The 288,358-nt window shown below is 40.1% G+C and overlaps 9 protein-coding genes and 1 long non-coding RNA gene across 13 annotated transcripts; 5 read left to right on the top strand and 5 right to left on the bottom strand.

The window, feature by feature from the left end:
• The first annotated feature begins 416 nt into the window (after positions 1-416).
• On the top strand, positions 417-17,427 carry LOC109419595 (fatty acid synthase). Its single transcript, XM_062850802.1, has 9 exons — positions 417-990; positions 8,739-10,405; positions 10,465-10,919; positions 10,984-11,129; positions 12,030-13,960; positions 14,024-14,739; positions 14,809-16,540; positions 16,611-16,754; positions 16,872-17,427. The coding sequence occupies exons 1-9, from the start codon at positions 618-620 to the stop codon at positions 16,977-16,979; spliced, it is 7,272 nt and encodes a 2,423-aa protein (XP_062706786.1). The 5' UTR covers positions 417-617; the 3' UTR covers positions 16,980-17,427.
• A 12,106-nt stretch (positions 17,428-29,533) lies between these two features.
• On the bottom strand, positions 29,534-42,612 carry LOC109409251 (reticulon-4-interacting protein 1 homolog, mitochondrial). The gene is made up of 4 exons (XM_029858975.2): positions 42,202-42,612; positions 30,738-30,949; positions 30,287-30,621; positions 29,534-29,954 (listed from the first exon to the last, which is right to left on the bottom strand). The coding sequence occupies exons 1-4, from the start codon at positions 42,467-42,469 to the stop codon at positions 29,576-29,578; spliced, it is 1,194 nt and encodes a 397-aa protein (XP_029714835.2). The 5' UTR covers positions 42,470-42,612; the 3' UTR covers positions 29,534-29,575.
• A 1,102-nt stretch (positions 42,613-43,714) lies between these two features.
• Positions 43,715-83,551, top strand: LOC109409249 (protein son of sevenless). Of its 3 annotated transcripts, none has more exons than XM_062850801.1 (21): positions 43,715-44,171; positions 50,373-50,650; positions 61,971-62,090; positions 62,155-62,295; positions 62,368-62,532; positions 66,687-66,887; positions 66,953-67,082; positions 67,166-67,269; positions 67,346-67,572; positions 69,600-70,476; positions 70,609-70,623; positions 70,685-70,858; positions 71,555-71,650; positions 71,717-72,184; positions 72,257-72,373; positions 72,633-73,927; positions 74,101-74,512; positions 75,237-75,383; positions 75,718-76,103; positions 79,156-79,244; positions 79,337-83,551. In XM_062850801.1, the coding sequence occupies exons 2-21, from the start codon at positions 50,540-50,542 to the stop codon at positions 79,369-79,371; spliced, it is 5,310 nt and encodes a 1,769-aa protein (XP_062706785.1). In that variant the 5' UTR covers positions 43,715-44,171; positions 50,373-50,539; the 3' UTR covers positions 79,372-83,551. The 3 variants fall into 3 exon arrangements, with proteins under 3 accessions (XP_062706785.1, XP_029714949.2, XP_029714950.2); XM_029859090.2 differs by having other exon boundaries at positions 43,716-44,171; positions 69,600-70,623; positions 72,633-73,368; positions 73,486-73,927; XM_029859089.2 differs by having other exon boundaries at positions 69,600-70,623.
• A 5,373-nt stretch (positions 83,552-88,924) lies between these two features.
• On the bottom strand, positions 88,925-91,124 carry LOC109419599 (mRNA-decapping enzyme 1A). The gene is made up of 2 exons (XM_019693830.3): positions 90,387-91,124; positions 88,925-90,281 (listed from the first exon to the last, which is right to left on the bottom strand). Exons 1-2 carry the CDS (start codon positions 90,838-90,840, stop codon positions 89,290-89,292), a joined length of 1,446 nt encoding a protein of 481 aa, XP_019549375.3. The 5' UTR covers positions 90,841-91,124; the 3' UTR covers positions 88,925-89,289.
• A 13,578-nt stretch (positions 91,125-104,702) lies between these two features.
• Positions 104,703-120,949, top strand: LOC109409247 (fatty-acid amide hydrolase 2). The gene is made up of 5 exons (XM_019682662.3): positions 104,703-105,109; positions 105,323-105,888; positions 106,594-106,718; positions 119,760-119,941; positions 120,005-120,949. Exons 1-5 carry the CDS (start codon positions 105,074-105,076, stop codon positions 120,722-120,724), a joined length of 1,629 nt encoding a protein of 542 aa, XP_019538207.2. The 5' UTR covers positions 104,703-105,073; the 3' UTR covers positions 120,725-120,949.
• A 313-nt stretch (positions 120,950-121,262) lies between these two features.
• On the bottom strand, positions 121,263-122,702 carry LOC109409246 (BLOC-1-related complex subunit 6). Its single transcript, XM_019682661.3, has 3 exons — positions 122,153-122,702; positions 121,582-122,092; positions 121,263-121,518 (listed from the first exon to the last, which is right to left on the bottom strand). Exons 1-3 carry the CDS (start codon positions 122,466-122,468, stop codon positions 121,473-121,475), a joined length of 873 nt encoding a protein of 290 aa, XP_019538206.3. The 5' UTR covers positions 122,469-122,702; the 3' UTR covers positions 121,263-121,472.
• Positions 122,703-124,181: 1,479 nt separating this feature from the next.
• LOC109419602 (S-adenosylmethionine decarboxylase proenzyme) lies at positions 124,182-168,805 on the top strand. Of its 2 annotated transcripts, XM_019693833.3 has the most exons (7): positions 124,182-124,870; positions 139,209-139,295; positions 162,319-162,889; positions 162,967-163,059; positions 164,353-164,373; positions 165,529-165,684; positions 166,284-168,805. In XM_019693833.3, the coding sequence occupies exons 1-7, from the start codon at positions 124,722-124,724 to the stop codon at positions 166,419-166,421; spliced, it is 1,215 nt and encodes a 404-aa protein (XP_019549378.2). In that variant the 5' UTR covers positions 124,182-124,721; the 3' UTR covers positions 166,422-168,805. The 2 variants fall into 2 exon arrangements, with proteins under 2 accessions (XP_019549378.2, XP_019549379.2); XM_019693834.3 differs by lacking the exon at positions 164,353-164,373.
• A 14,370-nt stretch (positions 168,806-183,175) lies between these two features.
• Positions 183,176-200,713, bottom strand: LOC109419603 (transmembrane protein 62). Its single transcript, XM_019693835.3, is given in 5 exon segments — positions 183,176-184,025; positions 184,084-184,387; positions 185,930-186,912; positions 186,914-187,128; positions 200,037-200,713. Coding segments are annotated over 5 exon segments (2,004 nt in total). The 5' UTR covers positions 200,247-200,713; the 3' UTR covers positions 183,176-183,733.
• A 2,228-nt stretch (positions 200,714-202,941) lies between these two features.
• On the top strand, positions 202,942-203,877 carry LOC109409242 (protein PPP1R35 homolog). The gene is made up of 2 exons (XM_019682657.3): positions 202,942-203,360; positions 203,426-203,877. Exons 1-2 carry the CDS (start codon positions 203,028-203,030, stop codon positions 203,717-203,719), a joined length of 627 nt encoding a protein of 208 aa, XP_019538202.3. The 5' UTR covers positions 202,942-203,027; the 3' UTR covers positions 203,720-203,877.
• A 77,839-nt stretch (positions 203,878-281,716) lies between these two features.
• On the bottom strand, positions 281,717-283,700 carry LOC134286156 (uncharacterized). The gene is made up of 2 exons (XR_009996854.1): positions 283,326-283,700; positions 281,717-282,815 (listed from the first exon to the last, which is right to left on the bottom strand). It is a non-coding gene; the product is annotated as an uncharacterized LOC134286156 (long non-coding RNA).
• Positions 283,701-288,358: the final 4,658 nt, after the last annotated feature.

The following is a 288,358-nucleotide window of genomic DNA, read 5'->3' as shown; positions in this document are numbered from 1 at the left end:
TGATGCTCATGATCTCCTGAGAAAAAAAATGCTCAGGATGTTATCTCTGTATATCATTGGGATTTCAATATATTGTAAGTGATTCTAACCTTTCAAAGTAATTAATTTTCTGCAATTTTTTTGTTGTAAGTCCATATTTATGTGGAATAATTTACATTTTCCAGCTCCAGTTATTAATTGAACAGTTTTTATTGTTCTGTGCTTCCTCCACTGTACGGGATTTTTTCTTTCTATATATTTTATTTCTTGTTATATGTTGCTTGTTTTTATAGTTCTTTCTCATTGTCTTTACTTCATGGAATCTTACTTCAATTGTCATTTATTGGTCGAATTGCACTTGAAGTGTCCCATTTCTTAAATGCTCATCAAATATGCTATATCACACCACACACGTACTTATGAGGTTTCCCCAGCTAATTGATGTTGTTTTGTTGCTTCCCTTTCTCCCTAGATAGACTAGACGTCGTCCACTGGCCACACTTCGCACAGCAGCAGGCCAAGACAGAAGGACACAAGCCCCCCCTAGCCGACCGGTCAGTGCAGCGGACTAGGCCGCCATTCCTTCCCGCGGAAAACGTTCCAAACAGAAGAAAACACGACGCAACAAAAGCGCAACGATGCCAGCCCGCTTCGACGACGTCACTACTGATACCCGCCGCGGTGTCCCCAGGGACCTGGGGGGACACTACGATGGCTGTCAGATTCAGGATGACATCTGCATCACAGGCTTCTCCGGCCGCCTGCCGGAGAGCTCCAGCATCGAAGAGTTCAAGCGCAACCTGATGGAGGGCGTGGACATGGTGAACGACGATGACCGCCGGTGGCCCAAGGGGCTGTACGACCTCCCCACCAGGATCGGCAAAATCAAGGACGAAGATCTGCAGAACTTGGACGCAGAGTTCTTCAAAATTCACCAGAAGCAGGCGGAGTGTATGGATCCGCAGATGAGGATGCTACTCGAGTGTACCTACGAGGCTATTATTGATGCGGGTGAGTTGTTTTACTGTACTGAATTTATATCTAACAATCGATCAGGAATCCGTATCTCGTCCGGTGAAGGTGTTGAATTGGGTGCAATTAGGGTCGATGAAGCATGAATGCATCCAGATTCCAAACCCTGTACCAGTGGTCGTCAATCTGTCGGCTCACAAACTAGCAATGGAGAACGTGGTTAGCTCCAAGTTAATTCAAAATATCTAATTTTCTCATTTATGACATAATTTTGGAACATTAGATCACTTTTTTATATTTATTGAAAAGTGGCACGAATGCACTCCGATGTAAAGAAAATATTGAAATCGTAACGCTGAGTTAATTCCTAAACCATACGGTGTACCTCGATTTAGAGGACAAACTGAAAAGTATTTGAAATGTCTATAAAATCGAACTTTATATAAAATTGAAGCATTTTTTTATTTTATTTTTATTTATATTTTACACCAAAATGTAGCAAAACATATAAAACCTGCATGAAAATTAAGTTTTCGATAAAAGGCTCGGAGTCTTTGGCATATTTTAGTAGTTCTCGCTAAATAACGAATAAATCGGTATCTCGCTATTTTGTTACGATCGAAATCTTTTGTCTTCAAAACTATGTGTGGATGATTGAAAAGCCAATATTTTGAGCAATGAACATACATAATAACGCTAATTGCATAAATGTCCCAAAAAATTAAAAAATCAGAAATTCATTCAGGGATTCCTTCAAAAATGTCTCTGAAGATTTATTTACCCTGGAATTTCTTTACGGATTGCTTCATAAATTCCTCCAGATCCCATCTCCAGAAGAGTCACAAAAAAAATTAACGAAATTTGACTGGAATCGCTTCGCCAATTCCTACATGATTTTTCACAAATCACAATTCACAAATGTTTCAGAAATTCGCCCAGGGATTACTCAGATATTCCTCTAGTTATTTATTCATTAATTTCTCTATGCATTCGTTCGGAGAATCTTTTGGAGATGTCTTTAGAAAAACTACCAAAAATTTCTTCAGTATTTTTTGTAAAACATCTTTCTATTTTTGTTTGCGAAAACTTGTCAGAGTATTCGTCCAAAAAATCCTTCACTGATTCTTTCAAAAAATCTTCCATTGATTGATTTATTTGGGAAATTTTTTCAGAGATTTGTTTTGAAATTCCTTCTATTCTTTAAATGTCACAAAGATTTCTTTCAAAGCATCTTTCATGATTTACTTCTGAAATTCCTCCTTTTTTTCTTCACAAAAATATTCATGAATTTGAGTAGAAGTTCCTCTAGGGATACTTACAAAAAAGCTTTCAGAGATTCCTTCAGAAATATCTTTAAACATTTGCTCAGACATTTCTCCAGAGATTCCTTAAATGGTACTTTTAGCGATGCCTTCAGAAACTTTTTTTTAGAAAATGTTTCAAAAGTTCAAAGTTCAAAATTTAAACTGGGGTTACTTTGGAAATTCTACTAAGGATTTCACCAAAAAAATCCCACAGCAACTTTCAATTTCTACAGAAATTCCACTGACTAGTGGTTTCTCCAGAACTGAGTTGTGTATGTTTTTTTAGGAATTCCTCCAGGAATTTCTTCAGAAAATCTTTCAGAGATTTACCTTTTTTTTTTGAGACTTTTTTCCGAAAAATCCTTCGGAAATTCCTTTATTTTATTTTAAAACATTCTCCGGGGTTTGCTTTAGAAATTTCTCCAGGGATTTTTCAATCTGAATTTCTGTAAGAAAAACTTTCTGGAATTTCTCTAGGAATTCCTCCAGGCACTCTTTAAAAAATGTGAGATCCATTCGGATTTTTTTTGCAAGGATTCCTGTAGAAACTATTCAACTACCCTGGGAGTTCCTTCAGAAAATCTCACATGGCTTTTGTTATAAATTCGACTAATAATTTCTTCAAAAATATCTCCAGATTTTCCTCCAGAGATATCTCTACAAATTTCTCCATTACTTTGAAAAAAAAACTTCCACAGATTTTTTGATTATTCTTTCATGGACTCTTGCTCGAATTCATCCTAGGATTCGTTTAAAAAATCTTTCACGGGTTCCTGAAAAAAATCTTTGGAAACTGCTAAAAGATTTACTTTAAAAATTCATCCAGGAAATCCGAAAGAAATACAGTCAGTTTTTTTTTTTACAAAATCTTCTAGGGACTCTAGACTTTCGAATGTCATTTAGAAACTTCTCCAAGAACTCCTTAAGAAAGTCTCGCACGGATAGCTTCCAAAAATGTTGCACGAGTTCAAAAAATCTTATATAGATTGTTCCAGAAATTCATCTACGATTTTTTTTCATACAGATTTCTTCAGAATTTTTTCAAAGCATTCATCTAGAAAACCTTCCTTGAAGTTTTTCAAAAAATTTTTATGAACTTTTTTTTAGAATATGATTCACAGGTACATTGAGAATCAGAAACTTCTCAGAAATTTTTCTCAGAAGCCTTCGAAAGAACTGTCTCCAAGAATTGCTTTAGAAATTCTACAAGAGATTATTATTTTTAAGGATTCCCAAATTTATTCACCAGGAGTTTCCAGGTATTCCTTCCGGAACTTCTTCAGAAAATCCATGTATGAATTCTAAAAATATTCCTTTTTTCAGACATTCTTTTAGGAATTTATTTATAACTAGCCTTCTGCCTGCCTACTATAGTTCTGGAAGAAAATGGCCCAGTGGAATTTCAAATTTTCTCGGTTCCGTTGCATTTCCGGTTGATTTATGCAATTACTTTTCCGTACGAACACGTCGGGGCATTGCACGAATATAACAATGAAAGAATTATGTCGATCTGTACCTGAGCCTATTCGTGACATATAAACACAATTCCAATTTTGTTTATATAGATATTCTTCAGATTTTTTAAAATTTCTTTTGAAATTTCGGATTTTCGGAAATATTGATAGAGACTTCGGGGAACCTAGACTAACTAGCTCTAATTCTACCATGATAAATATCGTACACCAAGAGTTTAGAGATTTTTCAGCCTTGCATTGCGATTTTCGAACGGTAACTTCAAGTAGGTAAACACTGCAATTGTGCTGAAGATCTATCATCAAACAGTTTCGACTTTGGGTTTGTAATAATTGATTATTCACGAGTTGAAAAGTACGCAACAAATTCAGCTTCCGTTTTGACTGCAACAAAAATTTTCGAGATCATGTCATTATCTGTTACCAGCAGGGATAAAGAGTAATCGTCGCGCCTTTTTGTTGCTTGTTTTGTGCTTCTTTTGTCTGACAATGGGGCACGTTCGGTGTAGTACTAGATTTGTAGTAATGAGCTGAATTTTTGTATGATGAGAAGGTCAATTCACCGTTTCTGCAATGAAATGGTGCAAAAAGCATGGGTATTATGATTCCTTGCCTAAAATGATGCTGTTTGAGCAAAACTTTGGATAACTATGTTGTTTATGTTGCAAGAAATGGAGAAAACAACGACACTGTTGCCCAAAGTTTTGCTCAAACAGCATAAAATTAGGCAAGGAATCATAATACCCACGCTTTTTGCACCTTTTCCCTGCAGAAACGGAGAATTGACCTTCTCACCATACAAAAATTCAGCTCATTACTACAAATTTAGTACTTCACCGATCTGTCCTATTCTCTTCACTGCTAGAAATAATTTATCACACATCTTGTCAGTAATCAGGACTTTTTATAAAATTTGCTAAAAATTTTGAAATTCAATCAGCAGGCATCTACCAAAATCAGAAATATAATATAATTCTCGGTGAGGAAATCATAAGAAATGTTGAAAAAGTTTGTTAGAAAACTTTGAGGGAAAATCTGGCGAAAGAGCAGTTTGCATGCATCTGCCAAAAATGTTGTCATTGCTAAGAGATCTGTAAAAAAATATTGCCAGCAAATCATCGTAATAATCGACAAAGCCGGGGAATTGCGGGGATATTCATAAAAATAAATGAAGTCAGAAAGGAAAGTATGAATATGCATTGGCGCTAATATGGGTGCTCCACAAAACAATTTATTGATATGAAGTAATTGGGTATGAGTGTCCTAGTGTCCATAAGTAATATCACACTCTCTTATTCATCCTATTCGAAAACAAGTGATTACGGCACCGCATAATTCCGTTCTTTTTGTTTTATTCGTGCTCACTTCTAAAAAATAATACAAAAATAAGAAACAAAACCAACCTTCGTTTTGCTTAGGATTAAAATGGACAAAAAAACACATGCTTAATAAGGGAACCAGTACCCTACGTGGTTTAAATAGGTACACCAAGGTAAACCAGACTCCAAGGTATTTCGAGGATAAAATCTGGTTGATTTCTATGGAGAGAAATTCTTGATCAAAAACGAACTAGATCGCAACGAGATAGGGAGATATCGAGATAATGAGATATCAACTATAGAGAGGCCATCGAGATAGGGATAGAAATCGAGATGCAGAACATCGACATGGAGAGTCGACTGTATACCATAAATTATTTAAAACTTATGGAAATCCACTAATGTGCATTTTTTCTGACAATATGTTTATGGAAACCATACCAAAAGTGTTGCCTTTTTTTCTATCGATTTCATTAAACATGATATCATAGCTAGGGGAGAAGAGTCATGCTCAGACGCTGATGTACCAGGAATAGCTATTTCTGTGACATGTCTTTATCCTAGTTTAGCTATGTTGTACTCTATAAATGGGTTGAATAGGTATAATAATCGTCTTTTTGCTATATCTGAGAGGTTCTTAAGATCATATCGCGTATCGGAGCGCAATTGCTTGATGAAAGAAGAGCTATTTATAAAAAACAGTGAAGGGTTTGATCATCAAAACTGATTTGACACTTCTAGTACCAGCACGTATGAGAAAAACTAAATGTTGGTCTGACGAACACTTGTGACATTGACATTCTGTGGCTAGTTATTCTAGTGGTCTGTCTAGAGAACCACCTCTTGAGGATGTTCCCAAAGACGGCGATTTAGCTGGAACTGCGTCTGGTAGACCTTTTTTTGCGAAGTAGAATATCCAACGATTGGAGTATGCGTCGCTCTAATTATAAGATAGGTGGTTTCGCATGTTGCGACCACTCTCCAAAGCGTTGTCTTTGAATTATTTTTTTATCATTATTTTATTATAGAGATTTTCAGCCCTTGGCTGGTTCATCTCTTTGTCTTTGAAGTTTCTCTTGAGGGACCCTTAAAAAACTGTCGTCAAAAAATACGCTTTTTATTTCACTTTTAGCAGCTTATCCAGCTTTTTCTTGAGTTTCATGTATGCATTTTTGATAAAGCTCTGAGGTACCTTGCCCACAAAAAGCTTTAAATTTAAAAGCATCTGATTTTTTTTTATTCCAATCGTCATTCTGACCAAGTGGGGTAACTGGTCTTCTTTTGGAAGTCGCACTTGAACATGTGTTTATGGTTCTAACACACTTTTGTGAATACGTTCAGATTTGAATCGATACTCATCCAATGCAATGGTCGGAGAGGGTTGAATACTTCGATACCAAAATATACCACTGCAACATATTTTTGCCAATCGATATTTCTGTTGAGATGAAATGGAATCTCAATTTGATATCTTAAAGCAACGATTAACGGTGTTCAAATCTGCTGTTCCGTTCATTTGATATCACTGGGTACTGCAACTGATATTGTCTGCTGATAATGTTGTCCTAGAAGTTGTAATTCGACAAGCCGAGATCAGCTGAAGTACGAATTTCATGAAATCCGGTCAATTTGTCTGCTTTGCGAATGACATGGACATAAGCATGGAACACGCTTGTATGAAAAAAAAAATCGCTCCTGTCATTTGTTGTATTTCATTTAGGTCCCATATGTACTGTGCCAAATTTCAGCGCAATCGGTGGAACTATAATTTAGCGGCAGCGGTTCAAAATTTGCGTAGGATTTTCTATGGGAAATGTTACACCATGGTAGGGCTTATTTTGCAAAACCTCTCCGGGATATGCCAAGTGGAAAATGATCTACTGGTCGAAATAAATGAGCTGTGCAAAAATGAGCGATTTCGATATTTGGGGTGGCGCAAAAAATCGACTGGAGCGACGATTTGATTTTGGTCCCATGTCTTCTCCAGAATATTTGAAACATTTGCTAGAGCTGTACCTGAAACACGAAGCAGCGCAATGTGAATGCGACTATCCGTCATCCACGACAGTCAAAGTGTCCCGCACCGTCAATCAGGGTGAGAACCCCTATCCCATATACACGGAACCAACAACGTAAGCGTGCGCCTTTGATAGTGGTCAATCGAATTACAATCCGAATTTACAACCTGCGATAGTTCATCCTCATGCGTCTGTTGGTCACCTTGCTGGCGATTGGCCGCACTTGCTGCAATTAGCCCGATATCTATCGTCTACAAAAAAGTCCACAAATTAAATTATACAGAAACCCGTTTGCAGCGCTTCCCGCGTGCGCGCGCGATCTGTCCGCTGCCTGGTGCCCTCTCCTGAGGCAGCAGTGGATATCCCAACAGCTTTGCGTAGCAAACCCGCAGGTACGCAGACGGAAATCTCATCCCTCAATGACGCACATGCGGGGAGCAGCGCTTCGATTGATTATATTTGCTTTCGATCCATGCGCGATGTACACACGTAAATACTTCTTAATCCCCCTCGTATGTACGGGGCGTTTTTGTTCTGCCGCCAGTTACAGTCCACTCATCTTCGTCATCTTGTTTGAAAACTCGCCTCGGTGGAGCAAGAAGGTACTGGATAGGACAATATGTACCAGCAGCCCAGCATGTACTGTATAGGTTGCGAATTGCGCGCCACAATCGCTCTTGCGTATCGGGTTGTTGCGTTTTTTTTTAGCACCAGGAAATTAAATGGGTTGTGGGTCACCAAATCTTAAGGACTTTACAAGTACATACGAATAATGAGAGTTATAAATCATGAGGTGAAGGGTAGGTAGGTAGATAGGTTTTGTTGAGATATTTTCGATCGATCGAAAGTTGAATTTCTGTTTGTTTACGGCTGTGCATCATTTGAGGACAATTTAATACTACTTGAAAAAGTTTCTATCGAATTTCCTGGTGTGGTGAATCACGAAAAACATACCAAGGAATTTCAGATAACATCTCTTTAACTCTGGTTAATTTTCTGATAGCACCAAAGGCCAAATTACTGGATGAATTCCTAAGCAGATAAATGTATGAAAATCTCACATTTCTTCCATCTGGAGGAGGAAGTTCTCCAATCTCCAAGAAATTCCGCCAATAGTTGTTACAAATTTCATCTAAAAAGTGGTTTTCAATAATTTCAATACCGATTCTGCTGAGGATGGTATTTGTAAAACATCAAATATTTCGTAAGAAACTTCGTCAGAAACTATCAAAATTTCTGTTTGAAGCCAGTTTAAATTATCCGGAAATCTGGCTATAATTTCCTTCTTAGTTGTTTTTCTTCCGATTTTCTTCTTGATATTGTTTGAAATGTTCTGCCCGGAAGAGACTTCTCTACAAATTCTGCCACAAGCAGAAAGAACTTAGAACGTGCAATAAGAATGACAACAACAGGTCAAAATTTATCACAGATCTGCAGCGGATGTTTTCATTAATCCATAAAATCTCAGCATATCGTTCCAATCCGCGTCTATGTCAAATGCTGTTTTTGAATTACTTCATGAAGGGAATGGGAAAATCGTTGGTTTGAAGTCCTGCAGCTGTCTCCAATTCAACACTGAGATTTATTTCAAAAATATTGTGCTACCTATAAAAAGCAATGTATAACGGACGTTTTCAATTATACGATCTTTGTTCTTCTCCTTCTTCCCCGCAGGCATCAATCCTCAGGAACTCCGTGGTAGCCGCACGGGCGTGTACATCGGATGCTCCAACTCGGAAACGGAACAGCACTGGTGTGCCGATCCGGACCTGGTCAACGGGTACGGTCTGATCGGATGTGCCCGTGCCATGTTTGCCAATCGGTTGTCCTTCACGTTCGACTTCAAAGGACCCAGCTACGCCGTGGATACGGCCTGTTCCAGTTCGTTGATTGCCATGTCCACGGCATTTGCCGATATGAAGGCTGGGCGGTGTGATGCGGCCATCGTGGCCGGATGCGGTATCATCCTGAAGCCTACCATGTCGCTGCAGTTCAAGCGGTTGAACATGTTGGGCAAGGAGGGCATGTGCAAGGTGTTTGACGAGTCCGGAAATGGGTATGTGCGGTCGGACGGTTGCGTGGTTACCTTCATGCAACGGGCATCCGATTCGCGACGTATCTACGCTAGTGTTCTGAACGTCCGAATCAATACCGACGGTTACAAGGAGCAGGGAATTACCTTCCCGAATGGAGCCATGCAGAAGCGTCTGATTCAGGAAACCTACGGCGAGATCAATCTCAACCCAGCTGATGTGGTTTACGTTGAGGCTCACGGTACCGGAACGAAAGTCGGTGACCCGCAGGAGGTGAACAACATTACCGACTTCTTCTGCAAGGACCGCAAGGCTCCACTTTTGATCGGATCGGTCAAATCGAACATGGGTCACTCGGAACCGGCTTCGGGAGTTTGTTCCATTGCGAAGATGCTGATCGCTATGGAAGCGGGCATCATTCCTGGAAATCTGCATTACAAGAACACCAACCCGGACCTGTACGGTTTGATGGACGGTCGCGTTAAGGTCGTGGACCGTAACTTGCCATGGAATGGTGGAATCATCGGTCTGAATTCATTCGGATTTGGTGGCGCCAACGCCCACGTGATCATGAAGTCCTACCCGAAACCGAAGCCCGTTAGTCCAAAGGACGGCTTCCCGAAGCTGGTTCTTGCTTCGGGACGTACAGAGGAAGCTGTTGAAGCCTTTTTGGATGCAGCTAACGGCAACAAGGATGACGAGGAGTTTGTTGGTTTGGTGAACGAGGTTCACAGCAAGAACATCCCACTGCACTACTTCCGTGGGTACACGGTCATGGGAGAAGGACAGGCTGTGCGGGAGGTCAGCGATCTGAGTGACGACAAGCGGCCAATCTGGTTTATCTATTCCGGTATGGGATCCCAATGGGCCAGTATGGCTAAGGAGATGATGCAGGTGGAGGTGTTCAACAACAGCATCCACCGTTGCGCGGAAGCCCTTCGTCCGGAGGGTGTCGACCTGATCGACATCCTGACCAAGAGCGACGAGTCGCGGTTCGATAACATCTTGAACTCGTTCATTTCGATCGCTGCCGTTCAGGTGGCGCTGACCGATGTGCTGAACCATCTGGGAATCGCTCCGGACGGTATGGTCGGACACTCGGTGGGTGAACTGGGCTGTGCCTATGCCGATGGGTGCTTCACTCCGGAGCAAACCGTTTTGGCTGCCTACTGGAGAGGTCGTAGCATCTTGGACACCCAGCTGATCCCCGGGTTGATGGCAGCGGTTGGACTCTCGTGGGAACAGTGCAAGGAGCGACTCCCGAAGGACATTATTGCCGCTTGTCATAACAGCAGTGACAGCGTTACGGTGAGTACACAGACGAATGACCTAAATCACGTATAACTATTGTTTTCATATAATTACAGATTTCCGGACCCGTGGATTCGATCAACAAATTTGTCGCCGAACTGAATGCCGAAGGCGTCTTCGCCAAGGCGGTCAAATCTTCCGGAATTGCCTTCCACAGTCGGTACATCGCTGACGCCGCACCGAAGCTGCGCAAGTCTTTGGACAAAATCATCCCGAACCCGAAGAATCGCTCGCCACGGTGGATTAGTACCAGCATCCCGGAGGAGGCCTGGAACACCCCGTTGGCCCAGCAATCGTCGGCGGCCTACCACGTGAACAACCTGCTGTCGTCGGTGCTGTTCTCGGAAGGGTTGCGCCACGTGCCGAGTAATGCCATTTGCATCGAAATCGCGCCGCACGGTTTGCTGCAGGCCATTCTGAAGCGTGCCCTCGGAAAGGATGCCACCAATCTGAGCCTGATGAAGCGCGGCCATGATAATAACGTGATCTTCATGTTGTCCAACATTGGAAAGTAGGTGTTTGTGGGATGGCTGGTGAGTTGTTTGAATGTGTTGTGATTTGTGGATATTTTGCAGATTGTACGCCGCTGGAGCTCAACCGCAGGTTCAGAAGTTGTACCGCCCGATTACTTATCCGGTTGGTCGTGGAACGCCCATGTTGAACTCACTTGTCAAGTGGGATCACTCGACCAAGTGGTACCTGGCCCGATTTGGTGTTGAAAGTAAGTATATGTTTGATTACATTATGATTAACCTCGCAGCCAGCCAGTCCACGGCTATTCACGGAGTCGCCGACCTCTGTTTCTCTGCCGAATATTGGTTTTTGCAATACTTTCTACCAACATTCGCACTACGAGACCAGCCTATTATACTCTGCCGTCACTCAAAGGGGTTTTTCCCTCTTCCTAAATTTTTGTTAAAAAATAACACTAAACTAAACTAAACTACTCTGCCGTATTTTATAGGTTTCGCAATATTCACTTCTGTGTACATTTGATACACACAGCATATTTTGTTTCCCACGAGAATTGTCTACTGCACTTTATGTTCAAAAACTCCTACACGTCCACGTCTCGTGACCATAGAGGGCCATTAGAAAAATAGGTTCAAAAACAAATACGTGGTCCTACTTCAAAACTCCTAGACGTCCACGTCTCCTGAGCACAGAGGGCCACCAGAAGAAGACCATTTACGTTAACCGTTATTTTGTCTGTCATCAAATTTCCTTCCCGATCATTACACATAGCGGGCACTGGCGCAGTCTTGGGCCGCGCACCATTGACAGCAATAAGAAACCTCCGCATATCTTTCCGATCCATGCTTTTCTGCGCTTCAAAAACCGCACCCTCTTAATGCTGCGGTTTCGTGCTGTGGTGTATTGGTTTATTTTCTAATCTTCCTACCCTACACTACTTTTTTTTTGAGCCGGGTAACGGTCACTAGCATTCAATTCTTGGCGGAATCCTTCCCAGTCTTCTCCTCCCTCACATCTAGTTTCAGCAGCAAAAACTTAGACTGACAAGCGTTGCGACTTAAGATAACTGGAAATTTCCTTATAAAACCTGTTGGTGCTATCCATGGTCGTAAACATTTTCTTACAATTTCAAAACATTTTCTTTCAGACAAATCCGGCGAAACGGTCATCGATGTCAACCTGGAAAAGCCGGACGATGCCTATCTGGCCGGCCATACCATCGATGGGCGTGTCCTGTTCCCTGCGACCGGGTACATGACTCTGGCATGGCGTACATTCGCCAAAATGCGCGGTTCGGACATGGAAAAGACTCCGGTGGTGATCGAGAATGCCGTTTTCCACCGAGCCACCATTCTGCCGAAGGATGGCTCGGTCAAGTTCGGTGTGAACTTCTTCGACGGTACCGGAGCGTTCGAAATCTGCGAAGGTGGATCGCTGGCCGTGTCGGGTAAAATCACTGTCCCGGAGAACATCGATAACGAGGAGCTGCCGTTGTATCCGATTGATGAGGACAAGTCGGGTCTATCGATGAGCACCAGTGATTCCTACAAGGAACTGCGTTTGAGAGGATATGACTATGGCGGTCTGTTCCGTGGAATCACCAAGGCCGATGCTAGTCGAGTCACTGGTGAGCTGCAGTGGAAGGATAACTGGGTCAGCTTTATGGACACCATGCTGCAGTTCAGCATTCTGGGTAAGAACATGCGCGATTTGTACTTGCCCACTAGGATCGAGAAGATCGTGATCAACCCGGCCCGCCACATGGATATGATGAACACTCTCAAGTCGAAGGATCAAGATGTTCCGGTTGCTGTTTACAGAAACATTGATGTGATCAAGAGTGGAGGTGTGGAGATGCGAGGATTGAAGGCCACCCTAGCTCCGAAACGATCGGGATCCCAGGCTCCTCCGACTCTTGAGAAGTATGTATTTGTACCGAACTTCAACGAGAAGGAACTGGCCGAGAGTGGTGAGAAGTCAAGATTCCGCTCGATTTCCACGGCTGTTCACCTAGCTATCGAAAACAGTGCCGGAGCACTGAAGATTAAGGTCGCTGAAGCATGCTTCCAACGTGCTCCGGAAAATACCATGGCTGCTACCGTACAGGCCATTATTGAGGGCGAACCGACCTTGGTAAGCGATGTAGCGGTCGTTACCAATTATCAACCGGACACTCTCGTCCAGCACTTCGGCACGGACAGTGGAGTCCGTGTTGTGGCCAAGGATGCCGCGGCAGGGCCCATTGAACAAGGATGCCATATGGTCATCTCCTATGACATTCTTGGACGTCCTGACAGCCAAGCCGTACTCAGTAATCTCCGGGAATCGATCCGTGACGATGGATTCCTGTTCTTGGAAGAATCTCGCACCAACTTCGACGCCACCAAGAAGGGGAAGGCACTGTTCGATTCGCTGAAGCTGACAACTGTGACGTATCAATTCTACGACAAGAAGGTCTTCGTACTACTCCGTCCTACCAATAGCTACGAGCAACGAAAGACAACCGTTATTCAAGTCACCGAGAAGAACTTTACCTGGGTGGAAACGTTGAAGGCTGCTTTGGCCAAGGCCGAGGAAACCAACACCTTCGTTTACCTCGTCTGCCAAGGCGAAGAGATGTTCGGCGCTCAAGGCTTCATCAACTGCATCAAGAACGAAGCCGGCGGCAAATTCGCCCGTATGATCTTCATCCAGGACAAGCGCGCGGAGAAATTCTCCCTCACGGGCAAGTCCTACGTGGAGCAGTTAAAGAAAGATCTGATTTGCAACGTTATGAACTCAAGTGGTGTTTGGGGAAGCTTCCGCCATCTCCGGCTGGACAACCAGACCAACGGAACATCGCTGCAGGTGGAGCATGCCTACGTGAACGCACTGACCAAGGGCGATTTGGCGAGTTTGAAGTGGATCGAAGGCCCGCTGTCGCGTGACCGACCGGACCCCAAGGACAAGAAGCAGGAGCTGTGCACCGTGTACTATGCTCCGATCAACTTCCGCGACGTTATGTTGAGTTCCGGTAAGCTGGGAGTTGACGCCCTGCCGGGTGATCTGCCCACGCAGGATTGCATTCTGGGATTGGAGGTAAGTTAGTAAAGGGAATAAATTTGTGGAAGACCCATTCTAATGATTTCTCTTTTCTCACAGTTCTCCGGTCGGGACGCATCCGGTCGTCGCATCATGGCCATGGTTCCGGCGAAATCGCTGGCCACTACCTGTGTAGCTCACCGTAACATGATGTGGGAAATTCCGGACAACTGGACCATGGAGCAAGCCTCAACGGTACCGTGCGTCTATTCCACTGTTTACTACGCCCTGGTTGTACGTGGTCGCATGAAGCGCGGCGAGTCGATTCTGATCCACGCCGGATCCGGTGGAGTCGGGCAGGCTGCCATCTCGGTAGCCCTCGCCGCTGGCCTGACGGTGTTCACCACCGTCGGTAGCAAGGAAAAGCGAGACTTCCTGAAGCGTACCTTCCCGCAGCTGCAAGACCGTCACATTGGAAACTCCCGAGATAGCTCGTTCGAGCAGATGGTCATGCGTGAGACTCAGGGACGCGGTGTGGATCTGGTACTGAACTCGTTGGCCGATGAGAAACTGCAGGCCTCGGTTCGGTGCTTGGGTTTGAACGGTCGATTCTTGGAAATTGGCAAGTTCGATTTGAGTAACAACAGCCCGCTGGGTATGTCGGTGTTCCTGAAGAACACTTCCTTCCATGGTATTCTGGTCGACAGCATCATGGATGGCGATGATGACGTGCTGGCTGAGGTCGTACGATTGGTTTCGGAGGGTATCAAGAGCGGCGCGGTACGCCCTCTGCCAACCAGTGTGTTCGGCGACCAGCAGGTGGAACAAGCCTTCCGGTAAGTTTTTTCTTCTGAGATCCATTACGACGAAATTTACATAACTCTCATCTCATCTTCATTCCCCAGATTCATGGCTTCCGGTAAGCACATCGGAAAGGTTGTTCTCAAGATCCGCGACGAGGAAAAGGCCAAGGTGGTTGTTCCTGCGCCGAAGCTGATTTCCGCTATTCCTCGTACCTACATGCACAAGGAGAAGAGCTACATCCTGATCGGTGGATTGGGAGGGTTCGGTCTGGAGTTGTCCAACTGGTTGGTATCCCGTGGGGCTACGAAGATTGTGCTGACCTCTCGCAGCGGAGTACGAACTGGCTATCAAGCGCTGATGATCAAGCGTTGGAGCGAACGTGGCGTTACGGTTTCGATCGATACGAACGATGTGACCACCCTGAAGGGAGCGCAGAAGCTGCTGCAGGCTGCCAATAAGCTGGGCCCAGTCGGAGGCGTGTTCAATTTGGCCGCTGTTCTGCGGGATGGTCTGTTGGAAAATGCCACCGAAGCGGACTTCAAGACTGTCTGTGTGCCTAAGGTTGACGGAACAAAGAACTTGGATCAGGCTACCCGGGAACTGTGTCCGGATTTGGATTACTTTGTGTGCTTCTCGAGTGTTTCCTGCGGTCGAGGTAACATTGGTCAGGTGAATTACGGCTTGGCCAACTCGGCTATGGAGAGAATTTGCGAGGCACGTCAAGCTGTCGGTTTGCCTGGAACTGCCATCCAGTGGGGTGCCATCGGAGATACCGGTTTGGTACTGGAGAACTTGGGTGACAACGATACGGTTGTCGGAGGTACTCTTCCCCAAAGAATGCCGTCCTGTCTTCAGACAATGGACTTCTTCATGCAACAGCCTTGTCCAGTGCTGGCCTCTATGGTTGTGGCCGAGAAGCGTAAGGCCGAAACCGGAGGAGCTGGATTGGTCAGTTGTGTTGCCAACATTCTTGGTCTGAAGGATACTAAGAACGTGTCCGATTCGGCCACGCTTGCTGACCTTGGAATGGATTCCTTGATGGGTGCTGAAATCAAGCAAACCCTTGAACGAAACTTTGACACCGTCCTGAGTGCAGCCGAAATCCGTATGCTCACGTTCGGTCGTCTAAAAGCCCTAGAAAATGGTGGCGCCGATGTACCTGGAAGCCCCGTTCCACCAACATCTGCTTCTCCTGAACCTAAAGAGCAAGACCAGAATGGTCTCGGAGATGGAACTCAGGTCCGATTCAGTGCAGATCTCATGCCTACGCAGTGTCTTGTCCGGTTGGACTCCAAGGCCCCACCCTCCAGCAAGGACTGCCCAGTGTTCATGGTCCATGCCATTGAAGGTGTCATCACTTCGTTGATTCCTCTAGCACAAACCCTTCCAGTTCCTGTGTACGGTCTCCAATGTGTAGCCGAAGCACCTATCGAATCTCTGGAAACCTTGGCCGCGTTCTACATCAAACACGTCCGATCGGTCCAACCCAAGGGTCCGTACACCATCGTAGGCTACTCCTTCGGAGCTTCGGTCGCCTACGAAATGGTAGCCCAGCTGGAAAATGCCAAAGAAACCTGCCGACTACTGATGCTGGACGGTTCGCCCCGGTACATTGCCGGCTACACGGACGCACAAAAGCAGCGCATCGACAACGGAGAAGCCCTGCAGGCGGAAGATGAAGCCTACGCGCTGGCCTTCTTTGCCATGGTCTGCGGCAATCTGGACTACAGCAAGACTGCCCACGAACTGATTGCGCCGAAAACGTGGGAAGCACGATTGCAAAAATGCGCCGAAATGGTTCGCGTGCGAACGCCACAATACTCGCAGAAACTGGTAAGACGATGGAATACTCCAGTTGGATGAACGTTTCCCTAACTTCTATTCCTTTTCCTATTCCACACAGCTTGAAACGACAGCGGAATCGTTTGTGCACAAAATCGTTGCCGGCCATCTGTACAAACCCACTTCCAAGATCAGTGCCCCAGTGAAACTGGTGAAACCCACCGAAAACTATGCCAAATTGCAAGGCGATTACGGCCTTTCCGAGGTAAGGATTCTTTTATGTCACACGTACGGTGCTTCATTTATTGCGTTTCGACATCTCATATTCCCTCCCTGCGCTAGGAAAAGCCAACACTAACGTATTTTTTCCTTTCTTCAACAGCTCTGCACGAAAGAAGTCAAGGTGACGACAGTGAAAGGCGATCACCGATCCATTCTGGTGGGTGATTCAATGCTGGAAATCTCCAAACTTCTCCACGAGCTGCTGTAAGCGGACGGATGATGAAGCACACTCGTCGTAGTAGTCACACATCTTTCGCACGCACATTACACAAGGACGCGGCCGGCGGCCCACGCATGTGGACGCATATTAGCATACACCTATTGATACGAATCGTCCCCCTAATCACTCGGAGGGAGGAAGGGCGAGTGAGAGTCAGAAGAAATTGTAATTTATTTTCGTTCTCTTTTGTGTATAGTTCAAATCTCTACTTCCCGACTATTCTATAGTCAGTTTTTTTTTTTTGGTTTTAAGAAGGTTTCGCTGGAGGCACAATCCAGATGGGAACCTATTGGCACTGTTAACGCAAGCGTGATTTATAAAGACTAGTAGGAGGATGCAGTTCAAAGAGTGCTGGCACTAGACGTCTGATCCAGGTCCGTTTCAGGGGTAGTGTCACCGCGCTTTGCTGTAGTTTCAAGGACACGGAAAACTATAACGTGATTGCTTATTAGATGGTACTAACTGCCTTCTTTCTGGGAAGCAGCAAAAACTTCGACATGGACATTTGGAAGATCTTGATCTGTTTATGAAATGGATTCAAACAATGTGTTAGTTGCATAGCAGACGACATTCCACTCCTAGAGTAGCTATATATTTTCCTTTTAACATAATACTTTAATTTTAGAAAGTAGAATTTAGTGAGTCGATGGGATTTTATTCCTCAAACAATGTAAAAACATAGTTATTTTACATCACAGAAATGACAAAAATAAAAAAGGGATATATTTAACCATGTGTACTAAATTCATTCTGTCTTCGACCCAACGAGAAAACCAATCGGACAAATTATCGAACACACAAACAATTTTACAAAACAGGGGCATCCAGGTTTAGTACGTAAGGACCACCATTAACTATCATAAAAGCAGCAGTACTACTAACTTCTATTATACACCATGTGTGATTGTGGAATCAAAATAGGCAATAGACACCCAGAGAAACTCTACTCAAAGTCACATCATCACAATTAATCTGTTGGAAGTTGCTGTGTGTGTATAATCACGAATATTTAATTGTGCACTATCTACTTTTGTTACGTGTGAAACACGCTAAAAAGAAGCCTATAGCAAATCTCAATGCACCAAATGTAGCAACTGCAACTAGAAACAAATGGCTTATCGTCACTCACCCACAACACAGAAGTACTGAATATATGTATATGTATTTGACGAGGATAACAATTATTTGTGCATTTTGGAAGGATAAAAGACCGGTTATGATGGCAAAATGTTGCAAAAACATGAAAATGTATATTTAAATACAAATAAAAATATTGCAAAAAAATCGTTTGGATTTCATTTCAAGTGGTGAAGAATCCTTTACAAGGTCTGCGCTTAAAACTTTCCGTCGTCAACAATGTACGGTATCGGCGACCGCCACGGTGCAACCTGGGGCGACTGAAGCAACCGGATGTCGCCTCAGCGCAGCGCAGAATCGCGAGACCTCGATACACCCCTTCTAGAGGGCTACGCTGGAGGAGTACAAAAAGCAAACATCAACAACGCATCCGACAGCACCATCGGATACGTGGAACGAAGTCGCCGAAGTGTAGATTGATTTTGGAGGGTGATGATATTGCAGCATGGAACCCGACACAATGTGAAACGATGCAATCAGAAGCGGAACAGCGCCTCTTTCGAGAAAAAAAACGCCGCCTTGAAAAAGCGTACGTGGTTTTAGGGGCAGGGCCTTAGGTAATCTCTGCAAATCATCAGTGGGAAAACCATTATTGTTGAGTTACCTCAATAGCGTATCTGCTACCAGATTCCACACAAGTTGTGTCAAGACTCCCCCTTGGGGGCATCCACAATCACTCTCCTAATCGCTGCTTGACGCAATGTCGAGAAAAGATGTCGGTTTTCGAGTACTTGTCAAGAGGAAACAAACCATCATCGCTTAGCAAAAACACTTTTCTCGCTGAAATCTCAACCAATGTTAATAAAAAATTATCACTGCACTCTGGCAACCATCTGGATAACAGTGAAATAATTTTCAATGACGGTTTTGTGACTTGGATGAAGAAAACTGCTTTTGAAAAATTTATTATTGCTGATGACGGAATGATGGTTATTTGAGCCTTAAATACAATTGGAAATCATTGGAGATAAACCATGACTCCGTGCGGCTTCCAATATGGCATCGAGCAGCACGTTGTCAAAGGCGCCCTCGATATCTAAGAAAACCCCCAAAAAAGATAGCTTTTGAGTGCTTTCTCAATATCGTAAACAACCTCGTGTAAAAGAGTCACAGCGGACTTACCAGATTGCTAAGCATGTTGGTTTACATGAAGATGCACGTTGGCCAGATGAACATCACGGATGTGATGATCGACAATGCGTTCCAAGCATTTCCTGCATTTGGGAATACAGGGAGTAATTTTCGCTGAGACTGGCTTACTATTTACACCTTGTCTTTGAAAATGCTTAAGGTGATGATTTTCTGAAAGTCCTCGCCGATAAAGTAAAGAAAATACAATTGGTTACCGTAATCCGGGGTCAAATTGATCACTTTAAAACAACTTTTGCGGATAACATCAGTGCCGATTCAAATATTGCCAAAAGAATTTTTGTAAAACCAATACCCAGTGGATCTCCATGGAACCGTGTTATAGAATTTTGTTCAACAAATTTAAACTTTAAGTTAAATAACTTCAAACATCAAAACAATGGAAATGACACTTTGGGGCGAAATTGATCAGTATACACATAAGCATCGGTTGGAAAGGAAGATTTCCTTCTCCGCTTAATTTTGCTCTTCTAAAACCGAATAACGCGTTTAAAATCTTACAACTAGTGAATTTTATACTTTAAATGCAAAAATAAATTTCGAAATTTCCCCTTAAACGTTTGAAGGTAGGCAATTTCATTTGAAATAAGTGATTTCTATCACAATAAAGGATTATTTCATTATAAAATGAACTTTTTTGATCTATTTCATGTTCTGATTAGCTACATAATTTCCTAACCAAGGCTCCACAAAAATGTTAAAACAGAGAATTTACGGGAAGTCCTATTGGCAATCGATTGTTTAGTAGCAATGATTTAAGCTAAATGAGAAGTAGATTGCAAATTTCTAAAAATTTTTTTTCTTAATCTAATCTAATCTCATACTAACGCAGCCGTTACATGAATGCATCCAGGAAAATGAAGACTTTTCAGTTCTATCATTTTTCTTGTCTAATGGCCAGGCCAACTCCGCAGCATGTACCGCAGAGAAGATTTCAAGGGATAGAAAGATTTTAACATAGTCAATATTTGAAAAAATTCTACACCTTGAAATCGAGGGGAAAGATGGAAGCGTGGACCTCCCGTATCAAACGCTTCCAGATAACGATATAGACATTTAAACATGTTTGCATATATTAGTATGGTGATGTATACGGTGATTTGCTAAAAAAATATTGATTAGTGCGCCAGAAATGGTGGTAAGATTCACTGAAAAGAGAATAAAGGATTATGTAATAAATACTGAAAAAGGTATAAGTGATACGCTCGTTACAGTTACTATTTTTCAAAACATGGTATTATTATACCTACAATAAAATTACCTGTATCCCCCTGAAACAAAAAAGTCTATTAACAGTTAAAAACAAAACATAAATTAAAACATAAACATTGCAAAAATACATCAAATTCTGGCAGTAAAATAGCAAGATTAAAATTTGATGCAATGTGGTAGATCTTACACCGTAACGCACCGTTCTAAGGTGATCTACCCACGTTACGGGATGCAAAACTAACTTTTTTCTTAAAAAATAAAAGTCTATACTCATCTCTGGACATCTACGAACCAGATGACGTAAAAAGTTTAAGATCATTACTTCGCTTAAGAGTTCCTAGTATGGAATAACAATGTAGTGCCCGAATGATCAATTTCACCCCGGTTTACGGTACTCAAATTGATTTACCCCTCGTTAGTTAGAGCCACAACATTTTTTGCAGACCCCTCGATTTTGGTCAAATAATGGCTCATTTGAACTCTTACAACTCGAAAGAGTCTCCTAAAACTCCCTCAAAATGAACCTTTGTTGAAAAGAGGAAAGATAGAGCTACTATTTACAGTCATTAAAAGTTGGGTCGGCCATATTAATTTTTTGTCGTCATCTTCGATTTTTATACCAAAACTTTATTTTTACCATGTTGGCAACCACCGATTTTCATTTTTTTGCATCAATAGGGTCCTAAAATTAAAGACGAAATCTCGCTTATATTGAATAATACGATCAAGCATGGTATTCTAATCGGAATTGTACTTTACTCGAACATGAAAAACAAAGGAATAATGAGAAAATTCGAAATAAGTAAAATGGTAAATAGTTCTACTTTGACATTTGAGGTCAACCTTGTGTGACTGAGCTCAACATTTTTCGCACTGGGATTTCAAAAGTGTTCCTATCTGACATACACGGTGAAAAAAAATCACTCAAAGTATGTGTTATAAGCTAGGGACGAGACAAAAGGCTAAAAAAATAAAAATTATATATTTTTAACTATGGTTAATAAAAACGTCAAAAAATGAGTAAATATGTACTCTTGAACCATATATTATGGTTTAAAACAAGAATCCCGATAGGACTTTAGGAGCCTATTGAAAGCTGAGACATTTATACTTAACATATCAAAAAAATAGAGATGTTTTTTTTTCCTATAAAAAGTTTTTTACAGTTTTGTAAATCAAGCAACACATTTCCATGCACACCGACAACAACATGCAACAGCATCAGAGTTTACGCCTGCATGTATGCACACATCCACCCTAGGGGCAAGACACTGTGCAAACGAGAGCAACTCTGAGAGATTCTGGTCATCGATGATCGACGAAATTTGTCGAAAGACATCCATGAAACTGCAATTTTCATTTAGCACACGCAACACTTTGCAGTTTGACATTGGTGTCACATAACACTTTGGCATAAACGGGAGAAATTTTGAGGAGCTGTGAGGAATTCTGAACAACACCTCGAACACAGGTTTGCTCTCGTTAGATCTGTCTTGCCCCTAGTTTGGTGCAACGAAAATGGGATGAGTGTTACAGTCGGAATCCGCTCGTTGAGCCATAACCTCCACCCAACCAACGAATTCGATTCGTTAGTTGGGTGAAGTGACAACAGCACAAAATTTCAATATTTAAAAATGTTTTTAATTTTCAAACGGAGACGATTTTTTCCAAAACAAATCACTTTTTTGTGGCGAAATATATTAAAAAAATCATAACACTGATATGATTTTTTTTTTTAATGTTGATCGTCAAGGACACGACACATAAATAACGAACACTAAAAAGAAATGGTTGAAATCGGTTGAGAACTGTTTCCGCAATCGTAGTCACCGCATCGACGTTTTTGGAAAAACATAATTCCGAGATAATCGCGTTTAAAGTTTCAAGTTTGCACTACGCGTCCATTAGGGAGCGAGGCGCAAAACGCTTTATTATTGCTTGTACTACTTGGATCTCTATGAAAATTTGACACAGCATTCTTAAGAACCCATACTTTAAGATAAAAGAATTTAAAAAATCGATTGTTTGCTCGGCCTCAACATAAGGACTGTTCAATTTATAAAACGGAGAACTTGCTGGTGCGATATCTTTTTTATTTTTCAATAAAATCATCAGTTTTTTACATAGCTTTCTATAGCTATTCTCAAATGTAGAAAAAATATAACATTAAGCAAAATGTTCTTTATTGTGTAACTGAAGCGGTTTTCGTAAAACATCAACAAAAACCCATTTCTCAAAATTCTACATAACTTTCCACATACTGAACATGCATATTTTCATGAAGTTTTTGATGTATTGGAATTTTATACTATTCTTCTAAAGCTAAAGCTCAATAGTTGGTGAGTAATGATGCACCTAGTAGCCTCCAGCTTGATATAGTAAGTTGCCTTGTTTACACAGAAATTATTAAAAAAAATATTTATTCAAGTCCTGTGATGCAATAGCACAATGAATTCGGCTAAAAATTTGTCCAGAGTAGAAGAATATTGCTTTCTGAATGATGCAGAAGAAAAAAAATACTTTAATTGCATTCTTCATCAAAAATTTAATCCATAAAGATGGTCATAGTAAAAAAAATGCATACTTTTTGCTCCCTTGATGCATATTTTCGATTCTAGTGAATCTTGTTACTATTTATTTTCTTCAAAGTTGGACTAATGTTATTGTACACCTTATTTAATAACAATCGGATGTATTTTTTTTTATTTCCAACATCATTGTTATGTAAAATTTACATTAGGTTGCATTGTTATTTGAAACAACTTTCAAAGAACGAAACTGTTTTGATTATTGTGCCTGTAATGGCACACAGTAATCAAACCAGTAATGCTATTGAAAGGCAGTTTTCTGCATTTGAAACCACTGTTCCTACTTTCGACTGGATGTATAAAAAAATGTTTTTTGCATATGTTTATGCCCTTTTTGTTTTACAATTGAATTTTAATAAAAAAACTCAAACCTCACTTGAAACTTTAATATTTCAACATTTTATTTTCCAATTGAGTTTAAACTTCGCCAGAATGTTTATTACTCATGCTGCTGCAGCATGGCACATACTTTTCTGATATTAAAAACGATATACAATATATGAACAGTAATTTTATATATATTTTCAATTTTCAGCAATCGTAAAATTCACCTCATTTAGCATCTGGCCGATTTTCTATGAAATAAAACTATTTTTTTCCGATTCAAAAATTATTATTATAATGAAAGATAATATACTGAACAACGAAGCAAGGGTGGTTAAATTTGAACTACGCGTCTTCTTTTCATAGCCTTGTAAGTTGTTCGTTTTATAAATTGAACAGTCCTTAAATATTTCCTTAACACTCTGAATCCCTCTGGATCACCTCTGGAACGCCCTTGAAACCCATTGAAAACCCCTGCAACCTTCCTGAAGCCCTAAATGTCTTGGTATGATTTATTCCCAACTAACATTTTCAGCGCTATAAGCTTCAGTCATTTGCTGTCTGTTGTGTAACCATCGTGTAAAAGCAGTCAACGCTGAATAAAAGGAAAGCTAGTCAAATATAAATCGTAAGCTAATACACGACTGCAAAACAAGCATTATAAGCTACCAAACTCGGTTTTCAGAAATTCATTGCTTGTCACTGGGGCTGCCTTTACTCCACCGTATTCCAACTCCGGGAGATTTCCCGGAAGATGTGAAAACTTGAACACATCGAAAAGGAGTCCCCACTAACAAAACAGCTGCTACTATACAGTACAATTCGTTATACCGACAAATCCCCAAACCAGCAGCGCTTTAAAGGCCGTTATGCGATTTCATTACGGCTAGAAGCTGTAATAAAGAAACTGTTGATTTACCAACACGGCTTGTCGGATATAAAAATTATTGTCAAAACAAACTTTATGCGGGATATATAGCTACTACACAAGTTCTTTACAGCTATCCATCTATGTGCTGTGAAATTATTCGGGTTGCTTTTATTGCACTTTAATTCAATGCCGGAAGATGTGCAAATCGAGTAAGAGTCCCAGCCACTACAACAGCTGCTTTTATACAGCACGTTTTGTAATGTTGCCAAAACACAAAACAGCAGCGCTTCGTAGCCGTTTAAAGCACACTCTTTCAGCTAGAAGCTGTGAAGAAGAATCTGTTGGCGCAACCACACAGCTTGTTCAATGTAAACATTATTGCGTTTGACGTTTCACAAGCTATTACAGCAAGATGAAGTTGGGTAAGGTTTCTTGTGGCACAATTATGAAGCCTTGTCTGGAGTAAAACAAAACGGGCTATTTTCTATGTTATTTATATATAGCAGTGTGGCAGCGAGGACATCATCGGGACCTGTGGATACGGAGATCGGGAGTTCGATTCCAAGTAGCGGCAAGTACTTTAATTATTCAATTTTAAAAGTGATAATTCCAGTTCCACATGTATTGCGTCACGGTATCCATAACCTAATTATATTGAATCGGGATGCCGTTAAATTTAATTTGGGGATGCCGTAAAACTATTATTTAACAATGGCGAAAAGGCTGAAAAAGCGCCTTCTCAAGATGTTATTCAGTTAGTGGTTACATAGGAGCCGAGAAAAGAGTCATGACTAGGTGGCATAGAAGCTGATCGCACAGCATGTACAAGCTGATTAAGTTCGCCAGATTCATTGGTATAGGGCTCGCATAGAAGCTTCCGTCCATATGTACAACACAGTAACTCAGCATCAAGCCATATTAAGGACGCTTTGTTGACGTTTACATTCACAATAAATGTTAGTTGGGTTGTGTCTACCCTAAGGTAGTATAAATACTGGTGGTCATTGGACCGCACAGCAGATACTGCACAAGCCTTGGACTTGTCAACATCTTTATTATTCTTCTTTTGAAGGATATACCTAAAACAATAAAAAAGTGTGATTTAAACGATGCTAAACTGTTAAGGGCATCCTTCCAGTTCTTTTGACTGTGGTGTGACTTTGATATTTGTGGTCGATTTGCCAGCAAAGCGCCTATTTCTTAACAGGAATTTCTTAACCCTCTACTTCCCATGGTTGCTCTAGAGCACCATCGATTATCGACGAACTCCGGACAAACGGAATTAGATGAATATGATGCAATAATTTTTAGAATATGATTATAACCTCATAAGGTTAACCCAACTACTAACTATTTGTTTCAATAGTTGAACTATTGATAAAAAATCAAAAACCTATTGATTAACAATCAAATTTTTTTTCATTGATTTCGAAAAATTTAGCCAATTTGCAATAACTTTTGTTCTACCACTTTTTTCGTAAACGCTTTTTTGGCATAGAGATAACCGTTCAAAGTCGTGGGAAGGAAAGGGTTAAAAATAATCTTAAGAATTGTGCAGTTTCTGCGTCATCAGCGGTACAAAATTTTCAATCTATAGTTTTGACGTAAAATATGTATGATTTTAAAACTTATTTGGGGCAATATCGTGACACACATGTATACGCATCTACATCATACATTTACTATGAACAAAAATTACTTAAGTTGGATTTACAAGAAATTTTCAGAAACTGTTCAACATTTGGGTAGTGTTGAAAAATTGGCGAATTGCCCTATATCCATAAAATTTGGCCAAAATCAAATCAGTAAAGAGATCCCAGTTGGTTGACCGAGGGGATTCCTGAAACGCAAAGTTTTTGAAGTGACATTCAAATGTTCGAAAAAGATGAAACGATTATCAGATAAAAAATCGTCATCTGACACAAGTCAATTGGTCAACTAGTCACTAATTCTGCCAGAGCAAAGCGTTATGTCATTTCCTCTCTACCCAACTAAAATTTAACGTGAATGTAAACGCCAACAAAGCGTCCTTAATACGGCTTGATGCTGATGAGTTACTGTGTTGTACATATAGACTGAAGCTTCTATCAAAGAATAAAAATGGAAAGAATGTCATCTCTTGCCTTGTTTTATGTAAACGGCAAGCAATAAGACAAGTGGCGCTCTCTAAGCGTATCAGGTGGAAGCTCTTTGTAACAGTGTTCATCATTTGTCATAAACAAAGATGGTGTGCGTATGTTTTGGTATCCGCATACAATCGGTAACGCACACTACCGCATGAAGGTTGAACTTTCATCCGCAGAAAGCGCTGCCGTAGCAAAACCCAAACCCCCCCTCCCCCGAGCATCAGCGGAATGGGCATTCTTGTTAGTCTTATTATTTGCTTTTATTCAGCGTTGACGGCTTCAATTCGATGGTTATACAACAGAAGGCAAATGTTAGTTGGGTTGGGTAGTCGCTGGAAGGACCAATAAGCTTCCGACAACAAATGGATTTAGTTTTAAGTGTTATTTCTTGACTTTTTAATTTGTGACTTTTTTGTTATCGATAAGTGTTTGTATTTTTTTTTGTATTGTCTCGTTTTATATTAATTTTCACCCATCATTGGGGCTATACCATGCCTGTTGATGTAATAATACTAATAAATGTCATTATCTGTTACCAGTTGGGTATGACTGTAATAAAACCAGATCCGTAACGATTGGAAAATGCCAAAGGCGAGGATACCGTTAAACGGGGTGATTTGCAACAGCGGGGTGACTTGCAACACTTGATGTCTTCTGTCTATGTTTATCAACAAAACATAAAAATCGGACGTTTACATACCAAAACTTAGTTGAACCACAGACTCTGTCTGTGGTTGAACTATAAAGTGCACATACTATCTGAGAAGTAGCCACGATTTTTACCTTTATGAAAATAGTTCCAACAAAATATTCATAAATTTAACATTAGTCTCAAAAAGTAACAAAAACGTGAGCCTGAAACCGTTGTCTGCAAAATAATGAAAACAAAATTTCCCAAAAATAATATTCTATATGCGGATTCTATACATAATGAGCTATATGAATTTCCATTTTACTTTATAAAAATATTACAATATGACGCATATTACAATATGACTTGCAACGCTGATTTTCTTAACAATTCAAAGTCCAGAAAAATGATTGTTAGTTATTGTTGTTTAACTAATAATTCACCAGCAAAAGTCTGAAGGATCATCATATGAACTGAAAAATACATTAAAACTTATGTAAAATTAACAATTAGTAACTTGGTGTTTTTGAGCCCAATATTTCCATATAAAAATTCACAATTCAATTTCCTATGTAAAAACAAATGCAAAAATAAGTATGTCAGCCCAAACGATATCACATTAGTAGCAAGAATGCTTATCAAATATGCTTGAAACTAAAAATTAATATCTGCGTGTTTGAAAAGGGATTTACATTGGGTGTTGCACGTCTTGTATCAAAAACAACGTTATTTGGCTTTTTCAACATGAAAAAATAAATCAATTTATAACTTGTTCACTCTATTTTATAGAGGGGAAGGCTATTAAAACTATTACAAATAGTTTGAATTTTAAAATTGAGTTTAATCAACATTTTTTGTTAATTGAAGCTGAAAAGTGTTGCAAGTCACCCCGTTTGACGGTAAATGGAATATACTAGTAGGTACTGCAATGTAAATCGCATAATGCGAATGCGAAACCATATAGACAGTGCTGAAAAATTCATTTCGTCATATCTAAATTCAATCACCTAAAGCTCATTTTAGAAGCTGAACCTGAGAATATGATATATGAAAAACTTGTCCGGCTACCCCAGTTCTACAAGAAAGTCACGGAAAAACTGCAATTTTTCGAATATTTAAGGTAAATGTCACGGACTACCTTCGAAAAATGCAAATGATAATCACGGTGAATATCATTTGGCATTTTTCAAAGGTAGTCCGTGACATTTACCTTAAAAACTCACAAAAATGCAGTTTTTCCGTGACTTTCTTGCAGAACTGGTCTAGCCGCACAAGTTTTTCATATATCATATTCTCAGATTCAGCTTCTAAAATGAGCTGTAGGTGATTGAATTTAGATATGACGAAATGAATTTTTTGTAATTACGTTGTGAAAAGTTGAACATTTCAGTTGGCTGAAGTATGCTGAAATGGCCTACTTTTCACCCCTAATGCAAGTGTGCCGAAAAGTACTACTTTTCGGCACTCTTAAGAGTGCTGAAAAGTAGCACTTTTCGGCACTTTTGCTCGTACGCACTTTTTACTTACCACCATGCCTTCCGTAGATTCTGCCTCTACATCTACTGAGCAGCTCGAATCCAAATCAGGACGATTTCAATTCGGATTCGAACTACAAATCAAGTGTAGAGGCAGCTGCTGAATCTGCTTTTGCTTTTTCCCGTGTACAACTGTTTGACAACGGGAGCTCGATCATTGGTGACGCCTACTGCACCAGAGCCTACCTGATCAAACGAAAAACTACGAGGACAAGCATGAGCGCGCGCACGTGGTTCCTTCTAATACATGTTTGTGTAGCTAGAAAAGAATGGTTGTTTTTCGCACTTACAAAAAACTTTGTATGCAACTCGTTGCAAAACTCGATTTTTTCAGCACTTGTCGTAATTATCCAACTCGGCAAGCCTCGTTGGATAAATGTACGACTCGTGCTGAAAAAATCATCATTTTGCAACTTGTTGCATAAATAACTATTTCAGCACTGCATATAGGTGAAAATCTAAGCTAATCAGCGGCATTCCATAGTCCCGCCTATATTTAGCCTCAAGCTAATTATCTCGGAGAAACACAAGGTCTGCTGAACCAGCGCAGGTTAGCACTTTTGCCAAATAACAGACCACCTGCCGGTACACCCGCCTGAAACGGAAAGACGCAACGGTCGATCTGGTGATGAATGCGTCACATACATACATTACTAATGGGCGGAACTAATTCATATGGCTTTCGGATTCTTGCGATATGCCGCGTATATTACTTATGGTAAATGAAAAAAATAAAAATAAATGAATGTATCGAAGATAAACGAATTTATATTTTTTATAAAATTAAAAACGAAGTGCATATTTCGTTTGGAAAATAAGGTGCGAAAAATTGTTAGTTATGATTGCACTGGGACAAAACAAAACCAATAGGTATGATAAATGACATTTACGTAATAGCGCCAGTCAATAAGCATTTATGAATACGTTCGGTGATGGTATCATCTAACAACTAAAATTGAAATATCACTATTAATTTCGTCTATTTATCTATATTATAAAATTCGACAATTTTCAATTGTAATCTATCACAATTTTCCCTCGCAGGTGTTTTTCATCCACACGAGCGTACGCTTCCGCAGTGCGATCAAATGGAAACACTTTCTCGATGATCGGCAACAGTTTGCCCTTCTCCACCAACTTCTGCAGGTACGCGATGCCTTGCGGGGCCGGAACAAAGTAACCCCACTTCACCAGTCCATTGTGGGCACCTGCCGATGCCAAATTGTTGCGCACAATACTTACCGCATTTTGGTACATGCCCGTTGCGAATCCGTTGTCATCGATATTTTTCAACACCGGTGAGTTGAATGTGATGTACTGTTCGAACCTCCATGGTACGGAAGTGGCATAGTCGGTTCCCTTGCCGGCGCAGTCCAGGATGATATCGAATCTGCAATACATCGATGATTGGTAGAGTGTTAAAGTAGTCTGTAGTGTGAGAATTGGAAAATTTACAATATCGCCAAGAATCTCCAAAAGTTTCAATTCATTTTGAATTAATTGAACATTTGCCATGGATGATGAATACGGAAGCTTTCATGACGAGAAATAAAAACTCTTATTTTTGCCAGAAATCATATGTTTCATAAATTTCATTAGCACTTTCGTGCGTTAACCGTCTTGTGTTTGATAATATTAAAACTTGCGATGATAAATATAAGCTGGCTAGTAAAAAGATTCAAATGTTTTATCTTCAGAAAAAAAAAAACAATTTAAACTTACTTTCCAACACTCGACAACTGTTGAACATGGGCCGGATCATTATAGTCCAAAACGTAGCTGACCCCTAGATTTTGTACCATTTCAACGGCATCGGTTGAGCACGTTGCAAAGACGTCTATACCTTCGGCCAGTAGCATTTGGACTACCAGCGTCCCTACGCCACCAGCTGCACCCAGAACTAGCACCTTTTTGCCTCGTCCTCCCCCGACGGGTGATATGGCACCAAGCAAATTCCCCAGCTGTCCGGTTAAATATAAACCGGACCATGCAGTCAGGCCAGCGTATAGCACGGCGCTTGCATCGATTTTACTGAGATTTTCTGGTTTATTTGAAAGCTGGAAGTGTACAAATAGTGAGAAAAGGTTTTATGAAATAAACTCATGAGTTTGTCATGTAAATAGTAATAGTAAGTAAGTAGTAAAGATTTGGAAACCCATTCGGTCATACTTACGCAATACCGTTCCACGACAACATATTCCGCATGGGAGCCTTGCTGATGCAGCGGGCAAACTCCCCACACTTCATCGCCGACGTCCAAATCACGGCTGGACACTCCCATTCCTTTCTGTACAATTTCTCCGCAAAAATCTCGACCCAGCGTCAGAGGAAATTCGATACTACTCTTACAGCGCATAGCATTCAGCACAGATGCTCCGTAGCCCTCTGAAAGTGTACAAGTACGCGGTTATTGCTTTATAGATGTCAAGAACACGGAATAGGTGATCTACTACTTAGTATTGGCCGTACAAATACTCGATTATGATATACACTCCCGATCAAAAGTTTGGGGTCACCCCCTCAAAAACATGTCATTTTTTAGGCCCATATCTCTATCAATTCACATCCGATTTCAAAACTCTAAGTCTCATTCAAAAGATAATAAGTCAAAGAAACTTTGAACATTATTTAGTTGAAACTTTTACAAAAATATTTGTATGCAAAGTTAACCCAAAGTTGCGAAATTTTCTAAAAAATGAATATAAACTTAAGGCAGTGTCGCTGGAAATTGGGTCGACCAAATTTTAAGATGAGAGCGGTAATATAACCTGTTTTCTATTAGCTTTCAACTGCTTTTTACCGAACTTGGCTAAAAAATCTGGGAAAAAAGTTATTAAGTTAATTAGCTCTTGATGTCATCGATCAAAAGTTTGGGGTCACCCCTCTATATGATGTATCAGCAAAAAGTTTGGGGTCACTGTCGAAAAACATGGAAAGTGATATCTTGTATCATCTATAGTTCAATTTTAATTCTTTTTGGTTCATTTTTAAGGACAAACGTCATAAAATCCCGCTTCAACAGAGCATCAGAACTTCAAACGCACAAATCTCACGAAGCAAGTTTCAAACAACAGTGCATTTTATTATTCTGTTCTTGCTCACTTGTAATAAGCTTAAAATAAGAAGGTCAGGTGCGCTGGTTTTGTTTACGAAGAGATTTGTGCCCTCGAAATCGTGAGTAGGTGTCAAAGTCGGCTATTGTGGCGACCATTTTGGGATTCTAACAAGTCTGTCCTTAAGATAATAAACTAAATTTACGTTTAATGCCTTTAATTTAACGTATTTAACGCTTTTTATATATGAAAACGTTATGTGAAGTTAGCTCATTTCATCCCATTTCAAAAAATGAGGCAATTTTACGTTAAGTTTTAATATGTAAATTATAACAAATATGTGTGGTTCAATGTCTATGCAGTAAGTACCATTCATTATGTTTCAAATAAGCCAAAAAGAATTAAAATTGAATGAAAGATGACAAAGTTATTAACAAATCATTTTTCCATGCTTTACGATAGTGACCCCAAACTTTTGGCCGATGACATCAAGAGCTAATTTACTTAATAATTTTTTATCTAGATTTTTTAGCCAAGTTCGGTAAAAAGTAGTTGAAAGCTAATAGGAAACAGGTTATATTACCGCTCTCATCTTAAAATCCAGGCAGCGACACTGCCTTAACCCTTTGGAGCCGGAGGGGTCATATATGACCCCGGCGATGAAACCGAGCATAACAAACATGTTCGACACCTGCGAGGTTGCGTCGACAGCGGCGAAAAAAATCGGCTCCAAAAGGTTAAGTTTATATTTATTTTTTAGAAAATTTGGCAACTTTGGGTGAAGTTTGCATACAAATATTTTTGTAAAAGTTTCAACTAAATCATCGGGCCAAAGTTTAACTATATATGGGGTAATACACAAATTATGTCACGCAAAAAATCGACCTTTATCAACCCCCCACCCCATATGTCACACTCTTTGAATGGGACCAAAATTTTGCTTGTAAAAAATCCTCCACCCTAAAAGCGTGACGTAATTTGTGTACTTACGGTCACTATATGATTGAACTAGGTTCACGGGGCAAAAGTTAAAAAATTGGCTCCAAGAAAGATTAATACATCTGAAAGATTCTATAACACTCTCCCGAAGAACATTTCAATTCCCGAAAACTTTAAATAATATTTTTCAAGCTTTGAAGAATTTCACATCAGGTCCCAACGCATCCCTTGCTTATCGAGAATTTCGACCGCACAGAGCTATGCTGTTGACAACGGGGCACGATCAACTTTTCCTCATCCGACTAAGTCACGTCTTCGAATGCGAAAGAATTTGACCGGATCTAGGAAGGCCAGTTGATCGCTCCCACATTCGATTTGGACCAATCGATTTTTATTATCTACCACTAAATCCGAGTATCAGTAAGTAGTTTCGGTCGTCGACAGTTCATTCAGTGCGTTTCTCTTGCCTGTTGATCGGCACACGCGGAATCGAATACCGTCTCCCTTTCGCAACGGTAAGTGCCCCGTCGTCAACATATGGTGGCTCCAGAGAGGAATTAATGTACTTCACGCGTCACGTTCGTAACATATGCTGTTTCGTCCGGGTTCGGACCCAACGTTGTGTGGTAAGGAGAGGAGGGATCCAGGCGACGACGAAAACAACTGATTTCAAACTATTGGATTTTATTTGCCCCCGAGAGGCACACGCCTGCTCGGGAGTGATCTTCACTTACAATTCTAATTTGCACATGATCGGGTGCACCTTTTATAGGTGCACAAGTACGGTGGGATAATAAAACAATTCAAATCATTATTACATGCCGCGCGCGCTGCTTCATATAGTTTGGCGCGCTCGCACATTGGCGCCAAAGCAGAAAGCTGCGCGCTGGATGATTACAATTGTGTCGGATACGTTGACGGGAACAATAGGCTCTGGTTTCTGCGATATTTCCAGTCTGCACACGCTTGGGATAGGATTGAATGAGCCAGCAGCGATGCCACCGACTGCGGGTCGAGATCGAACATATGCCTTATCATACATTTTTGTCGAAGACGACAAACTCTTATCTTTTATATTTTCGTAGTTAGAGCTTTTTTTCTGTGAAAAATTCCATATTTTCAAAATAAATTTAATCTCTTTAAACGAAAAACACCTTTTTCGTTTTTTACCATTGAAAAACGAAATATGTTATTGATGCCTGCAAAACAGTTGGGCGCGGGCGTTAACCCTGCCCCGCCTTTCGAGGACTAAGGGAGTGGTGAGGACCACTTGGGAAACTGGCTAAGCGCCAGCATGCTATCGTGATGGACTCTCCAAAGCGAGTCATCGATGTTCGTTGCTGCAGGCTACGCAGCTAATTTGAGGGTACGCTGTGCACTAGCCCCTCTCTGAATCAATGCCTTCTTGGTGGTTCCGGAGAGACGTATAGGGTTTGGCAACCATAGGAATGTGTTTAGTGGATCGAGGAGAGAGTAGTCCTGGCTTTTACTTTTGTTGTAGAAGACGGCCAACTCCACACTCAGGGCTGGTAGCAAGAACTGATGGTCAAAATAGTTATTTTAGTGACCGAATTCTCGAAAATAGTAACCAAATAGAAGGGCCCATATAGCCGAGGCGGTAAACGCACGGGTATTCAGCATGACCATGCTGAGGGTGACGGGTTCGATTCCCGGTCGGTCCAGGATCTTTTCGTAAAGGAAATTTCCTTGACTTCCTTGGGCATAGAGTATCTTCGTACCTGCCACACGATATACACATGCAAAATGGTCATTGGCAGAGGAAGCTCTCAGTTAATAACTGTGGAAGTGCTCATAGAACACAAGCTGAGAAGCAGGCTTTGTCCCAATGAGGACGTTACGCCAAGAAGAGAGAGAGATAATCAAGATTACAATACTTCATTTACTTGTTAGAAGGAGGCGAATGACTTTTTGTTAAAACGTCTTTAATAAATAAATAATAATAATAATAAACTTGTTAGACGGGTCAATGGTCTGGGGCGTATATGTAGAGTAATCATTCGTACGATACTAGTTTCGCTTGTAGATCCTGTACATACATTTCATGGAGTTTTGGGATGACCTAGATCATATGTAGAACTGAAAGTAGTAAAACTGTTGTGGAAATCTTTAAAACATATGCCTTAAAAAATACCATCAAAAGAATCCAATCATTGTACGTATATATCGAAACAACTTTTATAGATATTGGAGGACTGAGTTCCAAAGAGTTTGATGACCTTAGAAGTATTCATGACATTTTTAACATGTTTTTTAATATATTTAAGACATAAACCCTACGAATAGGGACAAGACATTATAAATCTGACGCAAAAATATTGTTGGCCACCTGTTTGTATGGGGCCTCCCCATGGTGCGTCGGTGAAAGTGGAGGCCTAATAACGAGTCGCTATCTAGTCTAGTGACTTGGTCACTACCAAAATAAAATTAACAATGCCTGTAACTACATATTATGAAAATTTCACCAGAAACTATGAGACAATTTATATAATATTCAAGAAATCATATTTGAGAAATTCTTACTCAAATTTATTCACACATTTTTTAAGCATTTGTCAATCTATATTTTCAACATGATGAAATTCATGACAGAAAACATCCAACATGTTGTCCGAGCATTTCTTAAGAAATTCCGCATTTGATGCACTGCCACTAAGTATGATTATATTGAACTGTTTAGATGGTACAGATCTTACAAGATCTCCATGGAAAGTAAGCCTTTATGTCCATTCCACAAACAACCAGTGCTTGTGCAGGTATGTGATGGTCCGTAATGTCCGTGATTTAATATATAATGTCCGCGAAGTAATATAGAGATCCGCAAAGATCTATAATGTTTTTTTAAGATTATTCAAGGCCTTTTGGTTGTTCCGTGCATGATGCGCTCTCATTAAATTACAACACGCTAACGCCGCTCAGCACTAAAGTGCATAATTTCCAGACTACACCAACAATGTGTAACCCTTGCACATTTACAAAATCAGCGCCTGTGTCCGCAAAGCAAAATCGTTAAATTCACAAAAAAAATGTGTGGTCTGGAAATTATGCACTTATGAGTAGGGCTTACACATTCTAGGTGCTGAGTGGTTTTAGCGTAAATGGCATTGCATACTTTTGGAAGTTTGTGTATGAAGATGTCTGTTCCAATTAACCTTTGCGTCCCGAGCTTATTTTACGCACTCAAAATTTGATGTCCATTTAACTCTATTTTCTTCAATTTTTACCTGATTTTGATGAAAATTTGACCGAACAACCGAAAATTACTACCGTTCAATAGAATGCATCGGTCGGGCAAGTTGGATGACCGGTTCCGGATTTATATGGAAACCCAGTCGGTTGGCCAAAAGAGACCACCTTCAAACATTTTGCTCTTGCAATTTAACGCTTTTTGCCATTTAACGCTTTTCAAATTTCAAATGAGAGGAATCTGATCAAGCATTTTACATGGTTTTCTCTCATTTTATTTTAATTTTAGAACTGGGAAATCTGGATAGACTCCTTGAAATTGTAATCTTGTCCTTTATAAGCCAATTTTATTTCTATTTAATTGCAACTACTTATTTAGCTGTAAATCTGTAAATAAAAATTGCAAGCAACAACTTAAACTCAATTGCCAAACACAAAAATGTGCCATGAAAGCAAATTTTCAGAACAAAAAAAAATCAATCTTCCCTCATCTTAGACTTTTTGATAGAAAATTCATTGTTTCAGAATCGATGCCAGAACGCAGACAGTAGTTTTAATGTTCAATATTCTCCGGACAAAGACTCCCAAGTAACCACGGTGCTGAAGCCTTATTGCATGCAGATATACGCACGGTGTGTTGTGTAGAACAACTTTATAATAAAAAAATAAGTAAGTCTGAAATTTTGCCCAGTGATACTTTGGGCCATTCCCTTCAATTTGCTGGGTCGGTTGAAAACATCCATCGGGGGCTCTAGAACAAAAATTTTTTTTGAAGGTTTTTCATGCAAAAACAGTTAAAAGCGCATATTGTAAATTATTGCATCTCCTACAAATATTCACACCTTTTTTGTCTTTGAAGATAGAATCATACAATTTTTAGGTGTTTCGAAGTAGTATGCGTAGATGACTGTGTGAAAATTTCATTAAAATATGTTTAATGGTTTTCAAATAATAGCAAAACTATCAAACGCATTCTAAAATACTAGGCTTAGTAGCAAAAGTCCAACAAAATATCTATATTTTTTATATAATAACACATGAAAAATTTTTAATTCTAAGGATCTTGAGTCATTAAGATGGCGGTATGTACTGTGAAAACTTGTTTTTCAAATAATGAACAATTACATAGTCAAATACATGAAAGGAAAACACACACATTGCCATCATGTAGTTTTTGACTAAAGTATTAATTATTTATCTCAAGAACGCGGTTTTGCGTATACATGTTCTTTTTTTTTCATTTTTTTTTAAATGATTAAGGTCTTATCTAAGTATCAGATTGCAAGCGAAAGGCTTTAGGAGAGCGTGGCGCAATAATTTGGATTAACTGTTTGTTATTTTTTCTAAAGATATAGATTTATGTTGAAAATATTCTACTAGTCAACGATGCCCTAACAATGATCAATCACTCTTCCTCATGCTTGGAAGAAACCACAGAAAATATTTTTGAGACATCATATGCAAATCGATAAGACTATTTAAACCATTGTTATCAAATTGTTTTTCCTCGGCTTTATGCTGAACAGCCTAATTTTCATGTCTAATGTAGAAACATTTTCAATAAGTACTCCGTTCTTTTAACTCTTCTTTCAGAACTTATTATCAGTTATTTGTTAATAAATGGTGGCATAAGTAATAAGCATCATATTGCTATTAAATTTAAAGACAAACCTAAGTTTAGGTCCAATAGCTATGTCAAATATCGTGGAATAATCCGGAAACTATGTTTAGTACCGTAAAGTTGCCCTTGATCGAATAGTGCCCAACTGAATTCTGTTTTGATTTCAGTTCTCGTTATTGTGTCCTGTCTTGGTTCAATGTGGACTCATACCCACAACTTCAATGTTATTATGAGGTCTTTAACAGAGTTAACTTGTTTTTATTCATTGACTGAGGTGAAATACTATTTAATTTTGAGCTTGTAAACATTAATTCCAAAATAATTTAGTTTCTATACTTTTTCTTCGAAACAGAGATGTTTCCCAATCCTCGAGTGCTTTTCTTGGCTTACCAAATAACATTCAAATATTTTCTTTAGGGAAGGCCGACATGCTCAGCAATCATGATAATTGTGTTTATTATAGGATTCGTAATAGAGGCATACTTGTACTTGTGAACATGTATACGCAAAACCACGTTCTTGAAATAAATAATTAATACTTTAGTGAAAAGCTACATAATGACAGTGTGTGTTTTCCTTTCATGTATTTGACTATGTATCTGTTCATCATTTGAAAAACAAGTTTTCACAGTTCCGCCATTATAATGACTCAAGGTGTTTAGAATAAAATATTTTTTCATGTATTATTGTATAAAAAACATAGATATTTTGTTGATCGTTTGCTACTAAGCTTAGTATTTTAGAATGCGTTTGATAGTTTTGCTATTACTTGAAAACCATTTAACATATTTTAATGAAATTTTCACACAGTCATCTACGCATACTACTTCGAGACACCTAAAAATTGTATGGTTCTATCTTCAAAGACAAAAAAGTTGTGACTATTTGTAGGAGATGCAATAATTTACAATATGCGCTTTTAACAGTTTTTACATGAAAAACCTTCAAAAAAAAAATTTGTTCTAGACCCCCCGATGGATGTTTTCAACCGACCTAGCAAATTGAAGGGAATGGCCCAAAGTATCACTGGGCAAAATTTCAGACTTACTTATTTTTTTGTTTTAAAGTTGCTCTATAAACACACCGTGATACGATATATTTAAAGCAATCATTACTTTATATGCAAACTTAAGGTTGATTTAAAGTGGAAATGGGCAATTATAGAATCAAATGAAAATTATACTGGAATAATCTTTGTTCAGTCGCATAATTGCCATTTCCACTTTAAATCAACCTTAAATGTTCATGCAAAGTAATGATTGTTCTAAATACACCGTATATCTGCATGCAATAAGGCTTCAGCACCGTGGTTACTTGGGCTCGTAAAAGAAAAATTGAATTGAATTAAGGAGTTTTTTTTTTCTTAAACTATCCCTAAGAGAATACTTGCAAATTTCGAAATTTTCTTGCAGTAAGAAATAAGTTAAATAAGACATTTATTACAATATCGCTCAAGCTTTTGCGACCCACCAAATTTCAGCCCGCGAACCACTAGTGGGTCGCGACCCACTCGAGAAACGCTGGATTAACTAGCTTAGAATAAAACTTGTTAGATTTAGGGGTTCTTGATATTTCTTTAGTTTTTAGAATCCATTGGTAGCATCATCAAGGAAAAATGAGTTAAAACTTCTTTTGTCTTCACCTTGCAGCTATCTATCTGATTTGGGTATAGTAAAGTTGTTCCTGTTTCATTTTAGACTGACCAAGATACTGTCTGTGAAACTGCGCAGAAGTTGAAGAATAGTTCAAAAAACAGTTTCATACAGCTCATTTCATTCTATCTATTTTTCTATCTATATTTCTTGTTCTATTTAGTATTTTATGGTTAGCTTAACACCTTATAACCGGAATTCAACTGGAAATTGTAGATTTCCTGTGCAATAGGTTATTCTTCATTTTAGTGAAAAAATCCCTACACGTGATTGGCCAAAATAGAAACCAAACTTAAGAATATGGCCAAAACTGCGGCAGAGCTTCTATTTTGGCCAGTGCCACTTTTAATACAAAAATCAAGTATTGGCTTGATTTCTGCATTTTTCCTTCAAAATATAGATTGAAACCTTTCATTTGACGCATTGGTTGTTATCATAGGATTATTGGTTATTTTTATAAAAATGATTTCCCTTAGACTGGCCAAAACCGGTGCCCTCACCCTACCGGTACTTTACCGGTACTGTAAGCTCCAGTACCGAAATACCGGTACAGGTACTCACCAAAAGTGGTCGGTACTGCGACCCCTACTCTACAACAACGTTTTGGTTATTTGTTCAATTTGTGGCTTATTCTCGGTAGATTGATCATAGTAGAACCTAAATGAGGTCTTGAATCTCTTAACGAAGCGTGTTTTCATGAATTGAAATCAATTTTGAAAATTGGGACGAAAATCAGTAAACGCCTAAATGTATGCAATCTCTTGTAATTTTATGTAGTTAGAATTGTTGTGTCCAATACATATGTGTTAACCGTAGTGTGGCCAGCAAAAAAAAACACCCGTAGAAGGCCGGCAGGGTACCCGGGTACCCACGAAATGGAAATGATAATATCTCAGCGATTTTTCCACCGATTTCAAAAGTTTTTGCCTCGTTCAACTCAGAAACTCATTATCTATCGAGATCGTATTTGGTTGGACCGGTCCGATCACCATAGGTACCGGAAAATCCAGATTTCTGGATCCTTGTTTTTATACAATACAATATACGGGATTTTCGGTAGGTTAGTAGCAATTCCGGTACCAAGCATCGTAAAATTGCTTTGGAATATTGTATCTGACCGGCCTGGAATCATAAAACGTGTTGACTTTGAAACTGTGATTTCGGAACACGCTTCCCGTGAGGCCATGGTTGACCATAAACACTTTAAGGTATCCTAGCCTCAACAATGTGGGTTTCAATATGGTATAAGGACATGCTCCCAAAAATATGGATTTTCCGAAAACCACGGTGATTAGATCGGTCTAACCAAATATTTTCCCGATAGATGATGAGTTTCTGATTTGAATGAGCTAAAAATTTCCAAAATCGATGAAAAATTGACGGAGATATGATCATTTCAATTTCGTGGGTACCCGGGTACCCTGCCGGCCTTCCACGTAATAAAAAAAATGTAGGAGCCCCTCCCCCTGCCCCTCCTCACTTTAAAATTTGGTCAACCCCAGTAATAGATGTATATTCACGAGTTCTAAGATCTAACAGAGTTCCAACATCCTAGTCTCAATAACCATTAAAATATCGAGATTTGAAATTGAAAAAAGGTCCCGGGTACCCTGCCGGCCACATAAGTGTTAATTTAAATTTCTAATGCAACTCAAAAAGAGAAGTCAATATACGTAACACATAATGATATGTTGATGTACAGTTAAAACAAAAAAAAACGCAGTTTATGATTTGATTGCTAAATTCACTGCGTTCAAAAAATCTATCAAAGTTACCCAGTTTTACGGTAACTCGGAATCCGGAAAAGGCCACTATAGTTCCAAATGACCTCAAAGTATCCGAAAATATGAATACATTATGATTCAAATGTAAAAACTTTTTATCTGTAAAAAACAACGAAAATGTCTTATTTGCCTAACCAACGTACCGTATAAATCCGGAACTGGTCATGCAACTTCACCAACCGGTGCATTCTATGAAATGGTAGTCATTTCCGGTTGTTCTGTCAGAAATTCATCAAAATCGGGTAAAAATTGAAGATATTAGAACCAAATGAACATCAAATTTTGAGTGCGCAAAGGTTAACGAAATAGATTCCAATTCGTAAAAACACGCTTCACTAAGAAATTTAAGACCAGATTAGATTCTGCTATGATTGATCTACCGAGAAAAGCAGTCATGACGATCAAATGATTATTCTCAGAAGTATTTAATGGCCAATATAATGATTTTATATTGGAATATTTCAATCATCGCCGACAACTTGATTGGAATTGCAGGATAGCAGCTAGTAGTTGCCAATTTATTTCAATGTCTCCCAGAAATCCTATAGAAAAACATAGAAGTAGTCCCGAAGCGATTTTTTTATGGTACGGTTTGTATGGGATAAATTTGACTTTTTTAATGTGATGTGGCATTGTTGGAATACTATTAAGAGCACTCGAAAGTCCGAGGTCATAAATAATTAAAGTTTAAGTCAAAGTTTAACTGTAATTGTAATTTTTATTGAAAGCAATAACCGGTTAGTTTACACTTTTTGTCGGGTGAAGGAAGCTCTCAGAAGAAATTAGTAAAACGTTGGAAAGACATAACATTTACAAGACTACCGGCAAATAATAAAAAATAGAAATGCCATAACCCGACGAAATTCTAGTTTCAAAAGTTTATGCTTATAAGATAATTTGGCTAAAATCAGCAAAACTTGTATTGAGCAAATGTTGGTCAATATTCTTGGAGCTAATTGTATTGAAATAATTTCAATTTCAATTTGATTTTGGGACGATTTGGTTGAAATTTGTTACATTTTGTAGAATAGTCCAGAACGATATACACATTGTTGACTGCCTATCTTTATCCATTCAACTATATAATATCAAGTAATAATTCAAAACTGTCATATAATCACAGGTAATCTTTAACGTAATACCTGTATTTAAATCTGTAATCCTAATAATTTTAGTGTTGTTATTGTTGAAAATTTTAAACTTGAACACCCCCAGTCATCAGCGCAAATACAGAGTAAACACCCACCCACACAAACAAAGAGCACATCATTACCGTGAATACACTGCACTGCATTTGCAACAGAAACAGTTAGGAAATCCTAAAAATGCGCTCCCCACGGAATTACATTACCTACAAATTATTGATTACCCTGGTCGTACTTACTGATCATCGCGACATCGATCGGATTCACGGAAGAGGCCGTCACCTTCACGAGCAGCTGATTTGGCGACGTTAGGACTGGCATCTTTAGGTTGTCGCTGAACTGGACCTCTTCCAAACTGCCGTAGGAGTGAATTTGCCAGCCACACATTTTGCTGATAGGACGAACCTTCCTCTGGGCACAGCTTGTAGGGCCTGCCGACACCGTGGCCAAACGGCGGGCGTTCGGAAGATTTTGACTCACCAAACGGATCCACGTTGAGGGCAACATTTTGCGGAGCAGCGATACCTAATTAATTTCAATAAAACTCGAAACTAAACCACTAGGAAAGGAAAAGAAAGCGCGGATTACGGTGCTACTGGCATCCGATGTGAACCTGATGCAAAACAAGTTCCGTGAAAAATGTAAATAAAGAGCATTGACGTTTTGATTTGACGTAATAAGTTCGAGTTGTTCGAAGTGCTGCCAGATTTCGGTATTTTCTACTATTCGCCAAAAACTCGAGCAGATGTTAAGGCGCAAGTGAACGCCAATGAAAATATATTTAAGGGGACGGTTTTGAATCACCACTGTCACGTCGGTTCGTCGGTGGTCGCAGCCCGTGAGTGTTAATATCAATATCAACACTATTGTCGTTTTGTAAAATAGACCAGACCATTGGGAAAGTTTACGTTGCGTATGCGAAAGAACCCATTTTTGTTCGAACCATCCGGCCTTGCTATCGGCCACTGAGCCACTCTATTATTTTCTTTATTCTGCGGTCTGTTAGTTTTCACCCAAGGAAGGAGGTTTATGAGGCAAAACACATCAGATAAATTGCGTGTTTTTGAATTTCGACTTTTTATACTTTTCAAACGGGGCTTGGCACGCCAAACAACGCAGTAGGCCATAATACGCTAAGTTGTTCGCAATCTTGCGTCCAAGCGTCAAAAAAGTATATTATGGGTTGCGCAAATTGTTTAAACGCCATCGCTTGTATAAGCCCAGTTTCGTGTTTAAAAGGAATCGCTCAAGAAAGTTCTTGACCGATTCCTGGCAGAAACTTTTCACAGTGACAGCCATTTGAATTGTCATTCCTTCGGAGGGGCGGATCACTTCCAAAAACAACTGTAAAAATAACAGAAGTAGCTGATCAACAGTTTCTTAAGATGACGTTTACTTAAGAGTGGTTTGTTCCACTCTTATACAGCAAAAATGTTTGTTGGGAAAGGGAACAGCAGCGACATTCGTCCTCTATTTGTAGTTTATAATTTTGTTAACTCTGCTCTTTAGTGAGATCACAGTGCACCTTCACCTTAAGCTTGAACTGCTCGAAAATCGCTCGGGGTTTGACGGGGTTTGGCCTGGTTTGGAAAATTTCTTCAACTTTCCCTCCGTGCCAGCTGCTCAAATAAAAATATAAACACGGCGAAATCGATGCGGATTGTCAAAATATCAGGGCGAAATTGCATGCTGGTGTGCGTTCAGGGGCGAAACCTGTGTTTAGCGTCAAAACGTAGATGCTGGTAGTGGTAGTAGTAATGATTGTAGACATCAAAACGAGCATAAGCAGTCAGACAGACAGGAAAAATTAAAAGATGGAAGAGAAGTTTGCTCTCGGTTTAGAAGGAGTGTAGAATGTTTGTGTAATTTTCGCGAATAAAGTTTCCGTTTTCGGTCCGGATTGTGCAAGTGCATCGGGGTGAGGCCGTTCCGAGGCCGAAACAAGTGAAAAAGGTCCAATCGGGTGGGTCTTACGGTGCTGCGGTGAAAATCCGTCGTCGAATCGAAGAAGCAAGAAGCAGAACCAGCACCATCAGAGTGCGCAGAAGAAGAAGGCGAAAAATTATTGGTGTTTCGGACGGGGAAATAAGAAAAGGCATCCATTGCCCGCAAGGATCACTATTTTGCGTGAAATTTCGTCCGAAGTAGTGGCAGCCCGATCTGGGGAAGGTTTTGTGTGCAAAATATGTTGGATAAAGAAGTGATTACGGTATGCCCTTAGTAGCTAAGGCCAAAGAAAAAAAAAGTAGTGCCCTCCCTCTGTGGGAACGTTAGGGTGTCCCAAAATTGCACATTCTCAGGAAATTGGGGTTTCGCTCACCAAATGGTAAGGTTGGTGTTGGCCCTGGAATTTATCTTATGGCAAGTTGAATAATACGCTTTGAACTATGTTAAGGTTGCTTCTATGAGATAATGTGAATAATCGATTTAATTTCTTTAATTCAAACATCTAAGCTTCAGTTTTCAAAAACTTTTGGCCAGCCCGGAGTTTTGGCCATAGTGCGGTATTCAGCCTGTTACGATCTAAATCGGCATAAATTTATTTTTCACTAGTTGATTCTAATATAAAATGATGATTACAGCTGTAAAAACCATATTTTGATTAAAAACTGGAAGAAAAAAATTTTTTTTTCTTAAACAGCTCTCATATCTCTATTTTGACCACAGGGTGCTTCTATTTTGGCCACTCCCATAAGAAATACACGTGATTGGCCAAAACAGAAACCAAAGTTGAGAATATGATGGCCAAAACTGCGGCAATGCTTCTATTTTAACCAGTACCACTTTTAATATGAAAATCAAGTATTAGCACAGACAATGTCCGTAGTATTAGCTTGATTTCTGATGATTAACCTGGGCTTGTTAGGGGAATATCTGTAAATAAAAGAAAATCGGGTTAAGTACGGTTCCTTTGAATTCTTTAATTGTAATTGTATTTATTGATCGAACGTAAACCAGTTTATAATTATCGGGTCAAGGAAAAACAACTAAGGAATTTTACATGGAGAGCATCAATGAATAGCAATTATAGCGGATTAATTATACACTAACTAATGAATTGGCAGTTACAATGATAGTGATTAAAAGAGTTTAGTATAGTGATCTAAGGGCTAATTTAAAAGATGCTGCTGTCGGTTTCGCTTTAGTTTCTATTGGAAGTCTGTTCCAAATAGAAACACCGTGAATTCCACTAAGAATTTGCATCCTTTGACAGATACGTATTTCGACCTCAACTGTAAGGTCGTCTTCAGTGTCTTGTCGACTGAGTCAAGTCGAGTCAAGTACAAGACACTGAAGACGACCTTACAGTTGAGGTCGAAATACGTATCTGTCAAAGGATGCAAATTCTTAGTGGAATTCAAAGGAACCGTACTTAACCCGATTTTCTTTTGATTTCTGCTTTTTTCTTATAAAGTATAGATCGAAACCTTTCATTTGACACATTGGTAGTTGTCATAGGATTGTTGATTATTTTTATAAACATTTTTCCCTTAGACTGGCCAAAACCGGTGCCCCCACCCTATGGACACAAACTACAAAAAAAATCATGTAGTTAGCATCTCCATTTGTTATTCAGTTATGGAAGTTGTGCACCATTTTTTATGCTTGAAAATAGCAGCTGGAAATTATATGAATTAAGAAGAATAGAGTACTTTTTCAATAATTTTTTATGATATTGATGTCCCTATAACGAAATTCAATCTAGAATCTCTCATAGTTTAATAGTTCCAATAGTTATGAAAAAATTTATTCCAGGAAATTTTCCAAACGACGATTTCATTTCTTCTAATGAGAAAGTGCTGAAATGCTGTGGGTATCACATCAGATGTGTTTTCTTGTGGTTATAATTCTCCGGCTGTGGTTCAGTAACTTGAGACTAGATCTCCAAAATGTTTAGAAAAAAAAAATACTTGTTTGCAGTTGTGCTATAGGATATTCTCAAATCTTGGCGGGTTATTGCTGTAAAGTTTATTCCAAAAGTGAGTCGTGCGTCGTATGACGAAGCAAAGAGTTCCAGACCCATCATTTTGACCTCTTTTCTTTTGAAATGCTTACAACGCATTGTCGATCATCACATCCGTGATGTTTATCTGGGTAACATGTCTCTTCATGTGAACCGACAAGCCTGACAAACTAGTCTACTGCCCTTTTCTAAGCATATCTGTCCCATGTTGTTTTGCATTCTTACCGTGTTTTTCTCAGTAACAGAGCCATTTGAAGTTAATTTAATATTTTTTTCATTTTGCATCACAAATAAATATTCCACGATAACGTCAAGCATCTTTCTGACATTGATTTTTAGTTGTCACTTAAGTCAGAGCGGTGGGACAGTATGCGTAGAAAAACAACATGGTACAGATATGCTTAGAACGGCAGTCTAGTCTAGTGTATAAATCTTCAACGTATTTTTTTTAATATTTGTATAACATTCACTGATAAACAATAACAATTATTATTGCAAAACAAATGGAATGGGTCCTCAGGAAAATTTTAAACCGATAAAACATTGGTTGGTATGAATAACAAGTAGTGAACTTTACTACTTGGTCGGGACTCGTGGCGCAGTGGTCACACGTTCACTTCATAAGTGGATGGTCATGGGTTCGATCCCAGTCCCGGCACTTGCAATTCTGCAATGCTGCTCTTTCCCCACTGACCTTCTCCAGGATACGCAATAGTTGGTCCGACGGCGTGCGCTAATCCCCTATATAAACAATGGTTGGAAAACAGCTCCAGTTCCGACACCCAAAACATGTTTTCAAAGAGACATTGGCGTGTAAAGCGTTTTCATTCCCCCTTCCATCAATAACACATGATTCCCTCTTTTCGAATAATCTTATCATTCGCGGAAGATCCACCTATTTGGTACACATTTTCCGACAAAATGAGGTGTGGTAATTTCTCGATGGCAATGCTCCCAATCCAAACCAACTGCAGCAATATTTGCTTCGGAGTTTTTTTCTGAATTAATGCCTGGTTTAGACAGTGCAAGTAACTTGATTTAAGTCAATGGAAAATGTCTAATTGAATGCGAATTGAACATGTAAACACCACCGTTCATCTCAGTTGAGCAACTGACTTGACTTGAACGAAAGTTGAACATGTTTTGTTCAAGTCAAACGAAATCGTCTCACTTGCTCCGTCTAAACCCGTGATTCATGTGAGCTGAATTCAAGTCATCTGTCAGTGAGATGAATTCAATTCAGTTTGCTTACGCTCCGAACAATGTAAACACTTGCTTCAACTGAGATGCATTCAAGAGCATTGACTTGAGTGAACACTCAAGTCATTTGCTCAGTCTATACACATCATACCATTGGATTGAACATCTTTGAGAAGTTAGCAAGTGGAATGCTCGTTTTAGTTGAACAATGTAAACCAGGCATAAGGGAAAACCGAACTCAGAAGTCCAAATTTGTCAACAGAGGCAAAGATTCTGTAATGCCTGGTTAAGACAGTGCAAGTGACTTGATTCAAGTCAATGGAAAATGCCCAATTGAATGCGAATTGAACAACTTTTTCATTCAAGTCAAACAAAATCGTCTAACTTGCTCCGTCTAAGCCCGCGATTCATGTGAGCTGAATTCAAGTCATCTGTCAGTGAGATGAATTCAATTCAGTTTGCTTACGCTCCGCACGAATTGAACAATGTAAACACTTGCTTCAACTGAGATGCATTCAAGAACATTCAAGTGAACACTCAAGTCATTTGCTCAGTCTAAACACTTCGTTCCATTGGATTGAACATCTTTGAGAAGTTAGCAAGTGGAATGTTCGTTTCAGTTGAACAATGTAAACCAGGCATAGAGAGAGGCAGCATGTGCTGTCAAATGCATAACATATCTCCCATACTCTTTGCTCTTAGCATTTGTAGAGCAGTTGAAAAGCGTTTTGAATGCTTCCCTCTCAAGCAGTTGAAATGCTAATTAGCGGCCGAAGGCTTTTGAAGAGCACAGCTAATGCTGATTCAAGGCAGCTATGCATTCGAAGTGCTTATGTAAGGCAGCAAGCAGTTCAAATGCTCAATACGGTTTGCTGTACGGCTTATTTTAATGCTTAGTGGTTACCTGGAAAATTTTCTAAATTCCCTCCTTGGAAAAAAATGGTATACTCAGGAAATTTTATTTTGTCTTAAGAGTAGACACTCAATGGAATGCCGAAGGAATTCTCTAGTTTAGGTACTACAGTAGACGTTCGCTCGGTACAAACACTTTAACTGCAATGCTTTTTAACTGCAAGTCCTCTAAGTGCAACAATTTTGCAGTTATCGCACCGCTATCCGTCAAAATGAAATGTCAGCAGCAATGCGATGTTTTTCGCATGCACTTTTGTTGCAATGCGATGTTTTTCTTATGCACATTGGTTGAATTCTGCAGAAACTGACTGTTATATGTGACGTCTGTCAGTTGTTGCAGTTATCGAATTTCATTCGATAAGTGAAACGTAAACACTTATCGGACGTCTGCTGTAACTATATAATGGTTGCAGCTGTAAAGAGTTGCTGTTCCTACATGTTTTTTTTATTATTAACCAGCAAAGTCCTTACAGTCAGTTAGGAAGGAATAGGAATGTTAAAGTGTGATGGTTGTTGCACTAAAGGCCGAGTGTACTCTACATCTCTACAACAAACACTGAAGGGTTCATTCAAATATTACGTAACGCAAAATTTGACCATTTTAGACCCCCTCCCTCCCTCACGTAACAACTTTAGTATGGAAAATTTTGAAATTTTGTATGAAGCGTAACACAGCGTTAGACCCCCTCCCTCCCCCTTCAGCGTTACGTAATATTTGAACGAACCCGAAGGGTATTTATCATGGGGTAGAGTGTGAGATCTGGAAGTCACCAACGTTTGTACACTGAAGTTTTTTTTTACGCGGTTTTTTTTACGCGGTTTTTTTTACGCGGTTTTTTTACGCGGTCCGTCCTAAAAAAAAACCGCGTTATTTCAAGACCCGTCGTAAAAAAAAACCGCGTTATTTCAAAAACCGTCGTAAAAAAAAAATTCGCATTTTTTAAAAAACACGCGTAAAATAGTCAGCACCACATCTAACGTGACTTGACTTTTTTTACGACGTTTTTTGAAATAACGCGGTTTTTTTTACGACGGGTCTTGAAATAACGCGGTTTTTTTTTACGACGGGTCTTGAAATAACGCGGTTTTTTTACGCGGTTTTTTTTTTACGCGGGACCATTACCGTCGTAAAAAAAAACTTCAGTGTATATCAAAATACCGTCAGTGTACCAGTAGCCGCTAGTGTTCCAATAGCCGCTCACCGTGGTGTAAATGATGTTTATTGGCATAAATATGTATGATTGTCTTTATCCGTATATAATTCGGCACGCATATTTTAAATATCCGTGGAAAGAAGATTGTGTTTTTGCAGGGAACTTCTTTTTTTACGCTCGTGAGCGGCTTTTGGAACACGAGCGGCTACTGGTACACTGAGGGACTGAGGGTACATAAAATCAAGGGTCCATAAAAATCGATATATACCTGTATATTTGGGTGGTTCAAAATACTGTATGTCAAACATTTTGATGGACCCACTTTAAATCTTATTCTTTATGGCGCCACTTTGATTTGTTCTCAAGCTGAGTTTGTCTTTTTTTTTGTTAAAGGATTCATGCTTTTTTCTTAAATTAAATTTTGTGAGGTATAAAAGTTGTTTAGCATTAAGCCGTTAGAGTCAAATATTTGACAAAATCACACACAAATCCTCAAACATCTGGTTTGACTTGATGTTGATTAAAGCTGTGAAAACCATAGATTTTGATTAAAAAATGCAAAATAATGTTTCTTAAAAAATCACCTCCCATGTGTCTGTTTTGGCTAAGGTGCTTCTGATTTGGCCACTCCCTTAAGAAATACACGTGATTGGCCAAAATAGAAACCAAAGTTGAGAATACGACCAAAACTGACACAGTGATTCTAGTTTGGCCAGTGCCACTTTTTATACAAAAATCAAGTATTAGCATGATTTCTGTATTTTTCCTTCGAAACATACATTGAAACCTTTAATTTGACACATTGATAGTTTTCATAGGGTTATAGGTTTTTTTTTTCTCTTAGACTGGTCAAAACCGGTGCATGTAACCTATTTAACCCCGTGTACTTATTGAGTTAATAAGGTCTTATTAGTGAAACTAAAATCATAAAATCCTCTTCCAACGCGTAGAAGCGACCGCTAAACGTATTTTTCAATGGATGTCGCCTTCAGATATAGCTGATAATTTATGCTCTAAGTTTCCTGAGACAAGGTGTAATTTTGGGACACACTATTGCAAGTGCAAATAGTGATGGAAAATTGGAGGAATCCTCCATTGTCCCTTTCTTCTACTGGCAGTGCTAATCGTCGTCGTCGTCGTCGTCCCAATGTGTTTGTGTTCTTTGCTGGTTATTTTTCAGTGTGAGGCTGCAGCAGCGACTCTCCATCATTAGCGCTAGAGCGACGGAGGACGACGATTGTTTTGTTTTAGAAGCGCAGCAGCAGCTCCTGATCCGCGGAAAAGGAAGAAAAAGCTGCTGCCAAACAGGGGGGAAAACACTAAAGAAGCTGACGGCCTGTCTGTAATATGTTCGCTGGCGGCCAGCATGTATCGATCACGGATGCGACAGATTACGACTTTGAGAAAGCGGAAAATGCAGCCAAATGGAAAGGTGTTTTCATAACATCACTCAGAAAGGTAAGTCCCCGTTCTCCCCCATCCACCCCGATGGCTTATGCTTTTTATCTAATACAACGCGGTTCATTCCGCATATCGATTCACTTCCCACACGTACGACAGTGTCCAGGCGTGAAGATAATCAGTCAGGAACCCTAAATTCCTATTGCACTGCACAGTGCACATCCATGAATCATCATCGATGTTGACAATCAAAAGGTGATTTAACATTCAATTATTATTATTTGGTGCGATGCATCTTATCAGGTCTTCCTCGAACTTATGACTAAACGTTGACTAGGGATTGTATTATAACTGAAGTAAATAAAAACCAGATAACTCCGGTGATGCTGCAGGAATCTGTTATCCCTGAGTAATAATACATTGAAGGTGTTTATTTTTATCTACGCAATTTCAACGGTTCATTATGAACTTAAATGCAAAAAAATGTAAATTCTCGCTCCAATCAACTTTTTAAGTTTTACTTTGGACTCATCAACTGTGACTGCAAAATTCCAGTTACATCGGAGAAACTATATTTTAGCGCAATCAAATATTAAATAGGATGATATTATTTGAAAAGGTATATAAAAAATGACAGAAATTGTCTTAGTTAGTTTTTAAAATAAACCAAGCCACCATTTTTGTAAAATCTGTATGATAATCTTCGAGGACATAATCCGACGATTGGAAAAAGTTGTTGAGGCAGAACAAATGATAATAGGGTAGGTAATCCAAATTTGAACCAAATTGCGGCTTTCTGAAGCAGTGCAAATTTTAAGTGATTTTTTCTCCCACATGGAAATAATTTACTACGGCAAAATCGTATGTACGTGAAAGCCACGGGTATAAGCTTTTTGTTAAATGGTAAAAAGTTTGTATTTGCACCGAATTTCATTGAAATATTCGATTTTTCATCAACAATGATTTTAATCTTAATTTGAACCATCGTAATCATAATTTGAACCAATTTTAATCTTAATTTGAACTACTGGCGGCAGCAGCTTGAGCAACGCACAAAACAGCCAATTCCATGTTAAACAATTAAAAATCACATGAATCTGCTGATTCTCATACCTATTTTTCATTGGGCAGTGGAATCTCAACTCAGAATGTACGAAATTCTTTAGGAATTTGGAAACTAAATTTGGAATTTTTCATCCCCCAAGAGTAAACAAAGCAACCACTAGCGCAATCTACAGGCCAACACTAGAAGCTCACCCCCGTTTACTAGTTTAAATTTAGATTACAAATTGAACCTAAGAACTTAAGACAACATTCTCCAAGTAAGAATCACTTAAATTTAATAATTTTATGACAAATAATGCGGAATATTATTCGGTTGGTCGATTCTACGATAAATAAGCTTTCATTTGACGTATTCACTTATTGCGTGTGATGCATTGCATGAGCTGTATGGGTGCACCGAAAATGGGCTTTCTCTGGGGGGAAATAGGTGAAATCACAGTGATTTTTCAATCGCTTATTTTCGATGGCAAAAAACGCTTTTTTCAATGCTTTTAAAGCTTATGTTATCAGATTATATAGACTGTTTCAGAAATTATAAATACATATTGTTTATTAAATTGAATGATCTTTTCTAATGATTTTTACCAACTTCTTTCAGCGTATAGCATATTGTACTCCATATTTTTATATTTCCCTTCAATTGTCTTGATTTTTATAAAAAAACAGTCGAAATTTCTAACAAATAACTTAATTTTTCAAATTTGCTTTTCCACAAAGGTGTTTTTTAATGAACTCAACATTATTTATCACTAAATACCAAAAATTATCTAAATTTTTGTCACATTCGCTTTCTGAACAAGTTGTCTAAGGAATGCCTTGATTAAAATTAGGGAAAAACCGATAAAGGCATTTCCACAACATTTTTTCGGAGATCAAGTTTCTTATTTTTTAAGGTTTTCTACAGAACATAAGAACTACCACACAGTTTCTTAGCTTTCCTGAACGCATTTAATCTAAACAAACTTATTTTTTCAGCTCATTCGATTCTTAGATGGCAAAGCTTGTCATACCATAAAAACGAATGCAGTAAGCAGTAATTAAGACATTCGTTTGCTTAACGTTTGTTGCTACTAGTGTTGTTGAGAAATTTGAAACAAAAAATTTTGTATTTTGAAGGCCCGTAATGGTGGTTCTTGATCAAATATTCCAGTAAAAATTACTCTTACCAATCGAGAAATATCTTTTATTATCGATACAATAATTTTTATTGTGATTGGAAATTAAATATTTTATCTGCGAGATTTTTTTCTTTTCTACTATGCTACATTTTTTGACCACTTTGTGCAACTTCAAATTTCAAGCATCTAGTTTACAGAGCCCTATTTTTTAACTTTTACCAGAAACATCAACAAAATTGGTATTATTTGCTTTGTTAGTAAGCTTACTATAAGAGCTAGAAGAAACTTTTTTGGATGTTGTGCTCAAATTGAAATGGCAGTTAATCGTTAGTGTATTTAAAATTTCTGAAACAGTCTATACTACGGAAAACTGTTTAACATCTTTTTCGGGACAATATTTGCCCAAAAAGTACGTCATTTCGATGAATTTAAAAATAGTTCAAAATAAGATTACATCTTGACTAGTTCAAATTTTGATTGCTTACCCTATATGTACTTAACACAAATGGTATTATAATTGTTATTCATCTGCATATTCAACCAACAACGTTTACGTGTTGCTCGGCTTCAAATCAATAACTTTTTTCATACAAGCGATCCACGCTTTGTGATCTTTGAAGAACTTAATTCTGTAGGCTTTTCGAAACACAGTATTCCTGATAAAATTTCCTACAAATATCTCTTGTTGCTTTATCGTGAGCCTAGATGATCGTACAATTCGTAGTTGCTACTCCGTGATCGACCAGAACAATCAAAATCAATGTGCATTTTCGAGAATTTCAAACTTCACTAAATCAATAACGGCACCGATCACGTCCTTACGGTCAGCAAGGAAGGGATGCAATGTTAGTATGACGTACGTTGCTACTAGAGGCCGAGATAACCTCATCTTCTCCACGACTGTCATGAGACGGATTTTTTGTTAGTGGGAGGAGGAAAAGTTGCATGCTCTGGATTCACTTTGGTAAGTGATGTGATTCATGCAACCTCTATTCAAATAAGAACACATAGTTTTTTACTAATATATGACACATGTGCAAATCACATGTGGATGTAGATGAATCTGGAAGTAAGAATCCATCTAGAAACTCCGTTACAATTATTTGTTTCTGCCACTTCTTTTATTCCTTGTTGGGTATATAAGTCACTGCGACCAGTTTTTAGATCTATTGCAACTTCTTTAGAAATACCTCTTTGAATGACTCAGGATTACTCACAAGATTTCTTCTGCATTCATGACAGTTTTCTTGGTTTTCTTTTTTTTTTCCTTCCAGAAATTCTTCCGAATTCCTATCAGCTTTTTCCAACATTCGAACAACACTTTCCGGGATTCTTGTTTGTGAATCTTCCATGATTCTTCTTTGTGAATCTTCCAGAATTCCTGAATTCCGACCTTTTTTCCTGGAGTTTTTCACGGGCATCCTATAAAATTTCTTCCGGAAGTTTAGCTGGCATTGCTCCAAGAGCCCCTCGTTTGATTTTCCAGGAGTTCCCAAGACATTTTCGTAAAGAGTTGCTCAAAGACATTTTCGTAAGCAATTTTTCCGAGATCTCCACAAAAAATTAACTTTTTAGATATACCCAGCATTTTCCCTGGCCAAGATCACAGGGTTCGACGGTATTAAAGTGATTGATGTTGATTTTAATTCTTGTAATGAAAATATCACCTTTAACACTTCAATGCACCTCCAACGGTTCATTGCAAACCGGCTGCTACAGATGGAGTATGGATGATTTATCAGAAATGCTCGATATACAGGAGGGACCTGCTGGGGCCTAGTAGTTTCTATACCCAGGAAACAGTTCCGGTCGATTGAGTCTGGGAAGGTTTCGAGAGTCGTTGTGAATCATAATGAAAATATTTGTGTTTTGTGACGAGTCTGGGAATCTTTTTTGAGTCGGTAGACTTTAAACTGTTGCCTGGGCTTCACACTATTCGGTAATTTTAACAAATACACTATACAAATACAAATTCAATTCAAATATGAAATAATATTAGTACACACTATTTTTATTTCGCTGAAAACCAGCAAAATTTTGCTGGTTTTTGCCATGCTGTAAAACTAGTAATCCATCCAGCAAAATATTTCTTGCTGAATGTTCAGCACTGCGTTTTGACAGCTTGGTTAGCTGGTTGTTCAGCAATTTTGTCCGAGCTGGAGTCCGACCGGATTTTTTTTTGCCTTTTTCTTTTTCAATCACAACAAAAATTGGTAAAAAATGTTCGATTTAACTCGATTTTCGGTAATTAACGCATGTAACGATCGTTATAGAAGTGAATAATTCCCAGGCACATTCCATTTGGTGGGAATATCGACGAAAATGTTCGAAAATCTGTTATTTTGTTGGAGGAATATTCGCATCCTCCTGCTTGTTCAGTGTTTGACAACTTTGCTGATGTTTCAGCAATTCCCCGTTTTGCTGTGTCTCCAGCTACCATTACTGAATGTTCGGCAAACAATAGCACTGAACAAGCAGGAGGATGCGAATATTCCTCCAACAAAATAACAGATTTTCGAACATTTTCGTCGATATTTCCATTAAAATGGAATGTGCCTGGGAATTATTCACTTCTATAACGATCGTTACATGCATTAATTACCGAAAATCGAGTTAAATCGAACATTTCTTACCAATTTTTGTTGTGATTGAAAAAGAAAAAGGCAAAAAAAAATCTGGTCGGACTAAAGCTCGGACAAAATTGCTGAACAACCAGCAAACCAAGCTGTCAAAACGCAGTGCTGAACATTCAGCAAGAAATATTTTGCTGGATGGATTACTGGTTTTACAGCATGGCAAAAACCAGCAAAATTTTGCTGGTTTTCAGCGAAATAAAAATAGTGTGTATGTTTGCTCTTGAGACAGACCAAATGTTAATTTTTGTTACGCTGTGTTATGTGTATATCTGATAGTTTTGTGAGTAAACCCTAATATGTTTCGAATGCCTAATGCTTAACAATATTTTCTTGCAATGTCAATTTAAAATAACTAAGAAACTAATAATGGGAAGTGCAGCATTAGTGCTTGCTTATAGATTCGATGCTAATGTGTGATCAAGACGAAATCGACAAAAAGTGACTACATACTTCGACTTTGACTAACGTGTACTATTTATGACAAATTAGATATTTTTACATTTCAAGACCAACAATTGAAAAGGCCACAACAACATTCTGTAAACAAACATGTTTCTATCGATTTGAGGCCTTTTGAAGCGCAAACAACAAGCTTTCTGATAGTGGTGGTGAGATGCGTGGGTGGATCTCAGAAGGCCTCAAGTCGACAGAAACGTGTTTGTTTACGCAATGTTGATGTGGCCTTTTCAATTGTTGGTCTGAAATTTTTAACTGAATGTATTAAAGCTTTTCTTTAATTTGGACTTATTTGGACAGATTCTGATAGTGCTAGGGATGTGAACGAAAAACAACTTTCAAAGATAATAAAAACAGTGCTAAAATGAGGATCAACAAAAATGGACATAACGAACACCTCGACCATCTAACAGATCATAGGCACACCAAATATTACTGAATTATAGGGCACAACATAAATTTGAACAATAACATTGTTTAAGCCTTGACATGGCAAAAAAAAAAACAAATACGAAACCGATTATATAACAAAACCGAAACTTTCACACCTTCTACCGTAACCTTCTGAGTCAGTACGCAACAGTGTCTTACTGGACGACATGTTCCGTGCACGGCTGGTGAACTGCTTCTGAAGGATTACGTTCTCTATCCTATCCAAAGGCCTAGTGAACTGTCGTTGTCCGCGCAAACGAGAGATGATTGTGCGCACAGTGATGGGAGAGGTTGCTACGTCCGTCGGCGTGCCGCTAGGAACTTAAAAAAACCCGATTTAATCCATCTATGGTGAACAGAACCCTTCTTACACTTATTAAAACTTTTGTTGTATTATTTGTATTTAACATATTTATTTTGTGTGATAGACCAAAAGTTCTAGAAAATATTGTGGATTTGGCATCTAGTGGATTGGTTTCCAAAATAGCATCATGGGCCATGGACTAAACTACCAGAAATGCACGACACCTTCTAGAATCTTGTGTGAATTTAAAAAAAAAATAGCTTACATATTCTGGAATATTTTATCTTTTGTTAACTGCCAAAAGATCTTGAATCGATTAACAAATGGATAAGAAAATCTCTTAATTAGTCGAATAAATTTGCTCCGAAGTACTTGGTATCCATGGTTATGGTGTAAAAAGGACAAAAATAATATATCTACTATGCTAATCAGTTTTGGAATTAGCTAGTTATTTTCGCTGTCCAGTTCTTTCATTTTTCCCACAATACATAAATTCAAAGCTTTCATTTAAAATATTGTTAGTTTTCATAGAATTCCTGTTTATTTGTAATTTGTTATTTATTATTTTATTGAAAACAATAACCTGCTAGTATACACTTTGTATGAGGTCAGCATTATTGATTGAACAATAATTTCCCATAGACTGGTCAAAAGCTCATGCAAGATAACGAACGAATATAATAATAAAAAGGGAATTTATTGAAATACTCTTCGACAGATATCTCAGTAAACAAATGTCCAATCGAAATAAAATTTCAGGGCCTTTTACAAGGACACTGTAGCTTTCATTTGGTGCTAAGAGAACCCAAATCGGTTGACAGACGGCTGAGATATTTATTATGATACACTTGGTCGAAAATCTCTCAAAAGGTTAACCTGTATTACTCCCAAGTAATCTTTGAAAGATACATATCTCGATAACCAAAAGTCCAATCCTAATAAAATTGTATAGGGTTCTTCTAGGATGTTATAGATTTCATTTGGTGCCAAGAGAACCGAAATCGGTTGACAGACGTTTGCCGTTATTATGATTTGGTCAAAAGTCTCAAAAAGTTTAGTTGAATAAATCCTAAGTACACTTAGAAAGATATCTCTGTAACCAAATGTCCAATCCTAATAACATTTCTGAGCAATGTACTAGGATGTTGTAGCTTTCATTTGGTGCCAAGAGAACCCAAATCGATTGACAAACGGCTGAGATATTTAATATGATACACTTTGTTAAAAATCTCAAAAAGTTTAATTGTATAACTCCTAAGTACTCTTCGAAAGATATCTCAGTAACCAAATGTCGAATCGAAATATCATCATCCAGAAATACACTCAGCGAAAAAAACTATCGAAATCATCAAAATACAATATGAATTTTTGCTATACATAATTAAAAAATATGGATGCCATTAGAATACCTTATGAAAATTGATCGTGCTTGTTATGACCAATTTCATAAGATAGACTTATGAAAAGCACAAAAAAATCATAAAATGATGCAGACTGGAATCGATCCATGAACGCCGGGATCACTGAGCTCGAGTTTAATCCACACGGCTACCTACAGATCCCGGCGTTCATGGAGCGATTCCAGTCGCATCATCAAACGCCTTCGAATTTCACGACTCACGTTGTTGTCAGCCGTCAGTAAGGATCCGAGGTAGACGAATTCCTCCACCACCTCGAAGGTATCCCCGTCTATTGTAACATTACTACCCAGACGGATCCGGTCGTGTTCGGTTCCGCCTACCAGCATGTACTTTATTTTTGAGGCATTCATCACCAGTCCGGCCTTTGCTGCTTCGCGTTTCAGGCGGGTGTACAGCTCTGCCACCGTTTCGAATATTCTGGTGATAATGTCCATTTCGTCCACAAAGCATAGCATAGCATGAATACTTGCACAAATCTTGGATGGAGTTGCAAAGTTGAATATTTTCATTGACATTGCTGATGTCGCTACTATCTACAATGCCATAGATTCACTCAGCTCCACACACCTGGCCAAGTCCTTGCAAGCATTTATAAATCCCTTCATCAACTTAGAAAGAGCCCAGAACTGAAGCATCTTCCAATAGATGAAAAGATGTTGAAAATAGCGAATTTTCAACTTAAATAAATAAATAATATTGGAAAGATCTCACCAATTGTTGTGGGGTTTTTGTGGTTCAATGCCGATCATCTAATTGTCTTGATTAATGTTCCTCTCTGTAAAGAACAACACAATACTGAACACTGAACACCCGCGCATCTATTGTTTTGATTTTCACTTGAGACAATAGCGAACACGATCGATTATGCTGCCATACTCACCCCTTGCAGGAGTGATGCATGCACAGCAAAGAACAACACAATACTCCTGTCACACGATATACAAATGCATACAAAATAATAGCATGAAACGAGCTCACCCATTTATGTGCATCTATCTATCTCCTCATCTTTGACTGTCTGAGGCTCCTGACAAAGAATCGAAAAAATCTTCGCAGATATTTGGCATGCTGTCCAGCTGCCATGCCCATGTCCATTTCGTCCACAAAGCACACAAATTGACCGGATTTTGTGAAAATCGTTCCCCGGTTGTTGAGCCCGGCTCGTCGCATTACATCTGCCAGAGCGATGTTGAAGAATAGACAAGAGAGTCCGTCACTTTGTCGCAGTCCCCGGCGAGATTCGAATGAACTGGATAGTTCACCCGAAACCCTTACGCAGTTTTGCACACCGTCCATCGTTGCTTCAATCAGTCTATTCATCTTCCCAGGAAAGCCGTTACATGTTGTCCAATGTGTAAATGTGATTTGTTGTGAATAATTGATGTTTTACACGGCATTCTATTGATTTAACCAGCCGATGTCGCAAAAGTACATCAAACGATGTGAAATAATATTATGCTTATTGTTTTAGCTAGTTTGCCTCTATTTCCTTCAGGATCTGTTTATTGGGATGCCAGGTTGTGGAATTCATCCAAATCTGGACAGATTTTAGGTTTATAATGGTTTACTTTTAACGGTTTTCTGAGCAATCGGTAGAGCAGTCCAAGGCGCTTAAGTAGTGCTTCATGTTTCAATGTCGTTTTCTACAGAACAAAATAAGTTGAAACAAAATATAAAATACGCTGACTTTGTGGAGATAAATGATTGTTTTCCATACAAAAAACTTTCTCTATGGGCGCTTGTAATTTGTTAATCAGTTGCTAAAATCATTCCCGTTATTTAGTGGCCACCCGTTATTATGTGTTATCATATACTCTCGCTAAAGACTCTATAAAACTAAATTCATTGTTTATCGTTATAAGAGGATGGATTTCCCTTTTTACCTGGAATTTTGTAATTTTCTCACGTTTGCTAATAAATTAACAAAATTGACCCTTCGTCCATAATCGCTTCATATACTTTTTTGTAGATTACACTACAACCTGTTTTTTTGCTATTGATACGTCCACGCAAATTCAGATTCTTGTAAAAAATCACTTCTGGCTGGAGAATAATATGTAGTTGCAAAAGTAGGCACTCATATACCAAGCTTTTTTTAAAGACGTTAAGGACAAACGTCTTGGAATCTCAGTTCAGCATTGCATCAGAGCTTCAAATGCTCAAAAGATGTAATTTTCTAACAATAGTGTAAATTTTATTTTGTTCTTGCTAAGCTTAACCCTTTCTTTCCCACAAGGTTTTTTGGCTTTTAAAATTAGATAAAAATGTTTCTAAACAAATCACCAGAACAAAAGATGTATAGTTTTACTCCAAAATATCGTTAGATATTTTGTGATCCATTATGAAGATGGATGTACTGAAGGCACATTTTGTTTTTTATTTGTATATTTTTTTCCAAAACTAGGTATATAGGGGAAATTATGTATTTTCGGCAGATTCGTTCTCTTCGTCATGGGGTATTTTTTGAAAGCTGTTGAGGCCAAATTTAGCCTCAAATCCTTCCCACACACTTAATTTGGAATACCGTGTTCGGTAAATTTTTGACGAAAATAGAACAGCAGTATACAGCTATACTGCACTGTTTACCTTTTGCACCAGGTTTTGACAGTTGGTATACTGAGCCTCAGTAAAATCGATTACCGAAGCTACCGAAACAGTTCTGCTGTTCTATTTTCGTCAAAAAATTGCTGAACAGGCAATTCAGGATTGAGTGTGCAACCATGCTGAATTATGGCGTTAAGTTTCAAGAAATTCAGCCGACAAAAACCCCCCATGACGAAGAGAACAAACCTGCCGATAATACCCATCGTCACCCTATTTATAAATTGCCCATTACACCTTTAATGTATCGGGAAATTCTAATCTAGCCCTTCTGTAAAACTTAATGGTACTTGTCGGACTTCTTGCATTCATCATAAGTAGTTATTCGGACATGGTTCGCTTCAAATCTATGGATCGCTGGGCAAGAGTTTGACTCATTTATCTATCGATCGTTTCGGAGGTTTAGTTTCGGGCTGTGATATTTGGTAGGCTTGCAGCGTTTTGTTTGTCTTAGAACTTCAACTTCAACTGTCAAAAAAACATAACATTCTAACCTGCGTGTATCGCTTGGCTATCCTTTAGAGTTTGAAGAAGTGTATGACAGACCGACTGCATGTCTTTCGACGTGTGTCACATCTTGGGATTCGGCTTTTGACCTGAATTGTAGGCGGAAAAGTCAGACTCTTGCAAGGTGATATGAAACATTCTTGATGGGAATCCACGACACATCCACGACAAATAACTAACAACTTGAAAAGAACCTAACAAATTACATTGACATTACTACAAAAACCAATTTTCCTACTTTCCACTTGACATAATAGTTCATTAAACATATACAAACATCTGATGAAAAAATAAAAATGATCTAACTTATGCTGTATTTGTATGAGCAATGCAAAGTAGTGGAGCACCTGCGCTATCATGGGAAAGAGAGGGTTAAAATAAGAAAATCCGGCGTGCAGGTTTAGTTTGTTGTTTGTTACATTTATGAGGAGATGCAAAAGCCAACTATCTTGGTAACGAATTTGTTCATAAACCTCTATTATCACCTTTTTAGTTTCAAAAGGTCACGAAACTAGGTCTTAGGAAACCGTTGGATCGTACAGTATGACGACACCAGACCACTAATCTTGGGAACTACGCTTACCCTTACTGAAGCTACGGATTTTGCAGTTTTAGCAGAATCCCATAAAGATTTGGCATGATCTGGTGAACACTTGCTTGGTAGATAATTGGAATTGGTAACACTAATTTGAAAGTGTAAATTTTGTTGCGTAACATTAACAACATTGAATACATTACGAGTTTGACTGCTTCCGTTCAATATTGGTCGAAGCTTTCCAGTAGTAATTCTTATATTATCCTAACCATTAATTGTTTTTTTTTCTACTTCCCTTCTAGGTTCTAGAGCAAGTGCATCCGTCGTTGCAAGCCCGCGAGGATGCTCTGCTCTACGTCGAAAGTTTATGCTTGCGACTGTTAGCGATGCTGTGTGCCAAGCCACCTCCGCATACTGTAGTGGTAAGTTGATTTTGGAAACCTAAAACGACGACAAAATAACACATCGGAAATTACCCTTCCTCAGGACGTCGAAGAAAGAATTGGGCGAACGTTTCCTACGCCCATTGACAAATGGGCCCTCGACGAGGCACGTGAGACAATAGACAAATCCAAAAAGAAGAAACCGGTGCTTCCGGTTGACCGAGTACATACCTTGCTGCAAAAGGTAGGCTTACTGAAGCTGGATCAGCATTGACAACAGTTTGATGACTCATCTACGTTTTTTTTTTCCTAACAGGAGGTTCTGCAGTACAAAATCGACAGTTCGGTTTCATTGTTCCTGGTAGCGGTGTTGGAGTACATTTCGGCGGACATCCTCAAACTAGCCGGCAACTATGTCAAGAACATACGCCACATCGAGATATCCCGGGAGGATATCGAGGTCGCCATGTGCGCTGATAAGGTTTGAGCATTTTGTTTTCACGTTTCTGATTGATTCTACATTTTTTTAATCATTATTTTCTTGAATTCGTTGCCCAAACACAACAAAAGTCAAATTTTCGCTAAGTGTTAAGTGCGTTATCGTTTCGTTTTTGTTCGATGAAAGTTTCGGTTTTCTTTTTCGCTTTTTACAAACAGATAATATAAGCATTTCATCACTTTTAAATGGAATTATGATGAGTTGTTTTGATAAAGTTGAGTCAGTAAGGAAATGGCAATGAACTCTCGCGTCCATTTGTGTATCCAATGAGTAGAACTTATTAACTAAACTTGTAGCGAAAGCAAAGGGATTGTTTTTATACAACGACATTATTTGGAACTGGTCAAACATATTGTATACATGTTTTACTAGATTTTTCGCATGATACGAGTATTGAGATTTTCTGCGTATTAGGTAGCTTTCATGAAGACATCAACGTGTATCGAGATCGCTGCGGATTTCTTTCTTGTAACACTAAACGCACATAGGGTAATTTAGCCAATAGTGGACCCCTAGAAATTACTCTAAAATTCCGGAGCCTATGGCTGAGACTCTTTAAGGACAGACTTATTAGAATCCCAACATGGCCGCCACAATGGACGACTTTGGCACCTACTCACGATTTCGAGGGCACAAATCTCTTCGTAAACAAAACCAACACACCTGAGCTTCTTATTTTAAGCTAATTACAAGTGAGCAAGAACAAAATAATAAAACGCACTGTTGTTTGAAGCTTGCTTCTCGAGATTTGTGCGTTTGAAGTTCTGATGCACTGTTGAAGCGGGATTTCAAGACGTTTGTCCTTAATAAAGACAAATCATTCTATCAATCTAAAATTCCTGCTCAAATCTGCTTCTACCGGTAAACTTCCACCGGGAGACCATGGGGCATGTGATGTACATACCTTCAAAAATATCTCCAAGATTAATTCCGTGTTTTTCTACTAAGACCCTTTTCGTATTCCTTGCAAAAGTTCTTCTGTTAATGTGTTCGAGACATTAACGTGTGCAGCTTTTTCTTTATTCTTTATTCTTAAGAATGGAAGAGAGCGCACTTGCCCCTCATTTGATTCTGGCCTTTCTCGTGTTTATCAAGGAGAATGAGTGAATTTTATATTCCTAATTGAGTGCCCTTAGGGATCGCTCCATGTATTCTTTGATTCAAAGAAGACTTGCAATATTACTTGTTAAATAGTTAATTGGAAATTTTGAAGGAATTTCAAGCAAACAAGCAATCCCGGGAGATCTTAAGCAACAATCTAGAGCAGTATCAAAACTGGAGAAACTGACGACAGTCCATTTTTGTCGATTGGTACAATTCCGATTAGGATCGCTAATCCTTATTTTCCGCAACAAACTGGATCTGTGGTGAACAACAACCATCCAGGGTAGTTGTTAAGCATTCTTGCAACATATTCTGCCTGCCCTATCTTTCCGGCTTTGGCTACCTTCTGGATGCTAGGTTCGCCATGGAGTGCAGCGAGCTCGTAGTTCATCCATCGCTGCCTGCACACCGCAGAAGATCGTCTTCAGCACTTGTCGCTGAAGTACTCGAAACGTAATGTCGAAAGCGTTCCATGTTACATTAACTCACTATCTCAGTACTTATTTGAGAGAACTGAAACTGATACTAGTACAGTACAAGTACATTTCGATATGTAGTAAAATATAGTGCATAGCTGTATATTAAGTTCTTCTCATTGGAAACTATACGTTGTAAATACTACTTAAAGAATGCATTGTTAGCTCAAGCATTAGAATAGGCGTACGTTAACGGTTATCATGCGTTGATTATTTCATTATTAGAAGCAATGCTTATCGCCAGCATTTTAGCAGCAAATTGTAATTCAAGCTCATCAGAAATTATTTATTATTTTATCTATATATCATATTCATTCCATCCATATTCGGTTGAATTCACTAAAAAAGTAAATTTATCGTATTTTAAGACATTTTTAGTAAATTCTATCGACTAATTTTATATAAAAATGAAGCAAAATTGGATGTATGCGACAAATTCATTTAAACAGCTAAAATAGTTAAAATATTCCATTACAGCGATCTAAAAGAATCAAACCTGGTGAATCCCTACAAGCTTTCTGTTTATCTCTTTTTTTCTGTTTTTTTGCTTTTCCATTCGTGTAGTTTTTGTTTGAAATCACACGTTGAACACTCAAATCAATACAAGATTTAATTTAACATTAACATACGTTGCAAAATATAATTTATGTTCTTTCATGCTGTCCCAAAAACAATCAAAAACAAACAAATAAATTAATTTCGATCCAATCAAAATAACCAAAAACACCGCAGGTGGTATGTAAATTTAATTTTCTCAAAATTTAAATCCTCTGTCAAAGTAACGAAAAAGTCCCAAATTTTGTTGTGACGATTTGATCTTATTTCATTTTTCTTCTCTCCCTGTTGATTTCGATCCGCTATCTGTCTGTTTTTTCTCCAATCTTCTCCGTACGAGACAAAACATCCGGTTTAGTTGTTTCGATTCGTTTTCTTCTGCTATCATCCAATCTCTTTCAAAACCAATCTACATAGATTCCAGTGTTCTTTTAGTTATCGTTGATTTAATGTGTCCGTTTTCTTGTCCTTATTTTTACTAGCCTTTTTTTCGCCTTCTTTTCGATTTAGGGCATCTATTTTCTATGTTAGTTTTCGTTTTTGTGCGAAAATGTTGTAGAAAGATGAGAATACTGTCCTCTACGAGAGCATCACTTTTATCACATTTCATAGATCTTCCAATTCCCACCAGTTGACATTGAGTTGTCTCTCCCCTTATACCTATTCATTGTTTTTTCAACCGGGAAGAACGTTCGAATTTAAGCTGTCTCTCTAGACTTCCGATTAACCTTTTGATTTTGCTTCTTTTTTATATTTATCTTTCTTTCACTGTTTCATTCCGCTCTCATTGCACATTCTTGCATCTTTACTAATTCACCTCTTGATAAGCAATTTCTCATCTGTATGTCTATCCATAGTATATTTAACTGTTGTTTTGAAGTGTGACTTAAAAATCTCACACTCACCTATTCCATTAATGTGAAGCTAGGAATAGAATTCTAGAATGTTCTTTTAAAAGTAAAATAAAAATGTTTCAAAATATTTTAAAATGGTCAACTGGTCAAATGGTCAAATGTTTGTTTAACCTAAAATAATAAAAAATACGAACAGGTGTAATGTGAGATCGAGAAACGCATGCTTTGTTCATAGTTGCATATGCATTTATGAACAATTTTTCATTTTTTTTTGCTCGAGCATGAGAAACATTATTTAAGCATGAACATCCATCTTCTATTATACGCAAAATTGTGTTTGATAGATATCCTAAATATAAACATCAAGGAAGTATAATACTGACTCGTACCATAATTGACGTACGACAAATGCAGGTTGATCAGTTGAAAACTGTGTAATCAAAACAGATCAGTACTTTTGTACTCAATACTTTTACAAAACTCATTGAAGCTCAAAGAAAAGACGGAAGTTAAGTTAAATCGTTGTTGTCCTTACCAACTGAGTTGTGGTTATTCATGAAATTTCAATGAGAAAAATCATCGAGGCCGAAAACGGGATGCAACTCAAAATAGTATAAATAGATTCATCAATACAGAATGCATTAATGCAAGAGAACTAATCAAAAATAAGCGTCATACTGTTTTGGTAAATGTTTTGGTTAGAACGAATTGAACACGAAAAACTAGTTGCAATTTTACGTGAATGTAAATCTTATTTATACTAACTGATGAACTATAGCAGTAAAGTCCCACATAAAACTGATCAACCTTAATTGATCTTCTTTTTATTCACATAATTTATGTTATGAACAACTGTGTCAAACTGTGTAGTTTATTACATATTTGATTTATTTGCCTTTATTATTAATCTTTTGACTGTTATCTTACCACCGCGACCTCCACAGCAAGTGTACACCGAAAACAATAACACCTGCATTACTACGGAGGCTTAGTTCACTTTAAGTTTGGATATCCCATTACCTTTCAGCATGTTCTACTTTATTTGTCTACCAGAAAAAAGGCACCTTGTTATGCGTGCAGTTATTACCAGCAGCTCGTCCAAATCGTTCTCTTTTTGCAACCACGTTTCGTTTTCCTTCACCCTCAGGTGCTCATGGACATGTTCTACCAGGGTGACAACTCGAGCTCGATGGCACCGAGCCCGTTGCCGCCAACGCCTCGTACTAGTCTCAGCTATGAGGAGGTCGTCAAAGAGCTCATCCACGACGAGAAGCAGTACCAGCGGGACCTGCACATGATCATAAGGGTGTTCCGCGAGGAGCTGGTCAAAATCGTCAAGGAGCCTAAGGTAGCGTAAAGTAAAAGCCATGAGCCTGATGGCTGAATTATTAAACTTCAACTTTTCTTGGACAGGAACTTGACCCAATCTTCTCGAACATTGTGGACATCTACGATCTGTCCGTAACGTTGCTGGGTTCACTCGAAGATGTGATCGAAATGTCCCAGGAGCAGACTCCACCATGCATCGGAAGTTGTTTCGAAGGTTTGTATGCGATACTTAAGAACTTTTCGTTAATGTCCGTATACCTGATACCTGAACCTTTTTGTGGCTTTTACTCTCAACAGAACTAGCGGAAGCGGCAGAGTTTGATGCGTATGCAAGGTATGCAAAGGATATCACGTCGGTTCAGGCAAAGGAAGCCTTAGCTAATTTATTGTCTAGGCCAGAGGTAAGAGCTTCTCAACAATTATTCAATAACTCAAATATTAAAACACTGTCCCCACTCTCCCGGGTTCCTATTTCAGGCGAATTCGCTGATGTCGGCCGGTCACGGTTTCAGGGAAGCGGTTAAGTTCTATCTACCAAAACTACTTTTAGGGCCCATCGGGCATGCACAGTTGTATTTAGATTATATTAAAATTTTACTACAGCTTAGTCCCTCGCAGGAGGATAAGGAGAGCTTCGAGCAGGTTCAGGGTTTGCTGAAACCCTTGCAGTGCGAGTTGCAGGGCATATCCTCACTGCTGCCTAAGTAAGTGAATTTGTCGCATTTTATATATTCTCGCTGAAATCGAGCCGTCGTTAAAAGCATTCTAGTATGGTGGCCACTCAGTAGACAATTGTGGGGAAAGTTCGAAGATCGGAAACCTCTAGGTAAAAATCAGTAAGCTACTAGAATTGTTGACATCTTGATACATGCCTCACAAGTTCTAACAAATTTTTCAATGTCTGAACTATCATATGCTTTTGAGTGGAATTTAGCGAAAACGGCATAAAATTTATGGGTCTTTCTGATCCATTGATCTCGTGGGCTTGACATCACCTAATCCAACCGCTACATTTATGGGTGCTTTAGCCGGCCTCACTGATTACAGAAACAGCTGATCCCAAGTCGATGTCCATATTTAGCAAACAAGTTTGTACAACTGTACTGCCCCTCTTCGCATGTCAGTCCCATGTTGTTTTTCAAAATGCCTACGTTTTACAGTACAACTCCAATTGTTTTCGAAAAAATGTATTCAATTCATGCATAAACCCTTTTTGTGGAACATTGAGCTGCTTGAGCTGTGAAATGAGGCGAGAAAAATACCAAAATTATTTTAAATGAGCTGGTGAGAGACAAAATTATGATTCGCATTAGAAACGACATGGGACTGACATGCCAAGAGGGGCAGTGTAGCAATTTCTTCTCAGATGACTTCGCAAAAATGTAAATTACGTTATTGTATGTACTGCGATTCTCGTTTGTAGATTGAGATCGCCTTTGGATCCTAATTTGCCTATCATTCCAATCATCGTTTCTACTCCTATACGAGTTGTCACGTCCGTATAGCCTCGACTAGTTTACCAACTTTCCTTCCTAGTCTGTACTTGACCGAATTTCTACGCTCACTACTCATTGCTTTCATTTGATTATTGGCTTTCTCGCTGCTAAGCAATTTTAACTCTATCACTTCCAGTGTAGACGCATCCGACATTAGTAGAGATTTTTGCAAATCCCGATCATGCATCCCCATAATCAAACGATCCCGGATTGCAGTTGCCTTAAACTGCTGAAAACTGCAAAGCTCTGCCTGCAGTTTCATCGACAAAATGGATCTTTCAGCAGATCCGTCCACCTTCTGGAAGCGGTAGATAGTAGATAGGCTGCAGCATGTCGGAGTCTACTATTCAATAGTGGAAAATATCAGTTTAAATTCGTCGTAAACAACCGTACCAGTAAGGACAATCAACAACGATTTCTTATTTTCTTCTGTCCAGCCGTTGAAAGAGCTTAGATGCTCTAGATGTTCAATTTAATTTGTGGAAGACGTACCTTTCATATGTATAATGGTGCAAAGTACCGAACGAAGGCACGGTTAAATCACAGAAAATCAGTACTTTTTTAGATATTTTATTTATTTAGGCTCATTTGTTTAATACAAAACTTTACGGAGCCGAGACCGAGACACAACAGAAATAAATGTTATTGCACATTGCTTTTTCGGACACGAGCTAAAGCCAGAACTAAACCGGCAATGCTACGGCGTAGCCGTAAGTCCGTTACTTTTTCATAACTATTCGCAGTCTTTGTTGCACTTCAAACGTATCCGAGAGGTGTGGTCCGAATCTTCAATTACTTTGACCTCCCATTCTTCCGAAGCTTCCTGTTTTGCTGATCCGCTCGTTTCTTCAGACACTACTGCAGCATAAGACCTGATTTCCGCTTCGTTCCGCTTTTTGATCTCGTGGATCGATTGGACATCAATATTTTTTTTGGTAGTTCCCAAAGGAGTTCGTGAACCAGAAAAACTCCCGACGGATGCAGGAATTTATTGATCGGTTCATCCGTTCTCTAGTTATATTGTCTCAAAAGGAAATCCAACTCTTTATTATATATACCTAGGAGAAAACATGAAAATTTTGGCAAAAACGATAAAAAAAACTCAGGAATCTACTAACAATATTGAATGGCCACTTAGTTCTACAATTAATGTAAAACGTAGCTTGCTATTAGCGAGAGTTCTTCATTTCCATTTCAGCGGACATATTAATGAAACATCCTCTTTTCCATCGCAGGGAATATTTCGCTAGGGTAAATAGTCGAGCTCGGCGTCAGTCGGCGATCGAGAAAACACGCGACCTTCAGAACAGTGTAGAGCATTGGGACAAAGACGTGGGTCAGTGTTGCAACGAGTTCATCCGGGAGGACACCCTTGCCAAGCTCAGTTCCGGCAAGCGGCAAACCGAACGGAAAGTGTTCCTATTCGATGGATTGCTGGTGTTGTGCAAAACCCGACGACAGATTGTGCCTGGCAACAACTACGATTACCGGTTGAAGGAACGCTTCTTCATGCGCAAGGTGGAAATCATCGACCGGCCCGACACGGAGGAGCTCAAGTATGCGTTCGAGATTTCGCCTCGGGAACCGACTAGCGTTGTACTTATTGCAAAAAATGCGCAACACAAAAACGACTGGATGGCGGATTTGGTTATGCTGAACACGAAATCCATGCTGGAACGCATTCTAGACAGTATTCTACTAGATATTGAAAAGAAACATCCACTCAAACTACCTAGTCCGGACAAATATGCATTTGCCGTTCCCGATTCGCCTTCGAACATAGTGCTGGAAGAGCGAGAAGGCACGGGAGTTCCACTGATCAAGGGCGCCACTCTGACGAAACTGATCGAACGGCTAACCTACCACATTTACGCCGATCCAATGTTTGTGCGTATCTTCCTAACAACGTATCGATCGTTTTGTTCGCCCAAAGAGCTTCTTAGGTTACTGGTTGAACGGTTTCAAATACCCGAACCGGGCCAGGTGAATGACAGTGCGAGTGACAAAGATCTAGTGTCCGACACGGACAAGTTTCATAAGAATTCCCAACGAGAGGATGTGAAGCGCTTCAAGAAGGAGTACATGCAGCCGGTCCAGTTTCGAGTACTGAACGTTCTTCGGCACTGGGTGGACCATCATTTCTACGACTTTGAACGTGATTCCGAGCTTCTGGAAGAGCTGCTAAAGTTCCTCGAAACGGTAGCGGGCAAACCGATGCGGAAATGGGTTGACTCAGTGCTGAAGATTGTACAACGGAAGGTGAGTAGCCTGGTGAAGGGGGAGTTGATTGTGGAATGTTAATCGTATGATTGTTTTACAGAATGAAAGTGAAGAAAGTCATCGGCAGATAACGTTTGCCTACGGTAATAGTCCGCCGGCAATCGAGCATCACCTGCCGTTGAACATCGGTGAGAATGAGTATAATCTGCTGATATTGCATCCGCTGGAGCTTGCCCGTCAGCTGACGTTGTTAGAATTTGAAATGTATAAAAATGTAAGTATTTGAGACAATTATATTTTAACTGTATACAGTATACGACCGATGTAATAATAATAGCCGACAAAACTGACACCGGCACCGACAAAATTGACAATATGTGTGATAGGGTATTGGTTCCCTTATTAAGCATGGGGCTCCCATTTTCATCCTACGAAAAACAAAGGATTAGAGCACTGTTTGTTTTGTTTCTTATTTTTGTATTTTTTGTTAGAAGTGAGCAGGCATGAAAACAAAAAGAACGGAATCAGTCGGTGCCGTAATCGTTTGTTTTCGAATAGGATGAAATTGGGAGCGTGAGATTACTGATGGCACACAAACCCTACAAGCATTTTTACCATTTAGTTTAAAACTTATCGCTGCACAAATGATCAAACATCAACTGTTGTGACTCAAACTTTGTTTTTTTTTAGTTGTCCACCGTAGTGCTGCTTCCACCTTTCAAATATCTCAATTTCCCTTTTTCTGTAAAAACCTTGACTCAATAGTCAATGTCGTTTGTAAATGGTAAATTTGGAATACCTAATAGAAATTATTGAAGTTAACGGTGTTGTGCAATTGGAATTCATAAAAAGTTTTTTCAACTTTCTTAGATTTACATCAGTAGTAATCGACTAGACTTATGACCTATAATCAACAGAAACTACAATTTTAGAAAAGATGTGTACATCACGTTATGTCTGCATATTTTAGGTGAAACCATCGGAACTGGTCGGGTCGGTGTGGACCGGGAAAGATAAAGAAACTACTAGTCCTAATTTATTAAGAATTATGCATCACACCACGAATGTATGTATTATCATAGTTACTGCAATCAGACCGCCCATATTAACACCAACATTTCGCCATTTCCAGTTCACCCGCTGGATCGAGAAGTCGATCATCGAGGCGGAGAATTTCGACGAACGTGTGGCAATGGCATCACGTGCAATAGAGGTGATGATGGTCCTGCAGGATCTAAACAACTTCAACGGTGTGCTGTCGATCGTTTCGGCCTTCCAGGGGGCGGCCGTCCATCGGCTCAAGCTCACGCTGGAGGAAATCCCCAAGAGCTACCAGCGGGCGCTGGCCGAGTGTCGGGAGCTGAACGATTCGCACTTCAAAAAGTATCAGGAAAAGCTGCGTTCAATAAATCCACCTTGTGTGCCATTTTTTGGAATGTATTTAACCAATATTTTACATATAGAGGAAGGGAATCCAGATTTTTTACCAAATACGGAACTAATAAACTTCTCTAAGAGAAGACGTGTAGCTGAAATTACTGGTGAAATACAGCAATATCAAAATCAACCATACTGTTTGAAAGTTGACAAAAAAATTAGGGTGAGTGAGAAGCACAATTCTAATCACCATGTGGGTCGCAAACTAATGTTTGTATTCTTTTATATATTACAGCCTTTTCTAGAAAATTTAGATCCTTTTAAAGGCATGAGCGTAACGGAGATCCAAAACTATCTCTACGAGGAAAGTAAAAGGATAGAGCCGAAAAATTGCCGACAACCATTGAAATTTGTGAGTGCTACATTTGTTATATCCTATTACTTATTGGTATACTTGTTTGGTTTGTTCCTTGGTACCATCTTTAGTTTTGAATAGAATTAAAAGATATTTATTGATTTATAATAAAATAGAACTCAGTCGATCGGATTTATCTCCGTCTCATGCAACAGCTTTAACTTGATTCAAATATTTGAGCAGTTTCCTAAAACTATAACAATCACTCAACGAAGTTCGTATTCTCAAAATACTTTTTTTATATTTTCTATTTTAGGCACGAAAGTGGCCCGACATTTCTCTGAAATCTCCCGGTATCAAGCCAAGAAGACACAACAGTTCAGCCAACTCATCGTTGAACCTGACGGGTACGTTGCCGTTTATCAACAAAGCGCCGCTCGGAAACAACAACAACATCGATACCGGTAGTGGAGCGGAACAGCAGTCGCCAACCGCTAGCTCATCGTCGTCTTCTGTGCTGGACTATTCGATATTTGCTCCCGTAAACATTACCAACCCGTCGTGGACGACGTCACGACATGTTTTCCCGTACCATCAGGATCCTGATAAACATATGCCACCATTTCATGTCATATATCCGCATCGGCATAATCAATTACCGCCAGTACCATCGTCGTCGTTGGCTGGTGGTGGACAGCAGCAAAACAACCATCACTTTTATAATTATCATCACGGGCATCAGCACAGCTTGTCCCAGTCTGTGGTCAATCTTGCATCAACGGCCGACCAGCAGATGGCGCCGGAGATTCCACGACGATCCGATAGTATTATCCTAACCACTTCTTCGCTATCGTCCCATACCCAGTACAACCTAAACAACAGTATCCTGTCCGAATCCAGCAGTAATACCGGTGACGGTGGTGGCGTTGGTGGTGTTAGGCTACATCCAAGTCCTCGCTATCCATCATCATCGATGAGTGCGCTTTCGTCGTCGTCCTCCGGCATAAGTAGTTCGTCGATCTATGGAGTTATGAGCGCATCGAACAGTGATGGTAACAGCAACAATAATCCTACTACTACTGCTAGCTTTAAACATACGCCATTGCTTAGTCAGAACAAAACCGTAGTCAATCCGTATGCTGAAGACAGTCCCCATTCGATTCTTTCAGCGTCCGGTGTAGGGGGCGGAGGCAGTCTCAGTCTGAGCAGCTCGTCTTCCACCAACGCCGCTAGTATTGTTTCCCTTAGTGACGGCCCGGCCGTTCCTCAACCTCCGCCACCGAATGCTGCCGGTATGGCCACCTCCCCTTGCACGACGATCTCTTCGCCATCTGCCAGTTCATCGTCGACGGCCGTGACCGCCGTGGGAGTCGGGCCCTCCTATGGCGCTAGTGCGACAACGGTTTTTGCTGCATCACCCTCATCCACCGACATTCCGCCTGCGATTAGTCCACGCACTGACAGGCCAGTTTGCCCGCCGCCGGCACCGTCGCGGAACCACGGCGGAGGAAGCGGGCCGACTGAGTTTAGCTACAACACTTCCGGACTGCCGACATCACCGCTAGCGACCGCTGGCAGTAGCTTTAGAATTAGTTCATCCAACACTGTAAGGTGAGTTTGAGAGTTCAAATTATTGCTTATAACTAGTTACTACCAACGCAGACACCTGTAACGTGGAATGGCCGAATATCGCATTGGCCATTCTGCTCAAAATTTCCTAAAAACAATATGTCAACGATTATTTCAAGACATACGCAACGAATGCACAATTCATTCTTCCGCAGGAATCAAAACTGTGATTTTACGACAGCGACTGGCAACCACTCGTCGTGTGAAAATTCGCCGATATTTCCCTCGAGCCCGCACATCCTTCCCATGGGTGGCGGTCAGGCATCGGTGATGGATTTCAACAACTGTGCCACTTCGCCGACGCTGTCCACCTCCGTATCGTCGACGTCGTCCGTTTACCAGACGACATTCAATGCCTCGTCGACAACGGCCGATTCGATGATCCTCAACACGACGGCGGCGAGCAACGACCTGGGCCCGCCACACTCACCGCATGTGAACGTACCAAATACACACAATATTCCTCCTCCCATGCCACCTCCTCTACCTCCTAGGGTTAGACGAAGAGAGTCCTCCGGAGAATCGTCACAATCTGCACAGGTGCGACAGGCACCGGATGCACCCAGGGTAAGTGTACCTATCATCAGATGGTAATAACTAACGGTTTTCCAAACGAGGTATTCCCTGTCGGTTTTGCTACGCTTCCCAGAATGTCGTTTTTCCAAACGCAGATTCCCCGAATGCCATTTTTTACAAATGGTTCCCGAATGACCCATTTCCCCTAATCATCCGTTATGTACCATCCTTTATTTTATAGGCGATTCTTCTCAATTAAATTTCTTCCCAGAGCTTAACCCTTTCCTTCCCACGACTTTAAACGACTATTTCTATGCCAAGAAAGCGTTTCCGAAAAAAAGTGCTTGAACAAAAGTTATTGCAAATTGGTAAAATTTATCGAAATCAACGAACAAAAAAATAATTGTAAATCAATAGTAGTTTGATTGTTTATCAATAGTTCCACTATTGAAACAAGTAGTTGGATGTTGGGTTTACCTAATAAGAATTCAATCATATTCTAAAAACTATTGCATTATATTCATCTGATTCCGTTTGTCTCGAGTTCGTCGAAATACGATGGTGGTCTAGAGCAACCATGGGAAGTAGAGGGTTAAATGTAAACTATTGAATAAAAATTACAGCCTTGCTTCATTTTTTTTCATTGCTTACTTGTTTTTTTTTACTTACCATTTTTGGTATGATGAGATATTCGGCTCTTGAGGAAATAACATACGAGGAAAAGTAGCATAAACCTTCAGATCATCTGTTCAATAAAAAATCTCCTTTTTCGCAGCTTCCTCCGAGAGATATTAGTCCACCTCCGTTACCACCACGTATCCACAGTCACTCGCACTACTCATTCGGAAATGTCCAACAACAACAGCAGTTGGCGCACAGCTCAGGAGCTTTCGACAGTTGGAACCACATAAATGTATTACCGGTGAGTAATCTCTAGCATTAGCCCTCGAATGGGTCTGTGTCATTTGGCATAAAGTCATTTGGCATAAGGCCGTTTGGCATAAGGTCATTTGGCATAAAGTCAATTGGCATAACGGTCATTTGGCATAATGGACACTTGGCATAATAAAGAAGGGTGCATTTCGGTTATGCCAAATGTCCATTATGCCAAATGACCGTTATGCCAAATGTCTTTATGCCAAGTGACCTTATGCCAAACGACCTTATGCCAAATGACTTTATGCCAAATGTCCCGCTCCCCCCTCGAATGACTCCCTCTGCAATTACTTCTTCTCTCACTTACCTACAACCCACAGGATGAATCTCCATCTTCGTCATCGTCGTCGTCGACGCTGACCCGGGACAACTTGAACCAACACAACATGAGTACCACCCAGCAGGCACTCATGTTGCCACATACCAGCACCATAATGATGCGTCGAAACTCGGCCATGGATCGAGGATCGAGAGAGAAGGTACCCAACATTGCCGCATCGCCGTCGCTTTCCGGACTTTCCAGTGCAACAGCATCAACAACAGCGGTGGGTGGTGCTGCCGGAACGTCAGTCGGTAGCGGGCCGGTCAGTTTACCTTCAACCAGTGGGGTGGCACCACCACCACCATGCGGGACGAAGAATAAATCCGTTCAAAATTCACCCGTATCGCAGCAGCAGCAACCCCCCGTGCGTGATCGACGGACAAGGTGAGTAGTAACTCATAGATCTTTATATCACTGGTTTCATATGGAACCATGGGTACACTGGGTAATTAAGGAACAACGAGCTCATCGCAATAGCGAAGTCACTTAAGGCTCAATTGAGAATGACACATGTTTCAGAACTAGAAAAGCACTTTTTCCCAAAACGATCCACAAATCGAAAAAAAAGAATGTCTTATTGTTTATTTAGTCAATAAGACAATCGGACACGCTGGTTTTGTTCACTTTTTCAACATTCTGGAGAAAAAGTGCTTTTTCAGTTTTGGATAATGCGATTCTCATTTGAGCCTGAAGTTGAACGGTACTCCGAAAGTAGCCATCAAGACGGCCATCCAGGCTAGTCATGACATGTTCAGAATGGCTATGTAGAAGTGCCTAGACAGAGGCGAATTTTCGGAGAAGTGGAAAACCCGATGACTCTGGCCTCTCGGATAACCAGTTCGGTTTCCGGAAGGGTCGAGAATACCCACAGGCTGATGTGTCTTAGGGTGGTGTGCCGCAGCGTATGCCGCACGGTCTCAAAGGAAGCGTTATGCGTGCTAGCGGGCATGATGCCCATAGCACTAGTGGTGGCAGAGGACGAAGAGTGCTTCGAGCGACGCAGTACAAAAGGCACATGACGGATTGCCAGAACATCGTCGATGTTGAAATGGCAGAGAGATTGTGATTCCTCCAGTAAGGGTAGGTGGCCACACCCAAATGGACGAGCAGGCCCCATACTTACCTTACCGGTCAGGCTAAGGCCGGGGTGGCCTCTACTGTACATAGTAGCCGCCTCCATTCCACTCGGTCCATGACTGTTTGTCTCCAGTTCCGCACTCTGCGTAGGGTCCGCAGATCGTCCTCCACTTGGTCGACCCACCTAGCTCGCTGCGCTCCACGTCTTCTTGTTCCGGTCGGATGACTCTCGAGAACCATTTTAGTCGGGTTGCTATCCGACATCCTGATGACGTGACCCGCCCACCGTAGCCTCCCGATTTTCGCGGTATGGACGATGGTTGGTTCTCCCAGCAGCTGATGCAGCTCGTGGTTCATTCGCCTTCTCCAAGTCCCGTCTTCCATCTGCACTCCGCCGTAGATGGTACGCAACACCTTCCGTTCGAAAACTCCAAGGGCGCGTTGGTCCTCTGCACGTAGGGTCCATGTTTCGTGCCCATAGAGGACGACCGGTCTAATCAACGTTTTGTAGATGGTTAACTTCGTGTTACGGCGAACTTTATTCGATCGTAGAGTTCTGCGGAGTCCAAAGTAGGCACGATTTCCTGCCACAATGCGCCTCTGAATTTCTCTGCTGGTGTCGTTGTCGTCGGTCACCAGTGAGCCCAAGTACACGAATTCTTCAACCGCCTCGATTTCATCACCGTCGATATGAATTCGGGGTGGCGGGCGCGGTGATTCCTCCCTGGAGCCCTTTGCCATCATGTACTTTGTCTTCGACACATTAATGACTAATCCGATTCGCCTGGCTTCACTCTTTAGTCGGATGTACGTTTCCGCCATCGTCTCAAATTTACGAGCAATAATATTAATATCATCGGTGAAACCAAGCAGCTGAACGGACTTCGTGAAAATCGTCCCACTCGTGTTTATCCCCGCTCTTCTTATTACACCCTCCAAAGCAATGTTGAACAGCAAGCACGAAAGACCATCACCTTGCCGTAACCCTCTGCGAGATTCGAAGGGACTCGAGAGTGTCCCTGATACTCGAACTACGCACATCACTCGATCCATCGTCGCCTTGATCAACCGTATCAGTTTATCCGGGAATCCGTAATCGTGCATAATCTGCCATAGCTGTTCTCGATCGATTGTATCATACGCCGATTTGAAATCGATGAACAAGTGATGTGTGGGCACGTTGTATTCGCGGCATTTCTGCAACACCTGGCGGATGGCGAACATCTGGTCCGAGCAGCCCCATGGCGAGGTGAATTTTCTCTTGAAACAATTTCTGTCAGGCCATGAGGTTTTAGGTGGTGTCTGCACAGATTCGGACACGCAGCCTCCCCCGCATGTCCGGAGTGTACAAACTGTGACGAGACCGGAGCATGTGCTCTTTGAATACCCATGTTTCGGGGAGCAAAAGTCGAGTATGCAGGAGGTATGCGGTAGAGATATCACGCACGGCTGACAACATTCTTGAAAGGATGTGTACGGAGGTGGACAAGTGGGATTCCGCTACTTCCACGGTTTCTCGAATCGTACTGGAACTACCGAGAAAATGGCGAGCCGAACATTTGATAGTTGAGTAGCCCATACTAACGTCATACTAACATTCCTTCCCATCCTCGATGCCCGTAAGGATGTGGCCTGCGCCGTTATTTACTCAATAAAGTTTGGAATTATCGAAAATGCACATTGAGAGCGGTACACCAAGCTCATGCTGAATCGTATATGCGCATGAGCATAGATGACCGTTTCATAGTTGCTACTCCGTGGTTGACCAAAACAATTGAAATTGCACAAGGAACCAACAAACGGAGCGGTGGAGTAGCTACCGCTGTCAATGTGCATTTTCAAGAATTCCACACAAACTAAGTGAATAACGGCGCCGGCCACTTCCTTACGGCCATCGTTAGTGTGGACGTACATTGCTACTAGAGACCGAGATCACCTCATCTTCTCCACGACTGTCACGGGAAGGAGTGTTTGTTAGTGGAGAATCAACAGAAAGTGATCAGGCTGTGATATTTAGTGGGAAGATACTTTATGACCAAGGAAGTCAAAGAAATTGCTTTTACGAAAAGTGCCTGGACCAACCGGGAATCAAATACGTTGTCAACCTTAGCATGGTCATGTTGGATACCCACGCCTTTACAGCTGTGGCTATATGAGCCATACTAAGTAGGGGTCACCTATAATTAGTGAACTCTCAACTTACTCTTAGTGACCCGAAGGCCTGAGAGTCCATTGAAATCCCAGCAAATTTCTAACGAACTCCATACATTCACATGCTTAGTTACTATGTTAACAGTCGTTATTGGGTTACTGGGTAGTATATTTAAACACTTTGTCTTTGTTTTTCTTCTACTTACAGTACGAATACATCGCCAAGATTTTCACCCGGAGAAACCACACCTAGATTACCTCCGAAGCCAAAGCAAACCAATCAGTCATCACATCCAGGTGAGTAGAGTTATTCATTCGAACTACAATCCTTCCGTATCAAATTGTTTGAACCCATTGGTGATTCCGTTTTTCACTTGCCATACACCCAGATCGAACCATGTTCCAATATCCAAGCACAAACTGACCGAACGGGAAAGGTTGCGGGCGGCGTTTCTTACGGTAAATGGTACGGTGTGTGCATTCTTTTGAGAGGATGGTCATCATGCGACAGGTCAGTAACCAGAGTAAACCAGCAGACCAGTGCTTGTCTGAGGGGATGGGGATCACAGTAGCAAATGGACAGGCAACAGAAGCTAGGAGCTGGATTTGTTGTTAAACGCTTCATTCAGAGTGCGCGATGCAAAAGGACAAACGGAAACTAAAGTTGGAAGCAGCCAGGCATGTTATGTAATTATTGTAACGGTTATATTTTACAACTTTGACAAATTTTACCATTTTATTTCAAACAGTGCGCATGGATCATGAGATCTTGTTACGCTTTATGTTAGAGCAGAGCAGATAGTGGAGAGGAAAGTATACAAAACAAATAATAAAGTGCCATAGTTAGAGGATAGATTGAGAAAATTTTATTTCAGCTTCGCGAGTTCAGAAACTGTAATATGAAACTAACGGTGAAATAAAAAAAACAGCTAGACTCCGTAACTTTCTTACACTTATAAGGCCATCTGTCGTTAAAAAAACGAAACAAAAAAAGAAGATTAGACGCAACTGTATCGTGTTCCTATATTTGCTTAAATTTACTATTTAGCTGGAAAGAAGTGGGAATGAAGAGGCCAGATGGTAATAGACAAGAGAGCGATCTGTGTTAGCTGTTGCCTACCGAGCTATCTGTGGAGGTTTAACGATCTCTTGTAGTCGTGAGTTCCTCGCTTTCTTATACTTCATCAGGAATTTACAGGGTTTTCGGGCAAAAAATTACTATTCAAAAACTCATTCAAATCAAAACCCTAGAACTTTTGTAGTGCGACCTAACTACAACTAGATTGATAACATTACAACTTGTTTCCTTCATTTTTTAAACCGCAACTTAAGGCGAAACTGGAAGCATTTTCTCATTTGTTCGGTTTTTGATTTTTCATTAAATAAAGAAGCAATATTTTAATAATCGGTTTTCGTGCATATGTAGAGTATGGATCAAGGTATCTTCTGATTTTTTTTTTGAGGTGGAAAATGTTTTCCATTTTTGCAAAAACCATTTTTTTGTGAAATTTTGTTCAAAAATGGTTTCTGCAAAAACGAAAAACATTTTCCACTACAAAAAAAAAAATCAGAAGATACCTTGATCCATACTGTACATGTGCACAAAACCGATTTTGAAAATATTGCTTCGTCATTTAATAAAAAATCAAAAACCAAAAAGTGAGGAAATGCTTCCAGTTTCGCCTTAATGCAAAATGGTACCATAGACTACAGTCAAGACTACGAAATACCGAAGAAAATCCTTTTGTTTTAAGTTGAAGTAACAACGCTATGTCTATGATAAAATACATCGGTCGGACTCGATTATCCGGAGTCGCATTCTGAAGCTTTCCAAACAAATATCTGGGACACATAATACTACACTAACTAAAATTTTGGCATTTTTTCAAACCTTCTATCACAGACAAACAGATGTACCACTTCGAACATGTTATCATAGTCACGGAAACAAGTTGCAACGTTCCGTTTGTTAGGGGAAGTTTTAAAACGCGACTCAAAACAAACAAGTCCGACCTCTATTTTCTTCTGTGTTAACCCTTTCCCGCCCATGGTGTCTGTAGAGCACCAAAACTTTCAACCCTTGTATCTCAGAAACTAATGAAGTTTTTAAAATGTTTGAGTTGTAAGTAATAATTTTACATGTTTTCTCTATCTTATAGCAAAACATGAAGTATGCGCGTTCAAATTCAATGTTTTTGTTTAAAAAAAATTTTAACCCTTAATTTGATGCCATATGAATGGTGTTCATATGCACCGCTGGGCATATGGCATGCAAAAATTGAGTAATTTTTGGAGGTAATCATTGTTTGCAATCCTTTCTAGATTTCTGATGGCGTAGAAGTTCAAAAAGTTTTTAGGAACAACTCATCTCTAATCGTAATCGATTTGCAGAAAAGTGGTTCGCAAAGAGATTTTTGCGGATTGTCAAAAGAATCCTGTTGTTTAAACGTATTTAACAAGAAAAGTGATAATATAATGTTCTCCTTATTCCTGGTGTAGCTCCAGAGCGCCACCTCAAATTTGAGTTCTTATTGAGCCTTAGAGAATAATTTATGCATAGAAAATAAGAATTTGTTCTACCCATGAAGTCATAGGCGGGATAGGGTTAACTAGATTTTACTTCCCTTTCAAAAAAAGGACTCGCAGTTTGTGAGTTTGTCGAGAGCGAGATTCGATCCCAAATTCTCGGTATGTAAGGAATACGCTTAAACTTCACACCAGGTCCGCTCCACCTGAAAAACCAGATAGGTATTGCAGTGCAAATGATGGTGTAGCCACAGACAAACAGACGTATCACTTTTTCTTGCTGTGAGACATCTGTTTGTCTGATCAAGGATGACATTGGGTATTGTCTGCAGATTTGTCCTTTTCGTCATGAGGAGTTTTTGTCGGCTAAATTATTTAAAACTTGACGTAGGGAAAGATTTGAAGCCAATTTTGAGTTCAACCGCGTTTAAACATTTATTTTTTATCTGCAAAATGTTGATGATAAAGATCGTTCAGTAGACAACGGACAATATCAGATAGCCCTCTCGTACAATTGTCAGTATTCAAAGTTCGCACAAACACCCACAGCAAATACAAATCAAGAAATGCAAATCGTAAACCGCAACCATCGTAAAAAAATAAAACAGGATAGAACTACAAAACTAAAACTTTCTTTAATCATTGATGAAACCAACGCTGTAATGGATGTTTCACTCGGAGCTCCTTGTCAGCTCCGACCTTTAGTGGATGTTTTGGGTCAATCAAAACGAACAAAACCGTATAAGCAAGCATACACAACCTGTTTGCAAATGGGCAATAAGGTCGTAGCAGCAGTGTTATTCAAAGTTGTGTACGCGGAAGAGACGCAAGAGCGGGAGAGAAAGAGAGATTCAAGTGTGATATATTTTTCGACGATGCGAGAAGCGTGTGCAGTTGGTTAGAGAAAGAGCGTGTGATAAAAGTAGAAAACAAAACGCAGAAGTATAAGTAAAGGCAAAAATTGTAGAAGCGAACAATGTACACGCAGGTATAATAAAAATGCAAGTAAAGAGCATAAACAATAAATGTTACTGTAAGTATATAATACAAGAAAGCGAAAAAAAAATAAACAAACAGATCGATACAATATATACAGATAAAAAAGAAATGTGATTGATTTAAAGCAGAGATAAGTATAAACAGCGAAGCGGACAGCAAGCATAGTAGAAATCAGAGGAAATTATATATTATTATAACTGCAGAAATTAAACAAAAAGAAATCGTGAATGTAACATTGTAAATATATCAAAACCAGTGTTTGAAGAAAAACATACGTTGTTAGCCATGCAGGAGAACAGAGAAGATTGGAAACTTAATAGGGAAACAACTAGCAAGAACGAAAGTAAGGAAACGCAAAGCTGTGAGAAAAAAAAATGTACGGAAGCAAGAGTTGTTAAATTCAGATAATATACAAAAGTAAAAGAGTCGAAAAATTACCTTATCATCGTTGTATGATGCATAAATGGATTTATGTAAAAAAAACGGACATGAGTATTGAATTAAAAAAAAAGCAGAAAGAAAACATAAATGTTTGAACAATTGTGAAAAGAAACAACAACCGTTTTATCATTGTTCCGAAATCATTACCCATGTAGGGGCGGCTTTATTTCGATAGTAACATGGAAATTGCAGTCATCATTGTAGTTTTATTTTATTCATTCAGTTGCTTAACAATAGGCTTTTGAACAACGATACGAAGAAACGGAGATCGGAGCGACAAAAATTAATGAGCATTTTCCCAGTTCTACCAATAATGTTTGCCATTGACTGACCGAATATGTTCCATTGATTACCACAATAATAGTTCGGACTGTAGTTCCGCACTAACCTACGCCTATATTTTACAGTAATGCTGTTTTTGTGTTTTGGCAGCAAGCTCATTTGGAGTTTTGCTCTACATCAAGTGCGTAAAAATACCTACTGCTTCTATAGAAGGTGGAAAATGTGCAGGACAGTTAGATTGTTTAACTACTACATGATCAACATTTGATTTTCAATGGCGCTTAGTTTCGTGTCTCCTGTTGCTTTCATATCTAGTTTCATCTTTATAGGCATAGATGTGAGTCGATCCAAACAAATAAATAAATAAAACAAGAGTAATAACAAACTCATTCAAAAAATCATACTTTTTTTCAGGCTACGTACAACATACCGAACTGAGGTCATTTGCCTCTTCCCGGCAACTCCAACATGGTATACCTGCTCGTGGCACTGGTCGAGCTGCCAACCCCAGGTAACCAACTCCGGTTGGAACTTTGGTGGGAAGGTTAACAGAAAAATAAGTTTTGCTTCTGCAAGCCTGAGTATTTGTTCTTCAGGTTAGGAGTGGCTCACAACAGCATCTATCCCTCATGTTGGGCTGCTGATCAATTTCAGTGAAAGACTCTAAGCTCGACTGTGCATCATGGTCCACCGGAATGTTAGGGAGTCGGGTCCAACCCTGCAAGCCGTACGATAAGCGACCGAATCTGTGTTTTGAGGATGAGGGGCAAATTCTTCAACTATAGCCTAATGAGCATCTATGTGCCAACGAAGATAAACCCGATGTATGAGAGCCTTGATAGGCCAACAGAGAGTGTCCAAAACAAGATGTCAAAATTGTCATTGGAGATGCAAATGCGCAGATTGGCAGAGAATGTTTCTTTCGACCTGTCATTGGAACGGAAAGCCTTCGTTCCGCACTCCTGGCGACACCCGAGTGGTGAAACTTGCTCCCAGATTGACCACGTGCTGGTCAACTGGCGACATTTTTCGGACGTCATAAATGTAAGGTCCTACAGAGACCCGAACATTGATTCGGATCATTATCTTGTAGTCGCAAAAATGTAGGCGCGATTATTAAGCGTCTTTAGTTTAGTATAGTATTGTTTATTTATTTCATCAACAGGCTGGGTGTAGCCCCAATGATGGTTAAGAAGTAGTTCAATAAACAACAGAACGATGCGTTTCAATATTCAATGCTTGTCAGCCGAAGTTGTTGCTGCACAGTACCATCAAAAGCTGGACGAGCGGATAGGAGAGATCAACGGATCTGGAAATGTCAACAGTTTAAGGGGGTTTATCTACGAATCAGTGACAACAACAGCCCAAGAGGTGATAAGTACCGTTCTGCAACGTCAACGTAATGGTTGATTCATCGAGGAGTGCCAACGAGTGACGAACGAAAAGAACGCCGCCAGAAGTCGAATGCTAGTGGCCGGTACCCGGCTCAACAGGGAGCGGGAATCCATCGCAGCACGAAGAAAGTGTGATTGCTGAAGCGCAGGAAAGTATGGACAGTAACGATATGCGGAGGTTTTGTGCAACTGTCAATGGTGCACGGCACAAGATTGCGCCAGTGACCACCATGTGCAATGACCGGGAAGAAAAATGAAGAATTGCCTACCAGCTGTTTGGATATCCTCATATGCCCAATCTACAAGCAGGGGCACAGAATAGAGTGTACCAATAACAGAGGGATTACTCTTAACTTTTCAGGACGCGCTCCATCAAGAAGCAGAAACTGCACCGCGCTCGTTCTGTATACGATGAGCGAGGTTTTTTGGTAGTGTTGTACTTTTTACAACAGCGCGTTCTGAAGGGTTAAATTCGGCATGTACTGTCGCGTGTTCTGCTCAACAGACTGAGATCTCTTGAGGAGTCCTTCGCCGTCGAATACCAAGCCGGTTTTCATTAAGGCCGATCAACGACGGATCAAATGTTTAACCTGTGGATGATCATAGATAAATTTTGGGGATACAACATGCAGACTCACCATCTGTTCATTGATTTTAAAGCAGCGTGCGATTCAGTGAAAAGAATTTATTAGATTTGGCACATAATGTCAGAACATGGTTTTCCGGCGAAACTAATACGAGTAACGCTGGAAGGATCAAAATCAAGTATTCAAGAGGAAGGAACGATTATGAGGTTCGGCGTGCAGAGGAATGACACTACCATCACACGGTCGCACATGCTCCTCGGCTTTGCGGATACTATTGCTCTCATCGGCATCGATCGGAGGGCAGTGGAGGAAGCTTAAGCTCCTCCGAAGAGAGAGACAGCGAGGATACGCTTGGCTTGACGATTAACTCTACCAACTTCATGTACATGTTAGCGGGTAGAAACAGAGGCAGACCTAGTGATTTAGTGCTGAGAGGTAGTGATTGATTGGGATGTGTTTGAAGTTGTAAAATTTATTTATCTTGGAACACTTGTGACAAGTGACAATGTTTACCGTGAAGTGATAAGGCGATGTCCATAATCTACGTAGAATTCCGTAGATCCCGAGGCGTGGACATTAAAGGAGGTAGACCGAAAAGCTTTCGGAATTTATGAGCGCAAAGTGTTGCGGACAATTCTCGGTAGGAAACAAAAACATGGAGTGTGGCGCAGACGCATGAATTACGAGATGTACTATGTAAGTGTACAAATATGCGAATATTCAGGCTTATTCTGCGCGGCGTGTGAGGTGAGACGAGTCGAATGAGGTGACAAAAGTCAACTCGCCCCATTTGATTTACATTAGTCGTCTCACGTCACGTGAGACGAAACCGTCCGTCTCACCTCACACGCCGCGCAGAATAAGCCTGATTGTGAAACGTATTAAATACGGCAGGCTTCAGTGGGCTGGACACGTAGTGCGAATGTCGGAAGAAAGAATAGCGAAAGCAGTATTCAGAAGGGAACCAGGTAGGGGTCGGCGATTTCGCGGGCGGCCGCGAACTCGCTGGCTACTCGCGATTGAAGAAGATCTGCGATCCCTACACGTTCGGGGAAACTGGAGGAACATCGTCCAGTACTGAAGTAGGTGGTGCTCTACTATACGCTCGGCGTTGGAGTAAAATTACTTTGTAACCATCAAGGTATCAAGGTAGGTAGCATTTTAGGGAGTTTCAAAACGTTTCAAGGGATTCCAGCAGGGGTCTGCTGCCAGGTGAATGTTTGCAAAGTCTCCGGCTCCGAACACTTTGCTACGTGCGGAAGTGTTACGTGTTGGCAGTTAATGGGCCCCTTGGCTCTGGAACACCTTGAAACCCCCTGCAATTCATGGAATAGCGTTGGATAAGAACCCTAAACTCTCTAGCAATGTCCCTAAAACTTCTTGACACCTTTTGAAACACCCTTGAAACTCTCTGCCATTGAACGTCCCGGAAGGTTTCCATAGTCCCCGTAACGGTTGTGCTATTTTTCCTCGAATGTCGTTCCCTCGAACGCCGATTCCCCAATTGCCGTTTCCCCGAATGACCCATTTCTCTGAATCACACCCTTCTTTATTTTATAGGCGGTTCTTTCAAGTTTTATTGTTCCTTAGATCTGTTGAAACCCTGCTGAATGAAAAATGGTAATTCTTTCCATTGCTGCTCGTTCTTTCTAGAACCAAATTGATTCCAACAACCTGTTTAACTATGGTAGGGTATCTTTTTGAATAACCTAGTTCCCAGGACACGAACATTTTGTGACAAGTGATCATTTCGAACAAGAAAGTAATATATAGGGTAGGACGGGGCAAGATGGCCACCCCTCTGTTTTACTACTTTTATGATGAATTTTGCCCAAACAAGTTCATAATCCGTTAGAATAATGTTTATCCTGTTTGTAAACCTGATATAAGATACTTCATAATGAACGAATTAAAAAATATCGTCAAATTAATCAATAGCATGGATTTTTAGCATTTTCTTATAAGAAATCATCAGAATAAAATAAGGTTTTTATGTCAGAATCAAATGTTTACCATAATTCTTGTTATCAGTCAACATTACTAGCTTACTGCAAAGCATTTTAATTTATATTAGAAAATATTTTCTAAAAACAAACATTAAAATTTATTCAATTTTAGTTATTTACCTATAGTGGGGCAAGAAGAGCACCCCTGAGGGGAATATATGTGCTCATTCTGCGAATGGAGTGACGTAAGAACAGTCGGAGTCGTATATCGAGATGAGGAATCCACTCTCGAATGAAGTGACTCGCCGTGTAAATCAAATGGAGAGTCACCTCATTCGAGTCGAGATTTCTCACCTCGATATACGACTCCGACTTTTCTCACGTCACTCCATTCGCAGAATGAGCACAATAGAAAATATTTTGAAATTATTGGAATCCACTCAATAGTGCCGAACATAGGTTTCCGTAACCTCTGCAACTATTTGGCTGCGTAAATTTCTAAAAATAAGCAACAGTTGCTTAATAATCGTTACTTAATAATCGTTTATTGTTTTTCGGGTCATTTTGTATAAAGTATTATAAAACCGCATTTGTTTTTAAATTATCTAAAAAATTGATAATTTTAGAACGTGATACTATAGCTATAAACAAGGTACACTATATCAATCACTGAAGGTCCAATTTATTGTTAAAATATTGGGATTTTAATGAAGTGCCCTTGCCCCGTATCATGTTCGAACTGACCATAAAACATCTTTTATGTTTAGTCAAATAAATCATCCTTATTAATCCCATATATAACAGAACCCTCCCATGTTTATGGGTGATAGAAAACATGATATAGAAAAGAACTATTGAGAGGTACTTTGAAAAATTGTAATAACTTTCAATAAACTCAACGTGATCCTTAGGGTGCTCATCTTGCCCCGCCCTACCCTAGTCTTTTCATATTCTGATTTACGCGTAAATGAAAACCGCGTAAAAAAGACCTGACTGTATTTAATATTCGCTAGGTTGCGAACAAGTGTGAAAATTTATAGAAGGTGGAATTAGACAAGTAGGCCATGTATTTAACGAATACATCGAATGCGTGAAACTTCTGCCGTACGACCTGTGCTTTTAAACAGATCGGCTTGATTGGTACACCTTACCAAAGACTGGCAAAAGTTTCAGGCACCCGGCTGCCTATGTATTGTTCTGTTTTCATCACAAGTTCTATTGATCGGTAGCTTCATAGGGGTATGCCTATATCGCGGCGTGTTCTTCCAATTAGCTTTATTCGATCTTATTGGATAGAACACTTTTCTTTTTAAGCCAAACTTTTTATATCATATTCTGATTTATCGACCGTAGTTATAGTCTATTCGGGGAAACGGTTCATTCGGGGAAATGAGTCATTCGGGGAACTGGCGTTTGGGGAAACGACATTCGGGGAAAAGTAGCACAATTCGATTCAATAACACCATCTAGCTTGAATGTGGTAAGAGCGGCACTGTAGAACCGATTCGACCGAGTGGACTCGTAGATTTGCATCTTACTAGCAACAGAGCAATGGCGTCCCATCCGGCCTCAAAGGAAAAACATGTTTGGGAGAACTCAACTGTGGCCCACGAGTACCTATGTATTGGCAACTCGTTTGATGTCGTCGACCTTATCAGGGGATTAAACATATCAATCATATTAAAATTTGAAAAAAAAAAACTCTTAGGTGTCATGGGGAATTATTAAAAACTATTTTGAGCTACAAAAACAGCAAAATGTAACAAGGAAACCAATAGGAAGAAAACAAAATAAAACATCAATTTCTGTACTTGCTCTAAGCTAAAGCAACGTATATTCTATCTGTGTAATGTGCTTCTTTATGGGCGGGAAGTACGAAGTCGATAACAGAACGAAACGATATATTTCTTAAGAGAAAGGAAGAGATGAAATTAAATCGTAATAATTAAGGATAAAATATGGATCAATCCGTCAGTTCGTCATTCTCATGCCTAAAAGATCTTCACACACGCGCAAACAGCAAATTAGTTCCGGTTCCGTTCATTTTTTTCGCTCCCTAAATAGTCTTTTCCTCCTACTTCCTACCTCCTCGGTGACCCTGATCCCTGATACGCGACGACGACTTGCGGCCAAGGTCAGTTTCGTTTTCTGCGGTGGGGCACACACGTTATAATGCCATCATTTCCTGCAGAGACTTTAGGTAAGCTTCGTGCAGCTTCCGAACAAAGTCCGAATCGTGCTTGATGAGATAGCTGATGGCCTGCACGAGCTGGGCCTGGGTCAGCGGTTCCACGGGGGCACCAACCATCGGTGGGAAGAATCCCGGCGGCGGCGGAGGATGATGATTGTTGTTGGCTTTGGAGAGCAAATCCGTAACGGACGCTGTGATCTGGGTTGCTCCGTTCGGGTGTTCCGGATGCTTTTTATTTGCCGCGTTGGCAAACAAATCGGTCAGCCCCTTGGCAGCACTGCTCGTACTGGAAGCAAACATAGTCGGAGGCATCAAAGCCGGTTTTGTGGCACTTCCGCCTATTATCCCGGCTGGATTCAATGCCGGGCCGGAATTGTTCAGAGAACTGTTATTGCTCAACGATTCCGATCTTTTCAGAAGCTCGTGTAAAGGTTGCTGCTGCTGCTGCTGGTGTCTGGACTCGAGCTCACTGATTTCAATGGGTTTCGTTTTCGGAATCGGCTGGTTATTGTTCCGAACAGCGGCCAAGTTGGTCGAGCTGAGGAAAGTGGCTAACGGAGAACTTCCCAACTCTTGACCGGCTGCGGGTCCTGTATTTATTGGAATTCCCATCAATTTCAAGCTATTTTCCAGTTCACTAACATCCGGCGTTAGCTTACCGGTACCAGCGACCTCTTTCTGGGGTGAACTGGCACGATGTTGCTTCTCGATCTGTTCCAGGGTGTGCACCGGATTTGACATCAGAGTTTGAAACAGTGGCACTTCCGAGGCCGCTGGCTGTTTGGCAGCTGCGAAAAAGTTTACCACACTTTGTGGAGCATCCGGAACAATGTTGATAGCTGCTGATGGGTTTCTGCTCGGGACCTGCGGCTCCTGATTTGGTACCGATGCCGACGATGGCTTTCCAGCGCTGTTATTAAAGTCCTCTTGGGCTTTAGTTAACATCGAGAAAATGTCCACATTGTTACCTGTTGATAAACAATAATATCATTGAACACACTTCTTAACACACCAAACATAACGAAGAGATCATAAAACATTAATTAAATCCTTCCAAAAAATTATCCTCTCACCTGCCCCGTTACCGTTGGCCTGCGTTTTGCCCATGTCAGATTTTTTCTTGCTGCTACCTTTCGGATTGTTATTACAGCCCTCGACCAGCTTGGCAATGACCTCCCGGATCCGGTCGCACTCGGAGTTGTTGTAGAACCAGAACCCTCGGATGCGTGCCCGCTCGTTGCGGTACAGCAGAAACGGAGGCTGTGACTGAAGCTCGATCTGTCCGTTGATCGGTTCTACCAAAGAGTTCGTGTTCAGTCGATTGTTGATGAAAATACTGTGGTGCGGCTCGGCTCTGCGCCTGTAGATGAACAGGGCCCCCTCGATGTCGGTCTTTTCCCACTCGTTTTCGGCGGTATTGAACGTGTAGAATGCAACGTGTGCCGATGAGTTTATAATATCGTTTGCATACGGATCCGTGCGTTGTATGGCAGCTAAATTCATACGCAGTTCAGTCTGATCGGCCATCACTTTCCGCAATCCGTCACCAGAGTTTCGTCGCCGTATCAACAATCAGCTCGCTGCTGGACAAAAACTATCACACTATTTTCCCGATCGGAAAAGCACTCCAGGTGGATTTTTACATTTACAACAATTACAACGAACAAATAACACTTATAAACACCAAACTATTTTCCAGACGCTGCTAGATTTTCGGATTTTTTCACTTGAAAATAAAAAAAACTTGTCACACACGCAAATTTTGCTGGCTGCAGTCCGTGGACCGATGAAAAACGATGATGGCTTTGCGCGATGATGACACATCTGTCAACCGCGGAGCGCGGTCGATGATTGTTTTAGAACTATTTTAGTACACAGTTCAACAACAGTGTCTCCAGAATGTTTCAGGTTTTTTTTATTGCGCTTTGCAAGAAGCACACACTTTTTTAATCTTGCTTTTAATCCTCTACAGAGATGAGCGGAAATATACACACTTAATTTGGAATACCGTGTTCGGTAAATTTTTGACGAAAATAGAACAGCTGAATACAGCTATACTGCATTGTTTACTTTTTGCACCCGGTTTTGACAGTTGGTGTACTGTAGTATATTAGCCGACGAACATTGATGTGCGTACCTTATGCCTATTTATACCTTGATCTGTTTCACATCATTATCTGTGCGCATACCTTTGGCATACAAGACCTTGATGGGAACAAGTGGAAAAGGGAACGAAAACAACAACATTCGTTGCTAGCAGCGGAGACGGACGGTCACAGAATATTACAAGTGGCGACGAGGATTAAAAAGGAAAAGAAGGTAAATATAAATACAATCCACGGAAACGGCAGGGGCCGGATTATCACCGGATTGATGTGGACAAGCAGATGTTCGCAAATACTGAAATTTAGGTGGAGTGATGCAAGTAACTGGGTGAAAATTTTCAGGCGCGAGAATTTAGATGAATTCTCCGTGGGGTTGAGCTTTGCGAGAATCAGAGTGATTCTCATGGAGTTGGCGGAAAATCCGAAGGGATTTCCCCTGTTTATTTGCGAGAATTGAGAGAATTCTCCTGGGGGCAAAGCTCAAGAGAATTAATGTGATTCTCATGGCGTTGGCGGAAATCGGAAGGATTTTCCCTGTAAAGGAGAATTGGTAGAGTTCTCTGACGAAATATCTCGGCGGAAATCGGCAGGGTTTCCCATGTTAACTCTGTGAGAATAGTTGGAATCCTGAAGGTTGGGGAAGATGGATAGTCCCAATGGGTAAGCGGAAGACTGTGGCTTCCCTGGAATACGAAGCATGCAATAGGAAATGGAAACAGGGGTTTCCACCATGAGATGAATTTGGAATCATGTAGAACATGATGAATTTGTGCAACAATGCGATACGACTGCGCAGGTAGCTCTAGGCTGTAGGCTTGGTTCAACTGGGTGCATCGTGGCAAGGCACTAGTTATGAAATAACTCCGCAGACTGTTTGCGTGGCTTCTCAACGTTGCTTTGTAGAAGAATTAGTGTGCTTTAATAGTGATTGATATGTCTTCAGTGTTGGCATGGATGAGATTCACTTCGAAAAGCGGAGCGAGAACAGTAGTTGAGAAAGAAAATATTCGGCACGGAGGGAATTGCACGTCGCGTGTGTCGACAGTCCTGCACGACTTTTTGAGGCAATCGGGATAGTTGAGTAATTAACACACCTATAAGCTTTTGTAATGTGTCGTGTTTTTTACCATGAATGGAGGTTGAATTGAAGGTTATTCAAATTTGCTGCCATTAAAGCACCAGTGTAGGGGTCTCCAGTTAGCCAATCCGAAGTCGGCGGGTTCGATTCCCGTTCCAGTCGGGAAAATCTTCTTGACTCTATGGGTATAGTGTATGATTGTGCTTGCCTCACAGGAAGTGTTCAAAGAACATTAAGTTGATGCGAGGCAGATCAAATCCCAGTGGGGACGTAGAGTCATAAAGAAGAAGGAGAAAGCACCAGTGTGTGTTTGAATCCGGATGTGCCTGATTAGTAACCCATTCGTTAAATACGTGTTGACACTCTTCGGTGCTGTAGTATAGTACTCCAAATGTGTAATGGTTATCAGTTAGTCTGGTTCTGGGTAGTACGCTGATCGCAAGAAATTTCTTGGCCTATCTCGAGGCGTGGAAAATTCAGGAAAGGAATCGCTCAAGAAATAATAAAGCGTCGCTTTATTCCAGATCCTAGTACGGAGCTGAAACAAAACGTCAAATCAAATGGGGCTTGCTGTGTTAAATTTCTTGACCATTCCGGTCACGAAAAAATAATGCACTGAACGTAAATTAGCAAGGTAACATGTCTAGCTCGAGTCGGAGATTTCAATTTGTGGTTGGTCAATGGGCCATGAGGATGAGAAATGTTTCTTATTTATCAAACATTGTGAAATAACAAAGTGTTGCCTGTCAGGTGCATGAACTCATACAGCATACAGCAGAGTACGTTTTTAAGTTGATAGAATTTTGCAAGCTTATTACTTTTGGAGTAGCAGGCAAAGAGAGGATGGGTCAACTGCTTCAGTTACAAACGAAATCGTTGAAGTTTTGTGGGGTACTGAAGTTTTGTGAAAGGAAAAGAACGACTGGGTTGTAAATGTGTTGTTAGTTATTCAACGGATGAGAAAAATAGACAATGCATGGCATTAGCTCTAATGTTGCAAAACAGCCATTTGGACATTCGTTCGAAGGAGCAAGATATCCAAAGTGGTAAATGGGTATTCAACAAGACAATGCAATGCTGAAAGTGGAAGTGCTCATTGAACAGTAAGCTGAGAAGCAGATTTCGTCTTAGTTAGAACGATACGCCAAGAAGAAGAAGATAGTCCTTTGAAGCTACGTACTGGTGCATGCATGCTTGTGTGACAGACTAGGTGACACAAAACTTTACAGAAGTTGACGTTTTGAAACGAGAAGTTCAATATGTATCGTTATCAACACTGTTGTCGTTTTGTAAAATGGAATATTTTTGTCACTTTTTAAGACGGAGTAGTGCATTTCATGCAGAAATGGCTGTTACTTTCATTGGTCAAAAGTTACACAGTAGTTGTAAAATATTAGCAATCAATAATGGCAAACCATTGGGAAGCAACTCAGCTTGCATTCTGCGACTATGCTGAGAACATACGTTAGTACATGAAATTCGCAGGACTTGAGCTCGAGTATGATTGACCGCCAGTAGTTGACATTCCAGTAACAACAGATCAGCTACGCTTGCACAAGGAACTAATGAGATGACTGTTCTACTCTTAGTCGAGAATTGCTTAGCACGTCAGATTTGCAGCATATGCTGATAATGCCATTCTTTTACCCATGGCAGACCGTATTTATCTCTGCGGCTGTACTCGTTCAAACAAGGTGTTGCAGTCTTTGGAGATGACTATTTGGCAGAAGTTCACGGTTGTGTTTGGATGCTGTTTGATAGGTAAGATAAGACTTTGTGTTAAGCAACTAAAAATATGATAGACAGCACAGTTTGCGGGTTGAAGATTTTTAGGCTGAATTTGACAGGTTGAATTTACTGTGTTGTCAAGTTGGAAGAAAGAGAAACGGATTATTAAGCTCATTTTCGGTTCTTGGGATGGCTATGAACATACACGCATATAGCAGTTTTATAAAAAAAATAAGAGAAGTATAAGTCAGATTGGCACTTCTTCGAAGAAGAACTTTATACAGCAGGCTCCGATCAGGAATAACTTGGCATATCTGGAGTTGTTTTATTGGCTAACGTTAAAAAAAATAAAAATATCACATAGAGGAAATATGTTTGATTATTGATGGTTAGAGATGTTAAATGATTCAGAAAGTTGATGGTGTTCTTATGAAAGTTGAAACTTAGTTTCCTATTTGTATAGTTTCTAGGAACTCGGTCGACAATGCAAGGTTCGATGAATGTTGCTTTTGCTTCTGAATCATTGATGCGATGTTTCACTACATGCACCATTTGAATGTTTGTTGTGCCTTCAAACATCAGGTTGGATGCCAACTTAGACGATTAGCTGACTGCTTCGTTATATTGCCTTGCTGTTTTGAGATACGAGTTATCCTGCATTGCATTAAAGATAGTTGTTATGCAAGCAAGCGTTGGATGAAATGGATTGTAAGATATGATCTGCGTTGATGTTCTCATGAGAACATGCATAGAGGTTTGCCAGCAGCTCATTGTTAACGTCAACTCGTAAACTCGCTCGTAAGAAACGAAATTGCCATAAATAAAGGTGTTAACAACAGGCTTGCTACTAGCCAAATGTAGTTGGTGTAAAATTACATGCAATTGTGAGGGTAGTCTGTGATAGTTGCAGTGTAAACGATTTACATAAGGTTTCATTGTGAGATAAAGTGAAATGACTCTCAGCTGTTCCTCTTAGGTACTTGGTTGCTCTTCCACGTGCATTAACGTATGTAGAACGAATAAGCACAAAACTTGTTTTGAATTATGGGGTAGTTGTACTATTATAAGAATTACAACTAAAAAAATGTGGACGTAGAGCTGAAATCCGGATGGTTGAAGAGATGGAAGTATCCGGAGATAGCAAACGATGAAATGTACATACTGACGTGAATTCTTTTCATCATTAATCAAAGTACTTAGGTAACTCAAGGAGATGGTAGGCTGCAATCATTACAAAAAGAGGGAAGATATCAGATAAACACATGTTATAGACTGGCATGAGTACTATAAGGCTTGCTTGCAAAGCTATACGAAAAGTGGTGAGCCAGATAACACATAGCTCTCCTAGTCAAAAGCAAAACACGAGTCGACACAAAACAGTCATTGACTGATGAAATTTATCTGATTTTTAGGTAGGCATGTAGTGAACGAAAATGTACCAAAAAAGGATCAGATTAGTCGGAGAATGTTAAACACAATTTCTCAAACTATGAAACAGTATACTAGTTTGCATTTTTATTGAAAAGGGGAGATTGTAGTATATTAGCCGACGAACATTGATGTGCGTACCTTATGCCTATTTATACCTTGATCTGTTTCACATCATTATCTGTGCGCATACCTTTGGCATACAAGACCTTGATGGGAACAAGTGGAAAAGGGAACGAAAACAACAACATAGAGGCTTGCATCGAAAACATAACCTCATCGAATTCTCATACGATTTGTAAACATTGCCCTCAAATTTTTTTTGAGGGCAAGGACGGCTTTATGGACCGACGCCAAAGGAAAGAAAGAGAAGGAGACAGTGATGACGTCAGCGTGCAAGCGCTCATTCGTTGCTAGCAGCGGAGACGGACGGTCACAGAATATTACATGTACTGAGCCTCAGTAAAATCGATTACCGAAGTTACCGAAATAGTTCTGCTGTTCTATTTTCGTCAAAAAAGTGCTGAACAGGGAATTAAGGATTGAGTGTGACACTATGCCATACATTCCAAACATTAAATGTCGTCTATCTGTTAGTGTTATTTTTGAGCCCAAACCATTGAATTCAATGTAAAATCACAGTTCATATTCAACTGTTCAGAACAATACAAAAACATAAAAATCTTCGGTATATTTCATTCCACGTATCGGCATAACCAACATTTCGTTAACATTACAATTTTCTGTTTTGCGAAAAAAGTTGGGTGGAAAAAAGTCTTTTTTTGTTTTGTTACGATACTTCAATGTGAAATTTATTTATTTATTTTTACTTTTTTCTCCATCTGACAACTGCCTGGATAAAAAATACAATAGAAAAACATAGGATTCTAATGTAACAGTACCATTGAAAACCATGCTCTCACAATAGAATTCAATGTTAAAATAACAATATAAAAACAATAGAATCAAATGTTTCTAACAATAGAATCAAATGTGAATGAGGATTTCACATTGAATTGTATAGGTTGTTAAGTATCGTAACAATACAAAAAAGGACTTTTTCCCATACATATTTTTTCGCAAAACAGAAGATTCTAATGTAAATCAAATGTTGTTAATACATATACGTGGAATCAAATATACAGTAGATTTACATGTCTTTACATTTACAACTCATTTGATTCTATTGTTTTTCTATTGTTAACACCTATGTGCCTGTGCCTCATTTTGCACCCTATTTCAAAACTTTAAAAATCTGATTCTCAGCCGTTTCTCAACGAAAGTTTGTGAAATTTTGACAGTTGATCACAAAATTCTTCTAGTTTATGGAACCGGTATCATGGTTCCGATTTTTTCCGTTGTTCCGGATTTATGGCCGTGGGTACTGGGGTAACCTCCTTATCAGATAGAGGTGCAACCTATAATTCGCCTTCGAAAACTAGCTTGCAGCATTCCAAACTTCATGATTTTGCAAAACAAGAGTATTGGAGCATACACACTTATTTCCGAATTGCCTGTTCGGTACTTTTTTGACGAGATTAGAACAGCAGTATGATTTCGGTAGTTTCGGTAATCGATTTTACTGAGGTTCAGTAAAACTACTGTCAAAATCGTATGGAAAAGGTAAACAATGCATTTTTGCTGAACGAGTTCGGTGCTCAGCAGTTATAATCTCGTCAAAAAGTTACCGAACTCGGTAATCAAAATTAAGTGTGTATTTTTAGAGATGCTGAATACATTGACCACTTCTCCGGATGTTCCGGAAACCTGGTGCCCTCAGAGAAGTGGCCACTTTCTGACCGGTTCTGAAACCTAGCTTGCGACATATCAAACTTCATGATTTTGCAAAACAAGACTATTGGTACATGTTTTGAGAGATTTCGGATACACTGGCCACGTCTCCGGATGTTCCGGAAATCTGGTGCTCCCAGGGAAGTGGCCACTTACTGACCGGTTTTGAAACCTAGCTTGCGACAAATCAAACTTCATGATTTTGCAAAACAGGACAATTGGTACATGTTTTGAGAGATTTCGGATACACTGGTCACATCTCCGGATGTTCCGGAAAGCTGGTGCCCCCAGGGAAGTGGCCACTTTCTGAACGGTTCTGAACCCTAGCTTGCGAAATATCAAACTTCATACTTTTGTAAAACAAGACTATTGGTACATGTATTGAGAGATTTCGGATACACTGGTAACATCTCCGGATGTTCCGGAAATCTGGTGCCCCCTGGGAAGTGACCACTTTCTGACCGATTCTGAAACCTAGCTTGCGACATATCAAACTTCATGATTATGCAAAACAAGACAATTAGTATATGTTTTGAGATATTTCGGATACACTGGCCACATCTCTGGATGTTCCGGAAAGCTGGTGCCCAGGGAGTTTTTAGATAGTTTTCTCTTTTATTAGAATGCCTTTCGCATACTGGACGATTACAATAGAGGCAACTGATTATTGTTTTCACGTCACGGTGTCGTGAACAGTACCAACATCTTCTGATTTTTTTCGATATGTATTTCAGTTCCCGAATATCTGGCTGTTCGTTCATACAATCCGGACATGCGTACAATTTAACATTTCGATAATATGATGAACAAACAGCCGACTTACATAATGGACACCTTTAGACCTTTAGATTGATATTATAATCACACCTTTTGTTTTTCATTATATAGGATGCTGTCCTGTTGTCTCGACCTAATGTGATTTACGGCAAACTCCTTCGAAAGCCCAGCTTGAAAGCGCTAAAAGGAATGTGATGTAGGAATTGTGAGCGCAGATATCGAGAATGTTGAAAAATATTGCCAGGGAATATCTGTCTGTCCGCCGTTTACATGTATAGCTTCCAGGAATAAGATCTAATGAATCTTCACCTGCTTTTAGTGAATTGTACATCCTTACCAATTTTGGTTTTTCCTGCAAATAATTTAAAATTTAGCGCTGTTAAAGGCTGTTGCGAAAGGCATTCTAATAGAAGAGAAAACTGTTTCGATGTATGCCACAGATGCTTGCAATAAACTATTTTCAGGTAAGTGACCAATTCATCTAGTGTACCTAAAATTTATACAAACGCGATCCATTAGTCTTGTTTTACAAAATCATGAAGTTTGATATGTCGCAAGCTAGGTTTCAGAACAGATCAGAAAGTGGCCATTTATTTGGGGACTCCAGGTTTCTGGAACGTCCGGAGACGTGGCCAGTGTATCCGAAATCTCTCAAAACATGTACCAATTGTCTTGTTTTGCAAAATCATGAAGTTTGATATGTCGCAAGCTAGGTTTCAGAACCGGTCAGAAAGTGGCCACTTCCCTGGGGGCACCAGGATTCCGGAACATCCAGAGACGTGGCCAGTGTATGTGGAATCTCTAGAAACATGGTCCAATACTCTTGTTTCGCAAAATCATGAAGTTTGATATGTTGCATGCTTGGTTTCAGAACCGGTCAGAAAGTGGCCACTTCCCTGGGGACACCAGGTTTCCGGAACATCCAGAGATGTGGCCAGTGTATCCGAAATCTCTCAAAATATGTACCAATAGTCTTGTTTTGCAAAATCATGAAGTTTGATATGTCGCAAGCTAAGGTTCAGAACTGGTTAGAAAGTGGCCACTTCCCTGGGATCACCAGGTTTCCGGAACATCCGGAGACGTGGTCAGTGTATCCGAAATCTCTCAAACATGTACCAATAGTCTTGTTTTTCAAAATCATGAAGTTTGATATGTTGCATGCTTGGTTTTAGAACCGATCAGAAAGTGGCCACTTCCCTGGGGACACCAGGTTTCCAGAACATCCGGAGATGTCACCAGTTTATCCGAAATCTCTCAAAACATGTACCAATAGTCTTGTTTCGCAAAATCATAAAGTTTGATATGTCGCAAGCTAGGTTTCAGAACCGGTCAGAAAGTGGCCACTTTCCTGAGGGCACCAGGTTTCCGGAACATCCGGAGACGTGGCCAATGTATTCAGCATCTCTAAAAATATGCTCCAATACTCTTGTTTTGCAAAATCATGAAGTTTGGAATGCCGCAAGCTAGTTTTCGAAGGCGAATTACACTAGTTTACAGTATTTTTGAACTCGGTAAGCTGATGATCATTTTTGGTGTAGAATCATGCCCTGAGTTCGAAAACGCGAAAGAAAAAAATTATAGTAGAGCGGAAATTTTTTCGACTTTCCATACAAGGTTGATGATTTAAAATCGAATTTTGTTCTATTTTTAAACAAAGTCGCTCACTTCAAACATCTCATGCTCCGTAATCAATGCTTCGATTGAGCTAAAATTTTTACTGTAACTCGCCTACATATGATATGTCAACTAAACGTCGAGAAAGAATTTTTAAGTTGTTTTTTTCTTATTGAAAAAAATATATTTATTCAAAAAATTTTGAGAATTTGGCTAAAATTTAAGAAGATTGTCCCTAAAGCTCGCCAATATCATGAATTTCATCAATCTGACGCAAAACCTGTATTCAGATGATCGAATATTATTGTATTCAGCTTTCAATTGATGAAAAAAGATTTAAAATTGGTTGAACAAAACGCAATATATTTGAATTTCAGTAAATTACATATTTTGAAAAGTTGTAAAACTCGAAATTGAGCTAAAACTCGAAAACTGTTCTACTTCAAATTTTTTGAAGGTCGGTTTAGAAATCAGCATTAAATTGTGCTTCAAAAATTTTGGTCGTTGACCGAAGTTCACGACTTTCGTTTTATTTTGTAAACTTGTGTTATAGGTTGCACCTCTATCTGATAAGGAGGTTACCCCAGTACTCACGGCCATAAATCCGGAACAACGGAAAAAATCGGAACCATGATACCGGTTCCATAAACTAGAAGAATTTTGTGATCAACTGTCAAAATTTCACAAACTTTCGTTGAGGAACGGCTGAGAATCAGATTTTTAAAGTTTTGAAATAGGGTGCAAAATGAGGCACAGGCACATAGGTGTTAATTTAACATTGAATTCTATTGTAAGCGGCAACGACATGCAACAGCATCATATACCTTATTCTCAGGTTCAGTTTCTAAAATGAGCTGTAGGTGATTGAAATTAGATATGACGAAATGAATTTTTCAGCACTGGTTTTATCAACGGAAATGAATGTCTTTTTGTGGTCCGTTTTTCTACTACCAACAGATCACCACTTTATTGAAATCATAATGCATTTATTCTTAAACTAACGTCAATTTAATCTAATTATACACAGTTATTAGGTCAAATTACTAAAACGATACAGTTATAACATAACATATACACTGTTGCAAACTTCCCGACCAGTAGAGCAAGACTACCGTATAGCAGGGTAATTCGGGCGAGAATTCGGGCACAAACACGGCAATCAAAGCACCAACTCAAAGCTTATTCATTTAGACAACATCTTTATTTGGCTCCTAGCATTGTGCCACCTAAACGCCTAATCCTCTCTCTACGACCTAGCTGTTTATTCTTACTTAGAAACTAACATTTGTCTCATCTTTGTACTCACGCATCGCCACCGATCACAAACCTCGACCGCTCACTCGGGCCTCCTCGCCTGCCGGATGCGTGTTCCCGGCCGACCCTACGGTCCGATTCATGATTGGCGCCAACTCGCTCACCAATCCGCTCCTCCGATTACCGATGCGATCGTTGCTGCCTTCGAGCCCTTCACTCCCCCGCCGGAAAGCTGGCTACCGCGTCCCGCCGAAAGCCACCGAGAACGTCTCAAGATCGACGGTACGCCGACGTCGGTGGTCACCCTCGCTCGGTCTTCCTGATTGATGTTGACGAAACTGGAACGAGAAAAAAGAGCCCTGAGGCGAGCAGAGCTGTCAATAACTAACTCCAGTTAGTTTTTGCTTCACAGCATACTTCTTTGACGAAGGCTCTTTGCTCCTGTCCTCTCGGTGTATACGGATAGTCGTGGTTTCTTGCCTCTTCCGTCAGCGCTTGACTTCGGCTGATCGTGCAAGATGTCCCGCCGGGCGGCTGAATGATCTTCACTGGTGGGCCACGATGCAAAATTGTCACTCGTGCGGTTTGATCTGCCAATTGCACGGACGGCGAGTGCCACCACCGAGTTCACCGACGGTCAAACTAGAAAAACGGTCATTAGACGGATGTCTCTCGCAAAGACAAAAATGCTCACTCACCCGGGGGGAAACAGCGCTAATCGCGTTCGGATGTGCACGAAATACGTCGAATGAGGTGCAGTTTTCTCCAGAACATGTGGCTTGGCAATCTCGTGGTGGTGCAAAATGGCCTCCTCCTTTTGTTGGCTGCACTAAGCGTCGGTCTGGTGATGGAACAAACCGGTTAGTTTTCCACCTGTATCTGGTCGGGCGATAAAGAGACTCACCTCACCGATGCAAAGGCCGAGTTCACCTTTTTCGTGTAACTAAAATTGCCTCCAACAGCAAATCAATTTTCCACCTCTTTTTTGAAGCTGGAGCCACTTCTACGCCCGTAACGTGAGCCACTACCGTTTCGACCGATGGATGCTTGCAAACTGCTGGCACTATGAACGATCGCGTGATCAGCTCCCTCCGCCTGATTGCCGGTGATGGTAGTTGTGCTTGAGAAAAAAAAAACCTCCCTTTCTCTGGGAATGAACAGTGCTCTCTCGATGAACGTCGCTTGTGTGTATGCTGCTGTCGCGCCGTAATGCAATGTTTGCCTCTCTCGATGCTCAACGTATCCGATCGAGGCCTGCGTGATCGGAATGGAGTGCTTTGTGTGTGTGGTGTGCGGTGGTTAACATGAGCGCGAGTTTTAGGATTGCGAGTCGATGATGGTAGGCATTACAGAGGTGCTTAAGTTGTTCTTGGCGGAACAAATTTTTACTCCTAAGTCGGAGCATTTACAAATGTTCTTATGGTTTAACGAATTCCTAATGGCACAGCTGCTAATCACAAACTTAAACGTAACAACACATAACGATAAACGATTAATGATTTAGTATTAAACGATTGGCGATAGATTCTGGCAACGTGAATGACTCAGCACCCGAATGCTTTGGTGGATCGATTTGCACTGTCGAATGATGGTGATAGCGATATGAAAGCGGGAGCGCCAAAGCTGATGAGTGGTTTGCACGTTGAGTGTCGTTATGATCAAACACGCAGTTATGCAACATTTTGCTCAAACAGCCTTAAATTAGGCAAGAAATCATCTGAGAGAAATCATAATACCCACGCTGTTTGCACCATTTCATTGCAGAAATGTATTTCTGCAATGAAATGCCCGCATAAAACGGTATCATACGATTATGATACAATTGATCGTTTCCCGATTATACGTAGTATCATAAAATGTATCATAGATCAATCATACTGAGAATCATATTGGTGATAACATGTATCATATTTGGAGTTTGAATGATAGACCGAATGGGTTGTTAAGTATCGTTACCATTCAAAAATGGTCATTTTCGTGAACAAAAATATTGTCAAATCATTCACATTATAATCACTTTATCATTAATTTTATGATTCACTGAATAATATAAACAAGATTGAAATATTTCATGATTCTGCATTATCGGCTTGAAAAAAATGCACACCCCTGCGGGACAATCTGTCATGTTCATGACGTAACCCGTTCTGTTTATATTTCGAAGTTTTTTTTAACCATCGTAGACTCGAACTGCGGTGATCGGCTAGTTGATTTTTTCCTCGCCCGCTGCCCATGGGACCATATCGACTTGGTGCTCGCGGGTGGCTCGAAAGCAGTGATATTAAAGGAAGTAGCAGGAGGAGAAAAAAAATGGAATACCGTTGCAGGATATGCAAGGTAAGTTAGCGTTATCCTTAGCCGGTGCGTATCGGGTTGCCTACTAGGAACTGCACCCTTTGGCCCCGAAAATAGTCGCTGTGAATGTTATTATACATACACGGGTGGCGTTGTATGTTGCATCATCATCATAGTGCGATAGCAAATGCATAGATTTGGATGCCGCAGAGCAGTGAAATAGTGATGTGATTCCATTCCAGTGTGCTTCCTGTTTTGTTGCCGCCAGGAAAGACATTATGACCTTCCCGACCTAATTTACAAGTGCGTGAACAATTGGGTCAATATTGTGGAGTTCCCTAATGTAAGAAACCGAAACAGTGATTCCTCGTCTTTACTTTTCAGAGTAATCAAATCGGTGAATTCACGGGAATTTATGATTCAAAATTATTTATTTATCATTGAGTTAAAAAACCTATGATAACGGTTCTATGATCCCTAAAAAGTACTGAATAATATCATTTTTTGATTTTCAATCATGCAATCATACAATTATTATAACTTGTATCATTATCATTCCACGAACCAATTTCTTATAATATGAGTGATACCGTGAATTGTATTTTTCTATGCGGGTGGTGCAAACTAGATTTGAAGAGAGGGTCGATGAAGAGAAATCGATTATGTTAAATACTTTCGCCCTTATTTAAACTCCATCTAGAATTTTAGAACAAATCTGCATTAACATGTCTAAAGGGTCTAACTCGTTTTGTAAACAAACATTGTTTCTGTCGCTGTAGGGCTCATCTCGATCCACCCACGCATTTGGGGGCCGTTATCAGAAAGATCTATCTTCGTTCTTTCTGATAACGGCCCCCAGATGCGTGGGTGGATCGAGATGAGCCCTACAGCGACAGAAACAATGTTTGTTTACAAAACGAGTTAGACCCTTTAGACATGTTAATGCAGAAATAATTTTGTTTCAGTGTGAATGTGACTGAAATGATTGAAGTTTGGCAGCCCTGATCGTTCGAATTTGACACATCAGAATCCCAATAAGATTTTACCACTACACACGAAAGCACAGATCGCCATCAGAAGAAGCTGTCGCGCGCCTCCGCGAGAGCCATCAGAAAGAAGTAGCGGGTCGTCTGTCAAACCGTAATCATCGTACTCGCACATAACTGTTACTGTAGTAGAGGATACGTTTTAGGGTGGGTCAACGTTGTATATTTCTTCGCATAAGCCCGGAACAATTTTTTCGTGCGTCCAAAGAAAAATGTGTTCCAAAATATCGACCATGTTGATCTTGTCTAGGATCTAGTCTAAATAAGTATGACCTATGAACGGGATACCTAGTCTTGATCATTGAGCAACATCAACTGGATTGCTTTCAAAAAGTTGAGAACGACCACTGAGCATCAGGTGTAGAGTGTGGATTTTACTTTTTACAGAGAGACGGTAATGGTGAGAGCGACAGTCGCTTCGGAACGAGAGTGTGGTGCGGCCAATCGCGAAGTGAAAGCGAAGACATCAAGTTGGTTGCTTTAGTTTAGGAACAATCTAGTTCCTTCCGTGAAAGATATCGCTCCAGCCAGCTGTTGTCGGAGTACATACAGCGGTTTAGTGTGTTCGCGGGTCAAAGTGAAGCGAGGGACAAGTGCAACTAGATTCGGAAAAAAGATCAGGAATAAAGACCTTTTTGATCAGAATGTCCACCAACAGCAGTAGGCGTGGAACGCGAAGCGTAAGTATACCAATGAACTACTATACTACTATGATGACGTCGCGAAATATTGATGCCAAGCACCAAGCAACTCTTTTGCAAATAAAACACAGCAGGTCGAAACTGCTTGCGAAATGTAGCGGAACAATTTAAAACTGCTTATCGAATCAAAAAGCCGTAGAGCTTCGAAGTTGAATTATTCATTAAAAGTGAACGGTATTCTCCTGCTTGCAGAAACGGAACAAGCCAAACCAAATGATAAAGGACATAGCCTACAGCGTTGTGTTCAACATTTTTGTGATAATACATCTGCTAATTGATCATCTGGTTGAACTGGTGCTAAAATGGTACTGGGGACCAAGTCGTGCGAGATGCCCTCCGCTTCAGAGGAAAAGTATCATAGTGACCTACAGCGTGCAGGAGCTGGCGAAAATGATCCGAACCAAAGAGGTGACCTGTCTGGAGGTGGTCAGTGCGTACATCGACCGCCTTAATGAGGTCAACCCGGTTGTGAACGCTGTCATTGATGGGCCCTTCGTCGAAGCGCTGGAGGAGGCCAAAGCGATCGACGATCGCATCCAGCGCGGGCTCGTTTCGGAAAATGAGTTCAAAGAAAAGCCCTTCCTGGGAGTACCCTTCACGACCAAGGATAGCACTGCCGTGAAGGACAGGTTGCACACGCTGGGCATCACCGCCCGGAGGCACGTGAAAGCCAAGGAAGACGCCGAGTGCGTTCGGTTGATGAAGGAAGCGGGTGCTATCATTATCGCCACCACCAGCATTCCGGAAATTAATCGATGGTAAGGAAATGTGCGTGGGTACCGTTACGAGGGGTAACATTGATCAGTTTGTTTTTTGGGTATCACTCTTCCGTGCAAAATATTTTTTAGGTTTTAGATTTTTTTAGGAGTTATCTTCTTAGAGACGAATCATGGTAGAAAAGTATTGAGTTGAAAAAAAAAACATGGTATGCATTGAAAATAGGGTAGGGTGGTGCAAGATGAGCATATAAGTTGACAGCATATACGGATTTTGTTTAAATTTGAAAATTGTTGATCCGTTCCAACGCATCCCGCTGTATTGGGCAAGATAAAACAGAAAGCTTAAATTATGGCCATTGGCGTTAAAAGTTTTTATGTCAATGATATTTTGAAAATACTTCCAATTTCAACTCAATTTGAATACGCTCGCATTTATCGCTTCGGATATAGGTATGCTGTTGTAGCACCGAGAAGTTATAGTACTAGAGCATAAAAATCTTCTCGATATTTTAAGGGCACATCGCTTGAAACACGTCAAGAAGATCTGTCTGGGGAGAATGTTGCTCGTAGCATGTTCACTCGTAGGAATTTCAGCTGAATTCGTTAGATTTCTATCCAGATTTGTGCTAGAGTCCTTAACTGTTTAACACTTATTTACTGTCGAACTGATCACCGTGTCCCCATTTTACGGTACCCATCTGATAATGCTAATCGATCTAAAATTTTAATCTTTCCCCCACACAGGCAAGAAACGAGAAACAATCTGATCGGCCAAACCAACAACCCATACGACAGCCGGCGCACGGTCGGTGGCTCCAGTGGAGGAGAAGGAGCACTAATTGCGGCTTGTGGCACTGCCTTCGGACTAGGTTTAAAATTATTTTCTCTTGCCCACTAAAGCGTACCTATATAGTTGAACTGTCTGTTTTTAATTGATGCATCGTGGTAGCTTGCATATGGTAGTTTTGCTTACATAGTTGTAGAAATCTGTTCCTTTGGTCTAGTCTTTTTTTTTTTCTGTAAACTAGTTCTTCTATGCTATCATCTATCGCTACGTAATATGTATATTTCCTCTTTCCTAAATAAGATCATTACATCGGGTGGTGGTGGATTCTTTTCATTTCAAGTACTGAAGGTGTCGAGTCTTAACATTTTAGGATATAGCGTTTAACTTTGCGTCTATTATTGTTGTTATTTTTTGCTAGGCATCGTGATGATTGTTTTTCTTTTTGTTTTGTAAATAATGGTTTATGTAAGTAAATTTCTGTTCAGTAAGCATTTCAATTGGGTTTCTTTTTTGCACCTAGTGAAATATTTATCAATTAGTTTATGACTACTGCACTCTGTTAAAACATGTTTATTGTACCTACTATTTTTTATCACCGACAACTTTAACAGATTTTGTTGCTGCAACAAAACAATTATTGCCAATAACAGTATCCCAGTATCTGGGAGAATAACTCGAAAAATTTAAACTTTTCAATTTTGTACGTTTATACAGTTTATTCAGAAATAATTTTATAGGAATCGAAAATACAACTTTATTTTTGCATCACGTTTAAACCTCAAATTTTTGGTTCAAACTTTTTTTGTGATATAAAAGCATACGAGCTCCAATGTTTCGAAAACTTCTGACAAATAAACCACACCCTAATGCTAAGGTTGGCGAGTTCGAACCCCGGTCGGTCCAGGAATTGTTCGTAAGGGAAATTTCCTTGACTTCCTTGGGCAAAAAATATTTACGTGCCTACCACACGATATACACATGCAAAATAGTCATTGGCCTCTGCAAAGCTCTCAGTTAATAGCTGTGGAAGGGCTCATAGCATAGTACACTAAGCTGAGAAGCAGGCGTGCAAATTTTTGAACAAGATATTAGTCCTGTTCAATGAAGTAGGTTGAACATTATTGAAGTTGCTGCATCCTGCTCTTACCCATTTGTTGACGATTAGGTAAGAGCAGAATGCAGCAACTTCAACAATGTTCAATCAACTTCATTGAACAGGACTATTTTGTGAATCTCGGGCGATTCTGAGCAGGTTCTTGTTAGAGTTCATGTCAATTTATTGGTAATTCTGTTGCGTATTTTAGACGAGAACCTCGATGGACCTGAGGCGGGTTTGGTGGTCATTAGTTATCTCTGGCTTGCACGATGTTCTAAATTTAAAGTATGAATAGTATTTATATTTTTTCTCGAATAAAGAAATGTGATCTCAAAAAATACAACTCATTTGAACCAAGCTTGCTATTTGGTGAAAACATTCGCGAAATGATGCGATTCGCTTTCGACAACGAATACGTTTTCACCCTTCTTCGCTTTATCAAACCAACCTCCCGTACCAATAGCACACGAACCGACTCGACGCTGATCAACATTGTTGGCTGCTCCTTTTCGCCGTTGAGCTGTTGCGTTCCAGCCAAGCCTGTCTTTTCATCGCTTCCGATGCTTTTCGATCAGCTTATAGCGAAGCATCGTAGGCTGGGAACGTTATTGGTGGTGTCGGTACATGCGAATGTTGCTGCTGTGTGCGTGTCGAGCGTTCGTGCCGTAGCTTCTGAAACCATCCCATTCGGTGTTGCTCGTCTATTTGAGTGAGCATGTGGCGGCACTGACAGATGTGTGCAAAACCGTTTGTGAGTTACATCATGTTCGTTTTGGCACCTCTTTGCCTCTGGTCATCGCTGAGCAGTGTACAGTTCAATCGCAAGCGATAAAAATACAATTGATAAGTTGCTTGAGCATTCGTGAGGTGATTATTTGCATCATTGAGTTGAACAGTCAATGAGAAGTTCAACTCAAACTTAATCAAAATCTACTTATCTGAATAGACGCAAATGGAACTAAATCTAATTACAAACTGAAAATTGATTCTCATCATCATGATAATCAAATTATCATAAGAGATGATAATATTTCTGCTTAACATGGCTTTGACGTGATTAGTAGTCATACATACACGCATGGACAATTGAACAAAAAAACCATCGATTCCCTTTGGGAATGTAAGCGTTTAGAAAACAATGAAGCGTGCGTTTTACGGATCGTGTTCGTGCGTAACATTGCGTCATTATCACATTCATCGTAACATTATAACGTCACTTTCATTACTTTAACACATGTTTGACGCAAAGGGGACTGTTGCCCCTCTAAACTCTACATTTCTGGCGTTTCCTGATCAGGTTTTTGTTACTCTGTAGAGGCCATACTGCGTTTCAGTTGAAGTATTCGCTATTATAGTACAATTATTTAAAAGTTAGTTTCAATTGGTTTTAAAAACAATCATGAAAATATACAGGGCGTAGACAAACAGACGTATCACTTGGAACAAATTGTGAATACATTGCAGAGCTTTATTCCTTGGCAATTCTCCAGGATGTTGTCAAAAAAGAATTCTTCAGAGATCTTTCTGGAATTGTTTAATGAATTTCACCAGTATTTCCATCAAAACCTTCTCAAGGGTATTTGTTAGGAATTCTTTCAAGGATTTCCTCGGTAACTACTCCAGAAATTTAATATGAATTTTTTTCAGAAGATTTTTTTTGTAATTATTTTTAAATTTCCTGCAGAAGTTCATCATGAAATGTTTGAAAAATTCCGTCATTGATATCTCCTGGAGTTCATTCAGGTCTTCAGGAAATCTTCCAGATATTCGTTTAGAAATTTCGTCAAGTATTTTAGTTTAGCAATCTTTCTGGGGGCAAAAAACGGTGCAAAACGGTAAGTCGATAAGGAGAGCGTCCAACATAGCTCCGGTCCTCAAAGTCCCCCCCCCCCACCAAGTCTACGTGGTTTATGAATGCCCCCTACCTCATGCTTCCACGGGTCAAACGATGACAAAGACCGCCAGCTAAGAGTTGTATGCTTAGCTGGTAAATAGTGCAGCCTGGGCACTGTTGTCTTTCTGACTTCAGTTAGATTGAAGAGGTAAGTTCCGAGCGTCTGTTCGCCAAGGAGGTGCGGCTCAAACAGCGTCTGTTTTGGCATCAAGCGGCGGAGTTTGAAATGCTCCTTCGCCGGAAGCTATACCCAAGGAAAATGAAAGACTACGAACTTATTTAACGACTTTCAGCGCGAAACAACGGACAAGAATTGGAACTTGGAATGTATTAACTCTATTCCAGCAGGGTAAACTGAGCCAATGAGGCATGCCAGTGCTTGAATTTTAGTGAATCTGAATGGTACGATCAGTCATCAACGCCAACCATCACTACGAACGAACACGCACAGGGAGCAAAGAGAAACCGAACCAACCGCGACCACTATTCCTCATCGGTCGGTTGGCTGGTGAAGCATACTGACTGGTAACCATTATTTCTCGCTTGTTGCGGTGAGGCTGAAGATGCGTAAATGATTCAGTGGATTTATTTTTTGCTCAAAACTTGTAAAAATAATCAATTTATTCATAAGAGAACAGTGAAGAAAATTGTCCGACAAAAGAGGCACAAAACAAGCAACAAAGAAGGCGCGACGATTACTCTTTATCCCTACTCGTAACAGATAATGACATGATCTCGAAAATTTTTGTTGCAGACAAAATGGAAGCTGATTTTGTTGCGCACTTTTCAACTCGTGAATAATCAATTATTACTAGTCCAAAGTCGAAACTGTTTGATGATAGATCTTCAACAGAGTTGCAGTGTTTACCGACTCGAAGTTACCGTTCGAAAATCGCAATGCAAGGCTGAAAAATCTCTAAACTCGTGGTGTACGATGTTTATCCTATTATTTTCAAGTTGGGACAAACTTATGTCGCATTGGGTGGATTGTCGCAACAAATACAGGTTGCGACATTGTCATTATTGTTGCGCGATGGTCGAATTTTGATTCACTGTAAGAGAATGATGGACGTGACTATTTTAATCGATTTAATTCGAGTTTATGTCATTTGCACTGTAATAACGAGATAAATATCAAGTATATTCATTACCGTATACACCGGCGAAGAGAGAGATACAGAGAACCGCACGGCGCTGAATCATCGTCTCTCACACATATTTTTTATTGCTCCCGTTCCCACTTGCTTCTGAAGCATGTTAGCCAATGAAGGCATATTGCTACCGCTTTGGGTTGAAAAGCGCCGGCCAAAGAAGAGCAAACTTTGATTCGTCTGAGGTAAAACGCTTCAATTTTCAAGCGCTGAGGCATGTCGTATGAAGCTTGAGATCCTAGGACTGAGCGAAGTCCGTTGGACGAATTTTGGAGAACACAGATTGACGTCGGATCAAATTCTGCAATACTCTGGCCTACGAGGTGAACACGCTCCTCGCCACCGTGAAGCTGGTGTCCTGCGCAGCGCACATGGAGTGGGAACCTATTAATGAGAGGATAATTGTAGCCAGATTCAGAACATGGGTTCGAAACCTTACCATGATCCAATGGTACGCGCCAACCGATGCTGCCGAATTGCAAGACAAAGAGAACTTTGACAGTCAACTGAATGATGTCGTGGATAAGAATCCAAAAGGTGATATCAAGATCTTCATGGGAGACTTCAACTCGAAGGTTGGTTCCGACAATTCAACTGAATGATGTCGTGGATAAGAATCCAAAAGGTGATATCAAGATCTTCATGGGAGACTTCAACTCGAAGGTTGGTTCCGACAATTCGGACTATGAGCACGTCATGGGAAGCTATGATCTCGGAGAAATGAGCGAGAACGGTGAACTGTTTGCAGAGTTTTGTGGCAACAATGACATGGTAATTGGGAGATCGCTCTTTCGCCATCGACCGGTGCACAAAGCGACTTGGGTTTCCCGTGATGGCGTTCCGGAAAATCAAATCGATCACATCTGCATCAGCCGGAAATGGAGACGGAGCCTTCTTGGTGTGCGGAACAAATGTAGCGTGGACGTTGCGTCCGACCATGATCTCCTGATCGGCGAAATCCGGCTGCGCATTGCGAGGATCCATCGAAAGGAGGAAAAATCAGGCGCCAGTTCAACACTGGAAGCTGCTGCGGTGAAAAGGTCCTTCGTCGAGGAACTAGAGAACCGTGCTGTGGATATACCGGAAGGTCGAAGCGTAGGAGATCGATGGAGCATCATCAAGAATGTCTTCATCGCCACCGGCGAGAATAATTTAGGTGAGCTACGCACCCATAGAAAGCAGTGGATCACAGATGACAGGATAGAGGATGAGGAAGATAGAGGAGCGAAGGAACACCGAAGCCGCGATAGAGAGAGCAGTGAAAAGGAAGTGAAGCGCTTATGAAGGGGGGACAAAAGAGCGTAGGGGAAATCCCTAGCCGACGAAAGCGAGAGAGCCGCACATACTGGCGACATTCGTCTTCTCTATGATGTCTCACGTCGCCCTAGTGGGACTAAGATTTGGAAACCGTTTTCAAATATCGGCCACGCTACCAACACCTCAGCATGATCCGCCAAGGGTTCGACGCATTACCCGTGTCAACACCGAAGCTCCATCATTGCAAGAGATAGAAACAACCATCTGTAGCATGAAATCTAACAGGGCCCTGGGAATCGATCGCATATCAGCCGAGATGCACAACTGCTGCATCTTCTGCAACATATTGGAAACCGCGACATTTCCGGTCGACTTAGCAAAAGTGCTCAAAAAGGGTGACCTGACTGTATGTGATAATATGTTCTGTCGTGTGCGGCATAGTTGTCCCATGTTCTATGGGAATCCGAATCCCTATTAACATGGGACAACTATGCCTCACACGGCAGTGTTGCTGTGCATCGTTCTCAAAATTCTCTGCAAAGTGATCCTCAACCGGATATAAGTCTTGCCCGATCCCATCGGGGTCGTCGCTAAATTGAGGCAAGTATGTATGCTATCACCGCAACTGTTCTTCATCGTAATCGACGAGATCCTGGTAGGTGCGATTGATCGTGAACCAAATCGTGCGTTGCTGTGGCAGCCCATTATACCATGGAGCACCTAAATGACTTCCCAAGTAACAATTTTGATTCTATGTGGTTTTATTTATTTTTATGATAGTTTTATGAAAACATTGCGTAGTCTGTAGTGATTTTATAAGAGTTTCTGTTGAGCACAACTATTCTTCAGCAATGTGTGGTTTTAAAAACATCTCCAAGAATACTTGGGGTTCAGCGCATAAAACCACAAACACAATAAGAACGGTTGACCTTAATGTCAGTTTTAAAAGGTTCTTGAAGTTATCTTCAATTAACCGTTCTTGAGCAAGAGTAACTGTTCTTGAGTGAGAACAAATTTGTAAATGAAAAATAGAAAAAAAAACTACAGCATCAGAATCTGATTGTGATCGATCGGTTATTGCTGCCAAACAAGAACACCAGGTCCGAAAACCGGCTCTGTTGCGGCGCAGTGTAAAACTCCTTCAGTTTCAGCATCCGAAACGAGGTTGTTTGATAAACCAGAACGTCGATTCTCAATAGATGATGAATTCGTCTTGCTGCAGACCATGAAAATCAACAACTACTTACCTGTGGGAAACGCCAACCGGAGGAATCTGACACTGCACAGCATCAAGACCGGTTCCCGGGGTACTCCGGATGGCAGCGTTACCGGGCTGCTAATGTAATTTATCGAACTTTAATGACCACCTCATAGTTTTAAACAAATCATCGCATTGCGATGCAATTAATTTGTTTATTTACAATTTGATATATAAGATTCATGACGTTCTCGGCGGAGTTTGCATAAATCCGCATCAAGAGCGTCATAAATCGAACTACTCTTGAGTAACACTTGTTACCCTTGCATAAGTTGAAATAAATTTATTTCGGTTTTTTTGGCGTTCTTGGTGGAGATCAACCAGGCTGCATTGAGAACGTTATAAATCAGAGTATTCTTGAGTTACCCTTTTCACTCTTGCGTAAGTTGAAAGTAATTTGAGACAATCTTATGGTGATGTTGAATAAAACCACCGATAATTACACTAGTTTACAGCATTTTTGAACTCGGTAAGCTGATGATCATTTTTGGTGTAGAATCATGCCCTGAGTTCGAAAAAGCGAAAGAAAAAAATTACAGTAGAGCGGAATTTTTTTCGACTTTCCATACAAGGTTGATGATTTGAAATCGATTTTTGTTCTATTTTTAAGCAAAGTCGCTCACTTCAAAAATCTCATTCTCCGTAACCAATGCTCCGATTGAGCTGAAATTTTTACTGTAACTCGCCTACATATGATATGTCAAATAAACGCCGAGAAAGAATTTTTAAGTTGGTTTTTTCTTATTAAAAAAAGTACATTTCTTCAAAAAAATTTGGAAATTTTGCTTAAATTTAAGAAGATTGTCCCTAAAAATCGTCAATATCTTGAATTTCATCAATCTGACGCAAAACCTGTATTCAGATGATCGAATGGTATTGTATTCAGCTTTTAATTTATGGAAAAAGATTTAAAATTGGTTGAACAAAACGCAATATATTTGAATTTTAGTAAATTACATATTTTGAAAAGTTGTAAAACTCGATATTGAGCTAAAACTCAAAAACTGTTCTACTTTTAATTTTTTGAAGGTCGGTTTCGAAATCAGCACTAAATTGTGCTTCAAAAATTTTGGTCGTTGACAGAAGTTCACGACTTTCATTTTATTTTGTAAACTTGTGTTATGGACGTCTTCGACGATTTCGACGGAAGCCATGTTGAGAAAACTAATTAATATTGCTCTCCTGACCTGAAATAATAGTTTTCATTATTTTATTACTCCATTATTATCGCAGCGCGTTGCAATTTTTGGAAGTATCATGCAACATATAAACGATGATTTTCGCTTGGCAGTGAACAACCTAGTTATAATAGGGAAATTTTTCCAATTTGTGTTAGAAATTAATCCCAAAAATAATATTGTATCATTTTCATGATGTTTTTACCGACTCAAATAAACGAATCATCCATCATGAAAGCTGCAGCAGTGCAGCAGCAACAGAAACAGACAATTTTATGATCGTTTTATCGTGCACTTGAAGTGTTCTGCAAGCAGAGATCAATTCGCCTTGAAGACATCTTGCGAAGTACAACAGGTTTTAAGAAAACCTTATAATCAACTCTCCAAGACTACCATAGGATGGGCCTCTTTGGTCTTATGGCGGGTTTATGATTGAGTTGATGTAGTGTTGCAGAGCAATTGGGTTTATATTCAGTTTTAAAGAACAGGTGTTGAAGAATTCTTCAAAAGCATTATAAAATTAATTTTGTTACTTGGGTTTGAACTGGCGTTGCTCTCTTAGCACAACGGCTCTCTGATATGCAAAGTAAGCTCGATGATCTTGCCGACCGCTCTTCACCATCAACGTCAACAAGACCAAATCGATGGATGTAAACACGGCCAACCCTTCCAGCTTCACGGTGGATGAGGGGAGCATGTTGAAAGCTTCCAAGGTGCACGGATCAAGAAGGTGAGACCTGCCTTTGCGAGCTTAAGAAATGTATGGAAAAACAATCAGATTAGTCGACGCACCAAAATCCGAATTTTCAGCTCGAACGTGAAATCTTTGCTGCTGTACTCCAGTGAAACATGGTGTGTATCAGCGGAGCACTCAACGGCTGTAGGTCTTCATCAATAAATGCCTGCGGTATATAATTCGTGCATGGTGGCCTCACAATTGGATCTCCAATGTGGAGCTCCATAGTCGATGTCATCAAAAGCCGACAGCGACAAAAATCCAGGAACGAATGTGGGGGTAGATCAGCCACATACTACGCAGGAGCGGAAACAAAATTTGCAAACAAGCGTTAAATGAGAACCCAGCATAGGTCAAGAACTTCTTCAGGGAATCTCAACCAGTATCTTCTTGGGTTCTTCCAGGGGCTTTTTTCAGAAAATCATCAAAGGATTCCTTTAGTAAAAAAACCTCCAGTACACGCTAACGCCGCTCAGCACTAAAGTGCATAATTTCCAGACTACACCAAAAATGTGTAACCCTTGCACATTCACAAAATCAGTTCCTGTGTCCGCAAAATCGTTAAATTCGCAAAAAAATTTGTACAGCAATCTAGCTAGGTTTACTAGTGACCTTGGAAAACAAAAAAAATATCGACATTTCGCATCTAGACGAGTGTACGAGCTGTTTTCGAGAATGTGTAACTGCAACACATTTTTGTGTGGTCTGGAAATTATGCACTTATGAGTAGGGCTTACACATTTTAGTGCTGAGCGGTTTTACTGTGTATGTTTTGAGCAAGTACAGGATGAAATTCTGAAAAAAATCTCTAGAGAAATCTTTGATATTTTTGACAGAATCGAAGCGGCAATTACATTTTTTTTGTAGGCATGTCTGCAGGAATCCTTGAAGAGATTGCTCAAAGAATTCCTAGAGTAATTGTCGCAGATTTTTCAAAGGAATTTAATTTAAAAAAAAATCATGGGAGAATTTTTGAAGAAACCGCTTTTTTAAACTTTGAAAGAGTGCCTGAAGATATTTCTGGAGAAATCCTAAAAACTCCCTGTAAAAATCACTGAAAGAAATCTCAGAAGGAATGAAGAAATTCCTGGAGTATACCAAGAGAACCTTCTTGAGAAACGCTTGATGAAACTAAAAAAAAAAGAGAAACTTTAAAAGAGTTCTTGGAGAAATCCTTCAGTAGAGTACCTGGAGGATTTTCTTTACAAAATCATGGGGAAATATTACAGAAATTTTCAATGGAATAGCTGTAGAAATTCCTAGGAAATATTCCTAAAGCAAATTCTTGAACTCTTGAATAATACTTGAACTCTTGAAGGAATCTCTGTATGAATTTCTGCTCCTGTTCTGCTTCCTCCTAGATTCACTGAAAGCAATTGGAGCAATTCTGGATGTTTGAATGAACCCGGGTAGAGGCGAAGAACGAACCAAGGATAAAATAATAACAAATTTAGCCATCATAACCCGTTATAACATTCTCATGTTATTCGAATGAGTGTAAAAAGTTTTGTACGTTTTAACTCTTTTAACTCCATGCTTTTATGCTAATCATTAGACAGATACGCGTATTTCGACTACCATTTGTAATCTTCTTCAGTGTCAGTTATCCCCTATACTGCCTATGATCGCATGTCAGTCCCATATTTGCTGGTTTTCCTATTCATATGGGACAGTTAGGCGATCATAGGCAGTATAACTGACACTGAGGAAGATTACAAGTGGTAGTCGAAATACGCGTATATGTCAAACGACAAGCATGAAAGGGCGGAATTAAAAGGTTCAAAACTGATAACACTCATTCGAAGAGGGTAGAATAGAGAGAAGGTTTATAGGGTTTGAAAAGTCGGTACATGATGCTTATGTTATTTATTCACTTGGATTTTTTTATTAGTTTTTAACCTAATTATTAAATTTTAAATTATTGTAGGATCCCAACAAGGACAAACATTAGCAATAAAGTTTTGTCCAATCATAAGGATGAAACTAACTATTATAAAGATCTTCTGAAAACTATTTTGTCCTTGGCAATTGATCGGGGCTCTGCTAAACCGAACCAAAGACCATTTTTTGAAAAATTGAGGATGAAGAAATTGATGATCCTCCTTCCATGTAAAAATGCAGTAATTCTGACAGGTCTTCGTGGAGAAAATTCAAAATTTCTGTTTGGCAGAACATACAAAAAATCCAACCAGAGTGAACTGTAAACCATTCCATAGGATCAGCAAAATGTTTTAGTGTTGTTCCAGATGAAGAACATTTCAAGTTATGCTCATCGCCGTCAAATTTCTAACTTCCAACCGACTCATAGTAACAATCTGTGGAAGAATTGAACACGTTATTAGAAATACGGATGTTGTAGGATACAATTATGTTTCGATGGTGCTGATCGCCATTTTAGAATCTATTTATTCTCAACAATACAAAAATCAACTGGTTTCAAATACCTGCGTTATGTCGACACACCTCATACTGATAATTTAACACAGAAGCCGTCATTGAACAACAAGGCTAATAAGAGTAATAAAGCTTGAAAACAAATCAAACACTTGGTTCGCTTTGGCTGATCGAAAAATTACATTTTCACGAAAACCATGCTAGAGAAGAATGTTTAGAACTTGATTCAGACTTAACGACTGACCTTCAGCTAAGTAAAATGACCTAGAGGTAACGTGCTTGGTTATCACTTAAAGGGCCCAAGTTCGAGTCTCTGTAATATTTTCGATTTTTTTTGTCTTAGTTCACTTTGGCAGATCATTTTCATGGTTTTCTTCGACCAGTATAAATTTGAAGTACACAAATTGCTCCACTTTCACATCTCAGGAACTCAGGACATGCAAGGACATCATTTTACATAATCACCCTTGCTCTGTGTCTGCACATGCACCACCTATAAAAAAACATAGGTGGGAAGGGCTGAGCTGGGAGGGCTTCCGCCGTTCATATTCCCATGCTACCCTAATATACGCGTCCTCTCTGATTCATGTAAAGAATTGTAAAGTGATATCGATTTCAACTTCATAGACGATGAAAAATCGAGTTTTTTTCACAATCCGAATGGTTTTCTATGAAACAAAGAAACACAGTCAGCCACACTGAACTATAAACCATATTCCAATGTTTTTGTTCAGCCAGAGTGAATTGAGTGCGAAGTACTGAAAAATTAAATGTAATTATATTAATGATTTCAAATAATTTACATGTATTCTTCATCTCTGATGATTAATAAAGGCTTGTAAGTTACATGTGTGTGGAAAAGTTTCAAATCATCTTAGCTGTTGTTTATTTGTGAGTGGTTGAACTTTAATCTTAATTATCTCGGAATAAAGTTTTTGGCGCTTAGTTCGGTTTAGCAGAACCCCGGCCAATTGTTCTTATAACAACAAAATCAGCTTTTATTGAGTTATTTTCCAGTACAAAGTCAGTTAGTATTTTAGTTCTTTTAGCCAGCAAACCAATATTTGAATCAGCTAATGGCATTAATGGCTAAATTTGATGTTCTTTTCTTGTTTTCTTCTACCCGAGTATTGTTTGTTCATAAAAATAGCAATGGAAGCCGTTTTCTATACCAAATGGTCAACTTTGGCATGCTGTAACTTTGTTCTCCTATGAGCGATTGAGCTGAAAATTTGACAGCGAACTACAAATATGTATATAGCAAAATCTGAGAATTTTCTAAGCACGTGGAAAAAAGTTAAACACTATGTGAAGTTGTTCAAAATAATAGCAGTGTAAATAAATTGAAATGTAGCTTTACCTTGAAGAAGCAAGAAATACCTTCATTACAAGTTAATGTTTAAATATAAAATTTTTAAAATTGTTTGCTGAATTGAAAAAATCAGAACAAACACTGCTATTATTTTGATCAATTTCACATAGTGTTTAACTTTTTTCCACGTGCATCAAAAATTCTCAGATTTTGCTTTAACAATATTCACCATATTTGTAGTTCGGTGTCAAATTTTCAACTCAGTCGCTCATAGGAGAACAAAGTTACAGCATGCCAAAGTTGACCATTTGAATGGAAAACGGCTTTCACTCTTGCTTTCACTGCTATTTTTATGAACACAGCTGTACAATTAGCAAAAACTATGATCATTACAACAAGTTGCTTCATTGTGCGTTTACGATTATTCTTTTTAACCAAGTTGATGTAAAGTGAATAATGTTCGGTTTAAGGTGAAGATATGACGAAGCCCCAGCTCAAATTTTCAAGAGCACAAATCTAGAGAACCGAATGTTGTTTTGCGCTGAAAAGTTGATCGATTGGTTACCCGCTGGTGGTAGAACAAATGGACGTTCGGTTCTTGAGATTTGTGCTTTTGAAAATTTGAGCTGTGGCTTCTAGCTGTCTAGTTAAGCTGACATGTTTTCACTCTTCTTGTAAAGATTTTTTTTATATGTGTATTTTAACTTAAGCTAATTCTACACTCACCTCTCGTAAAGAATAGTATGTTCAATCGGTTTAGGCTGTAGTACAGTTAAGATTACATTACATATGTTCACTTCTCTCGTAAAGAATATTATTATTCATGGTCTCTTTACTGCACTTACAGGAACCGACATTGGAGGCTCGATCCGTATGCCAGCCTTTTATTGCGGAATCTACGGTCATAAACCCACATCGAACATTGTCAATACTCGTGGTTGCTCTCTACGTACCGGCAGGGAAGCCTCCACCATGGTCGTTGCCGGGCCGATGACGCGTTTTGCATCCGACTTACGGCCAATCATGAAGGTAAGCCTAATGAAAGAATTCCTTACTTGAAAGTGTTATTTCAATGTGTTTTTGTGTTTGTAGACCCTTGTTGGACCGAAGGCTTCCCAAGCTCTCAAGCTAGACGAAAAGACTGATCTCAAGAAATTACGATACTTCTACATTCCCAGTTCGGGAGATATCAAGTGCAGTTCGGTGCATCCGCAGTTGCAGCGAGCCATGAACCGTGTCGTGGAACACTTCCAGACTATTGCTCCCACTGGGGTTGAGAAGGTGACGCTGAGTGGTACCGAGAAGACCACCAACATGTGGCGCTACTGGATGACCCAAGAGCCGGCAAATTTCGGAAACCTGCTAGGAAACGGGAAGCAGTTGTCGCCGCTGGTCGAGCTGGCCAAGAAGCTCACCGGGAACAGCGAGTACACCATGGCCGCTATCTACTCACTGATCGATAGCATTCTGCCGCAGGAGAATGCCGACAAGATCAAAGAAATAACTCGACAGTGCGACCAGGAGCTGACGGAACTGCTCGGCGACGATGGAGTGCTGTTTTACCACAGTACGACCCATGCCGCTCCGTACCATTATTCGGCTTTCGTGAACATCTACAACTTCAGCTACTGGTGTCTGTTCAATGTTTTGCACGTTCCAGCTACTCAGATCCCGCTGGGATTGGATCCGGACGGTTTGCCGCTGGGAATTCAGGTTGTTGCCAGCCGGAACCGCGATCGGCACTGTTTGGCCGTGGCCGAAGAGATCGAGCGTAAGTTCAATGGGCACATCCCACCGTTTATCGTTGACTAAGACTGGAGACGGAAGATTCCGATTTAGTTTTGTTTAGTTAACTTGTTTTGTGAGTTTGTGACCTCTTTTTTTTAGTAATTGTAAGGTGCTCTTCGGGTGATCAGGATTAATTTTACTGTAATGTATGTTGAGGCTATAACTCAAAGCCAATCTGTTGATGATCATATTTCAATGTTGGAATGGAAACGAAATAAATGAGATTCAAATTTCTATGAATAGCTACAAGGTGCTCTTGATGATTATTGAGGAAAGAAATTCTGCCTGATTTTTCTGGATTTGCGATCGATATTTTTCTGTTATTCACATTAGGTTGGAACCTTTGGGGTCAGCCGGGGGTTACCTGACCTGAACGTTTGTTCTTTTATATTATGTTTCGCGCTTGCTCCCACTCAATTGAATCATCAAACGATGACCATCACGGTAATACTAAAGATTGTGACTAACCATGTCCCCTCTCTACTATGGTGAATGTTGATAGCCTAAAACTATGTTAAACCATGGACTTTCTTTTGAATTCTACACACGAAAAGGCCGCGAATGTAGCATGGAAATAAATATTAATTCTAGTAGGTATGTAGTGAACTATGTACTTACATGTGCTCACGTTAACCTTTCATCGCAGACACGTACCAAGGAAGCCAGGTAAACGGAGATCCATAAAGCATCTGATCGGTGCTGATTATGCTTCTGACCCTTGGCTCCACTATATGCCGCAATATTGATGTAGATAGAAGCGGAATGTCTAGTTCTAAACGTTACTTTCGAACATATCAACGAGCCGCTTTATCTCTCGTCTGGAAGAAATCAAAAGGATGTTGATAGCAGTTTGAACGGATGGAATCGCTTGAGGTACTTACATTCGCGTCGCCAATGCTTCGGCCGGTTTGATCGCCTTCGATATCTCCTCAGCTTTGGCCATGATGGTGTACATGCACTTGATGTTCCCATCCATGCAGTCGGTCAGTTTGGTGACGGCGTTCTTGTAGATTTCCACGTTATCCGCCGTGATCGAGGAAATCGAGTGCAACACCGAGCAGAGATTTTCCGTCAGATTGTCAACCGAAGCGGCCAGCGCTTGGGCTTCCCGTTCGATTTCATTCAGCACGTTCGGATCGATCTGCTGCAGATGGGGTGGCATCATGAATGGCTTTGGCATCAGGCCGTAACCGCTGGGCCCGCTACCGGTCATTCCACCCGTTGCGGCCGAAGGTGTGCTCTGTCGAGACCCGGACAGATTGCTGGAATCCTTTCGCGTCACCGTCACCGGACTTGCCAGCTTGATTTTGTACTCAAGATTTTCGGCCACAAAGTGTGTCATGTTTCCGTCCACTCGAACCGTCCCCTCCAAGTTGTAGGGAAAGGAAGCGTCTGTAGATTAGGGAACCAAATAAATTAAAGCCATATTAAGTCATTTACAGCATTCTTAACCTTTTCGTTTGTCACAGTTCAGTGAGTCTGGTCGCTTCCGAGTTTGCGACGAGGACGATGAAGACGACCCAGAAGGTACGTGCTGGCCATCATCGGTGGCTCCGCCTCCGTCCGGTTCATCTGCATTACCGGTACCGAAGAAATTTTGCGTGTAGGCGATTTCACTGTACGATTCGGTCATCGCTGCGGGAATGTCATCGCCTTCGTCCCCATCGGGCAGATCGATGGTTGCTGCATGGTCTTCTCCAGCACGGTCTCTAGTTTGGCGAGTCACCGTCGTCGGATCGATAAACGGGTTCCGCACTGCGTCGGACATGGGAGCTCTTATTGCTCTTCACGATTTCAAGCACAAACACCACTTTTTCAAAAAAAACTACCGTTAGGTTAAAAACCCATTGAATTACAAATGGGATGTCTTTGTCTTTGAGAACTAGAACCAATCCGAGCCGAATGAAAAGCAATGAATGGAATTACAATAAGAATTGCAAATTCATTGATTGCGAATCATCTGCTTTCTGTTTTGTTTTCATTCAGTACGGTTCACACTGACACATTGAACAGTCATCGAAACTATCATCCGCGTCAGTCGCTGCTCGAATAAATGAATGTAAGTACACAAACACAAACGTAGGTATAGGGCACCGCACTGTTTTGATTTTGTATGTGATTTTGACGTTTCTTGGCCTTGTTGTTTACCAAATTTCTGCAAGAGTGAAAGAGAAGGAGATAATTTCATGCAGTGCCCTATAGGGCACTGCATTGTTTTGATTTTGTATGGGATTTTGACGTTTCTTGGCCTTGTTGTTTACAAAATGTCTGTAAGAGTGAATGAGAGGGAAAGAATTTCGTGCAGTCCCCTATGTGCATGCACGCAAGCGGTGATACATGGTTGAGCGCATGTAGGAAAGGGTTGCCAAACTAATCTCATTCTAGATTAAAGTAATTTTTTCATCTCTGCCATATTCAGACAGCTTTTCGACACATTTAGGCGATATGAATATTGATCATGCGAGTAAAAGTTGGAACTTCGGAACATCTATGTGACGCCGTGGAGCAAAATCTCTGTGAAGCGGCCCTAGAGCGGGGCCATTCCCAATCAGAATTGTTCAATTCTGATTGTAAATCGTGCACTTGTGATTGGAAGTGGCCCCGCTCTAGTGTCAAAATTCTCGGACCGCAAAGAATTCAGTTCATCAGTGCACTCGTCTATTGCTCCACGAACTCCCTTGCAATCGGTGATAGATGGCGGCAAGATTTGAGAAAGTATCTTGTAGGCAGCGCTCAGTAGTGTTATCGCGCGATCGCAATCCAACTTTTCACCATTTTTGCGCACGTAAATACATACTTCTAGATCTGTTACCGCGCCACCTTCGGTGCTCGCAACGTCATCATCACAGGGAAAAATTTCTACTCAGTGGCTGAGTTGGTCTTACTCATAAATCTAAAAATCCTTTGTTTTCTTACTCAGTTTCCGTTAAAAGTAGGACAACCCATTGCCAATGGGTTGTCCCACTTTTAGCCGAAACTGAGTAAGAAAACAAAGGATTTTTAGATTTCTGAGTAAGGCCAACTCAGTCATTGAGTAGAATTTTTTCTCGGTGATTGAGGCGCTCATCGTAATGCTGCTGCCATCTCTTGACCACCTCACACTCGCTCGTTAGAAGATTCCCGTGATTGTCTCGGCACATGTCGGGTTGTGGCACAAAGCCTCTGCACGAGCGGTTCAACTTCTCGTAGAACTTCCGTGTGTTCTTAGTGCGGTACAGCTGCTAGCGCATCTTCCTCCGGAAGACTGAAATCTGCCTGTTCCGTGTCTGTCTTTAACGTCAGGTATAACGTGTATCTTCAGAAATGTTTAAAGTTGAGACATCTGGTTAGGAACAAAATTGGCACCACTTCTTCCTCACGCACACCGGGCCGCATCGAACATACACGCGCACTCACACTAGCCCGTTGAGAGCTCGAACGGGGATCGAATCGAGCAGCCAGCAGACAGCGGCGAGGTATCATCGCCCGGGCGCGTGCTCGCACTCTTCAGTCTTCGACTGACTTTTGTTGTGATCAGACTTTTCTGAGCCGACCAGAACAAGTCCTCTCTCTCGCGGCCAATCGATTTTCAAAGGAAAAGCAAAAGAATAAGAAGAAAAATTGAGGCAAAAAGTTAGTGATTTTTGCCAAAAAAGCATTCGAAATAGTCGATTCCCTGTGCACTGTCTGCGCGTTTCTTTTCGTTCGTTGGGTTCTTTCGTTGGTCCCAATTCGTTTGTCCTATTTTTCGCGTCCGTTTGAGCCATTTTCGAGTCGGATCTGGATCCGGTCTAAAATCGCGGATGAAAAATTTGCAATCTCCGTCTGGGTGAAAATTTTCCAAGGTGTTTCGTGAGTGGTGGTGATAAAGTGGAAAATTTATTCCGGAAGTTTTTTTTTTATTTGCTGCTCTCCTGCTCGGTTGTCGATTATCGTCGTCGGCGATCCTTCTCGGGACCGGTTTTCTGTGGGAATCATCTTCTGCTGGTGGAATAGTTTTCTCGTTTGAGGCGGAACCGCGTACCGGAAGAACACTGGAAGAATGGCGGAGAATGAAGATTTAAGTAATAGTAGTAGTAGTAGTAGCAGCAGGGAGGATATGCACTTTTTCGAAGGAGTCGAGAAGCTGTTGGAGATCTGGTTCGAACCGAATCCATCCAACAAAAATGCCGATCTGAGGAAAATTCCCAGGTAAGTCCTTATTTTTTATTTGTACTTCTTCCTGTTGGGATGTCTGCTTTACATGGATATTCTGGTCAGTACACGTTTAAAAGTTGATTTATTGGCTGCTACCAGGGCTGGAAGCGAGGTGTCAGGATGTATTGCTCAATGCAGATAAATACTTATTTCTTATTGATATATACCGCATTTAGTTCACCACTGGACTGCGAACTGCGACTTCATAAGTGCGAAAACGTAAATAAAAGTGCGCGATTGCATCAAATCAGGTTGATGTCTTCGGCGCACTATTTCTTCAATCTATGGAGAACAAGTGCTCTGAAGACACCGAGTTGATTTGATGCAATCGCGCACTTTTATTAGCGTTTTCGCACTCGTGAAAACTAGTGCGATAGTCCAGTGGTGAATTAAATGCGCTATACTTTAAATTGTAATTGTAATTTATTTAAAAAACGATAGCATGCTACATAGTTACCTCCCCCTGGATATTCAATCTTGACGCGATGGGAGGGCTTAACCCATTAGCATTTTAGCGCCAGTTTATTCTCCACTGCTTGGACTTTGAGCTAGATATATCTGGTTTATGAGTTGAGCGCAAGTGAAGGAATCGGCCGTAAGTGCTAATGGGAACCAAAGGAGTATCCGTAGTGCATTTATCACAAGAGCTTGCATAGACCTAATCTTTGCATTCTTTAAATTTTCTCAAATTTAACAATAATTGTTGAATTTAACGTAACGCAAGAGTGGGTAGGGGAGGTCTCTGCGTTACACTCATCATTCATCACTTGAATTCGAAAGTACACAGGACAGGGGACGCTAGGATAAGTTGACTTACAGCCTTACAGATTAGGTAACGTTAACAATTAAATTTATTACCTTTAGAAAATTCTGGACCCTAATCAGTCAAAACTGCTGATTTTAGAAATGAGTTTATATTTGTATTTCTTCTTTTTATAGGTTTTGTAGGGATGAATATATAGAAGTTGACAAATAATCTTAATCATTTTAATTTTTGACACAAAAATCAGCTGACTGAACTTTTTTGTTTTATATTCTAAACCAACACTGACCAAAAAAGCAGGAATTTTGTTACGGTTACGGTGGATGTAATAATACTTCGGACTTAGATGACAGATATGCAGAAGACGACTAGACGAAATTAAGAACACAATTTGACACATTATAGACTATATTTCGACGTATAGGGTTTGACTGATTTCATTACAACATCGAATGGAAGCTCAAAAAGTGTTACCTAACACTAATATGAGAGTTATTTGGGGATGATGCTGGTGCTGTTAATGACCAACATCGGTTATTGACACTATTGGTAATCAGCTTGAAATAATTTTCAGAATGTATTGTAAAAGACTTAGGTTATTATTTGATTTATTGTTTAGAGATGCTATCAGAAAACTAGTTGCCCATATCGGCTAAAAACGCTAGCTCTGGCAGCTGTCTCCAAATAATTTTCAAAAATGTCAAACCTGTAAACATTAGCTATGACAAATTTTTTGCTCTTCTTTGTAATATTTCTCAGGAATAGTGCCTTGAAGGCGTTAACATGTACAGCTTTTTTTTCTCTCTGAATGTTGTCCAGTGACCTCGGAGATTTTCGATTATTGAAATATTGTTCAATTATCAAATCATCTTTGGAGCTTCCATTCGATCAAAACACTAGTGCGATGGGTTAAAAACAGTATTTTTAAAAACTACTACGACCCAATGCTAATTACTACACACTTTGCTCAAGTTGACGACATCGTCTAGTCCATCGTGAGTATTGGTCCTAGTAGGGGGAAAGTTGGGAAAGGGTCCAGGCTTTGCTATCAGCTGTCCTGCAGCTCCACCTGGTCACTCTTCAAAAAAAAAAAAAAAAAAAGATAGCATGCTACATAGTTACAAAACTTTTGTTTAGGTCAAGGAACCAGATATTGGAAGACTAATTCCGGAATCAAAATAAGAAAAGGTAAAAGTTTTTTGTCTAGGGTCGGAATAAATTCACAGCATAGTAAGGTAATTACATAAATCATCAAGGGATATTAGGTACATTACTATTTTGTTTTTCTGGATGTATTCATTTTGGAAAAGTCTTTCAAATTTTGAAAATTGCACAAATCCACTGCCAAAGGGAACTGAAAGCAGTCTTGGTAGTAAGTCTGCTTTGCAGTGATTTGATCAGTATAAATTTTCGACTAAGTCACTAAGAAGTCACTGTTTTCTTGAAAAAGTCGATTCTTTTCAGATATATCGCACATGTTGTTGCCGAATTTCTCCTAGAATTTCTCTCGGAATTCTTCTTGAAGATTTTCTGAGATTTTTTCGGGTATTTCCAAGGAAAGGAAGTGCATGTTCAGTATCAGAAAGTGGCAAATTTTCAACGCTGATTGGTGCGCCACCTTGCGGTTGAAATCACGCTTTTTACACGGAAAATTTTAAATTTTTATACACTTTTTTAGACCAGCTGGTATACATTAACAAGGTATCAACATAAAGGTGCGCAGCGATAAATATTTTCGTATTTTGGTTTGCGAGATAAAAAATACGTAAGTTTTGGCGAAAGGGAACGTCCATAAATTACGTCACGATATGAGGGGGAAGGGGTTCAACAAAGTGTGACGACCCATACAAAAAAACAGAGGTCTCATATAAAAAAGTGTCACATATGGGGGAGGGGGGTTGAAAATGGACATTTTTTGCGTGACGTAATTTATGGATGCTCCTAAAACTAAAAGGATACCGCAAGAAGATGTCACGAAGCCGTGCACTGACAGTTCAGCGAACTTGTTTACATGGACTTAGTCTCTGGCGGAAATCCGGCAAAACTGTTTTTCGATACAATTTTAGTTAAACGATAATTAGACGATTGGTATCCGTTATCCGATATTTCCGCATCATAATGGTTTCGGGACGGAAAACGTACCGCGCGGCCCTTGTAAAGATTCCAAACCGCTTCTTACGAAAGTACACGTGATAAACCCACTTGAAAAGGAATATCCACCTTGAGGAAACTCTGCAATGTTATCTCCCATTAATCCGCTAGTACACAGGGATAGTTGACCCTGACGAAATGTTAAATTACCAAAAAAACAAATCAATGCTTTGCTAAAACATGTTTTGGCACGATCAGATTTTCATTAGTGTCAGACAAATATTGGCCCTTCAGTTCATTCTTTGTTAAATATTTGACCCCGTGTACTCGGCGGCTAAGAATGAAGGCAAATACTATAAATAACGGCTGAAGACACGACATAGGATTTGAATCGCAATTGGAAAACAAACATGAAACATTCTGTCACAATAAACAAAAAATGATGCAATTCATAAACCCATACTTGAAAATTCTTCTCGAATGCTCTGAAAATTTAATTCAGTTGGACTTTCAGATGCTTTCCGCAAGTCACAAGATAAAACAGTTTTTATGCAATTGGTTTTAATTTTTAATTTTGTGGCCGAACTGGTGTCAGCCGTTAAGCTATTTCGTAAGTGGAGTGTGAAATCGATTTCCGATCCAGTTGGAGGAAACTTTTCATCGAACTGAAAATTCTTCACTTAATGTTATGTATCTTGGTAGTTAAATACTGCTAGTAGGGTTAATTCAGTTCAGCATCTGATTGAATACAGAGCGGCTTTATTATGAGGTAAAAACAAATCATGATGTACGCAGAAATCCCCTCGGAAATCCCCGCAAATAAACACAAACGTGTTTCTATTAAAATGCAGTTCAAAAAGTTTTACCACCGACGAAGTTTACGTCATCTTGTTGGTTTCACAGATAATGTTTTCCACCAATACAATCATGTTACTCCTATTTGTCTACCTTGCTGATGTTTTCATTGGCGGTCGTAGTTGTTGACGTTTTGAAAGTGGTATAGCTATGAGGAACAAAGAGCAATAACAGGCCATCCCCAATAATGCGGGCCGAAACTGAGAAAACCGTTTGCAATGCAGACTGATTTTGTAAACATATGTTTGAACATGATCAAATTTCATTTTCACGGATAAGGGTGCATTCAAACATTACGTAACGCAAAGAGGGAGAGAGGGGGTCTAGCGCTTCGTTACGCTTCATACAAAATATCAAAATTTCTCATACAAAAGTTGTTACGTTGGGGAGGAAGGGGGTCTAAAATTGTCAAATAATTTTGCTTTAAGTAATATTTGAATGAACCCTAAACTGTTCGTTTGCTTTGTTCTAGAATTTCCTGAATATATGGTCGATTTGAATCTGAACAGAGTCATGAACTTAAATTTTCTTTTTATATTGCGATTTTTTTTTTCACTTAGACTTCAGTGCAATAAATTTCGTCCTTCTCCTATTTCGCTTTCGATTTCGCTGTCGCTCTCTGCTGCCGGTCTTTAGCAACTCGCCCGATATAATGACAGATTTCGCCGGCCGTCTCAATGTTTACACATTTCTCTCATTGTTCTCGGTCCACCAGCTGATCATATTGTTTACACAACAAAATCAGCTGGACATCCGATGTTTACGTTCATCGTCATTGTTCGGCAACCACCAGCTGATCCTGTTGCCATGGACTTATCCACCGATGAACCGAATTCATCGCGGTCCGAGAATTTTGACACTAGAGCGGGGCCGTTCCAATCAGAATTGGACGATTCTGATTGGAACAGACCCCGCTCTAGTGTCAAAATTCTCGGACCGCGATGAATTTGATTCATCGGTGGATAAGTCCATAACAAACTGCGCTGATTTCGCCTGAATCATGGGTCGGAAGCGAAAAGCTGTCGGAGATGACAGATTTGTACGATTTTCGGGCGATTTCAATTTCGCCACGAAAGTCTGATTATTCGTAAAAAATACAATTTTAAATGGGATAATAATTTCAGCACTAATTTGTGAAAATCAAAGGCATTGTAATGCACTTGCCCTTAAATAAGGGTGGTTTTGACCTTTCTGTTCGTAATTTACAGTGCTGATTCACTCGTTGGGAGCTCGTTAGACGAGCTGATGATTGGGTGTTCACTGGTTGGGGCAAAATTAACCTAAAATAAAACTGTCATAGTCAAAATCGATGTCGAAACGAATTCGACATCTGCGCGGCGAGGAATCTGAAATTCTTTCAGGATTTCCTTCTGGGATTTCTCCAGAAGTTCTTTCTGAAGTTACTTCAAGAGTTCTGGGGTTCATTTAGGAGTTCTTTTTGTGATTCCTCCGGAAACTTTCATTTGAAATTACAACAAAAACTCCTTGGAATTCTAGGAATCTTCTTGTTTTTTGGCAAAAAAATGAATAAAATGAATAGTTAATAGAGCTGTGATCATCAGACCTCTTTTCGCTCCCCTACGACCACGTGACTTAGTGAAAGCCTCTTACCAGAATAAGGATTAAAATAAATTGTCAGTAATTTGATGATAATTCGAACTATGTTCAGATAAAATATAAACTTCAAACAATTTCACTTCCTCTACAACCAAACGGCTCCATGGTAGAAAAAAAAAGTTACTGAAAATGTACCATGCATTCATTCAACAAATAAAAAATCACGAATTTCGCATTCAGAATAATTGACTGTGACCAACGGACATTTCAAAACATTTATACCGGTTTACTAGTCGTCTAATTACACGATCAAAATTTAATGCGCAAGAACGAAAAAAATGTTAAGGAGACCTCAAGGATGAAATTTGCCACTTTTTGAATGTGCGATTTGCACTAAGTTGCTCTTCCGTTCCGTGGTATTTCTCTTGGTACTTCCACAGGAGATCTTGCCGGAATTTCTGCCATAGTTGTTTATACTGGCGTTTTACGCTCGATTGTCCCATGTTATATGGGAATCGGAATCCCATATAACATGGGATAATTATACGTAGAACGGCAGTATAGGAATTATTCCTGGGATGCCTTATATGTAGCGCTCCTCCAAGGATTTCTTAAGGTGAATATATAACGAAGCCACACCTTGAATTTTTAAGAGCACAAATCTGAAGATCCGAATGTCGGTTTGAGCTGAAAAGTTGATCGATTGGTCACCACCAACGGGTGGTCAATCGATCAACTTTTCAGCTCAAACCGGCATTCGGTTTTTCAGATTTGTGCTCTTGAAAATTCGAGGTGTGGCTTCGTTATATATTCACCTTAAGAGAAGTTGTTGTGAGGTTTGTCAACAGATTTTTTCGGGATTGTTCCTGGAGTATCCCTATCGGAAATTGTCCTGCAGTTGCAGTTCTGGATGCTCTTTTTGGAATTACTTTAATTGTTTCTCCCGGAGTTTTCGGAGAGTTTTTTTTTCCGATTTTTTTTGGAATGCCTTCTAGAATAACTTACGAAATTCCGTGTAAGAAATTCCCTGAAAAATATCGGGAGGAATTCAGGTGATTTTTTTTTTTTGAAAAACTCCGAAACCTGGGAATAAATCTTGAGAAATACTAAACATCTTGGAAAAACGTTTTAAGAGTAATTCTGTGAGGAAATATTAAGGAAATTCAAGGAGGAATTCTGAAACCCTTAATAGAAATCCCTGGAGAAACTACGGGTGAAATTCTTCGTCAGAATCTATTCAGAAATGTCATCAAAAAACTCTAACGGAGTAATTTTGGAAGGCAAGTATGGATTTTAACCGGGCAAGTAAAACTGAGACTAACAATTATGTATAATGTCTTTATCAGTTGAATGTTTGAATCAGAATGAAGACCGGAATGAACATTAGAAATGTCTTCAAAAACAGAAACGATAGCGCTATCCAAATCCAACACTCCTTCTCAACGTGAGTTGTTTCTCCATAATCAGATTACCATTTTCCGGTTCTTGGAAAACGGTTCTGTAAATAAATCTACTAACATTTTTTCTGTTAGGCAGTACTTGAAACATTTAATATTGCTTTGTTTGAGGTGCTTGGCAAAAGGAAATTTGGTTGCATTATGTTTGATTCTGTCACTAAATTTTTCGTTGTTCAGCATTTGAAGGTGGTCCTGGTTATCTTCGTGAATCGTGATGGATACATTTCCTCCGAAGTCCCTTAGCAAAAGTTGCAGCCATAATACTTTATTATGCCGGGGCCCGTAGCGTAGTGGCAACACGTTTGCTTTATAAGCAGATGGTCATGGGTTCGATCCCAGCCCCGGAACTTCCCCCCTGAGAGCAGCTGACACTGACCCTCTTCTGAGCTCAAATGGCTCAAATGGACCCGGATACTTGGACATCGGCGAACGGCAACTCATAATGGACCCCCAATCGGACTGAAAACAGGAACAACCAACAGCCACACATCAGCTTCCTCGTGTTCATCACTCTACCATGATAGGGTAGAAAGTGAAAGCAGCACAACGGCAACCAGTTGGATATAGTATAATTGAAATAGAATAAATTTAGGCGCTGTACAAATTGTAAGTACAGTTTCCAATTGGAATCGCTCACGCAGTGCCCTAGTGGACAAAAGAGCTGTAAATTAGTTTAAGTGATTGAAGAATAAAAAACATAATACCACAGACAAACAGACGTAACACTTCGAACATTTTTCGATTCAAATCATAGTCACGGAAACATATTCGCCCAATGCTAAAAGGACTAAGTTTGGCCAACCACCAACTAGGTGGCGGTAGTGAGCACATGTCAAACTCGAACAAAAACTATGCGAGCGCCACGGTCGGGCAGTTGGCCAACTATCAAATTTTGAAAAAGACCGGTAAATCGGTGTACGATGAGAATTATCAGAGTGTTACGTCTGTTTGTCTGTGATAATACTTTATGTGATGCCTCCGACAATGTAACACACTCCCCCTCTGCAATGGAAAGAGATGCACATACGTCTGCTTGCGGCACGCCCAAGATACCTACTGTTCCACCGTTGTACTGGAAAATGTAAACGCTGTTGGACTTCCTATCTTCACGGCATTCCGCCCAGTCAGCAATGTTCAACATTGTTTAAGCGTAGCTTCCACTACGTACAACTCTCTTCAGCTTATTCCAGTCCTGTTGCGATAAATTGGCTGTCTTCCGGCTCAGTATTGATATTAATGCTGAATTATTCGGTATTGAGTTCACTGCCAAATATAGTATCTTTCCAACTATGTTGATACAGCTAATTGTCCGTTAGTGGATTTCCTTGATCAGCATGTTTTTCGTAGCCAGAATCTAGCGGCAATGCGGCATACTTTATGGCTTTGCTTCTTCAAGGCTGATACATTGAACTACATCAGCTATGTACTTGCGTTGGCTGATGAAGTAAACGCCGGTTTTATTACCTTTTATCTCCAGTCCCAAATAGCATCTCCAAGGCTTTTTGTTTCAAAGTTGCTCTTCAAGTTTCTTTCCAGGATGTCTATGACTGTCCGATCTCCACTAGCTGCTATGCGGACATCCACATATTAGGGTTCATTCAAATATTACGTAACGCTAAGAGGGGAGGGAGGGGGTCTAGCGCTGTGTTACGCTTCATACAAAATTTAGAAATCTCTCATACAAAATTTGTTACGTGGGGGAGGGAGGGGGTCTAAAATTGCTAAATTTTGCGTTACGTAATATTTGAATGAACCCTTATGTGGAGCACGTAACTCCACTTGCCATTCACGTATTTCCGGTATAAGCCAGTACTTCGTGAAGCCGGTGATTCCAGACAAATCCCATGGAGAAAAGCGGTCTTCACATCAAATTGTTCCACTATCGTAAATAATTTGCATGGAAGTCACACTCATCAGCGTCCGCATCGCAAAGTTGTTTGTCGAACAACAGGAGCAAAAACTTCATAGTAGTCTGTGCCGTAGCGTTGACTAAATCCTTGAGCCGCCTTGTATCATTGTATTAAATCGAAAATGTCTGTTAGGCCCTAATGAACAATCAGTGTCGATTTGTCCATCCGAGTTTCGTTTCCGTGTAAAACCCCATTTGTAGCAAATATGTAGCACGTTTTCCTGTCAAGGTCAACCAGTTCCTAAATTTGATTCTACTCGATTGATAGCCATTCTTTCATTATTACCTTTCGTGACTGTACCATCTGCGGGAACAGATGATTCGTGGCTCCTCCTAGACTTCAGCTTCTGCACTACAAGTATACTTATTTGGCATCTTACCTTTGGTAGTTACGGTTGATAATTGCAACTGCTCGGTTTTATTATCCGCTTCAAGCTCCACAAAGGTGTCTTCGCTATATGTAACTGTGTTCGCGTCATCAGAAAACCAGTATTCATCGTCAGACTCATTCGTAGATCCACAGCCAAGTTCACGATCACCTTCAGGGTCAGCATCACCACAAGCTTCCAATGACAAAACAACTTCATTCGAGGAATTAATCCAGCAAACGCTTTGAAGCTTTTGAACTCTTCACTGTAGCCAACAACTTTGAATTCGATTGTTTTTTCATCCAGCTTGATCCGGTTCTCACCAGGAACGTGGCAGTATGCATAAGTACCAAAACGATGAATGTGCCTGAGACTTAATTTCGATCTAAACCATCGGTTCGTAGGGGGTTTCTTCAATTGCTTTTGTTTTGATGATAGGAGATTTTGCAAATAATTCGCTTTCATTACAGCTTCTCCCCAAAAACGTTTATGCAAACCAGCTTCGATTAACATTTAGTTTCCCATCTCCAGCAAACTTCTGTTCTTGCCTTCTGTTTCTCCATTCTGCTCGGGCGTGTAGTGAAACTTGATCCTATTTTACTTCAGATATACATACACATCGTTTCCGGTATACTCGCCGCCTCGATCAGAGCATATAATCTAGGATTTAGGTCCAAACTGAGTGTTCATCATTTCTACAATCTCTTTCAGCTTCGATAGTACTTTTGACTTCCTGCGCGAAACATAAAACTTTGTATACTTGCTATGGTTGTCTTTCAGCGTTAGGAAAAATCTCCTTCTTCCTGGAGTTGCAGTTCGCATGGGACCACAAACATCACTATGCACTAATTCCAGAATTTCGCTTGACTTGCTCTGGGACACCTTCGGAAACGGGGAACGGTGCGTTTTTCCTTGTACGCAAACTTCACATTCATTGCTGCAGTCGCACATTTTGAACTTTATGCCGATCGCTAAATCGCTGGACTTCTTCACAGCTTCACAATCATGGTAGCCGAAACGCCAGAGCCATTCATGGGTACACTATTCTCCAGACGTAACCTATGATACGGGTTGCTTCAACTTTTCCAGGACAAACAAGTTGTTTCGCTGTTTCGCTATGGTTCCAACAAATCCGCTTCGTGATATTTTTGCACCGTTTACATCAAAACTCACCATGTAATCCTTTTGTATTAAAGTTTTTGTTTGCATCCCAAATGTATACCTTCATCAATTGAATTTCGAACACCTGATTCTTCAACGCAAAATCCCCAATGCTCGTCATTGTCATCTTGATGCACATTGTTGACCTTCTCCTTAGGAATTTTCATTTTCTTCTTCTGGGTTTATCTCTAGAACTTGGATTTCTGACAATTTACCCTTTGATGACGGGGTTTCTTGCAGAAAAAAACATTTCAGTAACAAATTTTGAAAACGACGTATAATCAATGGTGTAGCATTGATCATACGTCGTTTTCAAAATTTGTTACTGATTTCATGACTTTTGGACCGATTTGAAGCGTCGTTTCTGAGTCTTAAATGCTTCCTCGATTTTCCGCTTGCTCCACATTGGCTAGCTTACAAGATCCAGCGTCAAATCGTCATCAGGTCTAGCCTCCAATGCAGGAAAAAGCGTCAGCGCTGTTATTGGTCGTGAGCTTCCCATGACGATGAACAAGTAGGCCCTTTCGTCGTCACAAGCCAAAACGAGCATTCACGCATTTCGTCATGTCATTTTCCTATGATCAAGCGTAATGACGGAAACTTTCATATTGTTTTGAAATTAAAATTTTCACCTGATCCAAGCAAATTTAGGCTAACCGTTGTATTTAACTAATAGAGAGGATATACATTTATGATTTGAATTATTTAAACAATGACAAAATCCATGAATGTTGTAGTAATTGCCTTGTTTACAACCATGTCATGCTCCGTCATGACCAAAAAATTAGCGAATATTGTTAGCCTCTCTTGGTCATTGACTCCCGATTCGATGACATTGAGAGAGGCACTTCTGTAAAATTCGCGTGACGACCCGTGTTGACGCTGACGCTTTCCAAGCCTGGTCGTATTCTTTACAGAGACGGCTGAACATGATTGCCATAAGCCAACTTTCATCCAGGACCTTGTTGGGGACTGGAGTCTGTTAAGTTTGTCGAATAGTTCCACCATTGTTGTTCTCCGGTCGCAACGCACAAATCCTACAGATACAGTACTACATCTTGGAGCTCAGAGTTCGCTTCACATGCAAAATTCTCCAAACTTTTCCAAGCATCAGCTGCAGTCTTGGCCTTGCTAATATGGACGAGCTGACTGTATTCCACGGCCAAACCAATAATTATCGCTAGAGCTTGTCCGTCGTTTTCAGTCCAATTTGCAGAAGCAGGATTAGGCGTTGGTTCATTGACGACCTTGCAGCAGCCTACCTTGTTCAGAAGCAACTTCGTTTTGAATCTCAAGTTGTCGAATTTCGAGCCGTTTAACTTAAACAAACCATTTCGATCTGCTGCTCCTAACAAATCCTTCAAACAATCTTCAACAACTTTGTTCTTGTTCCGGAATTACAGCCGAGGACCCATAATCTCTTGGAAGGCAAGTGTCTGGAAAATTGGAGAAACCCAGAATAGAAAAACTTCTGCAAACCTATAGAATTTCGAGAGAAATTCTCAAAAGAGTTTCAGTACGAATTATCAACAGATTTCCAACCAAATTTCTGAACAAATCTAAAAATTCATTTTTTTTTTGAAAAAGTTCTTTAGAAGTATAATTCGAAATAGCCAAGATAATCGTTACTACTCGTTTATTTATAGATGTTGATATGATATCGTTATTTTTTTCAAATTTATGTGATGAATATCAAGCAATTAATAATGACATTTAATGAGTTTCTTTGTGTAAAGAAATATCCCTGTAAATATAGCCTGATCTGAAGAAAATAAACATGATCGTTCAGGAAATAGAGATTCGTATGCAACCGTTCATAAATGTACACTAAACATACATATAGGTATGTAGTGTAGGTTATTACATATCTACAGATATACCCCTTTTAGTTTTTAGTTGATGGTACATTGGCACTGTGCATTGGAGATCCGCATCCTGAGAAAAGAGCTCTCTTTCTCCACAATTCTCTCTTCATTGGCTCTATGCGGGCATCCATGCTTGGCCCTTGACTTTCATTACCAACGCCGGAGCCGGTATTTCAAGGCAAATCTGCACTGCTGGCTGCTGCTGGCCGGTTCACAAGTCGGTGGAATCCCATCGGTCGGTGAAATGCAGTGTGCTGTTCTTACATAATCCACCCGGTGGTGGTATAATAAATCCGATGGGAAACAGTTTCGCGAAAATATTCTGACGCAGACCAAGGAATATTTTCTAAAAATTCATTTTCTTTTTCGTTCATTCTTGCCAATGGCAACCTAATGCAAGACGCTTGACTTTCACTTTGTCTGCGGCTTGCGGCTATTTTTGTCATGACCATAAACACTATGGGCAAGAAACGATTCACTACGTTCGGTTAGTCAGAGCGCTGCATCGCTCTTTTACGGCTTTTTACGGTCCCTACAATGTATATGAGATATACTGCCTTGTAGTCAGTTTTGAATTCGTTTGACTTCTTCGATGATCTCGATTTCAAGAAGCAATGAGACAAGTACATACCAACACCATTCAGAATACTTGAGAATCATATCGAAATAGGATCCAATGGAGGGTTTTGTTTAGCTCAATCAAGAAACTGGCAGTTACAAAACTGTTGGAAAGGTATGGTTTCAATTTTTGGCAAGGTAATTTGGGCATCAGTTTCAATGCTCAAATGCAGTCGTAGAAGTTCATGGTTTTATCACAGTTTTATGCAAGTGATGTTTGTCACCATATCCGCAATAGAGCTTGGAATGTTTCTATAAGATGCAGCTTTAGTAACCTTGTGGTTTTAACTTATCGATTTCATCCACTGTGCGCGACGCTCTTATGCACGAGCTTCACAGGGCAGCACGCTGCGATTGTATTGAGGTACGCCATAAACACATCGTTGACAAAAGAGCCTTCTACTTCCATACCTATACGACTGTAGCCGGCTTATCGCGAAGAAACACGTGCAATACTTGGCGAAGCGGTCAGCTTACTTTAGCGAGAAATTCGACGCGGTGCCATTCTTATTATTTGGAAAACAAACTCGGCAAACTGTGACCGGTATGGAATGTATGAACGAAAACATTTGCATTGAATTGGATCAGCAATACGGTTTATTCGAGAAGCAATTCTTCCTAGCAATTATTCATAGTTGAGGCTGAACAAATTTCAAACCGGTTCAAATCGATTTGGTAGTGCAATTCGGAACTAGAAACAAAACGGGTTTAGTTTTAAATTACCAAATTGTGAATGTGACAAAAAATCCTATGTTGTTCTATAACATTGAATTATTATATAAAACATCTTCAACATTGTACAAATGTACATATACCTATGTGGAAACAGAGTTGCTAGGAAACGACCAACACATCAGCGTACAAAATTTTGTCCGACTCATGTCTTGGTGAAACATTCGCGTTTCGCGGTTGGCAAAAGAGAGAAAAAGTGCCGATGGTTGATAAAAGTGTCTACCATCGAACCTTCGAGAACTTTGTTTTCGTTTACCATTATCATCCGCTGTGTGTATGGTTCGAGCACGTGTTTCCGCGGGATGCGTTTCTCCCCTTTCGTTTCGGCTTATGCAACGGAATGGCAATGAGGAACATATGATACGGGAGTGGGGCCTGATGTCGACTAGTTTTTCGTTACTTGAATTATGGTTTGAAATCTGGACACTATTTGTCATTATGCTTTTATCATTTGTCTATGTAAGCTCTTCTGTTGTTTCTGTTAAAGAAATAAATAAAACTAGGTTGTCCCTGAAAAGTTGTTTAAAAGATCAGTATTTAGCCTTACACATTTATAAATTACCGGCACAGACTAAACTTCGATACCATTTGAGTCAATCATTCGTTATTGCTAGCACATGACTAATACCGTAATAAAACAGTTGTTAATGAAAATCCCAATTTTTTGATGTAGCAAACAGGATGCAGCCAAGAACACGACCAAACCTTGCAATCTGCCCAATTTCTTATTCTTTGAGTTTTTATCTATTTTATCCTTCAACGATTCCTTCCACTCATCACAGATTTGTCATGCATCCCAATTCCGGAAACAAATACCGACATTATTCCGAGCACCTGACAAACTTAGGTGTTTCGTTCCTATCTTATCGACACAAGTAAATTTACCATTTATTAATGGTCTTCACACTGATAGCAGCAACACTACATATTGTTATCTCTTTTTGTTTTTCTTTCAGACCCATGTGGGACGCACTGTTGAAAACAGTGCGATGCGAGATCATCAGTTTCACCAGAAACGAGCAAATCGATGCTTATGTGCTTAGGTAAGTTTACTCAAGACTAAGAAGGCCATTCACACCCGTAACACGACCTGTAACAATAATACATTGTATCGTGTTGCCGTTCGTGCATAAATTGTCACCCATCATCATTTTTTTTATGTCAGTTGCAGATAGCTGTTATTAAAATTATTACCTTGCATCATTTTGAATTTACGATACATAGAGCGTCATGGTTTTACGAATTGCTAGAATGAATTGCATCTTAACACATACATACAATTCCTTTAATCTTCCTAGTTGTTAAGTTCGAAGAATTCTCAAATTTCTCATAGTTGAACTAAAATGAGCTTGTCATTGACAATAAAAGGAAATGTGCCAATTAAATTGTTTCTGGGTGAACCCAAATTGTGAGATTCGGGGAAAGAAATGTTCACTTGGGGCTGGACAAACTTCCACAGGAGTTGTGGAAATTTTTGTGGGATCCACTGAATCAAGATGCTGCATCTCAGCTACTTTTTGATTTTCTAGTGGGGTTTCCTAACGAGTTCCTTCTGGGATTGCTCCAGGATTTCCTTCAGGGCCTAATTAACATACTTGTCACAGAAGAGTCATATCCGCGCAGGTTGTGACTTGCTACTAACAAATAAATACATACTTGCTACAATGACTTCTGCGTAAAAAAAAACCTGCGCTGCCGTGACTCTTCTGTGTCAAGTGCGTTACAAGGGAGATTGACCAAGGCAATTCTCCTGGGATTCCTCCATGGGTTCCTTTCTTGGTTCCTCCAGTAATTTCTCCCAGGATATCTCAGAGAGATTCTTTATGAGATTTTTCAAAGAATTTTTTTAAGATTCCTTTTGAAGTTTCCTCTGGAATTCTTGAAGTAGTTTCTCCTGAGATTCCTAAAGAGATTTTATCTAGGATTCCTTCAAAAGTTATTTCGGGGATTCCTCTAGGAACTCTTCCAGGATTGCTCTTGAGATTGCTTCCAGGATTTCTGTAAGAGTTTCGAGATTCCTCCAGGAATTCTTTCTGGGATTCCTCAGGGAGCCTTTTCTAAAATTCAACCAGGAGTTTCTTAAGCGATCCATAATGAGGTCCAAGGTCTTTTTTCTGAGATTCCTTCCGGAATTTCTCCAAAAAACCCTTCTGAATTACTTCCGGGATTCCAGGTTTATATGTTATGTAATCCTGACGTTGTGGGGTCTCCAGTTAGCCTAGTGGTTAAGGCTATGGATCGCCAATACGGAGACGGCGGGTTCGATTCCCGTTCCAGTCTGGAAAATTTTCTTGACTCCCTGGGCATAGTGTATCATTGTACTTGCCTCACCATACACAAATTCATGCAATGGCAGGCAAAGAAACCCCTTCAATTAATAACTGTGGAAGTGCTCAAAGAACACTAAGTTGAAGTGAGGCAGGCCAAGTCCCAGTGGGGACGTAGAGCCATAAAGAAGAGAAGAGTATCCTGGCGTTGTAGAAATAATATGCCTTCATTTAAAAAATGATATCTATATAAATAAAAATGGAATGGTGTTTGTATGTCACGAATAGGCTCGGGAATGGGTCAACAGATCGACATTATTCTTTCACTGTTGCATTCCGCCAGGCCTCCGACGTGTTCGTACGAAAAAAAATAGAAAAAGTGACAGGGAAGGCAGGAAAAACGGGAAAATCTGAAATTCCATTTTGAGAGGCATTCCTTCATGGAACCGGATGTCAAAAAAACAGAGTAGGCAGGCAGGACGACGTTTGCCGGGACTGCTAGTTTGAAATAAAAATGTGTGATTCGATAGTACGTACAGTAAACGAAGCGATGGTGTACGTATTACCGAGGTATGCCTGTCTTTACTTTCCTCTATAGACTTTAAGCTAAAATCGTAACTAAAATCTATGACGTAACACTACTCGTCAATATTATTGCATAGTTGTAGCGTTTCCCAAACTATGGGTCGCATTATAAATTCATGTTGTAAAATGTACAAAACTTCATTTTCTATTGAGGGAAAGTGTAAGCCTTTCATTTAAACCTTTGGAGCCGGAGGAGTCAATATGACCCCGGCGATGTAACCGAGCATAACAAACGTATTCGAGGTCAGTGAGGTTGTGGCAGCAGTGGCGAAATTATCCAGCCCAAAGGGTTAAGGTGACAGTGCCAGTGCTGAAAATGTCATTTCTATATTTTTAAATTCGACCATGTGCAGCTCATTTTAGATGCTCAACTTGAGAATATGGTATATGAAAAACTTGTGCGGCTAGACCAGCTCTACAAGAAAGTCACGGAAAACCCGCTCTTCTTTGAATATTTAAGGTAAATGTCACGGACTACCTTCGAAAAATGCCAATTGTTATGAATAATGAATCCATGACATTCATCTCAAATATTCGAAAAAGTTCGGGTTTTCCGTGACTTTCTTGTAGAGCTGGTCTAGTTTTTCATGTAACATATTCTCAGGTTGAGGTCCTAAAATGAGCTGGATGTGGTTGAATTTAAATATGTCGAAATGACATTTTCAGTACTGTGCACTGGGTGACATCAAGAAATTCCATTGCAATTTTACATACAAACTTTAGAGGCACAAATTTAACTAACGAAGCATCGAACCAAGCTGCATTTGTTTATACTGGCTTCGCTCACTTGCAAGAAGAGGCAGATTATCCAAATAAGGCGCATACCTTTACGGATTTTTTAAGATTGGTGCGGTGCTCTTGAAAACATGAGTATAGGTCCGAGTCGGCCATTGTGGTATTCTCTGATGTTTTACCTCAAACATAAACAAATTTGGGCATGATGATTAACCTGGGCTTGTTAGGGGAATATCTGTAAATAAAAAGAAAATCGCGTTAAGTACCGTCAAACGGGGTGACTTGCAACACTTTTCAGCTTCAACTAACAAAAAATGTTGATTAAACTCAATTTTAAAATTCAAACTATTTGTAATAGTTTTAATAGCCAGCCCCTCTATAAAATAAAGTGAACAAGTTATAGATTGATTTATTTTTTCATGTTGAAAAAGCCAAATAAGGTCGTTTTTTATACAAGACGTCATGCGGGGTGACTTGCAACACCCAATGTAAATCCCTTTTCAAACACGCAGATATTAATTTTTAGTTTCAAGCATATTTGATAAGTATTCTTGCTACTATTGTAATATCGTTTGGGCTGACATACTTATTTTTACATTTGTTTTTACATAGGAAATTGAATTTGATTTTTATATGGAAATATTTGGCTCAAAAACACCAAGTTACTAATTGTTAATTTAACATAGGTTTTAATGTATTTTTCAGTTCATATAATGATCCTTCAGACTTTTGCTGGTGAATTATTAGTTAAGCAACAATATTTCGTTTTTCTGGACTTTGAATTGTTAAGAAAATGAGTGTTGCAAGTCACCCCGTCTAGGTACAATATTTCAAAACATATGAATATAACAAAGATATCGTACCGTCAAGGCGCCATTCACCGTGGGGGCTCCATTCACCGTGTGCCTTCGAATATTTTTCATTATTTCCATATTATGATTGAATGATATGACAATTTCCCTTCAATTTCACCAATACAACACTAATGTATTGTTACCATGCCATAACGCTCATTAGAAACATTTAAAAGTATCATTTTGACACTAAAGTGTGTTTACATGAAGCGGGTTTCTGCTCGTTCACTGCGTTCATAGTGAAAAAACGAAAACTGCGCTAAGGTGATTTAAGCGATAAACTAAATGTAGTAACGTTTTTATTCCACCAAGAAGCAATTAAATTCACATATCAGGTATGTATTTTGCATTACCGACGTAAGTTTAACAAGAAAGTACGATTACTCGTACTTTTTAATTGAAACAAAAAGGCACGGTAAATGGGTACCCTAAAAATCAATGGTCTCCATTCATCGTGCCCCATATTGTCCCATATATGTAGCTAGAAAAAAACGAAAATTTGAACATTCGTTTTTCTAATAAAATCTTGCAATTTATTACTTGAAATGAATTTAAACGAAGAAAATTCCCTTGGCTGGGTTGTTTCGATCATTTTTAAACAAAGAAGAATTAAATTTCTCATACACGGTGAATGGGTCCCTACTACCACGGTGAATGGTGACCTACCACGGAATTAGGCGACCCTACTACCCTTTACTAATTGTACTATATCACCAAATTTTGTGAAAATTTTTCTACTTCTGTGGATATTGCTTTAATTTTAACCTATAATGAAGGCAATTAAAAGCGGCACCAACAATGTTTATAAGACTGGTGTCAAATGACAGCCCTTATTTGCCCCAAATCTTCTTAGATCCACGGTGAATGGTGCCTTGACGGTAATATTTTTATAAAGTAAAATGGAAATTCATATAGCTCATTATGTATAGAATCCGCATATAGAATATTATTTTTGGGAAATTTTGTTTTCATTCTTTTGTAGGTAACGATTCGAGGCTAACATTTTTGTTACTTTTTCAGACTAATGTTAAATTTATGAATATTTTGTTGGAACTATTTTCATAAAAGTAAAAATCGTGGCTACTACTCAGATAGTATGTGCACTTTATAGTTTAATTGAGTTTTGGTATGTAAACGTCCGATTTTTATGTTCCCTGGCCAAGTTCGCAGGGGTTGACGGTATTAAAGTGAAGGAGTTTCATTTTGATTATTGTAATGTAGTGTTCTTTAGTGAAACATATCACCTTTTCAACACTTTAATGCGCCTCCAACGGTTCATCACGAACCGGCTGCTGCAGATGGAGTATGGCTGATCATATGCATCAGACATGCTCGATAAACACGGAGGAACCGCCAGGGCTCAGTAGAGTCTATTCCCAAGCAATAGTTCCAAATCGGTTGGATTTGAGAAGGTTTTGATGATCGTTACAAATCCTAATAAAAGTTTTATAGGATTTGTGACTGGTTATGGAACCTTTTACAGCTAGCTGACTTAAAAATGTTGTTTGGGATCTATTTCCCACGTTTCTCGGTTGATTTTGATTAGTATTTTTTAAATGTCATAGTCGCTTTTTCGAATTTCTACAATGTTATACTTTATTATATTTTATTTAAATAAAGCAATTAAAATCAACCGAAAAATTAATAGTGGGAAGGAGATTTGCAGCACTTAATTGTGCTGATAGATTCGAAGCTAACGTGCGAACACTTGACGTGACAGTTTGGACTGGACAAAAAACTGACTGCTTTTTATAAATTGAACAACGTTACTTTTGTATGACTAAGTTGACATTTCTAGGCCACGCATGAGAAAATGACATGGTTTATCTTGATAGGGCCGATAGGACAGAACGAATTTGAATATTTTTCATAGTATTTGTAGGGGGATGAATACATAACAGTTGACAAGCAATTTTTGTTTATCTCTTAGATGATGTTATGACACCAACAGAAAAAATATCAGAAGTTCAGTTACATGTTTCTGTAGGTTTTGGACCGATGACATTTTAAGGACACAAGAGATTAACACAGAGGAGTAAAAATCAAGAAAACAATTTGACACAGAATCGACTATATTTTAACATACGGGATCGACTGATTCGATGAATTTGTCTAGAAGTATCTAGAAGACAATTGACGCTAAGATTGAAAAAAAAAGCTTGCAGTTGGGACTATACTACAATAGGACAGATCGGTGAAGTACTAGATTTGTAGTAATGAGCTGAATTTTTGTATGGTGAGAAGGTCAATTCTCCGTTTCTGCAATGAAATGGTGCGAAAAGCGTGGGTATTATGATTCCTTGCCTAATTTGATGCTGTTTGAGCAAAACTTTGGGCAACAGTGTTGTTGTTTTCTCCATTTCTTGCAACATAAACAATATAGTTATCCAATGTTTTGCTCAAACAGCATCAAATTAGGCAAGGAAAAATCATACCCACGCTTTTTGCACCATTTCATTGCAGAAACGGAGAATTGACCTTCTCACCATACAAAAATTCAGCTCATTACTACAAATCTAGTACTACACCGAACGTGCCCCATAATGGCCGATAGGAAACAATGCGCTAGACAGCATTATTATTCATTTTTTAATATTTACCCGTAGGCTTTTCGCCGGTTGACAGTACAGTATTTAGCTGTGTACGAAGATACGGATTAGTTGGTGTACAGATGACAGGGTTCTCACGGGCAGTGCTTCAAGCGAGGCTTACATAACAACTGACAATAAAGAAACATATTTTCCTTGACTTTCTACGCAGTGGACATCTGACCGAACACACGTGTTTTCGTTAATCTCCTAGGCATTATTAAGACATGACGTATGTGCATGACAGAACAACTAGCAGGACACAGTTCTAGACGTATCTTTTCAATAACGACATTCAGCCTATTTCCAATAAAACTACACTTCAATAAAGCAAAGACTAAAGCTGCTATGATAGAACAGATCAGAATGACTTACTTGACTATTACCTTGGAGATCTACTTCGAATAACTGACAAATTGACAAGAACCTAACTAATTACATGGACCATACTAAAAAATCAATTGACAAAAAGAAAAAAGGGGAAACTTTTAGTAAAACTATTTTTGTTCAACGCAGGCCAAACAGTGTCGACTTGGGCCACACACGCCTACGTACTTCTGTGTGTTGAAACAAAAATAGAGGCTCCTGGAAGCAAATGTAGGGAAAGGGTGCGGTGTAGAACATAAGCACAGGGTTGCTACCGCCGTAATCACTTTGAAAAAAAAAAAAAAAGTAAACGTCTGATTTTTATGTTTTGTTGATAAACATAGACAGAAGACATCAAGTGTTGCAAGTCACCCCGCCGTTGCAAGTCACCTCGTTTGACGGTACTGTTCCTTTGAATTCCACTAAGAATTTGCATCCTTTGACAGATACGTATTTCGACCTCAACTGTAAGGTCGTCTTCAGTGTCTTGTACTTGACTCGACTTGACTCGCAGCCATCTTGGATTTGGCTGCAGGTTAGTTATGGCCTAGGATGTTATGGCTGCCTAGGATAGGATACGACATCTAGTCAGCCCAAAAGAGACCAATTTGGGGACCAATAATCTTAGCAACGCGAAAATACAAGACAGCAAGCTGTGAAATTAGACAGAGAAGTTGCAGGTGTCACATCCTATCCTAGATGGCTGCTACTGAAGGTTAGTTATGAAGAAATTATGATGTCGTCGATGAACAGTTCTTTCTAGGTACAGTGTACATACGTACAAGGGAGATGGTTATATTTGTGGTTTGGTTTAAAATGATGTAGATCCATGAGATTTGCATTACCTCGCAGCAACTAAAATGGCGTGCTATTAACTGTCCTAATGCATCACGTTGGTAACATCTCGCTGACATAGTGTAGAGCATTGGTCAAAAATGACCCTAATGCACAAGGAGGGTTAATTGGCTTGGTAGCGTATAAGCGTCGTGAGTTCAAATCTCAATAGGACACGTTCGGTGTAGTACTAGAATTGTAGTAATGAGCTGAATTTTTGTATGGTGAGAAGGCGAATTCTCCGTTTCGGCAAAGAAATGGTGCAAAAAGCGTGGGTATTATGATTCCTTGCCTAATTTAATGCTATTTGAGCAAAACTTTGGGTAAATGTATTGTTTACATTGCAAGAAATGGAGACAACAACAACAATGTTGCCCAAAGTTTTGCTGAAACAGCATCAAATAAGGCAATGAATCATAATACCCACGCTTTTTGCACCATTTCCTTGCAGAAACGGAGAATTCACCTTCTCACCATACAAAAATTCAGCTCATTACTACAAATCTAGTACTTTCTGATTGTGTCCTATTGAGCTGTGGATTTTTTTCTTAATTTTATCAATAATTTACTTATCTGTACATATGTAGGTACGTTGAGATTATTGAAAATCATAATTGATCTCACGGATTGACATTATCAAACAGTTGCACTTTCAATGAGAGTAAAGTCTGATCTTATGTCAAAAGGCGACGCATTAGTGTACACTTCAGTATGACTAATACGAAGAACGTGCCTCTGGAGCCGACCTACTGATGACTAATACCTACTTGCAGTGTTTTGTGTGAACCTTTATATTATATTGAGAGCAATGCTCTGTTTGGGGCGAGTATCGCAACGTCATTTCGCATTAAACACTGGCCATGTTTCCCATCCACGGATTGCCGATCAAAGACGGCTCCCACATTCCTTATCCTTTCCCACTATCAAACATCACGGGATTCCCGTGATGATTGTGAATTTGCAGAGGCACACTTTCTATATTTTCTGAAGGTATTCCTTAGTTTAGCAGTATGAGCTGCTAAAATTGTACTTTGAGAAAAACTGAAGCTTTCCAAACCTCAAGTTCAAATCAGTCACGTAGGAGCAAACATTGATATGTACTGTACGTTGTTCGTACAGTCAGCTAAGCTAAGCTGAATGACGTCAACGACTGACTAACAATATCATGTGTCATTTTTATAATTGCTCCATGTTTTACTCATTGCTCTTCACGACTAGGAGCGGAATATTTTTTTCCCAATAACCAATTGGGATCATCCGCAGCGCAGCGTAAACCTGCGAGCTACAAAGAAAGACCTTGCTAAACCGAATAGATATGATTCCCGGATCGGTAGATAATATTTACGTCTCACATTTTTTCGACGTTCTTTGAAAAACTACCACAGCGTTTGTTAAACGATTTAGGAAAGTAAAATTTTAAAACCTGAAAAAATACACAATTGATATACAAGATATCAATTGGCATTCTCGAAGAAAATCGCTGACTTTGACCTCCCGTCTAATTCCTCCCTTTACAAACTTCCTGAGTACTGATCGGAATAACGGTAAGCTTAAAAACGGCTCTGCTATGTCTCAATTGAGATACAATAACGAAGAAGAATACGAATTGAAATTAAATTTAATCCACATCCTTAACCGACATAAACAGGTGTGGAAATGTGTGAAAATTTCTTTGTGCCACAGGCCTTGCAAGTTTGTTTTAGATTCCTAGTTTTCCTGTAACGCATCACCTGATTAAATGGGTTTAACCAAGCAATGAAATTGTTTGTGATCAATAGTAGCTATTTTCGTAGTAAGCAGGCTTGTCCGCACTCAGCGCATGAAAATTCTGCTCTTTTGATTTTCACCACCAAAACCATCGTATCAATGCAATCTTCCTACACGGAGAAATCAAACTACCTAATTTTTGGGTCGATTTTACTCAAAGCTGAGTATATCGGATAAACTAGTTACCTAAAATTAGGTTGTTTTCCCTCTTTTCCTCACCGATGTTGTCAAAAACAAACAGAGATGCATCTACCCAACGGGGGTCCTTGAGCCCAATAAGCCAATTTTGGGTAAATGCAGGTTTACTCAAATTTGGGTTGAATGAGGGGGGGGTCTTGGGTTGAATTTACCTACTCTTAAGTAAATGTTTTTGCTGGAGGTGAAGGCAATTTACCTAGTGTGAGTTTAATCGATTTACTCAAATTTGGCTTATTGGGCCGAACTATGGGATTGCGTCAAAAGAACTCAATTTTGGGTAGTTTGGCGGTTCCGTGTACCTTATCTGATAGAAGGATGTTGAAATATTCTAAATGTCATTTGGAACTGTCAAAAAATTGCACCGCAGTGCCACACTGTGCGCGCAAAGAGAATTTCACCCGGGTGAATTCACCCCAGTGATTTTCTCTTTGCACGCTCAGTGCGGCACTGCGGTGCGATTTTTTGACAGTTTGAAATGACATTTTGGATATTCAAACATCCTTCTATCAAGTAAGATAGAAAGATTACATAAATACAATGGTTTTGGTGGTGTAAATCAAAAGAGCAGAATTTTCATGCGCTCAGTGCGGACAAGCCTGGTAGTAAGGGTATTGGAATTACCTATACAGTTTCACACGTGAAATTATTTAAAACGAATTCTAGGCATTGTCAGACACATTAACAACAGTTGTTACTCATGTAAGTTACTTATCATTTTACTCTATATATTTACACAAGCTTTATTTTTAGCAACAAACAACCTATATTTGAATATGCTTTGTAGTTTGACATCTAGATGATGCAAGCTACTAACGAGAAGAATAAAATCCTACAGCCCTTTTTGCGATATCACTTTATGCTGAATTATCAATTTCGTATGGCCTTAGGTATCCATGGTATCTTGATGTGAAGATCATCGCTCACAATTCGATACAAAACAGTGATGTTTCAAAATAACTCAGCGTCATCGCGCCGAAAATCAGCTGTTCCTTCAGCCGTCTACACACCCAGCGTCTGCCGGCATTCTGAGTGGCGTGGCTGGGAAAATTTTCCCGTTTCCGACTAAAAATAAACATTTTAGCAAACCATCATTCTATAAAGCTAAACATAAACACTGCCTGCCGGTCCAAAAGCAAAGCAAATTTTGCACAGACGATGACGGCAAAGGGATGACGACGGCACGACGGCATTTGTTATTATCTGAAAATAACACCGTCGACAGGCAAAACCAAATCCTGCCGCACGCTACCAGTGGCTATATGGACTGGCTAGCTAACAGATCAAGTAGTGCACCAGGTTTCACTTTGTGTGCAATTTTCTGTTAGATAATGTTTCGTTGACCTGTGGATTTTCGCTAATCTTGAGAGACACCAATTTCATTGTCGGATCGAGTGTCCTCTTTAGACTACGGAGGAAACTCTTTCTTTGGAGAATTGCTACTCTTGGCTTCATTCAGCTTGCAGCTTATCAGGATTTCGCTCGCGTATAGGATTGACTAGGGGTTAACTATTGCATAATCCTGATAACACTATCGGGAGCTATTAACTGAATCGTAGCTATATGTACTTATGTGGAATAGAAACAGTAATCAATACGCGACGTGGAATGATTGTTTCCCAGTTGAATCATTCTGGAAACATGCAGCCTATACCTACCTAATTGGCAGTTTTAGACTTGATTGCACTCGGATGTTATACATTTACTCAATCCAACTAATGGATTTGTGTGATTGAAGCTTGAAACACTCGCGAGTCACAGACAAAGAGTCGTTACATTTGATTTCTTTCAACACAGCTCAGAAGGCATTTTTCAGTGTTTTAAATGTCATGGAATGTTTTGAGTTGAAAATTCTCAAAGTATGATCGCTAAAAAACCTAGGAATCTATGGAAATCTTAAAAAATCAGTGTCAGGAACTATTGATTTCAATTATACACAACTGTTGCATCATTATGCTAACTTTGCTTAGTCTGGTAGATGTCCAGACCTTATGAAAAGTGTTACTATCATCATTTCATCATTTCATACTTATTGGATACTTCTCGCTAATATTAGGGTTACCATCCGGTTTGATTTAGCCTGATTTTAGATTCATTTTGACAAAAACTTCTTAACAAATCCGATTTACTTCTTTTTCAGAAAATACATGAAATATTCTGATTTTCTATATCTACCCTAGTAGGTGGAAAAAATTGATGAATAGCATATTCAGTTATTATTGGTTGAATTACTGAAGAGCAAAAACTGATATTGGTTTGATTGATATAAGAGGTACAAGATCAGAAATAATAGCAAAATCTAATATGGTAAACTACTCAATAATAGCTCGTTAAGATATTACAAGATCAAAACCATAGCAGACAAGATTTGTCGCTTTTTTCTAGAAAAAATAAAATAAAAAGAATGTCAGCATCAAAAATCGAACCTACGACCTTAGGATTTACAGGCGGCGATGTTTACTGTAGCTCGCTGTTGTAAATAACATGGGCATAAGAGCTTGCGATTCTTTGTTTCCACAGCTCAGAAATGTGCCCCTTTTCACATTTCACTAACATTGAGCCATCTCTATGGGTGTATGTGTTCCATTTCGTGCAAAAGAGCTAAACTTGTTCTTATGTAGAAATGTTCAGCTATTTCGACAAGAACAAAAACTGATATCATATCACTTTTAGCTATTCGTGCGATATTCATTAGATTTTTGAATAACTCATCAAAATCACATCGAGCTAGGACAGCAAAAATATTCGATTTGAGATATGATTTAGATATTCTCGTCTACCCGGGTAGCAAATGGTAGTCCTAGCTGGAACAAGGCCGTCGGTTACATGAACGTTAGATTTTTTTCGCTTCTTCGCTAGAATATGATCAAAAAGGATGAAAACCGTTTTGGTTGAGTCAAATTTGCAAAACTTGCAAAACTTTTAAAGAAAACGTATAAAAGGACGAGCAAATTCCTTTTAATTTCACTACTTTGCTTATCTTCGGACAGTTAGACCTACGTATTTCGTCTGCGACTTACAGACTTCTTCATTGTCGAGTGCTCGACTGGTAAATACGAAAAACTATTCGAATATTCTGAGCAATTGATAAAACCAACACCACATTATTAATCTACCAATCTAAGTCCAACTGTCTGTATTTTCTCCGAACAGCAGTTTCGATGCCGATTGAGTAACGCGCTAGTCAGAACGAAATTGGTTTACATTGTTCTCGGCCGTTGGATGTGCAATCTCGCGCAATGCCTGCGATGCACATTCAGCTATTACATTTCAATACGCCTGGAATAAGCAATGGGCAATCATTTCAGTCCTACTGACCTTGAGTCGGAACATTATGGATACGTGCACTTGCCTGCATCACTGCACTGTATTGTCTGGACAAATGGGAATCGATTTTTTGTCGTTCGTAATGGAGTTATCGAGTGCTAGCTGTTGGCACTTGTTCTACCGAGGTGTTAATTGATGTATCAGGACAATAACTGGATAGATGCTCCCGTATCCAGTGTGTTCAAATATATGAGGTGATCGTACCAGGAATTGTACTACAGCTAACTGAAATTCGAAAAAAAAAAATCCATACGGTCGTATGCTAAGCCATCAGCGGCTTTATTTTTGTATTGTCCTGTTATACCGAGCTGAATAGTTTTGTGTATACCCATCTTCCTACTTTGTGTCAGAACCAGTGTTTAAAACAACAAACAAGAGAGTTGGAATGACAGCAAACTAATAATTACTCTAATAGCTCGTAAAAAGATGCGGTTCCACTTCCTATGTACAAGCTTTTCTTATATGACTAGCCATAACTGGTACACTATGGCAAAATAGGGTGCAAGGAAGCCGATATTTTAATAAAAATGATCCATTTCTATAATAATTCGAGCAAATTGTGAAGTTTGAATGAGTGTAATCATCTTTTGTGAACGTGATCTTTTGTTCACATTTTTTTTGTTGATTTGCATCGTCTAAAATCAACTATGGCGAATTTGAGGTAATATAGCCATAACTGGCACACTGAACATACTAGTAAAAAAAAACAATAACACTACTTTACTTCTCAAATTTTCGAAATAAATAAGCTTGGAAGTAAGAAAAATAACTATAATACATAGTACATACAAACAGATGCAATACCTCGAACACTTTTCGTTTCAAAACTTAGCCACGGAAGCACTTTCGCCCAATGTTAAAACGACTGTGTTTGATCCTCTAGATGGCGGTAGGGCGCAAATATCAAATTTGAACAAAACCGATGCGAACGCCTGAAACAAACGCCGAAACTAATCGTTAAATCTGTGTTCGATGAGTATTATAGGGCACTTAAGAAATATCTTAAGAATATGTCTGAGAATTCCAGCAATTTCACCCAGCATTTCTTCCGGAATTCTTCCAGGAGTTCTCTGGAGGATTGCTTCAGGAATTTCTTCCAAGATTCCTACAAAAACTCCTTCTAAAATTCCGTCTGAGATTCCTTCCTAGAATTTCATGCCAGATTCCCCCCGGAGTTCCATCTGAGTTTTATTCAGGAATTCTTTCTGAATTCATTCCAGGAATCCTACAAGAACTTCTCTTAGTATTCCTCCAATCACTTCTCCGGGATTTATGCAGGAGCTCCTTCCGGGATTCTTTCAGTAACTACCTCTGGGATTGCTACAAACATTCCGGGAATTTCTTATGGGCTTATGTCAGGAATTGCTTCCACAATTTCTTCAGGACCTCCTTCGTGGGTTCTGTCGGGAACTTCTTCCGAGATTCCCTTGGAAACTCACGCCGGCATTCTTCCGGGAATTCTTCTGGAATTCTTTCAGAAGCTGCTTCCAGAATTTCTTCTGGAACTCTTTCCATGATTCATCTAGGAACTCTTTTTTGGTTTCCCCCAAGAGTTACGTTTGGAATTCCTGCAGATTATTCTGGAATTCTTTCAGATGTTTCCAATAAACATCCTCAAAGAGTATATTAGGGAGTATTTTGAGAAATTCTTCTTATACTTTTTAGTTTTGGCGTTCCTCATGAAGTTTCAACAACATTTCTTTGAGAAAATACTCCAGCAATTTTCAACAGCAATTCCCGGAGAAATCTCAGATGGAACCTTTTAGGAATATTAGAAGTAGATTTTGAAGAAATCCTGAAAAAACTTCCGCAAGAATCTCATCAAAAACTCCTTGGGAATCCTGAAAACGTGAAGAATTTCTTGGGGGAATCCCGGGTGTAATTCCTGTAGAATCCCAGAAGGATCTCCTGAAGAGGTGAAAACGTGCCGTTATCAAGGCATAAATCAACACACTTCTTTCCCACGCACGCGAACCCCAGATGTTGATTTAACCCTTTGGAACCGGATTATTTCGCCACTTCTACCAAAGGGTTAAATCAAATCACCCATGACAAGCTGAAGAATTTGTAATAAGTCCGAAATGCAAACAACAAGGCCACGAAACGAGGGGTCCCTAGTTAGCCTAGCAACTCCAGTTAGTTAGCAACAGTGACATACTTACTTACTTTCAGTCCTGGGCATCCACGGTGGTGCAGAGGGCCGAATTGAAAGATTTCCATCCTGGGCGATTGCCAGCCATCGCCTTGACCTGTGGCCAGGTCAAATTTATGTCGACTTGCTTGATTTCGTTATTGAGGCTGCGCCGCCATGAGCCTCTGGGTCTGCCTCTGCTGCGATGTCCTGCTGGGTTCCAGTCTAACGCTTGTTTGCAGATTTCGTTTCCGCCCCTGCGTAGAGTGTGGCCGACCCACCTCCACTTTCGCTCCCGAATTTCTGTCGCTATCGGCTTTTGATGACATCGACGGTGGAGCTCCACGTTGGAGATACAATTGTGAGGCAGGCATGCAGGCATGTATTGATGAAGACCTGCAGCCGTTGAGTGTTCTCCACTGATACACACCATGTTTCACTGGCGTATAGCAGCACAGATTTCACGTTCGAGTTGAAAATTCGGATTTTGGTGCGTCGACTAATCTGTTTGTTTTTCCATACATTTCTTAAACTCGCAAAAGCAGCCCTCGCCTTCTTGATCCGTGCACCTATGTCGATCTTGGTGCCGCCATCGGCCGCCATTTGGCTACCAAAATATTGGAAGGTTTCAACATTCTCCACTGATTGCTCAGCTACCGTAAAGCTGGAAGGGTTGACCGTGTTTACATCCAACGATTTGGTCTTGTTGACGTTGATGGTAAGACCTGCCGCTGAGGAGCGATTGGCAAGATCATCGAGCTTGCTCTGCATATCAGAGCGCCGTTGAGCTAGGAGAGCAACGTCATCAGCCAGTTCGAAGTCATTTAGGTGCTCCATGGTAATGGGTTGCCACAGCAATCCACGATTTGTTTCACGGTCAATCGCACCAACCAGGATCTCATCGATTACAACAGTGACATGCAGAGTGTTTACGTCTGTTTTGCTGTGATAATAGATTTTTCACCCATTTCCAATTTGATTTTGCTCCTGAAATCTCCATAAATCCATGTTTTAGGTTAGTTGAATAGGCAAAATGATAGGTTATGATACGCCATCGGCGTTTGAAATCTCTAATAGATTCATCTTGTATTGACGTTTGTAATTGTACCGTTTCGAACATCCCATTCTGGTATTCCTCTTTATGATAATACATTTCATGAACTTTTGAATTCCATGATCCCAAAAATATTTCCTGATTTAATTAGTACCACATGGTGCTACAGAAAACGAAAGAAGCTTAAGTTTAACACTTTAACCCTCCAACGCCCAAAAAGGAACCAATGGAGAAACCAGATTTTTTTGATTGGGAGGTGAATCATACAATAGAAATGTTCATTTCACCGAACCGGTTCATTTTACCGGTTCACTTTTGAACCGGTAAAAATATTTTATTGTCCTGATTAGGAATCGTTCAGTTTTTATAATTTATTCTCATGGGAGATTGAACACTTGTATAAAATATATGTTTGTGTGAACCGGTTTTCTCAACCGGTTCACTTTTGAACCGGTAAAATCAATAATTTCGTGAAACTGGTATTATGCTGATGTTCTACATATTATGATGATAAAAGAGTGGGGAATACATTAGGGGGACTCACTAAACAGATTAATTTGCTGCGTAAGCCATGATTTTCTGCTTATTTGAAATGTTTCATGATTTTGCGAATGAAATAATCGAAGATTGCCTTGGTGATCGCGACGTTTAATCAGTTTAATCAGTTTACACTGTTTAGTGAATCCCCTTATTATTTGTTGAACCGGTTCGTTTAACTGATTCGTTTCTGAACCGGTGAAAATATTTAAATTATCTCGCTTGACGATAGTTGAAGTTTTATCACTTTTCATGGCAGACCTTCCAGAAAAATAATAAAATTAGTGATTTCAAAAACCGGTTCGCTAAAACGGTTCATTTTTTAACTGGTAAAATCAAGAATTTTATCCCAGTAGTATTATGGTGATATTTTGCGTATTACGATAATGGATGCCCATTTGACAAGAAAACATTATTTTGGGAATCGGTTCATCAAAATAATAAATAGTGAACGAGTAAAATAATTTTGCTGTACCGCTTGATAACCGTTAGAGATACATAATTTATTTTAATGAACAATTAAACATAGGACCAAAAAAAGTTATAAGGAAAACCGGTTCGCTAATCCGATTGAAGTTTTGAAAAGAAAAAAATTTTCCATGGCTGGTCCATGGTGTATTTTTGCACTGTGCTAGCTAATTAGCAACGAAATAAAATTGTTTTGGTTTTTTTGCACTTAACAATTGAGTATAATCACTGCTGTTTGACCGAAAACACGTTAGGTACTATTTGGGGGCTCCAGGAATCGGTTCCAGGTACCAGAACCATTGCAGCAGTGGCTATTTATGATTTTTCTATACATCCCACATTCAATGTGCATCGCTTCCTGCAGTTAATACTTTGAATCAGTTTAAATATTTTGCTCAGTAAATTTAATTAACGAAAATTTTCCAAAACTGACAAAATCGGATTATTGAGAACATACTGTAAAAAACTTTCAACTACACCAGATAAAATTGAAGCACATCTGAAGCCAATATAAATTACGTTTAGTTTGAATCATAATGTTATTTCGTCTTTGTGTTATGACAGGTTATAGAAAATTGCCTTATTCTGCTTGTAGTCGATTCCCGGTGGTCACTCCAGATTGACCTGGACCACTTCCACCAAAAATCAAAATATACTAGTATAGCTTTCATTTAAAACCAGTTTCAAAAGATTTGATCAAGGATTCGATTTTGAACAATCAAAACAAAACAGGTGTCACCTAGAGGTGACACTGGGCGTTGGAGAGTTAACTCTATTATATAATTCTATTGGCAAGTTTACCTTGACTGAGGTTAACCTTAAATGCGGAACGGACTTTCTACTAGAGTTCATTGGACCATCATTAACCAAATTGTCCGACTGGGATTCTCAGCGTCGCCAACAATGAATCGCGACCTTTGAAATCTCGCAGCAAGGGTAGGTTATGGAAAGATAAGGAACCGAACGTCCAATTTAGCCTTATTGTTGTTATGTCTTCCCGGTCCCGAAATAAGTAGTCGAGATGGAATTCTCTTCCACATACATATGTACGAAAGTCGAAACGCTTGATAATCCGCACGATAAGCCTATGTATGTATGATCGGCTTGTCTACCGCGTGGCGCGGCATTACTCAGATCTACAACCGCGTTGATAAGCCATTAGGGATGACGATTGCTCGCTCATTGACTGGCGACGGCCGGTGGTGGCAATGGTGGTCACCAACCGGGTTTGTACGCGGCGTAACAACTGGAGCATCCTTGACATGAGAAGCGTTGATAACCTTTCAGTGGAAGCCCAGCACAGATCAAGCACGTGTTCTGCTTGGTGTTGGTAGGATTCTGACCTTAAATACGACTGTGTGGTGATAACCCGATCAAGTGGTTAGAACGGGATTTGTCCCGAAAACTGGCTGAAAACTACATTATCATCAGTCGAATAAAAAAGTCTACTAATATGCTGGTCCTCACTTACAGCATTCTTACAGTACACAGTTGCCTTGAAGAATCCAAGGTACTAAACATGTCTCATAAGTATTTACTGTTGATTACATTTAAGAAGGGATTGGTTTTATTCTAAGACCTTGTATATCCCCGAGCATCGATTCGATTAATTTCAATGAGTGCGTGAGTTAATCAAATCCACAACTTCCACTTTAGGTAAGTATATCACAAATCTTAGATCTCAGAACATCTAAGTTGTTCACCGAATTAATCAATTTGTGCCACATGTTACGGAAAGTATTCGTATCTTTCAACCCATTAAAGAAGCCTCATCCACACCGTTGGGCAACCTTGGCTAAGAGTAACTGAACCTGATGGAAGAAAGTTCAATTATTTACCGAATACTCCATCTGACTGAGCTACAGGTATCGCCCTATACATAAAGACTAAGCATAATGAGCCTTTTGTGGGTGGGTCGGGCGCCATTGTGTCATAAACGTTCACCGTTCAAATCCGGCCAAAGAATGATGATAATAGCGAACAGGAGTCGAAGTGTGCTGTGCTGTGGTTAAACTTGTGCTACTTAGTGCTACCTGATGAGCTTAATAATTGATTAATGACGGAACAGGATAATTTTCTGTTCTGTATTATGTATCTTCAACATCAACCTTTTAAATTCATCTTGTAGGGCATCCTGTTGTTCCCATTGATAAAATTGCCCCAACTCAATGTTTCGATCAACGAAGAATAAGATAAATAAAATGAACAATTTTGCCTAAAATAGAGCAAAAGTCTATTTCTAAACATTAACATGGTATGGTATGTCGAGTTCGAAAAATGCTGTATTCTAGTTGTAAGGGGTTGGAAATATGCAGGACGGTTTACATTGCAGCTGATTTGGTCTTTTCATGTCGGTTCTTCTATCGAATCTTCTCAATGTTGTCAAGTTTAGAGATATACTAGACTATAGGACAGATCGGTGAAGTACTAGATTTGTAGTAATGAGCTGAATTTCAGTATGGTGAGAAGGTCAATTCTCCGTTTCTGCAATGAAACGGTGCAAAAAGCGTAGGTATTATGATTCCTTGCCTAATTTGATGCTGTTTGAGCAAAATTTTGGGCAACAGTGTTGTTGTTTTATCCATTTCTTGCAACATAAACAACATAGTTATCCAAAGTTTTGCTCAAACAGCATCAAATTAGGTAAGGAATCATAATACCCTCGATTTTGGCACCATTTCATTGCAGAAACGGAGAATTGACCTTCTCACCATACTAAAATTCAGCTCATTACAACAAATCTAATACTACACCGAACGTGCCCCATTCGCTTATGCGATATGGTGTCTTAGAAAAACTACATACTATACTTTTTGTTTTGGATTTTTTATCTCTGTACTTAATACTTAAAAGTGCAATAGAATTTACTTTTTTCATAAATGTGGAGCATTGGTGTTTTCTGCAAAGTTATAGAAAAAAATATTGTTTGAAAATTTGCAAAAAAAAACCATTACCTTATATGATCAATTTTTAAGGGTCATGTATCTTGTTATAAATTTCCCAAGAGATTTGTGGGAAATTTCGTGCGTTTTACAAAGTTATTCTACGTGATGAAATTCAGCTCCTTCGCCTTTTTTTACTGGAACAACGTTCCAAGTGGAGCAAAGCCTGCATAAAAAAAGTCCTGGTTAGACACCACCACAAACCCTGGAGGAATTATGGAATGAATTACAGAGGTATGCCTGGTGTGATTCTTGAACTTTCAGAAATTATTGCCGGACTTATTCATGCAGTTACAGCTAAAATTTCTACAAAAATCCTGCTGTGATTTATTCAGGTATTCCTTCAAGACTTTCTACTGGATTTCTACAAGGATTTCTCCTGAAAAAAAAATAGAATTTACCCATAAATTTCTGCTGGACATGTACTTGAAACTCTATCAAGAATTTTGGCTGGGATTGTTCCAGAAATGCTGCTGAAATTCTTTCAGAGTTTCTGGTGGAATCCATCGGGAAGTCTTGCTGGGATTCCTCAGGCAATTCCTGCAGGGAATCATTCAAGAATACTTGAAGGACTCCTAAGAGCAATTACTGAAGAAATCCTAGCCAAAATTGTTAGAGAAATCCCAGCAAGAATCTTTGAAGAAATCTTAGCAAAAATATCTAAAAAAAACCTAGCAGAAATTTCTGCTGGTATTCCAAAGATATTCCTGATTAAATCATGACAGAAATCTCTGAAGAAATCACAAGAGGAAATTTTATAGGCATCTTTGAAGAAATATCAAGATGGATTTGTATTGGAGTCCTTGGAGAAACCTCTGGAGCAATCTCAGCAAGCATTTTGAGATAACTTCCATCAGGCATTTGTGGAAGAATTCAAAAAGAATGTCTCCAAAGCTTTTTCAAAAGATGTCATTTGGCATCTCTCCGCGAATTTCTTACAAGAAGTTTTTACTGAGAGTTCTTACAGGAATTCCTCTAGAAAAATCCACTAAAATTCTTTCAGAATTTCCTTCTGTGATTTCTACAGGCACTTCTCAAAAAAATCCTCCACACATTTCTCTTATAATTTCCCCAAGAATACCTCTTGGGTTTCCTCCTGGTATTCCTCGTGTGGTTCCTCCAAAAGTTTTCCCAAAGATCCTCCAGGAATCCCTCTAGGGAATCATCCAAGAATTCTTCTGAGATTACTGCAGGAAATTCTTGCTGGGGTTCCTCAAATTGATTTTGATTCAGCAAGCCTTGCTGTAACTTTTCTATGGATTTTTCCAAAAATTCACCCAAAGATTTTATGCAGGGATTTCTTCATAACTCTAGGAATACTTCTTCGTAATTTACTTGAAATCCCCTTCAGATTCATTTGAGAATTTATGTTGAAATGCTGCAGGAATTTCTCTAGAAATTTGTCGTAAAACTCATCAATGAAGTCGAACTGGGATTCCTCAAGCAATAGAACAGATCGGTGAAGTACTAGATTTGTAGTAATGAGCTGAATTTTAGTATGATGAGAAGGTCAATTCTCCGTTTTTGTAATAAAATGGTACAAAAAGCGTGGGTATTATGATTCCTTGCCTAATTTGATGCTGTTTGAGCAAAACTTTGGATAACAGTGTTGTTGTTTTTTTCATTTCTTGCAACATAAACAACATAGTTATCCAAAGTTTTGCTCAAACAGCATCAAATTAGGCAAGAAATCATAATACCGTAAACCGGGGTCAAATTGATCTCCGGGTCGAAATTGATCAGACGATTTTCCGTTAGATAAAGTATATTTTAAATAGTTACCATTGAATTATCGTTAAGTATCTATTCCCAACAGCACGATACTTGAAAGGAAACTATTTAAAAATGCTTAACCTATCTGAAAAACGTCTGATCAATTTCGACCCGAAGATCAATTTGACCCCGGTTTACGGTACCCACGCTTTTTGCACCATTTTATTGCAGAAACGGAGAATTGACCTTCTCACCATACTAAAATTCAGCTTATTACTGCAAATCTAGTACTACACCGAACGTGCCCCATTTCTACTACATACAAATATTTCAGGAATTCCTGAAGGACTCCTAAGAGCAATTTCCGCAGAAATACCATCTGGAAACGCTTGTGAAATTCCAACAAGAATGCTTGAGGAAATCATGGTAGGACATTCTGAAGGAATGCCAGCAAGAATTTCTGGGAGTATTCCGAGAGAAAGCCTAGATGAAGCCTTGTAGAAATTTCTGAAGGAATCGTCACAGGTATTTCTGGGAGATGCCTTGATAAAATCTGGAAGTATTCCGAGAGCAATTCCTAGAGGAATCCTTGCAGAAATCCCTAAAGGAATCGCTGGAGTCTTTTTTGGAGGAATCCTTGGAGAAATCCTAGCAGAAATGTCTAGCGAAAACCCATTACGCATTTCTCGAGGAATTCCATAAAGATTTTTCCCGCCATTTCTGTTCGAATCCCTCTGCGGATTCCACCTGGGGTTCATAAAGTTCTTTTAGACATTCCTGCTATGATTCCTGCAGAGATTTCTTCAAGGAATTCTTTAGGACTTCCTCTTGGAATACATCAAGTATCCTTCAGGAACGCATACTAGAATGTCTTCAGGATTTCGCAAGCATTTTCAGCAGCAAGATCTCAAATTATTGCTCTTGAGGAATATCTGGAGTATTCCGTGCAGATACTACGTTGGAAACCCTTTACAAAATCATGAAGGATTCGTCTAGAAATGTCAAGAAGAATCCTATTAACAGCCCTACAGAAATCTTTGCCAGTAGTTCCTAAAATAATCTCAAGAGGATTTCCAATTAGGAATACCACAACTTCTAAAGAAATCCATGAATAAATTATAGCAGGGATTGCTGGAGGAATGCTTGCTAGAATTTCTATTGGTGATTTCAGAATCCTTGGAAATTTTACGGTCATATTCTAATGGATAATAATGGATATAACAAGAAAATATTTCACCAAAGGTTTTGCAAAGAATCTAACTTTTGAAATATCTAATTTAGTTGTTAAAGAAATGTGGATAATTAATTTCCCATCTAACGGAATTGGTTTGTCAGAAAAATCAGAAAATTTATATTGATTAACTGCGTATTTTCTACAGTGCGATGCAGTGAAAACTATTCACATACCGTTCAATGATATCATCATTTTCTTTTTAAAATATCGATGAGCACGTGGATTTAGTTAGTAATCCAGCTGAAGTAAACGTCTAATTAAAACCCTTATTGCGCCTCATTTGATTGGCATCCACTCAACTCCATAACCCATTTCATCCTCACTCTATGGCCGACACATTTAGCACTGCCACTAATTTTATACCATTTTCCAATATATTTTCCTGATCTGTTTTTCATGTTTCCCCGCCGTTCTGACGTCAATCGGAAACTTTTGCCGCATTCATCGTCAACGCGAAAAATAAAAACAGCGAAAGCAGCATGTTCGTATCGAAGCGCCGTTGGATTCTGAAGACGTGCGGCACCACGACGCCGCTGCAGTGTTTGGAACCGCTGCTACGTCTCGCATCGGAGATTGCCGGCTACGGCGAGATAGAGGATTTGTTCTACTCGCGCAAGAACTTCAAGCGGCCGGAAATGCAGGTCTCCCCCCATCGCGGGTTCGAGGAGGAAGTCGCCTTCCTGGATTCATTTTTCGAAGATGGACGCGCCTATAGTCTGGGTGCGATTAATCGTGACTGCTGGCATCTCTACACTTTGAGCCGCGGGGGAGGGGGCTCCGCTAACAAACAAATGCTGAACAACTTTACCAATAACAACAACAACAATCACAACATTAACCATCATCATCATCATAACATGAGCAACAACGGTCATGCTCAGCAGCTGCAAACAACGCAGTCGGCCAAGATGAATCTGATTGAATCTCTGCAGTTACCTGATCCGGATCAGACCATCGAGATACTGATGACCGATCTGGACCCGAAAGTGATGGCTGTCTTTACCAAAGATGTGTGCCGCACGGCCCTGGAGGCCACGCAGGTAATTGGACACCTAGTGGAATTATGATGTCTGAACGAACATAGGTATAGTTAACTAATTTCTTATCGTTGTTACAGAGATCGGGCATCCATAAGCTTATTCCCGGGATGGTAATCGACGACTACTTGTTCGATCCATGTGGATATTCCATGAATGGAGTTTCCAAGAGTGTAAGTATCAATCTTTTTTTTTATTACCTACGTGATTTCTCTCAATCTGCGATTAAGAGCGACGGCTTGTGCTTGAGTTTGTAGCGGAAGTTACAGGAATTGACCACTTAGTTTTAATTTCGAATCAAAAAACCTTCTCTTTCGGTTCTATGTTTCCATTGCGGGCTAGATCCTGAAGGTTGAGGAAATCTTTTACCCGGAAAGGATGCTTGGCTGGGACCGAGAACGGAACCGGAATTCTTTCAAACATTATATGTTAAAGACAATTTTATCAGAATTCCGCCTTGCATTTTGCTATAAATTCAATAATATTGCACGCGCGGGCATTAGGCATGATGGGTTCGATTCCCGGTCGATCCAGAAACTTTTCGTAATGGACATTTTCTTGACTTCCTTGGTCATAGAGTATCTTCTTGTCTGTCACACAATTTATGCTTACACATGCCATATGGTCATTGGTAAAGGAAGCTATCATTTAACAACTGTGCAATTACTCGCAGAACACTAAGACGAGGAATATTTTAATCAAGGAAATTCACTGAAAACTTCTTCGTGAGCTCAGCTTATTTCTTCTGAAAATCATACTAGAAATGTCCTAAGGAAATAATTATCGAACTGTCAAGTTTAGGTGAAAATTAATTTTAATTCTCCAATTGGAACAGACCCTTAGTCTTATATTTATCCTTAAAAAACCTGGTAAAATCAGAAAATAAATCGGAGAATTTTATTTTCGTCAATAGGGTGACGATGGGTATTATCGGCAGGTTTGTTCTCTTCGTCATAGGGGGTTTTTGTGGGCCGAATTGCCTGAAATTTGGGCATAGCTCAGCTTGGTTGGGAAGGATTTGATGCCAACTCTGAGACCTACAGGTTTAAAAAAAACCCATGACGAAGAGAACAAAAATGCTGAGAATACGTAAGTTCCCCTAATTAGAGCATCCTTCATATGTAATTCTACGATCGAGCCAATAAATAAACTATTTGGTAAAAAATATGTAATAGCCAGTCGCTATTAACACAGATCGAAAAACCATTTTGTGAAATAAGATTTATGCCTTTATGTTCTATCGCCGTCGCCGGGTCATAGATGTATCTACTTGAGTATTAATTACATTTTTATTCTCACTTTACCTCTTTCTCTTATTTCCTATACTACATTGGTGTTGGACCGTGTTTTCTGCGGTATATTCTTACATACGTAAACTGTGCCTTGTATCGACATCTTCTGGGGTGTATTATATTTGCATTACAAACTCCCCGGAATAAACACTTGTTTGGATCGTTGGAATGTAGTGTGGAAAAAAATATAAAGAGGTAAGCTAGTATTCGGTTCGTAGTAAACGTTTGTTTTTTAACCAATCAATTTAAGTAATTTGCCGACCAAAAGCTTCACTTGAATTATGTGTGGAAGAGCTAGGCAGAAGATTCTTCACTCCATGCTGAATGTATTTTTGTTTGTTCTTGCAATCTCATGCCAACAAATGATAGGGTATTACCTATGGTGCCTATAAACACTGTCCCATATGCATAAGAAATCAATCAAAGATGGAAAACAATCGCTTACAAGCTTGGTTACAGACATCATTAGTGGCATGAGTTTGCATGAATGTTTGAACATACACCAGGATCGACAAAAGAAATGTTTATTTTCTGCACATTTTTTGTATGTATGCTTAGATTTAGAGAGTCAAATGCAATTTAATATGCTTACATCTCATTCGTTAAAATAGACATATATATAGCTACATACCATTTACCTAACCGCTTTAACTATTCATGAGCTTTCGTTGTCGCTTCCCATTTTAGTGTGCTTTGTTTCGCTCATTTGCCCTTATTCACTAGTCAGACGCCATGGAATAATATTATCCGTATCTGTTCTTAAAACTTTCCCACGTGGCGTATACTGTGCACCGCCAAAAAAGCAATTCAGCACGTGCCGTTTCTATTTTGTGCTACATCACGAGTCACCCTTGTCCTTCTGAAGGTTGTGTCGAGATGAAGTGCTGGATCAAAAACAGCAACATAGTTAACTAGCTATTTTCAAACTGGCGGCGTCTCCGCTTGTCGTTTCCGAAGTTGTACACGCCACGAATGGCGAGTTTAGTGTATTTCTCCGTCACAACAGTTGCTCCAGCATCCTAAATTTTGATGAGCTTGGTATATTTTCCGACTGAAAGCCAATGCTAATTTCAACTAAAGATATTCGGTATTTCTGGTATAGATCAATATACTGCCGTGAATCGCATACTTGTCCCATTTGCATAGGAAATCCAGCAAATATGGGACTGATATGCGATTCACGGCAGTATACTGTTCATCGGAATTTCTCTTTGTTTGGTTACTGTTCTCCACACCGCGAAAGTTTCACTAAACAAAAACACCTTTCTTTTGTACTTTTGCTCTATTTGCTGTTTTTATAGAACAATGTTTTCTTACTAGTCATCTCCTTTTGTTTCATATCTTCCACAGGGATGCTACATGACGATCCACATAACTCCGGAGCCCGATTTCTCGTACGTTAGCTTCGAAAGCAATGTCGCATCCTCCAGCTATGGGGATTTGATTGCACGCGTGATTGATACGTTCCAACCGGGGAAGTTTATCGTGACCGTTTTCGCCAACAAGGTAAGTTGATATGCTGAGCAATGAGAGGTAGAATTTGTCCCAGTTTGGATGTATACAGTTATAGTTATAACTTCAGAAAGAGAGTGAAGAAGATCTTCGGTGTGAAATTATACTCTCGTGTGAACGAAAATCATAACTCGGAAATTCTATTAGGGGAGTATCAGAAATCGGTCAAAAATGGTACGTCATTTATGAATGCTCTCTAGTCTTAATACAAGCCTTACGCCTACGAAACAGCAATCCACATACCATTTTGAACTTCTGCCACACAGTCATTCCCTTAATAAGTGGTGCTCAGCACTTTTTTCACATTTTATCAACAAACATTTAGATGATATTAAAACATGAACTCGATGAAGTTAGGTATCGAGGCTAGTATAATGTTACTAAACTGAAATTATCGCTGATGTCACAGTAATTGATCTGGCGAGTAGCAAATACCGGCTGTCACTCAAAGTTCAAGCTTAAGATCCGAGAAAGCCACCTGATTTGTATGGGAATGTTCAAAACCCCGTTTTCTGTAAGGGATAGGTACAACACTAATGTGAACCTATCACAAAAAACACTGTTAACGTCTCTCTTTTCTTTCCTTTCTACAGACTTCGCCGGCAGCGAATGTATCCCGTGAGCTTGAACACCTGGGCACCATCGATCAATGGAAGCGCCGCGATATCCAGTTCTCGCGGTTCCCGACCTACGATCTAACTTACGCTCAGTACTGCAAATACCCAAGCTGAGGTTTACCGTGCCTAGCCCTCGAAGGGGCTAACCCTGCTTCCCCGCTTCCTTCCCCTCCCGTTCCCACTTCCCCTCCCTCTTCCAAGCAGAATGTTTTCATTATCCGTCCCTCTCCCTTCTCCTCCCTGTCCTCTTCGGTGGCTTTGTTCCGTTTGTTCTTCAACATCTTTCCGGTGCTGACTTCGCTAAGTTTTGCCAAAAACTTTTTCCTCTTTGGCGTTGCTGATGAGGAGGCATACCACAAGAGCAAGCTCATCATCAATAATAACAACAATATTAACGCCATGAATCAGCTCAATGATAATGGAAAAGTGATCAAAGACAACATTGAAACATCCGGCATGGCCTACTTTCAGCAAATGAACGATAAAAATGACGATCATTTGGTGAAGCTGTGCGGACAGTTGAAGAAACTGCTGGATCTACCGGCTGTCCTTTTCTCTATAATACTAATCCAGTTGATATCGTTTGTGCTTGTGCTGAACATCGAAGAATGCTCGCCGCTAGTTTTATTCTCCTGGTGGCGCAACAAGATCTCCTGAAATTGACTACCACGCGGCAAACGAGCGGCAAGCTGTTGCTTCCTTCCGTTCTGATGCCTTTCTCGATTTCCACATTTACCGTTATTATTATCGCTCTGATAATAACAAATTACCGATCATCGCACGTTTCCGTTGTTTCGCACTGCGAAAGCGGAGCAAAGCTTCTCTAGATGATTTCTTCAGTCGATACCACTGCGGCGACGATGTTTGGTTCGGTCAACTACTGTTAGCAACCATCGCAGTAGTCGTTGTAATGGCTCTATGCGATGCGCTGCGGTCACAATCTCAGTCAGCTTTTGTTCCGATCAATTTCAGTAACATCCTTAGCGTCGCCTACTACGACAAACAGAATGCTTGGAAGGAGAACTCGAAGAAGAAATACAAAGATTTACAAGCAATTTACAGCAACAGCCGGTGGTGGAGCATGTTCTCTCTGGATCAATTTATCTACAATCAACAACAGCATAAGCAGCTAGTAGATCTAGTAGTCGTTCGATGTAACCAGCACCACCGAGAGATCCACCACCCAGATAGCACACATTTTAAAATCCTATACAATACAATCGCTATTGAAGGCAACCAGTTAATCAATGTTGTAGATTTCACTTTTATCAACAGCTGCAATACTCTAATTGTGCAGATTAAGAAGATTCTCGTTGACAGTATAATATTCGCCTATCTAATATCATTGAATTTGTATTCGTAGCACAAGTGAACAATTCAGATTAAAAAATCAGCACATGAAATTACAAAACACTACACAAACGTAGAACAAACATATACCTATTACGAGAACATTTGAACAACAAAGAATACAAAGTATTTTAACAACAAAAACAACCAGATTTAACTGTAATAAAGCAGAAGATTCAACTGTCATAGTATTTTATATCCCAATTTCCTTACTGTCAAACATCCTAAATGAAAACGTCTCACCTAAATTCCCCTAAAACACAAAACATATATATACATATGCGTCCCAAATGACGTTAAAATAACTTAAAACATGATGAATTTTTCAAGACACATTAAATGTACCCACAAATAAAAGCAAGAAAGCTGAAAAGCCAACTAAACATAAAAACTAAGTTTATTAAATAAAATAATACAATTACCAAAACTAGTGTTGGGTCTCGCAGTGCCTGCCACAACGACTGGCAGAAGGCTGCTCTGCGAGGCGAGATTAAACAACTAGCAAAAATAATGACATACCCAGCAAGAAGGTATAATATTAAGATAGTTCTAAACAAACAACTACATTGTCAAGATTGATGAAACGTAAAAAAAACACTGAAGAAGGTTTTAACATTGATTGAATATCGCAAGCTCATTGATATTTCCTTACACAGTAATACACTGAGAAAACAACAACAGATAAAACAAGGTTAACTATAATGGTTGAAATAGTTACCAAGACTATTTCCAAACTAGGCAGTAGGTTCAATGGTTCTTAAACCTAATGTAGGCTATGAGTTTTGGAGAGAAGAAAAATACGCGTAAAGCGTTGAATGCATATACCTATATTTTTCGACAGCGCAATTGGTTTGGAGGAGAAAACCGACTTACTGGAGCAATATATAGCTAGGATTGGAAATAAACTGAAAAGTTGATGGCTAGGTTTATTATTATCGTTAACAATGAGTTTGATGTCATTTCCGCACAAGAACAAAACTAAAAAAGCCGGAAAAAGTGCGCTTCAATTTACTTTCTAATTCCGTTAGGATAGAATATTTTTTTACTAATTTCAACTAGTTTTAAACATATTGAACTTTATACTTTCTAGCTCTACTACATTTGCGAAATAGATTACCTTAGACTTCCATTAGGTGGTATCTGGGAAATGGCGTAAGTGTTGATTCCTCATCCGAACCGTCCGTGGAGTTACCTTTCATCAGTGTTTCATCACGATTCAGTGAAAACAAATGAGCTATAAGACAACGTTTGAACATGGTTTTCAGGCATAACTAATCAATCTGATTCGTGCAACGCTGGTTTGATCCAAGTATCCAAAACCAGGTATTCAGATCGCACACGAAGTATGTACATCGTTTGTGATCTTGGATAGATTAACACTTATGTGGCCGGCAGGGTACCCGGGTACCTTTTTCAATTTCAAATCTCGATATTTTAATGGTTATTGAGACTAGGATGTTGGAACTCTGTTAGATCTTAGAACTCGTGAATATACATCTATTACTGGGGTTGACCAAATTTTAAAGTGAGGAGGGGCAGGGGGAGGGGCTCCTGCATTTTTTTATTACGTGGAAGGCCGGCAGGGTACCCGGGTACCCACGAAATTGAAATGATCATATCTCCGTCAATTTTTCATCGATTTTGGAAATTTTTGGCTCATTCAATTCAGAAACTCATCATCTATCGGGAAAATATTTGGTTAGACCAATCTAATCACCGTGGTTTTCGGAAAATCCATATTTTTGGGAGCATGTCCTTATACCATATTGAAACCCACATTGTTAAGGCTAGGATACCTTAAAGTGTTTATGGTCAACCATGGCCTCACGGGAAGCGTGTTCCGAAATCACAGTTTCAAAGTCAACACGTTTTATGATTCCATGCCGGTCAGATACAATATGCCAAAGCAATTTTACGATGCTTGGTACCGAAATTGCTACTAACCTACCGAAAATCCCGTATATTGTATTGTATAAAAACACGGATCCGGAAATCCGGATTTTCCGGTACCTATGGTGATCGGACCGGTCCAACCAAATACGATCTCGATAGATAATGAGTTTCTGAGTTGAATGAGGCAAAAACTTTTAAAATCGGTGGAAAAATCGCTGAGATATGATCATTTCCATTGCGTGGGTACCCGGGTACCCTGCCGGCCTTCTACGGGTGTTTTTTTTTTTGCTGGCCACACTACGGTTAAAGCAAATTTCAAGTTTACTGTTCAACATTGCACTGAAAAGAGCTATTAGGCTTACTTACCTTACCGGTCAGTCTAAGACCTGAGTGTCCTCTGTTGTACGTAGGAGTCGTCTCCAGTCTACTCGGTCCATGGCTGCGTTTCTTATTCTCCAGCTCCATACTCTGCGAAGACCCGCAAATCGTCCTCCATTTGATCGACCCACCTAGCTCGCTGCGCAGCACGTCTTCTTGTATCGGTCGGATGACTCACGAGAACCATTTTAGTCGGGTTGCTATCCGACATCCCGATAACGTGACAAGCCCACCGTAGCTCCCGATATTCGCGATGTGGACGATGGTTGGTTCTCTCATGCTGATGCAGCTCGTGGTTCATTCGCCTTCTCCAAGTCCCGTCTTCCATCTGCACTCCGCCGTAGATGGTGCGCAACACCTTCCGTTCGAAAACTCCAAGGGCGCGTTGATCCTCTGCACGTAGGGTCCATGTTTCGTGCCCATAGAGGACGACCGGTCTAATCAGCGTTTTGTAGATGGTTAACTTCGTGTTACGGCGAACTTTATTCGATCGTAGAGTTCTGCGGAGTCCAAAGTAAGCTCGATTTCCTGCCACAATATGTGTCTCCGAATTTCTCAAATTTACGAGCTCTTATATTAATATCTTCAGCGAAACACTCGTGTTTTTCCATAAACTACGTAGACTCAAATTTGGCAATCTCAGAACACCCCTTACCCCCCCGTGGATTTTTGCCCACACAATTTTCGAAATTTGTATGGACCGCAGACTTTGGCCAGAACGGAGGGTTCCCATCTCAGATTCTACGTTTTTGGACAGGCCCTTATTCCTACATTGTAGACTAGACTAGGCCCTAATTCCTACATGTTAAAAGTTAAGCACCCGACCCTTAGATGATCAGCAGGTTATAACTTTTGTCACAAGACTCGGACCGCTTTGAGGTCTTCGACAAAGTTTTTCAGGACATCTGAGGCTATACTTTTACATAATCGGTACACACTTTCCCGAAATGTTACTCTTGATCTGTAAAAAGACCTCTATGACTCATGCTATTGTTTAAAGTTCATTAAACAAAATAATAACGTACACACGACATACACTGTCCGAGCAGGTATCATAGAAAAATAATGGCCAGATTCTGTTCGTAGCCTTCGAACCATCTGAATAGACGAGCTGATGATTACGGTATTTCCCGGTTAACAATTTGGTGACATGTGTGTATATGACAGTATAGTCGTTTCCTACGCTAAGCCGTTACAGGATGGACAAGTCGACATGGAGATCAGTAGCGTCCCACCTTCTGGCTCCAACCCAGTGTACCTGGTCTACCAGATAAACCAGATTGATAAGAGCTTTATTCGCCTCCCTGAGGAGAAAGACCTCTTGATTACCGGTGTTTTCGAGGTATCCAATGGTTCTGCAGCATAGAGCCTCCGCGACCTGATAGCGGAAAGGAAGCTCTTCAATTTCTATGCAGGCTGCATCTGCTGGAGTGGTTGAGAATAGTCTGGCGATTATTTGAATGGCTTTGTTGTATGTAGGCGGCCCATCTGGAGACCGGTGGCACTGCTGCCTAGAGTTCTCGCCTAATGAACTTCAAGGTACGGCCGATAATAACCAAAACAATATCGTCTGCGTAAACGAAGGCATAGATTTCTTTTACTAGCCTATTTATATGCCTTTGCCAGAGCTAGTGAGGCGATATCAGCAAGAAGGTTTTTGTAGTGACCTAATGACCAATACCCATGTGTAAACGATAAATGCTCTCAGCAGAGAGTAAAAATGAATACTGCGAGAGTAGTTCTGTCATACTGCTCTAGACTGCAAATAAGGAAAATAAATCAGTTATCTAACTGCGATCTCGTGCGTAAGACGTATTTATATCCGTTGAGAAAGTTCCTTTATGGAACAGCCCTTTAAGTCATGCTTAAAAGATTATTAACCAACTTTTGTTGGTTATTACAGCTGGCGACTAGGATGAACGGTATTTTTATGCGCGTGCATCTGTTCTCACGACCCCGTGTCACGACGGCACTTTGGCGTGATGTTAATTTCGGTTTAAGTGCATAAATGTGTATTGTGAAACTAAAAAGAAATGTTTTTTTGTTTCGGCCTGGTGTAATGTGAAACTATGTGAAATCTTTTTTTTTTTTTTATCTAGTTCGTTTATTTGGGGCTCAATCGCGTATAACGCTTTACGGAGCCGAGGATCTTTCTTTGTACTTAATAGTATACATTATACAGAGTAATAACTTTTTAATGATATCTGTTAGTAATGGGTGGAAGCCAGGGTACTCGTGGCAGCTCGAGGTTAGAAGGTCACATTTTGAGGGATGGACAGGGTAAGGATTGGGCCAAAGGTTTCACTGCTGCTCATCCGGGGGTGAATCGCATCTTGCTAGCGTATTCGGTGCCTTGTGGTGTTGGTACCAACTTGTTGTGGGACTTGGTTTTCCGGATGGCCAGGAGCAGCTTGGTAACACAAAGAGGACAAAACAGAGAAAAAAAAAACTGGAGAAGAAAACACAAGCAAATTAAACTTTTATACCAGCAGAGCGAAGAAAGTCGAAAATACATCCCATGTATGTGACATCGCGGGTCCCCAACACATCTCTCACAAGAACAAAGGGTTGTCTACCTCGGGCCTCAAGGGTATCCAAAAGTAGCGCTCTGGAGGCGTCATTATCCGGGCATTGCCAAACTACGTGGTCGATGTCATCATAACCGGAACCGCACTTAGTACAAACATTGCTCAACGCGAGGTTAATCCTGTGTAAATGCGCGTCTAGCGAGTAATGGTTGGACATAAGTCTTGACATCACGCGAATGAAATTGCGACTTACATCCAGACCATACCACCACACTCGCAAAGAAACATTAGGAATAATGGAATGTAACCACCGTCCCAGCTGGCCATCTCGCCAATCATTTTGCCAACTTTGAAGAGAACTCTGGCGAACAAAATGGAAAAATTCATCATGTGAAATTCTTCTATCATAGATCTCACCTTCCTGTGCGCCCACCTTTGCGAGAGAGTCCGCCTTCTCATTGCCATAAATTGAGCAATGTGAGGGGACCCATACAAAGGTAATCTTGTATGATCTTTCGACCAGTGCACCCATCTGCTCCCTTATTTTTGTAAGAAAGTAAGATGAATGTTTTACAGGTTTCATCGACCGGAGTGCCTCAATCGAACTAAGGCTATCCGAGAAGATGAAGAAATGGTCTACGGGCATGTTGGAAATCATCCCCAAAGCGAAGTTGATTGCTGCCAGCTCAGCAACATAAACCGAACAAGGTTCCTGAAGTTTGCGGAAGGCGGTGAAATTTTCATTGAAAACACCGAAACCAGTGGATCCATTTATGCGAGACCCATCAGTGAAGAATCTCTTACAGGAATTGACATTTTGGTACTTTTCGTTAAAAATGCGAGGAATAGATATACATCGAAGTTGATCTGGTATTCCATGAATAGCTTGTTTCATGGACAGATCGTATTTAACAGAGGAACTGTCATTAGTGAAGTGTACACGGGGAGGATTATAACTTGGTAGGCTTATATCAGATGACATGTAGAACAGATAGATTCTCATGAATTTTGATTGAGTGTTCAGACTGAGCATTTCTTCGAAATTTTCAATGACAAGTGTGTTGCTCACTCCACACTTGATAAGTAACCTTAGCGAGAGCTCCCAGAAGCGGTTCTGGAGAGGTTTCACCCCTGCCAGGACCTCCAGGCTCGCATTATGCGTTGAGTGCATACAGCCGAGGGCAATACGCAAACAACGGTATTGAATTCGTTCCAGCTTTATTAGGTGACAGTTTGCTGCTGAGTGGAAGCAGAAAGAGCCATACTCAATAACAGAGAGAATAGTCGTTTTGTAAAGTTTTATGAGGTCTTCCGGGTGAGCACCCCACCATGTTCCGGTAATTGTGCGTAGAAAATTGATCCTTTGTTGACATTTTTGCACCAAATACTTAGTTTGGGTACCCCAAGTGCCTTTTGAATCAAACCAGACCCCAAGGTATTTCGAAGTCAAAGACTGGTCGATTTCTATTCCCAAAAGATTGAGTTTCAGTTGGGCTGGGTTCCGCTTTCTAGAAAACACAACCAATTGAGTTTTTTGCGGAGCAAACTCGATCCCTAAATCTCTTGCCCAGATTGACAGATTATTTAGAGAATTTTGCAATGGTCTTTGCAACATTTCTGCATGTGGGCCTTTTAGAGAAACCACAGCATCATCTGCAAGTTGTCTTAGCGTGCATTGTCCTTCCAAGCAACTATCAATGTCTTTCACGTAAAAATTATAAAGCAAGGGACTTAAACATGAGCCTTGGGGTAGGCCCATGTAACTTATTCTGGAAGTTGTCAGTTGTCCGAGATTGAAGCTCATATGTTTTTCTGACAACAAATTATACAAGAAATTATTTAAAATTCCTGGAAGTCCACTATTGTGCAGTTTTTCTGACAATATTCCTATGGAAACTGAATCAAAGGCGCCCTTAATATCCAAGAAAACTGAAGCCAGTTGCTCCTTTTCCGCAAAGGCCAGTTGAATATCTGTTGAAAGCAACGCTAGACAATCGTTTGTTCCTTTGCCCTTGCGAAACCCGAACTGTGTATTTGAAAGCAAGTTATTCGATTCGACCCAATGATCGAGTCGTGATAGGATCATTTTTTCCAACAATTTCCTTAAACATGATAACATAGCAATTGGGCGGTATGAATTATGATCAGACGCTGGTTTACCAGGCTTTTGAATAGCTATTACTTTGACCTGTCTCCATTCATGCGGAACGATGTTGTTCTCCATGAATGAGTTGAACAGGTCCAGTAATCGTCTTTTCGCGATATCTGGGAGATTCTTTAGAAGATTGAACTTGATCATATCGCGTCCCGGAGCGGAATTGTTTGATGAAAGAAGAGCCATAGAAAGTTCCAGCATACTGAAGGGTCTGTCCAGAGAACCGTATCTTGGGGATGTTTCCCAAGAAATCGGTTGTGCTGGGACTGAGTCTGGGCAGACCTTTTTCGCGAAGCTGAATATCCAACGGTTGGAGTATTCGTCACTCTCATTAGAAGAAGAGCGGTTTCGCATGTTGCGAGCCACTCTCCAAAGCGTTGTCATTGAAGTTTCTCTTGAGAGACCCTCAATTAAGTGTCGCCAATAACTACGCTTCTTCGCTTTCAGCAGGTTTCTCAGCTGTCTTTCGAGCTTTGCGTACTCTTGATAAAGATCTGAGGTACCGTGCCTACGAAAAGTTTTGAAAGCATCAGATTTTTTAAGATACAACTGGGTGCAATCATCATCCCAACCTAGTGTGGCTGGTCTTCTTTTGAAGGTTGCACTTGGAACACGTCGTTTTTGTGATTCTAATGCACTCTTATATATCAGTTCAGACAGGAATCGATACTCATCCAAAGGTGGGAGGGGATTGAATGATTCGATGCCAAAAGATACCGCTTCTGCATACTTTTGCCAATCGATATTCCTTGTGAGGTCAAAAGGAACCTGAATTGGATGGTCTGACCTTTCACTATTATGCTTTATGGTGGTTATAATGGGTAAGTGATCACTACCATGAGGATCCTCGATTACCTTCCACAAGCAATCGAATGATAGTGAGCTTGACCCCAGTGATAGGTCGAGACGACTTTCTTTGCCGTCAGATGCAATACGTGTCACTTCACCTGTATTTAAAATGTTCAAATTGAAATCGTCGCACAAATCATAGAAAATGGCCGCTCTATTATCGTCATATGGTTCGCCCCACCCTGTACCATGCGCGTTCATATCACCCAGAATTAAAACTGGATGTGATAGTGCAGAAACCGCATTCCAAAGATGACGGCGGTTAATTGAAATTCTTGGAGGAATGTAAACGGAAGCTACGCAAAGTTCTTTACCCTTTACGTTTATTTGGCAAGCGACGATTTCTACGCCAGGATGAGTCGCGATTGGAATTCTATAAAATGAGTAAGTCTTTTTGATCCCCAAAAGAACTCCCCCATAATGGTCATCTCTATCCTGGCGTATAATGTTAAAATCGTGGAAGTTGAGTTCATCTTCAGAAGAAAGCCATGTTTCACAAAGGGCAAATATATCACAATCAGAGTTGTGAATTAAAAATTTAAACAGGTCTAATTTAGGTTTCAGACTATGACAGTTCCACTGTAGCACAGTGATCATATCTTGTACCTCACTTGATGAATTATCCATCGAAAGATATGATCGCAGCAAGGAGGGGCCATGATTGTGTCAGATTCCGAAAATATTCTTCTACTGTAGGTATAAACATATCAATAATGCCTCTTAATGTTTCTGGAAGGCTGAGGGCATTATATAAGCGATCCACGAGAACCCTAAAAGTAAACAGTCCTCGCTTGGGTCTAGGAGGCTTGCTTGAACTGCGAGGAACTTTGGTAGCTTTTTTCTTGCTACCTTGTCGATTATTTCTCTTTGAAGTGTATTTAACAGGCGGAGACGGGGGTGACAGGTTCTTGCTACAACATGGAGCTGAAGCTAGAGGAACCTGATTCTTCGGAGTTTTTAAGTTTACCCCGTCTCCTTTATCATTAGGCAAACTTTTGAGGGAAGACTTTAAAAAGACCTTTCGGCGCAATCCCGGGGAAGATGATGACTTCCTTTTTCCAGGTGCGTGTACCTCCGATAGAGATCCACCCTCATCAGTTTCGCCATCGTCCTGATCATCGGAAGACAACTCCTGATAGGGATTTTCAACTGGGACAGCTGATTCAGACACGGAATCTGGTGTTTTAAAAGATTTCACCATCTCCGCATATGTCTGTTTGGAGCGCTTTATGATAGAGCGACTCTCATTTCGAATGCGTCTTTTGTAAGCCGGGCAAACTTGCAAGTCGTGTGGATCTCCGCCACAGTAGCTACATTTTTCCGCTTCCTGTGTGCAAGAGTCCTCCAAGTGAGCTTGGTTGCATTTGCCACAACGGGGCTTGTTGTCGCAAAAGCTATCACTGTGACCAAACTGCTTGCATTTGGTACAATTAAAAACCTTCGGCCTAAAAAGATGCACTGGGTAAAAACCACCATCAATTACAACAAATTCCGGGAGGACGGAACCTGGAAAAGTCACTCGAAAAAACGCTGAAGGCGAGTACACCTTTTTATTTCCTTCCATGGAAACCTTAGATAAGCGTTTACAGTCTAGGATAGCCACATCAGGAATTGACCTATTTTTGAAACGACCAAAGCCGGTCTTGATGTCCTCACATGTCAGCATTTCGTCGAGGATCTTCCCCTCCACCTCCACTTCTCGTGCTGGCACATAGACCGCGTATTCAACAGTAAACGCTTCGTGTTGAGCAATTTCATTTGCTGCTTTGTAGCTAGGTGCGGTAACACGCAGCTTGGATGCTTTCACTTGGTGAATAACGGTCCCAGGATACTTACGCGTCAGCTCTCGAGAAATCGAAAGCATATTCAATGGTTTGCATTTGCGCCGGAAATAGACAACCCAAGGTCCAGGCGAAGATGGCTGATAAAACCGCGTACGAGCAATGATATCATTGGGAGGCGTTTCGCCTCCAATCGAATCGTCCATGTGGAAACAAATTTATGGAAAATAACTCAAAAGTGCAAAAGAGGAAGAGAAAAACCTTAAAGTATTTACAGTGCACTTTCTTCCTTAGGACGACAACTGTTTTTTGTAAACCAAACAATGCTAATAATATATAGAAAAAAAAAATAAAGCAAAAAAAAAAAAAAACTTGTACTAATAATATACGAATTCAATTCTTATGTTTATTTTAGCGCACCCTGTAGGATGCAAAAAAAACGGTATTGAAAAAAAAAGAAAAAAATAGCTAATAAAAAAAAACAAAAAAAAATGTTCTGTTATTTACAGTTTGTACACCCTTACCCGTATACAGTAGTTTGGGAACCACTGTTATGGATGTCAAAAAAAAGCACGTGGTCGAATGTGGACTGGGGATACAATAGACAAAAGCGATCAAAACAAATTGGGCGGACAAAAGAGTGTATCGAAAGAGTGATACTTATCTGACCGGAGCAGGTAGATATTTATCACAGGCAGGCCGATGGTAAAGCTGTCCGTCGCGTCTGCCTTCGCACCCGTCGCCACCGTCCTCTTTGTTGACGGAGGGGCTGATGATGGCGATAATGATGACTTTTGGATGCGATTATTCGTTGACCTTGATGTACGATGATGCAAGCACCTCGCTTCCGCGTTGCGCTGGATACCACCTTGCGACACTACCCAAGTAACCACAAAGCCGTATATAAGTGCAGCAATTTTGCTATATATTTATATTTAAAATTGAGCATATAATGCTGCATTACTTTAAACGCCTCATTAAAGCAATATTAAAGTCGAAAAGGGCCCCACTAAAATCAAATTAATGCAACATATTGCAGCGCGTTGACAGCCATTGCTAAAGTAACATAAATGCATATGCTGTACATTTGCATTTACACATGCTAAATACGTGCAACACGAAAAACCAAAACAAAAATCTATTTTTAGCACCGCTTCATTATCGGCGGTACTAATGCCCCCATACATGAATGTTTTAACCACTATTTTTTTGTCACCGGGTCGGGAGTCGAACCAGAATTGTTGAAGACCGCTAGATGAGTTCCATACGCGCTGGCTCCTTGGACCGTTTCTGCTGCAGTGATAACAACAGATATTTCATTAACTAAAATGAGACTGTTCTTCTGTCTCAATCATTGCAGTAGAGGGCAAAACGACTATGTCATATGCAATAGAGTCCCTGTAATCACATTCTGATAATCACTGATAAATACATAATGCATTTTAGAATATATTTAATCAATATAAGAAAATTAAAACACCCTTCGCATACTGCTCACATGCTAATTGTGGTTTCCATCATTATTGGCATGTGATAGCAGCCAACAGAAAAGAGAAAAGGTAATCTCTTAAAAGGTTTTTCTGAAAAAAATCGTCGATCGGTGGTTTAAACGGTGATTAAGTTGGTCGGGAGTAAAACCAGACGTGTTGATGGCCGCTAGAGTAAAGTTGTTCACTTTTCTTGATTACATTTGTTTACCATTAGAGTCAAGCTTTTATAATTGTATTGTTAGAGCAACCTTTGCTAGTTTGTACATTGCATTTATTCAGTGTTTGCAGTGTTGAATTATTGAATTATCGTATACAGTCCGGATTCGCTGGTTGGGTCACGACTGCGCCCCGATTAGCGAATCGTGTTCGTTCGTTGGGGCAACTGACAACTGATCAAAATGCTCTAGACACACGCAAGTGACGAGAAATGCGTCACGAAACACTCACATACTTGCACAAAGGTTCTGTATATAGGAGCTGCGATGCGACGGCGGTCAGACGTCAAACGACAGTGCTTTTTAGTTGGGGTTTGCCCCAACCAGCGAACATTCAACCATCGAGACAGCCCATCTAACGAGCCACCAACGAACGAATCGGGACTGTATCAGCATTTAATACACCCTAATGTATAGAAAAATGTAATGCATCATTACATTGATAATGCCAATCTAAAGGATTTTTGCTTGACAAGTGTGGAATTACTGCATTTCGCATTGCAAAGGTTGATATTCAGTCTAATTCGTGCAATGATATAATGCTTGTGGTTACTTGGGTACACTTCGCACAAGCAGGAGAACGCACGATATAAAAAACCTTCCGCAATTGCGGGGGAAAAAACTCTACTTCTACGAGGTCTATCGCGTGGTGAGATACGGAGCACACGTCCGACTCGTCCAAATGCACAACAGGGAATGAATGTGAAATCTTGTGAAATGTATTGTCGATCGGACGTAGGCTTATACCTTTTTACCGATTTTTTATGCGCACAGGTTGTATCTAAGAAGATAAATAGATTTTTGTATACATGAAACCATGGCGCTAAATAAATCTTTTGTATTTTGTTTTTGTTTAGTGATGTGTGCATTGTATTTTGTTTCCTCCATTTGCTCCACGAATTGACGACCAACACCATGAATCGAACTTTTTTAACTGTGAGCATGTGTGCTCTACAGTGGTAAACGCAGTGTAATCGCTTAAGTGGCTTTCGTTCGATTTTGTTTAGTGAAACATCGTGATGGCACGTTTTTATTTTGCACATCGACTGGAGCATTTTTTTGGAGTTTTGTTGCACGTTAGCAGTTCGGGTGTTTTTTTTGGACATTGCGTGGCTGTCATTGTGAGATATTTTGTTTGGCAGAAAAGTATCAGAAAAGACAACAGGAGCTCAACGGTACGCGATGGTTGGAAACCATTTTCATCGACATTTTATCTACCGGGCTGCTACTATTGTTCAACGCTACTGTCGTTGTTTGAAGGTATGTTGTTGATTGTAATAAAAATCCATTTTGTAATGCTATTGCCGATGGAAGGATTTTTTTTTTAATATAAAGCATTACGTAGTGATGTTTTGTGGACATGTTTTTCCACTTTTTCGTCCGGATACATCAGTGGACTTTTGATTTTTATGTGTGCACTGTTGCAGTTTTACCTACGTGGCTAATTTTGTTGTTTTGATTATTTGACAAAGATTTTTAAGGACGTATTTAACTGTGAATGAAACTACATTTTTGTGTTTGGTTCCCATTGTGTAGTGTTTTGCGTCATATATGCCACCACCACATATCAACATTTTTTATTGCTCACCTTTTGTCCCTTTTGTAACCAAAAGTTTGTTGTGTTACGCAGGTATTTTTGAGTTTTCCGTTTGTTTGTGGTTTTGTGTATTTGCGTTGCGGCTATGAACTTTAAATCAGAAGAGATCTTGGAAGAGATTAACTTCGACACCGTGGGGTGAATTCTATGCCGGGACTGTTTTGACAGTTGGTACATCCAATTTTATTCCGAGGAGCGTGCATCAAGTAGAAACGTGCGCATTCCATAGCCCTCGATTATGAAGATCCTGCGAATCCATCCGTCGGACGCGAAGCACGATATACCGAAGATGTACCCCGAAACGATGACCGAATGATTGTGGAGATTTCCAATCCTTATAGATGCTGAGGACCTGAAGAGAACATCACCATGGTGGCATCGCATAACGAGGTTGGTAAGATCACGAAGATGAAGAGATACAATTCAACCCGAAGAATCTGTTTCGGACAGCTGCGGGGTATGTGCGACCGTTCGGCCAAGCTAGTTTTCACCTACATCACGTGCGATCTTCGTGGCACAGCTTTCCGGCGGGACCAAGAGAACAAATCGAGGAGATATGCTGCATGAGGGAGTTATTTGTGAATTGGTATGAAGTCGAGAAGCACTGTTTTTCCAGAAGACTGGTTACAAATAGACTAAAGGGGGATGAAACATACAGGGTTTTACAAAGAATTTTAGCTTATAAAAAAGCAATCGAGTTTAAAATTGTTTCATTATCTGATCAAGCTACCTTATCAAAAGTTATTGAAAATAACTATCGAATTTTTGAACTCTCCTAGGTTTTTTATAGTGGATGTGCAATGTAATTCAACCTTCGTGTTAAAAAGAACTATTGTTTTGTTTACTTATGTTGTATAGATAAGCTCTTTTATGGGTAAAGGAGTTGTAGTGACCTAATGACCAATACCCATGTGTAAACGATAAATGCTCTCAGCAGAGAGTAAAAATGAATACTGCGAGAGTAGTTCTGTCATACTGCTCTAGACTGCAAATAAGGAAAATAAATCAGTTATCTAACTGCGATCTCGTGCGTAAGACGTATTTATATCCGTTGAGAAAGTTCCTTTATGGAACAGCCCTTTAAGTCATGCTTAAAAGATTATTAACCAACTTTTGTTGGTTATTACAGTTTTGATTCGTAGCGTGCTGCAAAACATCGCCTAAACCCGGAGAATAGCTTCCTGTGCCATGTCCAGGACGAACCGAAGTTGATTGTCCTCCAAAAAGCGACTTAATCAGCGGTTCACCATATGCTCTAAAATTTTGCTGGTAGCTCGTCAGGGAGATCGGTCTAAAATCGTGTTCTAGATGTTGTAGCAGCACGTCCGTTTGGGATAGGTACAACGAGACTATGGGTCCAGGTTTTTGGTATAGTGTTCGTAGTCCAGATTTTGTTCAAAAGTTCAAGGAAAGCCATTTTAGATTCGAGTGTAAGGTGTCCGGACTAGTGGGAATCCAAGATCGTCTGGGCCCACTGATTTGTCTTTGCAGAAACGTAGGGCGAAGTTTGGTGGCCTCATTCGAAACGGCGAATTTATGGGCGAAGGGACAGTTTCTTCTACCGGGATTACATGCCGATTTAAAATGTTGGGTCATACTTAATTGCACCTAAAATAGACAAAAGTGTCAAAAATATACAAAAGTGACCAAAAAGCAAGCGAAGTGGTCGGCTGGAGGGTTGGCTATAATAAGCGGATCTCGAGTTGACCCGCTGGGGAGCTGTAGAGTCGGAGCGGACCTGGTTGCATGGTTAGAACATTTGACTATCACGCCGAGGACCTGGGATCGAATCCCACTCCCGACAAACTCACGAAATGTGAGTTCTTCCTTCGGAAGGGAAGTAAAGTGTGGGTCCCCCGAGATGAACTTAGCCTATAGGGCTAAAAATCTCGTAAATACAGATAGAAAAAAAGCTGTAGAGTCATTCCCTTGGCTCTACGTTTGCCATTCAAAGCATCGGCTCCAGATTCCGGATGCGGCTTGATTTGTATTGATCCCCTCCACGACCAGTAAGATGAATAATTTTCCCTGTTTTTCTACCTGGTTTTATTCTTACCTAGGGTATTGTACCAGTTGGGCAGGTGTACCTATTTTGGGCACTTGTCGCTATAACTAAGTCAATTTCAAACCGATTGATTTGAATTTTTGTACAGAGTTAGATACTGTACGTGACTAACGCTGTACAAAATTTCAAATCAATAGGTTTGAAATTGACTTAGCTATAGCGGCAAGTGCCCAAAATAGGTACACCTGCCCTAATGGTACGAGACCCTATTAATGATTTCAACACATTTTCTTCTAGGCAAATGATGCAACTGGATCCTTCATGGTGACGGCACAGATATCCTAAATAAAGGTTAAATTCAGGCTTATTCTGCGCGGCGTGTGAGGTGAGACGGACGGTTTCGTCTCACGTGACGTGAGACGACTAATGTAAATCAAATGGGGCGAGTCGACTTTTGTCACCTCATTCGACTCGTCTCACCTCACACGCCGCGCAGAATAAGCCTGATTGCTCTTGGAACTAAGCTTCTGATACTTTTTTTTACGAAATTACACGTTTATGGTTTCTCTCGAAAATGTTCAGTTTGGTTAAGGCCACGGCATAGAAAACATAAGAAAACAGTACAACGCATTTTAATTTGTTAACCTTTATTATCACATTAAATACACACATATTGAATTTATGCATAACAGTCAATACCGGTAATAATTAATAGCCTTAAGAGAATATCATTTGTGGATTGGAGTGTGCTCTCTCCAAATTTTCGGTGGTGTTACGTGATAAATTGCATAGATGCCATTTTAATTATTATAACGCTACTACTATTCATTTGGTAGAAATCTATATATAAATGTACTTGAAATAAATAAACTTTTTTGTCTGTAAATATTGAAACGTGCTCTCTTTCGCTATAACTAAAAATAATATGGGTTTCTAGGAAAAGAAAAAGACGATTCTAATAAAATAAATTACTCATTTCTACACGATTCAGTCAATGGTCTTTTACTTCGAACCACACGAAAAACATTAAAGTTACAATTGTTAACGTTACTAAACTTGTTGTTTGATTTACCCTGGCATCGCTACTTGTATACGAAAGGTGCTGCTACAGTGAATACAAGTCAATCCCTACAGAAAATGTTGTTCCATTCATTTGTAGAATACAAAAACTTAACTGGCAAGGCCCTATTGCGAAAGTTGAGATGTTTTGGACTCGGGCGATGCCGCAGACCACAGGGCAGCCGCCGAGCGAAGACACCGTTCCGGTAGGTTTTTCGACTGGTACCATAGAATCAGGTTCAGGACGATGGACCACGTGCGCAGGGGCGTAATGATGAAGGCCAGCGTTCCGTAGGCGTTCCAGAAGATAAGCGCCAGCAGCAGTTCCACGAGCATAATCAACAGGAAGGGCAGGTTCTGCCAGGTGGCGGCCAGGAAGCCAAGCTTCTTTTCCGTGCTGGCCGGTCCGCGGTATAACCTGCGATGGAAGAAATTGTAATTTAGTAACCTTGGTGGGTTGCGATCAGGAACCATACCTTCTGTGCGCATTATTTGCGTAAATGATTATCAACGGAAACTGACAGAACATCAACTGGAAGAATCCATAAAAGTAGGTCAACGTGCCCGGAAGGAATGTCCCGTTAACGAATATGCCCCAAACGAAGACGACCCCAATGTGGCCATCGATGACTTCGCCAAACGACCACGGCCCGCAGGTCACGAACAGACAGTAGCCTATCAACGGGAACACCAACCGATCGACGGTCGAGAGAATCCACATCTTGCGGATCCAGCCGCGACAGCAGTAGCTACGAATGCGGGGTCGAGCGACGGTTCCACCTGGAAATAGGTACGATTGTACGGTTAGATCGAGACCACTTCATTATGCTTAAAAAACGACTTGGATTTGAAGAAGTTGTGTGTTATTAGTGTAAAAACTAAGAGTTTTTTTTTCTTTTCCCAGGTTTAACGCTTTTCAACGCTAGGAACAACATCGTTTTACCCAATGCAATGTTCTACAGGAGTCATTAATCAACCCAGTGGTCCAATATCCACTGACACGTGCGTGGTTTGGATCGTATTTGCCAAGAACTTTCGGTCTTTGGAGAACATATTTAAAGTGGACGACGCTAGCCAACTGTTCTGCGTTATCAATTCTAGACTGGTGAGAACAGTCGGCAATAAGGCCAGATGCCATCTACGCTATTGGACTGTTTGGGTGAGTGCATTTTTCTTTATCCAAAACGAGGGCATAAACGCAGAATTGCTTCGTTGAAAATAGCTTTTGTTTCAACATGGCTACTCTAGGTATGGAATACTACTATAGAGTCTTGCCATAGGTGAATTTCTTATTGTTAGAGCAACTTTACTTCTTTTGTTGAAAGGAAAGCATTTCAGTGGAGATTGTTAAATGAAAAAAAAAAAATACATTGAAACTGACTGAAAATAAAATAACACCATTTGGGAAAAAGTAGGGGCAAATGCCAGAAACTGGGTGATACCATTATTGGGTACACTCAGGAAAATTGCCTCATAATTAATGGTAAATATCCATGTGCCAAATCACATTCAAAGTATATGCAACCAATACCCGATTACGCAGGCAAATTAGCACATGAATAGTAGGGTAAGTGTACCAATTATGGCTATAGTACCAATTATTCGCCATAGTTGATTTTCACCATTTAACGATGTAAATCAACAATAAAAAATGCGAACAACAGATCACGTTCACAAAAGATGGTTGCGCTCATTTAAACTCCACATTTTGTTCTAATTATGGTAGAAATAAATCATTTTCCTTAAAATTTCGGCTTCCTTGCACCCATAGTGTACCAATTATGGCTAACTCCATAAGAAATGCATGCAAATAGTGCGAAAAGGAACCGATGTTAAAAAATGTAGCCATAACTGGTACAGGGTTCCTATCATTGGCACACGCTGTAATAAATACTAAAAGTAGATTTGGCTCCGTTTCTATATTTTTCCTGTAAAGTATGGAAACTAAGCTATCTTTTAACATATTGATGACATTCGTTGGTCTTCTTGTTATTTTTGTACAAATAGTTTTCCTTAGGTAGTGCCATAATTGGTACAGGCACCCTATGTGCTCTAATTTGTATGATTGGCTGCTGTATCATGCCTCATCAAAAGTATGAGTCGCACTAATGGAAAACATTTGTTTACCCCCATTGCAAAAATCCGTGTCCCGGACACATAGAAGGAATGAAGATTTTTTGCCAGTGTACAAATTAGTGACAACTTATTCGTCAGCAAATCGTAAACGTGAACAAGTTGATTCAATACGAGGCGTACCCGAGCAGGAAATGAGAACAAACCTTAACAAATATATATCAACTGTTGTTGCTGCGCAATACTTACTTCGCACCAACATATGCCAAATTCGGAAAACGCACAACGGAACCAGACAGGTGATCAACGCCAAACTGTAAAACACTTGGAAAATTTTGTTCGTATCGTACATCAGCACAAAGCGCGCCAGTGTGCTAAACTGCCGCCTCGATCCATCCAAAGTGAACTCCTGTTCCACCACCCGGTATCGTCCTTCTTCATCCCGAATGAAGACCGACAGCTTGTGCAATTTTCGTTCATACCGCTCCGGTGACCATGGTACCACGAAAAGCTCCCTGCTGACCCGAGTGCAATCGACCCATTCCTCATGGTTGAGCTTAACCTGGCATTCGCTGATTTTCGCCGAAGAAAAGGCCAACACACGAATGTGCGTTGATTCCATCTGCAGTCGGGAATCTTCCTTGCCCGGTATGTTAAAGAGCACATTCTTGGGATTTGTTACCAGAACCGCAGGCCAACTGTTGTGCTGAAGGTCGACGAATGAGAACTGGCCATGGTCGAAGGCCGCTAAGCGGTACATACGGTTCTTCATCCAGTCACCCAGTTCCAACTCCAGAAATCCTTCGTTCTGCATAGTGTACATCTGGGGGACCGCTCCTCCTAGCTTATGGAAGTGGCCACACAGATAGGCATATCCTTCCTGGTATTTTCCAATGAGATTGCGAATTCCGCTGGTCCCTAGTCCTGGCGTCAGGATACACGACGTCGGATAATGACCGAACCAGATCGTGTAGTTCGTTTCCATTGCTCTGGATTTCTCTGCCAGCCCGATAATATGTTGAGTTTCGTTCATGGACAGCATCCCTACGAAATTAAATGGCCGTTTCGGACCCGGATCCAAACAGGCGTCCACCGCGATAAAGCTGTACCGTTCGCCATCCTTGGTCACCTGGTGCAAATACGACCGTGGATGGTTCTTTCCCTGGGCGGAATAATTTGTGAAAAAGTCCTGCTTGGTTTGTAGCGCAGGAACATTGAAGTTGTCATGATTGATTCAAAACGTTCGTATCCTTAAGAACATCCCTGTACCATCGCCATTCCTGCTCGTGCTGCTTCGAACCGAGGAAATTGGCTGTTTTAGCATCCGTTAGATCCCCGGAGGCCAACACCACCGAAGGCCGGATAATGTCCACTGTTCGATTGCAAAAATCAAACAAGTGCGGCACTCGGCTAGGGTCCTTGTAAAGACTTATGTGGATGTCCGAGATCTGTGAACGGAGATGAAAATCTGAATTAATCTAGGTAGGGTAAGTGCTCCAATTATGGCTATAGTACCAATTATTCGCCATAGTTGATTTTCACCCTTTCACGATGTAAATCAACAAGAAAAAAAATATGGACAACAGATCACGTTCACAAAATATGGTTGCACTCATTTAAACTCCACATTTTGCTCAAATTATGGTAGGAATAAATCATTTTCCTTAAAATTTCGACTTCCTTGCACCCTTTTTCGCCATAGTGTACCAGTTATGGCTAATCCCATAAGGAATGCATGCAAATAGTGCGAAAAGGAACCGAAGTTAAAAAATGTAGCCATAACTGGTACAGGGTTCCTATCATTGGCACACGATTTAATAAATACTAAAAGTAGTTTTTGCTCCGTTTCTATATTTTTCCTGTAAAGTATGCTAGCTCAGCTATCTTTTAACATTTTGGTGACATTCGTTGGCCTTCTTGTTATTTTTATACAAATAGTTTTGCTTAGGTAGTGCCATAATTGGTACACTTACCCTACTTGTATAGGGTTTCAAATGAACATATGGTGGCCTGTATTGGTAAAGCCTCCTCCAGAATAATCCAGGAAAAAAAGATCACGAGATTCAGGTGATAAGTATTTTTGGAGCACATTGTGTAGTACTCTACACGAAAATGCCCCGTACCGTGCTTTAATGCATGGAATTTTTCTTGCTGTTGTCGAGAAGTTGCTACAATATTCTCCTGTACCCGCTTAAGGACCGCAACATATTTTACAGAAATTATCAAAAGCCTCTCAGTGACAAGAAAAGCAGAAAAGTGAATTTTCTTTGGCATTGGAAGATTTCATCATCAAGTTTTGTAACAAGCCTAAGCACTGCTCAGTGGGCAATGATGTTAATGATAATTTATCCTCTCTATATGAAAACTGGTGTTTGCTCAGAGCAGTGGCGTAGCTAGGAATATGGGGGCCCGGTGCGGAACCAAATTTGTGGGCCCCTATGAAAATCACAGATGTACATATTTTACAATGATGAGTCTATAACTACATTTAACTCTCGAATGATCGCGCTATTGTATTTTGAACAAAACGTTGAAAAAATCTTAACTTTTGCACTTAGAATTAGTGTGATGCTGGCAATGGTGGCCAACTGATTGACGGAAAGTTAAACATTATTTTCTGTATTCCTTTATGAATTTCTTCGGTGATTTCTGCAAGGATGCAGGAGTTCCATCAATGAGCGTAAGATTTTTCTAACAATCATGTCGATTTTTTTAACGATTTATTTAGGAATTGAAAGAAGAAATTAGGTAAAGATTGTTTCACTATTTTCTCTAAAAAATCTTTCTTGAAGAATAATTTGTCTTCAAGAATCTTTTAGGTAGTTAATGCATGGATGTCATTAAGAATTTCTCTAAGTACTCCTTCAGGAATTCTCACAGGTCTGTCTCCGAGGATGTTTTCGAAAGTACTTCAGAATACTTCAAAAGATTTTTGCACAGGCTTCATCGTGTGTTTCTTGAAACATTTGTTCAGTAAGTTCACCAGGGATTCTATCAATAATATCTCTAAGGATTCATCCAGGGATTCTATCAATAACATCTCTTTTAAGATCATCCATCGAATTCTTTAGAAATTAAAAAAAACTACTAGGGTAGGGCGGGGCAAGATGAGCACCCTAAGGATCACGTTGAGTTTATTGAAAGTGAACACAATTTTGCAAGGTACCTCTCAGTAGTTCTTTTCTGTATCATGTTTTCTACCACCCATAAACATGGTAGGGTTCAAAATTCACAATAAGGATGATTTATTTGACTAAACAAAAAATATGTTTCATGGTCAGTTCGAACATGCTGCGGGCAAGACGAGCACCCCTACGGGGCAAGAAGAGCAATTCATTAAAAACCCAATATTTTAACTATAAATTGGCCATACAGTGATTGATATAGCAAATCTTGTTTATAGCTATGGTATCACGTTCCAAAATTATCAGTTTCTTTTTAGATTATTAAAAAAATGCGGTTTTATAATACTACTTTATACTAAATGACCCGAAAAACAATGAACGATTATTAAGTGGCTTATTTTTAGAAATTTTCGCAACCAAATAGTTACAGAGGATACGGAAACCTATGTTTGGCACTATTGAGTGGATTACAATAATTTCAAAATATTTTCTATACTCCCATCAGGATGAGCACCTGCCCCAATATAAAGAAATGACTAAAATTGAATAAATTGTGATGTTTGTTGTTAGAAAATATTTTCTAGTATAACTTAAACTGCTTTGTAGTATGCTAGTAATGTTGGCTGATAACCATAATTATGGTAAAAATTTTATTCTGACGTAAAAACCTTATTTTATTTTGATGATTTCTTATAAGAAAATGCTAAAAATCCATGCTATTGACTAATTTGACGTTATTTTTCAATTCGTTCATTACGTAGTACCTTTTTTCAGGTTTACAAACAGGATGATCTTTATTCTAACAGATTATGATGTTGTTTGGACAAAATTCATCATAAAAGTAGTAAAACGGAGGGGTGCTCATCTTGCCCCGGGTGGCCATCTTGCCCCGTCCTACCCAACAAAAAAATTGTGCAATGATTCTTTTTGAACCAGATATTCTTCCAAGAAATAACATCGCCATTCCGCCAGAGGAGATTAGAGAAGTCATTCTAGAATTTATTTAAACATAGCTCCTTGGTTTTATTTAGGAGATCCTTCAAATATTCCTATGATGTTTTTTTCCTCAGAAGTCAAATATTTCTTCGTGAATATCTCAATTATTCCCTCACATAACTCTTTCATAGATTTCTTCAAAAATATTTCTTATATTATTTCCTCAAGCATTCATCACTCATCTTGGCGTTATTTTTAATATCTCTTAAGATTTGTTTACCAAGGATTCCTGCAAAAATGTGTGCAAGGATTCTTCAAGGAGTCTTTCTACGGTTTTACAAAGAAATTCATTCTAGAATTCCTCCAGGAAATTTTCAAATAATCCATTGGATATTTTTTTAAATATCCAAGGATTCCTACAGAAATTTCAAAACAAAACTAAACTAAACAAAAATAAACAAAACAAAAAGCGATTCATTCCTTTTTTTGAATAGGGTAAAAATTGAAGCGTGTATGCTTTAAGCATAGTAAAGGAGCACATATCCTATCTTATCAAATCAAACAATTTCTTCAGAAGTTTCTTCAAGAATTCCTCCTAAGACTGTTTGGCCACTTTCTTCAGGAATTCTTTTAGAACGCCTAGAAGCATCCTTAAAGTGATCAATGCAACGCAAAGATTTCATAGAGGATATCTATTGGGATTTTTTTTAGGAATCGCTTCTAGAATTCCTACGGGAATTTTCCAAGCATTTCTTAAATATTTCTTAAAAAAAAGTCACTTGAAAATTATCAAAAGATTCTTTCAGAATTTCTTCAAGGATCTTGTTTGAAATTCCTGCAGAGGTTTCATGAATCGGATAAAGCATTCCTTGTTTAATTTATTCAAGAATTTCTCCAAGGATTCTACCGAGGATTACTTTTGGGATTTTTCCAGGGATCGCTTTAGGAATTCTTCCAAGGTTTTATTCAAAAATTCTAAAGGACTTCCATCAAAGAGACCTTTAGAAATTCCTCCCAAACTTCCTTCAGGATTTTTTTTTTCCAAAGATTTCTTTAGTTGTTCTTCCAAAAAAATTCGCTTCCGATTTTTCCAAACATTCATTCAGAATTTATTGAATTATTTTCTTGAAATTTCCTAAATTGATTCCATTCATTCGTTCCTAACCTTTTAGGACTCGCGCCTGTTTGAGCCTAAAACTACACCGCGCTCGCGTTGTATACGACGAGCGAGATTTTTTGGCAGTGTTGTACTTTTTACAACGGCACGCGTCCAAAAGGATTTAACTGATTTCCCCCAATTATTTGAAAAATAATTTTGTACAAAAGTTCTTTCGGGATTGTTTTCATGCAAGGGTTTTTTTTATGTATTTATATAATTATCCCTGTAAGATTTTTGTAAAAATTCTTACACAAATTCCTCCATTAAATTTTATAGGAATTCCTCCAGAGGATGCATTGGGTGTTTTTGCTAGAAATGCTTAAGAAATTCCTCCAATAAGCCATTCAAGGATTCAGGAATTTTTCCTTTAGAAATTCAAATGAAAGAATTCTCTCAAGAATTCTCACAGATATTCCTCCAAGAAATTCTATTGAAATTTCTTAAAACATTTTTAGGAATTGCTTTGTATTTTTTTTTAAGTTCGCAAGAGTGTCTCTCATAGAACTTCAAAAGTAATAACAGATGGAATTCCGTGAGGAATTATCAAAATAAGTTTCTGGAGGAATTACCAAAGGAATTTTCTGAAGAATTACCGGAGAAGTTTAAAAAAAAATAACACTTAAATTTACAAACGAATTGACCAAGGAATTTTCAAAGTAACTGTTGATAGTTCTAAAGGAACTATCGAAAGAATACCAAAAGTAATTGTTAGGTATTTTATCAAAGGGACTGCCGGTGAAACTTTCAATGAAATGGCTGAAATCCCGTAGGAGTTGCCTGATAAATTTCTAAAAGTAATGATTTTCAAAAAAAAAAAAAACCTAAAAAACCTAAATCAATTCCAAATATCAATGCCGAGAAATTCCCAAAAGAGTTATCGGAGCAAATTCCGAAGGAATTGCTAAAATAGTTTTCAAAAGAAAACCCCAAAATAATCTCATGAATTTTTGAATCAAATCCAATAAAAATTGATTAGAGGATTCCCAAAGAATTTGCCGAAAAAACTTCGCAAAAGGTTATTTAAAAAAAATTGTGATGTAGCTCATAGGGAATTCGCCGAATGAATTACCAAAGTAAATTACCAATCAATTCGCGCAGAAACTGGCAAAAAAGTTTTCAGAAGAGTGTTGAAGTTACGCCCAAACTAGTTACCAGAGGAATTTACAACCGAAATGTCAAAAAAAAAAGCGAAAAGTTGCAGACGAAATTTCTCTAGAAATTTCCTTAGAAATCAAACTTAAGTACAGTGACCCCACAAATTATGAATCGGCAAAAATAACCACAGTTTATGGATCACTCCATTTGATCAACATGATGATTCATAAATAGTGTAGATTCATCGGTGTGGGGTCACTGTAGTTCACAAAGCCACTGATGAGGCATTTCCGAGAATTGATTTGATTTTTTTTACCAAAGAAATAGCGACTTCTATTTTCGACACAATAGCTGAGACGATTTCCAAAATCGCCAGATTCTTTTTCAAAAATAATGCATAATGAAATCAGATTTTTTTAAAGGAATTCTCAAAGGGATCTCCGAAGAAAATTTTCAGAGTACATAATTACTGAAGGGATTAAGATATTCCTTAACGAGTTGCTGCACGGATTTCCAAAGTAATTACAGAAAAATATCCAAAAGAAATTTCCGAAGAAGTTGTTCAGAGGTTTTGATAAAAAAATGTCAAAATTCCTTCAAGAATTCTCACAAGAAATTCTACTGGAATTCTTTCAATGAATATTCCATTCATTGGAATTCTTTCAAGGTTTCCATCAGGAATTTATCTATTGATACCTTAAAATATTTCTTTAGCGATAACACCAGCTTTGTCCGTATTCCCTTCACGAAACTTCTAAAAATGATTCTTACGATTTCATCAAGCATTTGTTCCAAGTGAGGAATTCCAAGAATTTTTTTTTTTTGATATCTTTTATGATCTGGGAATTACTTCAAGGACTTCTTCACAAATTCCTCCAAGATTTCCTTCAAAAGTTGCTACGGCGATTATTTCAGGAACTTTTCCATGCGTTTCTGCAGAAATTTATTCATTTCTTCATATTCCCAAGAATTCCATAAAAAGATTCTTAAAGATTTCCACAAACGACTCACTTGGGGCTACCCCACATAATATCTTCATGAATGTTCCAGAGAAATCCTTTATTCCTTCAAGGATTTCTTTTGCAATGCTCCAAACGTTTTTCTTGAAGTCCTTTCAAGGATATTGTGGTAGTTTGGTACTCATCAAGTAGGCTGATGACAGGAGTTCGATTCATGACCACTCCAACTGTCAAGAAGCAAGCACGGAACCCACCACAAATGGCGAAGAGGATGGGATCTTACTGGATTTCAATGAAGATGAAGAATAATTCGAAGATTCTTCCAGGAATTATTTTTTGAATGGTGTTCTTTCTGGGATATTTCAAAGAGTTCCTTCTCCGATACCTTCCGGAGCCATTTCTAGGATTCCTCCGGCGATTGCTTTATATTTTTCCTTTTGATATTCCTTGTGAGGCCAAGTCTGAGGCATTGCTTGGAATTCTGTCTTTGACACACCTGACAGAATTCTGATTGGTCCTCGGATGGATTCCCTGGTTTTCCTTTGAAATACTAGGCAGTCATATTGGAGCAATTACATTAGAAGCCCATGGAGAAATCACGGAGCAATCTCCGAAGCAATTCCTCTTTCGGGAATCACCGCAGAAAATCCGTTTGTAGGGAACTTTCCTAGAAATTCATCTTGTAGGAATCTCTGAAGGAATACCTTTTATGTAGTCGCATCTTTGTAAACATTTCACTATAGAGGGTTCTCAGGAGTGATTGCTCTATCTTATATTTCGAAAAGCTTTTCCTCCGGCATAATAATCGGCAACCTTTGCTAGGCTTCCCACAATGATTTGTTTGCCACTTTTAATCCCTCTTGGGTTCATTATGAAATTTCCAAATTATTGTAAGTATACATTAAATTTCCGACCGAAAAAAAGTTGTTATGCAGTTTGCTGGTGGATTGCTCTCAGAGAAGTATTTATCCTCTTCCGGGAGTTCGGATACAGTGGCCGCAAACATCAAACTTACGAAATTTCCTACATTATCTCACAAAATCATTGCATTATTCCTGAAGCTGCGTATTTCACATTTAATTCCATCATAATCGTGCATTATAATCGAATTTGAATCATTTTTGTATTTTTCGTGCACTGGTGAATTTTTGCATTTTTATTTTGAATTAGTGCATTTTTTCGAATATGGTGTATTTTTAAATCACTTTTGAATTTATCGTGTATTTATGTATTTTTGTGTATTTTTCTCAATCGTGCATTTTCAATTCAGTAACGCAGTATGTACAGTGAATCGCCCCTCGTAGGTTCCCGGGCACCAAATTCATGAAAATTTGGATTTCGGCTCAGTTTGACACTCGAATACGGTATAATGATTCCTTGCCTAATTTAATGCTATTTGAGCAAAACCACAGAGAAACAGACGTCACACTCTCATCGCTTCCCTTCGATCACCTTTTTAAATGTTGATTCAAATATTCAGTAGTAGGTCGATTGACCATTCGCGGCGCTGGTATCGTTTTTGCTCCTGTTTGACGTTTGCTCACTACCACCAACTAGTGGCGGCCCGGCCAAACACAGTACGTTTAGCATTGGGCGATTACGTTTTCGTGACGATGTTTTTTAACCCGTTTCGGTCCTAGTTGGGAATTTAATTTCAAAAAATCACTGTGACTTCATTTTCCAAGCCCTTCGCCCGGCCCCAGAACCAATGAATCGGCCGGGTTTCAGTACCATGGAGATGACGAAGAAAAATGAAAATCAAACGAAGCGATCAAATCTAAAGTGGCAGACCACCTCAAGATGCACGAGAAACAAAATAAAGTCCTTCACGGACAACCGGCTGGTTGGTCCGGTGAAGGCACGGCTATTAAAGTCCTTTACGGACAACCGGCTGGTTGGTCCGGTGAAGGCACGACTAATAAAGTCCTTCACGGACAACCGGCTGGTTGGTCCGGTGAAGGCACGACTACTAAAGCCCTTCACGGACAACCGGCTGGTTGGTCCGGTGAAGGCACGACTAATAAAGTCCTTCACGGACAACCGGCTGGTTGGTCCGGTGAAGGCACGACTATTAAAGTCCTTCACGGACAACCGGCTGGTTGGTCCGGTGAAGGCACGGCTATTAAAGTCCTTTACGGACAACCGGCTGGTTGGTCCGGTGAAGGCACGACTACTAAAGCCCTTCACGGACAACCGGTTGGTTGGTCCGGTGAAGGCACGACTAATAAAGTCCTTCACGGACAATCGGCTGGTTGGTCCGGTGAAGGCACGACTACTAAAGTCCTTTACGGACAACCGGCTGGTTGGTCCGGTGGAGGCACGACTACTAAAGTCCTTCACGGACAACCGGCTGGTTGGTCCGGTGAAGGCACGGCTATTAAAGTCCTTTACGGACAACCGGCTGGTTGGTCCGGTGAAGGCACGACTACTAAAGCCCTTCACGGACAACCGGCTGGTTGGTCCGGTGAAGGCACGACTAATAAAGTCCTTCACGGACAACCGGCTGGTTGGTCCGGTGAAGGCACGACTATTAAAGTCCTTCACGGACAATCGGCTGGTTGGTCCGGTGAAGGCACGACTACTAAAGTCCTTTACGGACAACCGGCTGGTTGGTCCGGTGGAGGCACGACTACTAAAGTCCTTCACGGACAACCGGCTGGTTGGTCCGGTGAAGGCACGACTACTAAAGTCCTTCACGGACAACCGGCTGGTTGGTCCGGTGAAGGCACGGCTATTAAAGTCCTTTACGGACAACCGGCTGGTTGGTCCGGTGAAGGCACGACTACTAAAGCCCTTCACGGACAACCGGCTGGTTGGTCCGGTGAAGGTACGACTAATAAAGTCCTTCACGGACAATCGGCTGGTTGGTCCGGTGAAGGCACGACTACTAAAGTCCTTCACGGACAACCGGCTGGTTGGTCCGGTGAAGGCACGCTTAAACATTCAGGCCATTGTGTATGAAGAAAAGCTCTTCTTATAAAGAAAAGGAGCCATCTTTATAAAGAAAAGGAGATGTCGTAGTTTGGTACTCATCAAGTAGGCTGATAACAGGAGTTCAATTCATGACCACTCCAACTGTCAAGAAGCAAGCACGGAACCCACCACAGATATCTTATGAATTTGTTCAAGCATTTCTTCAGTTAAGTCTGTAGGGATTTCTTCAGAAATTAGGGGTAGGGGGGGCATTATGGACACCCTAAGGTTTTTGCCAACTTTACCTGGCAAGATGTCAAAAAAGTTTACTTTTTTGATACATGTATCCTTTTAAAGTCTATTTAGCATCTATTGCATAAGAATGCTCACTAAGAAAAACTATTTATCCACTTCAAAAAATGTTTTGAAAAATGTTAGTTTTTCATTACCGTCTTCAAGCATATGGGGCAGAATGGACACCCCCATGGGGCAATATGGACACCATGAGACTTTTACGAATTTCGTACGTTATTTACACCTATAAAGTCATTTCATTACAAAACAACTATTTTGGATGAATAATACGACGAAGTAGTTCATTTTTGTTCAGTTAATTTAAATTCAGGCTGTTTTGGATAAAGCTTCGTTTTGTCTGCATGAACAGCTGTGCCTAGAACAACTATTTTCCACTGCTGTCGTTTTTGACCAATTTGTTTCACCCTATGTCTACTATAGTGAACATTTAACCGAAAATACACTGAAATCGAAGAATTTGGTTGGTTTGTGATTTAGATTATATTTTTCCCTTGCTGCTTCTTTCAAAAAGGTGAGTGTCCATTTTGCCCCGGCAGCAGAAGATATTTCCAAACTTGATTTTTGATATAATAAAGAGGAAAATATAAACATGTTAAGCATGTAGATACAGCAAAACTACTTGCATGTGTTCCAGAAATATCAGGTTTTAATCTACCTGCAATAAATTAATCACTAAATCTTATTTTAGATGGTGTGAAAATTATAATTTCCATGCACAAAAGACGAAGGACGCAACTTTTTCATGTAAAATCAAGTATAATTTTAATTTCGAATGTTTCTTTTCTGAAACTACGTTTTAGACAAATGGACTATATTCTCTATTCATTAAAAGTTCAAAAAAGTTCGCATATTGCAAAATATTGAGGGTGTCCATTCTGCCCCGGGTGTCCATATTGCCCCGCCTACCCCTACTTCAATAATTGCTGTAGAAAATCGTTCAAAGTTTCCTTGGGCGATTTTTTAAAGTCTTCTTTCACAATTCGTTCAAGAACCCATTAAGAAAGTTCAATGCAGATTTAAACTTTTTCTCCAAGGATTTTTTCAAGCTACGTTACAAAGATTCGTTTAGGAAATTATCATTTTTTTTCTTTAGATAACCCTACAAGGATGAACACATTCATTCCCAAAAAGAAATTTCCTCATGGGGTCCTACAGAAATTCCCCCGAAACCTCCTGCAGAAATTCCTCTAAGGAATTATATAGGAATTCTTTTGAAGATTTTTTTACTTGCTCCAAAGAATTTGAGAGGTATTCTTTGAGGTTTCCACCATTGATTTCTTTGAGAAATAATCTAGGCATTTCATCATTAGTTCTTCCAAAAAATCGCTTTGCTTTCAAAATTTCTTCAGGAATCATTTACGTTAATTCTCAAAATACTCCTAGTACTTCTAGTATTACTTTATAGTACTGTAGTAATCCTTCACGAATCTCATCAAACTTACCAAAATCAACTTAATGGTTCTTTCCGAATACATCTTGGAATTCATCAAGACGATTCTTCAAAGATTCCTTTAGAAATTCTTCCAAAATATTCTGCAAGTATTTCTACAAGGTTTTTTTTGGGAATTCCACCAAAATTTCTTTAGAAAATCTCCCAAGGATCCATTCAGGTATGGCTCCAAGCATGATCTCAAAAATTCATGAAAGGTATTTTACATGAGGAACTCCGGCAAGATTACTTCTCGGATAAATCTCTAAAGGAATCCTTGGAGAAATACCTTAAGGTTTATCTGAAGGATTCCTTGAAGGACTTTATGAAGGAATCCGAAAAGCTATTCCTGAGCGAATGCTTGATGAAATTCCTCAAAAAAAAAATCCTTGTAGGAATTCCTGAAGAATTTCTTGAAAAGTTTCTGAAGAAGTGCTTCGAGGAGTTCCTGCTTAGAAAAATTTCTGAAATCCCTGAATAAAGTTCTTAAGTTAATCTTAGAGGATTTTTTTTGTAGAAGTCTTTGAAGTAAGTGCTAGATAATTCGTAATAGATATCCCCAAATGCAAGGTAAGTATTAACCTTGCACGAAGGAATTCCCGCGGAAACCCTTCATAGAATACTTGGAAAGAAATGTTTGATGTAATAGGGTGTTATCGGTAGGTTTGTTCGCTTTGTCATGACTGTTTTTTGTCGACCGCTTAAAAATTGGTGGTATAATTTTATAATAAGCTTGGTTGGGAAAGATTTGAGGCCAATTTTGAGTTCAATGTTTCAAAAAAAAAAAAAAAACCACGACGAAGAGAACAAAACGGACGAAAATACGTAAGCTCCCCTAGTTGGAATGCGTTGATTGCACTTATTTTTTTAAACGAGAGCAAAGACAGTAGACAAACTATTATTATTCCGGTGTTGACGTGACATGTGTACAGATCTTAATTTACATAAATGGGGCCCCTGATTTTCAGCTGCCTTAAGCTAAATCAACAGCTTTGTTTGGTCTTGTGGTTAGCATATGAAGGTCGTTTTAAAAATGTTCAGTTCATGAATTTAACTTGGTAAAACTGAATTTAACCCTTTATAAGGCAGTGGAAACTATATTGCCACCTACTGTTTGTATTTTTTTCTGTCTTATAACAATTTATTTCGAACTTTTTTTTGTTTACGCGAAATTGGGACTACTAACAACGTCTGGTATTTTTTTGGTACTAAACAAAGCTTTAACAACAATTTAGGAGCCATTTGTAGTCTCAAAAATGGCTAATTTTGACCGCATGAAGAAAATTAGCTCAAACTTATTGTAAAATTATAGATTTGGTAAATATTTTAACAAATAATGATATTCTGAGTTAACATGAGCTGAACTACACAGTTTATATTATGGGTTAAGCCCCAATCTACCCTAAAATCTCTTTTCCAGCTTTTTGTCGAAGAAAAGAAGAAAAGTACCCTAAACGGGCAATGGCAAGAATATTGCCACCACAAAAGCTCGTTTTTGGGGTTAACGGGCAGTGGCAACTATATAGCCACCTGCATTTTTGAGAGTTTCTTTCAAACAAAAATTGTTTTGTACATGTAATCATGTATATAATCATTTCCATAATAGTATGCGTTGACAACTCTTCTAGTTTTCTCGGCCTTATAAAGGGTTAAATTATTAGCACATTTTTTCTTATATTTTGGGGCCCCAATTAAACTACTTGTGCACATTAACAATAGTTATGGAAGTGAACCATCTCGGCAGGGGTCCTATTTTGGGAACTTTTCTGCTATAACTCAGCCAATTCTAATGGACAATGGACACAATTTTTGGAACGCAATGAGATAAGTATAGTATCTAGCCGTGTACAAAATTTCAAGTCAATTGGTTTGGAATTGACTGAGTTATAGCGAAGAGTGCCCAAAATACCGGCCGCTGCCAAAGTGGTTCGCTACCCTAATAACAAGTTTCAAATTAGCCATCTGTGTGTCCCATTCCAAAAATGCTTGATATTCACAAAAAGACCCCTACATACCTATCAGCAGGTCTGCAAGTATTGAACTTATAGTTATAGGAAATTTTCGTTATTTATAAAACTATATTCAAACTAGTGTTAGAAAACTTCTCTGATTTGGAGGCCCCCTGAATACGGGGGCCCGGTGCGGACCGCACCCTCCGCATCCCCTTGCTACGCTACTGGTTCAGAGAAATCTCAATAAGTTATGATGATTTTATTTGTTCATCAATGCTATTGTACATATTTTAAGGTTGCATTTATTGTTGAGCCACCCCGTTTGACGGTACCTATAAAATTTCAGATATGTAGATAAAAATTTGATGAATCAACAAGAGCCAATACACAAATAATTGCACCATATTACATATATATTTTAAGATTAAAAGAATCTGTAGTGCTGTACCAGAGTGCCACAGCGCTCCCCTTACCTGCAGAAACCACATCATTTGCCGCGGATCATCGTCCAGCTTCAGCTGCCTATCACCCACATTCCACCGTTCTTGCCCTTTGATGTAGGCAGCATTTAGCCGCTTGCTGAGCTTACTATCGATTCCCACCAGATTGGCCACATTCGCCACAAATATTGAGAAGATTACGATAAAAACAATCAAAGATACCGCCGCAGTTGTAAAGCGCATTTTGCCCTTAGCGCTGGATCCCGCAAAACGTCGCAATTTCTTCTGTGAGTGATTGCTCTAGTAATCTCTCGAGTTTAAGACATTCACGGCGTCACTGATATGAGCTTCTCAGATTGTTCGGATTGCTATTTATTTTTCGCAGAATCTTATACTTTAGTTATAAGCACTACTGTACAGCACATCTCACGCGAAATTATCCTTCCTTACATAAGTCCCTATACCCGATTCGTTTCTCTTCGTTGTTTCACTTCATACTGCACTGCGAAATTCTTCGTTACGCTTAGCACCCATAGTTAAGCCGCACATTTGCAAAATTGAATGAGATAACACCTTTTTTCACTGATAACGGTGATGTAAAATTGAGATATTGGAGCAGTGAAGACACACAGGACGATTATGCGGAGAAATCAGACAAAACACAGCTGATGTGCGGGTGGTGGGTTGAACCGTGGGCGCGGATGAGTCGAAACTGTTATCTTTTTGCGTTTTGTTTACATCCAGAGTTTGACAGTTTAGAATTTGTTCAGAATTAGGGTGATCCTGCAGGGAACGAAATGTGTGTAAAACATTAGCTTATTAGAAAATTAGTTTTTAAATTCAAATTCGACTAAACTTTTTGAAGCTTTTATTAGTTTGACCAAACCTAATGCCTGCGTGCACGATTGCGTTGTGTGGTTTATTTAGGACAAATTGGGTTTTAAAAATTTTGAAAAATTGGCTTCTTTAGTGGTGTTGAGATAATTTCATATTCTGAATCTGAATGCCAAACTGAGCCGAAATCCAAATTTTCATCAATTTTGGTGCCCGGGAACCTATTTAAAAATCAAATTGAAATTTGTATGGAAGCGATTTGTCGAATCACCCCTCGTCGCATTTTGTACTGAGCGGAGCTGTCAAGCAGTTGCCCAGCTGTCAAAAGGTGATTTCAAAAAATCTCTTTGAAATTGATTTTAGATACCAAAATAAAGTTCTAAAAATCTGAAAAAAATCATAGCGGCTCAGAAAAAGGTGCTCTTTTGTTTAAAAATAAAAAATCATTGAATTTTTCTTAATTTAAAAACCCAATTTATTGTTTTTTTTTAAATTTTATTCAAAAGAGCCCTTTTTTCTGAGCCAATATATTTTTTAAGATGTTTTAAACTTCATTTTGATATCCAAAATTAATTTCAAATAGAATGTTTGAAATCACCTTTTGACAGCTGGGCAACTGTTTGATAGCTTCGCCCAGTACCTTATCCGACGATGAGTGATTCATCAAATCGCTGCCATACAAACTTCAAAATGATTTTAAAATAGGTTCCAGGGCGAGTTCCAGGGCAACAAAAATCACGAAAATTTTGATTTCGGCCCAGTTAGGCGTGCAGATTTAGAATATAAAATTACCTCAACACCGTTAAAGGAGCCAATTATTTGTCGCATCTTTCTCGACACGCTTCAACAAAAGGAGTGAATAGGGCCCATATGGCCATGGCCGTATCCTTTACTGTTTTGCGAAAAATTTGTTCGAGAAAACGAGCCATTTTTTATGGTAACCTATCTTAATCTTATGTGAAGCCTCGCAGCCGTGCGGTTAGGGTCACCAAGCTTCTAATCGCACCATGCTGTGGGGTGAGGGTTCGATTCCCGCTCCGGGCGATTAAACTTTTCGTGAGAATAGTTTCTTCTCCGTATCCACTGGTGCATGCTCCGTGTGTCCCTTGTCTAATGTTTAGTTTCATTCAGTCTGTACAGCCTCTGGCTGAAGACGGTGTCCGCGTCTTTTTTTTTATTTAACCGCCTATACTTCATACTGTAATTTGGCGAATTACCATTTGTCATACTGGCAAATCTGTACGTGGTATGGTTAGCTTACTGTTATCTCGGACAGTTCGAAAAATGGTTAAATGACAATTGTTAATAGTCATCTACAGTATGAGAAACGTTGCATTTACAGTTCGTGATTATGCGGGCACAGGCGTGGGTATTCAGCATGACCATGCTGAGGGTGGGGGCGATGGGTTCGATTCCCGATTGGTGAACTATTTTTCGTAATAGGAATTCCTTGACTTCATTAAGCATAGAGTATTTGGGTTCATTCACAAATATCATACCGCCAAAATTGGCCTATTTAGGCACCCACACACCACTTCGTAATCGTAACACTGTATGGGAAAAAATATATTTGTTCGGGCTGTAACACCATAAGGCAATCCATGACGACTTTTCGCGATGGGGGTGACAGCCAAAACTGTAAACACAGTGTGAGTACAACTTAACAAAGTTTCGTCGAGTGTCGTCGGTGCTTAACAAATTCCTTTGTGTTCAACTGTCACCCCGATCATCGATTGTCAAAAATACATAGTCAACAAAAATCAGCTGATCGCATCTGTCTCATGGATAGCCTTATAGACTAATTCCGTTGGTAACATTGTTGGTAACACCATTAAGAATACCCACCCACATAGAAAAATACAATTCAAGTTATCTTTCATATCATAGGAAGTTGGTTCGTGGAATAATAACCATACATCTTATAATAATTTTATAATTGGATGGGTGAGTAAGAAAAAAATAAATTAAGAATGAGAATTTTTTTTTCGAACCGACAGCAAGCGACGTAACATAGGTTGTTTATGCATCGGTTTAGCCCTAATCATGAATTGCTCCTGAAATTGTTTTTCTAACCAAATTGGTTCGAATCATCCCTTATTGATCTTTGTTGACAAAACATAACCGTCGCTCCAGTCCGACGTTAGCGGCCGGCGGATTTCTTATCAGTGCCAGTCGTGCCAGTGATTCAAAATGAGCAAGCCAACCAAAGCTAACTGCAGGAAATTCTTCCTACGGAACGTTGAGATCCCTGTGGCCAACAGCAAAGCACAAGTTCTGAAAGCTTCGCAAACGGCAAACACCAACACCTCTGAGCGTACAACCACTAGGCCAAAAAATCCCGTTAATAGTGCACCGGTGGTAAAAAGCACAGCTGCTTCAGCTGCCAGCAAGTACAAGGAAGCGGAACTGCACAGCGCTCTCAATGTCCGCAAAGAAATTGAAAAGGTCAAATCCCTGCACGCGAAGGCTCCAACTAGCATCGGAGAGCTCACACCGAAGAGCAAGAAATTTGTCCGCGATCAGGTAAAAAAGTTTAGTATTAAATCTGTTGTATGAGCACAAGTTTACATATCTCGAATCCCGCCCAGGTCACCAAGAAGCTAAACTTCCAGCACGACGAGAACGTCTTCAAAGGACTGGTTCCGGTGAATGTGAACGATTCGGTGCTAATTCCTACCACCAAAAAACCTCTGAGGAGTTCGTACGTTGTCAGGGAGAAACGGGATCCGGAACCGGAGCTGGGTGACTTTTTGCGGCCCATTGCCAAGTGTAACGTCCCGCTGGAGCCATACTTGGCACCGCAGATGGCACCGAGGCGGCCGAATTTCAACAACTTTGACCACATACTGGAGGTGTTCGCCAAAGTCGATGTGGGAGCGTAAGGGTATTTAGAAAACAGTTGATTAAGTCTGAATTTCATGTTACATTTAGGTTAAGTCGCATTGCTATTTCTTGTACACATAAAACTGATTTGATTTGTATTTAGTAACTGTCAGAAATCTGATCCGAAAATTAAAATTTCTTATATAACATTTATCTATGAATTCGATATTTTTACTGTATGGAGAAAGGGTCCCGGCAAGTTTGACTCAATTTTGGGAACTTTTATTTCTGAAGAAGATTCCATTTAAGAAATAACTCAAGTTAATGAATTGTCACGCCGAGGACCTGGGATCGAATCCCACTCCCTACATATGTACTCACAAAATTGGGTTCTTCCTTCGGAAGGGAAGTAAAGCGTGGGTCCCGAGATGAACTAGACTAGGGTTAAAAATCTCGTTAATACAGACAAAAAAAAAAGTTTATAAATAAATACATTTCAGACTTTTGGGAGTGGATGAATTTTGGTCAAATTCTGCTGTTATCACCAAAGGCACCAGAATTTAAAAATTGCATTTGTAGCAAATTAACCGCAGTATCAAGTGCGTTTGCGTATCAAGTATTAGTAGACCTATTTCATGGACTCCGTGAAGAATGCAAAAATTCTACGTATGAGATTGGCAAATATTATTAGAGGTGATTATTTGAAAGATCTGGCGCGTCCATTTAACAAACGAAATAGTGCATGGATCATGATGTACCATGCTGCTCCATTATGAACCGCGAATCATGCATGAAGATGAAACACATGTGAAGTGTTGAGTAGGCTTTCGAAGACATCAATGCGCAATGAGCAACGAAACTTTTTCGAAATTTTCGAAAAGGCAACGCGTTTATGCCTTGTGAAATAATGCAAGCAACACTCAACAGCTTTTCTGAGTTTTCGATTTTCACTGATTGTTTACATATGAGGGGATTTGAAATGACGAAACCAAATCAGCACAAACCGGACATTCGCCAGTACCGCATGACCGAAACGGTGTAGATACTGTCGGAAGCAACAATGGTCCGAATGAACCTGAAACAGGTGGAATGTCACTTCCCTCTCTCTCTCTTCTTGGCGTAACGTCCTCACTGGGACAAAGCCTGCTTCTCAGCTTAGTGTTCTATGAGCACTTCCACAGTTATTAACTGAGAGCTTCCTCTGCCAATGACCATTTTGCATGTGTATATCGTGTGGCAGGCACGAAGATACTCTATGCCCAAGGAAGTCAAGGAAATTTCCTTTACGAAAAGATCCTGGACCGACCGGGAATCGAACCCGTCACCCTCAGCATGGTCATGCTGAATACTCGTGCGTTTACCGCCTCGGCTATATGGGCCCTCAATGTCACTTCCCCTTGGCGCCTATTGACCCAACTAGCTACTCTCGGAATCAGCCTGTGGGTCTGCCTTTCTGTCCACGCGCGCAGCCATTTGACCATAGACCCATAGGGGCAGTCCAGTTTATGCCCCTTGTGCCACGCATTTCGAACCACTATACTGCCGTGAATCGCATATCTGTCCCATTTGCATAGGAAAACCAGCAATAATGGGACTGATATGCAATTCATGGCAGTATATGTCCTATAAGAATGCCGATAGGCATCAATGATGCCACAGAGCGCATAGTGGGACACGGTACGGTACGCACTCGCTACCCTCAGCCCTCAGGCACGTTATTCTATAAGTACTTTTCAGCTTACCACGATAGCTGTTGAACTTGACGCCTTTCCCCAAGCCGGGCCGCCATACCTTAGTATGGACGAGTATGGACTGGAGATGGGAAAGATGGTTCAATTTTAAGAATGAATTGCTTCCGATTCACTCTCAAAGAAGAGTCGATTTATTTGGTCGATTCGGTAGCTCATTTTCGGAATAGGCTCCTAAAGGCCTATCTCAATTTCTGCATAATTCGATCAAGCATTCATTAAAACGAAATGTTTACTCTTTTTTAAGTATTCCTATTAGGTAAAGCAATAGAGTTAATAAACTATAGAGGAAGAATGTCGTTGGCGTCGCTGCCGCAACATCTTTTGCTGGTGGAGATAGGCAGGGATATAAGTGTCAAAGCGAAAAAGTCTGCAGTTTGACAGTTAGATACCCGACATGTTTCCGAACGAGAACAAAGGGAACAGCAGCGACATTCGTCCTCTATAGTTTTTAAACTCTATTGGTAAAGCCCATAAAATATATTTTCAAAAATTTTAAGAATTTTTGCAACACTCCTTGTTTAGCACTCAAGTTTGGGTAAATTTTGTTCAACGTGTATGTCAAACAGGAACATTAGTTGTCAAAAGTGAGCCAATGTGATGTCTTTTGCAACCCGGCGTTTCACCTTCGTTACGTCAAGGTTGACCTGCTCATCATTATTTCATTTTCGAGTTTATTAACGGGAAAAATACCATTGAGATCAGAAAAGCATGCATCTTTGTGTTATGGAGCAAAACCGGGAAAATATTTTTCATTTTAGGACCCTATTTGAGGCTATGTGGAAGCACTTTCGACCCACCTCTGTACCGTAAACTAGCACTCGATTCTGGAAGTAACTTCCGAGGATCTAGTACAAGTACACGAGTATCCCCAGACGCAGAAGCGCATCAGCAAAAACCGCCCAAGTACAGTAGCGATTTCCCCTCCTCTTACGCTGGAGAGTTTTCTCAGCGGTCTCTGTAACCGACAAACAGCGTCGACGGTTAACCTTCCTTTCCGTAAGCCGAACTGGATGCTCAGAAGACCATTTACACCGGCGCGGTGTGCCTCAACAGTCTGTTGAGGATGATCTTCCCGAGCACCTTCCCCGTGTCGATCATGCATTCGCCAAAGATCGTAATTTCCAAGTGCTTGCAGGTCCTCCTTGAGCATGTCCATGTATCGTGTCCGTAGAGGACCACTGGTCTTAGAAGCGTTTTGTACATGTTAGGTTGGTGCGGGAGTGATTTTTTTACCGCAGTTTCTTCTGGAGCTCATAGGTGTCGTAAATCAATTCGCAAAAATCTTCAAATTTCCCACTGACTCGCAGCACCTGGTCGAGTACGTCCGTTCGCTCCAAAATCCGTCAAAAGAAGGACGAGAAAAACCAAACCCGAGAACGCCTAAAGCTTGGCTTGCTTTGTTCGTTTCCTCTTATTCTGCGCATCTGTCATTCGTTATGTCGACATATTCGTTATGTCGATTATCAGTTCTGGTAAATGCACTGAAATAAATTTGGAACTTAAAACATAATAATTTTCTCGTTCAATTTCCCAACACATTATTATTTCCTACTCTTTTTATACGCTTCATACACTACATTCTTCCCCTCCTCTACTCTTCTTGTAAAATTATGTTGGAACAAATATTTATTTCTACTTCCGTAGTTTAATAAATGCACGCATTGTTATGTATCCTATAAATTACACATTTGTTTGTTTATCTATATTTTTTATTCCATTCAAGATCTAATCTCAATCAAATTCAATCCACACAGCATTCAATCTAAAATTCCATATGAATAAATTTGAGAATCAATCCAAATTTAATCAGAATCGAAATTCATTAGAAAAAACAATCTGAATGGAATCAAAATCGAATCCAAATATAATCCAAATCATATTCAAATCTAATAAAAAATCAATCTAAACCCAATCTCATTTCAATTCATGACAGCAAATCGACTGTTATAATTTTGACGTTTCTCCTTTGTTCTATACATAATATGAATCCATATAATACACTCCCATAAAAGAATCCAATACAAACACAAATTCAATTCAATCCAAGCTTATTCCAAACCCAACTCAAATCCAATAAAAATCCATTCCAATGTCAGTACATATACAATCTAATTTATGTTCAACTATAATCCAATTCAATCGAAATCACATCTCAATTTAAACCAAATCCAACATAAACCCAAACCTATTACAATTCGTATTCTATCCAAGTATAAGCTGATGTTGATTCAAATTCAATCCCATTAATATATATTATATCATATCACATTTTAATCAAAATCCAATCTAAGTCCGAATTCACTTAATCTGATCAAAATCCAATGTAAATCCAATACAAACTAAATTCAATCTACTCAAAATCCAATCTCTATTTAATCCCTGGTATAATTAAAAATCAATCTAAATCAAAACTATTTCTAATCCATATCCAATCTGATTCCAATCCATATACTATCCTTGATACTACCCAAGCACAATCAAATATCATTCCAAATTAAAATTACGTCCCTATCAAACATGAATTTATTTCAAATCCAACATTTATGCAATCATAATCCACCAATTTCAAAACCGTATCCAACGCAATTCTTATCCTCATTCTATCCAACTGTACTCCAATTCCAATTCAATTAAAATCATATTCTAATGTAATCCAAATCTAATCAAAACTTAGATCCATTTGAATCCGTATCCAACCCAATTCCTATTCAAGCTTAATCCAAACTAAACACAAATCCTTCCAAAATCCCATCCATATACAACCCAATTCCAATTCAAATCCAATCCAAACCATTCGAAATCAAATCTGAATTCAATTCAAATCTAAATTACATCCTAACTATTTTTAATCCATATGTTGACCAAATAAAATCCAATTCCAATCCAAAGTGAATCCAATCGAAATCAAACCCCAATTTATTTGAAGTTTAATCTAAATACAATCAAATCCAAATTTATTCAAATATGTATCCAATTCAAATTCAATCACATTTTAATCCAAACCCAAACCAAACCAAACTTTTATCAAATCAATAGTCTAAAACAAATTCATTCTAATCCACCAAAAATAAATAGCTGTTTCTAATTCCAATTTAAATCACAACCAATTCGAAGCCATAATTCAAATATACCCACATATAATCGAATTCATGACCATATTTAATCAAACCAAATTTAATCTAACTGCAATTTAAATTCAATCAAAATGTCATTCGAATTCAACCAAAATCCAATAAAATTCTATTCAATTTCATTCCATACATTATCCAAATCCAATAACAATCTAGATGCAGTTAAAATCCAATCTAATTGCAATCTTGAATTCACGAAAATTCAATCCAAATTCCTTCAAAATGTATTTCAAATTCAAACAAATCCACATTCAATTCAAATCTAATCCAATATTCACCCAAAATTCAATCAAAGTTTAATCCCAATCAAAACCTATCCAAATCAGATCCACTATTTTTTGATTAAATTCAGACCAAATCCAATAAAAATCGAAACCAAATCGAAATCTTAGTCATTTCCTAATAAGTACAATCCATTTAATATTCATAAATCCAATCGAAAGTTCAACCAACTCTATTAAAATCCGGTCCCAATCGAAAGTCAATCTAATCTCATTCATATCTAGTGCATGTGTAAACCTAATCCAATCCTATTCAAAACCAAATCCATGCCAAATTTAACCTATATTCAGTTACTTCCAATCCAAGTTCAATAAAAGTGCAATCCAAGCACAATTCAACTCCTGCTTACTGCAAATCCAATCATATACAAGATCATATGTCAACCCTAATCCAATCTAATATATTGTTGTCTTTAAATGCCGACTAAAGTCAATAAAAGTTCAAACCGAATAAGATCGAAATCATATTCATTTCTTCCTTAAACACAATCCGCTAAGGATCCAATATAAATTCAATCGGAAGTCCATGCAAATCCATTCCAAATCAGAGCCCAATCGAATATTAATCCAATCCTGTGCACATCTAATGCAAATAGAAATCCAATCCAACCCCAGTCTTGATTTATTCTTTATTAAGTCAATTCGTATCCAAATTCAATTCAAAAGCAATACTAGTCCATTTCCATTCACATTCAATGCAAATCCAATTAAAACTTTTCTTATTCAAAAGTCAGTTCAAATACAATCACATCCAAACCAAATCATATCGAAAGTACATTCATTTCCTCTTTAAATCCAACTCATTTTATATCCAATATAAATCCAATCATCACACATTTTATCGAAAAAGTTAATCCTAATTAAATCCAATTCATGTTCAATGCAAACCTCATAAAATCCAATCAAAATCCAATCTAATCGGAATTAAGTCTGCGTCCAATAAGAATGCAATCAAAATCAAATCTATTTCATATCCAGTCTCAATCCGGTATCGTCCCATGTTTTCAACATTAATGTTTGGAAGTTTTTTAAAACAAACTCTGTTTATTGTGCACGGCGTCCTCCCGCACCGGCTACAACAATCTCTCGCACGGCGGCCTCTCGCACCGGCTATAACACCAATTTGTACGGTGTCCTCCCGCACCAGCAACAACATCATTTCGCACGGCGTCCTCTCGCACCGGCTACAACAATTTCTTGCACGGCGTCCTCTCGCACCGGCTACAACAGTCTCTTGTCCGTCTTCGAATTGCACCAGTGTACTTTTTTCATCCGTTCACTACGCTGGCAGAATATACAATTTATCACATTCACCATTATTTCAATCCACCAATACACGAAAAATACTTACAAATTCTGGGAGCGCTACGCCATTGTCGTAAATCAATTCGCAAAAATCTTCAAATTTCCCACTGACTCGCAGCACCTGGTCGAGTACGTCCGTTCGCTCCAAAATCTGTCAAAAGAAGGACGAGAAAAACCAAACCCGAGAACGCCTAAAGCTTGGCTTGCTTTGTTCGTTTCCTCTTATTCTGCGCATCTGTCATTCGTTATGTCGACATATTCGTTATGTCGATTATCAGTTCTGGTAAATGCACTGAAATAAATTTGGAACTTAAAACATAATAATTTTCTCGTTCAATTTCCCAACACATTATTATTTCCTACTCTTTTTATACGCTTCATACACTACAATAGGCATGACTTCCACTGATGATGCGTCTTCGTATTTCACAACTTACACTGTTGCTAGCTGTCAGTAGGGATCCATTTACCTTACCGATCAGGCTAAGGCCGGGGTGGCCTCTGCTGTACATAGTAGCCGTCCCCATTCCACTCGGTCCATGGCTGTTTGTCTCCAGTTCCGCACTCTGCGTAGGGTCCGCAGATCGTACTCCACTTGGTCGATCCACCTAGCTCGCTGCGCTCCACGTCTTCTTGTACCGGTCGGATGACTCTCGAGAACCATTTTAGTCGGGTTGCTATCCGACATCCTGATGACGTGACCCGTCAACCGTAGCCTCCCGATTTTCGCGGTGTGGACAATGGTTGGTTCTCTCAGCAGCTGATGCAGCTCGTGGTTCATTCGCCTTCTCAACGTCCCGTCTTCCATCTGCACTCCGCCGTAGATGGTACGCAACACCTTCCGTTCGAAAACGTTGCGTTGGTCCTCTGCACGTAGGGTCCATGTTTCGTGCCCGTAGAGGACGACCGGTCTAATCAGCGTTTTGTAGAGGGCGAATTTTATTCGATCGTAGAGTTCTGCGGAGTTCAAAGTAAGCACGATTTCCTGTCGCAATGCGCTTCTGAATTTCTCTGCTGGTGTCGTTGTCGGCGGCCACCAGTGAGCCCAAGTACACGAATTCTTCAACCGCCTCGATTTCATCACCGTCGATATGAATTCGGGGTGGCGGGCGCGGTGATTCCTCCCTGGAGCCCTTTGCCATCATGTACTTTGTCTTCGACGATTCGCCTGGCTTCACTCTTTAGTCGGATGTACGTTTCCGCCATTGTCTCAAACTTACGAGCAATAATATCAATATCAACAGCGAAACCAAGCAGCTGAACAGACTTCGTGAAAATTGTTCCACTAGTGTTTATCCCCGCTCTCCTTATTACACCCTCTAAAGCAATGTTGAACAGCAAACACGAAAGACCATCACCTTGCCGTAATCCTCTGCGAGATTCGAAGGGACTCGAGAGTGTCCCTGATACTCGAACTACGCACATCACTCGATCCATCGTCGCCTTGATCAATCGTATCAGTTTATCCGGGAATCCGTATTCGTGCATAATCTGCCATAGCTGTTCTCGATCGATTGTATCATACGCCCAAGGGGGAGGTCACATCAGTAATATTGGGATTAATACGGGTTGATACGAAATGATAAAATATTAATTTGTTAATATTAGTTGTAGTCATCAAGCAAGCCGTGGCTTTTGATGTACCAACAAATTTGAAGTTTCATGGTAAACAACGGTCATGGAATCAGATAAAGTAAGTCTTCTTTTCTTTTTTTTTCAAGTAGCACGTAACATTGACATTTTTTTTTCTTTATTTTAGGATATCCATTCTAAAAAACATACCTTCAAAATAGCCGATTCATCTGGAGCAATCAAAAACATCAAAAAGTCAACACTTATTTGGATGATGACGGAAGGGCAATACCGTTTTTCTTCCGATAGAATTAGAAGATTTGCTCAGCGAGAACGGAGCCATTGAATTTTAATAAAAATCATTGATTTGTTCAACTAAAAACATGTGTCTTATTCGAAATAATCGTTTGGCTTAAGATTGATTTACTTCGGAACCGAACGAGTAAACTAAAGGATTACTATTCTAATTATCACCAGTTAAATGCAACTCGAGGCTGGCTTGTATTTGTAGAAGAAACTAGGAATGCAACTTCCAGCAATACATAGTTATCTGGTGCTGTTTTTTTTCACTGAAGTCCTGTTTCAGTGGTGGTCATTCGCTTCACTTTATTGAAAAGGCCAGAGTTGAGTTCTTCTTGTGCGCATGGCGTAGTTCTGATTGAAAATAGGAATATGCCTTGCTTACAACGTGGTAGTTTAGACTAAGCCCTAGCCGCGCATTGGGGTAATTATGACCCCTAAACGTACACTAGGTCAGCGAGGTGCGCGCAAGCTAATGACCGAAGAACGTTAAATTCGTACATGTGGTCAAGATAATTAGCTCCATATGTTTAGTTTTCCGAGGGGGATCATATCATATCTCATTAGGTAGTTCGTTTACCCATCGAACAATATAGTAAACAATATAGGTACAGATAACACATCGAGCGCAATAATCGGTATGCCTCTTGATATGCCTCCATTAATTTTCATAAAATAGATAATATTCTCATTAAAATGGATTATAAATTTACTATTAGCATGTCACTTCCAAAATTATAGAAATCGTATGCCATTGTACCGATCTACAGCTACCCAATATTTAAACGAATTACAATTCGAAACAATGTAATAATAATTATCCCCAACTTTTTTATGTTTCCAAAACACTGAATTCCTAATCTAGCTAACGTGAAAGTGTCAATTACAAAGGATGCGAAAAATCAATGCCCACCTGATGATATTTTTGATAAAAGGTTTAATATTTTTTATATTTATCATAATATTGATACCAGATCGGGCTGTCCTCCCCCTTGCATACGCCGATTTGAAATCGATGAACAAGTGATGTGTGGGCACGTTGTATTCGCGGCATTTCTGCAACACCTGGCGGATGGCGAACATCTGGTCCGTTGTTGCGCGTTCACCCATAAATCCAGCCTGATATTGTCCCCACGAACTCTCTTGCAATCGGTGATAGTCGGCGGCATAAAATTTGAGAGAGTATCTTGTAGGCAGCGCTCAGTAGTGTGATCGCGCGGTAGTTCCCGAAATCCAACTTGTCGCCCTTTTTGTAGATGGGACACACGATACCTTCCATCCATTCCTCCGGCAATACTTCCTCCTCCCAAATCTTGGTAATGACCCAGTGTAGTGCTCTCACCAGCGCTTCTCCACCGTATTTTAGAAGCTCGCTTGGTAGTTGATCTGCCCCAGCGGCTTTGTTGTTTTCAACCGGCCAACCACCTCCTCAATCTCTTGGAGGTCAGGGGCCGGAAGTCTTTTGTCCTGTGCACATACTCCTAAATCTGTTACCACTCCACCTTCGGTACTTGCAACGTCACCATTGAGGTGCTCATCGTAATGCTGCCGCCACCTGTCGACCACCTCACGCTCGCTCGTGAGAATATTGCCGTAATTATCTCGGCACATGTCGGCTTGTGGCATGAAGCCTCTGTGCGAGCGGTTCAGCTTCTCATAGAACTTTCGTGTGTCCTTAGCGCGGTACAGCTCTTCCATCGCTTCGCGATCTCGTTCTTCCTGCTGGCGCTTCTTCATCCGAAAGACTGAGTTCTGCCTGTTCCGCGCCTGTTTGTAACGTGCCCTTGAACGTGCCTCATTCGCTCTCGTACGGTGTTGCAGCATTCTCGCCCATGCTGCATTCTTCTCGTTTTTCAACTGTTCACATTCGCCGTCGTACCAGTCGTTTCTGTGATTCGGAGTCGCGAAGCCTAGTGCTGTAGCCGAGGTACTACCTATGGCAAGACCTATGGCGGATCGGATGTCCCTCCAGCCATCTTCAAGCGTAGCTGCGCCAAGCTGCTCTTCCGTTGGTAGGGCCACTGCTAACTGCTGCGCGTAGTCTTGAGCCACTTCTACGTTACGCAGCTGCTCGATGTTGAGTCGCGGCGTTCGACTTCGACGCGTGGTTATAACTGTCGAAAGTTTTGAGCGCATGCATACAGCTATTGAGTAGTGATCCGAATCTATATTCGCACTGCGGTATGTGCGGACATTGGTTATATCCGAGAAGAGTTTACCGTCGATTAGAACGTGGTCGATTTGGTTTTCTGTTTGATGGACGGGTGATCTCCAGGTGGCTCTGTGGATATCTTTGCGGGGGAAGAAGGTGATTCGGACTACCATACCACGGGAGGCTGCAAAGTTTACGCAACCCTGGCCGTTATCATTCGATACGGCGTGCAGGCTGTTTCGCCCGATTACCGGTCTGTACATTTCCTCCCTTCCTACCTGTGCGTTCATGTCGCCGACAACGATTTTTACGTCACGCGGCGAACAACCATCGTATGTTTGCTCTAACTGCGCGTAGAACGCTTCTTTCTCGTCATCAGGTCTCCTTTCGTGTGGGCAGTGGACGTTGATGATGCTGTAGTTGAAGAAACGGCCTCGATGCCCGCTTTTCCACACTTTCTGTCCAGTCCAACAAAGTTCCTGCAACGCCACGATGTCGAAGTTGCGGGGATGTAGTTCGTCGTAGATTATCCTGTCACACGGTGTCAAAATTTTGATTATTATCGAACTTTCATGTACCTCGGATTTTTCTTCATAGAATGTTAGAATTTCGGCTATAATGTATAAATGCTAAATTTGAAAATATTCTATCGACGAAAATTTGAGTTAGCTGAGTTTTTGGCTATTTTCCATACTAAAAATCAATAATTACCATTTTAGCCCAAAAAACATCCCATATGAAATGTATGGAAAAATTTTCGCCGATGAAATATTTTCTAGTTTTCCGATTATGAATATACAGCCCAAATACTAATCATATTCGAAGAAAAATCCGAGTTACATGAATGTTCGATAATAATCGAAATTTTGACACCGTGTGTCACATCCTGCGAAACCTAGTGACTTGCAATTCCATGTTCCAAGTTTCCAATCGTAGTCCTTATTTCGTCGCGTGGGTCTTTGCCGATTGTATCGAGTCGTATTTTCTCCTATGTTATTCGCAATGGGGATTTTTACGGGTGGCTTATTGGGCCTACGCCAACACTCCTGTCTCGCCGGAGGGCCATCGTGCCAGTTCTGTTTAACGTCCCAACCAACACTGGGACGACCACGCTGATGGGGCTACCACCTTGGATCTAGCTGGGCGTGGTGCAGCGTTTCTTACTCAGCCGCTGTTTGAGCCGCACCTCCTTGGTGAACAGACACTCGGGTCGTACCTCCTCAATCTAGCTGAAGTCAGAAGGACAACAGTGCCCAGGCTGCACTACTAGCTAAGCACACAACTCTTAGCTGGCGGTCTTTGTCATCACTTGACCCGTGGAAGCATTAGGTAGGAACTTGTGAGGACCTGAGCTATGTTGGACGCTCGCCTTATCGACTCACCGTTTTGCAGCCCTGCTGGGAAGTAAGCTTCACATTTGAATGAAATAGTTTGCATCCAGAAGCAGTTCCATCGTATTAAAAATAAAAGTGTTAGCTAAATTGATCGTAAATTCGTAATTAATCAGGTGCTCAATATTTCGCCCAGTTGATCTCGTCAACACGACTTCTTATCAACAAGTAAACCAAATACCTAGTTAGTGTAGTTAGTCCTAGACACTCCTAGAATGGGTTCATTATTATTTGAAAGATTGCGGGTAGAACATAGCTGTTTAATTATCCTAACTGCTACAAAAAAAGTTAATCATTTTTGCTTGAACCTAAGAGCTTCTGATCCACAGGCTCGAGCCTTATCATCTGTACCATAATTCTGAGACTTATATTTCAAAGGCATTATAATTCAAAGGCATGACGTCTTAATCATGGGTAATTTGGTGATAATTCGTGCTGGAAACTCATGCGATTTTTAGTATCAACGTGGCATACTTTGAATAATTAGTCAATGAAAACGAATTTTTACACAAAAATAATATATGGTAGAAAAGTTTGCAACACGATAGGAGTAATAGCTAATTAAATTAGTGACGTAAAATAATGTAAAACTACATGACTTTTGAACGTAAAATCTTTTTTTTTTTTTAACCAGTTCATTTATTTGGGGCTCAATCGCGTTTAACGCTTTGCGGAGCCAAAACTCATTTTTTGTATTTTATGTACAAATTTGATTCTTATACAACATAGTTAGAACGGGACGGAGCCAGGATACTCGTGGCAGCTCGAGATTAGTGGGTCACATATGCTTTTAGGATGGGCGTGGTAAGGACTGGGGGTAAGGGTTCTCTGAAGCTCATCCGGGAGGTATAACGTAATGGCGTGTTCGTTGTCTGCATAGTGATTCAGCCCCAGATTGTAGCGGGCTTTTCATCTGCCGGATGGCCAGGAACAACACAAAGACGAAAAACGGAGAAAAAAAAACTGGGGGAGAAAACACAAGAGAATTAAACCTTTATACAAGACAAACGAAGAAAGTCGTAAATGCATAGCATATAAGTGACATCGCGAGTGCCCAACACATCTCGCACAAGAACAAAGGGTTGTCTACCTCGGGCCTCAAGGGTATCCAAAAGTAGTGCTCTGGAGGCGTCATTATCCGGGCATTGCCAAACTACGTGGTCGATGTCATCATAACCGGAACCGCACTTAGTACAAACATTGCTCAACGCGAGGTTAATCCTGTGTAAATGCGCATCTAGCGAGTAATGGTTGGACATAAGCCTTGACATTACGCGAATGAAATTCCGACTTACATCCAAACCATGCCACCACGCTCGCAAGGAAACATTAGGAATAATGGAATGTAACCACCGTCCCAGCTGGCCATCTCGCCAATCATTTTGCCAACTTTGAAGAGAACTCTGGCGAACAAAATGGAAAAATTCATCATGTGAAATTCTTCTATCATAGATCTCACCTTCCTGTGCGCCCACCTTTGCGAGAGAGTCCGCCTTCTCATTGCCATAAATTGAGCAATGTGAGGGGACCCATACAAAGGTAATCTTGTAGGATCTTTCGACCAGTGCACCCATCTGCTCCCTTATTTTTGTAAGAAAGTAAGATGGATGTTTAACAGGTTTCATCGACCGGAGTGCCTCAATCGAACTAAGGCTATCCGAGAAGATGAAGAAATGGTCTACGGGCATGTTGGAAATCATCCCCAAAGCGAAGTTGATTGCTGCCAGCTCAGCAACATAAACCGAGCAAGGTTCCTGAAGTTTGCGGAAGGCGGCGAAATTTTCATTGAAGACACCGAAACCAGTGGATCCATTCATGCGAGACCCATCAGTGAAGAATCTCTTACAGGAATTGACATTTTGGTACTTTTCGTTAAAAATGCGAGGAATAGATACACATCGAAGTTGATCTGGTATTCCCTGAACAGCTTGTTTCATGGACAGATCGTATTTAACAGAGGAACTGTCATTGGTGAAGTGTACACGAGGAGGATTATAACCTGGCAGGCTAATTTCAGATGACATGTAGAAAAGATAGATTCTCATGAATTTTGACTGAGTGTTGAGACTGAGCATTTCTTCGAAGTTTTCAATAACAAGTGTGTTGCTCACTCCACACTTGATAAGTAACCTTAGCGAGAGCTCCCAGAAGCGGTTCTGGAGAGGTTTCACCCCTGCCAGGACCTCGAGGCTCGCATTATGCGTTGAGTGCATGCAGCCGAGGGCAATGCGCAGACAACGATATTGAATTCGTTCCAATTTTATTAGGTGGCAGTTTGCTGCTGAGTGGAAACAGAAAGAGCCATACTCGAGAACCGAGAGAATAGTCGTTTTGTAAAGTTTTATGAGGTCTTCCGGGTGAGCACCCCACCATGTTCCGGTAATTGTGCGTAGAAAATTGATCCTTTGCTGACATTTTTGCACCAAATACTTAGTTTGGGTACCCCAAGTGCCTTTTGAATCAAACCAGACCCCAAGGTATTTCGAAGTCAAAGATTGGTCGATTTCTATTCCCAAAAGATTGAGTTTCAGTTGGGCCGGGTTCCGCTTTCTGGAAAACACAACCAATTGAGTTTTTTGCGGAGCAAACTCGATCCCCAAATCTCTTGCCCAAATGGACAGATTGTTTAAGGAACTTTGCAATGGTCTTTGCAACATTTCTGCATGTGGGCCTTTTAGAGAAACCACAGCATCATCTGCAAGTTGTCTTAGCGTGCATTGTCCTTCCAGACAGCTATCAATGTCTTTCACGTAAAAATTATAAAGCAAGGGACTTAAACATGAGCCTTGGGGTAGGCCCATGTAACTAATTCTGGAAGTTGTCAGTTGTCCGAGATTGAAGCTCATATGTTTTTCTGACAACAAATTATACAAGAAATTGTTTAAAATTCCGGGTAGTCCACTATTGTGCAGTTTTTCTGACAATATTTCTATGGAAACTGAATCAAAAGCACCCTTAATATCCAAGAAAACTGAAGCCAATTGCTCCTTTTCCGCAAAGGCCAGTTGAATATCTGTTGAAAGCAACGCTAGACAATCGTTTGTTCCTTTGCCCTTGCGGAACCCGAATTGTGTATTTGAAAGCAAGTTATTCGATTCAACCCAATGGTCGAGTCGCGATAGGATCATTTTTTCCAACAATTTCCTTAAACATGATAACATAGCAATTGGGCGGTATGAATTATGATCAGACGCTGGTTTACCAGGCTTTTGAATAGCTATTACTTTGACGTGTCTCCATTCATGCGGAACGATGTTGTCCTCCATGAATGAGTTGAACAGGTCTAGTAATCGTCTTTTTGCGATATCTGGGAGATTCTTAAGAAGATTGAACTTTATCATATCGCGTCCCGGAGAAGAATTGTTTGATGAAAGAAGAGCTATAGAAAATTCCAGCATTTAGAATGGTCTGTCCAGAGAACCGTCTCTTGAGATTGATTCCCAAGAAATTGGTCGTGCTGGGACTGAGTCTGGGCAGACTTTTTTCGCGAAACTGAATATCCAACGGTTGGAGTATTCGTCACTCTCATTAGAAGATGAGCGGTTTCGCATGTTGCGAGCCACTCTCCAAAGCGTTGTCATCGAAGTTTCTCTTGAGAGACCCTCAATGAAGTGTCGCCAATAACTACGCTTTTTCGCTTTTAGCAAGTTCCTCAGTTGTCTTTCAAGTTTTTCGTATTCTTGATAAAGATCCGAGGTGCCATGCCTACGAAAAGCTTTGAAGGCATCAGATTTTTTAAGATACAATTGAGTGCAATCATCATCCCAGCCAAGTGTGGCTGGTCTTCTTTTGAAGGTTGCACTTGGAACGCGTCGGTTTTGTGATTCTAATGCACTTCTGTAAATCAGTTCAGACAGGAATCGATACTCATCCAAAGGTGGGAGAGGATTGGATGATTCAACCCCAAAAGATACCGCTTCTGCATACTTTTGCCAATCGATATTCCTAGTGAGGTCAAAAGGAACCTGAATTGGCTCGTCTGACCTTTCGCAATTATGTTTTATGGTGGTTATAATGGGCAAGTGATCACTACCATGAGGATCTTCGATCACCTTCCACGAGCAATCGAATGATAGTGAACTTGATCCCAAAGAAAGGTCAAGCCGACTTTCTCTACCGTCGGATGCAATGCGTGTCACTTCACCTGTATTCAAAACGTTCAAAGTGAAATCGTCGCACAAATCATAGAAAATAGCCGCTCTGCGATCGTCATATGGCTCGCCCCACCCAGTACCATGTGAATTCATATCACCCAGAATTAAAACTGGATGTGATAGTGCAGAAACTGCATTCCAAAGATGACGGCGGTTAATTGAAATACCTGGAGGAATGTAAACGGAAGCTACGCAAAGATCTTTACCCTTTACGTTTATTTGGCAAGCGACAATTTCTATGCCAGGATGAGTCGGGATTGGAATTTTATAAAATGAGTAACATTTTTTGATCCCCAAGAGTACTCCCCCGTAATGGTCATCTCTATCCTGGCGAATTATGTTGAAATCGTGGAAGTTGAGTTCATCTTCAGAAGAGAGCCATGTTTCACAAAGTGCAAATATATCACAATCTGAGTTGTGAATCAAAAACTTAAACAGGTCTAATTTAGGTTTTAAACTATGACAGTTCCACTGTAGCACAGTGATCATATCTTGCACCTCACTTGATGAATTAGCCATCGAAAGATATGAGCGAAGCAAGGAGGGGCCATGATTGTGTCAAATTCCGAAGATATTCTTCTACTGTTGGGATAAAAATATCAATAATGCCTCGAAGTGTGTCCGGAAGGCCGATGGCATCATATAAGCGATCCACAAGAACCCTGAAAGTTAGCAGTCCTCTTTTGGGTTTGGAAGGTTTAGTTGAAGTTCGAGGAGCTTTCGTAGCCTTTTTCTTGCTACTTTGTCGAATGCTTTTTTTTGAAGTATACTTAACAGTCGGAGGCGGATTCACTGGGTCTTTACTGCAGCATGGAACTGAGTAATCAGGGGCCTGTTTGTTCGGAGTTTTTAAATTTACTCCGCCTCCTTTTGTATTAGGCAAACTTTTGAGGGAAGATTTCAAAAAGACTTTTCGGCGCAATCCTGGGGAAGATGATGACTTCCTTTTTCCAGGTGCGTGTACCTCCGAAGACGATCCACCCTCATCAGTTTCGTCATCGTCCTGATCATCAGAAGACAACTCGTGAAAGGGATTTTCAACTGGGACAGCTGATTCAGACACGGATTCTGGTGTTTTAAAAGATTTCACCATCTCCGCATATGTCTGTTTGGAGCGCCTTATGATAGAGCGACTCTCATTTTTAATGCGTCTTTTATAGGCCGGGCAATCTTGCAAGTCATGTGGATCTCCGCCACAGTAGCTACACTTTTCAGCTTCCTGTGTGCAAGAGTCCTCTAAATGAGCCTGGTTGCATTTGCCACAACGGGGCTTGTTGTCGCAAAAGCTATCACTGTGACCAAACTGCTTGCATTTGGTACAATTGAATACCTTCGGCCTAAAAAGACGCACTGGGTAAAAAGCACCATCAATGACTACAAATTCTGGGAGGACGGAACCTGGGAAAGTCACTCGAAAAAACGCTGATGGCGAGTACACTTTCATACTCCCTTCAATGGAAGCCTTAGACAGCCGCTTACAATCTAGGATTGCCACATCGGGGATAGATCTATTCTTAAAGCGTCCGAATCCGCTCTTGATGTCATCGCACGTCAGCATTTCGTCGAGGATCTTCCCCTCCACCTCTACTTCTCGTGCCGGCACATAGATCGTATATTCACAGCTAAACGCTTCGTGCTGAGCAATTTCATTTGCTGCTTTGTAACTAGGTGCAGTTACACGCAGCTTGGTCTGTTTCACTTGGTGAATAACAGTCCCAGGATACTTACGCGTCAGATCTCGAGAGATTGAGAGTACATTCAACGGTTTGTTTTTGCGCCGGAAATAGACAACCCAAGGACCAGGCGAAGATGGTTGGTAAAATCGCGTTCGAGCAATGAGATCTTTAGGAGGCGTTTCGCCTCCATTCGAAACGTCCATGCGGGAAAAAATCTACCGCAGATATATCAGCAAGTGAAGAAAAAAATATATATATATATAAGAAAAAAAAAAAAGAAAAATGGAAAAAATAAACTTATCTAATGCACCCTACTTGGGTTTAAAACTAAATCGAAAAAAAAACAACTATTTTCAACCTAACCCGGTTTTTATCTTGGCGCACCTTAATGCGCAACTGGGAGAGAGACAGAAGAGTGGACAAAAAAAACAACCTTGAAAAATAGGCAGTTGGTTTGCAAGCGCAAAGCAAAGCGGAGATGAGTAGGTAACAAAATCGTGCTACTTAGCCGTTATTGTTCAGCCGTTCCTGCTGCTGCAGCTACCAGTCCACGGCCGGGGACAACAAAGACGGCAAAATCACCACACTAATTGATGCTTGCGGTGTGCGGTTCAATATGAAGTCGTTCACTTTGATAATAATCACGACTTATTTCGCGGTGGGACAGTCAAACTAATAGTTTGCTGCTTCCTTCGGAGAGGCGGTTACCTGGGCACTTTCGGGACTAACGCGTGTCGAAAAAACTACCGTCCGGTAGAGCAAAAAAACGACCGAAATTGCGAATAAAAGCGCCGCGTAACGAGACTGGGAAAACGTCGACCAGCTCACTCAAGCACTCAACAAGGAATGAACGTAAAATCTTGAAAATGTTTTGTTTTCTTGTAATTTTCAAACAAAACTTGTTGAATAACTTTGAAATACGCAATTTAAAAAGTTGTGGAGTTTAGTTCTAACTATATTGTACCTAATGAATTTCCGGCACCTTTTCGGTGCAGTTTTGAGGATATCGGAGTAAATTTCTGTGAAAGTGCTTAAAAAACACAAAATGGATTTGATATTGAAATCTTTGTCAATTTGACTCATTTTTTTTACTGAAGACTTGTTTTGCATGTGGATTGAGAATTTGATGTGTCACGGAGAATCCTACCTATATTCATATATTTTTAAACACAATAATATTGGTCTTTCACCTCAAACAGTCCAGGGTCAGCCCATAATTAGTTGAATTATATTTGGTAGGTGATGGAAGAGATATGGAGGCGCATGGTTGCCGGATCATCTGTTAGTCGCTATATACCCTCCACAGTTGCGTCATGGTTGTATTTCAACAAATTTAACTAGTTTTCTGCAGATGTTTAGCGTACGTTACGTATGTAGGCTACTCCAAGTGAATGTATCCGTGCCATGATCCGTGCTTTATTGGATTCTGTTAGTAAATTGATTGAGGAATGATGTATTGTTGAAGTTACATACCTATTTAAATGTGCAAAACTGTGTACTTTTTGTCTGATCGATCATTTCATTTAATCCAATACAGATGCTTTAGGATGCATACAAATGATTATCACATTTTATGAACAATATAGTCCAGGCATGATGAAAAAAGTTGCTCTGAGGAAATGTGTCATAATACTAGCAGGGACAACAGGACAAGCCTTTTTCCTTCAACGTTCTACGAAATTGAATAGAAAATTGTCCCAGCAAATGATTTGTTACAGAAGATACCGAAACAGAGGGATTCATCAGCTGCGGACGGACAAGTAAATAGGTTCCATGGCATGTGGGTGGCGTAGCTGTATGGGAAGAGATTCAGCATCACCATAGACGAAGAGGAAAACTGAAAGTGTAGTTACAGCTTTCTGCATGCATGGATAGAAAGTGGTCAAATTGTCATTCGTCACATTGTTTTCTGTTTGGTCGTGTGTCCTGTCCGGATGTACACCATAAACCGGTTTACCCATACTCCTATTATGGGGAGAAAGAGCGGTCAGACGGAGTGGATGGACAACCGAAGAAACAGTATTACTACACCGTCGTCGTCGCCCCTGTCGGTGGTGGACGGACAGTGACTAAACTGGCAGAGATACTTATTCACACATCCGCTCCGCACAACAGATGGTGATGCAATAGAAGACGATGGATAGGCAAAGTGGAAACCGGGCCGGGAGGTAATCCCAATCCTATGGTAAATGCAAAAGTTGGGTCCCCAAACTCCGCTGCTGATATGGTCCTGGGATTGTTGTGCAGCTATGAGTGAGATGGGTCCCAAACCGAGATACAATTCACATTCGGGGACAAACAAATATGGGTTGTTGAGAGCTGAAGTGGTTTAGGTGTGAAGTGGTGCGCAGAAATAATCTGTCATTAAGAAAATCTAAAAAATATTATGTCAAATGCTTCGACTTTCAACGGAAATTCAAATTGAAATTTGAATTGCGAAAACACATTCACGTGCTTCGGTGGGAATCGAACCCACAGCTCCCAATTCGCTAGACAGACGCTTCTATTCCTCCAAGGTACCATTCTGGCGAATTGAGAGTTGTGGGTTGCCTTGGATGAATAGAAGCGTCCGTCTAGCGAATTGAGAGTTGTGGGTTCGATTCCCTACGTATATTTCGTGTTTGATGCTCAAACAACACGTGTTTATTGTGCACATGAATCAAAGCATTTCAACATTGTAATTTCCACTTGCATTGATAAGCCTAAGAAAAAATCGAGATATTTTCAAAAAGACAAAGTTCTATACTGCCGTTCTACGTCCGATTGTCCCATGTTATATGGGAATCCCTATAACATGGGACAATTATGCGTAAAACGGTAGTATAAAACAGATAAAAAAGTTCCCAAACTGATATGGATCGTTCTGCATTTCAACCACCCCAACATACAATCCAAGTGTAGTATAGGGATTGGTTTGTGGGTGGTTTCGAATAGCATCAGCATCAACACTCTAGCAGTAGGTAGAGCTGCAATGGTGGTGACTGAGTGGGAGCCGGGAGGTTGTCTCCAGAAACAAATGTATCTCGGTTTGCTGTGCTTGCTGAAATGAAATAAAATGTGTGGAACATAAGACGAAGAAAATCGAGCTTTGTGGATTGGGAAGAGCTGACGATTGCTGTTGCCGCTGTTGCTGCTGCTGCTGCTGCTGCTGCTACAGCTACAGGGATAGCTGAGAGAACGCTTTGCGGTCAGGAGGCACTGGAGTAGGTATGAGAATATTAAACAGTTTTCAGATAAAGTGAATTTTTCATTTCTCCGCCCTGGAATGCAGCATATATTTTTTGCTTGGCCTTTTTTGTTGTTGTTGGCCTTACATATATTCGTTGCTTTGCCGGGCAGGAGAGTGAGAATAGATTGAGGAGGATGTTGCCAGGATTGTTGTGCAATAAAAAACTTTCCAAACTGGTATTTATGTTATTATATTATCGTAATGAAATTATGATGCTCTGCCTTTCTGCTACATGCGTTTTGGTCATTGTTGAAGGAATGGAACTTTACTGCATCCTGCATCAGATCTATGTAGAAAGTTCAGCCAGCCACAGCCCTGAGTTTCACTATTTGTCAATCTATTCTATTTATTCAATGTTCGTGCTAACTTGACTGGGTTATATAGCTAATAGCTAGCCATGTTCGGTATTACGGTACCGTAATCCGGGGTAACATTGATCAAAATTTTCGATTTCTGTTGATTAATTCTCTTGATTAAGCGAACATTACACATTTTTTTTTATTTTTAAAACAAGAAGTGACCCTCTAAATGTCTGTCAAGCTGTTTGCAAATAAGCTGTTTGGTTGATTTGGGGTAACATTGATCACCCAAGGTAAAAATGTTCGTTTCTACTGAAAACACCCTTACTTCCTAAATTTGGGGGCCCTGTTTTCGCATATGTTGCCGAAATACTTACAAGTTATTTACTTTTTGAGATATTTTAGGCTTAAACCGCGAATAACGCCTAAATGTAGGCAATGGCTTAAGGATTTTTTAGCCTACTTTTAATAAATAGTATATGTGTTTATGAAATTCAACACTGGGATATCATATTGAGCTTATGTATTTATGTAATTATATAATAAAACTCAATTCCCATGAACTCGACGTCATTTAGTAGTTGAGCAGTAACAGACTCTTCTTCTTCTTCTTCTTCTTCTTAATGGCTCGACGTTCGCATTGGAACTTAGCCTGCCTCTCTTCAACTTAGTGTTCTTAGAGCACTTCCACAGTTATTAATTGAAGGGCTTCCTTTGCCTGCCATTGCATGAATTTGTATATTGTGAGGCAAGCACAATGATACACTATGCCCAGGGAGTCGATTAAATTTTCCCGATCGGAACGGGAATCGAACCCGCCGACTCCGGATTGGCGATCCATAGTTTTAACCACTAGGCTAACTGGAATTTTCTTATTCTGGCTTGCAGCCAAGATAATTCATTCGTAAGGACTGTTCATTTTATAAAGAGGACAACTTTGCAAGGCTATAAAAAGAAAACGCGTAGTTCACATTTGAGCAGCCTTGGTTAGTTGTTCAGTACATTATATTAGCAGATAATAACCATAAATAAATAGGTTTAAAATTATTGAACTTCATAGAAATGTGGCAAAGTGTTTCGAGAAATCAATTTTTCAATTCCCAAAAACTAAAGATAAACACAAAATTTCTGTAAAACATCGGTGTATCGTTTTTAATCGCAAAAAAGTGTTTGGCATGCTGCAGCAGTTTGAGTGATACATATTCTGGCGAAATATAAACCTAATCGGAATAATGGTTGTTGAGATATCAAAGTTACAAATTGGACTCGATTTTCAGAATAAAATTTATTTGTTAAACTAAAATGTATAAAAATATTAAATTTTGAATGTTTTCAATGGATCTAGTCGAAAGTACTAATAATGCAATTTCAAATGCAGAAAACCGCTTCTTGATAGCATTGTTGGCTTGGTTACTGTTCTTCATGGCAGTTACCGGAGATAAAATCGCTTTGTTCTATGAAGGTTCTTCTAAATAACGATGTACTCTATTGCAAATACAACGTAACAATGATGTCGAAAATAAAAATTAACATGTAGTTATTTTCAAATAAGGTATATAATCACATAGGGTCAGACCTTGCTGAAAATAAATAATAATAAGCTTCTCTAGAGTCAAAAACTTGCATTTATGGAGCAAAAAGTATGCAATTTTTCATTATGGCCATCATTAAGTATTAAATTTATGATGAAGAATTAAAGTACATTCAGCATATTTTTCTTTGGTATCATTTAGAATGCGATTTTCTTCTATACTGGACAAATTTTGAACTGATGCCGTAGTGTTATTGCATCACTGGACTTAAATAAGTATTTTTTAGCAATTTCATTGATAACAAGGCAATTCACTATATCAAGCTGTATAATGCTTGGTGCATTATTACTGACCAACTATTATACTCTATCTTTAGAAGAATAGTATTAGATCCCAACACATTAAAAAGTTCATGAAAATTTTAAAGTTATGTATGTGGAAAGTTGTGTAGAATTTTGAGAAATGAGGTTTTATTGAGTTTTAACGAAAACCGATTCAGTTCCATAACTAAGGACAATTTGAATAATGTTATATTTTTCCTACACTGTAGAATAGCTATGGAAATTCATGCAAAAAACCTATAATGATTTTATTGAAAAATAAAAAAGATATCACACAAATAAGGTGTCCTCTTTATAAAATGAACAGTCCTTAGGCCAACTTATTAAGTTGGCCTACGAATGAATTATCTTGGCTCCAACGTTTCGATCCAAATTGGGATTCGTAGGCCAACTTATTAAGAAAGCAAGCCAGAATAAAATAATTCGAAAAAACATTCGTTAGCAGAAACTGATGCAATGCAAATCGTAAGTTTGAGCATTTCATGAGGTGGGTCAAGCCGATCAATGTTACCCCGTTGATCAATGATACCCCTTTTTACGGTACTTGAAGTTTCTCGTGAGCATTTAAAGAATCTCAGAGTTCTTTGGGCTTGGACATATCTTGAGTATAGAAAAAGACACTGTGACCCATCTGTTGGAGCGGGGAGGGTTTCAATCGCGACACTGTTTTTACAGCAGATCGAAAGTCGTGGTTTCGTTGATCAGCTTAAACTAAAGGGTTTTATTTAATTTCAATTCACTTATAATAATTACACTTTTACTCACAATTTCTCAGTGTTTCCTTTCGCTAGATTTCAAACCATTCCTCCAACTACAGTTTCAATTTAATATTCTAATTCTACCACTTCAACTATCGACAATCCTTCTTCCATTTCTATACTCTCAACTGATCCTCTACTTGGCTGTAGCTGGGTGTAGGGTTACCAGTATTCACCGCCGCGCCAACACCATCGATTGCTGAATATCGAATGGTGAATATTCGAAATTTTCATTAATATTCAGTCTAGTATACAGTACACTTTTTCGTAAATTTTCTTTCATCACATAAAATGGCAATCTTGCTTTAGTATTTGACTCGTTCATCGCACACTTTAAGCGTGGTTGTTCGAACGTTTAGCTTATGTAATTATTCGAAAAACTTTTAATCACTGATATTGTGCGAATATTTCGTTATCGAACACGAGGGTTTGGAACGTTCGTGCCGCGAACAATCCTAAAAATCGTTGCTTTTTGCCTTCACATCTGGCTTCACAGTCAAATGTGTCAAAAGTAACAGAGTGACACGTGCTTTTTTCGCTGGCTCACTTACGTTTCATCTTCGCTCTCTTTCTCTTTTACAACGATGACAGCAGAAGGTCGCTTAAAAAGTAAGGCAGTTTGTGTATAAGTGATAACAAGGAGGCTTAATTCGACGAGGTTCGTTGGTCCAGTGGCAAAAGAAACTCACAGTAAATTATTGATTACTAATTTTCTTATGATGCTCTATGTCTATTATTAGCGGTGAAAGGATCACAAAATGCAGTGGGTCACCGGGTTGTCAGCAGTACAACAAAGTCGCCGTCAAGTTTGCTGTCAGGTGCAGCTTTAAACTGCAATTTGTTATTTATTATTATTTCATTTCATCAGAATACAATCATTTAATTTCTTATACTTTCGATGTATTTCAACACCTCACTGTGATTGAGACTTTAGGAAATGCACATCTTTTAGGCACTGTAAGCAATTAGGTATTAATTAACATTGTAGTTTCACTAGTATTCAATAATTGCATAACTTACTTTTAAGTTTCTTTCCTTCTTTCTTCTTTTCTAAACCATCTAACATTTAGACACTGTCAAGCGCAAAGCGCTGTCAGTGCTTGTCATCGCTAGAAGCTCTGTACCGCCCAAGGCAATTGCAGTGTTCCCAGCGGTAACACCTATAAATATGCAAGTAACGCATGTAACTATGCAAGAAATGAATTACATAGCAATACATGATTGGAATATGTTTGTGATCCTTTATATGAGCGAATGAACAATCCATCCTGAAAGGGTTAATTATATTAATTTACTATGTCTGTCCACACTTAGTTTTTGAATACCGAATTCGGCATTTTTTTAACGAAATTAGAACAGCTGAATGGGCCTTTTCATTTGACGTCTAAAATCAGCCGATTTTGGGGGTCTTTGACAATTCTCTTATGAAACTGACAATTCAGCGTTTGCGCCTTTATTCGGCAGTTGTAAAAAGTGGCATACACGAACCTGTCATCTGAAAAGGCATATCCAGCTTTTTACGCTAGCTTGCCATAAATTATGATGACATTTCTTGCCGACACCATTATGGTAAAATCTAAGCAAGCTTTGTTCAAAAATCTGTGTTAACATCGTGAAACGTCAACAATTTTCACATTTTTGTAGAAATACTAGGGGCAAGACACTGTGCAAACGAGAGCAACTCTGAGAAATTTGGAGTTACTCTTTTTATCATTGATCGACGAAATTTGTTGAAAGACATCCCCAAAACTGCAATTTTCATTCAGCACATGCAACACTTTGCAGTTTGAGATTGGTGCCAGATCACACTTTAGTAGAAATGGGAGAAAATCTGAGGAACTGTGAGGAATTCTGAACAACCTATCGTGCACAGATTTTCTCTCGTTAGATCTGTCCTGCCCCTAGTAGAAATAGGAACCAATTTAGTTTAATGATTTCATACTTTTAAGCGCTGTTTGCAGATCAGAAGTGTGGGAATTTAGCTGATGGTCCTCGATGAGATTCGCCCAGCGCAGCGACCCGATACACTGCACGTCCGACGTGGTCGAACGCTGACCAAAGAAAGAGGAAGAGTCGTGGCCTGCTGTGATGTCATCAGCAGCTATCACTCGATAGCGTGGGCGTTACCCTGGGTGGGGAATGTGCGTGCGTTATCAGTTGTCTGTTGACATATTGGGGGATAAGACTCTTAACACACTGAGAGATGCTTATTGTCAGACATATACCACACATTCCCCTTCTTCTCTCAAGAAAAACGAGAAAAAAAATGCTCCACCTAGGGATTTCACAAATGTAAAGCATGACTGCCTTTTTCACTGAAAATTTTCTTTGCTTCGCTGAATTACATGAGCGTTTTAACGAAGGTTTACGCGATACAGCACATCCTTAAATTCCTCAATAACACACCAAGAAATCTGTCAACATTAACTTATAACACAAAGCAAATGCTCTATTTGCATGACATTAATGCAGTCACACAACTAACGGGTAACTGCCGTCAAATATCAGAATAACTAGCCTGACCATCCGTCCCGTATTTAACGGGACAACAAAATTTCCAAACACTCGTCAATGGAGCACAGTTAACGTTTTTGACTCAATTATTCGTTCTTTCTAGCTGATATAGCATTATTAACAACATGCCATTCTGTTTTTGGACATTGGTTTTCTTTTTGTTGAATTTCCGAAATGTGTCCCGTATTTAAACGGGACAAATCTGGTCAGTCTAAGAATAACCAACTGTCCGGCGACTGCTGTCATAGTTATTTCTTTGTCAACGGATCTTGCGTCGGATCTTCGGCGTAGAAACCCAAAAGTGGGCTTAAAGCTTTGAGGTTGGCGAACAATATAAAGTCATCAATTAAAAGCGCCGTCATACTGCAATACCTTTTTTCGTGCTTGATATCCAATTTTATACGATTTACAATAAATTTACGTATCTATTTCTTTATACTTCAATGCATTTTCTCGCATTATAAGTGCAGGAAACTTTGGGAATCGATCAGCTTAACGATCCAACTACATATATATTTAGTTGATAGTGAAAAATAGTCCATTACGCAATGTAAGTGATCGAACATATGACTAAGCTACTAATTCATAATACCTCTAAACTATTCGCATCTTACTAGCAAAGCGATGACGAATGATATCACTGCTGTACCGTTCAGTCCAAACTTTGTTTCACAAAACGACTAATTCGTACACAAGTACTTCAAGAAGTTTATTCTTGACAAATGAATACTCCAGCTTGAACATGTTTGGAGTGCTATTGTAACGGTTCTGGGATTCGAACACGGTCGATGATCCAAATTTCATAGAATGTATCTACTAGTCGATTACATTTGTCCTTTTGCCTCTTTAAGTCCAAAACCAAAGATTTCTCACGAGTTTTCTTGAGGCGCCGTCCTATTTCGCAAAATGAACACTAAACATTTCGACGGCGCGTCCGTCGATTCCTTTTTTATTATTCCAAAACAAAGTCAACCCAACCTGCGGCTTGTGAGGCAAATATAACCTCGAATACAACACATGTGATTGTAACAATCTTCGCGGTGAGACTTCCGGTTTTTCAAAACCATTTCATTAAAACACGACGTTCTTCGAGACACGTTCCTCAGTCGCTATTTTGTAGTTCAAAATCAATTCGACGGCCTTCAAGGCACGTCCCTCTTCCCTCGATCCTCTTTTGAATTTCTCGACGGCCTTCGAGGTGTACTAAATTTGGAGTTCTCTTCAGAGTAAAGTGTACACCCGTTAGCTGTTGGGCTCGGAACCAGAATGATTTATTCAATTTGCTTTTCGTGGCAACCGACCAACGCTCGGTGGCGTATGGTTTTTTTCTGTTGTGCTTAGTTGCACGATTAAGCAGGCCACACAAAGTGCATAGCCTGTTTGATTGTTATGATATAAACATCCGCGTGGACGTTTATTTAACTTTGCCGATTCATCACACTACACCTTCCCCCTTTTGGAAAAGAGTGGCGTGAGGATTCAGACACTCGTATTAATTTGAAAAAAAAATGGATTTGGAATTTTCATGACCTTGAGCGTTGTTCGGTTGCTTGCTTAGATTATTGGTTACAATGAATTTCGTCGTATGACTATAATTGAATTGACAAAATATGATTAATTTATAGTTTGACAATGTTCTGTTATTTTATATTTGATGTACTGGAATTATTTAAACAATTATAATATAAGTTGGCTGCCTTCCCATTTTTTTTTTAATTTTTTATTTTTTTTTTATTATTTTTTTTTTTTTACATCTTTATTAATCTATTTTTATGAACTTCTATTTTTTTTGTTTTTGCAAGATCTTCTATGACGCAGTTGCTATTTTTAGTTTCTATAACTTTATATGGTCCTGTATAAAACGAGTCTAATTTTTTCCTGTTTTCCTTGGTTATGTAGACTAAATCTCCTAATGAGACGTCGATTGGGTTTAGATTGATATTTAGGTCAGCAGTTCTTTGAATTTTCTCTTTGATCATATGTTCCCTTGCTATAGTTTGACTTTTTTGTAATTTAAATTTCAATTCATTCATGTATTGCTCAATATTATAAACTGGTTCTATAGTTCTGTTGTTCATCAGATCTTGCGGTAAATTTGGTTTCCTTCCATAGACTAATTCGAACGGTGTAAGATTAGAATCTGTATGCGGGGTTGTATTGTATACAAAAGTGTAGAAACCAACCCAATTATCCCAGTCGTCATGGTGTTCATTTGAGAATGATCGCAGATACTCGTTTAGGCATCTGTGATTTCTCTCCAATGCACCGATCGTCTCTGGATGATAGGCGGCTGAAAAGGTTTGTTTGAAATTTAAAATTTTGCTGATCTGCTGAAGAACTTCGTTGCAATATTCGGTTCCTCTATCAGATCTTAGCTCCAAGAAGTTACCATATTTAAGGATAAAATCTTCTACTAATGCACGAGCAATAGTATTAGATTCTTTATTCTGTATAGGGATTATTATAACGAATTTCGATAAGTCACATTGTAAAGTGATACAGTAACGATTATTCCTGCTTGTTTTGGGTAACGGTCCGACCGTATCGATAGAGATCACATCGAATGGTTTCTGAGGTGTAGATGTGATAATAGATGCTTCTTTTGTTCTTTTACTGACTTTGTTCTTTCTGCAAAATTCACAGGCCTTTATGAATTTTGCGATAGAACCTTTCATTCCTCTCCATTGGAATAGATCTCGTAGTTTTAGGTACAATCTATGCTGTCCTATGTGGCCTCCAGTTGAGCTATTATGAAAATCATGCAATATTTTTTCGACTTCCATTTTTGGCTCTATTTGTCTTGGAGGTTTGAAGAGTAAAATTTCAAAACTATTTATAATTTTTGTAGCAATTGATTTAAATTGTTCTACTGTGATTTGCGAGAATAATGGATCGCTCAATGATAAGGCGATTTGTTTTATCTTTAAATTTGTCATAACTTCATTCAATTTTGAAAGAGCAGACTCGAGTGTCTGACTTTCATTTTTGTAATTGAATTGTATTGCTGCATGCGTCTTTTTATAATTCTCGCTTTTTATTTGGAATTCCATTATATTGTTACTGAGATTTGTTGTTAATTTAAAAGAATTTCGAGCTTCCTTTAAAATGACAGCTTCGCTAACTAGAAGTTGATCAGGCTTCGTGTATGTGGAAACGTCATTCTTGGCTTTAGCTGATTTCTTTTTAGTCATGGATCTGGTGTTAACCATGAGTATTGTTCTATTTTTTAGGTCGTCAGATGACATTAATCTAGATAATGCATCGGCGCCTACGTTATTTGTTCCTTTAATATGTTCTATTTCAAAGTCATAGTCTTCGAGATCCAGACGCATTTGTGTTAGTTTTTTGGTTGGCTCTTTCATACCAAAAAGGAACACCAGTGGTCTGTGATCTGTTCGTACTATAAACTTCCGTCCATACAAATATGGCTTGAAATAATCGATAGCCCAATGGATAGCGATCATTTCCTGCATAATCGTAGGTTTTTTGGAATCTGCCGAGTTAAAAGCTTTACTTGCGTAAGCTATTGGTAGGTCTTGTCCATCAATTACTTGTGATAGTATTGCACCACAGCCTACGTTTGAGGCGTCTGTGGTTAGATAGAATTTCTTCGAAAAGTCAGGGTAACTTAATATAGGTGGTGAGAGTAGGTGATTACGGAGTTGTTCGAAAGCTGATTGACAGTTATCTGTCCATTCAAAAGTTGAATTTTTTTTGAGTAAGTCATTTAACGGTTTGGCTAATCTAGCAAAATCCGGTACGAACTTACGGTAATAGTTACAAAACGCGACGAAGCGGCGAGTTTCATCCGCGTTTGTTGGTATTGGGTAGTTTTTGATTACTTCGAATTTTGTGTCATCAGGAAGAATTCCCTGATCTGTAATTTTGTGTCCTAAATATGTTACTTCTGTTTTGAAGAATTGACATTTTTCGGGGTTTAATTTTAGATTGTAATGCCTCAATCTTTTAAAGACATTTATCAAATTTTTGATGTGATGCTCTGCTGAACATCCTATTACGACAATATCGTCTATGTACACGAACGCGCACTCAGGTGTTAAACCTGCCATAGCAATTGTCATCATCCGTTGAAAACTATTTGGACTCACATTAAGTCCAAATGGTAAACGGGTGAAGGCATAGTGCCCTGAAGGTGTAGAGAACGCTGTATACTTGCGGGACTATGGGCTCAAAGGAATTTGATGGAAACCTGCCATCAAATCCAATGTACTAAAATATTTGGCCCTGCCTAATTGGTCTAGAATCGTGTCTATTCTGGGTAATGGAAATCTGTCAGCTAGAATCTTTTTGTTTAACTGTCTGAAATCCACTACAAGTCTCCATTTCTTATCTGATGTGTTTGACTTTTTCGGCACCAATAATATTGGTGAGTTATACGCCGACACAGAGTTTTCGATTATATTGTTTTCCAAAAGTTTTTTAACTTGTGATTCAATTTCATCGTTCTGTGCGTGTATGCTTCTGTAGTTAGGAGTATACACAGGCACGTTATCGGTTAGGTTGATGCTTTGTTCGTAGAAATTGTTAGTTGTGAGGTTGTCTGTATCTAGTGCAAATATGTCATTAAATTCCTCCAGGACCTTTTCAAATTTGGTCCTGACAAATGAAGGAATTTCAGATATTTTAATTTTATTTTTAATCTTATCAATACGTTTATTTGTGTCGTTTTCCCCTTTTTGGATGCTGGCTATTATAAACTGATTGAGGGGTTTAATTACTGGTTTAAAATTATGGATTGACACAGGTTTACTCGTTGTGTTAATAAATTTAACGTATGTAGCATTAGGTGATACTAAAGTGTTCCCACAGAAAACTCCATTTTGGATTTCCTGTGAACACACTACAGAGTCCTCGGCTACCTGTACATTCGGAATTCTGCGAATTACTTCGCATCTTTCCGGAACTATTATACCTTCATTGAAATTGTCTTCAATCATTACATTTACTTCTGCATTGTTAAAATTAAAACTTAAAATCCAATATTCGTAGTTTATTGTGCATTTATACAAGGATAGAAAGTCTCTTCCCAATATTCCATCGGTGAATATTGGGAATTCGTCTCCTACTAAATGGAATTCGTGATGCAATGTGAGGGTATTTGAAAATGTCAATGCCGTAACTGTTGTTGCCAGTGTTTCAATTTTTTCACCGGAAATTCCGGAGATACTGCATTTTCTATTTACATCGATTTGGTGACTTCCAAGAATTTTGTTAGCTTTGAACACCGATACGTCAGCTCCTGAATCTATCATAAAGGTACACACCGAATTTGTCATTTCGACATGTGCCTTTATGAAATTCGATGCTGACGCGTTGATGGTTAAAAGTTGTGTAGTTGGCCTAAAAAATGTTGCTGCGGCTGTTGCGGTTGCTGTACCTGTGGTTGGTACTGTGGTTGCATTTGCTGTTGGTTAGGACATATGCGTCCTGAGTTTGTCAAGTTTTGTTGTTGAGGTGGAACCATGTGTCCAACATCTGCGTAAAATATGCGTGGTTGCATATTTCCGCGGTGGAAGCCTCTGTGAGATGCTCTTCCACGCTGAGATGGAGATCCATAGGGTCGTCTTCCACGACCACTATGGAATCCTCCTCTGCCTCCACGATAATCGTTGTGGCGTTGTCCGTAGTGATTCATATTGAAATTATTTCTGCCGCGATTGTTATGTCCGCGGCGTGAAGCGAACATTATCGCGTTAGTATTAGGTGTTGCTGTTGTAGCCTCGTTGCTCAGTGTTTTCTCTATTGCTGCGGACAATGTTGCAAATTGTCCGGCTTTTAGAATGAGCCTCGTATCGGGGTTACGAACGCCGGTACTAAGAGCCTTCACTCCTTGCTTTATTGCCATTTTGTTCGCCACATCAACCGGAATTTGCTCCGTGATGTAAGCCTTTTCTAAAAGGAAGGTCAAATTTTCGACCTCCGTGGTGAATTTGTTGACATCACCAGATTGTTTCAATGCTCCTAATTTCAAAACATATACGTCTGAAGACGTTGCCAGACCGCATCTATTTTTTAAGTGGTTTAATATTTCATCGAGATCTGCCGGGTTCTCGCCTACGGCCGATCTCGCTTTTCCAATTAGTCCAGTCATCACGAATTTTTTAACGGTAACATCTGCGGCTGTTTTTTGAGCTGCTGTTGCCGTTACAAATTCCGCTTTTACCGTGTCTACGAATAGGCCAACTGAGTCAATAAATGGACTCAGGCCTTCTTGGCTTCCATCATAAACTTGGACCACTGCGGTTCCAAGTTTAAGGTCCACCTTCGGAGTTGTCATCTTGTTATTGCGGTATAATTTTTCGACAATAATGATAAGTTTTACAATTGTTTTAAAACGTATGAGATGTTTGGCCTTATCAAGTCGCACGTCGATAAAAATTTTAATTTCACTAAAAATATCTCTGGATTTTCTTAAGAGGATTTTTTGATTAGAACATTCGAATTCGTCTAAGAGGTATAAATTTGCTTCATAAAGATTACGAGCCTTTACTAACTTGTCTACTAGTGTTTTCCTCAAAAATTTCCTGTTTGGTGCCTTCCTCAGATTTCTCAAAGTAAGTGCAAGTTGTTCTATATTTTTGACAACATTTTTTTCCATTTAACTCTCTTCTTTTTAAAATCGGATGAGGTCACTGTTAGGCTTCCGGATAATTAATTCTCGTACAGGATTTATGAGATTTGGTAATTTACTTTCAAACAAGATCTTTCAGTAAGTCACACATTTTTGAATATTACAATGTCAAACACCACTTGAATACACCATTTTAACTAAAATGTTTCGGTACTTATTTATTTTTAACTATTAAATTAAATCATCACTCACGCTAGTATATCATCTGCAAGTCTCAGCAGCAACGACGAAGCTACGTTGGGGTCGCTCCATGTTGCGCCCTTGTTGGGGTCGGCTCCATGTTGCCGGATGACCCGTTTGTTATGTTGTTTCTTCGTCTGCACTGCCACTAGTAGTGTTCGATTTTCCACATGAGTATGTCCACTATGTCATCTCGAAGTTCCACAATCGAACTCCTGGTGTTCGTTTGCATTCCGTTGGAGATCGCTGCTGCTGCTGATTTGTGTGTAACACAATGTGAACACTAAACTGTTTATCTTGTGTTCCGTCATTGTATAGTTACTTAGTCACTTGCACTTAATGTTTCCAATAAAAATGTTATTATTTATTTCAACTACTCCACACAGTACAGTAAAGTTCGACACTTCCTTATAACTGTTAGATTGGATGGGCAGCGGCTCGTCGAGCGGCTCTTTCTGCCAGCCGTTCCGTGTGTGATTTGTGCAACTTCAGTAGTAGTTTTATTAGCACGTACGCACCCGCGATAACTGTTAAAGTGCAAAGCGCAACCGCTTGTGTTTGATGGTGTTCTTCACTGGGTCCCATTTGATTCGTAGTGACGATCTCGTCACTTGAAAACCAACCCATTTTCAAATGTGATTGGAATACACTTTACCGAACTGTATCACTTTCACACTTTTGCTGCGGAGAAGGCAAAAACCTGTCACGGTCGCCATGTACTAAATTTGGAGTTCTCTTCAGAGTAAAGTGTACACCCGTTAGCTGTTGGGCTCGGAACCAGAATGATTTATTCAATTTGCTTTTCGTGGCAACCGACCAACGCTCGGTGGCGTATGGTTTTTTTCTGTTGTGCTTAGTTGCACGATTAAGCAGGCCACACAAAGTGCATAGCCTGTTTGATTGTTATGATATAAACATCCGCGTGGACGTTTATTTAACTTTGCCGATTCATCACACTACACTGAAAGGCGGCTTGCAGTAATGACAAGCATAACAATGTTTTTAAATTTACCATGGGAAAACATGATCATCGACCCACCAACGCTTCTTGTGTGCGTTTTGTTTCTTCTCACATCAACCGGTTCGATAGCCGAGTGGTAGCGTGCGAGCCTGGTGATGTCAAGGTTATTGGTTCGAATCCAGTTCCCAAAAGAGACTTTTTTTAATTGAATATCGTGTCCATGGTAAAACTGAAAACATAATTCTGTTGAATTGAAACGAAAATCAGTCTGCACAAATTTAGTGGCGTTGTGTATTTAAATTGACCCTCAGAATAGTAATTTTCACCGCATGCCGCCGTTCAGTGTACAGAGGCGCGTCACCCTTTTCCTTTTCTCGATAGCCTCCGAGGCGCATCTTTCTTTTCCATTTTTCGACGGCCTTCGAGGCGCGCTCCTTTTTTGCATTTCCGACGGCCTTCGAGGCGCGCCCTTTTTTTTTCGCATTTTTCGACGGCCTTCGAGGCGCGCCCTTTTTTCGCATTTTTCGACGGCCTTCGAGGCGCGCCCTTTTTTCGCATTTTTCGACGGCCTTCGAGGCGCGCCCTTTTTTCGGATTTCCGACGGCCTTCGAGGCGCGTCCTTTTTTTCGCATTTTTCGACGGCCTTCGAGGCGCGCCCTTTTTTCGCATTTCCGACGGCCTTCGAGGCGCGTCTTTCGATTCCGAAAATCGAACATAACCTATCCGACGGTCTTCGAGACACGTCTCTTAGCATGGCATACTGGAAAATCAGGTCATTCGGACGGTCCTCGCGACGCGTCTTTTATACTTTTCAATCCAAAACTTCTATTCGGTGAACGACGTGACACTCCTTTGCACATCTTGAACAAAAAAAAAAAACAAACTCATACCTGCCGCTTCACCACGATCTGCATTTTTCAATCATTTTCACTTTTAATTTTACCAGTTAGAGCGATTCTCACCTATGTTTGAGTTTATTGCAAAAAAAGTCGCAATAAAGCCTGGCAGGATTGCCATTGTGGGAATTTAGCTGATGGTCCTCGATGAGATTCGCCCAGCGCAGCGACCCGATACACTGCACGTCCGACGTGGTCGAACGCTGACCAAAGAAAGTGGAAGAGTCGTGGCCTGCTGTGATGTCATCAGCAGCTATCACTCGATAGCGTGGGCGTTACCCTGGGTGGGGAATGTGCGTGCGTTATCAGTTGTCTGTTGACATATTGGGGGATAAGACTCTTAACACACTGAGAGATGCTTATTGTCAGACATATACCACACAAGAAGGAATTTCTCAGCCTATCTTGATGTATGGGAAATTCCTTGCCTGAATCGCTCAAGAAACCGGGTTTTCTTTGATCACAGTACGCAGTTGCGAAGAAATGACAGTTCAAATGGCAGTCACCGAAGAAAGTTTCTGTCAGGAATCACTCAAGAAGTTCCTTGAGCGATTCCTTTCGAATTCTAAACTGCGCTTTAGGTTGAAAAAGAACTGATGGCAATAGCTGGCGGCTAGGCTACCATTTAGGGGTGATACACAAATTATGTCACGTGAACCTATCCAGATGCATGCTTTTAGGAGTTTTATCACAACACCGTGGAGCACCCGGTTCGTTGACTTAATGATTTCGGAACAGATAGTTCTCCCACAATTGCTCGAGTAATGACTCATTACAGTAATGTTCCGATTTTATCACGCCCTTCGCGTGTCAGTCCTTCATTTTTCATTAATTTGCTGTTACATTTGAGAGCAAATGCTTCCCCTCTGTACGAGAGTGGAATAACATCCCCCACGAACTACAACCCTGTGCTGCAATGCAATGATACTACTGTGACCACTATCGTTGTTGTGTACGATGAAATACCTACGTTGCAGTTCAACAGATGCAGAAATCCGCCTTTGTATCTGCTACAGCGTACTCGACATCAAACAATAGCTACCTTCCACCGTATATTGAAGCCAGTAGTGATCACAACAGCCACGTCGAGTCGAGAGAACATAGGTGCTGAAAGAGCTCTAAAACACCGATGATCACCCGAACGTTGCAGGAGAGTCTCTACAATGTGCGAAAAAGACTTTGGGCCAAGAGATGACCAGATACAACGACGGGAGATCAGTTCACTTCGATCGTCACCGCGAGTAAAACATCCTCCGCTTATAATTTTATATTAGGTAGTAATGTAGAAATAAATGTAGTAAATGTAGTGTTTGTTCTCTTTAAAAATAAAGTGTTATTATTGTACCATCGTCGTGAGTGTCATCATTAGTGCTGCAAGGAAGATTCCAGACTACTAGATAAGCGGAATCTAGAACCAAGGACCGTGACAACCCTCCGCAGTGATCCTCACCAACCACCCAAGTCCCACGTTAATGACAAACCCCATCAGTGTTGGTGTCGACAGGGAAACTCCACTAATCGAAGGTAATCGTCGACATATCCAACACCCTCTTCTTCAAGATGAATGTTGAAGGCGCGTTTTACGACGATAAAAATATTTAAAACGCGAATGGATTTTATAGAATATTTGAAAGCAGTTTTGAAAAGGAGCGTGATAAAATCGGAACAATACTGTAATTCATTTTAGTTTTCTCAGAAACCCACCAGAACTCCCTCCTACTCGTAGTCATACCAGGTTTTCAAAATTTTCCACCTCATCTGGGTAACATGCCCCCAGAGTCTACGTGTTTATGGACAAGATTTGACGGTCTTCTATCATAGCTTTCTAGTGGAAGGGGCTTTTTATACAATAACAGACCAAGAACGGAACAAAACCAAGCAGAAACAAAGGCTTCGTTCCCTTTTTAACGATATTATTTACATTGGTCTTCACAACCTTAGGTACAGCACATGAAACCAAAAACTACCTGTCATCCTAAAGAACGGTTAGAATTATGCACAGCTCGTTGTACTGAGGAATAAAAGTAATCACATTGTATAACCAGAAAAATTCTTTACGTAGGAGGAGATTTCAGACTGCTTCTATCAACTGGACTTTCACATATATAAATTTGGTAGAGCACGTACATAATTTGACTGGCGCTTCTCGTTTTGATATTGTCCTCGAGTACATAAAAAGAAGTCGAGCATGTATTGCGTCCAATTGTCCAAATTTACCAACAAGAAGTCATGGCCGTTTCAAGATGCCTAGAATAATAAAAAATGCAATTCCCTAGAGGTGTAACTTCTGAAGAAATTTCCTGAAGAAACTGTGGAAGAATCCCCAGGAAAATCCATGGAAACATCTCTGGGTAAATCTCTTGGGGAATTCCAGCAGAAATCTCCGGTGAATTTTCTTCCCCAAAGCACTTTAAGAAATTCTAAGGGAAATTCCTAGATAAGCTCTAGGAGAAATCCCTAGAGGATACTAGAAAAAAAGTCTGGAGAAATTATTGATGGAATCCCTAGAAAAAACCATGCAGAGATCAACCGAATCTGAAAACCCAGGCGAAAATCCTGAAGAAATTGTTCGACAAACCTCTGGGAGAATTCCTTGTGGAATTCATATCTGATAAAATCTTTTGACAACCCGTTTTGCAAATCATAACAAATTCCTGGGTGAATCCCTTGTGGGTCTCCTGGAGGTATACCTAGTGAAATCTCCGAGGAGAACATAATACAGGAATTCCAGGGTGAATCTCTGTTGAAATTGCCGGAGTAACCTATGGTGAAGTCCGTGGAAGAATCCCCGAAAGAATACCTGAAGTAACCTACCCCTACAGGAATTCATAGATTGATATTTGGTACTGTGCAACCTAGGTTGCAAGCGGTGCAATCGATAAGGGGAACGTCTCACATAGCTCTGGTCCTCACAATTCCCTACCTCATGCTTCCACGGGTCAATCGATGACAAAGACCGCCAGCTAAGAGTTGTGTGCTTAGTTGGTAGTGCAGCCTGGACACTGGTTGTCCTTCTGACTTCAACTAGATTGAGGAGGTACGACCCGAGCGTCTGTTCACCAAGGAGGTGCGGCTCAAGCAGCGTCTGTTCTGGCATCCAGCGGCTGAGTATGATATGATCCTCCACTGGAAGCTATACCTCAAGTGGCAGCCCCACCACGGTGGATAGGCCCTTAGATCAACAACTTACTGTTCTTGAAATCCAAAAACCGTTACAGAAACCGAAAATGAAAGACTACGAGCTGATGCAACGGCAACGAGTTTTAACGCGAAACAGACAAGAACGGGGCTTTGGAATGTATTACATAACCCTAGCCCAGCAGGGTAACTAGCACAACTAGCTAATGAGGCATGTCGTAAGAAGCTTGAGATCCAAGCCAGGCAACCAGTAATCGTATAAGATGTTGTATAAAATGATAAAGTGGAGGTCATATGCGTGCTGCCTCCATTTAGGCGCATGTTAAATGTACGTATATCGCCTGAAGGAATTCCTGGAGGATTTTTTGGAGGAATCTCGAGAATAATTCCTGAAAGCATCCCTTGAGGGTTCCTCTAGAGGGGTGGAATCTCTGGAGAAAATCCTGGATGAATTCCTGAAAGAATTCCTGAAGGAATTCTTGGAGGAATTCCAGGAGGAATCCTGATGGAATTTCTGGAGGAATCCCGTTGGAATTCCTGGAGGAATTCCGAAGGAATCCCTGTAGGAATCCCGATGGAATTCCTAGAGGTATCCCGAAGAAATTCCTGGAGGAATCCCGAAGAAATTTCTGGAGGAATCCCGGGAGTAACGTCTGGAAGAATTTCTGGAGGAATCCCTAGAGGAATTCCTGGTGGAATCCCTGGAAGAATGTGTGTGAGGATTCCTGGAGGTATCTTTGTAGGAATTCCGGGAGGAATCCCTGGAAGAATTCCTGGAGGTATCCCTGGAAGATTTTTGGAGGAATCTCTGGAGGAATCTCTGAAGGAATTTCTGAAGGAATCCCTGGAGGATTTGTGGGAGGAATCTCTGGAGGAATTCCTGGAGGAATTCTTGAATGAATTCTTCATGTCACGCTCCAGTGGCTGCGGGTGGGCCAGTTTTATCAATGATGCTTTTGCGGATTATCTCTGCAATTTGTATGAAAAACCATAAAGATAGAGCCGTCATATGACTAGTTTGGTAATGTGATCAAAATTTCCTCGATACTGAAGAGAAGTGAGATCAAAACAGCCTCTTCAGCTTCTCCGGGTCTCACCGGAACTGGTTTCGGAATATCCATATCCGGATATCAATGCGCTTCTGAGCATATTATCGCGCTGCTTTTCAGGTTCTAGATGAATAAAACCGCGGCATTTGAATTGTTCAAACGAGCCTCTACACTGAAATCTGTATGTGTCTCCTGTGGGCACCTTCCGGAACCGGTTACAGGGACCTGTGTTCCGCAATGGCCACGAATCAGTCACGGTCTGATTCTTGGAACTCATATCTTTCATCTAAGCCTAAGAGAATTGAAATCTGATCAAAAATGGATTTTTGGAAGCGTGTCAAAGTTATTGACCATTTTTGACCCCTTAATGCCAAATGTGTTACTTTTTTTGTAGCTCTCTTCCTAGATGTCGCTGGTTATAGCTCGAAAATGCTCGTTTTAAAAAGTTAGGAAAGGTCAGGAAATTTCAGGTCTCTAACTTATTTTGTTACGACATGATAGTCAAACTAATGTGCCGATTTACCAAAAATGACCCTAATGCAAAAGGAAGGTTAACATCTTATGTAACATTTTATGCGATCACTGGTTGACTGGGTGGAACTGAGTGAAGTCCGTTGGCCGAACTTTGAAGATCACAGAGTGGCGTCGGGTCAAATTCTGCTATTTTTAGGCCTACGAGGTGAACAACGTGACTTCAACGCGATGGTTGGTTCCGACAACTCGGACTATGAGCACGTCATGGGACGTCATGGTCTCGGGAAAATGAGCGAGAACGGAAGAACTGTTTGCAGAGTTTTGTGGCAACTATGACATAGTGATTGGGGAATCGCTCGTTCCTCATCGATCAGTGCACAAATTGAAAATCAAACTAACCATATCTGCATCAGCCGGAAATGAAGACGGAGCCTTCTTGATTCATGGAACAAACGTGGCGCCGACAATATTGTCGACCATCATCTCCTAATCCGCGAGATCCAGCTGCGCATTGCGAGCATCCATCATCGACAGGAGAAGAAAATTTGGCGCCGGTTCAACGTACGCCAACTGGAAGACGCTGCGGTGAAAAGGTCATTCGTCGTGGAGCTGTAGAACCGTGCAGCGAATATTCCGGAAAGTGGAAGCGTAGATGATCAATGAAGCGCCATCAAGAACGCCTTCATCACCACCGGCGAGAATAATTTGGGTGAGCTACGCACCCAGAGAAAGCAGTGGATCACATATGACACCTGGAGGAAGATAGAGGAGCGAAGGAAGCCGCGAAAGAGCGAGCAAAAACACGAGGAGCCACAGCCAATATCTTGGTAGTCAAGTGGCGGCCAGTGGTGGCACCAAGATCAACATCGGTGCACGAATCAATAAGGCGAAGACTGCTTTTGCGAGTTTAAGAAATGTGTGGAAAAAAACAACCAGATCAATCGACGCACCAAAATCCGAACTTTCAACTCGAATGTGAAAACTGTGCTGCTGTACGCCAATGAAACTTGGTGTGTATCAGTGGAGAACACTCAACGGCTTCAGGACTTCCATCAATGCCTGCGGTATATTATTCGTGCATGGTGGGTTAATAATCTGAATCTCCAACGTGGAGCTCCATCGTCGGTGTCATCAAAAGCCGATAGCGACAGAAATTTCTGAGCGAAAGTGGAGGTGGGTCAGCCACACTATTCGCAGGGGCGAAACGAAATCTGCTAGCAAGCGTTAGATTGGAACCCAGTAGGACATCGCAGAAATCATAGAGAACATACTTCTAGGCTAGAACCAGCGAGTGGCCGTCAGCTTTCGGGAACGTCGAGCACACGTTGGCATTTTGTAGTTAAGGAGGCCGTAAGGACTCTAAACGTTCGGGACCGAGAACGGTAAAGACGTATGCCTCATTCGGAATAGATTCACCGCTACGAGTTACTAATGGAATCTGAAGTTAGATTTTAGAGCCCTTTGTTCGTGATTTTGGCATCCCTGAGAAAATCTCACAGATTGAGGACAGAGGATGAAATCCATCTGTACAAGATTTCTCACTTCAGTCGGTATAGCAATCATTGCCTTTATAAAGCAAAGAAAAAAAATCCGCACAAACTCGAAACACGTCTTACACCGCCAAACAGCACAGACGACAGTTGTGGTCCAATATACCGAGAGAGCGTGTGCAGCGAACGCCCCCACAAACGAAAGGGCATTATCACATTCTATCCGTGTTGATCTGGTCGACATATTTCATGCCCGGTTCAACTTGGAAATTCCGCCAATATTAGATGTGTGTGCCGTGCTGTGGCCTGTGGTGGCTGTTCCTACCCCCAGAGCAGTCAACCCGCCATAACACTATACTGACTCAGAATAGTGGAATGCCATCACTCGGGGCAGCAGTGAACGCTGTTATTATTCAGTGCTCCGGGTTATTGGATATTTTGGTCTTGAGACCATGATCCGACCGGCCTTGGCCAGTGCTCTGGAATGCTGATGGGTCTGAATGCACACTAGGCAGTGGTTTCTCCGCGTTTGCAGTGGAAGATGGAACCTGATGAGAAGTTTGGTGGGTTTATTGCAGGAAATCAATTACGAAAATCCTTATTTTGTGAGAGTTTTCGTCAAAAATGGTCACATGTTTATTTATTTTTATTCAACGTTACCTCTATTTTTTTTTAGAGAGATATTTTTTTATAAAATAGATGGAGATCATTGAGCTGTTGATACTAAACTTAAACGTTTTTCTTACGTTTAATATTCACATAGATCTGTGAGAACATTTATCATGGGTCATTACTCATTATGTATTATCATATTGGCAGAACGAAGCCAGGACTCATCCGGTAATGTTTACAGCTGCACCCAACTGAGCTACACAGAGAAAAATTTCTACTCAGTGGCTGAGTTGGCCTTACTCAGAAATCGAAAAATCCTTTGTTTTCTTACTCAGTTTCCGTTAAAAGTGGGACAACCCATTGCCAATGGGTTGTCCCACTTTTAGCCGAAACTGAGTAAGAAAACAAAGGAATTTTCGATTTCTGAGTAAGACCAACTCAGCCACTGAGTAGAAATTTTTCTCGGTGTATGAAATAAACAATCACATTACAATAAGAAAGATCTCGGGTCTCTTGAAGTGCCATTACAGCGTATGTGTGTACCAAGTACTACACAAAACACTCTTCCAGACTAAAGGGAAAACAACATACATATCTTGTACAAAATGTCCATTGTGAGCTGCACACCGAGCGAGAACCATTCTGATTGCCGGGGCTTCCATTCTTCTTTTCTTCCTAAATCCCACCAACCATTCAGATTTGAGCACCCCACAATCCACCACCGACTCGACTCGACTCGGCTAGGGACATTGCATTATACTTTGTGGCCACTCAAGGAAGTGCTGCCGCTAAGTGCAACGTTCCTCGGATGCACATCATCGGTTTTCAATGCATCACACCAGCTGCAGCAGTGCAGCAGTGCAACGCAGAGTGAAGTAGTGGACATCCATTTTTCAAATGGATTTTTTACGCTTTGATATCTTCTCTCGCTCGTCTCGTGGCTCGTATGGTCCGTCCCCATGGTGGGTGGAAGAGATTTCTTTGTCGCAATACAAGAATAAACGAATTATGTTGTGAAATGGATCCCTGCCTGATGTACTTGAATGAGAGACGATGAGCTTGGCAATCTTTCCAGACCGGTGGGGTGGCTGTAATTGTGTTCCTTTGTGGGAGGGAAGCTTTTAGCATTCCGAATTCTAATAAATCAAAATTGAATCCGACCAACTATGGACGTAGCTCCACTGGTGTGATTCTTCGCATGTTAAAGTAACTTAAAATACCAAAACCGTTGGTTAATCTTCGAATGTAGAAGGCACAATAGTCCAGAAAGCATTTTTTTAATTCATACATTTTGTGACATCAGATCCCATTGTAATCCACTAGCCTCTGCCCAGCAACTCCTATCCCTACCTCCTCGCGGTACCGGCCGGAAACTATGAGTAACCTTAGGGAAGATCGGGTGACCAACCCCGGTGGGAACTTTGGTCGTAGGCTGACAGGGATGGCGGGGGGAGGGGGGAGGGGGGTTGCTTCGGCAAACCTGAGCGTCTGTTCTCCAGGAGGAGCGGCTCACAACAGCGTCTGATCCCCATGTTAGGGGCGGCTGATCTACGTCCGAGTGCCAGGGAAGGACTCTAAGCTCAACTGTGCACTATGGTCCTCCGGAAAGTAGGGGGTTGGTGTCAGGCCCTACGAGCCAGCCGTAAAAAAAAAAACATTGTAACGGAAAATCAGCAACAGAATAATACGAACCGAGACCAACGGCAACGACCCCAGCGAACAAAAAGGACTTGCGATTGGAAACTCGGTACGTGGAACTGCCGATCTCTCAACTTCATTGGGAGCACCCGCATACTCGCCGATCTACTGAAGGACCGCGAGTTCGGCATCGTAGCGCTGCAGGAGGTGTGTTGGACAGAATCCATGGTGCGAACGTTTAGAGGTAATCATACCATCTACCAGAGCTGCGGCAACACACGCGAGCTGGGAACAGCTTTCATCGTGATGGGTTGCCGCAGCTGATCGGTTGGTGGCCGATCGATGAAAGAATGTGCAGGTTGAGGATCAAGGGCTGATTCATCAACTTCAGCATAATAAACATGCACAGCCCACTCTCCGGAAGCACTGATGATGGCAAGGACGCATTTTACTCGCAGCTCGAACGCGAGTACGACCGCTGCCCAAGCCACGACGTCAAGATCATCAAAGGAGATTTAAACGCTCAGGTAGGCCAGGAGGAGGAATTCAGACCGACGATTGGTAAGTTCAGCGCACACCAGTAGACGAACGAAAACGGCCTACTACTCATTGATTTCGCCCCCAGGACGGAAATGAAACAACTCCCACGCTGGGGGCAGTTAAGGATGCCATTCATCAGCTCAAAACCAACACAGCAGCTGGTAAGGGTGGTATCGCAGTTGTACTCATCAAAATTGGACTCAGAAAAGTTGGCCACCTGTCTGCACTGGCTGATAGTCAGGATCTGCGAAACCAAACAGCTACCGGAGGAGTGGAAGGAAGGAGTAAGGTGCACCATTCACAGGCGACCATTTGGAATGTGAGAACTTCAGAGCGATCACTATTTCGAATGCTACCTACAAAGTGCTATCCCAGATCATCTTCCGTCGTCTGTCACCTAAACCGAATGAGTTCGTGGGAAGTTATCAAGCCAGTTTCATCGACGGCCGGTCGACAACAAACCAGATCTTTACCGTACAGCAAATCCTTCAGAAATGCCGTGAACACCAGGTCCCAACGCATCACCTGTTTATCGACTTCAAAGCGGCATTCGACAGCATCGACACCCCCGACTAGATGGACATTACAAAATTATAACAAGCTGTGTTATTTTGTTACAATAAATTTTTATAACAAGGGTTGTTATAAAACATGTACCGTTAGTAGTTAAAATAACAAAAATTCTAACAAAATTCCCACTGAAAAGAACAAAAATGTAATAACTTGTGTTATGATCATAACAAAAATATTACAAAATTTGTTCCGTGAAATATGATAGAATATAACAAAATTATAACAAATTGTGTTATAATTCCTTTGACACCAATTAGGGTAAAAACTATTTTTATACTCATTTTTTGGGTAATTATTTTGAGTGTGTTATTCTATTTTTAGAAAATAATAGGTCACGCAAAAAAAACTTTCTAGTTCATTATAAAACATACATACCCGGACGGGATTTGAACAAATAATCCTACCATCGCTAATTATCAGTCGCCTTTACCAATGAGGCTATCACAGCACCTGAAGCGAGTAATGAAAGAAGCTTTACTGGTTCCACGTATTGCCAGTTTCCCTATTCCCCCATCTCTTGTTTGTCAGTCGCAGAACAAAAATAGACAGAGATTTGAATGCAAGATCAAACAATGAACCTCTCTCTCTTACCATCGCGGTGCGCAGACATGCGCACTGAAACACTAATAACAGTGGTGGCGTGCGCATGGCCCGTCGTCGTTTGTTGAACAAAGAGAACGACGAAAAAATAGCCAGTCGACTATTTATGATTGAGCTTCGTCATGGGGTGCTTTCTGGCGGCGTCAAAGTTGCTGTAGTCGTGATTCTTTACGGACGGTGATGATTGAATTTGTTTTTTTTCTTTGCGCTGTGAGACCGACGATCATACACGTACCTACGTGAGCGTAAAATGTGGCTTTGTTTTAATTGATCACAATTATATCATAGGCTGATATGATAACTTTTGCAGATGCTATTTAGTTTTATTCTAAGATTTAGATTATTTTTGGAAATGAAAAAGTTGATATAATGTCAAAGCAAATATGGTCAAATGATAATAGGTCGTAATAAAAAAAAGTTTGAGTAGAGAAATGCAGTGATCAATTGAGCAGAATTATCATTCACATTTGTATTGTTTAGGATTATTTAGTACCGCATTTGCTATCTCCACGCTCAATAACATCCATTACTTCTTAATACATAGTCTGTTCGGTACTTTTTGACGTTATAATTAGAAGTTAGAATAGCAGTACTGTTAATATAACATATAAGTAATCCTTGCGCTGATGGTGGGTACTCAATCATCATCATCATCATCATCAATAATATGATGCAGCAGTCAATAAACTTAAGAAGATAAATTAAGTAATAGTTATTGCTGTGGGCATTCGAAATGCAAATATCAAATACGGGAACACCAAAAGATGTGGAAACTTGAACAAACTTAATAGGAGTTCCCATTAACGAAACAGCTGCTAATATATAGTACAATTCGTAATACTAACAAATTCACAAACCAGCAGCGCCTTGAAGGCCGTTATGCGATATCATTACAGCTAGAAGCTGTACTAAAGAAACTGTTTGTATACCAACACGGCTTGTTGGATGTAAACATTATTGTCAAATCTAACTTGAAGCGGGATATATAGCTACTGCACAAATACTGTGAAATTATTCATGTTGCTTTTATTGCACTTAAATCTAACTCCGGAAGATTTGCCGGAAGATGTGCAAATTAAATAAGAGTCCCAGCCAATAAACCTTTACTACTATACAGTACGTGTTCATTGATTTTAAAGTAATCATTACGGAACATGTTTCCCGAGAGACCATGTCTTTTCAATACGCTCCAACTACTCCAACTCCGATATTAGAATAGAGGGGGTTAGAAACAAAGGGATGTAAGTGACAAAACCCCACTTTTGAGTAAATGAGGTTTGAAGTTTTTCATCAATTTTTCATCCCATACAAAATGTATGTGTCGTATTCGAATATTATTATTTTATATTTACAAAAACAGTACTCTAATTAAAATTCAAATTCAACGTCGACCGTTCTTCGCAACACTAGTCATATCACTTAATCAAAATTTCTGTCGAGCCGTTCGCTTCTTTTTTCTTTCCTCGCCTTCATTTCAGCATCTGTCATCAATACACACTCGATGTAAACTCCGTAAAAGTGATTCAATTTTACTCATTTACTCTTCGCCTCGTATTCACTACATTCGCCTTCTTCTCTACTCTGTGACAATAAAAAGAACCAAAATTGAAAAAAAATAATCATCATCATCATCATCATCATCATCATCATCATCATCATCATCATCATCATCATCATCATCATCATCATCATCATCATCATCATCATCATCATCATCATCATCATCATCATCATCATCATCATCATCATCATCATCATCATCATCATCATCATCATCATCATCATCATCATCATCATCATCATCATCATCATCATCATCATCATCATCATCATCATCATCATCATCATCATCATCATCATCATCATCATCATCATCATCATCATCATCATCATCATCATCATCATCATCATCATCATCATCATCATCATCATCATCATCATCATCATCATCATCATCATCATCATCATCATCATCATCATCATCATCATCATCATCATCATCATCATCATCATCATCATCATCATCATCATCATCATCATCATCATCATCATCATCATCATCATCATCATCATCATCATCATCATCATCATCATCATCATCATCATCATCATCATCATCATCATCATCATCATCATCATCATCATCATCATCATCATCATCATCATCATCATCATCATCATCATCATCATCATCATCATCATCATCATCATCATCATCATCATCATCATCATCATCATCATCATCATCATCATCATCATCATCATCATCATCATCATCATCATCATCATCATCATCATCATCATCATCATCATCATCATCATCATCATCATCATCATCATCATCATCATCATCATCATCATCATCATCATCATCATCATCATCATCATCATCATCATCATCATCATCATCATCATCATCATCATCATCATCATCATCATCATCATCATCATCATCATCATCATCATCATCATCATCATCATCATCATCATCATCATCATCATCATCATCATCATCATCATCATCATCATCATCATCATCATCATCATCATCATCATCATCATCATCATCATCATCATCATCATCATCATCATCATCATCATCATCATCATCATCATCATCATCATCATCATCATCATCATCATCATCATCATCATCATCATCATCATCATCATCATCATCATCATCATCATCATCATCATCATCATCATCATCATCATCATCATCATCATCATCATCATCATCATCATCATCATCATCATCATCATCATCATCATCATCATCATCATCATCATCATCATCATCATCATCATCATCATCATCATCATCATCATCATCATCATCATCATCATCATCATCATCATCATCATCATCATCATCATCATCATCATCATCATCATCATCATCATCATCATCATCATCATCATCATCATCATCATCATCATCATCATCATCATCATCATCATCATCATCATCATCATCATCATCATCATCATCATCATCATCATCATCATCATCATCATCATCATCATCATCATCATCATCATCATCATCATCATCATCATCATCATCATCATCATCATCATCATCATCATCATCATCATCATCATCATCATCATCATCATCATCATCATCATCATCATCATCATCATCATCATCATCATCATCATCATCATCATCATCATCATCATCATCATCATCATCATCATCATCATCATCATCATCATCATCATCATCATCATCATCATCATCATCATCATCATCATCATCATCATCATCATCATCATCATCATCATCATCATCATCATCATCATCATCATCATCATCATCATCATCATCATCATCATCATCATCATCATCATCATCATCATCATCATCATCATCATCATCATCATCATCATCATCATCATCATCATCATCATCATCATCATCATCATCATCATCATCATCATCATCATCATCATCATCATCATCATCATCATCATCATCATCATCATCATCATCATCATCATCATCATCATCATCATCATCATCATCATCATCATCATCATCATCATCATCATCATCATCATCATCATCATCATCATCATCATCATCATCATCATCATCATCATCATCATCATCATCATCATCATCATCATCATCATCATCATCATCATCATCATCATCATCATCATCATCATCATCATCATCATCATCATCATCATCATCATCATCATCATCATCATCATCATCATCATCATCATCATCATCATCATCATCATCATCATCATCATCATCATCATCATCATCATCATCATCATCATCATCATCATCATCATCATCATCATCATCATCATCATCATCATCATCATCATCATCATCATCATCATCATCATCATCATCATCATCATCATCATCATCATCATCATCATCATCATCATCATCATCATCATCATCATCATCATCATCATCATCATCATCATCATCATCATCATCATCATCATCATCATCATCATCATCATCATCATCATCATCATCATCATCATCATCATCATCATCATCATCATCATCATCATCATCATCATCATCATCATCATCATCATCATCATCATCATCATCATCATCATCATCATCATCATCATCATCATCATCATCATCATCATCATCATCATCATCATCATCATCATCATCATCATCATCATCATCATCATCATCATCATCATCATCATCATCATCATCATCATCATCATCATCATCATCATCATCATCATCATCATCATCATCATCATCATCATCATCATCATCATCATCATCATCATCATCATCATCATCATCATCATCATCATCATCATCATCATCATCATCATCATCATCATCATCATCATCATCATCATCATCATCATCATCATCATCATCATCATCATCATCATCATCATCATCATCATCATCATCATCATCATCATCATCATCATCATCATCATCATCATCATCATCATCATCATCATCATCATCATCATCATCATCATCATCATCATCATCATCATCATCATCATCATCATCATCATCATCATCATCATCATCATCATCATCATCATCATCATCATCATCATCATCATCATCATCATCATCATCATCATCATCATCATCATCATCATCATCATCATCATCATCATCATCATCATCATCATCATCATCATCATCATCATCATCATCATCATCATCATCATCATCATCATCATCATCATCATCATCATCATCATCATCATCATCATCATCATCATCATCATCATCATCATCATCATCATCATCATCATCATCATCATCATCATCATCATCATCATCATCATCATCATCATCATCATCATCATCATCATCATCATCATCATCATCATCATCATCATCATCATCATCATCATCATCATCATCATCATCATCATCATCATCATCATCATCATCATCATCATCATCATCATCATCATCATCATCATCATCATCATCATCATCATCATCATCATCATCATCATCATCATCATCATCATCATCATCATCATCATCATCATCATCATCATCATCATCATCATCATCATCATCATCATCATCATCATCATCATCATCATCATCATCATCATCATCATCATCATCATCATCATCATCATCATCATCATCATCATCATCATCATCATCATCATCATCATCATCATCATCATCATCATCATCATCATCATCATCATCATCATCATCATCATCATCATCATCATCATCATCATCATCATCATCATCATCATCATCATCATCATCATCATCATCATCATCATCATCATCATCATCATCATCATCATCATCATCATCATCATCATCATCATCATCATCATCATCATCATCATCATCATCATCATCATCATCATCATCATCATCATCATCATCATCATCATCATCATCATCCCATCCGGCGGAAGTCCTCACACTTCCATATTTGAGGATTCTGCTGGCAGAACTCTCTCTACCAGCAGATCCGGTGGGAAAACTCACTTTCCCATCCGGCGGAAGTCCTCACACTTCCATATTTGAGGATTCTGCTGGCAGAACTCTCTCTACCAGCAGATCCGGTGGGAAAACTCACTTTCCCATCCGGCGGAAGTCCTCACACTTCCATATTTGAGGATTCTGCTGGCAGAACTCTCTCTACCAGCAGATCCTGTGGGAAAACTCACTTTCCCATCCGGCGGAAGTCCTCACACTTCCATATTTGAGGATTCTGCTGGCAAAACTCTCTCTACCAGCAGGTCCGGTGGAAAAACTCACTTTCCCATCCGGCGGAATTCCTCACACTTTCATATTTGAGGATTCTGCTGGCAAAACTCTCTCTACCAGCAGATCCGGTGGAAAAACTCACTTTCCCATCCGGCGGAAGTCCCCACACTTCCATATTTGAGGATTCTGCTGGCAAAACACTCTCTACCAGCAGGTCCGGTGGAAAAACTCACTTTCCCATCCGGCGGAAGTCCTCACACTTTCATATTTGAGGATTCTGCTGGCAAAACTCTCTCTACCAGCAGATCCGGTGGAAAAACTCACTTTCCCATCCGGCGGAAGTCCTCACACTTCCATATTTGAGGATTCTGCTGGCAGAACTCTCTCTACCAGCAGATCCGGTGGGAAAACTCACTTTCCCATCCGGCGGAAGTCCTCACACTTCCATATTTGAGGATTCTGCTGGCAGAACTCTCTCTACCAGCAGATCCGGTGGGAAAACTCACTTTCCCATCCGGCGGAAGTCCTCACACTTCCATATTTGAGGATTCTGCTGGCAAAACTCTCTCTACCAGCAGATCCGGTGGAAAAACTCACTTTCCCATCCGGCGGAAGTCCTCACACTTCCATATTTGAGGATTCTGCTGGCAAAACTCTCTCTACCAGCAGATCCGGTGGAAAAACTCACTTTCCCATCCGGCGGAAGTCCTCACACTTCCATATTTGAGGATTCTGCTGGCAGAACTCTCTCTACCAGCAGATCCGGTGGGAAAACTCACTTTCCCATCCGGCGGAAGTCCTCACACTTCCATATTTGAGGATTCTGCTGGCAGAACTCTCTCTACCAGCAGATCCGGTGGGAAAACTCACTTTCCCATCCGGCGGAAGTCCTCACACTTCCATATTTGAGGATTCTGCTGGCAGAACTCTCTCTACCAGCAGATCCGGTGGGAAAACTCACTTTCCCATCCGGCGGAAGTCCTCACACTTCCATATTTGAGGATTCTGCTGGCAAAACTCTCTCTACCAGCAGATCCGGTGGAAAAACTCACTTTCCCATCCGGCGGAAGTCCTCACACTTCCATATTTGAGGATTCTGCTGGCAGAACTCTCTCTACCAGTAGATCCGGAAGTTTTCACACTTTCACTACCGACTGCACCATGTCGTATTCGAATATTATTATTTTATATTTACAAAAACAGTACTCTAATTAAAATTCAAATTCAACGTCGACCGTTCTTCGCAACACTAGTCATATCACTTAATCAAAATTTCTGTCGAGCCGTTCGCTTCTTTTTTCTTTCCTCGCCTTCATTTCAGCATCTGTCATCAATACACACTCGATGTAAACTCCGTAAAAGTGATTCAATTTTACTCATTTACTCTTCGCCTCGTATTCACTACAGTATGGAGTTTCAAAAATAAACCGAATTTTCTCTGATATATTGGAATTTTTCAAATCACCATAAAAATAATCTTAAAAATGTTCCTGGGAGCTTGAAATCTGAAGTTTTTTTTATATGCTCAGCTCAAAATGGTCACTTACACCCATTTGCATCTGGGCCGCTCAATAGTATAAGGACATGTTCCAGAAAATTTGTACTTTTGGTAATACCGCATGACCCAACCGTTCTATTCGCATAATCAATAATAAAAATAGTTTCTTATTTTAACGAGTCGAAGTTCGGTTCAAAGTTGGAAAGATAAGAGTACCTTTTAGTTTTGAGAGTACTCGGATACGCTTCCGGCATTCTGCGCAGTAAAAAAAAAACAAACAAAAAAACGAATACATAATATTTTTATTTTTATTTTTTGTAATGTATTTAAAAATCAAAATTATTTCATATTCTGATATAATTGTGTTATTTTTCCAACGAATAATTTTATTCAGTTGTAAAAATAACAAAGTTTTAACAGAATTTGTTTTGAATCATTTATAACAAAATTAGTTACAAAAGATTATAATATATTTTGTTATAATTTAATATTTTGTTATAATTTAGTTCGAAAAAGTAATAAACAACCCATGTCATAACAAAATTATAACATAATTTGTTAGTCATATCACAATGAGATATAATTATGATATATTTTTGTTATGATCCTCTAGTCGGGCCGCCTGAAACGCGAAGCAGCAAAAGTCGGACTGGTGGTGAATGCCTCAAAACCAAAGTACATGCTGGTAGGCGGAACCGAACACGACCGGATCCGTCTGGGTAGTAATGTTACGATAGACGGGGATACTTTCGAGTTGGTGGAGGTATTCGTCTACTTCGGATTCTTACTGACGATTGACAACAACGTAAGCCGTGAAATTCTAAGGAGCATCATCAGCGGAAGTCGGGCCTACTACGGGCTCCAGAAGAAGCTGCGGTCTAAAAAGATTCACCCACGCACCAAATGCACCATGTACAAAACGCTAATCCTGACGGTGATCCTTTACGGACACGAGACATGGATCATGCTCGAGGAGGACCTGCAAGCACTCGGAGTTGGCGGAGAAGGATGAACCATGAGTTCGCTGCACTTTACGACGAACCCAGCATTCATAAAGTAACCAAAGCCAGAATGCCAGAATGCCGGACAACAATCCTGTTAAGTTGGTGTTCGTGACAGATCCGGTTGGCACAAGAAGGCGGGGACCACAGAGAGCACGATAGGTGGAACAGATGGAGCGTGACTTGGCGAGCATCGGGCGTGACCGAGGATGGAGAACGGCAGCCACGAACCGTGTATAATGGAGAAATATTGTTGATTCAGTTTTATCTTGAATTTGATGTAATACTAAATAAATGAATAAATGGAGGCAATTACAAACAATACATTTTTCGTATTTTTTTTCTCCCTTTGCCACTGTGGCGAAGTGGGACATCTGGTCCGGGTATACATATTTCCGTTCGCTGTTTCAGCACAAAATCAAAGAGTGGTGTGAAGAAAATAATTTAGCACAACTGATGCTCGACGAGCGAAGTCAAAAGGGGAACACGTAATATTTCGTGAAATGAAAAATAAGTTGCAAATGAACAGTCACTTTTCTTGACATCACCCCAACTAGCAGCAGTGCCCTTTTCCTGCTTTGTGTAGAGTCTCTAGGTCGAGGTGGTTCATTCTTTTCTTCTGTGGTGGCGACGCGGTGTGGTATGCATTTTCATATAGTTTTCATTCGCTTCTTTCAGCTTCCCTAAGCAAAAACCAAACGATATGGTAGCAGCTGTTAGTTATGCTGCCAGAATAGCACCCGCCGGTTAGTCCTTATTGTGCAATCACGTGTTTCCACATGTCTTGCATTTTGCCTGGAAAAGAAGGAAGCATCTCTGGTGTGGCTCTTGTCTTGGCCTTGTGTCGCCCATTTGGGAGAACAACCGCTCGCTCGTCTCACCGCACCGTGTTGCTGCAGTTGTCAGCTGCTGCGGTGGGAAAGAACATTGTAAAACCAAGAACTCACTACTATCAAGCTGGGTGCGGTGGTTGGTGGTGCTCTTGTAAGGCGGAAGCAAACCACTGTTCGCCGAAAGTATACCAATCATCTATAGTCGAACGAACTAGTGCAGTGTGCTTTTAACAAGAGAGTTACCCCTTTTGCTTGGAACATGGGTAGGAAGATGCACACCGGAAAAACAATGAAGTGACTTATGAGCAGAGAAATTTGCAACTGTTCTACGCCGTGTGGGTGCTAATTTTCATGCACAAATTGTGATGTATGGGGAAAATTAACACGTACTTGCGGCGTAAAATGGTATGGACCATTCAGGGCCTAGAAATACGGTAAGAGTACGGGTATTCAGTATGATCATGCTGACGGGGACGGGTTCGATTCCCTGTCGGTCCAGAAACATTTCATAAGAGCAATTTCCTTGGATGTATAGTATCTTCGTGCCTGCCACACGATATACATTTGCAAAATGGTCATTGGCAACTCTCAGTTATAGCCTGTTTTTTTCTTTCTTCTAAACCACGGGGGGATACACTGCTCAACAGACAGACACCTGAACGGGAAGGTCCAGATTGTGTTGGGTTAAGGCCGTGGAAGCCAGTACTATACTCTCTCCTCCACCCACTGAACAACACTCTCATGGCCGTCGTCTCTCTGGAACCACCAAGAAGGCATTGCTTCAGTGCATATCTCGAGATCACCCTATAAGTTAGCTGCATATCCTGCAGCAACAACATCGATGACGCGAATTGAGGAGTTCACCAAGGGAGCATGCTGGCGTTTAGCCAGTTTCCCGAGTGGTCCGCATCACTTTCTTTGTCCTCGGAAGGCGGGCAGGGTGAACCACCACGCCCGTGCCCAATTGTTCTTCAAGCATCATAAGAACTTGTGGGGTATGAACAAAGCTGAGTAGCATTTCCCATGCGTGTATTTCCCCTAGCAAGCATCAGTGACAGCCAGCACCATGACGGGGTCGTCGTCAGTGTGATGCTGCCTCATTGACGAGTGGACTGTTGGCGGAGCAAGACGCCATCACCGTGAGGTTCCGTATTATGCCAAGTGATTCTACTGCAGTTTGCTAAGATGGCTGGGAACGGATTGTTCCAGTGAGTTGCCCGGTATTCACATTGGCGATCCTGCCAGGAGTGCATCATAATCAATAACAAGTTAATCATAAAATAGGTAGAATCGCTTGGCATAAAAACAGTGAGAGAAAACAAATCGTTTTGGTGTGTGAAGTGTGTGGTGGTGCTGCAAACACAGTGAAGTGGGTGTTGCAATTCTGCGGTTCCTGACGAAAGCTAGAGCGCGGAAAGTTTTTGTCATGCCAACCGCGTTCTGTTTTAGCCTTGGTTCTAGCGCAAACACATGAACAAAGGCGCGGTGACGTGGTTGATTTTTGTTGTCGACTGGTAGCACGCTGTGGATAGGTGGTCGGTCGATGATTGCATGCATGTTTCTTCATGTTCTTGCTCGGCATGGATGGTCGCGCTTTCGTTGATTCCTCGGATCGTACATGCTCGTGTTGTCGCTCGGTTGAACGGTAAATGCAAACAGGTTGATGTGCATGATGGTAGAGGTGTTTGACTATTGTGAATGTTGCCGTAAAATTCTCGCGGCGTTGGTTGGTTGGGTTGGTTTTTGCTCGGGTTTTTGGTTGGGCATATTAATGGCGTTTCGAACCGCCGAAAATTTTTCTGCATAAGGAAAATGCTGGGACGTGTAATGAAAACCGTCCAAGGAAACGGCATTTTTTGGATAACCGCCGATAATTATTCTGCATAAAGAAAATGCAGGGACGTGTAATGAAAACCGTCCAAGGTAAAGGCGTTGTTGGATAACCGCCGACAATTTTTCTGCATAAGGAAAATGCAGGGACGTGTAATGAAAACCGTCCAAGGAAACGGCATTTTTGGATAACCGCCGTAAATTATTCTGCATAAAGAAAATGCAGGGACGTGTAGTGAAAACCGTCCAAGGTAAAGGCGTTGTTGGATAACCGCCGACAATTTTTCTGCATAAGGAAAATGCAGGGACGTGTAATGAAAACCGTCCAAGGAAACGGCATTTTTGGATAACTGCCGAAAATTATTCTGCATAAAGAAAATGCAGGGACGTGTAGTGAAAACCGTCCAAGATAAAGGCGTTGTTGGATAACCGCCGAAAATTTTTTTCTGCATAAGGAAAATACAGGGACGTGAAATGAAATCCGTCCAAGGAAATGTTATTGAAAAACTGCCGAAAATTATTTGCATCAGGAAAATGCAGCGATGTGTAAAGAAACCCGTCTAAGGAAATGGCGTTGCATGATAACTGCCGAAAGCTGTGCGTGAGGAAAATGCAGGGACGTGTAATGAAAACCGCCCATAAAAATTGCATATCGTAAAACAGTTTAAAATTCGAAGTACGCAATGAAAACATATCTACTGAAAATATGTTGTAGAACCTCTTTTGAACTCGTTTTGTAGAATCTATTTTCGTATGATGAAGGACATTTGTGTGTTATATATGGTCCATCTGTACCATCACATTGAAGCATTGAAAATGGAGTTGTATGATATACGGAATCTTTAGTCTGATAAATCTCAAATTCGTTAATCTCTTGTTTTTTTTTTCTTTTTTTGACAAATAATTCTTACAAAATATGTTCGTTTTCGTTGAATGCGTCGAATTTTCGCAATCGTGAATAACGATTGATTTGAGTGAGAGAAAAACAGGCCGACTACATAACGAGACGTGCGCTTGAAGGAGAGAAGACGCATCACCCAACTGCGTGTGTTGTAGTTATTTTTATTGGAGCTCGGCAAAACCCCATGGATGATTGGTTAGCATTGCAAGTTATCAATCAAATGATATAGGTTCGATATTAACAAAAGTGCGTTTACTAAATAAAAAAGTAAATGTGGCCATTCGTCTTAATTCTTGTATCTTGAAGTGTATCTTGTTGCATTGGTGCCATAAGGATGAAGAGAACGAAATTGAGGGTTTGAGCGTTTGAGCGTAAAAATAACAAGCCTGCTAGTCGAAAACTTTTTTTTTTTTCGGAGAAGAGGGAGAATGTGGGGTATGAACAAAGCTGAGTAGCATTTCCCATGCGTGTATTTCCCCTAGCAAGCATCAGTGACAGCCAGCACCATGACGGGGTCGTCGTCAGTGTGATGCTGCCTCATTGACGAGTGGACTGTTGGCGGAGCAAGACGCCATCACCGTGAGGTTCCGTATTATGCCAAGTGATTCTACTGCAGTTTGCTAAGATGGCTGGGAACGGATTGTTCCAGTGAGTTGCCCGGTATTCACAGAACTGAAAGCCAGATGCAAGAGCGCATCGGCAATAGCAGACCAGCTGGCACTATTAAACACATTCCTAACATCCAGAGTCACTACCGCACAGAAACGAACTCCCCTCCTCTTAGGCTCGAGTGCTTTCTCGGCGGTTTTTGGAACCGACAAGATAGCGTCTACGGTGGACCTCTCCTTCCGGAAGCCGTACTGGTTACTCGAAAGACCATTTTCGCCCTCGGTGAACCTCAACATTCTATTGCGGATGATTTTTTCGAGCACCTTCCCCGCCGTGTCTATCAAGCATATTGGTCTATATGCCGACGGGTCTCCGGGTGGTTTCCCCGCCTTTGGCAATAGTACCAGGCTCTGCCTCTTCCAAGCTTCTGGGAAAACTCCCTTGTCCAGGCATTTCTACATAGCAGACCTGAACATCTCGGGAGCCTCTGCAATAGCTACTTTTAAGGCCAGGTTCAGAACTCCGTCCGGACCTGGGGCCTTACCTACGCTAAGGGACTTTGCTATCCCCGCAAGTTACACATCGGTTACACTCTCCTTATCGCCAGCCCCAGTTCCCGGCTGTCCTACGAAAGGAGGTCAAGGAATAGGATCATGACACGGAAAAGCCCCTCGATGATCCCGTCCAACATTTCTGGAGATTTCTCTGTAGGAGCCATTACACTTCACGTCCTGGGGTCTCCAGTTAGCCTAGTGGTTAAGGCTATGGATCGCCAATCCGGAGACGGCGGGTTCGATTCCCGTTCCGGTCGGGAAAATTTTCTCGACTCCCTGGGCATAGTGTATCATTGTCCTTGCCTCACAATATACAAATTCATGCAATGGCAGGCAAAGAAAGCCCTTCAATTAATAACTGTGGAAGTGCTCAAAGAACACTAAGTTGAAGCGAGGCAGGCCAAGTCCCAGTGGGGACGTCGTGCCATAAAGAAGAAGAAGTCTTGGCCATCACGGACTCGCATTGATACTCTCAAAGCAGGTCTTTTTGCTTTCTTTTATCTCTGTCTTCAGCGCGGCTTTTGTAGCGGCGAACACCACCCGTCGTTCATTTCGCTTGTCCTGAGATTGAAAAACGAGAAGAATGCAGCATGGGCGAGAATGCTGCAACACCGTACGAGAGCGAATGAGGCACGTTACAAACAGGCGCGGAACAGGCAGAACTCAGTCTTCCGGATGAAGAAGCGCCAGCAGGAAGAACGAGATCGCGAAGCAATGGAAGAGCTGTACCGCGCTAAGGACACACGAAAGTTCTACGAGAAGCTGAACCGCTCGCGCAGAGGCTTTGTGCCACAAGCCGACATGTGCCGAGATAATCACGGGAATATTCTCACGAGCGAGCGTGAGGTGGTCGAGAGGTGGCGGCAGCATTACGATGAGCACCTCAATGGCGACGTTGCAAGTACCGAAGGTGGCATGGTAACAGATCTTGGAGTACATGCACAGTACGAAAGACTTCCGGCCCCTGACCTCCAAGAGATTGAGGAGGAGGTTGGCCGGTTGAAAAACAACAAAGCTGCTGGAGCAGATCAACTACCAAGCAAGCTTCTAAAATACGGTGGAGAAACACTAGTGAGATCACTACACTGGGTCATTACCAAGATTTGGGAGGAGGAAGTATTACCGGAGGAACGGATGGAAGGTATCGTGTGTCCCATCTACAAAAAGGGCGACAAGTTGGATTGCGGGAACTATCGCGCGATCACACTACTGAGCGCTGCCTACAAGGTACTCTCCCAAATTTTATGCCGCCGTCTATCACCGCTTGCAAGAGAGTTCGTGGGGCAATATCAAGTTGGATTCATGGGTGAACGCGCTACAACGGATCAGATGTTCGCCATCCGCCAGGTGTTGCAGAAATGCCGTGAATACAACGTGCCCACACATCACTTGTTCATCGATTTCAAATCGGCGTATGATACAATCGATCGAGAACAGTTATGGCAGATTATGCACGAATCCGGATTCTCGGATAAACTGATACGATTGATCAAGGCGACGATGGATCGAGTGAGGTGCGTAGTTCGAGTATCAGGGACACTCTCGAGTCCCTTCGAATCTCGCAGAGGGTTACGGCAAGATGATGGTCTTTCGTGCTTGCTGTTCAACATTGCTTTAGACGGTGTAATAAGGAGAGCGGGGATAAACATGAGTGGGACGATTTTCACGAAGTCCGTTCAGCTGCTTGGTTTCGCCGATGATATTGATATTATTGCTCGTAAATTTGAGACGATGGCGGAAACGTACATCCGACTAAAGAGTGAAGCCAGGCGAATCGGATTAGTCATTAATGTGTCGAAGACTAAGTACATGATGGCAAAGGGCTCCAGGGAGGAATCACCGTGCCCGCCACTTCGAATTCATATTCATAATTCGGTGATGAAATCGAGGCGGTTGAAGAATTCGTGTACTTGGGCTCACTGGTGACCGCCGATAACGACACCAGCAGAGAAATTCAGAAGCGCATTTTGGCAGGAAATCGTTCTTACTTTGGACTCCGCAGAACTCTACGATCGAATAAAGTTCGCCGTAACACGAAGTTAACCATCCACAAAACGCTGATTAGACCGGTCGTCCTCTATGGGCACGAAACATGGACCCTACGTGCAAAGGACCAACGCGCCTTTGGAGTTTTCGAACGGAAGGTGTTGCGTACCATCTACGGCGGAGTGCAGATGGAAGACGGGGCTTGGAGAAGGCGAATGAACCACGAGCTGCATCAGCTGCTAGAGAACCAACCATCATCCATACCGCGAAAATCGGGAGGCTACGGTGGGCGGGTCACGTCATCAGAATGTCGGATAACAACCCGACTAAAATGGTTCTCGAGAGTCATCCGACCGGTACAAGAAGACGTGGAGCGCAGCGAGCTAGGTGGGTCGACCAAGTGGAGGACGATCTGCGGACCCTACGCAGAGTGCGGAACTGGAGACAAACAGCCATGGACCGAGTGGAATGGAGGCGGCTACTATGTACAGCAGAGGCCACCCCGGCCTTAGTCTGATCGGTAAGGTAAGTATGAGATTGTGCTCGCTGCATGCGCCGCCTAGCCCGCAGGCAAACGCGGCCCAGGTCCGCAATCGCTTAAGTGCACCAGTAAGCCACCCAACTAACAATCACTCATTTAACAGGCACCATTATGACGAATTGATTCAGCATAATGTTGAATAACATTTGAATTATTTTCACGTACAACCTATGTTCGGGTTTTGTTCACACAAATTTGGAGAAGTTATAAAGCATCATGTTGTGCACCAACTTAATTTTTTGTTGTTCAAAGCGTTTTACAAATGTACAAGAAAGTTGTTATTCAGCTTTGGCAAAAATGACTAAAAATAAATAAAATGCAAAAATGTTGAACTCTCACGAGAGTAATTATTTGCTCTCATGTTGAGAACACCTATTATGAAATAAGAATTACATATAAAATTACCTAAATCCGGATTAGAACTCGAGACCTGTCGATTGCCAGCCGCATGCCTTCCTATCTGCGCCATCTTAGAGATGGTGAGATGCAGCACCCAAAGCAAAACATAATCTTCCCATGACTCAATAATGATCACTCCTGAACTTGTGTTCAGCAGTGGTGAATTAGCACAGCACGTGCTAATCAACTGAACAACGCCTCAACTTCAACAGCTGTTCAGCCCAAAACACGTGTTTTCCATTCTGATTTCACAGTCAGTATTTTTATCGCACTGTGAGAAAACTTGTATCGAATGCGGCCAAAAAGTGTTGGTCTTTATTGAAGATATTGTTTCCAGACGTACTAATTGCGATATGAATATGTTTTTATTTTTATTTTTAAAAATCGATCTTTAAAAATGTATGACAATATGTGGTGCGGTATGGCCTTGGACGTGGTGCATTCACAGCATCTGTTCAGGTAATCTACTCATGCTCAGTCGAAGATCCGTCAAGCATTTTTTTTTATTTATGCTTTTGTCATGGAATCTTGATAGGTATTATGTTCAATAAATAGTGCATAAGGATGTTTATTATTATTATTATTTTTTTAAATTTTTATTAATGTGAAAAGGATGTTTAAGGATACTTAAAATTTGTCGATTTCTGAATGCTGTTTGATTATCTAGGTGACTGTGGGAACAATATTCAGTAAACACGACAGCACTGAAATGTCAAAGGCATCGATCCAAGCGTCCCGTACAATCGAACTGCTGCGGAAGATAAAAAAATATAATAACCATTTTACAAGATATCTTTTTACATACTAATAATAATAAATAAATGCCTCATTTTTACGTTGATTACGTCTCTTGGCACTCAATGTTGAACTACATAATTCTATTCTGTTTTATTTTATGTGATTCGCTTAAAATTTTGGTTATTTAATAACTTGGTTGTCTAAACAGTTTTAGCCATGATTTATCCCATAATCCGAACAAAGTTCCGAGTCAAACTATGACGGGATGAAGGCGTTTATTTGACAAGTGAAAAGCACATTGTTCAGGAGCATATGCTTATCGATACATCAGCTTAATAAGATGCAGACAAATGTTTTGTTAAACTCTTTTGTTAAAGAATCAATGCTTGTCGAATAAATTTCTTGTTAAACTTTTGAAAAGTGTTTTAATTTATCATTGTTGATACCGATGAGGGAAGTCGAACATTGACTATTTTCTCAATTGAAAAATCATTTAAACAGTTACGTGTTGAGCATAATTTTAGTTCAGCTATCATTACCATTATTAAGCCACAATTCAGCAAGCTTGCTTGTTTGTGACTTGCAATTGTTAGTTGGGCAGTGGCCTCTTATTTCTAGGGTGGACTCGCCTAGGCATGGTCCCATCGCACGTACGCGAGAGCACCGCTACCAGCTCGTCGCCGTCTAAATCAAGGTTTCGCTCACGGCGGAGCGCCTCCCTAAATACCCCTTCGTCGAAGTATGATGTCTTCCACCTACGAGGGCTTGGCCGTCTCTTCCTTCACCCGCTGCCTGCTGTTTTAGTAGTCGATACTGTAGCCACAGACAAGCAGACGTAACACCTTGAACTATTTTCATGGAAATCCATCGCCCAGTTCACACTACCATCATCTGGTGGAAAAGTTGCAGTTGTTGTGCAATATCGTCAACAGAAGGCGCTAGTGTGAAACGTCAAGCACATAGAAAAACGATGCGCGCGCCTCTGGTTGTGAAAGCCACAACTATGAAAATTTAAAAAGATCGTTAAAAGCGTGGTCGATGGAAATTTCGCAAGTTTTACGTCTGTTTGTCTGTGCTGTAGCGATCGCTGTGAGTGTAACCATCGTTTACTCTCCAGTACTAGACTACTTGCTAGGTCAGGACTACAAAAAATAACGTCAATAATCGACACCGCTCCGTTCCGACTTAAAGTTCTCTTTGTACTAGACTTAAATACTCTTCGTATTAGCCAGATCGACATCTAGCATGGGAATTAAAGAGGCTTCGGAGTCCGCTTCATGAAACTTTATGAACCCTCATATTCCTGAACACGCCTAGAGCCACATTAAAACCCCTGAAAACCCTTAAAGTCATCCAGGATTACAAGGGCTTTAGTTCATCCAGCAAACCATTACAACTAAAACCTCCTAAAACCGCTCTGAAACCACGTAGAACTCCTCCTGTAACCCTCACCTTACTGAAACCCAACTGAACACTTACTAAAAATATCCTGGAACCATTCTTAAAGCACTTCAAATCCTCCTGAAACATCCCTAAACTTTCGGAAATTCCATTGAAATCCCGCTGCAACTACCCTGAAGCCTCCATGAAACCTTCTGGATATCCGTTAAGCCCCTTGATATTCCCATGAATATTGATGTTCCCATCCCCTGAATGCTCTGAAACCCACTTGAAATACCCTTGCAACCCCCTGATCCTTGAAGATCTTACGAAACTTCCGTGACCCCCCCCCCCTGAAATTATGTACTCCCAATATCCTCTGATATTTACCTCCCACAAAACCCTCTATAAAATCTGCATTTTGACACCCCCTGTCCTTTCCCCTGAAATCCTTCTTAAGTATCACCTGAAAACCTTCTTGTAGTCCCTATGAAGTCCCTGATGTAACCTAGCCCCTCAATAGGGCCCGGTGAAAATTCTATCTTTCTCTTCAACCTCTCTGAGCCCCACTGTTAGGCTCCCCTTAAAATTCTCTTGAACCATTAAACTTCAATTTTGCTGTGTGTACTGCAGTGTACTAATGATAATTGAAGAACATACCTTCTCAGTTTTTTTTGCTTATTTATTTAGCTAATTATTTAGTTCTAAGCACTTGTGTACTTAACCTTTCGTAACTCGCGCGGCTGGCCACCACCGTCAGTACCGCGCTAATGCTGAGTACAAAAAGCGAGATTTATTCAACATGTTGTACAAAATACAACAGCGCGATCATTCGAAAGTTAACTGTATCTTTGAATATTGTTACTTACCATCTTGTGAGCAGAGCATTACAAGAATGGACTTTCAGTCATTTAAATTCCTAGAAATACCGTAAAACGGGGTATCTTTGATAATGCGGGTAACTATGATAGTGCGATAGGCATTGTATAGTTTATCTTATAACTATGATTCCTTCAGCCAGTTAAGAAAAAGGCAAACGTAGATCAATTCTATACATATAAAAGTTCATCTTAGACGTATTTTCATTAAAACCTAATTTAAATACAGCTTTTTGGACAAAAAATAAAAACTGTTGATATTTTTGTCATTTGCCAACCCCTTCAAACAATCTGCTAAACGACATCGTTACAACTATTCTTTCAAAGAATGGACTATTATTCTCGTTAGAATCATCATATTAGATTCCAAGTCTGGCCTTGAATCTCTTAACGAAGTGTGTTTTTACGAAATGGAAGCAATTTTGTAAATTGTGACATAAATCTCCACACATTGATAAACGCCTAAAAGTATGCAATGCCTTTGTGTTATGTAGATAAATCTGTGTTGTACAAAATTTGTTAATAAAACATTAAAAAACTGCCTAAAAAATAAGAGAACTCACCATGAATAGCATGTAATCATATGTTTATGTACCGTTAAACATATATTTTTACAAAGATAATGATTTTCGATAGCTAAATTCACTGTGTTTCTCACTAAGTACTCCACAAACACATTTTTATGTGTAGAATTTAGTAAAAATCGATGTTTGGAAATAAAAATTCTATCTGATATATTCCACAAGGCTTCTCTCATAATGGTCATACTCCTAAGATTTCAATATGTGATATTTTTTTAAGATTTGATGTGTTTTTCAGGGCAATATCAAAGTTACCCCAAAATGAAAATCTGATTCTCGCTCATATGAAAAACTAAAAGTCCCCCAAAATATTTCAGATTATCGAATCTTTCAATTGCAATTGATAACTGATACCCCAGTACTTGTTTTAAAAATATAAAACTCGGGGAAATACTGTTACATGAAAAAATATTAAGAAAATTCGCTGAAAACCTATCAAAGTTACCCCATTTTACGGTACTGATTCCTCTATGGCATTCCGAAATTTCCGCAACGAATACCAGCAAACCAGCAGTTACCTCAAGTATGTTTCGACGCATAGATGCATTCTGAAACATAATTATTTCCTCCGTTAATGCATAAAAACTTACATTCCCTGCATGATGATGTTCATATATGCATTTCTCACTGGAAAGTAGGAAGACGGTGACGGCAAGCGGAGGCCTTGAGGCCCGGCAGAGAAGCTCCACTCAAATTCCTGGCATTCATCTCTGATGAACAACGATGTAGCGCAGTGCTTCCTTTGCCACATTGGAATATCTTTTGCATTTAATATCAGCTGCATTTTCTACATTATTATCAAAATAACACTCCGACTGCCACATCATCAACGCTTAGGCAACCGGCCAGCCACGACGCGCGCGGTCGTCGGTGGAAGTTCGGTGTTTCGATGAGGCGCAAGAGAACTACGGAACGCTCGGGCTGCGTAGGAATCCTATTCTGGTAGAGGCAGCCACCATAGCCATACAAGTGCCAACCAGCAGGGGTAGGATTCCAGAAAATGCGAATCCTTTTTGTCATCTCGAGAGTTATGCTGCTGTTCGAAAACTGGGTTTGGGAAGTGCGGGAATCACCGTCGTCGTCATCACGGCCGGCAGCAGTAGCAGCTGAAGCAGCCAGCTCCGTTGAACGAGAATGATGACAACGACGAACTTAAGAAATTGTTTCCAAATGCATAGTTGTGACGCTGGGGCATAGACAAACAGATGTAACAGTTGAGTAGTATTGTTGGTTTCCTTCCATATAATAGCTACGGATGATTCGGGGTAATATCATTCTGGGTAATGAAATTTGGGGAAATGTCCTAGAGCCGAACAGAAACATAAATAAACATATTTAATAAGAAGTAATAGGAGAAATAGGAGAAATAATAGGAGAAATAAAGGAGAAATAGTCGAAGTTATTCGAACGGTTTTGGTGAGCAATATCCAAGAGTTAAGTATAGAGCACTATACCCAAATGTCAAATAGTCTTTGAATATCTTATTACAGTTGACTCTCTACATCTCGATATTGAAGGGACCATCGAGATAGGGAGAGATCGAATTCAAGAACCAATTTGAAATGCACACTAGATTGAAAAACCGTCCGTAACTAGGAAAAACCGTCAACAAACAAATGTCACTTCGCTTCCCCAGAATGTGTTGCACCTAAGAAACAAAATCTAGCAACCTGTTAAGACGGGCATATCGACATATGGAGAGAAAATCTAGGGCAAAACCGAACGAGATCATATCGAGATAGAGAGATATCGAGATAAGGAGGTATCGACATGTAGAACGGTAAAATGTATGCAGATTGAAGGGACCGACCAAACCATCGAGATAGGGAGAGATATCGAGATGTAGAACATCGACATGTGGAGAGTCGACTGTATATAGATCGAATTTAAGGTGAAACATCAAGAAATCCCATTGCTATTTTGCATACAAACTTTAGAGGCACAAATCTGACGAACTAAGCATCGAATCAAGCCGCACTTGTTAAGCCTGGCTTTGCTCACTTGCAAAAAGAGGCAGCTTTTCTAAATCGAGAGCGTTTGTTTACGAATTTTCAAGATCGGTGCTCTTGAAAACGTGAGTAGGGGACCAAGACGGCCATTGTGGCAGCCATGTTTGTATTCTCTGAAGTTTCTCCTTAAACTATTCTTGCTTTAGTGCAATCATGCATCTTAACAATGGGTCTCCGTGCGTTTCAGGTTGGTTTCAAAGCAGTAAGGAGATTTGGGGGCGTTTAAGAAGGGGTAGCAGGGGCTTCAGAGGGTTGTCAGAAGTTTTCAGGAAGCCTAAAATATTTTGCCGTTTCAGGAGTGTTTCTTCGGGATTTAGAAGGAAGGTCTTAAACGGGCTTCAGTGGTTTCCAGAGTTTTTTTTTTTTTCAAAATTTATTTTTATTTGTGAATTTCAACTTGCATAATAGATAGTTTTTCACACGTTTCCAGGGGGTATCAAGTGTAGAGGTGTGCACCGATTTGAAATCTGTCGGCGACGGTGATTTGTATTTTTTTGGCCGGCGGCGGCGGCGTAATCGGCGTGACACCGAATGAATTTTTGCGAGGGCGGCGTGAAAGGCGTGGCCATAATTTTTAAATAATCACGTCAATCAATATCAGTGTTTTATTTTTTAGTAACTCATCATGTTGAAGATGCAATAACATGTTTATTAGAGTGGGTCATCGTTTATATGGAAAAATGAAAAAATCAACGGTATCCCATCAGATCAATGTGTTTTTGATCCTTTTTTTGGACCCAAATAAGTGTGCAAAATTTGGGCAGGATCGGTTATGTCTACGTTTTGCGCATCGCATTTGAAGTTTGTATGGGGTTTTACATGGGAAAACACACTTTTTTGCATTTCTATCATAGCAAGCTCGATTTTTTTCTAAAACCATGTAACCGATAAAACGAAAACATAGCCTAGGGTGTCCTGAAAAACTTTGTCGAAGACTGCGAAGTGATCTGATGCTTACGAAAAAAGTTATAACGTTGGCATTGCTTGGCGAAACAGCATGATTTTGTTGCTATTGTTATTCCTTTACATGTTAAAACATAAACACATGCATGCGGTTCGTTGGTTATAACTATTTTCACAAGCATCGGATCGCTTTGCGGTCTTCAACAAAGTTTTTTGTAACATCCTAGGCTATCATTTTACAGTATCAGTTAAAAAGTTTCAGACAAACTTCTTCAACATATGACAAAAATGCAAAAAACTATGTTTTCCCATACAAAATCCCATACAAATTTCAATTGCAATGCGCAAAGTGTAGACGCAACCGATCGTGCTCAAATTTTGCACAGGTACTCAGGACCCGAAACGGAACCAAAAAAGCTTTGATCTGAGAAAATGGTTCCGATGACCCACGCTAATGTTCAGGCTTGTCCGCACTGAGCGCATGAAAATTCTGCTCTTTGGATTTACACCATCAAGCACATCATAAATTAGGAATCTTTTCATCTTATAGTTATAGTTATAGTTACGGTTTCTTTGTTTTATCTTATTTTCACATGTTTTTGAAAATTTATTGAAATAATTGTTATGGTGAATCATCAATCAGCTGCCCAAAAAATTATCCAGAATGACCTCCCATAGGAATTCCCGAAAGAAATTCGGAATTTCCGAATAAACTTTTAAAGGAATTACCGGAGGAGTTCAGAGGGGCACTCCTGTATGTACACCTAGAGGAATTCCTGGATAAACTCCTAAACGAATTTTCAAAAGAACATCTAAAATAATACCCTGATGAACTCTTAGAGGAACGTTTGGGGAAACTCCTGGAAGAATTCCGGAAACAAATCTCAAAAGAACTCCTAGAGAAATTGCCGGAGGAACTCTAAGAGGAATAGCCGGAGGAAATCTCGGTGGAATTCACAGAAGAACTTCTAGAGGAATTTCCGGAGGAATTTTTAGAGAAATTACCGGAGGAACTCATAGCAGAATTTTCGGAGTAAATTCCGGGAATTCGTTGTGCAACTCCCAGAAATACTTATATAGCAACTAGTGAAGTAATTGTCGGAAAACATTTGGAAGAATTTCCGGAGGAACTCCCAAAGAAATTGCCGAAGAATTTCGGAAAGGAATTCAAGGAGGAACTCGTAGAGTAATTACCAGAGGTATTCCTAGATGAGTTCCCGGATGAACTCTTAAATGTTTTATCGGAAGAATTTGTTGAGGAATTCCCAGCCGGATTTCTAGAGCAATACCCGAAGAAATGCGAAAAGAAATTCCCTGAGAAACTTATAGAGAAATTCGTAGAGTAATTCCCGGAAGTACTCCTAAAGAAATTGCCAGATGAACTCCCACATAAATTCCTAAGAGAAGTTCTAGACAAATTTTCAATGGAACTCCTAGAAGAATTTCCAAGAAATTCGTTAAGAAATTATCGGAAGAACTCATAGAGGAATTCCCGAATGAACTTAGATACTTCTAGAGAAATTCCTGGGAGAACTCCTAGAAGATCGCTCGGGGAAATTCCTGGATGTATTCCCGAAACTTTAGAGGGATTTTCGGAAGAACTTCTAGAGGAACTTCCGGGAAAATTCTTAAAGGAATTCTCGGAGGAAACTCTTGGCATACCCAGTGTAACTTCTAGAAAAAAAACTTATAGAGCAACTATTAGTGAAATTGCCAGGGGAAATTCTTCCCGGTGAAACTCGTAAATGTGTTCCCGAAGATATTCGAATTTCCGGAAGTACTTCTTGAAACGAATCGACAATATAACAGTGCCGGGCCGACTCAAGACACAAGAGACTCTCCGGCAATCCCAGGGTCGGCTAGCTACTGGGTAATCAAGGGCTTTTCGCGGAATACAAAAACTAATAACACAGATCCTTCACATTACTCACATAGTTTATTAAAATCCTAGTTGTGTCGTGTGCGTGTTGTTCTGCGTAATAAAATTTGTGTTAATTTGTTAAGTGTAGCCTATTTCTAACGTTGGTACCGGTACATACCGCTACTTCTGGTTGATGGCGCGTTCGTTGGCCGACACAGCGACTCCTGTCCAGCTGTGCGGCCGATTCTCGCCGGATGGCAAGGCGAGCGGGGCCGGTACTCGGCCGACGGACCAGCGGGCGTTGCTGGGGGGGGGATCACAGGCGTCTTCCCTCGTGGGCGCAATCGACCGGCCGTGGCATGGCCACCTTGGACGGCCGAGAGGGGTAATCTCCTTTACTGTTAGGGCCTATGCCCGAGATATCGTCCTATTGCGGACGGCGTAACTCCTTTACGAGTTAGGCGCGGAAGCCTTACGGCTTCGCGGGCCGACCCGTGTGCTGGACGGTGGAACCTATTAAAAGGTCCAACAAAAGAGGTCCTAAAGGACGATTCAATTTAAAAACTAGGTCCTTCTGTAATATGCAGGGTACACAAATTACCTGAACAGGTTTCTTCCCATACATCCACTTGACCAACGTCAAGGGGGGGGGGGGATTTTGGTTCTCAAACCGAATTTAACCACTGCACTACAAAAACACGTCTTTAGCACACGGACGCCTGAGTTTTTTTAAGAGGCCAAATTTAGGCAATGGCCGCTAAAATCCTAATTTCCCACATTCCGTCATTCTCTTCATATTCTGTCCATTAATTAGTTCAGCCATGCTCAAGTTTTTGGTAGCAGCAAAACAATTACAGCGGTACGGGACCCTATCACTACTGTGGTACTCTACTGTTATTACACAAGAAACGTGAAGGGTCCGACACTTACAACATATACAAAACAAAAATCAACAATTTGTAACCAAACGGTTACATTCTAGACGAATTCCCGGAAGAACTTTAGAAAAACTCACGGTGAAACTCTTATGGTGATTACCGAAAAAAAGGTAAGGAATCCCCAAAAGAACTCGTAGAGAAATTCCCGGAGGAATTCCTGGAAGAAATTCTAGAGAAAATCCCAGAGTAACTTCTAGAGGAATGTTCGGAGAAACTGCTGGAAGAATTTCCGGAAGAATCCTTTAAAAAGACTCCTGGAAGAATTCCAGGAGGAACTGCTACAGAACTTGTCGGAAGAACTCCCAGAAGAATTCCTGGATGGCTCCTGGAGTAATTACAGTAGAAACTCCTAGAGGAAATATCGCAGGAAACTTCTGGTATTTCCAGTGCAATTTATATGAACTCTTAAAGGAATTCCCGTAGAAATTCGTTAAGGAATTCCCGGATGAACTCGTTGAAGAACTCGTGGAGGAATTCCCGGGGGTGCTCCTAGAGAAAAAACTTCGAGAGGAATTCCCGGAGGATCTCCTGAAAGAATACCCGGAGTAAATCTTAGAGGAATTTCTAGAGGAAGAACTACAAAAAGTGAAACTTCTGTAGCAATGCCCGGAAAAACTCCTAGAGGATGTCTCGGAGGAAACCCTCGGATTTCCCGAAGGACCTTCTAGAGTTCCCGGAAGAACTCTTAGCAGAATTCTTGGCGAAACTGCTGGAAGAAGAAATTTCATCTCTTCTGGAGATGAACACGTGTGAACACGTACGACAAAAACATTTTTTTCAGAATCACTAGCATTTTCTTCAATCTTCGGAATCACTACATTCTTTCTTCAGCCATCAGTTATCTTCAGGAACCCCCGGTTTCCTTGTGAACTCGATTTAATTCAAAGGACACTCTCTTTTACTTTCAAAACATCGTTGACGCGACATGCGAAGTTTAGAATTTAAAACAAATACCGGTGGAACTGAGTGTAATTTGATCTACTTTACCGTTCCAAATTTTTAGAACTGTTACAAATTTGGACCAAAAAAATGGACCACAGCTAAAAACGACCTTACAAATGCCATGTATGCAGATGTCTCCAATGAATTGCTAAAAATATTGTAATGAAATAAATCAAGAAATAATATAATTTATCAATTCGCTTCGCAAACTCACTGCTACCTCCTAAAACGGCCGTGTAACCTCTTTGAAAAACTTCTTGGAAACTCTCTGAAGCCCTCTGAATCCTCATGAGGTGGTCATGTCCTGAAGCCACAGAGAACAGACATCCAAGTCCAATATGAATTTTGTGTAAAAAATATTTTATCGGCAACACAAGCGGCAATAGCGTGGCGCTGCAATCGATTAATTTCCCATACTAACTTAATTCACCACTTGAAATGTTATATGACACGAATGCCACAATAATGGTAAAGTGTCGTTAATAAATAGTAATAATAATAATAAAAACTTGAAATGTTTCAGTTCACCACTAACTGTGGCAATATGGTGTTTGGCGGTGTTAGTGTTGTCACCGTGTATTGGTTTGCAACCTTATCCAAGTGAAGATTCAAATTCTTACACAAATTTCTGTTATCTGTGCTGAAGCTTCTTCCGCTTGAAATATCCCTGAAAATATCTAAAACCTTTAGATCCTTGGGTCCGTACACAAATTACGTCACGCTCTAAGGGGAAGGGGGGGGGAGGTGCTTAGATTTGTAGAGCGCGACGACTCATACGCAAAATTATAAGGTTATATACAAAAAGTGTGACATAGGAGTGAGGGCGGGTTTTATTTTTTTTTATTCTTCAATCACTTAACCTAATTTACAGCTCTTTTGTCCACTAAAAGGCACTGCGTGAGCGATTCCAATTGGAAGCTGTACTTACAATTTGTACAGCGCCTAAATGTATTTTATTCTAATTCTACTACAGTGACCCCACACCGATGAATCACCCACAGTTTATGAATCAGCTTGCTCAAAATAACAAAATCAAAAGATAACTTGTCACAAAACATCTAAAAAGTATTTTTGTTGGACAAATCCTTGTGTATATCGAACATCACAACAGTTGTTGCAGCGCGGAATCCGATTTAGTTTCCGAAATCAACGAAAATTGTCGGCGTGATTTTTATGCTGTCATTGTTGCCATTTTTTTTGGTCGCTTTTGCAAGACGTACGCCTGTTGTCGTTTAGAAAAAAAAAATGACAATTTAGACGTTTCTGTACAGCTTTTTGAGGAAAAATCGAGCAGTAACCTACTGTAACATGCTGAATCAGCATGTTTATGAAAGCAAAGTGCTGTAGAATGGCGACTTCGCATAAATAATTTAGCAAAACACCTGATTCATAAATTGTGGAGAAAAAACGGGTATGGCACAATTTATGAATCAGGTGGGAATCGGCTGAAATTTTACAAGTTTTAAATATATTTCACCAGGTTTTCTATTTTTGTAAGAAATGCTCAGCATCTCATAGAACCTGGACGACTTTCGACAGATTCTGTGCCATTTTGTAGGATGTTATCGCTCCCACACTTGATGGAGAGCGTATCAGGAACGATTATTGGTCCAAAGCACAGGATTTTGCATATTTTGGGGCTACGCTGATTAAAATATATGTGATGAGATAGTACAAAACAGAATTTGATAACATGTTGGTAGCAAGGATGCCTTCACTCACCTGGCAATCATTAAATTCATTTGTCTATAACTCAGTTCAGAAGTTTGTTACTACAATGTGATGTTCGAAGAACTTGTAAGGGTAGTGTTTTTACAACATAATTATCACCAAGGACTCCCACATCTACGGCATGAGAATGCTAGTATTACCTATTCATACTAAATAATAAAAAAAAAATCAATCGTTTAGTAACAGTAGGTGGTACCAACACTTTCACGCCGTAAATATAAAAGTTATAATATGGCGTCCTTAGTGATAATTGTAGGAAAAACACTACCTCACAAGTTTGCCAAACATCACATTATAGTAACAAGCTTATGAACTGAGTTATAGACGCTTGAGTTAAATGATTGCCAGGTGAGTGAATGCATTCTTGGTAGGTGGCCTCAACTTGGGTCTAAATGAGATTTTCGATGAAATCACCATCTTATTCATTTGAATCTAATGTAAAGCTACATAACACCACAAGATAATAGCACAGACAAGCAGACGTAACACTTGTGAAATTTCCACCGACCACGCTTTTAACGATCATTGAAAATTTTCATAATTGTGGCTTTCACAACCAGAGGCGCGCGCATCGTTTTTCTATACGTTTGACGTTTCACACTAGCGCCTTCTGTTGACGATATTGCACAACATAGTGATTTGTGCAACTTTTTCGCCAGGTGATGGTAGTGTGAACTGCGCGATGGATTTCCATGAAAATCGTTCAAGGTGTTACGTCTGTGTGATATTGCATCTTGCTTTGCTTTATAGATTACCGTGCAAATGTTCAATCATCTAAAATATTTGTTCACACGTCAAACACCAAAGACAATAGCAAGTAAACAAACCGATTATTCCATGCACCACCCAAAAAGTGTAACCGACGCTTAAAATTTCTGGCAGCGAAACGAACCAATGCATGCTGAAACTGGTGGGAACATATTGTGGTGTGACAAAAAAATTCTGCAGGGGGTCGAATACGGTGCAAAAAAGCAATATTACGGGTCTGATATTTTGCGATATCTTTCAAAATAGGATAAACCAAAATCATGACTACATACAGTATGCGGCAGGAAAAAATGCGAAAGTGTTTTCAACTTCAAACCTCATTTTCGTCCATTTGACATTAACCAATCTATGTTTTAACGTTCCATGATCGATAATAGGCTAGTTTTCTGAAAAGTTTATTAAAAAATTTCCCATTTTGGTCACTAACCTTTACAGGGCGGCGCCTGAAGATGAAGACAACCAGAATTTTCAAACCGCAGAAAATCGCACAGGTCGCTAAATTTCGCAGCTGATAAAACAAAATTTTTGATTTTCTCTACAATATCATCAAATATATGTACTTATTTCATCTGGTATGTGAAACTACATGGCTCTGGATCAGTGTGGTCTGGTTGTTCATCGAATTTGAGCTAATTTTGTTACTGTTATAGTCATTTTGTTTAATGACCATTGGGCGCGCAGTTTATTGATATCCGCTTATTAGGCCTACACTATCACATGTTATACATCAAATATGTTCATTTTTATTTATCAGTGCTAGAATATAGACATTGACTGATACACTGTCATGAAAAAATAGTCATACATATCCCATATTTAGCGTGTAATAGTGCCTTGAACTTTTCGCATTTTTTCCTGCCGCACCCTGTATTATATCTGGATACATTTCATTTCATCTCCAATCATTTCATTTATTAACATCAAATTCATAGAAAATCGGGTTACAAGACAATCAAGTACAAGACACTGAAGACGACCTTACAGTTGAGGTCGAAATACGTATCTGTCAAAGGATGCAAATTCTTAGTGGAATTCAAATGAACCGTACTTAACCCGATTTTCTTTTTATTTACAGATATTCCCCTAACAAGCCCAGGTTAATCATCATCATCAAATTCATGATAATATTATATTCGACCCCCTGCAGAAATTTTTTGTCACACCACAATATGTTCCCACCAGTTTCAGCATACATTGGTTCGTTTCGCTGATAGAAATTTTAAGCGTCGGTTACACTTTTTGGGTGGTGCATGGAATAATCGGTTTGTTTACTTGCTATTGTCTTTGGTGTTTGACGTGTGAACAAATATTTTAGATGATAGAACATTTGCACGGTAATCTATAAAGCAAAGCAAGATGCAATAATAGCAAGCAACGATGAATAACATTTCTGGATCCCTATCTTCAATAATTGACTATAAATAGCCTTTATACCTCTTCGATACCAGTTTTGCGATATCTTTTAGCGCATGTAAAGTATTCAGGCCCATGCCAATTGAATGTGGGAATACCATGTTGAAGTTTTATTCTTTTTAAAAGTAGACACACCTGCTTGAAATTGATTCAGATTTTTGGCACATGTCTATGATGTGTTCTGGGATGATGGTTCTACAGCCATTGAGGCGTATGGTATCATGAGCTTTACGAAATTTGCCAAAAAATCCATGATTCATAAATAGTGTCTCTAAACTGATTCATATGTGTGGGCAAGTATTCTGCTGATTCATAAACTGTGGTTTCCGGCATTCTTCTAGAAAGTCAAAATTTTAACATTTTTCATTAAATTCAACGAGCAAAGTGTTCACGAATTAGAAGTATAGACATACTCCTACTGTTTGGTTTTGAATACATTGAAATATATGGTTTATTTTCTTCTGCATTATTATTTTTATGATGCAAAAACCCTTAGATGATTCATACGTGTAGGGACAGTGTATATCCAACTGATTACCGTTACGCTGCTTTCACTTTCTAACCTATCGTGGTAAAATGATGAGCACGAGGAAGCTGATGTGTGGCTGTTGGTTGTTCCTGTTTCCAGTCCGATTGGGGATCCATTATGAGTTGCCGTTCGCCGTTGTTCAAGTAGGTATCCGGGTCCATTTGAGCCATTGGCTCAGAAGAGGGTCAGTGTCGGCTGCTCTCAGGGGGAAAGAGCAACTGACGAAAGCTGTTACGTGAAATAACATAGAACCCTACAAATGTTCTATTTTATTTTTCACTTGGCCCTGGGAAAAATAACTCAGAACACTACAAATGCACAATAATGCACGATTTTACAAATTGGCACCCACAAAACATAAATTTTCATGCAATACAACACTAAACATACAATTTGGCCTGCTACCCTAATGGGCAACTATTTACGATCACAGGATGAGGAGGTTTCATATTTGTTCTAGGTCCATCAGTCATCCTGGAGTTTGTGTTTTGTATGCCTGATCTGCATTCTTGTTAACAGTCTTTGTTCAGTGTTCATAGCTTAATTTTGTCTAGGAAAACTAATCCTACTTGGCCATCCCGAATCGGGTTTTAATGCAAGACGGCTGCATTTTGATGTCCGTGCTAGGAACCGTTTGCCTGTCTTGCAGTCATTTATCGTTAGAAATTACCTGGAAGTATGCAACCGCTTTGGTTGCTAGGGCTATTTTTCTCCTGAGTTATGGAAGAACCCTATAAATGCACATTAAAATTGTGAGAATATTCACAAGTTAAAATCGAACATGCAACAGAAAAATAAAACTGGTAACACAACCTTCACCAACGGAGAACGAAATTTTTGTGGATGATTGCAAAGCATCCACAAAAATTTCGTAAGGCTGTTTGTAGGTAAGATATTGAAAAGGCTAATTAACTTCTACCCTAATTTAACCTGACTTATTCTTACTTAACGGTAACGGTACGGTAACTGCATCAAAATAATAAAGAAGCTCAAGCCACACCAATTAAGGTGACAAATCATCAAGAGACTATCTTTAACGCCTATCTAATTAACCTAAAATAATCTACAAATAAGCAATCGCATCTTCAATACCTGTGTTACTATAAGGACAGCACAGTGGGTTTTTCAGTTGGGCGCCATGTTACGTGAAATAACATAGAACCCTACAAATGTTCTATTTTATTTTTCACTTGGCCCTGGGAAAAATAACTCAGAACACTACAAATGCACAATAATGCACGATTTTACAAATTGGCACCCACAAAACATAAATTTTCATGCAATACAACACTAAACATACAATTTGGCCTGCTACCCTAATGGGCAACTATTTACGATCACAGGATGAGGAGGTTTCATATTTGTTCTAGGTCCATCAGTCATCCTGGAGTTTGTGTTTTGTATGCCTGATCTGCATTCTTGTTAACAGTCTTTGTTCAGTGTTCATAGCTTAATTTTGTCTAGGAAAACTAATCCTACTTGGCCATCCCGAATCGGGTTTTAATGCAAGACGGCTGCATTTTGATGTCCGTGCTAGGAACCGTTTGCCTGTCTTGCAGTCATTTATCGTTAGAAATTACCTGGAAGTATGCAACCGCTTTGGTTGCTAGGGCTATTTTTCTCCTGAGTTATGGAAGAACCCTATAAATGCACATTAAAATTGTGAGAATATTCACAAGTTAAAATCGAACATGCAACAGAAAAATAAAACTGGTAACAAAGCTGGGATTGAACCCATGACCATCTGCTTATGAAGCAAACGTGTAGCCACTACGCCACGGGCCCCGGCAGGGAGGGGGGGGGTTGTTGAAAATGATGATTTTTGCGTGACATAGTTTGTGTATCACCCCCTGCTGCAACGTCCCTAAAACACGCTTCTGAATAGCCGACTAAACATTTAAAAACCCTTATGTAGCCTTATGTAGAGTTGTCTACATTTTTCATAGGTGTCCAAAACTAACCATCCTTTCCCATCCCCCAGCAGTTGCAAGGACGTGGCCAGGGCAGTGCTCGACCATTGAAGGATTGCGTCAGTCTTGTCTTAAGAGTCAAAGATTAGTCCCAAATCTTTGTGCTTTGGTTCAGACGGGAAGGAGGCAACCCTCATAACAGCGGTCTAGGACTGTACCACCTACGAATTTGTGCGACTCGCTTAATGCTAATGCTAATGCTAGCTAACAACCCTTGAAAAAAAAAATCTCAGGCGAAATTTGTAGCATAATTTCTAGACCAACATGTGAAAAGGGCGGATATCCAAAATGTAAGAATCGAGAAAAACGCTTGCAAAGTTTCACAATCTAAAACTAATTCCTATTTAACACTTTGTGCGTGTGCACTCAATCTTTTTCGTTGTTTTAGAAGAAAACACTATCCTCTTGGTGATTTTATGTCGAAAAGTACAAACAAGCGTTTTTCCTTGAAGAAAATGAATGAAATGAAAATTACGCCCAAATAAAAACTCATTGGTCATTACGCCCGACATGCTACGCCGCTTGGTCGCCAGCACTAGAATTACGCCTGGTCGATATTACCTAGAATCGATCGCTTTTGTTGTTACGCCCGAAGAAATTTTGTATCGAAATTAGTGGAATGCAATAGATTTTGAACCTAATCCACTGCAATAAATTGATTTTTAAGGCTTTCTTAACTAAAAGTAACTAATTGAAGTTTATCTGACATTGGACAATGGAGGAGGAAGGAAATTTTCTCTTGACGTTGCCTACGATGAGTGGTAAAAAAACAATGAGTAAAACGCAATGGAAATCAGATTTCGATTGAAATCTATATTCTAGCTCTTATCTATGAACAACAACTCTTTACAGTTTATCTAGTATCGTACAGCAAAGGAGGGAGTTGCCCCTGCCATTGTCCATAATGCGCGTTGAAAAAAAAAATATAGCTACAGTACCGATGGGGAAGCGCAGGCAGCATATTATGTTCCCAACAAGCCCGTGCACAACGGATGGGTTTTGGGGGGTTAAACTCCTCCCGTTGCCGATACTCTATACACAAGGCCTCCTTCACCCTTTGCTAAAATTGGGTAAAACCCCTCCCTTGTCGCCTTTTCTGTGCACGGGCCTGGTTCCCAATATCACCTTTTGCTGAATCTACCTGCTGTGACCTTGGCCGGTCAATAGATTAAAGACTATTCGCTAACATTTTTATCACTGAAGCTTTACCAGCTGCATATCATCCAAATCTGGGTCCTTTGGTGAAAATATATCCTGAATAGACATTGGAGCCATATTATCGCCACTTATTGCAGTCAGTCAGCGACTTCATTGAATTTTACGATGAAAAACGCACGATTTGATCTTGGGCGTAAGAACCATCCGTGCTCAACAAGAGCAATAAGTGCGCGGCGGATTTCCACTCAGACATTTTGATGGGCGCCTAAGCACGACGTAATGACCTAGGTGGTGCGAATAGAAACGGTTTTATTTTTCAAGCTAGCTAACACACACCCACACACTCACGGCACACAGCTTGTAAACAAGCACGAGCGTTCAATTTTCTTGCAACCACCTCTCTCAGCGCGGTTGTCAAACACGCCGTCGCGACGCTGTTCGGAAATGGTAAACATGATCAATCCACCGTTATCCCAATTTTGTTCTCGTGTTCAGAGTTTATTATTTTCCATTCGCGATGGAAATTTTGATGAATAGTTGATACAAAATTAGCTAAAATAGGCTCAAAACAATGTTTATCCTTCTCCTTGCTTTCCAACGGCTTGAGAGCGGCAAATGGAGATATGTGCCAACAGTTTTGATTATATCCGCAGCACCTAGATAACAATACTCTTCAATCAATCACACAGGTTCAACAAGGTTTAACATAACCTCCATCTTCAATGTTTGGCTCCCGATGTTTGGCTCCCGATGAGAGAGCATATTGAACCAGTCCGCGACACTCAGGTAATGACGAAGGCTTTTCAATAACGGTGTAAGTAGTTAGGGGCGACTTTAATCAAAAGTAGGAGTAAAATTTTTGTGTAAATTTGATAAATATGAATGGCGAGATGCTGTTCTCGACTGTTTATTCAACAGTGTTAACAATTTTGTGCATTTTTGTGCTATTTTTCAAAGGCGCTAGATCATTGGCGGAACAACCAAATGAAGTGATCAAAATCAGATGTGGAAATCCGCCTTTATTTAAATTATTGTTTTCCACAAGTGGAAACTCATTTTTGAGCTAACGTCAGGAAAAATCATATGTTTATGAGTTGTTTCATCAAATTATGCTGAAAAGTGATTTGTTTACATTTTGGCTCTTCCGCCCTTTTCAAATGTTGCTCTAGATTTGTACACAATTCTGACAGTATTATTCATTTTAGGTGAAAATTTGCAAAACTCTCGTTCTTTCCTAATCAGATTATGATTATTATTGCTTCTGTTTATCTGTGTTTATGAGATGCTACCACTTGTACAGAACGCTCACTCCGGGATCAAGCGTGGAAAATATGACACAGAAAGCAGCAGCAGCAGCGGCAGCACCAGCCGAGCTCTGAAATATCTCGTTAAAAGTTGCCTCCGGGAATGCAGGCCCCGGTTTCCGTTTAGAGGTGGTTATCGCAGTTGGTTTTTTTCCTTTCTTCCTTGAAACATCCCACGCGGTGTTCGTGGCCGCCGCCGACCGAGTTGTTCCGCTCGCAAGAATGTTCTGCTTAGCGGTGGAATTCGGTGAGTTACTGCTGTGTGAAATTCAATATTAGTTACAAGTATTGAATTGTTCTGGCAATGTACGTCGTCAAGCTAGACCATGTAAAGTATCGATAGTGGCATAAAAAAATAAATTCAGACTTTTTTATGCGAATTCTTATAGGTAGGGTCTGGGACTATTTGGACAGGGGAACCTATTTTGGGCACTTACTGCTATAACTCAGTTAATTTAAACCCAATTGACTTAAGTTTTTGATCATGGCTAGACACGGTACGTATCTGAACGTGTCCCAAAAATCAAGCCAATCGGTTGAAATTTGCCTGATTTATAGCAGCAAGTGCCCAAAATAGGTCTCCCTGCCCAAGTGGTCCCATACCCTATAATTTTATTAATTCCTCTAGACCTAGATCTAGGATTCCTTCAAAAATTCCTTTTATTATAAATAGTTTACTGTAAATAGTCCGTTCGGACCATACTGAGGGTGCCGGATTCGATTGTCGGATGGTTCAGGAACTTTTCGTAATGAAAATTTCCTTGACTTCCTTGGGTATAGAGTAGGGTCTGGGATCATTTGGGCAGGCGGACCTATTTTGGGCACTTACTGCTATAACTCAGTCAATTTTGAACCAATTTTGAGATTAGGGTGAGATACGCACAGCGTCTAGCTGTGTTCAAAAAATCATGTCAATTGGTGTGAAATTGACTGAGTTATAGCAGCAAGTGCCCAAAATAGGTCCGCCTGCCCAAATGGTCCCAGACCCTATCTATTGTGCCTGTCTCACGATATACACATGCAAAATGGTCATTGGTAGAGATAGCTCTCAGTTAACCTTCATCCAGCCAACGTATATTTTCACCTTCGGAAAAGCACAAAAATAGTCATAACTTTTCTGTTTTTCGATGGATTTCGATGAAATTTTCACAACTTCCCCGAAAAACTCTTCAAGTTTACGATTCCGAGGACATGGGTGCCTGGTCCACATGGTTCCGGAGTTATTCTGGATTGTCTTGGGGTACCAAAATTGCCACACACTTTGCACAACATATACATACCTCAAGATCCCGATGAGGTAGAAGTATAGTGTCCTCGGCGAATTTGTTCAGCAGGTTAAGAACTAACTAGTAACTGCGACTTTGGTTCGCGACTCTGCCGCTAGGTGGCGCCAGTGTTGAAAATGTTCAAACCCTCATATCTCAGAAACCTGATAAGATAGAATGCTGTCTTCGGCAAAGTTATTCAGCAAGCTCAGAACTATCTGATAGTAAAGTCTTTGGTTTGGGATTTATCCGCTAGGTGGCGCCATGTGTCTGAAAAATTTAAACACGTATATATCGATACCCCAATGAGGTACAAGCATGCCGTTTTCAGCGAAGTTGTTCAGCTGGCTAAGAACTATCTGGTAATGGCATCTTTTGTTCAAGAATCGTCCACTAGGTGGCGCCAAGGTAAAAAATGTTCAAACTTCTTTATCTCAGAATCCTGATAATATAGAATGATGCCGTCTTCAACAAAGTTCTTCAGCAAGCTAAAAACTGTCTGATAGTTGAGTCTTTGAGTCGTGATTTATTCGCTAGGTGGCACCTTGTGTAAAATATTTAAACACGTATATCTCGATACTCTAATGAGCTTAAAGCATGGCGTTTTCTGCAAAATTGTTCGGCAGGTTGACATCTATCCGGAGATGGTGACGCTAGGTGTGTAACGAACGCTCGGGACGTCGTTATGATGTGTGATCAACCGAACGATAATTTTGCGCTCGCAGTGTAGGTTTGAACCGCTTAGTATACGGTCGCCGTTTGTTCCCCTCTGAATTGAAATAAACACCAGTTATTCAAACAAAGTCAACGTATTATTCTACCGCCTACGAAGAGCTACATCTGTAAATCCATCATCATGTTACAACGTGGGGGCTCAACCGGGATCCAACCTGAGGCCGTGGATCTACACAACGCATCGGAATTGCATATTTTGCAGCAGCGTGTGAAGCAGCTGGAAGGCACAATACAAAAGTTGCAAAACTTCCTCCAATCTGTGTTCAATATCAACCTACTTGGCGATAAAAACGAACAAAAGGTAGTACCGAGCACTGTGCCAAGTGGTGGTACCGAAAATACAACTGAACAATCACCAGATCAACCCGTAGTGAAGAGAATAGAAACGCCATGCAGTGTGGCAGTGAAATACCAGTGCAATACTATCAAAAAGCCTTGGTACAGCGACAAATCCAGTCAGTATACCGCAGCGGAATTTCTGCAGAGATTTGAAACATTTGCACACACAGGGAACGAATCACTATCTGATGAATGGTTGATAAGTGCAGTGTTTGACTGTTTGTCAGGAGAACCAAAAGTATGGTACCGAGCATTTTCATACAAATTCGCCGATTGGAATACGTTCAAGGTGTTATTTTTAAGACGTTTTTGGGGAGGAAAGGCACAACGACGGTTTGTGGAACGTCTACAGCACGGTACATATAATCGAAGTGGAAAATTATCAAAAATGAGTGCTTACTTTGCTAGGATAGTAAATCAATCTAGATACCTTACAATGCCACCAACTGAAGAAAAAATGCTTTATCTATTAAGGTTCCATTTCCCACGAAACATTCAGAATATATTGTCAACGTTTACTGAGTTGGAGCAGGTTTATAACTTCCTAGTTGATGAAGATTTAGAAATGAACAGTAATTCTTAGTTTGGTTATTGTCGATAGGAATGTGGACTCTATGTAAACATTGAGGAATATTTGAGCCAAATGATCGTTCTGGAGGGGGGTGTTGTAACGAACGCTCGGGACGTCGTTATGATGTGTGATCAACCGAACGATAATTTTGCGCTCGCAGTGTAGGTTTGAACCGCTTAGTATACGGTCGCCGTTTGTTCCCCTCTGAATTGAAATAAACACCAGTTATTCAAACAAAGTCAACGTATTATTCTACCGCCTACGAAGAGCTACATCTGTAAATCCATCATCATGTTACAGGTGACACCAGCAATCAAAACACTCAGACAATTTTATCTCACAAATTTGAAAACGTCCAGAAAATTGTTCTAAAAGTTAAGAGAAAGTAAGACGTATCCGGTGACCTTGTTTCTGATATTATTCGATAGGTTCCATCTAGTATCAAAAAATACTTGTACAAACACCCTAATGAACAAGAAATATTCTGTTTTCAGCATAGTTGTTCAGCAAGCTAAGAGATATTTGGCAGGATAGTAGGCGGTCGAGTACGGTGGTGCAAGAGGCAATGTTTTTACATCGTCTTTGACCTCCTGCAGACAATTTTTTTTTCACCCCACAATATTTTTTATTTTAGTTTGTTCTCCTTCCGGGAGTGTCTCCGGCAATTTCTACAGGAATTCCTTCGGTTTTTTTTCCAGCGATTCTTCCGGGATTTTTTTCCAGGAATTCCACTGGGATTTCCTCAAAAACTTCCTTCAGGAATTTCTTAATAAAATCCTCTGGGAATTAATCTAGGGCATCCTCCAGAAATTCCTCTGGGAAATTCTCCAGGATTTCCTCCGGCGATTCCTCCAGGAACTCATTTAGGGATTCCTTCAGGAATTCCACCAGGCATTTATCCAGGGATTCCTCCGGGAATTTTTCTAGAAATTTTCTCCGGGAATGTCTCCGGAAATTCCTCCGACAATTTCTCCAGGGATTCCTGTAGGACTTCCATCAGGGATTCCTCCGGGGATTCCTCCAGGAATGCCTTCGGTAATCTCTCCAGGAATTCTTCTAGAATTTTTCCCAGGAATTCCTTCGGGAGTTTCTCCAAGAATTCCTCCGGGAACCTCTCCAGAAATTCCTCCAGATTTTTTTTCCACAATTTCCTCCGAGAATTTCACTGATAATTTCCCAAGGAACACCTCCATGAATTCCTCCGGGATGTTCTACATGAATGTCTCCAAGATCCAGCAATTTATTCGGGAGTTCCTTCGGGAATATCTTTCAATTTCTTCGGGGAATCCTTCAGGAATTCTTCCAGGAATTACTCCGGGGATTCCTCCAGGAATTCCTCCGGGAATTTCTTCAGGAAAAGTTCCGTTTTTATTTCAAGAAAATCCACAGCGAATTCCTCCAGGAATGTCTTTATGAAGTCTTCCGTGTTTTTTTTTCTCAGTAAACCCTCTGAGAATTTCTCCAGGAATCCCTCCGTGGATTTCTCCAGGAATTCTTCCAGGAATGTCTTCGGGAATTTCTCCGGGGATTCCTGCGGGAATTTCTCCAGTAATTCCATGAGGAATTTCTTTTGGAAATCCTTCCAAAATTTCTTCTGGAATTCCACTGGAAAC

The sequence above is a fragment of the Aedes albopictus genome, chromosome 2 (assembly GCF_035046485.1).
Source record: "Aedes albopictus strain Foshan chromosome 2, AalbF5, whole genome shotgun sequence".
NCBI lineage: Eukaryota > Metazoa > Arthropoda > Insecta > Diptera > Culicidae > Aedes > Aedes albopictus.
Note: the sequence above shows the minus strand (reverse complement) of the source record. Positions and strands in the feature narration are given on the sequence as shown.

Bases quoted from the DNA above. Each gene is read 5' to 3' on its own strand.
- LOC109409247 (XM_019682662.3), top strand. From the start codon at position 105,074: ATGTCCACCAACAGCAGTAGGCGTGGAACGCGAAGC. The intron at 105,110-105,322 runs GTAAGTATACCA...TCCTGCTTGCAG, and splicing joins GTAGGCGTGGAACGCGAAGC to AAACGGAACAAGCCAAACCA. The intron at 105,889-106,593 runs GTAAGGAAATGT...TCCCCCACACAG, and splicing joins ATTCCGGAAATTAATCGATG to GCAAGAAACGAGAAACAATC.
- LOC109419595 (XM_062850802.1), top strand. From the start codon at position 618: ATGCCAGCCCGCTTCGACGACGTCACTACTGATACCCGCCGCGGTGTC. The intron at 10,406-10,464 runs GTGAGTACACAG...ATATAATTACAG, and splicing joins ACAGCAGTGACAGCGTTACG to ATTTCCGGACCCGTGGATTC. The intron at 16,755-16,871 runs GTAAGGATTCTT...TTTCTTCAACAG, and splicing joins GCGATTACGGCCTTTCCGAG to CTCTGCACGAAAGAAGTCAA.
- LOC109419599 (XM_019693830.3), bottom strand. From the start codon at position 90,840: ATGGCCGATCAGACTGAACTGCGTATGAATTTAGCTGCCATACAACGC. The intron at 90,282-90,386 runs GTGAGAGGATAA...GTTTATCAACAG, and splicing joins GGCCAACGGTAACGGGGCAG to GTAACAATGTGGACATTTTC.
- LOC109409242 (XM_019682657.3), top strand. From the start codon at position 203,028: ATGAGCAAGCCAACCAAAGCTAACTGCAGGAAATTCTTCCTACGGAAC. The intron at 203,361-203,425 runs GTAAAAAAGTTT...AATCCCGCCCAG, and splicing joins AGAAATTTGTCCGCGATCAG to GTCACCAAGAAGCTAAACTT.
- LOC109409251 (XM_029858975.2), bottom strand. From the start codon at position 42,469: ATGTTGCCCTCAACGTGGATCCGTTTGGTGAGTCAAAATCTTCCGAAC. The intron at 30,950-42,201 runs GTAAGTACGACC...GTACACTTTCAG, and splicing joins GATCGATGTCGCGATGATCA to AGGGCTACGGAGCATCTGTG. The intron at 29,955-30,286 runs GTAAGTTTAAAT...GATGTATTGCAG, and splicing joins CAGTTGTCGAGTGTTGGAAA to ATTCGATATCATCCTGGACT.
- LOC109409249 (XM_029859089.2), top strand. From the start codon at position 50,540: ATGTTCGCTGGCGGCCAGCATGTATCGATCACGGATGCGACAGATTAC. The intron at 67,573-69,599 runs GTAAGTGAATTT...TTTCCATCGCAG, and splicing joins ATATCCTCACTGCTGCCTAA to GGAATATTTCGCTAGGGTAA. The intron at 71,651-71,716 runs GTATGTATTATC...CGCCATTTCCAG, and splicing joins TTATGCATCACACCACGAAT to TTCACCCGCTGGATCGAGAA.
- LOC109409246 (XM_019682661.3), bottom strand. From the start codon at position 122,468: ATGTCCGACGCAGTGCGGAACCCGTTTATCGATCCGACGACGGTGACT. The intron at 122,093-122,152 runs GTTAAGAATGCT...CCTAATCTACAG, and splicing joins GAACTGTGACAAACGAAAAG to ACGCTTCCTTTCCCTACAAC. The intron at 121,519-121,581 runs GTAAGTACCTCA...GATTTCTTCCAG, and splicing joins GAAGCATTGGCGACGCGAAT to ACGAGAGATAAAGCGGCTCG.
- LOC109419602 (XM_019693833.3), top strand. From the start codon at position 124,722: ATGGCGGAGAATGAAGATTTAAGTAATAGTAGTAGTAGTAGTAGCAGC. The intron at 163,060-164,352 runs GTAAGTATCAAT...GTTGGAATGTAG, and splicing joins TGAATGGAGTTTCCAAGAGT to TGTGGAAAAAAATATAAAGA. The intron at 165,685-166,283 runs GTAAGTTGATAT...TCCTTTCTACAG, and splicing joins TGACCGTTTTCGCCAACAAG to ACTTCGCCGGCAGCGAATGT.